Raw genomic sequence first — 288,358 nt, forward strand, 5'->3', positions numbered from 1 at the left:
TGTCCCAATGTTCCTCCACCCCACAAAAGGGTTAGAGTAACCTTTTAACTATTAAAACAAATATTTCGGCAAACCGGATGGAATAGTAGATGGCATGTTAATATTTTCTTTATTTAAAAGGATGAAGACCTAATCCAAGGCAAGGATCACGCGGCAGTCTTGCTAAGCTCATTTTGCAACTATAGGCTAAAAATAATACTTCAGGATTCCTAAAATAACAGTAATTTGTGTTTGTGAATAGAAGTGATATCTTGGATAGCTAGTTGATGTCCTTGTCTTGCGTATACAAATCTCCCATATTGCAGTTGATAATCAGGATACAGGTTTAAACTGTTATATTAAATGATTGATAAATATAGAGGTCATTGTTACTTGTCCTGATATAGCTCTACTCAAAAGGCTGACTGCCATTGCTGAATATTCCTGCTTCATTTTTAGCGTCTCACTGAGGTAATGATTACAAACCACCAATATTCATGAACTGTACTAATGTAAGAGGCCAATGTTCGCCATTGTGATGGAGTTCCTGTACTCCGACTTAGTACCTCCACCAGGTCAGCATTCTCACTGCCACCAGGGACTCTGGAACACTTCAGACCCAGTCGCATAGTATGCTAGTGACAGATGAGCAATGGCTGCACACTCCCTCCCCCACCCCACTCCAGTCCCACTAAATTCCTACTCTCTCCATCCATCCATCCTCCGGTAGGTCTCTCCTCCTGTAGTGAGAGGGAGTGACATCAGCAGAGGACCAAGTTGCAGGTAGAACTTGGCCTTGGCACTCGATTGAAGTGAATCTTTTATTTTTTTCTTTCTAAGTGGGAGACCATGCCAGCATGGCTTACTCCTATTATTAAAAAACTGCTTTTGGTAGGAGTAATCCTTTAACAAATGCAGAACTATATAAATCTGGGCAGTATTAGCAGGACATTTAATATCAGCATAGAGACCAGATTGCGGTCCTTCAGGAGTTTACAAAAAATGTGCATAAAATGTAGACAGTAAAAAAAAAAACACATCGGGGGCGGGGTCTGACCATCATGGTGGAGAGACGTGTTCTGCATGAGCTCCTACAAAAGCCTGATATTAAAAGCTTACTACAGCCTACATGAGCAAAATGTCTGATGGCATCACCTACCCACCTGATCCTTGCACCCGAAGATATGCGGTGGGGTGTTAGGCGACCTAAACAAGGCTTTATTACCGCTGGCTGGGCCGTGTGGCCTGGTGTGCATCAGGCGGGAGAGGTGGCCGCTATCCTGGCCTGGTAGTGCCCAGGGAATCTCGGCAATTCACACAAGCCCCGTAACGCCCCCCTTGGACCGTCGGGGGTGATCCCGGTCCACCTGAAAGAGGCTACCCTAAAACTACGGGAGTGTAGGGTGGGACATCTTGGGAAGAGAGTTGGTGCGGTGACTCACCTAAGATGGTGGACACAGCACATGTCCATTGTCCCACCTACGACAATATCGATGTCCTGGCATAACTGGACAAACTATTTGATGCCTTCTGGCACAAATTGGAACAGGCTGTACCAACTTGCCCAACCGCGGAAGAGTGATGTCTCACTCCGAAACCCACCTCTATGCCACCATCCAAAAGCTTTGCCATCGCTTGCTCAGCAGACCCCAAAATGGAGGCACAGTGCTATGCTGCAACACGGAAACGGGCACGATACCAGTCTGTGGCTCAAACTGGCGATGATCCTGAGGAGCCTTGAAGAATACTGATCCTGACGCTCGCATTCATCAATCTGCCTTACTGCCTACAGAGTATGGAGTCTTGCTTACGGTGTTCCTCTCTTCAGTGAGATCTTGCTCAGGCCATGGAAGGCATACAATGTTTTGTCTCATTAACTGGATGGTGCACTGTACATGGTCACCCACCTTCCTATCCATGTCTAGCTAGCGGGAGATACTCTGTTATGTGATTTCACGCACTATCTTGTTCCCAACTATCTATGTGTTTCTCTTCTCACCTCACACAGCTCCTTTTCTTTTCTCTTACTACTGTTGTGGGAGCCTTCAGGGTTAATTACTCAGACATGTGCATTAATTGTTGTGTACTCATGTAGACCTCGTCTGTGTAAAATATCTTGGGTATACTCCTGTAGACCTTGTCTGTGTAAAATATCTTGGTTATACATATGTTTACCTAACCTGGTTACTCTATTATAGTGAATTTATGTATGCCTAGCTAGTTATCTCTAACATAAAAATAAAAGTGTGCTGTTTTTTTCTCTCATGACAATGAACGTTGCTGACTTTATTTATTTATAATATATTTTACCAGGAAAGATGCATTGAGATTTCTCTAGTTTTCAAGCATGTCCTTGCTAGCTCCTGCTTTATGCTTACCTACCTTAAGCACGACAAAAATAAAGAATTACATTTTATTTATTTTTTTAAACCCCATTGGTTTCATATTGATGTTATCATGGTACAGTTTTACTTACACCTATTTTTTTTAAATTTTTAATGATTGTTGTGAATAATGCATTCATTTCACATTGTTCATTTTATAGTTGCATTAATTAAGAGTGTGTATGTTGCTGTTTTTGTATTTGCCCTCAGGTATAAGTATCTATTGAAAAAAAGTGAATTTTTAATTTGTCATATTCTACTGATAAGGTGTTAATGAGCGTGACACAGATACTGTTCATTCTCAGTTTCTGAGGGTTATTGTTACATAGTGTCTGGCTAATATGCCTTCCAATTGTATTTGGTAAAGCACCGAAACGGAGACTCTGAATTTTGAGTGTTTTGGTGGATTAATTCATTAAAAAGTGCATTTTGTTAAACTGAGTACTAAATTCCAAAATGAATGCCAATATGGATAGGATGTGACTATAATTGAGGGAAATATATATATTTTTTCTAAATATTTTGCAACTTGGCTTTTAATTCACAATTCACAGTTTAGTAAATAACTTTGAGAGTGTTCATAGTTCGTTTCCAAGTAACACAAGAGCAACGCAAGGCTATTGTGATATAAAAAGGATATGTATCAGAATACTGCAGCCACAGAAAAAAAAGTAATGGTTCCACATTGAACTTAAAAAAAAAAAAAAGGTTTTTGGACCAAAATGTAAAAAATAGACCGATATTAAATACTATTAAAGGAACACTCCAAGGGTTGCCATCAGAAATTTCGGGGCCCGTTACAGTTTAAGGTCTGGACCCCAGGGACCAACCCCGAGTCTGCCCACAAGGATGCAGTGTGTGTAGAGTGGATGATTATTATTATTATTTACATAGCGCCAGCAAATTCCGTAGCCTGAACAATGAGTGGACTAACAGACACGTAATTGTAACCAGACAAATGGGTTGAGGGGGTGAGGGCCCTGCTCAATGAGCTTACATGCTAGAGGGAGTGAGGTAAAGTAACACAAAAGGAGTTCCACAGATAAGGTGCAGCCCTGGAAAAGTCGAGCATCAGATGTGGGGGTACAGACAGAGGATAGAGTAGGTCTTTGGCAGAGCACAGGGGCCTCAACGGGACATACTTGGGTATTAGGGAGGGTGGGTAGGTTGTAGCAGCATTATGTAGCCAGCACCACGACCAGCACCTTAGTCGCGTCTGGTGTTAAATAGGGGCGAATGCGAGCGGCCAGATTTGTCGATCGACTGGACATGAGGGGTGAAGGAGAGGTCAGAGTCAAAGAAAACACCTAGGCAGCGAGCCTGCGAGGTGATTGTGGTACCAAGTAGTAGGGAACAAGTGGTAGGGGGAGCAACAGGGCGAAGGAGAGCGGATGCATTGTTTGTGTGTATGTGTGCATGTGCGTGTAGTGGATGCAGTGTCTGTAGAGTGGATTCTGAATGTTGGTGCAATGTTGATGTAGTGTGTGTATAGTGGATTCAGTGTGTGCATAGCGCTTTACAATGGGTGGACTAACAAACATGTAATTGTAACCAGACAAGTTGGACGCACAGGAACAGAGGGGTTGAGAGCCCTGCTCAATCAGCTTACATGCTAGAGGGAGTGGAGTAAAGTGACACAAAATGATGCAGTGTGTGTGTGTGTGTGTGTGTGTGTGTGTGTGTGTTTAGAAACATAGAATGTGACGGCAGATAAAAACTATTCGGCCCATCTAGTCTGCCCAATTTTCTAAATATTATCATTCGTACCTGGCCATCCTTTAGCTAGGATAGACTTATACCTATCCCACGCATGCTTAAACTCCATCCACTACCCTCTCAGTAAAGTAATACTTCCTGATAATATTTTTAAACCTTTGCCTTTTCTAGTGGATGCAGTGCGTGTGTGTAGTGGATGCAGTGCTTGTGTGTATAGTGGATGTAGTGTTGCCAGGCCCGTGACAACCATGATAGCGGCCCTGGGTTTTGGTCCACTACATTATGATGTCAAACCATTCTAGCGCAGTTTGACCTCTCCCCTGCTCCTCTCCAGCAGGATAAGTTGGAGTGCTCTATGGAACAAAGCAAGACCATGCAGGACCATTCTCACTGACTGATAGAGTAAGCAGCACACTTTGAGCCAGCGTGTGCAGTATGCTATCGCCGATGCTTTGCTCTGCAGAGGAATCAAGCCTTTTTCTTTTTCTTCTGCTGGAGAAAACAGGATGGAGTGGACACTTAACAGAACCCAGTTGGCAAACCATGCTAAAATGGTTTGTGGGTCAATGCCAAGGCTCTACTGGAATCATAATTATTACAGCCCGGTGCAGTGATTATGGTGCTTAGAGAGTCCCTTCAGTCCTGAACTTTTTCCTTTTTACTCCCATTTTTACTCCCATTTTTCCGCGCACATTTGAAATTAATGTGTACATTTTACTACTGCTAAATGTTTATTTTGGGGTGGGGACGACAAATAATGTTTAAAGGAACACTGTAGGCACCCAGACCACTTCAGCTCATTGAAGTGGTCTGGGTGCTGTCTCCCTATTGCATTTAGTGCTGCAATGTGAAACATTGCAATTCCAGATAACTGCAATGTTTGCATTGCAGCTCTAAGTCTGCCCTCAGTGTCTGTCTACCAGACAGCCACTGGGGTGCTTTTCCGGAATCCAAACAGACTTTTGATCCTCATGGACCTCCAGCGTCAGATTTTCCCCATAGGTAAGCATTGGATAATGCTATGGGGATAATGCTATGGGGAGGTCTAATGCGCGCGCGGCCATTGCTGTGCATGCGCATTAGGTCTCCCCTGCCGGCTGGCGTGGTAGGGGCGTGGGCGGAGCCTGACCCAGCACCGAGGGACATCGGCGCTGGATTCAGGTAAGTGGCTGAAGGGGATTTAACCCCTTCAGCCCCGCGGGAGGAGTGTCGCGAGGGAGGGGGGGGCACTATAGGGACCTATAGTGCAAGGAAAATGGATTTGTTGATCCCTTTAATTAGACAACACAACGGAGGAGCAATATTTTGTGTAAATAAAGAAGGCTGATAACACTTAAATGACACAAGTGGTTTTAAAGTTGTCTGTGCCAACAGCAATTTAAAATCCTTCTGAAATTTAAAAGGTTGCATGTTAACTGCTTCTTCCATGCAAGCTCCTCCTAATTAAAAAGTCACCTGAATCTTTGTAAAATTATGAGAAAAGTTATGGCTGGCTAGGAAACAAGCTGCTGATGGATTATTTTACTACACATTATGGTGTTATTTAACACTCCTCAATGGCTATTAAATACATGGGTTTCTACCTAATCACCACTTATAACAGACATTGGTGATATTAAAGACTCTGAGTACTGTAACTGTAACCATCGCTTATGTTTCCTAAGAGAGAACCTGCACTACATCAGCTTCCTTTTTAGGGGCCCCAGTGTGAGACGGCAATGATCGACTAAGATGGCCCCTCCGATGACAAAATAAGTATTTAATAAAGATAATGTATTTATGAAATACTCACGTTGACTATGTTGGAATGTAATTGAAATTTCAACTCAGTCAAAAGATATACAGGGACACAGTAGGGACTACTTAGTCTTATGTACATTCTCAATTTCCAAAAGGTGAACCTTCCACCGAAAGTTTTGTCATTTCCCCCAGCCATCACTAGTGAAGGCTGCAGTGAAAATATGTTGTCTATGAAGGATCTTGTGGTCCTGCACGTTCCTCCATAGACTGTAGTCTATTTTCATGCGTGCGCGTCACTATAACCCTGATATCAGCTTCTGTCACATGAAGTGCCAGGAGCTGGAGAAGATCACCAGGAAGACCATGGTGGTGGCCGCGAAGGGCAGGTGCAAAATGTGTCAAAGATGGCAACAGAGCTGCGTTAACCAGACCCCAACTTTGTCCGCCAACCATCTGGACAGATCTGCAATCGTTAATTTAGAAGTGTAATTTACAAATGATCGTTTTCAAGCTATGTGTACCAAGTAGATCACTCCAAAACTGTTTGCAGGTGACTGAGAGATGACACCCAGTCAAAGTACAATTACCACTGAGATGAGCTGTTTTGACAGGGTGCTTAGGGTGCCTCTTTAAAAAAGATATGATCCATTCTGTCCATTTCTTACCAACATGCGAAACAGACAAATATAATATGCATTTCAGGTTTGATTTGCAGGTAAGTAAAATGGAAAAACGTAGAAAAAATTTTTTCCCCTTTTTTTTATCTCCTACTTTCTCTCTGAATGTACTTAAATTCTTATACACTTGGACGTTTACAGTAGCAATGTATATGATGTACAATAGTGTAGTATGTTCTGAGGAGCATTGGCATCAAACTCCAAGTACCCCATTCCCAATTTATAACTGGTCACTTTTGTTTCATTATGATCGAAATAGATAAAATATACCAAATCGTGAAAACTTTAAGCTTAAAACTGTTTTCTTTGGAATTCGTGTCTTGTAACTTTCAGAAACCAACTGAGAGCCTTGACATTTACACTAACTAAGAATTACTAGTGTAGGAGCAAAGCAGTATCAGCAAAAAATGGCTACACATGTATTGTTTCTAAAAGATGTGATTTTTATTAGATTGGGTGGTGGTTAAGAAGACATGCGTAACTTGCCATCTCCAGTGTAATCTTGGCATAATGATTTCAAACTTGTGATTAACACAGCATGTGCCTTCTAATGTCTTCTGTATTGTTTATAAGTCGCATAAATGAGAAAAAACAAAAAGGAACGAACGAAAAAATAATGGGGAAAAAAGAGAGAGTATGCAAATATATAAATAAATAATAATAATAAAAAAAAAAGAGAAACAGAAGTTAAAATGTAAATTGATACTGTATCTTAAACTGTATGCCTGGTATGCATTACATCCCCTGTGTGGGTAAACTGTGCCAATCCTAACACCCTGGAGTAAATAACACAACGTACCATTTGTCATTGTGCTATTTTGGAATTTGTGAGTATTTTCTCATTAAAATGTGTGTTTAGAAATAGATGTGTAAACCGTTGTAATCAGAATGATTCAACCCCCATTGAAAATCAGGTTTGTCAACATTTACAAACTTTCAGCTGTTTACAATGAACAAATCAAACAAAAGCAATTGAAATAGCTCAACACAGCAAATGCTTCAAGTTGTTTCCCCAAAATGTAACTGAAAATGCAACTTATAATGACTTCTCCAGTCTCAAAATTATTCAAGAGCTTCATTGCAAGCATCTTTAGTACTTAGTAGAGTACTTGTGGAGCACTTCTGCAACCAAGTCTTGGTGGAATTTGAGGTATGCTTAGGAGCATTGTCTTGTTGGAAGGTCCAATGATGCCCAAGCTTCAGTTTCTTTACAGATGGCATGACGTTTTCGCCTAGGATTTCCTGATAATTCAATGAATCCATCTTGCCTTACACACGTTGCAGGTTTCCAGTGCCAGAGGATGCAAAGCAGCCCTAGACCATGACTGAGCCACCACATGGCTTAACTGTAGTCCGTGTTGTTTTTAGCGTATGCTTCATTCTTCTTCCTCCAGACATATCGTTGATCCATAGGGTCGAAAAGTTCCAGTTTTGTTTCATTGCTCCACAGAACAGAGTTTTCAAACTTATGTGCCTTTTTTATATGATTTTGAGCATATTGGAGCCCACTTTTCCTGTGCTTTTGGGTCAGTAGTTGTGTACGTCTCGGAGTCCTTGCATGGAATATATATGTTTTAACTTCGTTTAAATAGGTGTTTTGGCGTGATTTGTATCATATATTTGGCACATGCGTTAGGACTGAAGATTTTTCACTTTAAAGGGACACTATAGTCAATATAACCACTACAGCTTAATGCAGTGGTTCTGGTATCTACAGCCTGACCCTGCCTTTTGCCGCGCTTGTGCAACAGCCTCCTACTGCTTTCCTATGGATAAATTGAGATCTCAGCCGTGGAGGTGGGGACCAGCCGTGGTGAGACCAGTGCTGTGATGGAGAAAAGGCAGGTAAAGCTAATTCCTAAGTGGCAGGGAATTTATCAGTGGGACTGCATACACATAATCTATACACAAAATCTGCTTAATTAAACTAATATTTTTTTTTATGCATATAGTGTCCCTTTTACTTAAAGTGTGAAAGTCAGAAGTACATTTAGAAAGCCACACTTTTCTTATTGTGCAACTGGGCACCTTCATCTTAGCTCCCTCTCAGTCACTGTTACAAGCTCTGCACTTTGTTCCAGTCAGTCAGCATAGAGAGAAGAGTACAAATGATACAATGTTTGTGTTTCTCCTCTTCATCTGCAACATGTGCCATGGCTGTGCCTGGCCCAAACTGGATTATTATGTCATTTGCTAAATCTTTCATCTTTATTTATAAGAAAAGGGAGGATCTCATGAAAAAAGACACTTTAAAGCAAGTTATAGGTGATTTTCAATGTTTTATTCAATTGAACAAATTTATGAAACATGACAGTTCCTCTTTAAAATCAACTAACTTTACTGGAAGCAGTTTATTTGAATGGCTGTAAATCGCATTCACTTTCAATATGCTGAATTTAACTTATCATGCATTCCACAGGACTCCTCAAATATTGCTGGAATGGATGTGCGCTGGTAACACAAAGCCTACCTTAGGATATGTTTAATCTGCAAAGGAATATCAAGATGTTCTTTTATCTGTTCCCATAGGCTAAGGGACACTCTCCTTCACTGCTCTCCTTCTCCATGATGTATCTTCAGAGGAACCTCTGACAAATAAGAACTTTGATTATGCTATTCTCAATACCTGGTGACTTCCAAATAAAATGTCATCTTGGTTCAAGATAATATTATTCATTCACCTAAATTATGAATACAGAAATAGCTTTGTGGGTCTGGCAATATCAGACTGGCATTCCTAGATTATCCTAGTACAGTCACTAGATCTTATTACCCAGATTGGAGTGAATCCACATGTAATTGTACATATCGATAGATTGTTATGATCGCTGGGAATTAATATATTACACAGTCCTGCTACGTCCTCAGTAAGTAGTCACTGTTGCAGAGCAAAATGTTTACATTAAAGGGAGACTAGTGCTGGGAAAACAAAGTTGTATTCCTAGCACTATGGTGACCTATAATGCCCCACTTCATCGCAATGTTCCCCCCCTGCCCCCCCCTCGCAATGCCTACCTCTGTGGCCCTAGAAGAGGTTAAAAATCCTTTTGTCACTTACTGGATTCCAGCACCGATGTCCCTTGGCGCTGGGTCAGGCTCCAACTCCGCTCCTCCTGCTGATGTCGACAGGGAAAACTAATGCGCATGCATGGCGAGCTAAGCACTCACATTAGGGCTACCCCATAGGAAAGCATTGTTCAAAGATTTCATATGTTGTTTTACTTGACGCTGGAAGTCTTCATGCAGAGCGTGAGGAGGGCCAGCGTCATTTAGCAGACCACAATTCCTCTAAGGACTCGGAAGTACCTCTACTGGCTGTCTGGCAAACAGCCCCTAGAGGTGGAGTTAACCCTGCAAGGTAATTATTGCAGTTTATTAATAACTCAAATATTTACAATTGCAGGGTTAAGGGGACTGGGACAGTGCATCAAAACCACTTCAATAAGCTGAAGTGGTGTGGGTGCCTTTAAACAATAATCACCCCAGCAAATCACAAAGTCTTGAAGAGGCAGAGAGCCTGCTCTAAAGGAACAAAATGTGTCACTATCGTATTCTACCCCCTTCATGATAATTGCTCCATTTCTTTACCATGTAATATAATAATTTTTTTAAAATATTAATTTCTATCCATAATTAAACTTTTTAAAATTGCTTTGACCCCATGGGAACTATTTCTTAATTTGCGGTCAAATTAAACCTTTTCTCAGGCTTCCTATTTCAAGACTCAAATGAAGCATAATGGCTGGGGCAGAGCTAAACCATGATTGATTCAAGATTTTGGGGTTTAACTGTCTGATTTTGGTTAACCCTATCAAGGTAAAATGTGTCCTTAAGGGGTTAATAAAATTACCCCCAAACCTCGAAAAAAAACATGAAATCCCCCCCCTCACACGTGGTATCTCTGGATAGCTCATCCCCGAGCGCCCAATCTGGTAAAATAGCACCCTGATCCAATGTCTGTAGTGGAAACGCTACCCAGCATGGAAATAGTGCTAGATTTACTCAAGCCTTAATCGGCAAGCTGATGATGCCGGGTGGGTTGCAGTCAGAGTACTCTCGCTGGAGGGTGACCGCCAAAGGTTCAGGGAGTCCATTTTATGTGAATATAGGTCTTTTGAGTGAAAATGATGCTGGTTCTTCACACTTGTTATCCTATGTTACCGTCTCAAAACATGCCACTTTTACTTAATGCGTAATTATACCCATTTCCCCACATACTGTAAGCTCAGTTACAATTGTTTTATATACCTAATTTACAGCACTGCAGAATATATTTGCATTTCAGAAATATTAATCATGATAATAATAAACTAAAATAATTCTGTCGTCGCCTGTGAAAAATAGGTCAAAATATTTTATTGGCGCACATTTTTACAAGTAGATGTATTCTTTAGTGAATTAGTACATAGAAGAAGGAAGCATTGTTCCAACAAATTATTTAGAACATTAGCATACCCTTCGTCATCATTTGGTAATAGCATAAATGGACCTCGTGCACATCTGGAAGCATTCATAACCCATTACTAATCTCCTCTATAGCCTAAATCTCCATCTTGTCCTCTAGGTCACCTGTTGAACTTGAGATACTTTGCATTATTAGACAATCTCACCATGTTTGAGCAATGCAGTCATTCTATATTCCTTCTGCTTTGTATAACGAAGACCTCTGTTTCTGACTTAGAATTTGGTTCTCGTATACCCCCAGCAAGCTCATCTCTATGATGATTCTGACCCCCTGGTTGCAACTAGGTTAAGCGTAAGTACCTTCCCCAACTAAAGAATTGATTTCCTGTCAAGTTAACAACAAAGCTCCTCTTTCCTTATCCTTTTGCCCATGACTCTAGTAATGATTCTTTGCCGTTTCTTTTGGCGTCTGTCTAGAGTCGAAAGCATCAGCTTCTTGACACTTAGAACAATTACCCTACTAATTTACCTAAAACTTATTTAATGGAATATACACTGTAAAATGTTGCACTTGGAACGTCATAGAGATATATACTGGCATAATTTGTTTAAAATGTTGTGTACATTACCTTACTCTAGAGAAATTATTTTAGGGCAGAGTGAGAAAGCTTCTATAATATGGAAAGAATCGTAATAAAAATACAAAATATGTTTTTACAAATTATGTTATAATATTTGTGCTTTTTAGCAAGACATAAAATATGGCCAAAGCAATGGGAGCTCTTAAAAAACACCATGACCACTTCAGTGGAGTCTGTTTGTGCATCATTTTACTCTGATTTGCTGCCCAAATGGAAGGTAAACCCCCCCCTCCCCCTCCCCCCCCCCCCCCCCCCCGCCGCTGCCATCCCCCAAGAAGAAGGCTACTCTAGCCCTGGAAAGAGCTGATAATATAGCTATATGGTCAGTCGCCCCCATAGGAGCCCAACGGCTGCAGACCTGCCCTGAGGAGGAGAGTACCTCCACCCCAGAACCAAGGGGAAAAGACAACAAAAAGACAAAACGTAATGTAGTGAAGATAAAAATCAACTTGATAGTAGAGAGAGAAGAAAAATAAAGAATGGGTAAGAGAGTGATAAAGACAGATATGAGGGTTGGAGGAAAAAGTGGGCAGAAGAAAAATGTACCTCCCAGAGGATTGGTTTGGTAGGTGGTAGCTGTACAGGAGACTTACAGCCCAGAGAGACCCCGAGGACTGCATATTGATAAACTGAATGCCAAGTACTTAAAATTTCTACTATGCAGAGCGGCTATCAAAGCTTCCATGATTTTAAACTTGTGAACCTCTTCCTTTTGTCTTTAGATGTGTGTGATCAAGACCCTCATATCCATGAGAAGATGTTTTGTAACAGATTTCTTGTAAAATTCCAAAGGTAGGGTGTGATAAAGCAGCATCACTTCCAAAGTGAATAGTACCTATTTATGGTTTCAAAAAGAAGGATATCATTGGGCATGGCCACCAGATATGGAACATGGTTCCAGGAGCCAAGGAGCATCTGTAGCATACATCCGAGCCATCTGGAGAACATACAGAATTTAAACCCTCTGTTGTCTGAGGTATTACTCCACCTTCTGGCTGCATAATATCAGTTCTATGCACATTTTTAATGCAGAGAATTGCATTCATTTGATGAGTGTTCAGCCAATGTATATCAACTGGATTGGCTTGTGCAGAAGCTGGAATCCTGTCACCAGGACTGAGAAGATACCAGAAGCCCGGGTAAATGGGCGAACCATTAATAAACAGTTTGCCCCATTGCGGGGAAACGGGGCTGTAGTGGCTATGATTCTTGAAGTAATCCTTTATTTGATAACCTACTCTTCATGTCAACTCTATAAGAAAATATTTCCAGAATACTGATGCAACTATGCTATCTTTTCTGGATTACCCCATAGTGTGACTGGCATGATTTTGTTCCAGTTTGATTCTATATATTCATCCTGTCTTGGAGCTTAGAACATTCCAAATTACTCTACACCTCATTTGCATTAAATGTGGAATTACTTAGATGTGAATGTGTAATGAGTTAATTTAGATGAGTTTACATTTTGATAGAAACCTCTTATTTGCATAGCGCTACTGTTAACAATGTGCAGAGTAAATCGTGCATACAGTCCTTGCGATGTGGTTGAAACACTCCAAATGCTTGGCCTGGGACAATGGAATTCCATCGATTGACATGGTAAAATGTATAGATTTTGATCCACTAGTTAGGCATGACATTTATGAAATTGGTGGTTACAGAATAAGGTTTCATTAAGTGAGTAGGGCATCAAATCATATTTTCAATTATACCCAATTACATTGCGATCTGAATGATTCAACAACCTTTTTTCAGCCAAATCATTCATCGGTCTCCAGCTGCCAAGTCATTTGGCCATTTCTGAATAGACCTTAATGCTTTCGCTCTCCCCTCTGGCATTTTCATAGCCCTCCCTAGTACTGCAATTCTGCTCAAGAATCTTCAGCTTAGATTTTAAATTGGTCACAATAGGGATAACGATACAGGCGGTTTTAAAAGTCTCACATTCGCCTTTGGGAAGATGTGCGAAAGATTGGCGAGTTAGACATGTCTTTAGACAAAAGTGGGAGCATTGACAATGGGCAAGAATAATACATAATTATATTATAAGCCCACAAAGCCAGCCTATAATGACAATGGTAGTTATACTGTACTGTGATACAAGAATTGCATATGATGATTCTAATTCTGCAGTTCCGTTTGTTTTTCAATGCCTATTAGTATTGTAACGTTGGATAATGTTATAACACATATGAATCACACATTTTTCCATAAACGAAAAAAGGAATAAGAAACGTGTCATTTTGGTAGAGATACAGAAAATGTTTTATTTCCACGTATAGGTTTTCTCGGTAATCATACAAGTAAACTAAACCTCGTTTGAGAGGCCGATCACGTGGCACACTATTACATTGACTATTTTGACTCCCATGCTAAAATGTCTAAAATATGCATTATGCAACAAAATAAGCCTATATAAGAACTATACTCTTCTCCAACTTTATCTTTCTGATCAAATCATTAGTCCCAGATTCTCCTCGAATCAAACCAGGAAGTGACCGGGATCTCTCTTTTGCCTGTCTTTTGTCCCCCAATTAAAACCAAAGAAGTTTGCAAGTGTTAGACACAGTATACATAATATAACTACTAGATACATCTACAGTAATTTCTGAATAAAACAAAGATGGATATCCGAACATGTGCAATGCAACCACGAACAATGCTTTCAGTTAAAAAAGAAAATGATGCAAGCTTCTTGCGCGGGTGAATGCAAGTCACAAGTCTTCCAGTTCTTCGCACGTGTTTCAATTGCTATATTGTTCAAGGATGATGTCCTCAAATTCTTATTTGTGGGGCTGTTTGAGGCACTTGCCTGCATGTATTTATTTTGTGATATAATTTTATTTTCTTACCGTTGTCCTATTTTCCTTTGCACTTCCAATTACACTATACGTTTTTTTCAGTTCTGAACTACTTTAAAAAAATTATACACGGGGAAAAAAGAAAATGGAATGGGAGCTACAGTATTCTCATGCAGTTATGTGAACATACTCTCTCACACTTTTCAGTAAAGAAACACTATCGCGTTAGGAATACAAACGTGCATTCTTAACACTATAATGTCCTTCTAACTATTTAGCTACCCTACGACCCATCCCTTCCATTTGCAATAAAAAAGCACATTTACTTACCTTTTCATCCCGTGAGAGTCTTAACGCTACCTCCCTGGCTTCTCCATATTCTAGCATTGGGAGGCTGGTCCATGTGTGTGCTCTCTATGAGCAGCATTTTATTGAGAACCGAGCCTGACTTGGTTCTCACAGGGGTAGTGCCTCTAGTGGTTGAGGATGACCACCACTATAGGTGTGTTTAGCCCTGCAATGTAAACATTGCCATTCCCCCAAAACAGCAATGTTTTATATTGCAGGGTTAAAACAACATGGGCACTGAGATAAAGTGGTCTGGGTACCTCTTAGTTTCCCCCGGTATTCCCATCAGTGGAACACAAGCTAAAAACAAAACCAAACAAACACCTTAGGACAGCAGTGTTTGGATCCTTAAACATCTTCTGAGAGTGGAAGATGGAGATAATTATGTTTTGGAAAACACATGCACTTGGCATCATGCAATAATATGGTGATATAAGTAAAATAGTTAAACAGGAGTTTGACTATAAAGATATGTCACATTGTGAGCTTTTAAAAGTACTAACCAGCTTCATGCCCAAAAGACACTAGCACCGTAACTATTTCAAGTCGTTCGGCGTCCGATCCTTACATACTGGCCCAATGTCATTGCCCCGTCTTTTTATCAATCCTTTTTTTCTCCAAAATCATGTTTTTAGCCTCTATGTCAGTTCCTTGCCCTTAACTCTTCATCCTTTCTTCAGAAATGTATTTTCCTTCTCCATAAGTCTTTCCTTCACTTAAATCTACTTCTCACCTTCCCATTGCACATTTTGTCCAACCACATTTTTGGATGGAGCCTTTCTACTACGCTCGCTTTCCTGTCTCTGAAAATTATTTTCTTAAACATATAGTACCAACTTTTTTTTTTTTTTCCCTCTGACTAAGCCGTGCCCACTTTTCTCTTTCCTGGCATGAAAGTGGTGGTTGAGATCATTCCTGACTGTTTAATGGAACTAATGTAGATCTGTGACTCTTTTGGCATTGACCTATATAGTGAGAGTAGTCACCGGAGCACATATCTCTGCTTTAACACACAACTGGACAGATATAGTGTAACAATCAGTCATCCATATCCTCTAGTGCACAGGGACATAATGATGCCATTAATCAGGGCATACCCGAATGCCAGGTGGGACAGTCTATCTTCGTAAGGCTGTTACAACCAGAAGCTGGAATTACCATAACTCTATGCGTTTTGCTTCATTTAGGCCGACATCAAAATATTACTTTGTTGTTTTGTAACTTCTGCATTCACTAGTGATCCCCTGCATATTTGATATTTTTCCACATCAAACACTGGGATTTTCTGCCTATTCTCACACTGTGCTGCTAGAATTCCTGTTTTTTTTTGTTGTTGTTTTTTCCCCAACATAAAAGTACGAGGAGATTTTGATAAGTGAGAACTCTTTCTTTATAATGGTGAAGACACAGTTCTTTTTTTTTTTTTAATTCTTTATTTATTACAAGGTATGTAACCACAGGCATGTGAAAGTAATAAAGGATAATACAAAATGCGGTAATACAGTATCACATATATGAACACTTAGAACCTTAACATATAATAGCATTGAAAACCTTTATGTTAAAGAAAGCAGAAATATTAATCAATCCATTGTTTTCATAACTCGGAAGAGTTCTGTTGTTATAAATGCGTGAAAATGTATGGAGTTACACCTTGTTGGATTTTATTTTATTTTAGTAATATAAGAAAAAATCGGACATCCCCTGCACACCTCTTAGGCCTATATACATCCCTTGCTTGCTGGAGTATCGGGCCTAGGCTCTCATCCAAAAAGTCTATGAACCCCAGTTCTATATATAAGACTATTTAGCTTATGTGAAACCTTTGACTTCGTATTACTTGTGGGCGCCGCCCAAGTCAATGGATCGATACGTATGTGGTATACTGTCCAAAGCATTCATTGGGCGGCGTCTTCCAGGTAGGGAAAGTAGTGATGACTTATCTTGGTGCACATGGAGACGAACGAAAAGAGGTTAGAGAAGATAGGATGAAGGAACTTAGAGAGAAGAGGGGGAGACCGTGGGAAGGGGAAGAGGGGGGAAGGATGGGAGGAGTAGGTACAATCTGTAGCAACGTGTAATCACTATGAGTAAGTTCCATAAACTAAACTCGATAATGTAAGGTAGTGGGCCGTGGTGGAGATCAGGGTGCCTCAGGCGTAAGCCTCAAGCCAAAATCCTCCCAGTGGGGCCTTGGGAGGCTCCAGCAGGCGGCCCAAACTAGAGGGTGGTGTGTAGCAAAGAAGATGATATCACAAGTGGGGGCACCGGGACAAATCCCTACCTCCCCTCCCCTAGTCCCCAATTCCGCTGTTTATCCACGGGGCCCAAACCCTGTCAAACTTTTTAATGGTGCCCCTGACTCGCGCAGTCAGCTTATCCATAAGGAAGACATCTTTGATCTTTTGTACGACTACATCGATTGGGGGGGTCTCGTTCTGGAGCCACACTTGGGCCAGAGCTCTTCTGGCTGCTAAGTTCACTTTGTGTAATAAGTTTTGTTCCCTTCTGGGCCAGTCCTCAATAGGTCTGGCAAGGAGGAACACCCAGGGGTCTAAATCGAGGCTCTCTATCGAAAATATCCTTCAAAAGTCCCACCACCCGTTTCCAAAATTTCTGTGCTTCAGGACATTCCCACCACATGTGTATGTAAGATCCCTTCCGACCGCAGCCTCTCCAGCATAGATCCGTGGGCGTTTTATGCATTTTATATAACTTCACCGGGGTGGTATACCACCGCAAGATGGTTTTATATGCTTGTTCCTGCATGGAGACACATATAGACGAAGTGGCTGCTGCCTCCCAGATTTCCTGCCAATCGACGCCCTCCAGTTCCTCGCCCAGGTCAGCTTCCCACTGAGATATGTATGTGAGGTCACCCCATTCCGTTGTGTGTGTGTACTCAAGTGAGTATACAGGATGGAAATGAGGCTCCTAGGGAACCGTTCTCTGAGGCACATAGATTCAAAGAAGGTTGGCCGCCTCAGTGCACTGGTTTTAATCAGAGGGGCCTGGGCGAAGTCTCTCACCTGGAGGTAGCGAAAAAAGTCGGCGGGGCGTAAGGTAGCCCTGGATTTAAGTTCTTCGAATGAAATAACAGAGCCGCCTTCATACAGGTGGCAGAGACGTTGTACCCCTGTGCCTTCAATACCCCTAAAATCCCTAGCGTTTAGACCCGGTGGAAATGCTGTGTTCCTCAAAAAGGGAGTTAGGGGGGAAAGTCGGGGTGACAAACCATATTTGGTTGAGGTAGCGTCCCAAATTCTCAGAGAGTTCGCAATGGCCGGGCATTCGATGTGTGTCGATGGTCTATGGTCCCTAGGGACCCACATCAGAAATTGGGGCAAGTCTGGCCCCGTGAGGGACGATTCTAAGTTTACCCACCCCCTCTCCTCTGGAGGGGAATGCCATAAAGCTATTTGTGAAAGTTGCGCTGCTTGGTAGTAAAAGCAGGGGTCAAGTCCTGGGGAAAAAGGTGTGGGAACTCACCCAAGATTCCGCCCCCCCCCCCCCCCCCGCCCCCCCTAAAAAAAAAATTACACTCCTATGCATATAGTGCAGTGCAGGGTGTGTATAATGAATGTAGTGTGTTTGTAGTGAATGCAGAGTATGGATAATGAATGTCGTGTGTTTGTAGTGAGTGCAGTGTGTATAAATGAATGTAGTGTGTTTGTAGTGAGTGCAGTGTGTATAATAAATTTAGTGTGTTTGTAGTGAGTGCAGAGTGTGTATAATGAATGTAGTGTGTTTGCTGTGAGTGCAGTGTGTGTATAATGAATGTAGTGTGTTTGTAGTAAGTGTAGTGTGTATAATGAATGTAGTGTGTTTGTAGTAAGTGTAGAGTGTGTATAATGAATGCAGTGTGTTTGTAGTGAGTGCGGATTGTGTATAATAAATGTAGTGTGTTTGTGGTGAGAGCAGAGTGTGTATAATGAAGTGTTTGTAGTGAGTGCAGTGTGTATAATAAATGTAGTGTGTTTGTAGTGAGTGCAGAATGTGTATAATGAATGTAGTGTGTGTGTAGTGAGTGCAGTGTGTATAATGAATATAGTGTGTAGTGAGTGCAAAGTGTGTATAGTGAATGTAGTGTGTTTGTAGTGAGTGCAGAGTGTGTATAATGAATGTAGTGTGTTTGTAGTGAGTGCAGAGTGTGTATAATGAATGCAGAGTGTGTATAATGAATGCAGAGTGTGTATAGTGAGTGCAGAGTGTGTATAATGAATGCAGTGTGTATAATGAATGCAGTGTATGTAGTGTGTGTGTAGTGAATGCAGAGTGTGTATAGTGAATGTAGTGTGTGTAGTGAGTGCAGTGTGTACAGTGAATTTAGTGTGTTTGTAATGAGTGCAGAGTGTGTATAATGAATGTAGTGTGTTTGTAGTAAGTGCAGATTGTGTATAATGAATGCAGTGTGTGTGTGCTGGATTGTGTGTGTGTGTGTGTGTGTGGGTGCTGGATGATTGTGTGTGGGTGCTGGATGATTGTGTGTGTGTGCTGGATTATGTGTGTGTGTGCTGGATTATGTGTGTGTGCGCTGGATTATGTGTGTGTGCGCTGGATGATGTGTGTGTGTGTGCTGGATTATGTGTGTGTGTGCTGGATTATGTGTGTGTGTGCTGGATTATGTGTGTGTGCGCTGGATGATGTGTGTGTGTGCGCTGGATGATGTGTGTGTGTGCGCTGGATTATGTGTGTGTGCGCGCTGGATTATGTGTGTGTGTGCTGGATTGTGTGTGTGTGTGTGCTGGATGATGTGTGTGTGTGCTGGATGATGTGTGTGTGCGCTGGATGATGTGTGTGCGCTGGATTATGTGTGTGTGCGCGCTGGATTATGTGTGTGTGCGCGCTGGATTATGTGTGTGTGCGCGCTGGATTATGTGTGTGTGTGTGCTGGATTATGTGTGTGTGTGCTGGATTATGTGTGTGTGCTGGATTATGTGTGTACTGGATTATGTGTGTGTGTGTACTGGATTATGTGTGTGTGTGTGTACTGGATTATGTGTGTGTGTGTGTACTGGATTATGTATGTGTGTGTGCTGGATTATGTGTGTGTGTGCTGGATTATGTGTGTGTGTGCTGGATTATGTGTGTGTGTGTGCTGGATTATGTGTGTGTGTGTGTGCTGGATTATGTGTGTGTGTGTGTACTGGATTATGTGTGTGTGTGTGCTGGATTATGTGTGTGTGTGCTGGATTATGTGTGTGTGTGCTGGATTATGTGTGTGTGTGTGTGTGTGCTGGATTATGTGTGTGTGTGTGCTGGATTATGTGTGTGTGTGTGTGTGCTGGATTGTGTGTGTGTGTGTGTGCTGGATTATGTGTGTGTGTGTGTGTGTGTGTGTGCTGGATTATGTGTGTGTGTGTGTGTGTGTGTGTGTGCTGGATTATGTGTGTGTGTGTGTGTGCTGGATTATGTGTGTGTGTGTGCTGGATTATGTGTGTGTGTGTGTGTGTGCTGGATTATGTGTGTGTGTGTGTGTGCTGGATTATGTGTGTGTGTGTGTGCTGGATTATGTGTGTGTGTGTGCTGGATTATGTGTGTGTGTGTGCTGGATTGTGTGTGTGTGTGTGTGCTGGATTATGTGTGTGTGTGTGTGTGTGTGTGTGTGCTGGATTATGTGTGTGTGTGTGTGTGCTGGATTATGTGTGTGTGTGTGTGCTGGATTATGTGTGTGTGTGTGTGCTGGATTATGTGTGTGTGTGTGTGCTGGATTATGTGTGTGTGTGTGTGCTGGATTATGTGTGTGTGTGTGTGCTGGATTATGTGTGTGTGTGTGTGCTGGATTATGTGTGTGTGTGTGCTGGATTATGTGTGTGTGTGTGTGCTGGATTATGTGTATGTGTGTGTGCTGGATTATGTGTGTGTGTGTGTGTGCTGGATTATGTGTGTGTGTGTGCTGGATTATGTGTGTGTGCTGGATGATAGGGGGGATGCATTTGCTTTTTAACTTTTATGTGTTTTTTTTTTTTTACTTTACTCCCCCCTCCCTGCTTCTTACCTTGTCAGGGAGGGGGGAGATCGCCTGGTGGTCCGGTGGAGGGTGGTGGTCCGGTGCACACAGGGGCCATCACACGCGGCGTTCTTCTCCAGCTCTCTCAGCTTCAACTCTCGCGAGACTCGCCTGTGCGGAGCGTTGCCATGGTAACCCGTGGCAACGCTCTTACAGCTGCGGGTCTCGCGAGAGTTGAAGCTGAGAGAGCTGGAGAAGAACGCCGCGTGTGATGGCCCCTGTGTGCAGTTAGCAGGGCAGGTCCTGCAGGACTGGGAACGGCGTTCCTGCTTTGGAAAAAGTGCAGGAACGCCGTTCCCATGCGTTCCTGCAGGACTCGAGCCCTGAGTAAAAGTACAGATTAGGGAGGCCCAGGCCTCCTCTCGTCTTCGCCCTGTAGAGAACGTTTCGAGAGATCCTGTGTCTTCTGTTTTGCCAGATGAATCTCCCTATTGCTTGTTGGAGTGCGCCTAGATCAGATTTGGTCACTTTAACTGAGAGGGCCTGGAACAAAAACAAAATCCTAGGGAGAATGTTCATCTTTACCGAGTGGATTCTGCCGATCCAAGAGATCGGTTTATCCAGCCATTTCTCCATATCCGTCATTAATGTGCGGATCAGAGGCGTATAATTTTGTGTGTATATGCGAGCAGGATCCGCTGTTAACCACACCCCTAAGTATTTTACATGATCCCTCGCTATTCGAATCTGATATGTGTTATCTATGGAGACTATGCCAGGTTCAGTCATGCAGATAGGCAATGCGCTAGATTTAGGCATGTTTACCTTGTATCCCGCCAGTCTACCGTAATCAGCTAGGACACCCGCTAGCGCCTTCATTGACGGAATCGGGTCAGTCAGGGTCAGTAATATGTCGTCGGCGAAACCCGACACAACGTACCGATGGCCCCCAACCGAGATCCCATGGATGTCCGGGCTGTTTCGTATCTCCTGTAGAAGAGGTTCCAAGGAGAGGATAAACAGCAAAGGAGAGAAAGGGCACCCCTGTCTGGTGCCGTTCCCCAGGCCAAAGGGTGTCACTTTCGCCCCCGATATGCGAACCCGTGCCTTAACATTTGTATACATTGCCTGTACCGCAGTGATAAATGTGTCCGGCAGGCCAAAGTGTCGAAGGGCTTCGAAAATATAGGGCCATTTAACCCTATCAAAGGCCTTCTCAGCGTCAAGGGACAATAACAATGTTGTGATCTTCCTATTCGTTTGTCTCCAAATGAGGTCAATATTCCGTCGGGTATTTTCAAAAAGTTGCCGGCCAGGTACAAAACCCACCTGATCAGGGTGTATCAGTTTTGTCAATAAGGGGTTTAGTCGGTTAGCCAAGACCTTCACCAGGATCTTGGAGTCGTGGTTGATCAGCTAGATCGGGCGAAAATTGCCCGGGACGAGATCATCCTTGCCCGGTTTAGGTAACAATACCACATCCGCCAACGACATGTCCCCATCCGGGACGCCACCCCCCATGAGGTCGTTAAACCACGACTCCAAGTAAGGTACCAGCTCCTCACGGAAAGCTTTGTAATAACTGCCCTCGAAACCGTCCGGACCCGGAGCTTTATTGCCCTTCAGCATTGAAATTGCAACGTCTATCTCCTCAACTGTTATGCGCGCTCCGAGAGCCGCTGATTCGCCGGCCTGTAATTTTGGCAGAGCGAGGCGGGACAGAAAGGTACGGGTATCGTCCGCTTCTTGTTGAGGGTCCGAAGCAGTTCCGTTGGAGTGGTTGTATAAGTTGGTATAATACTCCGTGAAGACCCTAGCAATCTCAGTGGGGTCTGTACAGAATTTACCCGAGGCGTCCTTAATTCTCGTGATATGTGAGTGTCCCTGTCTCGGGCGGAGAGACCTGGCCAACAGGGTATCCATTTTGTTGGATTTCTCGTAAAAGGTCCTTCTGGACCATGTTACGGCCCTAGCGGTATCATCTATGAGTGTGTCGCGGACCGAGGATCTTAAGTTCCGCACGTCCGCCAGTGTGTCTGGTGACGGGAGGGCCTTATGCTTTTCTTCAGCTTTCCCCAATGCTTCCAATTGCGAAGACAGTAATTGTGTTTTACGTTTTTTCTTCACAGTGGCCTCGCGAATCAATATACCCCTAATGACCGCTTTGTGTGCGGCCCATACCGTAGCCGGTCGAACGCCAGCACACGCGTTTCTTGCGAAATATTCGAGCAATTCCTTGCGAACAGTCTCCACTACGACCGGGTCCTGTAGCAAGGAAGTGTTTAATTTCCAAGACCACAGGGAGGCCGCACACAACCTATCCAAAGTCAGCGTGACCTCCGCGTGGTCTGACCAGGTGATAGAGCCGATCGCAGTGCCTGAAACCCTGGACGCGGAACAGGAGTTAACCAAGAATGAGTCTATCCTAGAGTAAGTTTTGTGTGGTGTTGAGTAAAAGGTGTAATCAGGACTATCAGGGTGATGTGCTCTCCAGATGTCTATGAGGCCCGTGCGGTGTAGGAAGGTGCGAAGCAATTTGTCCTGGCGACCACTCCCGTGCGACCTCGGGATTCCGTCTCGTAGGCTCCTGTCTGCCGCAGGGCATGGGGTGGCGTTAAGGTCGCCCCCCGCGATTACCATGCCGTGAGGCAAACCGTTCACCACCTGGGCCATGTTGTCCCAGAAGTCCACAGAGGGATCGTTAGGGGCGTAAATATTCAAAATATGGATGGTGTGAGAATACAGGGTTCCAGATATTAATATAAAACGCCCACTCGGGTCTGCTGTGACGGTCCCTACCTGAAGCGGGCATCTATGGTGTATAAGCACCGCCACCCCATTCCTCTTGTTTAATGCCCTTGCTTCGTGGGTAGTCCTAAAAGTATGGTCCCTGAGAGTGAACTTCGCTGAATTCGGTATATGTGTCTCCTGCAGGAGTGCTATGTCCGGATTTAATCGTTTAAGTTCCCTAAACATAAGGCGACGTTTATTTGGTGCGTTTAGGCCCTTAACATTCAGGGATAATAGTTTCAAGGGCATTGATGGTGATCAAGGGAAAGGCCCAACCTACTAGCCATTTTCACCAAATACCGGAGATAGACGGGTGATAGACAGAGTGTTGCCTTAGTGCGTCCGTGCAAGCCACCTGTGCCAGGGCTAAGCATCGAGTCACCGCAAACTGTACCAACATCCCCTCCCAGTGGGAATACCAGAAAGGAAGGGGGGGAGAGGGGGGGGAGGTAAAAGGGGTGAGAGGGAAAGGAAAAGAGAAAAGTAGAAACAGAGAGAAAGAACAACATATACAACAAACTCCTGGTCTTATTCGTAGCCAGGGACAAATGGGGAATATGTAGAAGCTCCTCCGAAGTCCATAAAAGGCTCCAGAGTCGCCTAGACATAGACCAACGAAGAACGGCCACCCACAGGGTGCCTAGATGATTAACTTATGTAGGAAAAACGATACAACAATAAACAACATGTATCACGATCCCGCCAAGACTAGCCCGGTCCCACGGTCCGGCAGAGAAACCCCCAACCCCGTCCCGCCAGCCCACCTCCGTGAAAGACCCCGTGTACCCCCCTTTCCCCGTTCCCAGAAGGGATAACCCCCACCGAAATAGTCAGGGGGGGGGGGGGGGAGGAACAGTTAAGGAAATGCATCCTGGAGCGGGATGGGTGATCCCGAGGATGAGGGGTATATGATGAGGGGGGGGGGGGGGGAAACAGGTCCCGGAACTGCTAGTGGATCAGAATCAGGGCATAGCCTGTAGCATACTATAACGAAAAATTATATGGGGTAGTAGGCCTGGGGCGTCTAACAGCCCAAGGAGAAGAGAACAAAAAATCAAGCCCTCCCGCCACCCCGAGGGGGTACCGCCCCCCACGTACATATCCAGGTGGGAACAGATTCGATTGGGCACGGAACCAAGAACCTAAAATGGAGGATGGGGTGCAATACATACAACGGGGGGAGGGGGGAGGTGAACACCGGCCATAAGGATTATATTGCCGCATTGGTCGGCCAACAAGAGGCCGATAGATAGGCCGTGATACCCCTTCGCGTCTCGGTTCCAACCCCCCAGAGCGCCAGAAACATGGTACACACGATAAGAAAGTCCCGGCATAATTATCACTCGGTGCAAAAATAGAAGTGCAAAACCTAACACAGTCAACCCCCCCCCCCCCACCCCCGAACAAGAGACAGGGTACCCCGCGTGCAAAACATCAGTTCATTACATAACAAATATTAACCATCAAAAGTAACGAGTATGCCCATTGCCGCCATAAGTTTGCGAGGGTTAATCAGGGAGAGCCGTTTGCCGCCATACCCCAGATCACCCCCCTTCCCGGGGTCGCAAAGGCGCAGATAGGTTAAGGGCCAAAGCAAAAGGAACGGTATGGGGGTGTGACAATGTACATATGGGAGCGGGAGAAATCCCTAGCCCACCCCAAACATAGTAACCCCCCCGACAAAAAGAAGGGGAAAAAAATGTTTTGGGGCGACCCCATAAGGGACCCCTGGAACCCGGGAAAAAACAAAAATGGGGAGGATAAGGAATCCCCGCAATCCCCCCTCCCAAACAACAAGGGCCCGCCCGGAAAAGCTCACCGCTCTGGGCCGCCGACCGCTCACCCAGTGCCGCGTGAGAGAGTCCGATATCATTCGCCCGCCGCGTACCACTCACGAGGCAGGGCAGGAAGGACCTCCGCCGAAGACCTCAGGACTGGTATACGAATCCCGAGCTCCGACAGGAAAGTCGCCGGATCGCCATCAGCATGCAGAACTTTCGTGCGGCCATCTTTGAAGGCCAGTAGTCGAAAAGGGTGACCCCATGCATACTTAATGGATTCCTGTTGTAATATTTCTGTTACAGGACGCCATTCCCGTCTTTTCCTTAGGGTAGCAGGGGTTAAGTCCTGATATAAGGCGAGGTCAATCACTTTATAAGTAATTGGGCCTTCTCTGCCACGTTTCATTAAGGCCTCCTTTGTCTGGAAGGACAAAAACTTAATAATGACGTCTCTCGGTCTCCTATCGTCCGCCCTCCTGGCACGAAGCGCCCGGTGAGCCCGCTCGATGTGCCATAGGTGTTCCGGCACGTCGGGGAGAAGCGGCTTAAAGATCCTCGAGACCACCTCCACCAGGGACCCTTCCCCCTCCTGCTCCGGAAGGCCGCGGAGACGGATATTGTTCCGTCGCGACCTGTTACCTAGGTCGTCGATCGTCGCCGAAGCCATCTGCAGTTGGGATGTAAGGGTGTTTATTTGGGCAGCCGACTCGTTATGGGCCTGTACCGTAGACTCCATCCTTTGTTCGAGTGCCGCCGTCCTCGTCCCCAGGGCCTGGATCTCGGCCTTCACTTCCGTTGTAGTACGGACGATTTCAGTAGCCAGGTAGGTGCGTACCTCTGATAGCTTGGCCAATATTTGGCTGGCATCCGTGTCCAACGTCCCTGCAGCAGCACCGCTTCCAGGGCTCGCAGGAGAGCGAGGCGTTCCCATACCGTCCCGTCCGCCATCTTGGGTGGACAGCCTCGCGGCCGCAAACATATCGGGAACCGATATCACCGATTCTGAGGGTTTTTTCACTTGTCTTTTTTGGGTCCGTTTATCCATCCCGGTCCCCCTTGCTGGTAAGTCTAAAAAAGCATTGAATAGTACCGAATTTCAGCTGTTGTTTGCCGTTGGCACTGTGGTTACAGCGGAGCTCTAGCCAGACACGTCCAGCTCGCTCGGCTGCAGACCACGCCCCCCCGAAGACACAGTTCTTAACAAGATTTTACCAATTTCTGGTTCTCTTCCATATAGGATTTATCATCCATCAATCTGTCAATGTATGTTTGAAAGGATGGTCACTTAATGTAGTATAATGTTATATAATTACATGTAAGAGGTGTAGTCAGTTATCACACGTTAGAGTGCATTTATAAATATGTTATTATTCACGTGTTATAAGAGTAGTATTAAAATCTACAAACTAAACCACAATTTCTACTGCTCAATAAACATCACAAAAAAATGTAAAGTTCTCTAGCAGTCAGAAAAATGAATAAAACAAAATAGAAACCAAACGAAAAAGATTTTCAAAACCTATGTTACATATTTCACCTGCTGTTGATCTTGATGCATCAGATAAAACATGTATTCTGCTTTTGTCTCACCTTGCATTATAGGGACACAGTAGTCACCAGAACCACTACAGCTTAATGTAGCGGTTCTTGTATCTAAAGACTGTCTTTGCAGCCTTAGAACTGTAAACACTGTCTTTACATGGAAAATGCAGTGTTTACATTGCTGGCTAGTTACACCTCCTGTGGCAGTCTCTGAGATGGCCAGTAGAGGAGATTCCTGTGTTAGGTGATGCACACTGTGCAGCACTATGTTCAGCGTCTCCACGTTCTGCATGGAGGCGCTGAACATTTCCCATAGAGATGCATTGATTCAATGCATCCCTACGAGGAGATGCTGATTGACACAGTGCAGTGTTTTGTCATGCATGCGCAAAAGCCTCCCAGTGCTTTCCTATGGGAAAGTATTGGATTGGCTGAAATCATCAAAAACTGATAATCTCTGTCATCGAGGTGGGACCAGGCGGTGCCAGCCGTGGTGAGAACGATGCAACGTGGGAGAAAAGGTGAGTAAAATCACCTTTATTCTCTGGAGAGAGGGGGGGGGGGAGGGGGCAGGGACCTAATGCTGCACTCCAGCACTATGGTTTTAGGAATTCTTGTTTTTATTCCTTACATTATAGTGTTCCTTTGAAGAATGTACCATCATGGCACTAATATCTGGTGCATCCCCCAGGCTAGAGTTTCAACATTAGTGTGTTGGCTTAGTTCAAAACAGCATGCTTTACAGATCTTAATGCTGATTTAAGTGTTGTTACGCAAGGATACCTTTTCAGAATACATTTACTAGCATTGTTGAGCGTCACATTTTTTTTTTTCAAAGGGTTTCAGGCATTCCGAACTAATCTCCCACATTTAATTGAGGAAGTAAGTAGGATTTTAGATCACGAGAACCATAGTAGATATGATCTGTTTATATATTTCAAAAAAAGCTTTGATACAGTGCCATGAAAACGATTTGCACAAATTAAGGAAATTATTCTTAGGTGTTAACAACCGCGCCGGAATTAGCGATTTGTTAATAGATTGCTAGCACCAAGTGGTTACGGTGTAATGAGTCTTCAGGTGCCTTATTCCTTTTCTTAGGAAAGTGAAATGGTTTGAAAGAAAACAGAGAGATGTCACCCAAAGATTCCTAGTATCATAACTGGTATATTAAGATGTAGTGGCAGTGGCACTTCGAACCTCCTTTTAATGGTGCCTGGATGATTCCTATATTGAACTTCTAAATAGTATGTACTCTTCTACATTAACAGGTGGCATACCTCTCAATTTGAACTGAGACTCCCAACTCGACAAGTATCCAGGAATTGCATCCATAACTTTCCAATGCACCATAAATGACTAAAATAAGTAGTAGTGGTCATGGTGATTGGATTGTCCCTTTAAGGTGCAAAAATGTATATCTGTTATTTCAAGTGTTTGTTTTCTATCCTCTTATGGCAAGTTTTTTTTAAGCTATTGGAGTTCTCACTCTGTGTTGTAAACCGTCAGACCCAGAGAAAATATAAATTACCGTACATAGAATAGAATTTGACATAATAAATACTTCTGGACATAATTTGGGTGTTCAGGTATAATAAAGACGATGGTCTCTAATGATGTACATATTTTTACTTCATAGACAAAATTAATTTTCTCATGGAAAAAAACAAAACAAAACACAATTCTGTTTTCCATGTAGAAAAGAAAGCTGTGAGGGGAAATTAAAAGTAATTTGTTTAATGTTTCTCTTTCCGTTAACTTTGTTTGTAATCTTATAAAAGGGAATACCGACATACATCAGTAGATTTCACAGAATATACTGTAAAGATATATTGGACACAGACTGTCTGTTGAAATGTGCTCCCTTCTCTCAAATAATGTGTTTACCAAGGGAGGAGGAAATAATATCTGCTTTTGTTGTCTGGATACATTGACGAGGGAGTAGTGCCGCCTAATGTGCTGCTTCATTGGTCCGTGGGCACCCAAGTATCTGCCAACAATATGCTGCTTTTGTAATAAATTGGCACCCAATGATTGGGAAAATCTGTGGGTGCACCTATGTGTCTCTTCCTGATGCTATTAGTCACATTGTGACTAGGTGGTAAGGCACCCTGAAAAATACCCATAGTACCCAGCAGTGTTTCTGTCCAAGCCTGGTATCTGTACTAAGCTACTGTATCCTAAGGATATCCAATAATCAAGCAGGGTCTGCGGACAGATTCGATAATAGGCATACCAAATGTCCAGTTTTTATCTGAGCAATCTCTATTTCTGTATCGTTACCCATGTTGGTACCATGATGTCCTGCATTGTGAGCACCAGGGAACTGTCCCTAACCAGCAAGAGTGGGTGCATCATTAGATGTGCTCTCACTGTGTTGAGGGCTGTAGGGCCATGCAGAGGATGCTTCAGTGCTCTTGGGAGCATATTCTGTTTGTGTGACTGGCCCGGAGGCCATCAGGTCAGACTGGTGTGCCTTGGTGCCAGGCTCGCAAGCCACATCTATGCAGGCTCACCCATTTTAGGTACTGGCAGTAGTGCAAGTTGCATTAATGGCACACCTACTTCATGCCAAATCCATAACTTCTAATGTTGGAGTGTATGTTTGTTGTGTTCCAGTCTAGATGTCTGGTCCTAAATCTCCTTGGCCAAAGATCTTTCCAGTGCCAGTCAGAGCCTTTTTGAATTGAAATATCATTATTAAAAACACCATCTGAACTAAGAAAATATGACAACATGAGTTACACTGTAAGAACGCAGGGACGGACTGACAGTGCCTTGGGCCCCCGGGCAAAATTAGAACCTGGGCCCTCTGCAGACCAATATTTATGCTGGTATATATGATGGTGTAGATGTACCGTGTATTTGATTATATGTGCATGTAAAGTGAATGTATGCTTCTGTAAGTATATTAACTATGAGCCTTGGTGTAAGTGAATATATGTATGTTAAAGTGCGTAGTATCAGGACGTGTGGACACAAAGCCTGAAAAAAAGGCATGAGAAAGTGAAAAAGATGTGGCACATTAGGGGTTGGAGAACGTCCCTTTGAGGCTGGATGAAGGCCTTTGTCTGGATTTGTCAACAGTAATGTAACTTATTTGGCTATCCACCAATCTCCTTTTTTATTTTATTTTTTATCAGTTGTGCCTCTTTCCTTTTTCCCCATACACAGTGCCAGTAACTCTTTATGTTACGTGTACAGACGGATTACAAGATATATTAATCTTTTTGCCCTGACTACAAACATTCTTCTGAATCCATATGCACAGCACAACCAGCAGATCATGTTTATGCTGAGGCAAACCTTCACGGAAGCATGAGAATAAAGTATGAATGTTGACTAGGTATTTGTAAATGACGTGCGTCACTGGAAGTCCTTACTTTTCATGGTTTGCCCTAGATTAACCTGAACTCATCCAGTGTTCACACATCTCTCCTGGAATATTGTATTTAAAGGGGCACTACAAGCACCATAACTGCTGGCACCATCCTCCCAGTAAGGTGACAAACTGTATTTGAATGGCTTGACACTTACCTGGATTTCTCCAGTTCTTGTGGTCATTCAGGTCTTCTTAAAACCCCTAACACAAACATTCTCATTCCACTTTAGCTATACTTTTATCATTATTTATATGCCGCCAACAAATTCCGCAGCACTGTACGATGGGTGGACTAACAAACATGTAATTGTAACCAGACAATTTGGATGCACAGGAACAGAGAATTGACGGCCCTGCTCACTGAGCTTACAAAAGGTAAGGTTAGGGGTTGAGCAGTAGATTGGAGGAATAGTATTCACTGGAGACTTGGTGTGTTTTTTAATGACCGTTGCAGAAGAGGAATCAATTGGAAGCTATTAACAGTTTGATACGCTGTATATATTAGTTTTATGCAACTTTTTACTTCGATGATTGGCTGAGAGCATCAGCTGATGAATTTTGGCAACTTTAGGGACCCAAGTATGTGTCCAACCAATCAAAATGAGGCATAGCGTCAGAGAATTTCTAAAACCATAAACACTACAATGGGCAGGCGAGCCCACCCAGTAAAGGAATATGTCAACCTGTTATCCTTGCAGAGGTGGTTCTCTGAAGAGCCATCTCAGGGCAGACCAAACACAGAACTCTCCAAAAGCACTTTGCCCATACGGTGTTCGTACCCTTAGGTCATTACGCGCAGTGTGAGAGTATCTGATTGGGGACATTTGATGGACATCTGTGGAGTACCAGGTTGCAAGCCCAGGATACCGGGCCTGGAAGAGGTCTTGCCGCACTTAGGATGTTTGAAAGGCATGTGATTCTATGCAGTGATGTTGCTTCACAGTATTTAAAAAAAAAAAATGAAAACAATCACTATAATGTTGTTGTTTTTTTCTTACATGTAACCTATTGCATGAGCAGCATATTGCAAGGCACACTATTTACATGATTTAAGACAAAGATCGCCAATCTTTGGCACTAGGTGTCCTGAGATTACAACTCCTGTGATTCTCAGCCAACTCTAATGAATCATTTTAAATGTATCCTTTTCAATTTTTTTGCAGACAAGCAAATGAGTAGAATTTTCCAGCTGTGCAGCCCTACAATATTTAATTGTAAAGAGTGCTTCTAGCATGGGCAGGCTTTCAGTGTCTTCATTGTTAAATAGGTGTTTCAGAGACGTGCTATTGTGCTTCTGGTTTTCGGGTTGAATATTAATGTAGGCAGTGAATTGTGTTGTATACATATAGATTTTTTTGAGGGTTGGTATTTTTATGAACTGATCATGATAAAATGTTCCGGCTGGTGTTGAGTTACAAGTATAGTATAAACAGAGCACGTACGCAGGAAAAAAGAAAATATACTTACCTTTGACATCTCTGTATTTGCAACAAATTGCTGTGATTTGTAGAGTTCATCCCAGACCAGGAAGAAGATTAAACTCGTTCAGCCATTCAGGTCCTATTACTATCTTCAAAAGGAAGAGCTCAGCTCATGTAAACTTTCGCCCAATGTGGGTTATGTTGTTCAACACTAGCAGCAGTTTCATTCATAAAGAAACATGAATGAAACTGCTTTACGTATTGGCAGACGCTATAGTTGTAGCAACCAATCTCGACTGCTACTTTCTGATCTTCACACAAGTACAATGTCTCCAGGAGAGCCAATGCAGTCTTAATGGTAAACAAAAATAATGTGATAAAGATAAAATACTCATCTGTTGTCTCCAGGAGACTGTGATAAAGAAGATTTGCTAAAGATAAAATACATATCTGTTGTCTCCAGGAGACCCAAAGCTGACTTAATGGTAAACAAAAATAACGTCATAAAAGTGATGAGCTAAAAGTGCCACTAGCATCACGTGTTATAGAATTAAATATGCATAATGGTACTGTATATGAAATATATAGTGAAATGATATCATTTGGCAATAGATGCCAACTCTCTTTTACCTGTATGGGAAAAAGGCACCAGGCATTGATTACCTCTAACACGAGACCCAGATGCTTTCAGGTTGTCAACCCATTTACAAACAGTTTGACTACTTACCTCTGGGAGAGTGCCAAGGCACTCTTGTCGCCATAAACACGCAGTAGTGGTTATGCTGTTTGGAGTGTTCCTTTTTTATTTTTTTTTTATTTTTTTTTAATTCTTTATTTTTGTCGTGCATATAGGTTTGACAGGCATGCTTGTGGTACCCCAAAGGCATTCCACTTGCTAAGATCAATAACATTTGTTACAGTGGGGTATACAGAGACTCGTGCACGTTTTATATTTAAAGTGAGGATGAACAGTAAAACATGAGTAGTAGCAAGGCATGTGTATAGTAGGTACATTAGGCAGAACGTTGTTGTGAATGTAAAAAAGAAAACTAGTTTGTGCCTAGCTAAGATTTGCAGTATAAGACCTGACCAATCTATATAACAGTTAAGCTGTGAGGGTACACATCATGTCTAGTTAGCAGGCTGGTTGTTTAGCAGATGCTAAAGAAAGAAGGAAATATTAGACGATATGCTCAATATTATTACAGTGTCAAATACCAGACTATGTGCGTGTGTGTATCCATGCTTGTAGTACTTATGTGTGCAGGTGTACAGGCAAGTTTCAGTAGCGAGCAGCCAGAGGCTTTACTCACAGCTCAGTCCTAGCCCCAGTCTACCTATGCCGGCCTGGGGTACAGCACAGTCCCATCCCAAGCAGACACACTGCATGGCGGCACAATTGATTGCGGGTAGGTAAGTTGCTTTGGTCGTTTTTTTGGGGGTTCTTTTCAGCTTCTCCAGCTGCAGCTGTGCCCTTGTGTGCACTCTCCTGAGTGACCTCCGTGGAGTTGGTGTGGGCCTGAGTGAGAGAAAGCGCTGGTACCGCTGGGCCGTCGTGTTGCAAGGTGGGTGTGGGGTGAGTACTTTGCTCTGCTGCGAGGTTGGTGGGCGCTGGCTGAGGCAGGCTTGTGGCGGTCTGTCAGCGAGCAAGCAGTTTGGGACCTGCCGGGTCTCCGCCGCTGCTTGCCTGTGTCTTGCCACGTGGAGTGGTTAGGTGAGCGTTCGCTTGTGGGGTTGCTGTGCAGAGGGAGCCAGGCCTGGGCTTGTCTAACCCCTCAGACCAGCATCTGGGTACCCAGTCGGTTGTTGCTGCATTATCGGTGCCCCCTGTGAGGTTATTGCAGCCCAGATGTAGGTTGGACGGTAGTTGGCGGCGTGTTCTCACCAGGGATGGCTGTGAGTGGTGAGCCTTTCTGTGCTTGGTTGCTATAGTAGTGGTTTGTTGCTTGCCACAATAGACTGCAGACCCGCTTGTTCCCGGAGGTCGCATGGTTCCCTTCTGGCTCGGGGAGAAGGTATGCCTTCCCTCTGGCCTCTGCGCTTCTGTCAGCCGCCATTTTAGTTGAGGCGTTTGGGCCACGAGGCTGGGTGGTAATGTTCTTGGCCCCGGGTTGCGCTGTCTCGGTCTGGTTCCCGCGTTGCGGACCGGGATCACCCCCACCGGTCCAGGGGGGGGGGACGGGGCCAGATCCACCTGGTTGCCGTCCTCTCGTTGGGTCCGTTTGGCAGGATAGTGGAGCAGCGGCCGTCCGCCCCACTCACCGCCGGAGTAGGCCCCAATTAGGGCATCAAGGGTCTCTCCTCCTGGGGACTGCAGCTCGGAGAGCCAGCCTCACCCTGGATCCAGTATCCCCTGTACCCTGAGGACAGGCGCTGGCGGTCCTTGGTATGGTTAGAAATCGTTGTTTTATGGCTGTTTAGTTAGTAATGTGTAGGAGCTGAGCTGCCATGCTGCCTTCCAGCTCGGCGGTCCGGCCCCGCCCCCTGGAGTGTTCCTTTTAACAGCTTATGCTTGACACATTTGGCAGTCTTATATTTTGAAGATGCTTCTTACACGACGTGCAATAGTTTCTACAATAGGGCTTCTCACTGTGGATGGTCAATAAGATCTATGGAGGATCTCATGGTCTGTAACCCCATTAGATGATCAAGCTGCACCGGACAATAGTGATGCAAAGGAGGTTAAGCTCCAGATAAATATAATTCTCCCGTAGGGCTATCCCATGCAGGTGGACATGTCACTTTAAAGGTTTTAGCAAAAACTGCTAATACCTTATGAGTGGCAGTGCTGCTTTAAGGAATTGAATCATGATTAAGAAGACAGACTCAGTCACAGAGTAAATATTTCATTTTTTTTTTTAAATGTTTTATTATTTTTTTATACATGCAGCACTCACTTCATATCAGACACGTGACATTCTGTTATTATTATTTTATTATTGATATAGTGCCATCAGATTCCGTAGCGCTGTACAATGGGTGGACTAACAGACATGTAATGCCAATAGCATTCACATTACACAACTTTATGAAATTTAAAGTTATGCAAAATCAAAAAAGACAAGAACACAGTGCACATCAAAACATCATGGGGTAAATATCAAGCACAATCGTCTCATCTAAAAAAATTTTAGCTGAATTCAAAATTTAGGAAACTATAAGCAAGCTTTAAAAATTAAGGTTGTAGGATGTTTTGCCCAACTAATAATAAGGTTTTTTTTTATTTATTAGTACAGTAATCATTTTTACATGTGTTCACACTAATGCTATATATTTGTACTATTTTTTTTATCACAGCAATATCTTCTAACACCATTTTCTCTTGTTCCTTGCTGTAAGCATGCTTTCGTGAGCTAATGAGATTTTTGTTATGGTACTCTGAGAGGTCAGTGCTAGCCTCAGCCTACATTCTCCCTTAGCTGTCTATTAAGATAAAAAAAAATACATTAATTACTCCTGTAGTGGTATAATGGCAGCTAGGGTGTAAATTATATTAGAATACCCTTAAAGGCCTCGAAAACCATCCTATCCCTATAATCAGCGTGCTGCAGGCATTTCTTCTGTGACATCATTTTAATTAATCCTACGTCCCTTAAGGGCAATTTTTCAGTCAGTGCAAAAAGTATATATATTTTTTAAGGAAAAAGAATTGTAGACAAAATAGCACATAAAAGACAATTTCTAATGCAGTAGTTACATGTTCTACTGAAACAAAATATTACATAATACGCCGTTCTGTGAGCAGTCATGGTTGTCTAAGGGAGCCGAACCCAGCAGGTTACAAATAAATGGATTAGAAGCAATGTGATTAAAAAGACAAAACTAGCGCTCAAGGTTAGTGTCTAAAGACAGACGTCTGGGCTGTTTGCCGTTACCATTCTATAACCATTATGTTAAGCCATTCTTTCCTAACAAGCCAACCTAATTTACACCCATAAAGTCCTGTTTGTCTTCCACTTCGCTCCAAAACTGGCTTTTACTTTGCAGTAAGAGGCGTTTATTTGCCGTTCCATTTTGTCATCGTTTTCGACACACCACAATAGCAAACTAATAGTCCATGCTAACAAGAGCTCCCCACCCATCCACTACAGGTGCCACTTTAAAGGGAACCACAGGAAAGTAAAAATTTTGGAGAATCGCTAACAGCAGTTTAAACCGTAAGTACTACAGTTAGCTAATATGTTTCTATGTTTCTAATTAATCTACCATGTTAAGATTAGTGTATAACCCACCGATATTGGGGCAATTGGGGCACTGTAACATAGTTGTGGGCTTAACATGATATAGCCATACGGTGTAACTGAATTCAGATACTTGCTTGCTGAGATAAGTGATTTTAAAGTTGTATTTTCTGTGTACGTTTTTCCTTAATCTGTATTTCGTATATATTTTGGTCTTTACGAAAGCATCACAACTGGATGATGCATGTTCTGGCTGTGGTCCTCAATTCCCCTTTTTTTCTAAACAGGAGTAACTTTCCCACAAATATTTTAAATATTTTGTTTTTAAAAGTTGCAAAAAAATTAAACTTAATAGCGTTGGACAGTATCCTCAATACAGCCCCTCTGCCTCTTCTGAGATAATCAAAGCTGCTGATCTTGGTCCGATCCAATGCTTCCCATGGAAGAGCATTGGGACCTACAAAACATTCACAGCATTGGCCGCGCTCCACCAACTGGATGCTTCTTATAGAGAACCACAAAATTCCAAACTTCTCTCTGTGAAGCATTAACAGCTGGACCACAGTACGCAGCTTTCTGTTTGCTGGCAACAGCTCTGCATGGAATGTTACATCAGTCAAGAATATCCTTAGCACTGCAATGTTTGTGAACGACCTATTCCACGAATCTCAAGCAGCTGTTGAGGTAGGCAACCCTTGGCACTCCAGATGTTGTAGACTACATCTACCGGAATGCTCTTACAGCCATAATGCTGGCAATGCATCAGGGGAGATGTAGTCCACAACATCTGGAGTCCCAAAGGCTGCCCACCCCTGTTTATGCTCATGTTGTTACGCATGGTGTTGAATTGTATGCCTGTCGGGGACTTGGTGAAAAATTGGTTTTGTTTGATACATATGTCTCACAACAATGATTCATATAACCAACATACAGGAAAGATTTATCAAAGTGACAGTGGTAATCGTAAAATATAAAAAAAATAGTAGTGACTGATGATTGCACCAATTTATCATTCCAATCTGAACCGTTTTTCTCCAATTCAGTGGTGAAAAAGATGACCTTGTTTTAGTTAATCACTGTTTTATCACATAATCTCAATAAAGGTCTATGGGGTAATGTAAAGTCATTATACCACGGGTAAAAGATTCGGGGCCTTAGCATGGTAGGTGATTAAAACAAATAGTTCTGAGCAGGGTCAGGATTAGGCACAGGGGAGCAATGTACCATTCTTAAATTTGGAGGTAAGTGGAAATTAAAGAATTTATTTTCTCTTGCACTTTATCTATTTATAATTGTTTGATCAAGTGCACACTTAGTTCTACATCCCATATTTCTTTTTGTGATTTATAAATGTAGGGAATGTAATATTATGTTATGAGCAACATAAATTCAAGTTTAATTTAGCAGAATTTTTCCGGTTGCATTTATTTACTAAAATCTGAATTGTAGCAAATAAAATCCAAATGGCAAAAAAAAAAAATGGCAACATTTGCTGACTATGAAAAATTCTCCAACTGAGCTATAGTCATGACTATTTTAGCTTCGTATGGTTTATGATGTGATATACTGCGGAGTTTCGTTAATATTATCCCATTGTGTTTAAATTCTTCATTCCATCAGACAGGTGTGCATGGACGAAAATCTGTGACTGTAAGTAGATCGCCGATTTCCCAAGGAATCCTACCAATGGCAGGGCACTCTGTCATCTCAACAGAAAATCAATCTTAAAAATGTGGTTGATCCAGCCTTTTGAGATTGATAACCCAGCAAAATGGCAGGTTATGAAATTCTAAAAGAATCTGAGCTGGTTTAACAGATTGATAATCTGTCATTTATCCAGATAAAGAGGGAGAAAAAAAGTCATGCTTTCAGCAAGTGTTACTGACGTCTATGCACAGTATTGCATCCTGAAAGACAGCACTTTGCCTTCTTTTATTGTGGGTTTGGTATTGATATAATTGATTGATCTGCTTGAGAATCCACAGATGAAGAGGAGAACGGAATTATGCATTTATCTACAGTTTTTAATAAGAAAGCTTTATTTTGAAATAAAAATTATTGCGGCAGGTTTCCTTTCATCTCTGTCATTGGGCTCCATATTTTATTGACTTACAAAACGATGATATCAAGTTTCAACGCTGGTGAATAATGTGTTGGGTTTTTTTTTCTCACAATTTTACTGCATTTACGAAATAACCAGTTGTCCAGCGACGTAGCAGTGAAAAAGCGTCCTCTACATGTTTGTTAGAATTAGGATGAAGAATTTCTCAGGATTCTATTTATTGATTGACACAGGTAGACCCTGGAACCAGACTTAATAGTTAAAGTGGCACTGTCACCCTCCCTTTGCAAAAATGAGTATGTCATAAAGATAGAATCCTGCTGCTGATTCTCAGCGAACGAATGGGCATCCGTTCATAGACCTATGCACAGAATTGACATTAGGCAGCCCACAACTCTTGGCTAGCTTATGACGCTGCCGGAGGTGATGTTACACCTCCGTCAGCACAGGGGTTAAATTCAGTACGTACAGCGTTTTCATAGCTCAATGTTGCACATAGAGACACCAGGCACCATAACCACTACAAATCACCAAAGTAGTCATTGTCCTTGGAGTTTTAATTTAAAATCAATGATTAGTTGGTTTTCTTTTCAGTCGAGCAGCCTTTTGACATTTACCATACTGTTATCTTCACTTACAGTTATTCACATACCAGAATGAATTGCTTCATTTTCTAAATCCAAATCTGCAAGACACACCTGGACACATCTGGGTCGAGTATCTAAACAATGCGCTGTGATGAAGACTTGAAAAAAGACTGAAGGTATGCTTTGCTAAAATGGACAACAAATCTCACCAAAGGGATAAACATCTTAATATATGAAATAGCCAGCCTCTTCTTTAATTAATAGAAGTTTGCTTCATTACAGGAAAATTCCAAGTTTATATTATATTATGTCCCTGTAGTATTATTTATAACTTTCTTTTTACTTAACATGCATACAATATATTTACTATGTGTGATATTTTACTCTTGTTTTCCCCTTTTAAACATTTTTTTATAAAACTTTGGTTGCTACATGTAAAATTTCGAAAATTAAATCAATTTTCATTGACTTGCCTATTGCTTTGTCATGAAGTGGTAAAGCGAAGGTATATGTGCAACCTTTATGGGTGAAATAAGTGGTTATGGTTGCTAGATCAGATAGTAAATAAGCCATTGCCTGTTGTCATTGTGCACTGTACATATCACTGACTCACAACCTCATTAAAGGGATACTATAGTCACCAGAATAACTACAACTTATTGTAATTGTTCTGATGAGTATGATCATTCCATTCTGGCTTTTTGTAGTAAACACTGTCTTTTCAGAGAACTCCTCAGATGGTTACTGGATGTGCTTCTGGGGGCAGTGCTGCACAAACTGCAGTACTGCCATTCAGTGTCTCCACCCTCTGCATATAGACACTGAACTTTCCTCATAGATGCATTGATTCTATTCATCTCTATGAGGAGATTCTGATTGGCCAGGACTGTGTTTGACTTCTGCTGGCTCTGCCCCTGATCTGCCTCCTTGGCAGTCTCAGGCGATCCTACAGGGAAGCATTGTGATTGGCTCAGAACACCACTTCTGATGATGTCAGCAGGCAGGTCAAAGGCAGACAGGGGCAAAACCAGCAGCTGCAGACTTGAATACAAGTAAGATTTTACTATATTTAGGGAGTTTGTGTTTCTGACCCTATAGTGTTCTTTTTTTTTTTTTCAATTCTTTATTTAGGCTGTGATAAGTTTCAAAGCATAATACATACATTGTTGAGGCTTGCGCAGAAGCCGAGATTGGCATATTGTCACATATGCACAGGGCCGGCCTTAGGCATTTGGGCACCCTGTGCAAAAAATCTTCACAGCGCCCCCCCCCCCACTCCTTACCCCTTCCCACACACCCTGTCTCTCACACACACACACACACACAGGCAGGCAGACAGCCATACACACACAAACACACTCAGGCAGTCATACACAGACAGCCACACACAAACACACACACACAGACATAGAATGTGACGGCAGATAAGAACCATTCGGCCCATCTAGTCTGCCCAGACAGTCACACATAGGCAGCCACACACAAACACACACACACACACAGGCAGACAGCCACACACACAGCCACACACAAACACACAGGCAGACAGCCAAACACACAGAAGCAAACAGCCACACAGGCAGACAGCCAAACACACAGAAGCAAACGGCCACACACACACAGACAAACAGTCAAACACACACTGTCAGACAGCCAAACACACAGACAGACACACACACTGGCAGACAGTCACACACACACACGCAGACAGTCACACACACACACACGCGCAGACAGTCTCACACACGCGCAGACAGTCTCACACACGCGCAGACAGTCTCACACACGCGCAGACAGTCTCACACACGCGCAGACAGTCTCACACACGCGCAGACAGTCTCACACACGCGCAGACAGTCTCACACACGCGCAGACAGTCTCACACACGCGCAGACAGTCTCACACACGCGCAGACAGTCTCACACACGCGCAGACAGTCTCACACACGCGCAGACAGTCTCACACACGCGCAGACAGTCTCACACACACACAAACATAGGCAAACAGTCACACACACAGTCAGACACACACACACACACTAACAGACAAACACACTAACAGACACACACTAACATACACAGACACACACTAACATACATACACAGACACACTAACATACATACACACACACTAACATACACACACACTAACATACACACACACTAACATACACAGACACACACACACACTAACATGCACACTCACCCACATTAACACATTTTTTTAAATTGATTTAGACCCCCCCCCCCCCAGCCTCCTTACCTTTGGGAATGCTGGGGGGGTCTCTTCCTCCCTGGTGGTCCAGTGGCTGCTGGGCTGGGTGGGCGGCTGGCGAGGGAGCACTTCCTCTGAGCTTTTTGCTCAGCTCCCTCGCGCGCCGCAGAGTGAGGCTGGGAGCCGGAATATGACGTCATATTCCGGCTCCCAGCCTCACTCTGCGGCGCGCGAGGGAGCTGAGCATACAGCTCAGAGGAAGTGCTCCCTCGCCAGCCGCCCGCCAGCGCCGCCCAGCAGCCCGGCATGTCTGTTAGCCGCAAGGCTAACAAGACATTTGCCTTGGGCATTTGGGGGCGGGTTTTTTTGCCGCCCCCTGGAAAATGCCGCCCAAGGCAAATGCCTTGTTAGCATTGCGGCTAACAGACATGCCGTGTGAGCTATGCGGCCGCAGGGCGCCCCCTGCACCATGGCGCCCTGTGGGGCCGCACAGCTCGCACACCCCTAAGGCCGGCCCTGCATGTGCATATCATATACAACAGGTATTTTCATATGCTGTCACATTTTTGTATTTTATAAAAACATATAGAGAAATAAAACAATACATAAGAGATGTATAAGACAATTCTCCCTTCGTGTAACTTTGGATTTAAAAGGTGGCCATGCTCTTCTGTGTAGCGGGTAGTTGTATGGTAGCTCTGAAGTACGTGTCTTTATCTACGCTCTTGGCACATGGCCTTAGTGTGTTGTTGGTATTTATACTTGCGTATTTTTTTTTTTTTTTCAATTCTTTATTTTTGGTTTGACAGTTACATAGTAATACATATGCTTAGTTAGGCTTACGCAGAAGCCCGTTGTTTCCGTCATGGTAACCGTCCATTTTTCTTTTTTGTAATTAAATAATACAATAATGTAACAAATAACATAAACTATTTAACATATGTCACATAGTTGCGCATTACAGGGTTGTTTGGCTCAACATTATTATCTAAACCGTTGGTTTTACCAGTTGAGAGTTAGGTCCCCTAAATCATGTGTCAAACTGTTCCCATGGTTCCCATACTTTTCGGTAGGTAGATGTGGTGTTTCGCACCTGGGCCGTCAACCTGTCCATCAGACAGTTATCTCTAATTTTCGTCCGTACAAGCGTGATAGGTGGGGTGTCTGTTTTGTTCCAATGTTGTGCTAACGCCCTGCGGGCTGCCAGATTTAGTGAGTTTAGTAATTTCTGACTGTGTTTGTCTAACCCCTCAGTCGGTCTGGACAGGAGGCAAGCCCATGGGTCTGCAGTCAGAGGTCTTTGCAATATGCGTGAGTTTTGGTCTGTCACCTCTTTCCAGTATATCCTAACCTTGGGGCATTCCCACCACATGTGGATGTAAGTGCCTTTTTCTCCACATAGTCTCCAGCATGTGTCTGAGGGGCTCAGGCCCATATGGCATTGTTTTGTCGGGGTGGTGTACCACCTGAATAGGATTTTGTACATTTGTTCCTGTAAGGTGGTGCATATTGAAATCTTGGAACTTGCGTCCCATATGTCTCGCCACTCTTCCCCCTCTAGCTTCTCTCCCAGATCCGTTTCCCATCTGTCCGTGTAGGTTAACGTACCCCATTCTCCTGATTCCTCCCCTATATGGTTATACAGTGTTGTTATAATTTTCGTGGGCATGTGTTCCCTAAGGCACATGCTCTCGAAAAAGGTTTTGCGTTTGCGTATTGCTGTTCTGACTTCCGTCGTTTGTGCAAAGTCTCTGATTTGGATGTATCTGAAGAAGTCATGGTTTGTCAGGGGTGCTAGAGTTTTTAGCTGATCAAAGGTGATTACCTGGTTATCTTGGTACAGGTGAGCGTATCTGTGTGTCCCTGTGTTTTTAATTCCTAGGAAAGCTTCTGTACATAGTCCTGGTGGGAACGCTCTGTTACGTAGTATCGGTGTCATGGGGGAGGGGTTGTTCATGAGTTGGTATTTCATGGCTGTTTTGTCCCATATGTCTATAGAGTTTAGGATTGCTGGGCAGGTGGTTCTGAGGATTACCCTGTGGTTTTTAGGGGTCCATATGAGTAGTTGTGGTGGGTCTTTGCCCATGAGGGTGGTTTCAATATCTACCCATTGATGTTGTCCCTCAGGGCTATGCCAATGCGCTATTTGCGCTATCTGTGCTGCTAGATAGTTATACTTGCGTATTTTAACACCTCTCTCTAACACAATTTAAAAAACAAAAAAGGGGGGGGGAAGAAGGGAGTGGTGGTGGGGGGGAGGGAGTTGAGGATGGGTTGTTTCTGCCGCAGGGGGAGGAGGGGGGGAGTGTACTAGTCAGAATTAATGTATTCTTCCCACAGTTCCCACACTCTAAGGAAGAGTGGGTATGTGTCTCGTACCTGCGCTGTAAGCTTGTCCATGAGGTAGGCTTCCTTGATATTACAAATTACTCTGTCCATTTGCGGGGTTTCCATCTGGAGCCACGTCTGTGCCTGGGCACGCCTGGCAGCCAGATTGATTTTATTTAGGAGCCTTTGTTCTCTGTTGGGTAGGCTGTCAATCGGTCTAGTGATCAAGAAAGTCCAGGGGTCTGGATTGATTGGCTTGTTTAAGATTACTGTCAGGAGTTTGGCTACACTATCCCACTATTGGACAACTTTTGGACATGTCCACCACATATGTAGATATGTGCCTTTCTCCCCACACCCTCTCCAGCATATGTATGTGGGTGTTTTGCCCATTCTGTGCAATTTAACTGGTGTGGTGTACCACCTCATGAGCACTTTGTAGCACTGTTCTTGGTGAATGACGCATACGGAGGACTTAGTCGCTGCCTCCCATAAGTCCTGCCACTCCCCGCTTTCTAGTGTCTGTTGGAGTTCAGTTTCCCATTGCAAGATATAGGAGGGTGTTTGGGTCTCGTTAGTAGGTGCGCTCAGTTGCGTATATAGACGCGTAATGAGGCCGGCACATGGTCCCTCGGACATACACAGTGTTTCATAGAATGTAGGCCTGGTTCTAGCCGCCTCGGCGATGAGGGGTTTCCTGGCAAAGTCCCTTAGTTGAAGATATCTAAAGTGGTCTTTGGTGGTAAGTGGGGCCAGGGTCTTTATATTATCAAAGGTGCAGAAAGTGCCTGCCTGAAATCGATGGTAGTAGCGTTGAACTGCAGTGTCTTCCAGGCCTCTGAAGCCTATAGTGTTCTTTTAACTGCAAGATGGTGAGCAAATAAAATAAATAGCAACTTTTTGCTATTTTAAGCAGAACTGCAGTGTCTAATTTAGATTTCTGTATCCTTTACGTTGCATTACATTTTTTATTTTTTCCCCTTTAATTACATGCAGGTAATCGTTTAACTGTACTTGCCAGCGTTATTTGCATTGGTCCTTTTAAGAGACTAGGAACATGTGCACGTTTGATTTCTTGCACAAAATTGCCCAAGCGGAAAAATGCCCACACAGAATAATATGCACATATTTGCACGTAATTTGCTAGTAAAGGTGAAGATGTATGTGCAATTCAAAGTACCATAGATATAGATCATTGTAGATAACCATTTATCTCCCATTTATGAACATAAATAGGCATTATCTATATTTTATATTGTTTTTGTATATCGTGTGATTAAAGCGTCATTTTCATGTGCAACAACTTGTGTTGTGATTTTATCGAGTATAATTAACCCCTTAAGGACCAAACTTCGGGAATAAAAGGGAATCACGACATCTCACACATGTCATGTGTCCTTAAGGGATTAATAATATAGCTGTGTTAGAAGTATACTAATTCATTCCTGAACAAATGTGGCCTGTGTATGAAGAGGGCCTTAATACATTGAGTGTGAATGTTTGGAAAGGAAATAAAAGTGTGTTGTTTTTTTTAAATGTATTTATCAATAGACAATCTTTTAATTTACATTCTCACTTGTGAATCATGGTATAGAAACATAGAAACATAGAATGTGACGGCAGATAAGAACCATTCGGCCCATCTAGTCTGCCCAGTTTTCTAAATACTGGCCCAGGTTCCCTTACCATGATTTCTCCTTCACTCTATTGGCTATTATCTCTGTCTGTCTATCACCCTATTGGCCATCTCCCCTTAGATCCTATAATTCCCTCTGTCTGTGCAGAGCATTTAATGTCTCTCCTTACCAGCAACCTACTGGTAATTATTTTTTTAACTGTCCATTCCAGATGTGTCTATTGGCATTGTTTGCTTAGCATGTAGATTAGCACCATTGTTAAGTGTTGTTGTGCATGCTCCCTTGTCTTTGGGGGTGTGACAAAACTTAGGGATTTATTCAAGAAAGAGGGAATTAAGAAGTTAAAGAAATTGCAACGCAAAATTGAGGTCAAACTAGCAGAGTTCAAAGTGTAGCGTAATGGGATAATTTTTCCAACTATATATTAGTATATGTGCATATTATTCCATGTGGGCATTTTTCCATATGGGTAATTTTCCGTGTGGGTATTTTTCCCTGTGATCATTCTTCTGTGTGGTCTTTTATGATAGTGGTTTTTTTTTTCAGTGGGTTTATATTCCTAGATTCTTATACTGTGAACAAGCTCCCTCTGTCCCTTACTATGTCAGGTTCTGTCTCTCTCTGTTAGCTCATTTCTCTCTCAGTTTTGTCCCTCTCTGTTTCTCTTCTTGCATGTCTCACATGACCTTCCAGCCTCTCTTTCTCTCTCTCCTTGGGCGTTTCTCAGACAGTTTTACTATTTCAGGGGCCCCCAACCCATGCTAATATTATCCCTCCTCCATGTTATTGCCATGGTGTAGTGGTGTCCTTCTGGTTGTCACACCAGCTAGGTCTGCATTGCATGTTCACAGTCTCTGTGTGAAAGAGCTTCCCAAGTCTCAATGCTGCCCCACAGTGGCCGGCTGAATTAAAATATAAACAGACAGGAAAACGCAGACATCAGCCAGGCCAGAATCACTGCATTTACTCCAGGGAAGGACTGTTAACCAGAATATTACTGGGGGAATATGACCCATCTCAACCCCCACTATCTGCCTTCATGCTGTGATTCCTGGTGACATGTACAACTGTGTTATTGGACACGGCAGATTAAGAGCGACACACAGGAACCATTAAGATGCAAGTATTTTAGAAAGAGGTAGTATAAGAGACAGGCCCAAGGTACAGAATGCGGCAGAACATGTAATTATTGTGTTTATTAATTGCCAAACTGTGGTGGAATCTCGGTAAAAATAAATTTAGTAGGCCGAGATTACCACGTGGCATGTGTACGTGCATATGCTGACGTATCGATCAGTTGGTTGCACGAGGCAAGATACGATCAGTAGTGTACGGAGCATGTGCAAGAATACAGGATATAGTATTCCCCTCCTCCATTGTGCTGGACAGGCCATGCGGTCAAACAGGAAGTTAATTCTTATTTGTGTTGATTGGTTAAGAGAATGTGCGGGTGGAGCTTAATATGGGAGGAGTTATATGCCTATATAAGGAGCCTGCACTATTGTCCGGGGCTCAGAACTTGTGGTATTTTGGTGACGCTAGTCCCTCTGAGTCCCGATCGGTGATCCAATAAAGAATCTCTTCCTTCCTGAAGAAACCTGTGTCCATCTCTCTGTGCTTGGCTTCCGTCAGTTTCTCCGGTATCATTTGGTGCATTGGCCGGGAAGCTCATCGTTCAACGGTAGCTGAGAGGCAGAGGCGTGAGACGGTCTATCTTTGCCCACGTTCTCTACGGCTGCACCCCTGAACTTCTGCGTGGACCTCCCTTCGTCTCGGCGCCACTGGGCCGTTGTCCAGGAGATCATCGGCCTCTACGTAAGAAGTGCTGGGGTGTCCCCGTCGATGAGTGTGAACTCAGGTTCAGGAACGAGGAGGTAAGACAACTGCTGTTTTAGACGGCAGGACCCACTAGGGGTATACCGATTGTGCGGTAGGCCCAAAGGGGTTTTGAATCTGTGTATCTGCCCCCTCTGTCGGAGGGAAGGAGCGAAGGCGCACCGCTCGATCGAACGCTCTTTAGTCAGACCGTTTGATTCTGTTAGTCAGGCGGGGCTCTGGTGTAAATAGCCCTAGCCAGACACCGGTGTCTTGTCTAGACTAGCGTTCTAGGGTGTACATTTTGTTCGCTAGGTCGGAGGGACCGGGAGACTAAGCGGCGTCTGTGTAAATTCGGTTCGCTAGTTCTCATCCTATCTGGGCTAAGTGGGAAGGCGTGTAAATTTGGAACCCACTAGACTTTTGATAGTGCGACTAAGAGGCGTCTGTGTAAATTCGGTCCTCTAGCTCGCTATATATGTGGTGATTGGGCAGTGTGGCTAACCAAAACGTATGTAGATTGTTTTTAGGTAGTCCATTCAAGGTACTGGCCAAATAGTTTAGTTGGGAATTGTAAATGTGTTAAAGATTGTTAGTAAAGTGTATATCTTGTTAGATAGCGCGAGCTCAGCCGTCTAGCGAGAGTGTTAATAGTGTGTTGCTGTATTATAGTGCACGGTACCATAACCCTGTATATTTACTGACACTGTATATAAGTACTAATCATTGTCGTCAATTGCATGTTTTAACACCATAACCACTAATAATTGTATTGTGACCTTAACTTGTGCTTTGACCTATGCTAACCGTACTGTAACCGCTATTTGTAAAAGACGATGTTACTGGGGTGTGTTATAGACGGGTAATTCGTATATAGAGAATTATAGCGTGGGTGACTGTATAGTTACGCCAAAGGGCATAATATTGATTATCTAGTGACTGGTGTAACAGCTGTGTGTGTACGGGAATTCCCTGAGTGTTTATTGTTATTGTATACGTTTCACTTGGTAACTGTACCACGTGGTGCTGTTGCCAGAGGAAACGGGTGTGACTGTTGAATAGTACGCGTGTATAGTATTCGTTGTCGACGACGTTCCATTGTTAAGTATGGGCGCGTCGCAGTCAACGATTCCGGATCCCTTAGGTTGTATGGTGAAGAATTTTAAAAAGGGATTCAAAACTTGTGATTTTGGGGTTAAGATGTCTCCTGTACGTTTGGTTACTTTGTGCACTAGGGAGTGGCCTACTTTGGTTGCGGCATGGCCGCCACGTGGCAGTTTGGATCCAACTCTGGTACAGCGCTTACACGTGGCTGTATCAGGTAGGCCTGAACTTTACGGCCAGTTTCCTTATATTGATTGTTGGAGACAGGCCGTAAATGACTCGCCAAAATGGCTCCAGACATGCCACGAGGAGCAGTGTCGCCTCATGGTAGCTAGGACTTGTTCGTCCACTAGGACTGGTGTTAGGCCCATTTTGGACACGCCCCCTGAGTCCGAGATCCCTTTGCCGCCCCCTTACTTTCCGTTAAGAAGAAGTGACGCAAACGCAGGAAGTCCTGCACCCCTCCCCTCATTACCCCCATCCACTTCCGCTTCCTCCTCCAGTACAGGATCCACCCCCCCTCGTACTAAATCTCCCCTTCCGGAACCAGAACCCACCCCCATTAGAAACGAATATCCTGATTTGGCGCCACTTCAGACTTCCGGTCAAGCTTCATCTAGCTCGGCTCGAAGTGTTTTATTTACAACCTTTTCCCAAAGCCAACCTCCCACATCCCCATACCCTATCTCTCCCCGATCGGAACCCATGACTGACGCCTCTCTACGTAGCCCAAACCCGACAGTTGACTGGTGCCCAACAATTAAAGCACTATCAGATGCCTCTTCGTCTGAATCCCGGGTCAGCTTATATCGATGCCGCAGGTCAAATGGCACACGCTGACCCAGTCTTCGTATATGTCCCATTTACCACAACCGATCTTTTAAACTGGAAGACCCATAATTCCTCGTATACTGAGAAACCACAAGCCATGACTGATCTGTTCACCTCAATAGTACAGACGCATAATCCGACATGGGCTGATTGCCAGCAGTTATTAATGACTTTATTTAACAATGAGGAAAGGACAAGAATAAATCAAGCAGCCATAAAAGCACTAGAGGATAGAGCCCGTGCTTTGAACCAAGCTAATCCAGCAGCATGGGCCGCAACACATTATCCCAACACTGATCCCGATTGGAACGTAAATGGTGCTGATATGGTTCAACTCAGAGCCTATAGAGACGCTATAATTGCTGGCATGAAAGCAGGAGGAAAGAAAGCCATTAACATGTCGAAGACAGTTGAGGTGATCCAGAAAAGCGATGAAGCGCCCAGTGTCTTTTATGACCGATTATTGGAGGCATACCGCTTGTATACCCCCTTTAATCCGGAAGACGCAGACAATTCCCGAATGGTTAACTCCGCCTTTGTCAGCCAAGCATACGGAGATATTAAGCGCAAGCTACAAAAGTTAGAAGGGTTTGCAGGTATGTCCATCACCCAACTAATGGAGGTAGCAAATAAGGTTTATATGAACAGGGATACAGAAAGTAAGAAAGAGGAAGAGCGCAAGATGCGTAAAAAGGCTGATATGCTAGCGGTAGCGATCGCAGGCGTAGATAGACGGGGCCCAGATAGAGGCGATAGTAAGTGGAATGAGGAACCTCTAAGTAGGAATCAGTGCGCTTACTGTAGGGAAGAAGGGCATTGGAGAAATGAGTGTCCGCGAAGAGAACAGTCTGAGAGAGACAGACCTAGGTCAGGTTACGGAAACTTTAGAGGCAGAGCGAGAGGTAGAGGAGGCCCCGGAGGGAGTAATGGGTATAGAGGGAGTAATGGGAACAGAGGAAGTGTTAGGGAAGATAGGTATATTCCAGCAGCGCAAAGGTCCCGCGATAGAGAAGGTAGGGACTTTGTAGGATTGGCTGACACGGTCATGGAGGACTATTGATACCGACCGGGCTCCATCCCCCTTGGTCGAGCGGAGCCTATGGTCGATGTATCAATAGGGGGAAAAAGGAGTGCGTTCATGATCGACACTGGTGCTGAACATTCAGTGGTGACTAATCTAGTTGCTCCTCCATCTGGAAGGACTATTACAGTGATAGGAGCAACTGGAAGAAGTGCTGAAAAACCGGTTCTTAAAAGTCGACTCTGTACATTGGGAGGCCACGTAGTAAAACATCAATTCCTTTATATGCCTGAATGTCCAGTCCAATTGCTGGGACGTGATATGCTATCAAAATTACAAGCGCAGATTACGTTCCTACCAAATGGAACAACATCCTTAAAGTTTAATGGACCTTCAGGTATTATGACTTTATCCGTACCAAAGGAAGAAGAGTGGCGACTTTATACAGTGTTGACTAGCCAAAACCCTAGGAGTGATGAGACATTGTTCAACATACCAGGAGTTTGGGCAGAGAACAACCCACCAGGACTGGCCCGCAATATTCCACCTATAAAAATTGAACTAAAACTTGGGGTTTATCCAGTGAGCCTAAGACAATACCACATCCCGCAGAAGGCTAAGAAGAACATTCAATCCTATCTGGATAAGTTCATACGGTATGGTATCCTAAAATTCTGTACTTCCCCCTGGAACACCCCATTGCTGCCTGTTCAAAAGCCCGGTACAGATGAGTATCGACCTGTGCAGGACTTGAGAGCAGTCAATGATGCGGTTGTTAGTATACATCCAGTTGTACCCAATCCATATAACCTGCTTGCTTTAATTCCGGGCGGGGCTACTTACTTCACAGTCTTAGACCTCAAAGATGCCTTCTTTTGCCTCCGAATTGCCACAGAAAGTCAATGTATTTTCGCTTTCCAATGGGAGAACGCTGTAACGGGCTCAAAACGCCAAATGACTTGGACAAGACTGCCCCAAGGGTTTAAAAATTCACCTACCCTATTTGGTTCAGCTCTAAGTCAAGATCTACTGGATTTCGAGTCTATCCCAGGAGAATGTGTATTGTTACAATATGTAGATGACTTGTTGATAGCAGCAGTTACAAAAGAAAAATGTCAGCAAGCAACGCACGATCTACTACATATTCTCTGGAAGGCAGGATATAAGGTGTCTAGAAAGAAGGCTCAGTTGTGTTTGCCAACTGTCAAGTATCTGGGATTCCATATCTCTGAAGGTCAAAGGATTATGGGGCCAGAGAGAAAAGAAGCTGTCTGCCAAATACCAATACCCAAGAATAGAAGACAAGTGCGAGAATTCTTGAGGGCAGCAGGCTTCTGTAGGATATGGATTCCCAGCTATGCGATACTGGCAAAACCTCTGTACGCAGCCATCAAAGGTACAGAGCACGACCCCTTCTTATGGACTCAAGAACAGCAAACGGCATTTGAAGATGTGAAGAAGGCTTTGATGAGTGCCCCAGCATTAGGTCTACCTGATCACACACGACCATTCTACCTATATGTACATGAGCAAAGAAGAATGGCTGTGGGAGTATTGACACAGTACTTGGGATCATGGCAAAGACCTGTTGCCTACATGTCTAAGCAATTGGATGCAGTGGCCAGCGGACTTCCACCTTGTCTAAGAGCCGTAGCTGCAGCCGCCCTGCTAGTAGCTGAAGCTGATAAACTCACTCTGGGTCAAGAACTTTATGTACGAGTCCCACATGCAGTACAGACGTTGTTGGATTACAAAGGAAATCATTGGTTTAGTAATAGCCGTATGACCAAGTATCAAGCAATGTTGTGTGAAAACCCAAGAGTGCATTTAGAGACTGTAAACACCTTAAATCCAGCTACCCTTTTGCCACAACCTACTGAAAGTCAACATGATTGTTTGGAAGTAATGGATGAAGTATTCTCAAGTAGACCAGATCTTCGTGATTTTCCCATCCAGAACCCCGATGTTCAATATTACACCGACGGCAGTAGTTATGTGAAAGAAGGGATCCGCTATGCAGGATATGCAGTAACAACAATAGACAAGGTGATAGAAGCTCGGCCACTGGCAAAAGGAACATCAGCACAAAAGGCAGAATTGATAGCACTGACACGAGCGTTACAATTGGCTGAAGGTTTAAGAGTAAATATCTATACGGACTCTAAGTATGCGTTTTTAACCACTCATGCCCACGGAGCTTTGTATAAAGAAAGAGGACTACTGAATTCAGAAGGCAAAGAAATCAAGTACGCAGCTGAAATCCTACAACTATTGGAAGCAGTGTGGGAGCCGAAAGAAGTCGGTATTATACATTGTCGAGCGCATCTGAGAGGAGATGGTGATGTAACCAAAGGAAATCGGATGGCAGATAGTGCAGCTAAGCGTGCTGCTGAATCAGGAAGACAGGAGTATGTGGGGCATATAGCTGCTCTAATACCAACCCCACTGTCTCAATGGACTCCAGTTTATACAACTCAAGAAGAGGAGTGGTTAAAGACTGAACCGGGAAAGTATTTGGAGAACAAGTGGTATCAGCTAGAAGATGGAAGAATAGTCATACCAGCATCACTAGCAGTAGAAATTGTCCAGAACTATCATAACGGGACACATTCTGGGAGAGACAGTACAGAAGAATCTCTCAGGAAACATTTCTACATACCAAGATTGTCCAACTTGACTCAGGCCATTGTACGTAGATGTGTAACGTGTGCTAAAAATAATGCAAGACAAGGACCAGTAAAGCCACCAGGAGTCCAGTTTATGGGGGGACTCCCCATGTCCGATCTACAAATAGACTTTACAGTGATGCCTAAATCGGGTGGACATCGTTACCTGTTGGTAATTGTGTGCACCTATTCAGGCTGGGTAGAAGCATGTCCTACTCGTACAGAGAAAGCAGGAGAAGTTGTGAGATTCCTGCTACGAGAAATAATACCCCGATATGGACTACCCTGTTCTATAGGATCGGACAATGGTCCAGCTTTTGTTCACCAGTGCCTACAACAACTGACTCATATGCTTGGTATAAAGTGGAGGCTTCATACTGCATATAGACCCCAGAGTTCTGGTAAGGTAGAGAGAATGAATAGAACTATTAAGAACCAGTTGGCTAAAATGTGTCAGGAAACCCAACTTAAGTGGAACGTTCTCTTACCTATAGCTCTATTGCGAATCCGCAGTACCCCTACCAGAAGGATGGGCCTCTCTCCTTTTGAAATTATGTATGGGCGACCACCTCCCGTACTTGGTAACTTAAGGGGGGACTTGAGTCAGTTGGGAGAAGGAATTACCCGGCAGCAGGTTGTAGAGTTGGGTAAGACTATGGAGGAGGTACAGAAATGGGTACAAGATAGATTACCTGTGAATATTTATCCCCCTGTTCATAGTTATCATCCAGGAGATCAAGTGTGGATTAAAGAGTGGAATAATGTACCGTTAGGGCCCAAGTGGAGAGGTCCTTATGTTGTTCTTTTGTCTACCCCTACAGCGATAAAAGTAGCCGAAGTGACTCCGTGGATACATCACTCCAGGGTTAAACCAGCAGCAGTTGATTCTTGGCAAGTTACAGCAGACCCAGAGAATCCCTGCAAGATCCGGTTGAAACGCACTACTCAGTCGGAGTAACGAGGAATTATTGTGGATTACAAATTTTATTGTTACAGGTGTGAGTGAGAAGGCCATAATAAAGCCTGTCCGCTTACCAACACATAGTGTATAAGCCAGGAAAGTCTCGAAGGGACACCTGTGAAGACGAGCAGAACTCCATTCCCTGCAGCCCTCACATCCTGGAAGCTGAGGCTCCATCGCACGGACGAAGACTGAGGATGACGGCGAAAGATGTGCTTTTGATTGTGTTTATTTACATGTGTTTTTATATTCAGGAAGGTAGAGGTACCGACACTCCTAGCTGTGAGGTATGCATTAAGACTACGAGAACAGGTAACCATATTTCCCAAACCCTAATTTGGCATTCACAATACGAGTGTAAAGGAGAGGTATCAAGATGTAGATACCTAAATATAGAATATAGTGTGTGCCATTTAGGAGTAGGAGAACCTAAGTGCTTCAGTCCAGAGTATCAACCTCGTACAATTTGGTTGACTCTCAGGAATGGAGATCCTCAGGGGACCCTAATTAATAAGACGGTGTTAGAATCCGTATATTCTTCGGGTGTTCTGCTATTTGATGCATGTAAGGCGATATCAAGTGGTAGAAAGCCGTGGAATGTATGTGGGGATCTTAGATGGGAGAGGACGTATGGATCTAACGATAAATATATTTGTCCCAGTAGTAAAAATAAATATGTGAGTCCTAGATGCCCAAATAAAGACTATAACTTTTGCCCATATTGGTCTTGTGTGGGGTGGGCGACTTGGGGACAGACAGTAGATAAAGACATGATAGTGACTAAGTTACCGACTAGCCCATATTGTAAGTCTATGGAATGCAACCCAGTCCATATACTTATTAATAACCCCGACAAGTTCTTAGACAAATATGGAAATTTATTTGGGTTTCAGATATACGGGACGGGTTTAGATCCTGGGACATTATTGTTTATAGGAATAGAGACTGATACGGTATCCTCCCAGACTCATCAAGTATACCATTCCTTTTATGAAGAGATGAGTATAGATAATAAGATCCCCCATAATGCTAAGAACCTGTTCATTGACCTAGCTGAAAGTATTGCCGGTAGTCTTAATGTTACCAACTGCTATGTGTGTGGAGGTACTAACATGGGAGACCAATGGCCTTGGGAAGCAAAGGAGGTAATGTCCGGTTCTGAGGCAGTTGACCAACTAATATCTACACAAGCCGATTATCATTTGAGTGTTAGAGGTAAATCTGAGTGGAGATTAAAGACCTCCATCATAGGTTATGTTTGCATAGCAAGGAAAGGAATAATGTATAATACTTCTGTAGGAGAATTAACTTGTCTAGGGCAAAAAGCTTATGATGATGATACTAAAAATACAACTTGGTGGTCGGCTTCAAATGTCTCAGAACCATCTAACCCGTTTGCTAGATATGCCAGTTTAAAGGATGTGTGGTTTGATTTATCCATCACATCTACCTGGAGAGCCCCAGCAAATTTGTACTGGATCTGTGGTAAGAAAGCCTATTCGGAGCTGCCACAGGACTGGGAAGGGGCATGTGTGTTGGGTATGCTCAAACCATCCTTCTTCTTGTTACCGATTGAAACAGGTGAGACTTTAGGTGTTAAAGTGTATGATGTGAATCATAGGAAGAAAAGGGGACCCTTAGAGATAGGCACCTGGGAAGATAATGAATGGCCTCCCCAGCGTATTATAGATTATTATGGGCCAGCCACGTGGGCAGAAGATGGTACCTTTGGTTATAGAACCCCTATTTATATGCTCAACCGTATTATAAGATTACAGGCGGTGGTTGAGATTATCACTAATGAAACATCACAAGCGCTCAATCTCCTAGTGAAACATAATACCAGGATGAGGACAGCAGTATACCAGAATAGATTAGCCTTGGATTACCTTTTGGCAGTAGAGGGAGGTGTATGTGGGAAGTTTAACCTAAGCAATTGCTGTCTTCAAATAGATGACGAAGGGCAAGCAATAGCTGAGCTTACTAGCCATATGGTTAAACTAGCGCATGTGCCTACTCAGGTATGGAAAGGGTATAATCCAAGTAGTTGGTTTGGTAGCTGGTATGAGTGGTTTGGAGGGCTTAAGGCAGTGGTAGGTGGAGTCCTACTGATTTTACTGTTGTGTCTACTCCTACCGTGTCTTATACCCCTAGTAGTTAGGTCTGTGCAAAGCCTGATAGGAAGTATAGCAGAGAGGAAGGCTGCTGCACAGATAATGGCGATATATAAGTATAAGGCTCTAGATCAAGGAGAACCAATGCAGGAAGATGAGTGTTAAAAGATTCACATCATAAGATAAGTCTGGTCTGGTTCAAGGTAACTTGCGGTGTATGCAAACCAAGGTTAAGTGATGCCTCAAGTAATTGTAAAATATCAAGAGGCATCAAAGGGGGGAATGTGGTGGAATCTCGGTAAAAATAAATTTAGTAGGCCGAGATTACCACGTGGCATGTGTACGTGCATATGCTGACGTATCGATCAGTTGGTTGCACGAGGCAAGATACGATCAGTAGTGTACGGAGCATGTGCAAGAATACAGGATATAGTATTCCCCTCCTCCATTGTGCTGGACAGGCCATGCGGTCAAACAGGAAGTTAATTCTTATTTGTGTTGATTGGTTAAGAGAATGTGCGGGTGGAGCTTAATATGGGAGGAGTTATATGCCTATATAAGGAGCCTGCACTATTGTCCGGGGCTCAGAACTTGTGGTATTTTGGTGACGCTAGTCCCTCTGAGTCCCGATCGGTGATCCAATAAAGAATCTCTTCCTTCCTGAAGAAACCTGTGTCCATCTCTCTGTGCTTGGCTTCCGTCAGTTTCTCCGGTATCAAAACGTATTCAAATAAATGGTACAGACAACATGTACAGCTAATTATTTAGCATGAAAAAGTTACAACAAATGAATAAACCTTCTTCTGGTTTCCCTTTAGTAGTGTTTTCAAATTTAGTTGTCAGGGGACGCAATTTGTGTCGGGTGTTAGGCTTGTATAACTTTTGTCACTACTTAAAGGGTTACTCCAGGTACTCTGCTTTTAGAAGTGGTCGTGGTGGTTGGTGCCTTTATGTACAGCGTTTAAACCCTGAACATACACACGATATTTTCAGGGATTAAACACCTTGGGCTAGTTGCAGCCTAGAACTGTTCTGGGCAACATAATGTTAATTCTGTGCAGCTTGCACAACTCCGGCTCATCCCTGTGTTTTGTGCAATTCATATATTTTTTTTTTAATATTTAAGAGAAAAAAAAACCTCCCTTGTGCATCCCTCCCTTGGTGGCTCCAATGTTCTCTTTGAAAAGCATTGGATTGGACTGCGTGAGGGAGGGTGTGACATCAAATGAGGCATGGTTTATTGCCAAGTGTTATCCACGCATGGTGGAGCTTGCAAACTGAAACCACCCCATGTTCCCGTGTACTTTAATAAAACTCTCCTGGAACTGAGGGACTATAGATCCGTTTCCTGCATCCAGGTCTGCTAAACAAAATATTCCGTAAATGCAGAGATCCAATTTAGAATTCAGAATATGGGTTTTTGTGAACATTTTCAAAATCCATTTGCTTGATATGCGTGCAGTATATGCAATGCATATTATAGGAGCTCTTAGTGACTAATGGGTCCTCTGTGTGATGTAAATGACAAGAGTGATGTTGGTCACTGTTGGGTGCTGCGATTGCAAGACGGTGTTTGATGAATGCTGTGTATAATGTGTGTCATGCGATTTACTTTGTGTGTGTGTGACTGATGTGTTCTGTGTGCGACGGGAATGATGGATACTGAAATTGGTGACATGGACTGTATGTATGTCGGTGTCATGAGGTTGACCTTTAGAAAAGTGAGTGCCAATTGAGTGGCTGATGGGTATACCTAATGGCTCCTCTGTTTGTGTGCCATGGGGCAGCTGGTATTGATGCGGATGCATTGGGGTAACAGGGTGATGATATGGGTGATGATTAGGTGCTGTGGATATTAGAAATGATTGATATATGTATGTAATGGAAACCATGTTAAAGGATAGGATTGTTGAACATCTAAAATCACATGGATTTCAAGATCAGACACAACATGAATTTACTTCAGGGAGATCATGCCAAACTAATCTTATTGATTTTTTTGATTGGGTAACTAAAATAATAGATCTGGGTGGTGCAGTAGACATTGCTTACCTAGATTTCAGTAAGGCTTTTGACACTGTTGCACATAGAAGGCTTATCAATAAACTGCAATCTTTAAGTTTGGATTCCAATATTGTTGAATGGGTAAGGCAGTGGCTGTGTGACAGGCAACAGAGGGTTGTAGTCAATGGAGTATATTCGAAGCATGGTCTTGTCACCAGTGGGGTACCTCAGGGAACTGTACTTGGACCCATTCTCTTTAATATGTTTATTAGTGATATTGCAGAAGGTCTTGATGGTAAGGTATGTATTTTTGCTGATGATACAAAAATATGCAACAGGGTTGATGTTCCAGGAGGGATAAGCCAAATGGCAAATGATTTAGGTAAACTAGAAAGATGGTCAGAGTTGTGGCAACTGACATTTAATGTGGATAAGTGCAAGATAATGCATCTTGGACGTAAAAACCCGAGGGCAGAGTACAGCATATTTGATAGTCCTAACTTTAACATCTGAGGAAAAGGATATAGGGGTGATTATTTGTGAGGACTTAAAGGTAGGCAGACAATATAATAGAGCAGCAGGAAATGCTAGCAGAATGCTTGCTTGCATAGAGGGAGGTATTAGCAGTAGAAAGAGGGAAGTACTCATGCCAATGTACAGAACACTGGTGAGACCTCACTTGGAGTATTGTATGCAGTACTGGAGACCGTATCTCCAGAAGGATATTGATACTTTAGAGAGAGTTAAGAGAAGGGCTACTAAACTGGTTCATGGATTGCAGGATAAAACTTACAAGGAAAGATTAAAGAACTTAACATGTATAGCTTGGAGGAAAGACGAGACGGGTGATATGATTGAAACATTTAAATACATAAAGGGAATCAACACAGTAAAGGATGAGACGATATTTAAAAGAAGAAAAACTACCCCAAGAAGAGGACATAGTCTTAAATTAGAGGGGCAAAGGTTTAAAAATAATATCCGGAAGTATTACTTTACCGAGAGGGTAGTGGGTGCATGGAATAGCCTTCCAGCTGAAGTGGTAGAGATTAACACAGCGAAGGAGTTTAAGCATGTGTGGGATAGGCATAAGGCTATCCTAACTATAAGATAGGGCCAGGGACTAATGAAAGTATTTAGAAAATTGGGCAGACTAGATGGGCCGAATGGTTCTTATCTGCCGTCACATTCTATGTTTCTATATAATGTGTTGAGCGTGAGTGAGAAGACTGACTTTTAGTATGATGTTAAATTCTGTGAATGATCCCGTGCCCTAGCAAGTGTTGCTTTCAGAAGACTATGATGTTTGTTGCTCGTCATACTAATTTTCTGCTGTATATTGCAAAAGGGGGTTATTCACTAAAAACTGACTTGTAGTGAATTGAAAAACGACTTGCAAGATTCTGGCCAAATTGTGACTATTAAATGGGAGTTTTTTTTTTTTTTTTTTTTTTTAAATGAGCAATTTTTACATTTAGGTTTCAGTCCACTAGCATTCTAATAAATATAACCTTGAAATTGGCATTGTATAAGCACCCCCTGATTGAAACTACGATGTTACAACAGCAAACGGATCACTGTCAACAAAATGCACAGTAGAAATTGTGTAGCATCCCCAATCTAATTTCAAAAATATTAAAAATTATTTTCATTTTGTAAATATGTAGAAATATGTCTGTGAAAAATAAAAAATTCTTGTGATAGGAGCAGCTTTAGCAACACTTTCTCTTTAATCAGATTTTGATATTTCAGATGAAGAAAACACGCAGAGGTCTGGAATGACTTTGTAAATAACCTGCATCAACTTTATTGATACAATGCTGGTCGCTAGGGCACAGGTTAGTGGCAGTTCGCCAAAGGTCATTTCACGCTTTATCCGATTGACATATAGAAGTGCTATTCAGCAAAGGTCAATGTAAATTTTTAGATGTTCAACAGCATTTTCTACACCTGGCAATTTCAATACTTTCTCCTATAACTGCTGCAGGCGTGAATACAACAAATTTACTTCTGGGCTAAATTGCCATTAAAGCACCCAGGCCACTTTTATATTAAAGGGACACTATAGTCACCAGAACACCTACAGCTTAATGTAGTTGTTCTGGTGTATCCAGCCTATCCCTGCAGGATTTTTAATGTGCCTTTTCACTTAGATGGCCACTAGAGATGCTTCCTGTGTCAGCATGCCACGCTCTGCATGGTATCAATGCTACCCATAGAGGTCCATTGGACCAATGCATCTCTATGAGGAGATGCTTACTGGTGCAGCGCTGCATTTTGTCGTGCATGCGCAATAGCCTCCCATTGGATTGGCTGAGGTAATAAAAATTGATGATCTCAACGTGGTGGCAAGACCAGCGTGGTTTTGAAAAAATTGTGAGTAAAATCGCCTTTTCAAAGTAAGAAGAAGGGGGCTGTGGGCCTGGGGGGGCTAAACTGTTATTTTGAAATATGTTTGTATTCCTGACACTATAGTGTTCCTTATGCCTTCCATGTAAAATATTGCTTATTTTATAGAAACTGCAATGTTTACATTAAAGGGTTGAATACACCTCTTGTAGCTGTCTTCCTGACATTCACTACAGGCGTTTCCACCTCAAGAGCCAAGTCAAAGAGAGCATTTGATTGGAGGAGTGCAGCGTTTGCTGTGCATGTGTATCTTGTACCCAAAGATTCTCTATGGTGTTAGATTGGACAAGATCGCGCAAGCATCTACAAGCCGGCTAGCAAATGCAGCGGTGGTGTCTTTACACTGGAAATAAAAGTGAGTATACTTTATTTAAAGGATCACTATAGGGTCAGGAACACAAACATGTATCCATGACCCTATAGTGCTAAACCCACCATATAGGGCGGGGCCAAATGAATTGATGAATCTCGGAGGAAAATTCATCGTCTCCATGCAGAGCGTTGGGACGCAGAACAGCAGGGTTGCTTATTGTGCAGCCCTGAGCCAGGAAGCACCTCCAGTGGCCATCTGAGGAGTGGCCACTTGGAGGTGTCTCTAGAGGCACTTTTCACATGACAATGTCTGAAGGGAGCTATTATTTAGCTGTAGTTGTTCTGATGACTATAGTGTCCATTTAATTGAACTTTTATCAGGAAAGGGGAGTGGATAAGGGTCACAACAATAGAAGGTAATTTATAGTACTGAGATATGGGACTATAGGTTTGTCACTTTTGTGCTTTTTTGCATGTTTGTTGAACATATTTGAAAAGCCCCTTTTGACTGTGACTGCTCACCTTTCAGCCTCTTCCACACAAGCAAAGATAGAACCCTGTGATGTCTTTACAAACACATGCATAAACCCCAAACGTGACAGTTTATCTTTAATTTTCTTAAATCTAGATACTATATAAAAAACAATTAAACCAGGGAGTCAATTTGCATACATCTCATGTAAGGCTACAGCTAACCTTTAAGCCTTTGTTGAAGGTGTGCCGTGGAAAACGTTGTCAAATTCAAGTGTACCTTGGGATCACTTGCTTGCCCATTTCACAGCTCCGCAGGATATGGTTTCTAATAATAATACTTGCCAAATCTGTCTCGGTACCATCCTCTTACTGGTAATTAGAATGGAGCCTGGATAACTTGCTAATTGGGGTTCCGTACTGAATCCATCCATTATTCAAGTGCATTGAAAAAAGTGCTTTCACTCTCATGCATGGGACTTGGTGACTGGCAATCAAGCACACTTATACTGGCATTCAGTTCATGGGCAGAGTGCCCCAGACATCCAGTGTTGTCACACAGTGTTTTTTGGTGTTGCAGGTTCACCGATAGGATGTAGTGCTCTGATTGGTTGTGCACGTACAATAGCCCAGGGACTGCGAGTGCAATGCATTTTCTGTTGCACCCGGGTTCGGAACCGAACCTTAGGACGAATCTGCCTTTAGTGTAGAATTTCTAATAAAACAAACTGTAAGCGTTTATTTACTGAAGAAAATAATTGTAATTGTACCATTTGCAGTTTAGTGAATAACTTCTGAAATTCTTAACAATGAAAAGAATTTCCTGACTATCTTTGTAGAAATTTCAGTACTTGTGTAATTGTGTGTTGAAAATAGAACTGTTCATGATTCATCACTTTTTATATGTTAAATCGCCAACATCTTCTGGTGGGCTCTGCATCATGTAAAGGAAGCCCTGTTTGCATGACTCGGAACCAAATTTACAAGATGTATAATTTTTGTTTTTTAATGTAAATTAACATGCTTTTCTAGATTTTTTTTTTTTTTTTTTTACTTTTTGTTTTATTTTCTCCCCATATTATTCACTGATATGATTATGGATAAACCTAAATTAAATTACCATTTGCTTATATTTGGAATAAAATATATGGATTCAAATATTAAGGCAGCTGTCCGTTTGAAAAATGTTATACGTCTAAATAATAATAATTATTATTATTGCCATTTATATAGCGCCAAGAGATTCCGTAGCGCTTTACAATATTAATTTTAGAAATTCTTAGCTTTTTTTTTTTTTGCATCTTTTTAGAAATTCTTAGCCTTTTTTTCGCCAATGCCCTTTTCCTGACCTATATAATAGAACACCTTTGCTTTCAAAACTGCCACTTTAATGTTACATTTTGTTGGGAATCAAAAGTTTTTTTGTTTCGTTACATAGATGGGGCCAAAATGTTTAACCCAAACCAAAGCTGAATATGGCAAAAATATATATATATTTTTTAAGTCAACAAATAAGGTGCAGAGGCAGATTGGGATAATTTATAAGTTATTGTACAGGTGCAACTAAAATGGGCCAAAACGGATGCATTAAAAGGCATTCTGTCACTTTTATAAGAAACCACTCACAAAACACAGCGTAACTATTAACATTACGACTAATAACCCATCGGAAACAACGTTCAGTTCATAGTAATGGTTGACTGAGGATGCTGAGAGTAGTAGTTCAGGGTAACAGGTGATCTCCTAGTGATAGAGTGACAGATGACCACCCACTAATCTCTCGTTCTACAAGTGGAACTCTGTGAAGTCATGTATCCAGTTGATTTCCTCCCACTGTGACCTCTAGGCTGCATTGCATTAGCCTGTAATGGAAGCAGTGGCGGCGTTGAGGGGGGATGTCGTCCGTCACAAACCCCCCTCGCCTCTCCGCCTTCCCCTCCCGCCTGTGCTGTTTAAATGGGCCAAGTTGGGAGAAGCGGCGGCGGCGGCGGAGGCAAAGCTTGTTTGGTCAGAGAGTCTGTGAACTCCAATGTGTGTGTGACATGGAGAATTAACAGGGATCCCCCTCCACACAGCCCTTCCCTAACCCCGGCCGGCGCTGAGCGGAGCCAGGCACAGCTCTCCATCTCTCTCTCTATCACATGGGGACAGACAGATAATCACTCAGTCACCATTATTAGCCTCATTAATACACAGACAGGCTGCGGGGAGCCGGCAGGTGGATCAGGGGATCCAGGACAGGGGGTCTGAGAACCCAGCTAACGGGTGAGGTGTGCAGCAAGCCTGGGGTAACAGGGGTAAGGCGTGCAGTAAGCCTGGGGTAACAGGGGTGAGGTGTGCAGCAAGCCTGGGGTAACAGGGGTGAGGTGTGCAGCAAGCCTGGGGTAACAGGGGTGAGGTGTGCAGCAAGCTTGGGGTAACGGGTAAGGCGTGCAGCAAGCCTGGGGTAACAGGGGTGAGGTGTGCAGCAAGCTTGGGGTAACGGGTAAGGCGTGCAGCAAGCCTGGGGTAACAGGGGTGAGGTGTGCAGCAAGCCTGGGGTAACAGGGGTAAGGCGTGCAGTAAGCCTGGGGTAACAGGGGTGAGGTGTGCAGCAAGCCTGGGGTAACAGGGGTGAGGTGTGCAGCAAGCCTGGGGTAACAGGGGTGAGGTGTGCAGCAAGCCTGGGGTAACGGGTGAGGTGTGCAGCAAGCCTGGGGTAATGGGTGAGGTGTGCAGCAAGCCTGGGGTAACAGGGGTGAGGTGTGCAGCAAGCCTGGGGTAACAGGGGTGAGGTGTGCAGCAAGCCTGGGGTAACAGGGGTGAGGTGTGCAGCAAGCCTGGGGTAACAGGGGTGAGGTGTGCAGCAAGCCTGGGGTAACGAGTGAGGTGTGCAGCAAGCCTGGGGTAACAGGGGTGAGGTGTGCAGCAAGCCTGGGGTGTGCTAGGTAAGGCAGGGGGAGAAGAGTGGTAAAGTGATCAAGGGGGCACAGAGAGTGCAGCTATCTCACCCAGGGTGCATGTCGGTGTGGGCTCAATAGGGTAGGGGGAGGGGAGTAGTGCAGGTCGATAGGGGATGATTAGGGCACAAAGAGTGCAGGGGACTGTTCAACTGTGGATCAGTGGAGCACAGAGAGTGTAGGGGGCATTTTGATAAGGGTACATTAGGGCGGTGGGGGGCAGGTTGATAGGGACTCAGAAGGGAACACGGAGTGCTAACTTAACTCAGGGGGGCAGGTTGATAGGGACTCAGAAGGGGACACAGAGTGCTAACCTCACTCAGGGGGGCAGGTTGATAAGGACTCGGAGTGCTAATCTCACTTGGGGGAGCGGTTGATAGAACTAATTAGGGCAGATCTTAGCCACGGGGCAGTTTGATAGGGGCTTAGTAGGGCACAGGGTGATAGGAACTCAGTATAGGGGGAGGTTGATAGGGGTTAATTAGGGCACAGGCAGTACAAGGGGCAGATTGGTAGGGGCTTAGTGTAGAGGTACAGGTTGATTAGGGCACAGCGAGTGCATGGGGGCAGGTTGATAGGGGCTCAGTAGGGCACGGGGGGCAGGTTGATAGGGGCTCAAAAGGGCACGAGGGGGGCAGGTTGATAGGGGCTCAGTAGGGTACAGGGAGGAAGATTAATTGGGGCTTAGCAGGGTACAGGGGGGCAGGTTGATAGTGGCTCAGTAGGGGACAGGGGGAAGGTTAATTGGGGGCTCGGAAGGGTACAGGGGGGAAGGTTGATAGGGGGCTCAGTAGGGCACAGGGAGTGCAGATCTCACGGGGAGGGGGGGGGGGGCAGGTCGATAAGGGATCAATAAGCATTTCCTAAAGCAGCATGATGTCTGGGGTGGCTCAGCCCTCTCCGTGTCATGTCTCAGTCGGGCTGGGAGGCAGATCGGCAGAGGAGGCGCAGGGAGAGGAGCTCTGAAGCCCGGGAGCTTGGGGAAGCGAGTCGCCACCGCTGCAGCCTGATCCGGGAGAGCGCCAGCCAGGGCGACCAGGAGCCAGGGGCGACCCCGGGGGAATCGGGCGCTATCTGTGGGGACACCATGCCGGCCATTAAGAAGGAGAGACTGGATCGGGAGGAACTAGCCCTGGCAGCCTTTAACCAGCCCATGGAGACCATCCCGGGCTACCTGACTGCTGCCATCCCCGTGGTGACCCCTCACCAGCCGGCTTACGAGCATCTCTTTACCCCCCACCGTGCCTACCTGGGCTTGCATGAGCCCCACCACCCCCCGCTGCCCGATGACCTGATGCTGGAGAGGTTCTCCTCCATCCCGGACTTCCAGCCCCTGTTTGACCAGGGGGAGCCCTGCATTGAGGTGGAATGCGGGGAGAACAAGGCTTTGCTCTACATCCAGAAGTTGTGCCAGGGGAGCAAGGGACCCTCTATCCGCTACAGGGGGGACTGGTTAACCCCCAATGAGTTCCAGTTTGTCAGCGGCCGGGAGACTGCCAAGGACTGGAAGAGGAGCATCAGACACAAAGGTACCAAGTCAGAGGGGCAAAGTTAGGGCAAAGTTACAGCCAGAGCCCTGACCCTAATATTGGAGGACTCAGCCCTAACTATTCCTAATATTAAAGGACTGAGCACTAACTATCCATATTATTGGAGGACAGAGACCCTGATCCTTTCATTGGAGGACTGAACTCTAGCTTACCCTGTTATTTGAGGACTAAGCCCTAACTATCTATATTATTGGAGTACTGAGCCAAGACTATCCATATTATTGGAGGACTGAGACCCTGACCCTTTTACTGGAGGACTGAGATAGAGCCCTAACAATCCTTATCATTGGAGGACTGAGACCCTGACCCTAATATTGGAGGACTGAGACAGAGCCCTAACTTTCTCTATTACTGGAGGACTAAGCCCTAACTATATTACTGGAGGAATGGGCATCCTAAACCCTCATCCCCCCCTCCCCCTACCCACCAACACACACACCTTCTTTTCTGGCTAAGCCAGGGGATCTGAGTGTGGGATATTTAGCAACAAGACAGGGAACTGGTTAATTCAGCTGTTGTCTCTCTTAACCCATAGAATGTTGTATGGGGTAAACCGCATTGCTACTGACTCTGTGCCCCTGTCCGGAGTTGGCAGATGTTATTTGCTGTGGTCTAGTGTGGGTAATCCTAGTTACCCCCTGTTGCTGTCAGGTGACTCAGTGCTGATTCTAGAGAGGCTAGATTGAGCAATATTGCAAATGGGGAGAGCAGATTGATGCCTGTGGATTGTTTAATTTTACTGCAATTATAGTAACTTTATTATCAGACTAAACTGGATGACGGTGGATTATACATATAACCTTTTATTTTATTTTTATTTTTTTTTACCGAAAAACTTTATTTTGGGGGTTCCTGAGTGGGAATCAAGTTAACCATTTAAAGATACAGTGCTGACATTCTTGTCACTCAATATTATCTATTCCCCCCTCCCCCCCAAAAAAGCAGTGTTTTGAGACCGCCAGAATGAATCAAAATCGCAGATTCTCTGTTTGTCACATATTAAGGTGCCCATTAATTTGACAGTCACTATGACTTACATAGAATTTGGATAATTAGCCAGCATCATGCTGATAATGATTAACCATGCATGGCAAAGCGCTGGGCATTCTTCTGGCATTCGACGGGTTAATGTTTGATACATTGTTGCACATGATGCTCCCCAAATATTCTGGCAGCTGGATAATTAACCCTTCAATCCCATTTTGCCCAGCTAGTTAACTTTTAACTCTTTAGCTGTCAGTGTATCCCCCTCTTCCTGGCAGTCAAATTCGGGGCGGGGGTTAGCATCCAAACGTGGTTATAGGAAGCTAGCAATGACACAACCCCAAACTGCCCTCCCCTGCTGGATCTGCCCTCCCTCCTCTCCCTTCCCTCTCCGGTGACCCCGGCTCTCCGGATGGGGATTTGGCACTGAGACGCAGGCTGCTGGGGTTGGAGAGGTAAATGGGGAGGGATCGGGCACCCCCTCCCCCTGCAGACAAACCATGGGCACCCATAGTCCGAAAACCCATAGAGTTTACTAGGGAAAAGGGTGTTGTCAGAGTGTTCTTTTTGGGGGTGTGGGGGCCGAGAAGAAGAGATCCAGATCATTATAATCAATAGACTTGGCAGAGACACCACTGATTGACAAGTGTCAGAGCTGTCCAGTGTGGAATGGGTTAATGTCTGAGTGCATTGGAGAAGGTGTTAATCATTGGTGTATTTTATTATTATATGACTGTCTGGATTCCATTAATTGCCTGTTATAAAGTACATTTGCTAAAATATATATATCTGCATCTGTATGGGATAATGTATGTAAGGGGAAAATTCAAGCAAAAGGTCTCTATAGCATATGCCATGGGGTGCATAGGTATATTTGTGTAATTGTGATTATTCTTTAGACTGTTAGGTATACTTTAATCATGGGTATACTGTTAGCTGTGAGTGTAGAACCTGTGGTCTGTTACAGAGTAATATCCACTGTATTCTGCTCACTAGCAATAAAGAGGTTAATAGCAAACGCACAGAGTGTGTCATGCCATGGTGGGAAGTAAGCAAGGAGGGAGGTGTAAGGGGGAGACAGGGCAGCTCTAATGAGAGGTCATTAACCCCCTAGAAAGCTCACAGGCAGTGAGAGGAGGAGGAGGAGGAGGTGTAACAGATTAGGAGTCTGTTTAGATGACTATGACTCTGCACCCAGTCCCTCCAGCTCAAAGGAAAACCTTGTGAACACAGTGTGTACTCCATAATTCCACATATACATCATTTTCAAAGGGTCACCACTTATGTCTGATCCACTGTTCTATGACTGTGCATGAGCCCATTCTATATACAGATATCAATTTTCTGTGTGGTTTTTGTGTGTAATTTGTAAGATATTTAATGTACTAAAACTGTTGTAATACCTGTAAATTGGTGTCTGCGGCTGCCTTATCTGAAGTTTGTTTTGCGTGCTTAATAATATTATTTAACGTATTTCTGTATTTAACATCTTTTTGTCTAATGCTTGAATTGGGAAGCAGTGTGTTGATACCAGTTTTGTACTGGTGTTTTGGTGTGTGTGTGTGTGTGTGTGTGTGTGACACTCCATCTCACCTGTCTCTGTGTGTGTAGATTCTGTGTATGTTATCATCCCTGTCTCCTACTTTCAATGGTAATAATTTTGGCTGCCTAAATCTCATCTTTCTCTCTCTCTTTCTCTTTCATGTGCGTCTCCCAGGGAAAAGTTTGAAGACTCTTATGTCCAAAGGAATCTTACAGGTACATCCTCCAATCTGTGATTGCCCTGGGTGTCGAATTTCGTCTCCAGTGGTAAGATTATTGCTCAGACTCTGCATTTTAACCCCTCTTTCTGCATCAATTGATGTAGGGTTCGGTCTGAGAGATTTTGACACATTAGTCTTAATGGATGTATGTGCGTTTGTCTGTCTGACAGATGTTTATGGCTTGGGGTCTGAACAGGATATGGGTTTCAGATACAAGCAAGTCTCTTTTGGGCTAAGCCACCACTTTCCTACAGACAAGCAAAGAAAAATATAACAAACAAACCCACATTCAATACTACAAGGCATATAGCATTTATCCACAATGATTCACATCCTCCTATCTCATTTGTTTTGGAAAACGGATGTGTCAACGCAAATTTTAGAGTATTTTATGATTATTTTGCCCTCTATATTTTCCAAAGTAGCTTCAGAGTGACTGCAGTTTTAAAACCCCCAAACACGCTAATGGTGCTGAATAAATAATGTTTATTGATGTAAACGGCAATCCTATTTCAGATGTCTGTCTATTGATTTAGAAGAACGGTGAATTTTTAACGATGTGCTGTGCCAACCCCTGCCCCCCACCCTCCCTGCAAAGGACACTTCAAAGCAGTGATTTGTTATGCTATTGTGGCACTCACAGGTTTAAAAAGAAATCACCTAAAAGTGTTGTACCCACTGTTGCCAATCTATGCTGTGTATGAAAATATACTGTATATATGATATTCGACTCCTGTTTGATATTGTATGCAGAAATTACTGAAATATAACTACTTTTCCATAGCTATACCTCCAGGATTAAGTAGTGGTCTATAATTTGGTATGGAGCAATTAGAAGCCTTTTTATTTTAACCAATTAACTTTTTAAAATAAAAGCTGCGCAAGTATTGGGTTGATTATATATGATATCGCTCTTTTCAACTGCTGTTTTGCCCCCTTGATGGGATTTGTAGTATAGTATTTCCCTACACAACTTTTGGTGGCCAATCCTAAATCTAATCTGATTTTCCATATGGCTGTGTGATTAGGAATAGGGGTTCCCCAAGCTTTTGCTATCTGGCTATATCCATATAGTTCCGAGGTGGGAGACAGCTGGTATGTGGGTTTGATCATGAAGTATATACCACCCTTCGCACCAGACAGCTAAGATAGAAGGTGATAAAAACCTGCCGAAAGGGAATTAATGGTGAAGAACGGTAAAATCAATGAAATCCCATAGGCAGACGGAAGATATTAGTCAAAAAGGCAATTTTGTGGGATCAAATGGCATTTTTATTGATATCCTGTTTTATGACCCAACTTGAATGCGTTTTACGCTGCAATATAATTTTAGATTCTTTATGAGCCAAGTTGCGTTCTTATAATATTTTTACCAGTGCCTGGGATCCAATTCTTCTTTTTTTCTGCAGAGTGCTTTGTGATTAATTTGTTCATAATATCTTTTTATTCCTTTCAGCTGGGCGACTCCTGCCTTTTAGTTATTAAACACTATCCAATCTTAGCGTTGATGGGTTACGGATGCCTAGCCCTATTCTATCCCATAGAAAAAAAATAAATGAATTCTTAAGTAGGTTAAGTGCTTTTAAACTTTATATCTACGCTTCCTCTCTGTTTCTAAGAGAGCACCTCAAAAACGTACCCTGTTCGGGATATGTCTTATATATAGTAACGCAAAGAATCCTCAACCTATCTCTTTGGCAGTATAGGACTGATGTTCACATATTGTTACTGGTGAGCAAAAATTGTCGCTTAGTAAAGTTGTTTTGGTGTATAGATCATGCTCCGGCAGTCTCTCTGTTCAGTCCTCTGCCATTTAGGATTTAAATAACTTTATTTATTTATGCAGCCCTAGTCACACCTCCCTTGGCTCTGACTCAGACACCCTACACACTTCCTGAAAAAGGAGTGAAAGATTTTAGCTTCCCTTGTCGCAGAGTGTGTTTCATTTAGAATTTCCCATCTCCTGCTCTATCTGCATGCTAGAGTTCGATCAACAGAGCAGGAAATAAGAACTTCTGAAATAAATACACTGTGCTGTAAAAATGAAACTCTTTTTTTTTTTTTTTATGGAGCCTGTGAGTCACAGTTAGGTTTTCTATACACCAAAACTATTTCATTAAGCTAAAGCTGTTTTGGTGCTTAGAGTGTTTTTTTTTTTTTTTTTTTTTAAATGTTGAATTTTTATGAATTCAAAGTGAATTTTAAATTTTAGGCCAATATAGTCTAACTTAAAACCTAGCTGACTTGGTGAATGTTTCCATTTTGGTTATTTTTGCCCAATATTTAGCTTCATTTCGAATTCACTTTTAAATTCCAGAAAATTCACATGCTTGGACATTGACATTCTTGTTTAACCAGGGATTTTAACAGAGACCCCCTAATAGCAGTTCTCTGTTGCCACATACCACGAACTGCTAAAATGGGAAAGACACATTCAGTTCTAACAAGACATGCCCAAATAGAAAGGTGTTAGACTTTGTTCTAAGGAAAACATAATTTGTAATGTATGCCTTAAATGCACAAATAGTAGCCTATAGATAAGTGTTTCATTTTTTTTGGTGCTAATTTCACACTGGATTATTTAGATTTCCTTGCAAGTTAATAGTTAATTATGGAAATATTTATCGAATTCTCACTGATTATAGACATGCCCTATCAACTGACCAACTGTAAGTGTCTTACAGTCTGTGGCGCATGTTGTTTATTGATTGTCCATGGTTCTATCCTATGTGGTAAGATAAACAAGGTTTCGCCAGCATGTTGATCTCGTGACGATTGTTGACTTTCAACTCAAGCATTTTTCATTCAACCATTTACAGACATACAGGGTTATTCACCAAAGTGAGAATTGTCAGGATTTCAAAGTGATTTCAAAGTTAAGTCCAAAATGAACAAACTTAAAAATATGCTTTCACTTTCAGTTTACGTACTTTGGTCTTAAATTTGAAATGCACTTTGAATTCCTAATTCTCTCTTTAGTGAATAGTTCTGCTAGAACCATTTCAGTTGGAGAAGAATTGGACTTAGATACTTTTGATGGGTAAATATTTCACGACAATGAGCCAATAATGATTTGCATTAGTTGATATTTTTCACGAGTTTATGTTGTGTAGCTTTGTGGGAAGATGTTCTATACTCTCTGCTTTTCTTGTGGCTTGCGTTGGTCGTCTTCATGATGTTACCCTGTGTCAGTTTCGCTACTATAATCTGTCAGCTTTATGACAACTGGGGGAGTTGGAAAATGTGACATAGGAATACGCTTATTTCCTCTTGATGGATGACCATAATAGAGACTGTGCTGACAGCTCTATTTTTTTGATTGGGGTACAATTGGCCTAGATATCCGACAATTCAATTCCAAAGCCAGGGAACCCACTAATCCTGTTGGCATTCCAGGTTTTGGAATCAATAGAACTCAGTTGCTACTAAATGGCTCCAAATCGGGACTGTCAATCACTGTTTTGCTTCGTTCATGGCCTTTGACATCACAATGCTGAGTGGTAATTTGAACATGAGGTTCTGTAGTCTATACCAAATTCTCTGCACTGTGATACTTATCAAAACTACAACAGCTTTTATAAGAGGGCAGTATCATTGATATAGGTATCGGGTTATTGTGTTAGGTACCCCATTGCCCAGTAATGATACTGCATATTTGCATTTGTAAAACACATTTATTTTTTTTGGTCCTGTTTGATCTATGCAATACTGCATTTAAAGGAACTTTGAAATTAATAATACACAAATATTCCTAAGTAATGTTCAACATTGAATCCTTTAAAGCACAGAGCCTTTGATGTTGCTAATGCGGGATGAAGAGTGTCATCATGTGTATGTACCTACGTGTATGGAATTATTAGACTATGTTAACCGTTTTATTCCATAACTTGTTGGCGCCCCTCACTCTCACCCAGGTTGTCAGATTTGTTCACAACCGGATGGATCATTACTTTTTTTGGTGACCCTATTTGTACCTGTCCTATAGAATAAAGCCATTGTTTCATTAACACAAACTTAATGTACGTACAGATCGCTAATCACACTGATAGAGAAAGTGGCCCAGAAAATGTGGAAAGTAGGACAGGTCATTTTGGGTCTCAAATAACTTTTGAAAGTTGTTATGTACTAGGGTTTTTGTAACTGAAAATCTTGCAACCATAATTGGTACCTATGTTAACCGCACGCCTTGACACACAATGTGTTGTAGAAAATTACACTTTGCAAATAAGTGCGCCCTTTCTTATATTAGGGGATGTTGAAGGGTCAGAGATGTCCCCTGCAACAGTGACATTGTTGCATACACAGGAGGCCGCACAATAAATCATTACTGGTCTTTCTCTTAAGTAGCAACCCGTGTGCTACAAAGTGACTTTAAATTCCGATTACAGGTGTGTGCCATGGCGTATCTCCATGTAGTTCATATAAATAAATAATCTTTACAACAAAAGTAAATCTTTTTTTTTCATTATCTTTTTATTAACCAAATGCTGTGTGATGCAATGCAAGCGTTAACAAATTTGAAATGGTCCTGTACTCCGCTTCTAGACCCAGAGAAAACCAAAATAAACTCACTTTATTAACCCCTTCATTCCAGGCTTCTCTGGCAGGGATAGCGTCATGAGATGAGATTATGTGTTAAAAGCTGTCCGTCGCGAACGCAGGCTCTGTTGAGTCAGATTTTCTTTATAGTCTTTTGCTTGCTCCTATTATTGCCTTAATTTTTATAGCGCTCATGGCAGACCCATTGCTTTACTGAAGTAGCACACAGATAAGTTCTCGGAAATGCGTACAAAGCAGAGAGATTAAAACTGTAAAATGTTAACGGCAAAATGGATAAAATATTATTGGCAACGGGAAATCTTCCCAAGGACTTTCCATTCGGTTTGGCAGTTTGCACTTTGCATTGACAATTTCGAAGGGAAGCAAACTATCCTTTGCTCCTTTAACCTCTTCAGAACCAAATATATGTCACTGTAACTAGCGGTTTATCTAACCTTGTCCCTGAAAGAGTTACTTTTCCTGTTTCCTTCCACAAGCGCAAGTTTTGCTTTGCAAACCCAACAGGCCCCCTATAATAATATTCACTTTGAATTCCCCACAATTCTTACTTTAGGAAATAACCCTGTAAGGGTTTTTATATTTGGACTCAAAACTCGCAGCACCCTTCTGTTAATAAAATAAACAAAAAAAGTCTAAATAATATTAGTAATTCTTTTTCCTGTCTGGTAGAAACCATCAGCACAAGTTTGACACCTAGCTCTCTTGCATTATTTATCTCAGCGTGGTCCCAACTCCTCTGTTGGCCACTATGCGGTTGCTGAGTGCGTTCTCATGTGAGCGACCCCCTGCCTATAACTGAAAGCTTGGTTCTCCATCTGCGCCCATAACACGTCCTCTCCCCCCCTTCTTCCCATGCGGTCAGACCTCACAGCTGTCAGATAAACCGTTTCTCTGTGCAGTTGGGGGGAGGTGATCTCCAGAGGGGCTGTCAGCATTGCACACAGATATTCAGCTAACAATTCCCCTTTGAAAGCGCTCAGGAAATGGGCAGAACTCGTCTCCTTCTGTCTGTTGACTGTGGTTTTAGTGTCAGGGGCACGCAGGGCCCACTCCGATGCTCAGCGGCGCACATGGCGCTCAGCTCTTGAGGGGATGCAGGAGGGAAGCCCAGGCTTCTTTCATAAGCACGCTGTTCCCCTGCCAAGGACCTCCCACCATCTCCCGCTAGCGCGACCAAGAAACTGTCAGCTTTATGTGCGGAGTGTGGAAATTGCTTCTCTGCCAAATCCCTGAGATGAATAGGGAGCTTTCTTATTAATAATTGCTATTAGAAGATCGTGTAAGTCCCAAGCTCTGTCTGGCATGGCACCAGTCACGAATCGTGCACTCATCCTCTTTCTAAGTCTCATAGCTACAGACACCTCCTCTGTAAAGGGTTAACATTTCGGAGGAGGAAGCCCACCCCTGTGGCATCCAATTTGTAGTGTCAGGGAGGCTAGAGGGGGTTTAATTAATGTCTGTGCTCTGGTTTGAGGCTGCGTTCATGTGGCCCTTTTGGGCTTTCTGTGATTAGGAGAATTGATTTGAAGAGGAAATTACTTGGCTAGGGTGAAGGTGGGAAGGGGTGGGGGTGGGGGGGGTGGGGAGGCTGGATGATAGTGTCTGAGGAGACCAGAGATAATTGAAGGGGATACTGAGGGAAGGGGGAGGATAAAGCCGCATTTGGAGATGGGAATTAAGGTCTATAGGAGCAAATCATAGGGTTTGGTGAAGTTAGCATCAGTGGTTCTGTTAGGGCATCAGTGTGGCACAGAAATGAAAATAGCTACAGAGAAGGTGTATGAAACACTCATTTATCAAAAGCTTGAATTTGTTTTATGAGCAGTATTCTAAGGAGATTTTTACAATCCTTTTAGGCATACAGAGTACTGTATAGCAAAAAAACTAACAAACAAACAAATATCCTGATGTCACGGGTTTCTGGTGAAAAAAATTTTTGTTGCATTTTTAATTGCTAAGAAAACCATCAGATTAGATTATTGAGTCAGATTTGCTTGTTCAAATGCGACTATTAGTAGTATTTATGAAGAGCCGACATAGACTGCAGCGTTGACAATGGGAATTGTGTCACTCATTGTATGTTCACTACTCCAAACCCTATGGCCCTGCAGAATATTCACTAAAAGTAATCTGCATTCTTGCTCTTTTACTCATATCATTAAATTTGACTAATATGAGAGAGAATTTGGACACCATATACTGTTAGTGATTTTTTTTGAGATTGAGATACAATTATTTAAGGTAAATTACATCTGTTTGAAAGTGAAACCAGTTTTTTTTTCATGCAGGCTCTGTCAATCATAGCCAGGGGAGGTGTGGCTAGGGCTGCATAAACAGAAACAAAGGGATTTAACTCCTAAATGACAGCGAATTGAGCAGTGAAATTGCAGGGGAATGATCAATACACTAAAACTGCTTTATTTAACTAAAGTAATTTAGGTGACTATAGTGTTCCTTTAAGTGCAAGCCCCAATCACCAGGGGGAGGTGGTTGGAAGTGTGTGTGAGGAAGAAAATAAAAGCCATCGGTGGTGGTGAATGAAAAACAAAATTAATGTCAACATCTGGACATACTCATCCCAAAAAGTGTAGATAGAAGTGTGTCTGCACTAAATCGAAAATTAAGATACAGTATTTGTAACCCTGAAGACTTTCATTTAAGGCACACTCTGATTAAATGAAAAAAATAAAATTATATTTTTATATACGTTCCTCCTTTATGTTAGATTACTGAGAAGCCCGCTTGTTTTTTTTTAAAAATGTAAATGTCCTTAAATTTACTTTTATTCCAGTGACAAACCAGACTCCTCATAGTAGTCTGATCCTCCTCCAGTGAAATCATCAAGATTGATAACTTTTGGCCTATACAATTCTTCTTATAGAGATGCATTAAGGATATACAACACATTTATCTGCCTATCAAATAAAACCAATAACTGCACCTATTTGATTTTGCCACTTATGGTCCTTTTTAGGTGGATTCTATAGTGGAATACATATGTCTGATACCCATTAGCGCTCCGCCTCCTCTGATGTCACCTGACGGGGGTGGGGGACGCATAATTGCGCATGCGCTGCAAGTGCCATGAGCGCATTAAGCAATGTTTTCCTATGGGGATTTTACTGATGCTGCATGTCCTCATGCAGAGCGTGATGATGTCCAGTAACCCCCCGGAAGCGCCTATAATGGCTGTCTGGTAGACAGGCACTAAATTCATTGAAATGCACCCAAACCGCTTCAATGACCTGGACTGGTCTGAGTGTCTATAGTGTTTCTTTACTATGTGGTCAAAGACTGTAAGACCACTTCATCTCCTAAAAGCCATCCTTACATTGTTTGTACTTTAAAAACAGCAGGGTCGGATGCCATATTGTTCAGCAAACAAAATCGATAAATGTACTATTGAGTTTAAGTATGCAATGGGATTTAGTCAATTTTACTTGTTTTTGAGCTGAGAAATGCTACGTAGTTACAAAGTAATAGCAGGTATTCCTATGCCTCTTTGGTTGATTCCACAGGAGGCTTTGAATTGGAATCTTCAGCAATTTGTATCATTACTCCAACAAGTTGTTTCAGAAAACTTTCTTGGAGCTATGGCTTCTTGACACCTGGGATATCACTTTATGTGCTCAAGCGAGTCACAAAATGGTCATTTGCCCTGTAGGCCTGCTTGCGCAACATTGTAGCTAGGCAACACTCTGTAACACTCAACTTCATTTTGCTTTTACACTGTCCAAAGTTTTCAGGCAGCATTTTGGCCCCAGTGTAGTTTGGCCCCAGTTGCAGGCAACATCCTTACCATTAAATGATCACTATAGGGTCAGGAACAAAAAACATGTATTCCTGACCCTATAGTGTTAACACCACCATCTAGCCCCCCTGGGCCCCTCATGTCTCCATAAATATAGTACAAATCTTACTGTATTCAAACAAAAAACAACAAGATGTGTGAACACAACCCAGTGAAAAGAAAATATAAATGAAAGCAAACCAGGACTTCCCCTATATCATAGGTGGAGTATCCAGGTAGATCCCCGAAGACTTCCTCTTGTCTTCAATAGGTATATGCAAATAGGATAGGGGACAATCTTCTAAATACAAATAAAACAAAACAACATAGCGTATAACTGTGTGGAGACTGGCACTGTTATGTATTCATAATTGGTCACTCACAAATTTGTGGAGATAAAACAGCCTTGAGTGATATATTTTTCTTTCAGTGTCCAGAGTGTTGTCCCTCCTCACAATTTCATCAATCCATAGATGTATATATCTCAAGAAAGGGAAAATATATACAAAAAATGTAGTGCACTTCCAGAGTATGAATAAAAAAGGTATTTAATAACTTACATTCAAGTTTAAAACAAACAGCATGTCACCATTTTCCCTTTCTTGAGATATATACATCTATGGATTGATGAAATTGTGAGGAGGGACAACACTCTGGACACTGAAAGAAAAATATATCACTCAAGGCTCTTTTATCTCCACAAATTTGTGAGTGACCAATTATGAATACATAACAGTGCCAGTCTCCACACAGTTATACGCTATGTTGTTTTGTTTTATTTGTATTTAGCAGATTGTCCCCTATCCTATTTGCATATGCGCTTACTGTATTCAAGCCTGAAGCTGTAACTCTGCATGCTGTTAGACTCGGAAAAAAAAGCAGTCTGCTGACATCATCAGAAGTGGTAGCCTGATCCAATCACAGTGCTTCCCCATAGGATTGGCTGAGACTGACAAGGAGGCAGATCAGGGGCAGAGCCAGCATGATTCAAACACTGCCCTGGCCAATCAGCATCTCCTCATAGAAATGAATTGAATCAGTGAATCTCTATTAGGAAAGTTCAGTGTCTGCTTGCAGAGGGGGAGATACTGAATGTTTGGATGCATTTTAGGCGGCCATGACCCAGGAAGGATCTCTAACAGCCATCTAAGGAGTTTTCTCTGAAAAGACAGTGTTTACAGCAAAAAGCCTGAAGTTAATAATTCTACTCACCAGAACAAATTCAATAAGCTGTAGTTGTTCTTGTGACTATAGTGTCCCTTTAACCCCTTAAGGACACATGACATGTGTGACATGTCATGATTCCCTTTTATTCCAGAAGTTTGGTCCTTAAGGGGTTAAACCTTTAATTTTGTTCCTGCACCTCATGATGTGCAGTCCATCATAGTGTGCTTATCTGGTACTTTTTGCGTTTTATATGGTACATTTGCTCTGCAAGATTTTCATTTTCCCCCCCTCTTTAGCTGCACTGTGGCCATTAGTGTCGTGTGTCTTCCCAGCAACAAAATGCTTACAGAAATGTTTAAGCAATCATCCATCTGATATTATGACATTAAAGTCATATTTGGCTAAATATAGCTGTTAGATATTTCATCTTTCACTCGCTGTTTATAGCAGAATATATGAGGTTTCCTCCGAGAACCATCCTAGTCCTGAGAACCATTCTCTTGACCCATTTTTCCTAAATACATTTAGTTACTAAAATCAATAAGTCCGATTTTCATGGCCCTTTTTTTTTCTTTATAAAAATAATATTTCGAAAGCGCAAAAGAGATTACAAATACAATTCACAATCAATATTATAAATAATGAACTGATTAATACTTAAACTGCTATGCATGCAAAACTCCCCCAAGTTTTAACAGTTTAGTCACTTTTTTCTTTTTTGTTCCTTTCATTCATTTATTTATTTTTATTATTATTATTATTTTAGAGCACACCATTCTGATGACAAAATCTAACTATTCTTTAAGTACAGAGCAGGCGCCTCTGGTTATTCCAGATTTAGTCTGTCACATGGCGTCCTTTTAATTAAATCCCCCAGAGGATGTAGACGTGTTAGGTCCCAGAATCCTGAGTAATATTCAGTGTACGAAGCCAAGCTCCGAACACCTGGATGCTTGCGTACCTTCCACTCCCTGTCTGGATTTTCTCTCGGTGTCAGTTGAGGGAGCTGGGAGGAACAGGTCACTTTCTCAGTAACTGATTACAGGACCGTGTTGTCAAGGCATGCACCTTCTTAATACACACCTCCCTGTGTGCTTGCTCAAACGATTCTGGATGCGGGCCAGCCGCAAGGTTCATTAGGAGACATTCCTAATGTCTGAGCTGTCAGCAAATGTACTGGACGTAAAAGAACCATATGTTACACACGCACATGGGAGCAAAATTGGTGTAGGATTAATAAACCTGGGATAGCTATGCTGTTACAGTTTCTCCAGGAAAGTTAGCGGTTTTCAGTTGCATTTCAGCTGAGATATTCAACATGTACAGGAATAACTGCACATTAGTCTAGAATTCAATGTATGTATTTGTGTGTCTGTGTTCATAATTCTCTCTGTATGTATTTATATTTGTGTGTGTGTGTGTATGTATATTATCTATCTATAGCTATATAAATATAGATTGCCACAAATCCCCCGAGCACTGTTCTACAATTTGATCTTAGTTTATTCTCTGTGGTGCGAACTGGTTGACGTTTAAGTCTTGTGTGGAGAATAAAACGTCAGGCCACTTATCACTAAAGCTGGATAAGGAGAGACTGTAACCACTGAGATATAAGAGAATTCACCCATGCTGAAATTATTCAGCATTTTAACCATTTCCAAGGCTGCCAAATTGTCACAGATACCCCTTGTCATTTTAGTGGAGCCATGAGGGTCTCTGGTGATTTGCTTTATCTAGAAGGACTGCAATGTTTTGGCATGGCTGAATAATCTTATACTTTAGTGCATTAAAGGAACACTATAGGGTCAGGAACACAAACACCACCTATCTCCCCTGGCTTCCCCTTACCCCCCTAAATATAGTACAACTCCAGTATGCTGCTGCTGGTTTTACCCCTGATCTGATGATGTCAGCCAAACAGTCAGAAGTGGTGATTAGAGCCAATTACAACCTTTTCCCATAGGAAAGCATTGTATTGGCTGAGACTGTCAAGGAGGCCGATCAGGGGCAGAGTCAGCACAAGCCAAAAACAGCCCTGGCCAATCAGCTTCTCCAATCAGCTTCTCCTCATAGAGTTCCTCTGCGAGGAAAGTTCAGTGTCTCCACGCAGAGGGTGGAGACACTGAATGTCAGTCAGACTATGCAGCACTGCCCCAGGAAGCACATCTAGTAGCCATCTCAGTAGTGGCTGCAATGTAAACACTGCATTTTCTCTGAAAATACAGCTTTTACCTCAAAAAGCCAGAATGGACTGATTTTACTCACCAAAACAAATACAATAAGCTGTAGTTGTTCTGGTGACTGTAGTGTCCCTTTAACTGCACTCATTTCATGCACACTCTGTATAAACACTCTGTCTGGTACTTAGGAAAGAAAACATCCTGATTATGATGTCACAAGCTGAGGGGCAGACTCAGGGTGCTTTTTTCACACCACATGAAAACATTTTGACTAAAACTCAAGGGACTTTGCGCATTGAGTCCTTGCACCATTAGCTGTAGTGGTTATGGTCTTTGAGTACTTCTTAAAGTTAATATGTCCAGGATAGCGGTTTATAAATATATATGAAAGAGGCATAAAAATATATTCAGGCACGTTTCATTAAATTATTTTACAATGTAGTTGTGCTAATAGAGAAATACATTGTCAAATTGTAGTTTTCCCTTTCCGTTGCAATCTGTCGCACTTGTGCACCCGCGTACCATGCAGTGCATCCATTTACAATTTTTTTAGAGTGTTGTCAGTAGTGAAGGAGAGATGGTACCTGTCTAATGGGACATTACCTGATGGCAGTCATTCGCTCGAGGTCCTTATATCCTGTGACATCTTGTATCTTTCGAAGAGCATAGCGTCTCCGTACGTTGCTGCCCCTTCCTGTCTCCTAGCAGAGAAGTGAAGCTGGTGATAATATGCGTACAGGTTTCCTGATGAACAGTGCCGCCTGTATTTCATTGCTAATGTTATGTAGGTCAGACCTCTCCAGTTATAGCACAGTAAATCTAGTTCATTCGGTATACGTGCAGCGTGTGAAGAAGCAGTTACAAGGCAAGGACCCTGAATTAAGGACGAGTGGCTTGGAGTTGAGAAACAGTCATTACCTCTTAACTCTGTATTTTGCTGTGATCCCGATGCGTGCGTTTAATCTCTGATGGGTACAAAAGTACAAAGACAAATCCAATATTATTAGGGAAACAGACAGATGTAAAGAAAACTATACAGAGATTAAACAGTACGTAGGGTATCAACAGATATATCCCTGTGTTCCCCAATTATTGAGTGAATAAAAATAAAATAAATAGAGAAGAGGAAAGTACCGGTAATTATGTGGCCAACAAGAAAGATATGAGAAGAATTAAGAATAAAAAGGTAGCAGGGGGTAGCCCCAAGGTTCTGCACATGTTTTTGAAAGTGCTATATCAATTTTAAAGCCGACGTCCGTTAACGATATGCCGACGGACCCACACAGCTGTAGATCGTTTTCTGCACTGGGTCTGTATATCACTTCTTAAGGAACACACATGTAAATGAAATCCAAGTAAAATAAGCAGTACCCACTGATAATCTGTTTACAGTTGAAACCTAAAGTCACATTGGCAATCCTCAGGATTGTTATTCATAGAGACATGGACCTGTGCTGTTGATTCTGTTCAGTAAAATCTTAACAGGTGGCCAGTGTTTTATCGACTATTACCGTATTTATCGGCGTATAACACGCACTTTTTCTCCCTGAAAATAGGGAGAAAATCATGGGTGCGTGTTATACGCCGATATCCCACATTTACTTACCTGTCTTGAAGTGTGGGCCGGCTTCACAGCGCGCACCGCGGTACTGGAACTTAAATTTCAGGTTCCGGTTTCCGGCGGGACTGAAAGGAAGTGTGCACACTATTGTGTGCACACTTCCTTTCAGTCCCGCCGGAAACCGGAACCTGAAATTTAAGTTCCACAACCGGCGGGACTGAAAGGAAGTGTGCACACAATAGTGTGCACACTTCCTTTCAGTCCCGCCGGAAACCGGAACCTGAAATTTAAGTTCCAGTACCGCGGTGCGCGCTGTGAAGCCGGCCCACGCTTCAAGACAGGTAAGTAAATATGGGACAGAGGGAAAGTGCACTAGGGGACACTATGGGAGGGGGGACACACTATGGGAGGGGCACTATGGGGGGTGGAGAATACTATGGGAGGGGGGAAGAATACTATGGAAGGGGGGAACACTATGGGATGAGGGGGGAACACTATGGGATGAGGGGGGAACACTATGGAAGGGGGGGAGAATACTATGGGGGGGAGAATACTATGGGAGGGGGTGAAGAATACTATGGAAGGGGGGGGAACCCTATGGGATGAGGGGGGGGGAGAATACTATGGGGGGAGAATACTATGGGAGGGGGGGAGAATACTATGGGAGGGGGGGAAGAATACTATGGAAAGGGGGGGGGAACACTATGGGATGAGGGGGGGGAATACTATGGGAGGGGTGGAAATTTCCTGGAATTTCCTTCTGAAAAAGAGGTGCGTGTTATACGCCGGCGCGTGTTATACGCCGATAAATACGGTAATCCCTGGTTACAGGTAACTATGAATTCCGGCTGATAATTCTGTGAGCATTAACTCCCTTACCTCCTAATAGAGACATCAGGCCTCTGACCTACGATCAAAAATGTCAATGAAAATGTACACCTTGAATTAGCTGAATTTAAAATGTATCCCACTAAACATTTTTTTTTTCTAGCCCAAATAAATGATCTATTCGATAACTGGCACGTAGTGTTTCTTCTAACAGTGCTCTTCTGCTCTGTTTATTCTTGAAGCCGGACACTGTTCCCACACGTCAATTTATGACGCAGTTGTATCACATATTTGCGCAATTATGTTCTCAAAGTGTCCTAGCTGTGCTGAAGAGCATTCTCTAATCTAAGATAATTTTTATTTGTATTTTTTTCTTTCATTTTTTTTTTGGTTATGATTTTTTTTTGTTTCTGATATCGCTGGCTATGCTTCTGACATTGGTACCTATATTCCCTTTGAAACCGTTTGCCTTTTGAAACCATTTACCTTTTTGAGAGCCTTTCTTCGCCCTGGTGACCTTTAGCCACTCTTGGGACTAATAATTGTCCATTACTGTATTGCTATGTCATTTCTAGTTGGCCAAAACTTTGCATCTAGAATGTAACCGCTCCAGGTCTTGCATAGTAAATCAATACTATAAATGGACTGTAGTAGATATCAGTTTTTTAAAACGGTAATATTTAGATGAAAAAACTCTTCCTTATATCAGTGCTATATATTAATGCATTTTCATTGCTAAGTTTAGTTCTGATTAAGGTAATCTGTTCCATCCCTAAACAGGAATTGTGGGACTAAATATTGGGTCAGGAAAGGAGAACAGATCACATCTTCCAGAATGACGTTCCAACTTGAAGGATGTCCAAGGAACACCATGTCAAAATCTGTACTATTCCTGACACTATGTAACCCTCTTGGCATTCTCTTTTTAGTTTTGATCCAAGACACATGGTCGTAGTATGTTGTGCAGTGATGCTCATTTTTCCCAACAGAGAATCCTGCCAGTAAGGCCATGTTCAATAAGCCATGTAAACCAAATAGAATAGCATCCAGACAGCAATGCATAACTCATTAGCAAAGAATTATCAGTGTTCCTTAAAAGAGGTGTCAGTGGGAACAAACCCAATGTGAATTACCTGCCTAAATTCAGCAAGGTGATGTCATTATTAGTAATAAATATTAATATTAACAGTAACATTTGAAAATCATCTAATCTTTCCTTCTGTAACAAACTATATTAAATGAGCACTATAGGGTCAAGAACACAAACATGTATTCCTGACCCTATAGGGTTAAAACCACCATCCACCCCCCCCCATCATGCCTCCCTAAACTTAGCAACATCTTACTTGTTGTCAAGTCTGGAGCTGCTAGCTCTGGCTCTGTTTCCTTTAGACCTGCCCACTGATATCAGCAGTGGTAGCCTGAGCCAATCACAATGCTTCCCCTTTGGATTGGCTGAGACTGACAAAGAGGCAGATCAGGGGCAGAGCCAGCACAATTCAAACACAGCCCTGGCCAATCAGCATCTCCTCATAGAAATGAATTGAATCAGTGAATCTCTATTAGGAAAGTTCAGTGTCTGCTTGCAGAGGGAGGAGATACTGAATGTTTGGATGCATTTTAGGGAGCCATGACCCAGGAAGGATCTCTAACGGCTATCTGAGGAGTGGCCAGTGAAGTTATCACTAGGCTGTAATGTTAACATTGCATTTTCTCTGAAAAGACAGTGTTTACAGCTAAAAGCCTGAAGGTAATGAGTCTACTCACCAGAACAAATTCAATAAACTGTAGTTGTTCTGGTGACTATAGGGTCCCTTTAAATAATATCACTGACAAAAATAAATACATCCTCCTTAATTTATTGATGGTTTATAAATACAATAAGGATGGAGGTAATGTAATCTTTTTTTTCTATTTTCAATTTTAAAATCATTGCATATTTTCATGCTGCTAGATGTGCAATATTCTGAAGTGTTGCGTGTGAAACGTAGTGACTACCTGCTTTTGTTAAATCTTATTGCCATAGAAGGCTTTGATGTGCTGGTGTGATAGGATGTGCAAAATTACTCTAGAGCAGATTCCATCCCTCCATAATAGTAGATTGTGTTAGTGACCCCATAGTGTATCTGCTGGTCTGTCCCAATCTCAGTATCAAGCAGTGATGGATTGGTACTCACCATAAACAGATTATCTATCTGATGCTCTCATCTTAAGAGCCATCATGTCTCTCCTTTTGAGGACCTTTAGCGTCCGTCTCTTTTCCCTCTTATTCAAGAAATACAAATACAATTTCCCCTCTGCAGAAGTTATTACGGTAATTATATTTTATGAGAAACACAAACATTATGTTATTTTTTTTTTTATTTATTGTGCAGGAGGCATTGGGCTTTGCCTCTCATATGTTAAGTACGGTATTTATTTTTTTAACTGGTTAGGCTGCGAATGGGCTGTAATTAAAATCCCTACTATTCTGTCATGACCGGTGCAGATGCAATTATGGCATTATATCATTGGCTTTATTAAAGCTTGCTTTGATGCCTGGTTATGATTTGGTGTAGGAGAAGTTAATCTTCATATACTGCTCTGTTAAGCAAAGTTAGCATTACACCAATTGCTGCCGTACATAAAAAAATATTGCTGCGATAGTGTAATTTAAATAGGATAAGTATTGGTTTTGCCAGTAATATGATTGACAAGTGACCCATTGCTATCTCTATTAAATGCAGGTGATCCTTTCAGGGTAGGGCTCAGTCCTTGTTCAAAATCCTGCCTTTCTGCCCCTTGTGGCCCACCGTACTCTCTCTTGACTTACCATTACTCCCTTGCTCTGATCTGCTCAGCACCCCTTGTGCTTTACTGTGCCATAGCCTTATTAGCCTCCTTTAACAGGATTTTGCTTTACCTAGACCTGTTGTCTTTCACTGACCCTTTGTCTTTCTTAGACCCCATTGACTTTCTCTGTTCTTGTGTCTATCCCAGCGACGCTTCCTTTTCTACCTCTTTGCTTTTATAACCCCCTTTGTCATTGCCATCTCCTTTGCTTAACTTGGCACCAATTTTCTCCAACTTGGCTTCCCCCCTTAGCTCCCACTTTGCCTTTTAGTCCCACTTTTTAACTGCAGCAGCCAACCACTCTTCCTCTTTTTTCTAGGTGTTAGGCTTGAGGCCTGGATGCCTCTTCCTCTCATATTGGTATCTTTGCATGGCACTGTGGTGCTTGTGTGTCTGTCTTTTTATACAACTTTGGGTAAACCTCAAACTCTTATGCAGGTGTGTAAAATGGTTTTACATGACTTTGAAACACAACTAGTTGTTTGATAAGGTTTGATAAATGTTACATAATTTCACTCAAAACAGAGAGACTGTTTGCACGTTTTTTGGGGCACGAAAAGCAAGGTGTAAACACGATGTTGCCCAGCCTTTCAAATCAAATCCACGTTGGGAAACGTGCTCATCATTAACTAAAAATAACTGCAGTGATCAGTCTTTTCTGACGTTCTCAGCAGTGTACACCTGATAAAACAGATTAAAGCATGCAAGAGCTGCTTAAATCAACCATTTTCCTGAAAGTATTTTTTGAATGTCAGCCTCTATTTCATTGTTACATTAGCACTTTGTCTTTAAAAAGCCATTCTGGGGTTAGGTTCTCCACTTGTAGAAATTTCCATAGGAATCAATAGAAGTTTCCTGCTGAAGGTTCCCGTTTGAGACCTTTTCCCAGAATGACTCTTTGTAAATAGCCCACAAGGCATCATAATCCATGTATGAAGAGACTGTGTGTACGAAACACTCTACTATAGAACCCTCCCAGCTGGACAGTATGTACAGATAACTCTCTGTTGCTTAATATCATATCTCTGCATTACTCTTTTCATATCCATTCCTGCTATTAGCAATAGCATTGATTTGAAAGGTATGCTTTGTTAGAAAGGGATGTAGGGATGATTAAAGGGACTCTTTAGGGGCCAAAACAACTGTAGCTTAATGGATTTGTTTTGGTGTATAGATCATGCCCCGGCAGCCTTCTGCTAATTTCTCTGCCATTTAAGAGTTAAATCACTTTTTGTGCAGCTCTAGTCACACCTCCCTTCTTGTGACTTGCACATCTTTCCTAAACACTTCCTGTAAAGATCCAATGTTTAAACTACCTTCATAGCAAATTATGTTTAATTTAAAATTCCTTACCTCCTGCTCTATTAATAGCCTTCTACAACCCACAGTAGCCTCCTGTGTGTGATTAAAGTTCAATTTACAAAGCAGGAGATAAAGAATTCTAAAGCAAGTTAACATCTGATTGAAAAATTAAACCATGTTTTCTCCACGCAGGAAACCGTTTAAGAACGGCTTGCCTGCTGACCTGGGTTCCGTTGGGTGCCACTGCCTGCCTCACCTCTTGTGGTCTGAGAGCTGGAAGCTCTTAGCAGGAGCCTCAGTTAGCTCTCATGATCTAGGCCCCGAACTGTCGTGGTTATGGTGCTTGAGGCGTTTCTTTAATTAGGGCACCTGTGTTAAAACCTATAGTTCAACTGTTAGTGAGGGTAGTCCCAAAAGGGAGGATTAATCATAATAGTAATGTCGAATAATCTGCCCATTTTGCTTTTTGATCCTCATGATGGAATAAACACAATAAAACTCAAGAATTAAACCTGAGACCTTTCCATATTTTCCATTTATTATACTCCTACATTCAACTTGCCAGATGACTTCTGCACCTGCAAGCTCTGGGTCTGGAAACAGGTCTGAGTGACATTGACTTGCTGGCACTCCTCCTTCTTCTGTGCTAAGATGAGAAACCCTATCTCTTAAGAAAAGAAATAGCCCTCTTTCACGTCTACCCTACCATTTATTAGATGGCGCTGCCTACATTTAAGGACAGAGAAGCCCATTTTGCCCAGTATTGAGACACTTCTGTCCTCTTAGCAGAGATCTCACAGCAAAGATATCTGAAAAATTCCTATGCATTACTGTACGTGTAGAGGGTGAGTGTTATATAAATGGAGCATTGTAACCTCTGAGCGCCTTATATAGATTTGCCAGATCGATTGACTAATCACCATGGCTAGCAGTCTTTATTTCTTCCTCTTCGTACAGAACGACATACAAGTTTGCTTTTAAAATCTAGGATCAAATGCGTGAGTGTCGATGTATGTTGGCATTGCCCATTCCTTAGACTTTTAAGCATATTTTGCTAAAACAATACAGGGCTGTTTTGTTGATATGCTAACAAAACGTGAGCAACATGTGAGCACATTAAACATTCATGTGCGGAGCATAATAATTGATACAGTTTTCATTTTAGGGCTACCAGGACCATGTAATGTTTCAAGTTACTTTCCTAGCATAGTAATAACCTATTCATTAATTGGCAACAGTGGTCTTAATCATACCCCACCCCCGAAAGAAGGTAAATTGCTGATTTCATTACGAACTGTGACCTTTAACAAATGGCTGTGATATTCATTCACCATTAAATTGTAAGCTTCGTGGACTGAGATTTATTCCGTCACGTTAAACTTTGCAGTTCGAAACGATAAAAATTCAGGGACGCGACGTGTAAATTTTAATGATTTTATGGAAATTTGTTTCGTAGATTAGCCTTGGAGGAAATTCTCTTCCAGCCGTAATCCGTAATGGCCCTGCTGGGACATTGCTGTTGAATACTCCACCACGTGGTTACTCACTGTGGAGTAAACCTTCTGAAGGAATTTAATGTGATTTTTTTTTTTTTTTTTTTTTTAAGCATGGCTTCATAACATTTTAGTAATGTGTACTAATGCTAGTCTTTTGCTCGCTGAAAGAATCAAAACACGCTTCTTAAACCTTTTATAAAGTGAGCAAAAAAAAAATGTTTTCTGGCTAATTGATTTAGGGCAACCGTTGGCACTTCAGATGCACTACAGCTCCTAAAATGCTCCAACAAGTATAGGGCTAGCAAAGCATTATGGGAGATGTAGTGAAAATCTACTGGAGTACCTAAGGTTGCCTACACTTGATTTAGGGTGATTTTATTTTGTTAGATTTTCCATATGAAAATGTAGATAATGCAAAGAGGTGACCGACTTTAAATTAGCGCTGGTCAGAATGCTGATTGGCAGATAATATTAGTAAGTAAGATAAATTTCTGAAAGTAGATTATTGACTGATCAGTGATTTGCACATGCCCACAAAACCATTTACCGTGTTAGAAATGCATCTTTGTTAGGTGAGGTGGTCATAGTTTGATTTGTTGCTCAATTCCCTTTTTATTCTAGGCAATTTTATTTTCAAGCTGGTCCAACAGGCTTTTGGTATAACCTGAATTCTGACTTTCCAACACTAAAAATGTTTTTGTGATTAAAAACATTAATTGTGTTCGTGTTGTGTTTGATATTCATATTTCTCACATAAGATACCATTATCGTAGCTGTCAGTATGTTCACGAACTCGCAGTCCAGCTGTCGTCTGTTGACGGAAAAAAATGGCTGCCATGGGTAACAACTATATTTACCCTTTTACTATAATTGTTTTTTTTTTTGGTCTATGCCATTCTTTCCCACATTTTTAAATTAAAGGGGCACTATAGTCACCAGTACGACTATAGCTTAATGTAGTTGTTCTGGTGAGTATAATCATTGGCTTCAGGCTACTCCTCAGGTGGTCACTGGAGGTGCTTTCTGGGGCAGTGCTGCACAGTAGGCAGCACTGTCGTTCAGCGCTGAATTTTCTTATAGAGATGCATTGATTCAATGCATCTCTTTGAGGAGCTGCTGATTTGCCAAAACAGCGTTTGGCCCTGCACCCAATTCTGATGATGTCACCAAGGGGGCGGGGCCAGTGCCCGTGCCCGTGCGGCACTGGAAATAAGGGGGGTGGGGGGGAGGACACGCAAACCACCTAAATGGTGGGTTTAGCACTATAGGGTCACAAATACATGTTTGTTCCTTTAGTGTTCCTTTATTTTTTCTGTTTTGTGTGTGTGTGTGTGTGTGTTCTTGTAGGGGTAAATGTTTATAATGTTGGTGCTAAAAGATCCATTATTTTATGCAAAGGATGTACCCTGTTTTAATCCAAAGATTCATGAATCGGTCAGTACAAGGTCTGCTTGATTATCAGAGGAATGTGTTCCGATTTCTTTCAGCAAAGCTCTTTCCATATCATCTTGTACCTGGTACAGGCACGGCACAGGCACGGCACAGGGAGTCTGAACTTAGAATGTTGTAATGATAATGATTCTGAGCTCAGAGAGATAAGACAATCACCAGGCCTGAATTTTGCTGCCATACTTTCCAACATATAAAAACCATGGTAATGGAATAGTAGGCAGTAATACTGTGAAAACTATTCACTAAGTGATTATTTAGTGAAATACAGTTATCTGCAACTAAATGGGGCACTATTGTTACCAGAACAACTACAGCTTATTATAGTTGTTCTAGTGAGTATAGCTTGTCCCTGCAGGAATTTTATTGTAAAAACTGCCTTTTTCAGTAAAAAGGGAATGTTTACATTACAGCCTAGGAACACCTCTAGTGGGCACTCCATAGATGGAGACACTGAACTTTCCCCTTAGGGATGCATTGATTCACTGTATCTCTCTGAGGAGCTGCTGATTGGCCAAGGTGGTGTTTGGCTCTGTACCTCCCCTCCTACTTGGCCGAGATCATCAGAATTGACAATCTCAGCCATTCCAAGGCTTTCCTATAGGAAAGCATTGTGATTGGCTGAGATTATCCATTATGATGATGTCAGCCGAAGAGGCGGATCATGGGTGGGGCCAGACTTGAAGAGTCCTGCTGGGCGCTGGAATAAAGGTTGAGTAAATCACCTTTTAATGGGGAATAAGACCACCTAAACGGTGGTCGACCACCGTTTCCTAAACAGTGTTTTAGAACTATAGTGTCAGGAATACATATTTGTTTTCCTGACGCTATAGTGCCCATCATCTCTTCCAACACCTCCCGGGCCAGGATGAGACTTCACCAATCAAAGCCTCTCATGTTGGTATGCTCTTGTCCCATAATTCCCTGTTCACTTAGTAGGTACATGCCAGTTCTGAAAAAGATGCATTTATTATGCAGTCTGAAATCAAACCGTACCTGTCTTGGTAAAATCGTTTGATATTATTTTTATGACTGTGCTACTCCATAGATTAGTGAAATTAGTTTTTCTCCATATAGGTGGTTTCTCGTGTTTGTATTGTATCACAAACCTACAAGAGCAATAGTGAAATCATATTAAATCTTCAGCCATCATTACAGAACAGTTCCCAAAATGAATTCGTAGAAGTAGGAACACGTATACAATAACGTTCACACATAGCGGGAATTCACAGTGAATTCAAAATACATTTCACATTTAGGCAAAAGTAGGCAAACTGAAAACATCAGATTTGGAAAATGATTAAAATTGCACTATTTTGACTTAAATTTAAAATCTGTCTCTTATCTCTCCACAGTTCACGCATTTGTAATGTCAATTAGTCGTTTTACAATTCTCCTATAATCTAAGTATTTAGATGGAATGTTATTCTGTATGGATTGCACAAGATCACAATTTTGTTATGCCAGGAGTACTATAAGTACCTTGTTAAGCGCTGTGCAGATTGTTTTCGCTATATAAATAAATGGTAATTGTGATATCAGTGAAAGCGTAGCCATTTTTGCAACATAGATCTATCTTTGACTTTAGATACACAATCTGTATATCTTTGAGGCAGGCGTAAAATATGTTCTTAGGCTCTAGAAAAATGGAACCTGGCGTTAGATTGTGGCTTATTGGCTGTAACTGTGTGGTTGAGAACCCGCTATAGCTGGCGGTCGCGATTTTCACTCCAACGGATTGCAATCCTGCATCTCTGCACACTAATCTTGGCAGTATTAGAAACAGGAATTCTTGCTTGTCTATCCAAAGGGGCTACAGTGTTTATTGCAAGAACGGAGGAGAAGTCTTTATTCACAAAATTAGTAAGACTTTTTCTTGTGATTAAAATAAGAACGCCCAAAAGGATTATTCTGGGAAAAAAAGGTTGATTTTTTTTTTTTTTTTTACATTTTTGTTACAAAAGCTATCCGGGGTCTCACATTATGTTGCAAGTCATGTGCTTCCACCATTCTGTGTGTTTGCGTGGATAGGTCCCATCTGTAGAGCCAGACAGAACAAGAAAGAAATATTCATGATCTCAACATTTGCTTGTTTTGTGTCTAGCATTGTGTAAAAGAAGAAAAATACTTATTCTCATTTTTGTTGTTGTTTTGTTTGTTTTCCATAACTCATAATGTCAGTGGTGAGCAGGCGAATATATATAATGAAGTATTTACCATGTATAACATTAATCCCCCCCCCTCCCCACCTTCTTAAACCATGACTACATTTGATTTGTAAAGGAGTTTCCTGCATCTATCCCATAAGACCTATATCTCTAACATTTGGAAGCCATCCTCCCCTCTTGTTTGTGTCATTTTGGTACTTGCGCAGAGTTTGCTGCATGAACTTCGAGCAGTGAAAACGTAACTCCAAAGGACATCTGGGATGCTTTCGCCATACCCTTGGAGAATTTAATCATTTCCTGAACTTTTGTGGCTACAGCTTTGAAATTCATCAGCACATTATGGTAACGAGGGCCCTGCACACAGTGTTTTATTAAGATTACTCTGTTAATGTTACAGCATATAGTGATCCTCATGGCTAAATGTCACATTGTGTCTGGTCTTTATCCTCCCAGGATTTTGTTTAGTGATGTAGATCTTTTAGGAGGGTTTTATTCAGCATTATGTTGTTACCTAATGTTCTATTATGTGTCGGAGATGCTCTATTATGTATCCCCTGTATTTACTAATATATGTTTTTTGAGGTCTGAAAATGAAATGTATTTATATAAATCCGCACCACGGTATTTAACAATATCCCGGAACTGTGTCTCATTTTGTCTCTCTGTAAATCAACGTTACAACTTCTGGCTGTTTCCAACTCTCTTCCTCCAATGCAATGTGTGCACTGGGCTGTGCCTGGCCTGAACGTGATTGAAAGGGCAATTAATAAACCTATAAAAGGACCATTAAAGTCACCCAGGCCACTTAATTTCAGTGGTGGCCTGGGAGTAGTGGTCCTGTGTTTTTTTTTTTGTTTTGTTTAATTCTTTATTTTAGCAGTGCATAGAAGGTAAACAAGCATTGTACAGCATGACATAGGTAGTTAATATGACAAGGTAAGTTGCGTGTACATAACAGGTCATGTGAAGAGGCTTGCACTTTGTTTTGTTTTTATAGATCAGTCCAGAAGCATGCCATATAAACATGAGTAAAACATTGAACAAGTGTAGGAGCGTGCGTGATATGTATGTCAAGAAGAATGCTTATTTTGACAGAGTACTAAACAAGAGTATGTAGTGGCTCACTCTAGAGCTTTTGTAAAGAATCATAGGTAATATGTTAGAGGTTAGGACAAGTTTTAAAGGAGTATACTTTTAACAGCACAAGGGCATGAGCTGGGGTACAGGTGTCCTATAGCCCACTAGACTTTTCATCTTCAGCCCACCCCAACCCGACAGAGGAGAGGTAAGAGTCCCAAAGTTCCCAGTAGGGCTCCCCTCCTGACCCAGACCTTGTAACTTGACTCGTTGGCTGCCAGGGTCGCGTTGTGGAGTTTGGTGGAGTAGTCAGCCCTGTCTCGTGCTTGGGAGAGGTTCTGTATCGACTTGTCAAAGGTTTGTGGTCTGGTGGGTTTCTGGGTTGAGCCCGGTGAGTTCGGCTGATGGGCCCTGTAGATCCGTCACGTGGGTCTAGGTTGGCGCTTTGTGGCTCTCTGTGTGTACCTTGGGGGTAGTCCTCTGGAGGGCCTGGGACCCTTCATCCATTGGTGGCATGTGCTGGGACCTGCGGACTGCGGCGACCCTGGTATCGGGTGTTGCGTGCAGGCGTCTCTTGCTGTGCCCGGCTCTTGGCAGGCCCTTTCACCGCTCGTGTTTGAGCTGTCTCGCCTCCCGGCTGGGGACTGACCATATGTGCGGTACATCGCTGCTGCAGTCTCCGCCAGAAGCGATTAAATATTTTCTCTAACTTCGCCTGGGTATCTGCGGCATAGTCATATGGCCGCCCCTGTTCCAGGTCCTCGCCTCGTGGGCGTCCGACCTCCGCCATCTTTGAGTGTTGGGATTGATTCAATGTCTTCTCGCTGTATGGTGAGTGTGATTACAGTGTACAGTCTCTGTGGGGGACCGGGATGACCCCCGCCGGTCCAGATGTGGGGGGGGGGGGTGTGGGAGGGGGGGGGGGGTCGGAGTGCCACTGTTCCAAATCCCTTCTCGTAGCCCAAGGGGATCGGCCGCTTCCTCTCAGCCCCGTTCCAGGTAGGCCGCAGCAAGGATCACAGGTTTTGGGCAGGGAAAGCACACGGGTGAGGTGTTGTTTAGCTTCCCTGGGTCCCCCTGACATTACCCTGTCGGGTTCGATTAGAAGCCATGCCCGCCGAGTTATGTTGCTTAATTTAGCGATGAAGTCGGGAGCTCCGGCTTTCTGCGTCTGGCTCGCTTGCAGGTCAGGCTCCGCCCCCCCTGGTCCTGTGGTTTTAACCATGTTTACATTGCAGAGTTAATTCCACCTCTAGTGGCTGTCTTACTGTAAAACCCGGTCACATGATTTGAAAACTCCGATAGGAAAGCAATGATTCAATGCTTTCCTATGGGAAAGTTTGGATTCACTGCGCACACACAGCTTCCCCAATATTCCTCTACGAGGAGCATTGGATTGGACTATCGTAGAGGAGACTATGTGTCCTCAATGATATTGCGGCATTGGAGAGATGAGCAGCACTGGAAAAATCCAAGTAAATATCTTTATTCATTTATTTATTTGCATACATGGGAACTGGGACCTATCTAACCAGGGACAGGGACACTAAAGCGTTTGTATACCTAACGCTTCAGTTTCCCTTTAATATATATTTAAAAGAAAACCGCATCACTTGAAAAAAGTTTAACACAAGGAAGATGATTTTCACTGTTTCCATTTAAATATGTCATTTCCAAAATGATGATTTCTCTTTAAGCTTCAACAGATTCTGCAGCCCTGAATAATGGGAAGTGTATCCTGTAATCAAACATTACACAGTACAAGATGCTTTAAGCGTTTTGAGTGTGTTTCACGATGTTCCTTGGTTCTTGTCACCCAACGCATTGGCATGTATTATGCATTATGTTTTTGTATTGCAAAAACATAAATTTTATGGACATCAGCGTCTGATGTCCTGTCTGCTAATTGAGCAGAAGTTTTCAATGACAGAGTGTGTCGGTGGTGAAACGAACACTTCGTCTATCTGACAAGCAGTGTGACCTTACTTGTCCTGAATTTAATTTGTGCCTAAAGTCTTCAACAAGAGCTCTGATCCCCCCCTTTATTTCTCAGACCCAGAGAGTAATAGAGGGTTTCAGCCTATCTCTGGTCTCTAATGTAATCCCTTCAGCTGTACAAGTGTAATTCATTGATTTATTTCAATGAATGTAACGGTAGGGTAGCAAGAGCATTCTACATACACAAGCAACCTAGACATATATCATGAAGATTTTCAGAAGGGGGTTGTGGGATAGGGTCGAAACACCATATTTCTGCCTAGGCCTATCACATTCTCTTTTTCTCTTTGAAGTAATTAGGCCAGGGGCTGCAAGGTAGATAGTCTTTCAAATTCAAATATCTGTTTTCTTAAAGGAACCTTATAGGGGTTATTGTACATACTAATATAAAATGTGTTTTCCTTAAGCCATGAACTTAAATAATGGATCAATTCTACCCAGATACCAATAATCTTACTTTCATTTAACCCTAACGAACACCTCCTTTGTAGAAATCAGGTCAAGGAGGCCCAAATGCGAATGAAAGAATGCTAACATTAGCAAGCTATATTTTAATGTCAGAATACAACGTGTCTCTTCAGCCTACTGAAAAATTTCCAAGAACCTATTGATAGCTGCCCCTCCCACCCCCTCAAAGTGTTACCTGCAGACACTTCTCCCCCACGTAGCTCTCAGTTAGACAGCAAATTGTGTTTATCAGGCATCTCTCTGCGGTTAAGCGAGTGTCGCCGAAAGAAACAACGTCAGAGAATCCCTTAAAACCAACAATCTGCCTCCCCGTCTTTTATTTACATAAATCTACAGGGTGAGGAAGCTGTTCTTTGAACTCACCCTCCCTTATTCACATGTGCACTTAGACACATATACCACATGAGTAGGCTCCTGTTAGCAGGGAAATACCGCAGCCCCGGAGGTGGTGCTAACCACTTTCTTTGTTTATAAACGTCTGCCTTTTTTTTTTCTTTTCTTTTTCATGCTGAGGGTATTTTAATTCTCAGTAGCGATCTGTAACTCTTTCACTGCCAAATTACAATTTTTTTTTTTTGTTCTTCGTTAATACGGAGTGATAACTTGACTTATCAGATGGTATAAACAGAGTTCAGAACACAGGATAACGTTTAAAGATTATCTGTTCTGAAACGTCCGTTCCGTACAATATCTCAGGAAGCTGCCTCTTCTCTTAAGGATGTGGGTGATTGCGTTTATCACACCTTCAATAGTAGTGACTAAAATGCATGCTGTCTGTGACTAATAGTGTAAATTATTTTATCAGATTTTGTGGAATAAGTTACCATCGGAATCTTACATCAAAAGCATGTGTGTATGTATATTTATATATATATATGTGTGTGTGTGTGTATATATATATTATCATTGCATACTATAATACTGTAATCTTGATAACTATTCTACTAGACTAATACAGCTAATCCAGTCCGACACTCTCCTTAAACATCTTAACAAGCAATCTCTCGCCTCTGTACCTTTCCACACTTGTATAACTGATAAGAAATGTTAGCACTCTTAGGTCTTTGAAATCTGTGAATTTTAATGGATTGAACACAATACATAAGACAATGATTCACCTTAAAGGGGAACTTTCACTTTTCTGGAAGTACACCTGGTTGGCTTCACTAAGTGAGGAAAATAATGGCTTATTCATGAAGAGGTTTCTGTCACAGCAATGTGGATTTTTACATTAAAATGTATTTTCAGAACTCACAAACCTATATAATTGTTAAGTGCAGAGTGTAAGTAAATGTAGTATTAAAAGGACCAGAGGTGAGGGGGGCGGAGCTACAGGCTCCCTGACAAGACGTGTTTAGCTTGAGCTCCGTATGCCAAAGTGCTTAATTGGGTTTATACGGGCTGATTTGCCACAGATATTGACCTCAAAAGCTGCCACTTGTCGGTGATCTGATGGGGAAGAAAGTGAAGAAGCGGAATAACACGAAGGAGCAAGGTTTCCGAGATATTGGAGACCTGCTGTTTAGCAAGGAGCCTTCTCCAGATACACTGGATGACTTACCTACGAAGGGTAGCCTTCATCAGGTGTCTTCCGATGAGGAAGAGGACACGCCAGCTACCAAACGAGATCTAAAGTTCCTTCCTGAGGGACATTCGCTCCCTCTTCCGAGCTGACCTCGCGATTATCCGTGAGGTCATGCACTTCCTTACACACAGGATAAGAGCAACAGAGGAGGATGTGATGGAGGTGCAGACCAAACAAGCTGCCATGCAAGAATCACACATGGCAATGCTCAAATCTCAAGAAAGCTTAACTGCAAAACAAGTGGAACAAGAAGACAGAACCCGCCGCAAAAACCTAAAAATACGGGGAGTTCCCGAGGATGTGGTCACGGCTAAGCTGCCACACTATCTACCCCGGTTGTTCACCAACCTACTGCCACCGAAAAGAGACAAGACAATAATCTTAGATGGCTGTTACAGCATCCCGCTGCCAGTGGAAGATCCCAACCCTTCCTCCAAGGACCTCATTGTGCAATTTGTGTCCTCGTTGGCCAGAATGGCAGTCCTGGCTGCGATGAGAGGTACCTCTACATGCGAATTTGAAGCGCACACACTTACATTTTACTCTTACCTGTCCAGGGCCACGCTGCAGTGGAGAGGCTCGCTCCGAACTGTAACCACCATCTTATGAGAGAAAGGTATCCCTTGCCGATGGGGTAACCCTCGCTCATTACAAGCCACTCACAGTGGAGTGACCCACAGGCTCATGGACATTGCGGATTCTAACACCGTCCTACAGGCCTTAAACCCACCTCAACTAAGCCGCAACAATGTCCCGCGCCAGGAACACATCACTGAGATGTCAACGCAATTCAACCCTTCATCCCTACTGTCGACAAGCAACCTACATCCAAGCTCCATCCAAACGGCTAATACTGTACATACTTTATTTACTTGTATCTCCTTTCTTCCTTCATTACGCTATGATCTCTATGAAGCCACCAAAGGTATTTAACCACTGGGCTGGCTCCCTGCACTTCTAAACACCAGGCCATGCCGAAGATACAACATTATGACAGAACGTTGTTTTTTGGTTTTCTGCTATTTTATATATAAATTTTTACTTTTTCTCCCTTTTTTTTCTCATGAAGTTCTCTCTCCAACACAAGCAAGAGTTCTTAATGCCAAGGTTTAGCTTACTAGTCTTGAAACTGTTCTAATTGCATTCCTGACCAAAGGAACCAACCACGGCTTCCAAGCTGAGACCGTTTACATTTAGTCTGATAATGTATTTTCGGCTGTTTTTTTTTTTTTTCAACATTGTTTTTTTTTCTTCATTTCTCTATTTTATATATTATAAGTACCCACTTCACTGAAGCCCACGGCATAACATAGCGCACCTCCACTCTTGTTCTGCTCATACCGAGCCTCTAACCCAGCCTCCTACCCAGCAGAGAGAGAGACAGGCAGCCTTCTCACTTAATCCCTTCCACTTAATTGCTCCGCAAGGGGCCACGCAGCATGGCAACACATGCTCCCCTCTAAGGCTGAGCACCTAAATCGTGAAGTCTCACCATGCTCACCACTAAGCAGTAGCCAAGCTTACGCCACATTAGGCAAGCACTTCGAAATACCCCCAGTTACAGTTTGAGCGGGTGGCTTACTAACCTCTAGCTTAATGGTTGACTTCTCCACACCGTACGACTCTGCATAAACTTCTTTCTACCCAAACTTCACACCTCAATTAAAACTATGCTTTCGTCCCCCTTGGGAGCGCTAGCTTAGATTTTGTTTCTCTCTTTCTAAGGTTTCCTATGCCATGTTTAAAGTCTCAGAGACACCCAGGAAGTTATCTTCCATATAAATGTTAAAAGTGCTCCAATTTTGACAAGTATTGAATATTTTGAATTTCTGAACCTGTTGCATTACTGTCATGATCCCTCTGATGTTTATCTGCATGCGCTGCAAAAAATAAAGAATAAAAAAAAAAAAAAAAGGACCAGAGGTGACCTTTCCCCTTTAATTAAACGTCAATAATATCCGAATAAAGTGTGGAACGGTAAAAAGAGACCAAATGACTTCTTTCCTCGGCTGTGGCATAAATAACACCAGTACTTGCCAGCTTTAAGACTGTCCAGTTAATTTCCGTACCTGCAGGAGTGACCTTCAGAATAGCTGTGGGCTCTCTCGAAAGCCCTTGCCTCATTAGGAGAAAATAAAATGTGTTGCTCTCTATTCTGAGCCCTCTCCTACCAGATCTTCTCCTAATTGCTCTGAAAGAGGAAAAGTCAACTCTTACGTTTCTCATTTCCTCACCCCAATAATTCCCTTTACTAGGGTGAGGAGTTACCCACGCAAGACTTCTATTACGAGGCAATGCTCCAGTGCGTAAAACGTACCATACAAATGAATGTGGGTTCGGGAATCCTTCTTTTAGCGTCCTATCATTGCATTAAGTAAATAAATTGGCACAATCCATAGTTAACATTTAGATATTAGGTTTTGCTATGGGACTATGCTAAATCTCCCCCACCCCCAATAAAACACAGCAGTTTCCCTTTAACCCCGTCATTGCTCAAAGTCATGATTAAAGTTTCAAATTGAGAGTCGTTCTTGCAGGTGGAGAGAAATAATTCATTGCTTGAATGGGTTTTGCAGTAAATTAAGGATGTTCTAATTAGAGATGATCCAAATGGCAGAATCCCGTCTTGGATTGATGGCATTACAGTAAACAGTAGATTTAAGTATCTGTATATTCGTCACAAATTGTTTTAAGTGTCTGATTTCCTCCCCCCCCTGTTACAATGTATTCCGCTCAGGTAGAACATGCACATCGATCCCTGCCAACTCTCTGCTGATATAATGCAGGTCCTGTCCTTGCTTTAGCCCACAGTAACAGCCTAGAGGTGGATTTGTCATCGCTCTAGTGGTTGCTTCATTAGTGTTTACAACAGGTCGGAGGTCACTTAGAGCAGCCATCAGGGGTCAGCATCTGTGACTGCTTAACCGTTGCAGACCCATTTTTTTTTTGTGTTTGCATGGAACTAGGTAGGTTGGATGATCTAAAACTAGTTTACGGGCTTCGTCAGAACTTCATTTGACTTGAGACCATTTGAGATATTTTGTATTGGTTGACTAAAGCAGTTTGGCAGGAAGACTTTTAACACAGAGAGAATTAGGAACCACAGGGAACAACAGTACAAATGTAGATCTTAATTGGTGAAATAGATTTAGAGTGTCAGCTCTCAAAACCACTCAGATGGTTTCTTCCAGGATAATGTACAAATATATATGAAGCATTTACAGAAAAACCTCTGCCCTGAAAACTACTCGCACAAGTTGAGTTGCTAAAGTCAGGCAAAGTCACCATTGACTATTTTTGGGGAGGAATTTTTAAAAACAATTTCTGGCAAAATGGCCTCTTGTTGGTTGTGAAAACATTCTTCCATGAAGTAACTGAGATGGAGAAGGTTTCCATTTTGTATATTTTCAACTTAATTTTGCGACTCTGGCGGTGTGTTCACCACAATTCACAACCTTTTCTGCTATAGATGCTTTTAAAGAACCTTGTAGATATTGATGCATTTTCACAGCAGATTTATATACCTTTAAATACTGTTCCACGGAATTGTATCATACTCCCTCTGACTCTATATTTTATTATATTCATCTGTTCCACCTGAAGACTTAACAAGGGCGTGAGTTTTTATGCCATTTTTCTCAGTTATGGTATACACGTGACCGATACAAACGGGGGACTAAACCACACACCTAAAAATGTTGTATTTAACATGTATTGTGGCTACAAGGGAAGCCTGGTTGTTTTGTTAAATATTGCTGTTTTTCTGTAATTTCCTAAGATGAGAGTGGGTGGATCTGTTCATATATAAGGATTGACACTGTCAGAATGTGCCCATAATTATATATTAACTAATTCACATCCCAGGCAGCTAACTTGGCACCGAGTTCTGGAGGCTGGAGAATAAGCAAAGCTGTCTGCATCATGACCTACACAATCTGTCTCTTCGAACTTGGCCCCTGACAGGTATAGGAAAGGGGGGGTGGGGGGTGGAGAGAGCAGAGGATAAGGGAAAGACATTTCTCACAGTCTTCCATCATACAGAAAATAAAGCAGTCTGCTGGGAAAATAACCATAAATGTTCATTATTTGCACAGGAAAATCAATTTGTGGCCCAATTGACCAAATCCAATAATGTAATTTGCTGAAAAATCCCCCAGGTGTGCCAGGCAAACCTTCGATCCTCATGCTGAAGCACGGAGATACTATGGGGGACGGTTAAAGGGACAGACAATGACAAGAACTCTACAGGCTAAATGATGCCATTGAAATAACTTAAGACACTGGGGAGGGAATGAGGTCATTTATTAAACTGACGGAAATGAAAAAACAAAATGTTAAAATGATTCCGTTAAAATGTCTTGCATTCCAACTTGTTGTGTACCTTTTTATTTTTCATTTTTGTGTGTACAGCTTTTTTAACATTAATAGTAAAGTGTGTCTTTTAAAATTGATTGTTACGAACAGGCTGCAATATTTGATTTTGTTTATGCCCATTTAAAAAAAAAAAAATTTTAAGTGCTGTATTTAAAAAGGACACGGCATAATACCAGTGCAGAATAAAAACATTGTTTCATTTTATTTTTTGAAAATCCTTTTTAACAATTTTCTCATACACATGAATAGGCCATTTACAGAATTATTCAGTAAAGGGTCAGTCGCCTGCAATTCACAGCAGAATGCAGAGTGAATTTCAAAATTGAGGCCTGAATTGGAACATTTCTCCAAGCCAACTATGATTTCCATTCATCTGTTTTATGCTGAAATTCTCTTTGACTAGCCCTGTCCGTGAACAAGACCAAACCCCTTTTAAATGGTTCATTTTGGTGAATTTACTCTGTGATTGAAATTCCATCGCCAGTTCCAGTTTTTGAAGTGGTGTTGGTGTGCTGTGTTCAGGAATAGGCAAATTTGGCATGAATTTCATTTTTACTTCTGAAAATCGCAGTGTACTCCTTGGTTATTAACACATTACATGTCTGTTAGTCCTCCCATTGTACAGCGCTATGGAATCTGATGGCGCTATATAAATAATAAAATAATAATTATGAATACAGCTTAGTATAAAAATTTGTTTTAAAAAATTTGCAAAACATTTTTTTTCCCATGTAACAGTTTTTGTGATTTTTGTTCATTCAACTCGTATAATTTAAAACTAAAGTGAATCCTGTGTTAGGAATGGAACGTTGCAGGTTTTCAGAGAAGCCTTGGATAAATTCGAAATTCTCATTGCTTGTCAGAATTCAAAATCATCTGCTGAAAAGCTGTAGACGCTGAGAACATTAATTGTGGTCCTTTTAGCCCTGCGTGTGCTTCCCCTCTGCCTCTGCCTTGCCTCTTAATTGAAGAGGTCAAGGGGATGCACACAGTGTGTTATTAGGCATGTGACTATAATGGAGGAGCGAGGTAGCTGTTTGCAGTCCCCTCCTTGCTGAAAGAGACTTGTTTGCTTAGTTTTTGTTTGCTCTTCAATGTCTGAGTCGGGGCCTGCAGGCTCCACAGAACTCAGGCTTTCAGGTCAGGACGTCCACAGAATCTCTACCCATCCCTCCCAATGTCTATCTTACCCCCTGGAATGGGAGTGAGAACTCAACCGCTGACCTAACACAATATAGGTTAATGGCTAATCCCTAATGATAACAGGTAGAAAAGATATGACAGAATTGAGTATAGATATGTATGTGTTGGTGTGTGTGACATAAATCCAGTTAAATCGGTTAAGACTTTCATCAGGATAACTGTAACTAGCCAGGCCGGATTAACATAGGGGCTGATGGAGCTGCAGCTCCAGGCCCATGCAAATGAAATAGGCCCATTGATTTAAAAAAATCTGCATGCTCGTCGTCCTCATCGGGGTCTCGACTTGACTGCAGTTCGTCGTCATAACTGTGGGCAAATACTCACATTTGATGGTGTCTGGCACTTTGGAGAGGTGTTGGAGAGGTTTTCACTGTACAGGGCAGATGGCAGACAGCGTGTATGGCGTTGTGTGGGTGTCAATGTTGTAGATCAAGTGGCCCATGGGCAGGCGTATGTTATGGACAACGAACACAGGTGCATTTTATTGATGACATTTTGAATGCACAGAGATACCGTGATGAGATCCTGAGGCCCTTTGTTGTGCCATTCATCCACGACCATCATCTCATGTTGCAGCATGATAATGCACGATCCCATGTTGCAAGGATCTGTACACAATTCCTGGAAGCTGAAAACATTACAGTTTGTGCATGGCTATCATACTCATTGGACATGTCACCCATTGAGCATGTTTGGGATGCTTTGGATCGGCGTATACGACCACGTGCCCCAGGTCCTGCCAATATTCACAGGCCACAATCAACAACCTGATCAACTCTATGCAAAGGAGATGTGTTGCACTGATTGAGGCAAGATACTGATTGGTTTTCGGACCCCCTCCCTCCACTCTCCCCCCAGATCCCCCAATACAGTAAAACTGTACATTTTAGAGTGGCCTTTTATTGTGGCCAGCCTAAGGCACACCTGTGCAAAAATCATGCTGTCTAGTTAGCATCTTGATATGCCACACCTGGGAGTTGGATGGATTAGATCGGCAAAGGAGAAGTGCTCACTAAAACAGATTTAGACAGATTTGTGATTTGAGAGAAATAGGCCTTTTGTGAACGTAGAAAAAGTCTTAGCTCTTCGAGTTCACAAACTGCCTATATATACAGGAATATAGGCAGTTACATTATCACAACGTGTTGTACCGCACAAGTTCCTTTTTCAAGATGCTTATTCTTTACCAGCAGTAGTTTGGAATTGTCCGCTAAAAAAGTAAGATGACTGCTCGTCGTAGCCAGTGTTCCATGTATATTAGGCCAACAACAAAAAAATCGATATTTGTTTTTGTGGTTGTTGTATTCAATAGGAGAGATATTACGATGTTACTCTATGGTGGTTCGATGTGAAGCAGATAACTTTACTCGAATAAACTAACTGTGACATTCCTTATCTTCTAGTAGATCCAACATCACCTGTATCCAAGTTGGTCTTGACAGGACAAGGGGTTAGGTAAATCCCATGATATCCTAGCATGCTATCTGTCATGCCAAGGTTAGTAGGATGGGAATGTATGAAAAATAACATAAAGTAAGCTTATATCAACCTTAGTGAGTGAGGTTTTCCAAGATTCTGTTCTGGCATTTTTGGCACTTTTGAAACGTTTCTCTCATTGTTCTTTCCTTTTTTCCAATTAGATGCACTGCACATGATATTATATATAATGTTTTCATAGTTTTGTTTATATTTTCTACACAACAAGTGCAACAAAAATAAAATAACTCAAAAGCATAGGCTGACAGGCTTTGGAAAGCTCTGACAGCCTGTCATAGTGTTTCGATACCGGGGCAGCCTCTGTAAAGCTATTGCAAGATGGCTCATGATCGTGATCTGCATATACTGGCACTTCTGCGCGCGGCGTACCATCAACAGTTTTCTATAGCAACTGACATCCACTGATTGTGGAATCTATCACTATTGAGGAGTCTAACAGTAGCAGTGTCTAGCCACGATGAGTGACACCCGAGCTTTGGATGGAAATTATACTGTGACGTACGGGGTGGCGGCGTGCTCATCAAGAAGGGGTTAAATATCTTCAATTTTTTGGGTGACCTTCAACAGCAGCATGTGAACCTCAATTTAATTCTGCCACACACATGCACTGATAGTGAATTCCACACTGGGGCTCACAATCTGTTGAGTAGTCTCTGACTCCCACCCCCCCCTTGTTGTTTCTGAATCGCATTCCACGTGCATTATGAAAACTTAGATCTTCCCCCTTTTTTTTTATGACCTATGAAAATACTTAGCAGTGGCTTTTATAAGGAGGAAGCCATTATTTATTATCTGTGAGAGAAAGTGCAGGGTCGGTCGGGGAGCAGGGGTGGCGAGGGATCACAGTCTAGATGGCAGGATTTCCGTCCCATATGGAAACGGTTACGGTTCCTGCTCTCCCAGCGGTGGTTAATCTCACCCAAGGGCTGATTTCCCAAGTAAACGCAGGGGACCTCTCAGAATCCCAAGAAGAGTGCGTTGGCAGGCTAGCCAATTAACCCATTTATTGCAGGAACATAATCCACTCTGAATAACAATCTTCTGTGTTTTTCTGGGGAGTTGAGCTGACTTTTTCTGCAGCTTGTGTGATGTGCCGCAATGGGTTAAATTAATTTTAACCCTATAAATAAAGGGTGGTTTAAGAAACTGTTGAAGTCAAGCATTTCATTATTGATACACTGCAGAATAATGTATCCCTATATGTAATGTGTCATTGTGAGGCTTAGTATAATAATGTCAGTCCCCACACTATTATATTGTTTATTCTGACAGTAAATCTCTGTGTTGCTTGTAAAGTGTGGTTTGCTCTCATTAACACACTGATGGCAAGGCCACGCTGTATCCCTGTTTGACATATCGCAGAGAGTAGAGCAAGTATAAGGATATTAATGCAGTCAGTAAAGAAATGACGTGATGAACCATTTTTAGCCACCTCTAAAATGGTGAAGAATTCCTCAGGAAGATAGAAAATCACCCCCTCTGGTAAGAGACCAATTAGGTTTAATTACACTATTAGCAATAAACTAGTGAATAGGTCAGAATAGCTGTACAGAGGCAGCTCTGACAAGACAATTACTAACTATTTCCTTTCCAATTGTCCTGGTTTAAAAAAAAAAAAAAGAAAAAAAGAAAAAATAGAAATTAGGACTTAAAGGGCTGCATTAGTTTTAGATATGGTTTATGAGGCCTGGTTCAATATTCAGCTTTTGAGCATCATACTCGAGTCTAGATCAGGGATGGTAGACCACCCTCTTCTGCTGTGTTGTAATGGGGCACCCAAAAGGGATTCTATAGTGTTATTAGTTTATCATTTATATAGCGCCACCAAATTCCGTAGCGCTGTACGATGGGTGGACTAACATACATGTAATTGTAACCAGACAACTGGACGTACTGGAACAGAGGGGTGGAGGGCCCTGTTCTATGAGCTTACATTCTAGAGGATGTACCCATTGCACAGCGCTACGGAATCTGGTGGCGCTATATAAATAATAATAATAATATGAATCTAAATCTGTACTCCTAAAACTATAGCACCCGCTCCCCTGCCCTCCGCACCATAGCAGATAGAGAATTACAAAACCCATTATGCATTCACCCGATTCCAGGGTCAATGTCCCTCGGCACTGGGTCAGCGCTTCTCCTCCGACAGGAGGACCTAACGCGCATGCACGGCTAGCTTGGCAAGCGCATTAGGCCCTCCCCTTAGGAAAGCATTGCTACAATGCTTTCCTATGAGAATTTCACTGACGCTTGATGTCAGCATGCATGGCATGAGGAAGTCCAACGTCGTCATTTAAGGCACCCAGATTCTGGTAAACTCCCGAAAGCGCCTTTAGTGGCTGCCTGACAGCCACTGGAGGCACTAAGTACTGCAATGTGTTACATTGTAGGACTAAGGGGGAAAGGGATATTGCACTCAGACCACTTCAATAAGCTGAAGTGGCCTGGATGCTTATAGTGTCCCATTAGCTCCTGTGGCTCATTGCAACCATTCTGGTGCAAAGCAGTCCTTAGATGCAATCCTTCTGGTTTTTGTCAAACTGTTTTGAGAGAGAAAAAAATTATTTGGCACCGTAAACGCAGCGCTCTGCTTCAGCAGATACAATGTGGAAGTTTATCTTCCATAAAAATCTGTCCTAATCATGGCTTCTTGATGCCTACATTTAGCTCCTTATATTTTAACCTTGCCACATATTATTTTTATTTTGTGAAAAATCAATAAAAATGACAACCCTCACAAACAATGAGTTGTGGTGAGCTTAGAACTGATTTGGAAAATGGAGCCAAAATAAATATATATTGTTTTGTTGTTATTATTATTTTTATTTTTTTAAATGATACAACGCATACAATTCCATGACTCTTTTAACTCATTCCAATGTACTCTCCCAATCTATGAGACAGAAGGGCTACAAAATCAAGGACTATTACAATACAAATCACTCTGCTCTATAAATTCCACGCACCCACTTGCTACAGTACAGAAGAAAAAAAAAAAAAACCCTCTACACGTGTACCACTTGTGGTCACGTGCAACCCAGCTCACAATGAAGTACAGAAAATTATTAAAGACCTACAACCAATTCTAGCAGACGATGAGATTTAGAAAAAAATCTCTGAAACCCCCATTTGGGTCTTTGGACAACCACAAAACCTTCAACAAAAATTCATCAACAGGAAACTACCCACTGATGGGAAGAAACAAGAAAAAGGGATCAGACAATGCCAAAAATATCGCTGCAAACTGTGCCAGCACAAATGCACAGAGACAACACAGCCACACACAACAATAACACCTTCAGCATTAAAGCATTATCCTAGCAATGTGATATATATGATTTAATGCGCCAAATGCCACCTAGGATGCTCCATTGGGGAACCCACCCAGCAATTAAATGCAGGATAAATATGCACAGACACTCCATTAAACACCACTAGGAAGAATCTTACCACAGTCCTGTGGGACACCATTCTATCCATCCTGACCACTCAATCAAGGTGCCTGAAGGGTATTTACTGAAATACCCAAGAACGAAAAATCTATATATATATATATATTTTTTAACAGCAAGAATAGAGGACTAAATGTTGATTTGGGTTTCCTGTCCCACTACCAAAGTACTACCCCATCATTATTTTAATCTTCCATCATATGTATCCACATGTTAAGATGCACTCTAATGACATGTTTGACCAATTCTGCCATTTTTAAAATGTATAACCCCCTCTCCAGATTCTCCCCTCTGGCAGTGCAGGAGTTAATGGGAGCAGCGCTGTCCTTGTTATTTTTCCTTTCTTCACTTCCGCACACTCTTCACAGCTTGCTGCCGATGAGGGACGCGCAGCGCTGGGATCAATTAAAGCCTGACGAGCCCAGACTGGGGAACCTTTCCATATCAGCCTGTCTCCAGATGTCACAGCTGGGGATGCAGCTGTTTTGACCTCCTCCTGCAACTCTGGGAGGTGGGGGGGGGGGGGGGGGGTTCATAATATATATAAACTTCAGCTCCAGCAATAAACACCCACAGGCAAACTCAGTCCTCTTCTACAGCAGCCCTGACCCCATAGTGGCGCATGTTAGTCTTAACTGGCAAACCGCCGCTAAGGGTTACATTTATAATTAATATTATTTTAATGGAGCGCAAAGGGTGTGTGTTCGATCGAAAATGCATTCTATTAGAGGGGAGAGAGGAGAGTGTGAGTGTGAGTGTGTGTGTGTGTGTGTGTGTGTGTGTCTATATATTTTTTTCATTTCTTTTTTTTCTTCTTCTTTCTTTCACCAAGGCCCCTGAGACACCAATCCTTTATTAATATTTCTGCTTTCATAAGATATTCAACTTATATTTGAAGTAGGTGCATATTTCATAACTTCTACTTTTAAATTCAATAAATGTTCAGAGTGTTTTAGGAACTCATTCATTTTTATTTTATTTATTGAAAGGGGAAATGTATCTTTTATTGAAGGCATGATATTGGGGCTGATTTACTGACCATTAGATGGATATTTAAAGGAACACTCCGACCACCTAAAGCACTTTAAGTTGCTGAAGTTGTTTGTGTGTGAAGAGTATTTCCTCTTTTTTTCATTTCACAAAGAGAAACAGATTTTCAAAGAAATTGTCACTTTTGAAGGTTAAAGGTACCTTGTACTATGTTAAAGGTTACACTATAATCCAGAACCTCTACAACTTTAAGAGAATAGGCAGTGTTTACCTTAGTAACACCTTTAGGTGCAGTCACTCAGACGGCCACTAGAGGTGCTTCCTAGCAGCTACATACAGCGTCTCCACGTTCTGCATTTAGATGCTGAATGCTCCTCATAGAGATGCAGTGATTTACTCTTGCTTTCTCACGACTTCACACTCTCTCTCTCACTCCCTTACCCTCGGTATTGCTCTCTCTCAATCATCTCTCTGCTTCCCTCATGCTCTCTGTCTCACTACGTCATGCTCTCACTCCAGCGCTCTCTGCCTAGCTCACTCCTGCGCTCTATATATCACTCCCTCACACTCTTTTTCTCACTCCCTCACACTCTCTGTTTCACTCCTTCATGCTCTCTCCCTCACTCCCTTGCTCTTGGTCTAGCTCTCTCACTCCCCTGCTCTCTCTCACGCCCTGGCGCTCTTTGTCTCTCTCACTCCCTCTCTCTCTATCTCACTCTCTCACTCCCTTGTGCTTTTTGTCTCACTCCCTCGCACTCTCTCTCACACTCCCTTGCTCTCTGTCTCCCACTGCCCCGCTCTGTCTCAGTCCCTTATTCTCTCTCTCACTCCCCCACTCTCTGTCTCACTCCCCCACTCTCTGTCTCACTCCCTTACTCTCTGTCTCACTCCCCCACTCTCTGTCTCACACTCCCCCACTCTCTGTCTCACTCCCCCACTCTCTGTCTCACTCCCCCACTCTCTGTCTCACTCCCCCACTCTCTGTCTCACTCCCCCACTCTCTGTCTCACTCCCCCACTCCATGTCTCACTCCCTTACTCTGTCTCACTCCCTGGCGTTCTCTATCTCACTCTCATCTTATTCCCTATCTGTCTAACTCTTATCATTAGAATGGATATGAATTCTGGCATCATAGTTATTCTTTGCATGTTTGAAAGTTTGAATGTTAAAACATATTTGAAAAAATGCAGATTTCCCTTTCTAGCTGTCAATAGATTATTATTAGGCTTCTCATAACGCTCACAACGTGTATCACCTTCAGCCAGTGGAAGACTAAATCTATATTCTTCCACAACGCCGTTGCCAGTAATGTGTTTCTGTAATGGCCGTCACATGCCGTTGTATCCTTGTGATTAATAACAAATCCTTTGATATTCTCCGACGGCTGCTTACTGCCCCGTAGCTCCTTAATGGCCATAAAGAATTTTTACAATCCAGTCGCTATCTTTTCTCTCTGATGCAAATTCACAAGCACACTGATAAAGGGACATGAGCAGACTTTATTGGAGCAACGTTTAGGCTCTGCTATTGAGCCTTTATCAAGCTGTACCCCCTTTAGTGTACCCTTTTGGCATATTCCCAATTCCATTCCAGCAGATGCTGTGTGTGTACTTGTTGGGCCAGTAAATTAGAACAAGTACCAAGTTACTAAATAAGGAAGCCATTCTGTGTTAGAAACATGGATCTTCATCACATATTCTAATTTCAGATTCTTTTAATTTAATTTTATTAATACTTGGTCGACCTTTTTCTTTTACCGTCCCAGCATGAAACTTAAGGGTAAGGTCGATTAATAAAATGTCTCTAGAAGAAAACTAACGTTGTGTATATATTATTTTTAGCACTTCACAATTGATTTTTATAGATCCTCCCCACCCCTTTCTTAATCCACTTGCTATCTCATTTACCACCCCACCTTACTGAAAAGTTAGGTATATTCTAGATCAGGGGTAAGCAACCTTTTAGCAGCACTGGGCCGAAATAAGATTGTGATGTCCCGTAGCGTACCAGTCCTATTTTTTTAAATTGAAATGTGCATGATGCTGTATTCTGCTTTGGTTATTTATACTGTAGCTGCTTTTTATCGTTGTATTTGTGCGTTTATGAGCTATTATATTGCATATGTGTAGTTGAGTAGTTTCATTGTGTGTGTGGATGGATATGTCACATTGTGTATTTGGTAGTGTGTGTATGTGTTGGGCTGTTTGGAGTATTGCATGTGAGAGGCTGCATGTGGGGTAGTGTGCACCTATGTGGATTGTTGGTGATGTTGAGTTTGTGGGGATTGTGTCTATGTTTGTGTGTAGGCTGTTCGTATTATTTGTATGAGGGGAGGGTTATTCTGCATGTCTGTGTATATCTAGCAGTGTGGGTGGCTTCCCTGGGTCCAGTGGGGACCAGGCTGGCCAGGTACAGGTCAAGGACAGGAGCTGCAATAGCAACTGCAGGCTGCTCTACTCCTGTGTGGATTCCCAATCACAGGTGCTGGGAGGAAGTGATCTGAGATCACTTCCTCTGCGTGTTGCAATGCATAAATTGAGGATTGTCCTTCATCACCTTTTCGTATTAGCATATATCTGAAGTTTCACTGGGACTCCTGATAGGCCAGAGCCTGTTTGGCTCTAGCAGCCTTGAGTGCCGTGCAAAGACACCTCGAGTACCATGCATGGCACACGTGCCATAGGTTGTCTACCCCTGTTCTAGATGTACTGTCTAATGTCTGGGGTTTGTTAGTCTTTTTTAGTATTCATTCTCAACTGTTGCAAAGGAACTGAATGTATGCTGTCTCGTTTTATAATTATTTTAATTAAGCCCAGTTTTATTTGCAGTTTCATATTTCATCTGGGTGTTCGTCCAGACTTTCTTAGGCTGTGAAAGAGTTATGGAATTGCTGGGATAATAACACAGCTGTCACAAGCAGTCACATAAAATAAAGAGTTAGTACTTTTACGTCAGGGAATGGGCAGACTAGAAGGACTGTGTGGCTGTCAGCTGTCAATCAGCATCAGCCCTCAATCTATATTGGTTCATGACAAAACTTCCAGAATTCTCTGTATCATTTAACCCCTTAAGGACACATGACGTGTGTGACACGTCATGATTCCCTTTTATTCCAGATGTTTGGTCCTTAAGGGGTTAATGATGGATATGACCATTACTAGCAACGCCAAGCACTGTAAGGGTAAATGCCCAAATAAATAATGCTTTTTACACATATGTAGTTTGATGTAAAGAATTCCATAATAATAATAATAAGACTGGGATTTCAAGATCCTTCGACCATCGCGAATGTCTTCAATAAAATCAAATACATAAATACCAAAGGAAGTGAGCTCAGCATGAAACCAGACATAATAAAACATAAACAAAAAAAATTCCAGCCGAATCGAAAGAAATCCTAAGCATTCATAGGTGCTAATGTGTGTAATATACTTGGCAATTGATATGGCAAAGGTTGGAGTTCCAATCAGCGTTTGCCACCACGTTTTTTCCATTTCCCGTCTATGGCGGATTCTGCCATTTATTGGGATCTTCCTTCCTTTCAAGTGCCTCTGTTTTGTACTGTGTTTGACATTACTTTAGTGATGCAGACCCTGACAGGTGAAGCTTCCAGGAGCTGAGTATGACCCAATTCTAGATGTAAAAAGAGAAAAAAAGTGAACTTTGGGTGAATAGATTTGTCTTCTCCACCCCTCCCCAGTACTTCCATGAACACAAGGGTAGGGAAAACAAAAAAAAGACGGGATAGGGGGACCTGGTCAAACCCACACATTTTCCAAGTTAGAGATGGTCTGTCCATGGGAGCCAAGTGGTCTGAAATTAATTTGACATATCATAAAGCATGGCTGTCAATGCTTCAAGGATTTGTATTTCCTCTGCTTTACCAATACATTGCCCGAACGTTGGCGTGCATTGCCATAAGCAGGGAGCCGAGACTGCTATATTCAGAGCATGTGTAGTAACATTCGTATTGGTTGGCGTGGGTTATCCGCATCAAGTAAGGCTTGTAATGCTGTGTGACGTCTTGGGCACTCCCACCTTTAAAACATAATTTTTTATTTTTTTTTTCATTTTTGGTGCCTTTACTTTGTCGGGCATCTGCTTGCATTACATCTGTCTAACTAAAAGTAGTTAAAAACAAGAAAGTAGATCAGCAGTCGCCATTTTGCGCACTACGGCATGACAGTACTTCATGGCAAGACAAATGTCCCTTACTCACTTAGTATTCGGTTTCCACGTAGACAGCGAAATAAATTACTCGAGTGTGGGATCAGTCAACATCTGTATGTATTCACTTTTTTTTCTGTTTTGTCTGTTTCTGTTTTAACGTTCACAATGAAATAGTTTGACCTTCCAAATTATCAGTTGGTCTGAGATGTAAGATGAATGTTGCAAACGTCTTATTCCACATTTGTCGCCACGTTTTTTCTCAGAGGCTTGTTCACTAAACTAAGAATTGTTGGTAAAGTTAAAGTGAATTAAAAATTTAGGGAAAAAGAGCTGAACTGGACATTTTTGTCCAAGGTAACCATGGCTCCAGCTTGGCTACTTTGGCCTTAAGTTAGAAATTTACTGTGAAATCCGGACAATTCTCACTTTAGCGGATAAACCTGTAAAAGTAAAGTTTGAGTTTTAGGCCAGAATAGCAAAATCGAATATATATATAATGAGAGTTTTTTAATGTAATAGACGACATTTTCTACATAGTAGCCTATGGCGTCAAAAGCAGATGTTTGGGCCATAGGCTTTGGGTCTAATAAAGCCCGGGTTTGCTCATTACTCTCTGATCTTTATATGTTTTGCATTTTCTCTGGACATTTCTTGTATTCTTCTGTTTTACAACCATTCAAAGCTACGGGTAGAGCGTGGTCTCTGACGTCATTACCATGGTTTCCTGATGAGTGAATACTGATACTTGATTGTACCCAGAGTGTCCAATAATATGCTCATGCACAAAATTTTCCCAAAGTACTTTCTTAAGTTATTTTTCTTGTCACAAATTTGCCATTTAAATGGCGTATTCGATACCAATCTCTGTGACCCTTGTCGACTGTTAATTGGCTTTTGTGTGTGTGTGTTTTTTTGTTTTTTTTTAAGAAGTTGGCTAACAACCAGTAGAGTTGGCAATATGCCCCTTTTGATCAGTCTTTCTCTAAAACTCCACACAAAAAAAAATGGTGGGGGGTGAGGGGGGCGGTTTCAGAGGATCACCTATTGTTCATTTTGCACATTCCACTACTTTATAATCAATACGTACATGTAACAGTCTTTGTTGGTATTTTGCACCGTATAGTACAGGAAAATACGCTGCAGCGTGTAATATAAAAAAATAAATAAATAAATAAATAAAGCGATATTATCCCCATGATATGCTTCTGTTCATATTAATAGTGGAATTATGAAAGCAGATTGTGTGGTAACACCTACTGATCTCAGCGTGTGTTAGTGCGTTATCTCTATGCTGGTTACGCTTCCGTCATCTGATCTGTGAGATATTTGCCTGTGGCAAAGAAACAAATAGAAGGGGCATGATCAGTATAAAATGAGAATATGATATGTTAAAATTCTGCAAAGCATCCATTACCACGCGCTCTGATGTAGTAAAATATATTTTTAGATGTAACAGTTCTAGCAATATTTAGTTCTAGATTCAAACTGTGAATGTTTGTGCTTCTTGCATGTAAATTATTCTGTTTATATGTTTCACTTAAGACATTTCCTCTCTTCATACAGAATCGGGGTCGCCTTGCTGAAAAAAGGACCATCCCGCTCCCACCTAGCCGGATCCCCAAAAAGGAACCCTGCTCCGTATTCTCCCCGGGGGACGACAGTCATAAAGGAAATGTAGAACACCCATCTGTAAAGCTGGAAGAGGACCTACACATCAGTATCATGAAAAGAAGGTACGTGTCTTGACGAGACGCTCCGTTTAACAAGCTCCCAGTGCCTGGGGGTAGCGACTTTGAACAGCCGTCATGTGTGGGCCCTTTTTGGCTGATCCCTCCCTTTCACGCTGGCAACACTTTCATGGAAACAGGATCTGTGCGTGCCTCTTCAACAGCACCTGCTACTTTCAGTGAATCCGTCCCAGCCAGCAGCAGGCAGGGAGAGAGGGAGCAGTGCTATAATTTAAGGGTGAACTCATGGGATCTAATGTGGGATCTTAACCCTTTGATATCACACTCCGAACAGAAAATTCTCTAGTGTGCAGTTGTAGATCATTAGACTGAGAGACCCTGTCTGAAAAGCTGTACCTATCCCGGAAACCCCTGCTGTCTTATTCCTTTGGAATTACAACGCTAAGAGTACACGCAGATTTAAGCAGTGTTTCAACCATTTAAAGCAGAAAAAAAATGGAAAACACTTGCACAAGTTTAAGGAAGGCACGGGTCTCATTAATTGGGAAGTATCACAGGCTACATTGTGTATATCTAAGCAGAATTGCAGTGACACCTTGGGGAAATTAGCTAATTCTTTCACAGGAAGCTATGGGAGGCCAGAGTCTGACCGAGAGATATCTGCTGTTTTTAGTAAATATCGCAGTGGTAGATAAGAACCCTGGGAAACTTGCAGGTTCGGAGTGATGTGGTAATGCACGCCTTTTATTAAATATTTTTTATTATTTTTGCATTGTAACAGCACTGAAAATAGAAAAATAAAATGCCCTTTTTTTTTCTTGTAGTAGATTTGTTATTTAAGTTTAAAAGACAATCCTCAAAAGCAGATCTGTCATGTAAAAAAAATAAACCTTTACAATAATCGGTAGCAAACATGCCCTCTAAAAGGCAAAATCAATAGCAAAATCTGACACTTTACAATAATCAGTGGCAGAACCAAGCACTTAAGAGAACTTTACAATAATCAATAGCAGAACCTGTCATCGTGAAGGATTTTACAATAATCAGTAGCAGATCCTGACGTCTACACGTATTTTACAATAATCAATAGAAAAACTTGTCAACAAGAAATGCCTTTTCTGTAATATGACATTTGAAGTGATATAATAATTATTTCTGGGCAAGGTTTGAACATGCACAGTAACGGGGTGGTGTTCTTTTTCTTAAAGATATATTTAGTCATCTGTGTGATCCATTCAGATAAGTAGGTGGAACAGCACTTTTTAACCCCTCAGTGACAAGGGATTTGGCAAATCCCTTTGTTTCATGTCCTTCTAGACATTTTAAAATCCATGGGGGCTAATGCCAAATTATTTTAAGGGATGGTTAATAGAAGATTTTCTGAAATAATACACTCCCCAACCCCACATTTCTAAAGCACTTAGGTATATTTATATAACACTCTGGGTGCTAAAGTGGAATGGGTGATTGTATGGAGCTGATTGAAGATTGAATGGACTTTGAATATTCCCGTCTGACAATTTGTTGCATTCATCCTCGGCTACAAAGGACGCTTAGCTGTAGATTATGGTTGGAATTCTCAGTACTTGATTCAGTTACTTGTGTAGCAGTGTAGTTGCTGCCTCTGGGGTTGAATGTTTGGCAACAGGTCTTGGAAAGGCAGCTAAGACCACACATGGAGGTGACTAAGATATAGATTGTGCCTACCGGATATACGATCACTTTCAACTCCAAACCTTCAGAATCTTTAGCAAGCATGGTATGGGAGCTAATAGCTAATTCAGTTGTTAGAATTCCCTGTGCGCAAAGCATGGTTCCTAAACTATATTCTTTTATTTAGAAAGTGATTACCAGAAAGAATATGTTAAGATTTCTCTATTTTGTATGTTTAAAGGAGCACTATAGTGCCAGGAAAACAAACTTGTTTTCCTGGCACTATAGGGTCATTCAGTCCCCCGCACCCTCAGGGCCCCCCTCCCACTGGGCTGAAGGGGTTAAACCCCTTCAGCCTCTTATCTTTCTCCAGCGCCGGGCTCCCTCTGTGCTGGGAAACTCTCCACCCCCTGCCAACTTCAGATCCGAATGCGCATGCGCGGCAAGAGCCACTCGCGCATTTAAACCGCCCATAGGAAAGCATTACTCAATGCTTTCCTATCGACGTCCTGCGTCTTCTCACTGTGATTGTCACAGTGAGAATCGCGGAAGCGCCTCTAGCGGCTGTCAGTGAGACAGCCAATAGAGGCTGTATTAACCCTCAGTGAAACATAGCAGTTTCTCTGAAAGTGCTATGTTTTAAGCTGCAGGGTTAAAACTAGAGGGACCTGGCACCATTGAGCTGAAGTGTTCTGGGTGCCTATAATGATTCTTTACATTTAAACTGTTGCATGTCATTTTTTGCACAACCTGATAGCCAACTAAAAGTTAGCTACAGATAGTACTTTTTTTTTTCCTTTTTTGCATCACTTGCAACAAATGACTATTATTATTATTTTATTATTTATATAGCGCTGTATGACTGCTATATCACTGTGCTAAAATAATTCCTATTTGAGAATATATTTAATCAGTTATGACATTTGCCAACACCTCTCTGATTAGTAACTAAATAATAATACCAAATGCAAAAAGTGACTGTTAACATTAAATTCTTTTTGAACTTTGTCAGTATATGCATTCTTAGTTTTTATTGTAATCTCCTTTGGGAATTGTTCTTTCGTCACTCCTAAAAGTAGAAAATGACAACAACATTAAGCTCATAGGTTTGTGATCGCTGTACAACACAGAGATTCTATCATGTGATAATGGATTTATTATAAGTCCCCATGAATGTTTACTATCCACAAAGGTAGAGACTTCTGTAGCTAAATTAGCCCAAACAGGCATGTGGCAGTGCAGGGTGCAGGATGCAAGACACAAAATATGGGGGACAGCACACATAGATAATTGACAGCTCGCCGACTTCATTGAGCTGTTTGCATTGCTTGTCCTTTTAACCCCTTAAGGCCCAAACTTCTGGAATAAAAGGGAATCATGACATGTCACACATGTCATGTGTACTTAAGGGGTTAATGGAGCTTGCAACATGGAAACCAAATACCTCTGATAGAACGTTCCATTGGGTTACATGTTCATTACTCCATTTTTAGAATCTACAGTTTTTATATCTCCCCCAATGTTCCCTGATTTATGTTCAGTGCTTTGCTGCAGGACCCAACATTAGACGTCTTTCTTCTTCAGTCCTGTGGCTATGGATATGAATATTTTCGTGTTTTTTTAACATACGTGTACATTGATCTGCACAGCCTGCTTTGATTTTTAACACTACTGCTTTGCCACAGTCAGCCTGGCATTGGTATGCTTTGGGTTGCAAATCTCTTAATGGAATTCTGAAGATCGCCGTAATTTAGACACTGCCTGGCTTACGCTCCAGCCTGGTTTTAGGCCAGTGTGTGTCACCTGATCTCTCGTACAGCCAGACAGAACAGATGGACTTTACTAGAGCCTGGTACACATCTGTTCCCGTCCTTTTAACCTTTAGTTTTCATCTCTGTCTCTTCCACACCCTTCTCTAATATGATCCGCCTGGGTTGAAGCTTTAAGTGTCTGAGCTGCCACTTTATTGCCTCTTGAAAATAAAGGAGACAGGGAAATATCTAAACCAATTACAGGAACCTGGCCCGGCTGTTCTTGGCAATTCAGCCCGTGTACATTAGTAGCACCTATAATTCGGATTCATTTATTCCTTCAAGCTTTCATTGTTAACATCTAACAGAATTCCGGCTAATACAAAACTGATCTAGAATGTTCATATCTCCAGGTTCCAGCCCTAGTGATTCGTCCATCTATATAGATACATATTGTATATTAATTACCAAAAAGAAACATTATTTACTCGCTTTGCTCGTTTCTGTGCACTCTAATTCAAAATGACAAAACGTGACAATGGACATTCGTACATAACAGAAAGAAAATCACTTATTTAAGTCACTGCAGTTTTTTGGGAGGGGGTTTCAATCCTTAAAATAGCCTCCTGGTACATCATACAGATGAAATAATTGGTTTCCCATTGGCAACAAAACTTTCCATATTGCAGGACAGCAGTTTTTATGTGCAGTCCAGCTGCAGGAATGAATGGAATATTTACAGAAAGTTATACTGGATCTGGAACCCTTAATTGAAACCTTAATTATTTCCTTTAAAAATGACACTACACTGCACTCACTAAATCGAGCGGTTAGAACACCTGTAAGGTTTTAGCGTGCATTAAAGAGTACGTGATGATGGTGATACTCATAAAAATGACATTCTAAAGGCTGTAATTATGTAAGAAAATATAGACATAAAACACGTACCGAAACTGTACGAATGTTTGTGCATGTAATAAATGTGCCCTTTTTATATAAATAATGCACATAATGTTCAGTTGTCATCCCCCTCCCTCCCAACAAATACAGTAGGTTTTCGTAAAATCCCATTTCAGGATCCCACATACCTATAGTCTACGTTACAAACTATTCTGGAGATAGGAAGTTGTGTCTACAGAGTTCAGTCACCATGGAAACCACCAGAATGTTTACTTCACTTTTAGAATTCTCCAAAATGTCTTATTACTCCGAAGCTCACCGTGTGGTTTTTATCCAGTTATGACCCCAATGTAATATTTGTGGCTAAGCTTCTTAAATGATTTCATAATTTCAGAAATGCTTTTTGAAATATTTTTTTTTCAAAACCTTTAAATATCAAAACTGTAGCATATATAAAAAATATGTCAAATGATAAATTATGAAATCATTTTAAAGGTCAATGCAAAAACATTACATCGGGGTCTATATCAGAAATTCAAAAGTCACAATCCGGAAGTTACAGAGGGAGATAGTAATATGAACGAGAGGGAGACAGACTGAATCTAGGTAGACAGAAAGTAAAAATAAAATCATATTAGAACCCAAAAATGAGCCTTCTTAAGCCTAGACTCTGTCCTTTTTTTATCCTAGACTTTCAATATTACAGAGCTGGCTGGAAACTCTCGAGACAGTGGCCAAGTCTGACCATCTGCAGCGAGCTTCTGACAACTGTTATTGGTTTTTGCAATTGTCTCTGGCGTCAGTGAGCTTTCCTATTTCAGTCCATTATCATTGCAATACCTACCCATCTCCACTTACACACACACACACAAATACTTACACACACACAGTGAACACCACAAGAAGCCCCGTTTAACGGAACAGGTCCGTAGAGGGTATGTTTGGACTCTGGTGGAGATATTGCTGATACTATAGGTCACTGAAAGGGAACTATACAAAACTGTAAAAGTGTATATTTCATAGCAAAACAAATAAAGTGTTTTGTGTGTTAATACGCATATGGTGGATGAATGATAATGAGCAATTATTAAAGAAAGTGATGGGTGATTGTGGCTTTGTTGAAATTTTCTAATACTGGAGCATGTTTTTCTGTTTTCATACATGCAAAACTTGCATTTGTGATAGGTTCTCAGTATGTGATGAGTTTTTTTTTTGTTTGTTTTCTCTTCATCTGCCTTATGGAATACATAGGGAAAAAAAAATCTTGCACGACCAAGTAAACGTAGTCACCGATTTTGCTATATTATTATTTTCTGAAGCTACAAATGGATATAATGACTTGCATTAAGGTCACCCAGTGCTGGTACAAGGGCATGATTTGGGCTCTCCCCCGTATCCAAGCAACTAAACGAATTCAGCACTATTTAGCTGTATCATTGGTAGTTCCGTCTGCTGGTTCTAGGAGAGTCTGTGGCAGGTACAAAACCATTTCCTAACGCAGCACCTACTATCTGTTCTCCTTAAAACTTTGACTTCTTAGAATCACATCTTATTCATTTCAGAGAAGAAATCATCTCCACACATCATGCCCCCATGACCCATTTCTGGAATAAAGCCCATAACAAAAATAGCATGTGCCATGACTGCGTGTCTACGGTACTGACATTCAGCAGTGCGTGCACAGAGACATGAGTGTGTCTTACAGATGGGGTGAAAAGGTTATTACATACCAAAGCCCGGAACAAAATTTATATTAACACTCTGCAGTAAGCTGCTTAAAGTAACAGTATAGAGTTAAGAACACAAACATGTATTCCTAATGCTATAATGCCCCTGTCCCTAGCTCTATACATCCTCCTCCGCATGCCTTAAAATTGGCTAAATCTAAAGTTTTACGTTACGTTTACCAGCGCTAAAGCCCAGTTCAGTCCTCCATCTCCAATGGTATGGTTCAATACAATGCTCCTTATAGAGTAGCATTGGGAAACTGATACACATGCACAGTTAGTTGGTGCATATCCATATTATTTTCAATGCCTTCCAATGGGCTTCCATGCCACATGACGTCAGTACCATGGTAGTGCCTCTTGTGGCTGGCTGTATGACAGCCACAAGAGATGAGTTTAACCCTACAATGTAAACATTATAGTTTCAGTTACAGTGTGCAGTGTTTTATATTGCAAGGTTAAAAAGAAAGCACCACTGCACCCAGGCTACTTCAGTGAGATGAAGGGGACTGGGTGACTATAATGACCCTTTAATTCTGTTCACACAGTTAATCATTTTCAGCAAGAGTGACCAAAAAGTGAAGTGGGTTAGTGTAATGGTAGGTGAAGCTTCATAGTAGCTTTTGTTCTATAACTGTTAAGGGTCTACCTTTTGTCCATCCCTGCTTTACAGACTGCCCCATATAGGTTTTATATTGCAATCTATTTTTTGTATATTATAGTTCCATAGACATGTGTATTTCTTTTTTTAATTCCTAAAGACTGAACAGTCTAATACATTCTCATTTTTATTCTTTTTTTTTTTTTTTTAAATGTTTTTCTATAAATGTTTGTTTGTTTTTTGGCACTGACTTTGTTTCCGCCCGCAGACTGATGGGTTGGAGAGCTACCATTGCTCAGGAAGGGCTGCCAGATCCTAGGGTTACTGTCTGTGAAGTGCAAAAAACCATCGGTGCTTCTATTCGTGTTAAACCGGGTTCTCATGAGAATCTAAATCAATTGGAAACTGGAGGATAAGAGTTACAGACTATATTGCTACACACATCTAGACACATACATGTACATGACTGTAGATACAACAGGATCTATTAATCTTTGGTTCTCTGTGGCTTGTGGAATGTTTCAATGCTTTTAATGTATAATGTATAAAGTATACTTTTAACTAGTATGGCCATTTTAGATCTCCTCATAGACAGGCCCAGGCTACGCAAACAATGTTTCTGCGTGTGGCTGGTATGATAGTTATTGACTTGCTCCTGGGATATCTACAGATTTATTTTCTTTGTTTCTCTTCGTTATCACATTTGATGACCATCACGGAGACTGCATAACCTCCTGTGTAACATTGTATAATTAAATTAAACCGTATGAAATGTGCTTTCGCATTGACGTTGCACTAACACAGGAATGTTTGTGTCGGAAAATGATTGTCTGTAGTCCCTGTTTTTCCTCGTCCATTAACAATGTTCACAGGTCTTCATAGCTCTTGTCATGTCTATTCGCTAAACAAATCTATAGAGAAACATAGATTCACTCTGAGGTGGGCCACCAAACCAGTTCCTAGCCAGCCTTAAGTCAATGTGATCTGGCTTTAGCTATTTCTCAAAGCCAGATTTATCATGTATATATCACGCATGCAAAGAAGTGTGTTGCATGTGAAGCGCACACTGGATTGACGCCAGACTTAACTCCTACAGTTCAACACAGAGCTTAAAAAAATCCATGTTCGCTAAATGCATAAATATGTCTATAAAAAAATTAATTACCAGCCCATTCTATTTGGGAAAGTCACATTTTATTTATTACTTTATTTGCAGGAAAAGGTACACAGGTTGTCACACAAATAAACATGTTTGGAAGAAATACAATCAAACTTCCATTCCTCGACATCTTATCAATCCAATTTCTCTTTGATGAGTAGCATGCATTATCTTTAGCTAGCTACACTGGGGTAGAGCAGAATCTGTTGGATCCTGGCATCTCGTTTAAGTTAAAGATCAGAAATGGGATTCTTGATGTAAATCTTTTCTCTCAACTGTGATAAAACCCATTTGCCCGACCAGTGTGCAGTGTTCTAGTCTGTTCTGTTCCATACAGAAAAAGTGCCAATTGCATTTCTCCAACAAGCGGGGCAAGCACACCGTGTGCCTGTCCTATCACTATATATAGAGCAGTGGTTTCCCAGCTTTACCAACGTGAGGAAATTGATCGATGGAACCTGACGCTGCCTTGCTGCAATGCAATTTTATTCTTTTCACATCCATCCGTATCTTTCCCGAGGGATAGATTATTCTTTTGAGCCCACCTGGAGTTGTGTTACCATTAATCTTTGGCTGCAAAGAAAAGAAAACCCACACATAGGTTGTAAATCCTGTTTCTAAGCATATTCATATTTTCCCGAAAGATCAAGTAGTTGTAACCTTTCACTGTAGAAGATTTGTCAGTTTAAAACAGTTGCAACTTACTTCTCTGCATTTTGGAATCGTCTGTGTGCCATTCCACATTCTACGTCCTGGAGCGTTTTATACACGATAACCTGTAAAAATTACTGAAAAACAAAATCGATTACTTTAAAGTTCTTGATTTTTATTTTTTTTAAATATTGAGTTGATTTCACCGTAGTGATTTATTGTTCTACATTGGAAATTTGCTCCTAACAACATTTAGACGGCCTCCAGTTTGAATATTAATGAGCTGCTCTAGACTACCGACAAATCTTAGAACTTCTGCAAAGTCAGGAAGTCCCCAGGTTTGGAAAATCCCATGTCTGCGGACACAGCCACGCAGGCTAAACTAAAGGGCTTCTCTTTGGCCATTTAGTTGTGAAGTTTCCCTCTAGCTGGTGTGATGCTAAAGTTTTGCCTTCATTATAGATATACGTAGTCATAGGATTGATGTTTCAATAGCAGCTTTAATTCTTACTGGTTACTACCTGTTATTAACATCGTAAATCTGCTAGAAACATATCGTCAAGATATCTTTTTTTCTGTGTGAGTGATTACAATTTTCTTGAAGATGTAGAAAAAAATCCACTGCCAGGGGCCTGGGTTGAGAAGCTGTTTGTTTAGCCTTTCACACAAGTTAAATTCCCCACTAATGAAGCGTTTATCCCACTATGGCTGCCAGCTGCTTATCACATGTCAGCGTTCTTTGTTTTGTTTTCCCATTCAAGTGAGAAAAAAAGGTACGAAGGGTTTTTCGGAAGCTGCTCCTCGCGTGCGTTTCAAAACCTGCTGAAATCGTGTTCGGGATGTATTGGTCATACCAGGATCCAGAACAGGTTTCTTGAGCCAAAATTCAATATTTCCCTTCTCACCAAATAGCTATAACAAGTTCTGTGAACTATTGAAGAGTTTTTTTTTGTGGGGGAGGGAGGATGACGACTTTTTTTAAAATTTGCATCAAGGCTTTATCACCTGCATTGGGATTCCATGCCTGCCACGTCTTCCTGAAACATAGAAACATAGAAACATAGAATGTGACGGCAGATAAGAACCATTCGGCCCATCTAGTCTGCCCAGTTTTCTAAATACTTTCACACTCATCAGTTCTTTATGCTTCACTGAACACTCATCAGTTCTTTATGCTTCGAGTTGGCACATTAACTTGTTAACCTTTAATATATAGTGCTTATATGCAGAATAAAGATTGGTTAATGGACCCCTTTGGGATTCATTTTGTGACGGTGAATTATGTCCGGGTAATCAGGGGGTTTATTTACACACTGACTTTACTCCGTACAAGCTCCCTTGTCCTCTTGTAAGGTTGTGCATTTTATGAAGCAGCACAAAAGAAATCTTGTTAACATGTTCTTTACATACGTAATTGGGGTTCACTAAAGTATGAATTGTCAAAAAAAGGTGAATTTTTACATTTTAGGCCAAAAATCTCAATTTTGGAAATATTCTCCATCTATGTTTTCATTTTGACTATTTTGGTCTAAACTGAGAGTCACTTAAGTTCCTGATAATTCACACTTAACAATTCAAACAACCCTGTATGTCAACATGACCCATGACGTGATGAAGGTAGCATTGTATCACTACAGAGTACTCCTGTTTAAGCCGAACGTGAGGTAGCCATTATAGTAATAGCTGTGTGTGTGTCAGAAGAATGTGCAAGGAATGGTTAATTCCTACAGCAGGGCTGCTTCTACCAAAGTACATAAAATAACATTTGTGTTTGCTTTGGTTTAGTTTTTATTTTTTGCAAACAGCCCATTGTGTGAACATGTCTTCCTTTCACACCCCAAGTCACATTTTGAGTGGTTGTTAGCTTACTCTAGGGATGGTCATAGTAGGCCAATAACCTGATTTGATTATTTAGGACACGATATACCAGTACTTATTTTTTTGTTTTACTTTATCTCTCCCCGTCCCTCTTGACTAGTGTCTCTGACTGCCTCTCTGCTAACGCCAGATGCGACTAAGGTGCTGGTCCATTCCACTGTCCTTTCTCCCCTTGACCACTGTAATCCGCTTCTCAGTGGTCTTACGTGCTCCCAACTTGCACCGTTACAGTCCATAATGAACACGGCGGCGAGGCTCATCTTCCTGTCTGCCCGCACCTCCCGCGCCTCACCCTTCTGCCAGTCCCTACATTGGCTTCCACTTCTTCATAAAAGCGTATCAATTAAACTGTTAATCGCTCCCGACTGATTCCTCTCTTGCAACTGTCCTTAGTCTAATACTATCCTTACCTTTTTGTGTCATTTTACCCCACTCCCTCTAGCATGTAAGCTCATTGAGCAGGGCCCTCAACCCCTCTGTTCCTGTGTGTCCAACTTGTCTGGTTACAACTACATGTTTGTTCGTCCACCAACTGTAAAGCACTGCGGAATTTGTTGGTGCTATATAAATAATAACATAATAATTAACTTGTTTTACTAGTACCTAAAAATAAATTACAAAACTTGGTTTATCTGGAAATCAACAAAGCAACACTAACAGGGTTATGTACTAAAATTAATTCAAAGCAAATTTTAAACTTCAAAAAATTCTCTATGTCCGCTTTCACTTCAGATTGGTTACTATGGCATTAAATTGAAAATTCACTTAAACCTTGTAATAATTAAATGGAGGAAATGAATGCCTTTTGAATCTATCACTTTATATTCATGTTCCTGGGACTTATAGGGTTAACTGTAACCTTGTATCTGCATGTCATATAGCTGCACTCTTCTTGTACCATAATGGCGCCTCTTATCTGGATGCAAGTAAACAGGAGGGAAACCACTTAACCACCTTAAGAAGAGGAAGTGGATGAGGCCACTGTCAGATGCTGTGGCATTCTATTAACAAATGTCATAGCATTTCCTGAGTACAAATGCTAACAATTCATTCATCCTTAAATATGTCGCCAAACCTCCCATTCCGTGCAGTCATGTGGAGCGCTTATTGTGTTTCTTTATACGGGGAATATAGTCACCCCTGTAATACCATCTTAACCTTTTAATTGTATTATTATGATTTCTAATATTTTGACTGTATATATTGGGTTATTCATATGTTAGGACTGTTTTGAAAATGCATCATAAATTGCTGTCAGGGTTATTTACCAAAGTGAACTAGAAAACTGGAAAACCCATTTTCCAAGTCAGTTAAGCAATCATTTTTTTCTAGCTTGTCCTTCACTTTGAAATCTCCACAATTTTCACTTTGGTGAATGACCCTGTTTATGTAAGGTTTGCGTATCCAGAGCCTCACGGCTGTTTTGGGCCTACAGTTCACAGATTTCTGGGAACTGTAGTTCTACAATTGCTGGTGGTTAACGGGAGGACAGGTAGTGCTCTATCTTCGATCTAGAAGCGTTATGTTTGTTGCTGGCGTCCTACCAGCGAGCGCTGTGCTTAATGCAAGCCTTGGGTACATGTGAATTGATTCCTCTGTTTATTTATCAACAGGATACGGGCGCACTGGGACTTAAACATCTCCTTTCAAGACACCTCTTGCAGGTACCAGACTTTTTTAACCCCATTTTCTGTGTTCTGCCATTGGCATTCAGCAGGGCTGATGAATCTAAAAACTGTCAGTTTTGGAAAGAAAAGTTGACAAAGTTAACACATGCAATGTAAACCACAGCTGCCATATAACATATCCTGCAGTATGCAACCATAATAAGTAGTTATGGTACCCAATCACACTGCATGCCCAGATGCATATGGTGATAAGTATTCTTCCCCTCTATGTTGACCAATGCATATACCCCCCTCCCCTGTGCTGTTTGAGTTGTGGTTATATGGTCCCTTATATGTGTAACATAATGCACGGTGGTAATGTGTGTAGGTGTGCGATTGCTGTTTACCTCTGTGGTCTTGATTTTGTAAATGTTCTAGCCATACGATGTAAGAGGTAAAAAAAAAAAGTATTGCTTTACCATATCTTTCACTCCCTGTTTGTATGGGATGAAGACATTTTTTTCTAAAGCGATACATTAATGAGTTTCTTTTAGATATGTGTATTGCCTTGTGACACTTGCGTGCTGGTTGTATGCTGCACAAATGTTTGTTCTATGGACAAAAAAAGAGTAAAATACATTTTACGTCAGGAGGTTATCTTGGTTTTGCAGTATGCTTCCTCTATAGTCACAGAACAATTACTAGATTTGTCTGAAGTTCTATTTGGTTTCTGGGTGACTTGACCAACATTATCGACCATGACTTGACCAACATTAGGTGCAAGTGAGCCATATGTTTCTATGTATTTTATTTAGTGCTCACTGCTATTACCTATTATTATTTTTTATTATTATTGCCATTTATATAGCGCCAACAGATTCCGTAGCTACAAGTATTTGTCTATACCTGAAGACACATGTTTGGGGTACATTTGTATATGCAGCTCATTTCAATGCCTGGAGATCCCTTCACAATTCATATCAATGTTTTACCAGAGGAATTAAGTATATGACATGAGCAGTAGTATATAGGAATGTATACAAAGAAGAGATAAAATAATTACAAATCAGCACATATTGCAAGTCAGCAGGAGACATATTTCTTGTTTTAATTATCCTTAATTTGCAACATCAGGAATAAAATAATAATATAGTGAATGTAACCAGTCAATAGCGGAAGGTGCACTATCTGTCCGTGTCTGAAAACTCAACAATATTCATACCCTGCAAAGATTAAATCATGGTCATGCAAGAGATAAATCCAGTTTTAGAAACAATTGTACCTTTAAATAATGCCTGACCCTAATCCACACCTTCTTATCCTTGCGGGGGTCAGTCCGTGCGCTGACGAAAGGGGCTTACACAGCTTTCTGGGACTGTTTACGAGGACTAATGTCAGCTGTCATCTCCGTAAAACCGATCCCTTCAGCCTGTGCTGACTCAGATAGCTGTGTATTACCAGTTCTTTTTTACGAGGGGTGTCACCTTCTCTTTTCACCCTGCACTGAGGTGATGGCTTTAGCTGACAGCTCTCCGCGCTTGTGTAATGCGGTACTTGTGCCCTCTACCTGCAGATGACGGACGGGGCCAAGACTGCCCATTAGTTTGCCATTTTTATTCACGATTGGCTAACGCAGTCCAATGTGTTCAGATCTGTATACTCGCAGTGTTTATGGTACATGAGTGAGACACACGTCTGTATCAAACTAATGAGTTTGTATGCAGACATTGTGCGCTATTTGTAATATAAAAGTGCCAATAAAATTAGATTTTTAATTATTGTAGACTGGTGCATATTATGTTGGCTTAATATAAAATAATATTAGAAGTAAAAAATATTTATTTTCTTTACTAGGCACAAACTCTATGTTTTGAAGATGGATTGGCATACTTTTTATAACGTGTTCACTGTGTTGTGGAATAGCTTTCCAACACAAATAGATGTTTGACTGGTGTAAGGGGTGGGATTAAGAGTTCCATGGATGGAAATATCCTACACGTTTGAAGTATGCTTGACTCCAAGCATTATGGCCACCTCTCTGATTTGAAGTGGTCATGGTGCCTGGAGTCTCTATGTACACTTTTTCACTTTGAAATGTTGAAGATTATGAGTTTAACCACTTAGAGGTGTAAGTCCACCTCCGACAGCATCACTGGGGCATAATTAGCCAGTCAGGAACAAGAGTTCTGGGGCTGGCTAATGTCAATGCTGTGCATATTTTTTGCACTGTGTGCCATTCATTAGATAACAGCGGTTAGAAGTCAAAGTGAAGGTCAGATTAGCCGAACTGCTATGCTGTCAGTGCTGCTACTCTGGCCTTAAATTTTAAATTCACTTTAAATTCTCACTTTTGTAAATAATCCTGCATATTGACTGTGGAAAATAGGGGGATATTCACAAAACAGCAAGTTTTGTTTGCGGTACCTTGAGAAGTGCAAATAGATTTGGGGAAAAAAATCCATCTGAGCTTTTCAGTAAATCACCACAATTCACTGTTTATTGTACTGACACCCCAATTTAATGATGCACAGGGGAATAGTAACACACGTATAGATCCCCCACCTTTAGGGGAATGCAATATAAGGGCACTTTTTTAGCACAGGGCATGGAAAATGAAATGTGCATGCGCACACACAGACACAGATCCACTCACACACACACATACACACACACACACACACACACACACACAATTACGTAGATAGCAATCCCTATAACACATACTCAGAGAAATCTTCAGCTTCTTGCATTCACTGCTGAGGATAATCAGCTTCTCTCACTTCCTCCCTGAGCTGTCGGAGCCCCCTCCCCTGGTGCCACTTATCGGATTTTATTTTCGGAGGTGGGAGCCTGCAGGGTCAGGGTGATTGGTTTCCTTATTGATCTGCGCGGCTCTGTATAATCCGTGCAGCTGCTGGGAGCTCGTTAAAGGATGGAGAGAGGCTGAGAGGGCTTTTACTCTTTATTTATATGTTTCCTGCGCTCATATTTTATGTAGGGGGAGGTGTCTTTTAAACTTGGTACTTTTATAGAGATGGCAGTAACCCTTTCATTGCAGACAATTCAAGAAAGCATGGTGACATACCTGTTTATATATTCTAAACAATTGGGAATTTGAGCTACTGAGATAGCTCAGTTGGGTGATGCACCAATTGAACATATTAATAGCTAATAGCTGTAAATTCTGTTCACAGTAAAAACAACTCAGCTTGTCACATTTTCAAGGTGAATGATGATGATTTGAAAACACCTACACCTGAAAATGGGAGAAAATAAGATAAAATAATGTATCCCTTTCTGGTAAAATAAGTTTATTATTATCATGTATAAATGATATGACAACGTTCCAAATGAAGAATAACTGGGCACATTCCTTTAGTTTTATAGTGTTTACCTTATTTTCAAATGTAATACTCCCCTAAATCTGCTATTTAGCCATAGCCATCAATGCTTGTTTTCCTACAACTAGCTCTACATTTATATTTTTATCCCCTCCCCCCACCCTCCAAGTAGATTGTGGATTGCTGCAAAATTAGCTGGTGATTAAGGGAACTCTATTAGCACCATATACACTACAGCTCGTTGTAGTGATTGTAGTAGTTATGGTTCTATAGCTTTATGTGACCCATGCCAAATGATGTTGAGCAATTTTACAAAACCAGGACTCTAACCGGCACACACATCCCCACTCCCTCTTCAGTCCATGGTAAGTGTAGTGCCATCTAACATGGTCATCAGTGAGAGCCACTGCTAAAAGGTTTTACAAAATATGTAGAAACAGCACAGAGACTTCCAGTATTATATACCCTACTGTGAGTGGTACGTTTTAAGTGTCGGGTCAAGCTGTATTCCTGAAGTTTACATCACATGCACAGCATTTTGCAAAACTCACTCTACAATCCCACCCGTGGCCATACAAGTTGTTGTACTTATTGTGCATGCATGGTATGTATACGTTGTAAGTTCTACAATAGTCTCATTCATGAATAACGTAAAGAGCTCAAGGGAAATATAATCTGAAATATGTATTTTTCTAAACTTCAGTCATTTAAAAGGGAAACGTGGCAACAGTGGTCTGACTGGGAATAAGCGAATCAATCCACCCTTACCATGTGAAAGTGAACTGAGAGTGGACCTATGCAACACTTCTATAATTTAATATTATATATTATAATATAAAAGCAACTCCCTTGTTAGAAACCAATTCTGCTTGTCTTGAGTCTAAAATGATTCTCTAGTGGAATATTATTTTATATGGATTGGTGCAGTTTTCAGTTTGCTACATTTTACTGGAACATTTGATATATTTTTATTCAGCCCATACTATCTTTGCCCCTGCTTTACTTTCAAGTACATACGTTTCTAAAGCATTTTTCTGAATGGGAGTCCAGCGACCGATCGAGAGCGTCAATTAACGCTCTCAGCCTATCACCCGAACCCAGAGAAGGCTTCCGTATTGTAGCCGGATGTGGAGGTGAATTCAGAGGGGCTAGGAGGATGGGCTCTGTCGAGAGCAGTTTGGGGCTAAACCATAAGAAAGTAAGAGTCCTTTAATGTTTTACACCACCAAAATTCATGTCTAAAGCATCTCATACTCTCTGATATCATGTAGATATCTGCATATGCACATTGCGTTGGTTGCCATGGCAATGTGTTGAGATGCTCCCGGATGTGAATTATTATGGTACATAAAGGCATTTTGCAAGATCGAAACAATAATTGGAAGTTTTTCTTTATTCCTATTCTATGGCTTTTCATGTCTTACAGTGGTTGGAAAATAGCAAATGCCATTTCTTTGTAAGGGGCATGGAGTGGATTTATCAAATTACTATCCCTGTGTAAACCTTTGAATCTGCCCTTTAAAACTGTGATTTAGGGTGAAGCCTATATCTCATAGAAGATCATTAGAAGAATGAGCACATAGTCTGTACTTAATGCGGAATTTTATTCCCACTAGGTTAAAAATGTATAGAGCCTTTTGCAACTTTTATATATTAGCTGATGGCTTGCAAAATAGCTTCTTCAGTTTGCAGTCAAGTTACGCACTTGTGTTATACAGAGGAAAATCTATCCAAATTCGCCTGCTGTAAGACTGCTGACTGAATGGCTTGATTCTGGTTGTGCCCATGGAGATGGTAAAACATCCCATGATGGAATAGACTTTTATTTAAAGTATTCTGCTTTGAACTATATTGCAGCATGAAATTGACTGACATTTAAAGAGTTTCTATGTAGATGCCAGTTCTGCTGTTGGCTGCTGACCTCTGTGGCAGCGGACAGGGGATGGGAGGGAGAGGGGGGGGGGGGAGAGGAGGGTAAATCACCCTCAGGCCTGTACGCCTGGCATATTTCTGCAGACTTCAGCTCCTCTAATGGGATTGGCAGGGTCAGTGTTTCTTGAACAGTTTAAGGCCGCTTAAGGCATTTGGTTAATTGATTCCAAATCACCTTGATTACAAATATGCTAATTTCGATTTCTGTCTCCTGCTGTGACCTCCTCCCCACCTCTGTCTCTCTCCCCCCTCCCTCCCTGGGTCAACACGAGGGTACCATTCTGTCCAGTTTCTTCTAAAAAGTATATTTCCTCCACGTCGCCATTGCTCTCTGAAATCCCAATGAATAATTCATGCAGGATTTTGCTGAGAGTGACAGAAAGAAATGCCAATTGACCGTTTCACTGCTGGACAGCAGGTGAATATTGTATGGCACATTATTAGTCGGGAGCCGTCTTTGAAATAGACTGTAACAAATGTTAAAGGGGTTGAGAACCATGTCTGGTTGATTTAATTCCCATAAGTCTGTGTTTTCATGTGACCTAGCTGGCTTTGTTATAGTAATGATGACCAATCCTTTGCACTCTATTTTTGATGGACTCTGTTCCCCGTGGTGCTCAGCCAACTGAGTGGGTGAAAGAATGGGCAGCGTTGACGTCTGTACATGTGCACACATTAACTTGCATGTGAAAGCTTATTTCTACATATGGTATGGTTTCATTCCTTATCATGCTTACCTCTTTGATAAACAACTTTTGCATATTAGTCTACTTATTAATATTATATTAGTTTACCTATTATTTTTATTATATAAGTTAGGCCACCATGGACTACTAATGCACTTTAGCCTGCTGAAAAGCTTTATGTGTGAAGGATGTGTCCTCTTTTTTTTTTTTTTTCATTTTACGAAACATGCAGATTTCAATAGAAATTGACAGTGTTTTAAATTAACTTCATTACACCCTCCTGGCTGTCAATTGGACAACCGGTCCTGTTACTTCCTGGTTTGTTTAGCTCAGTAGAGCTAACCTCAAGAGACCGACAGTTGCCCAGAGCACCTGCCTTGCAAAGACTTCTCATTGAGTTGCATTGGGAGGTCTGTGATTGGACAGCCACAGAAAGTCTGGACAGGGTTAGAAGGGGAAGGCTTGCAAACGCTGCAGACAAAAGATCTGCAGTTTTTGCAAGCTGTTTTTAGATATTTCCCAATGAAAAATGCCCAATTTTATGCATGCATGTTTTCATTAGGGAATATCTACTATTCCCTACTAAACCGTGTTTTAAAAAAAAAATAAAAAAAATAAAAAATTGGGGGGGGGGGGGGGGGGGGGGAGGATGGGGGGGGAGGGGGGGCAGTTTAGTGTCTCTTTGATTGTGGATGTCTTTTTTTTTTTTTTTTTTTTTTCCCCAGGGTATCTGGGTACATACAACTCGGTGTTCATTCAGAAGTGTAATACTATGATATGATTGCACTGGTACCCAGATTTATGTGGCACTGGCCGTGGTGGCTGTTCTTTGTAGGCCAATGTAGGAGATTTACCAAGATTTGCTCACTAGTTAGCTCTTTGTCCTAGAAGAGCACCTATTTTTTGCTTTGATTAATTTTCCCATCATGCTCAGCCGGCCCCCTGGCATGAGATATTGGATATAAGCCCTCTTGTTAGGTCCTCTCCAATTTTGGGTGAAGAATCCATCGCTGCAAGCTCTTATTCGAAATATGGATTTCCAAAAATTGCAGGTTATTTACATTAACTATATGTTGCCATTTATTTTTTAATTTTTTTTACATACAAGGAACGTTCAAGCGATGGTCCTCCAGTGCGTTAAACGTTAAATTTGTATTGTCCAAAGTGGGCAGTTTGTGGAAAGAAGAGCAGATCCAGAGATTTTATTGTTAAGTGAAGAGCATTAAAGATAGGATTTACAGCTCTGACTTCCTTTATTTATTTATTTATTACTCCCCCCCCCTCTCTCACTGAATTCTAATGAGCTAATTAGCAGAGCCCCATGAGACCTGAGTTTGTGAGCGGGAAGGAGGGAGCGTAGGGGGATAAGGAGGAGAGGAAGAGGGAGCCGTACAGGGGACAGCGGAGAGGTGACGGGAGCTCATTAGGCGGTAACAGGCTCTTCTTGCTGCCTACGGCAGGGTCTAGCTAGGGAGTATATTAGGAAGGGAGCAGAATTATTTTGCTGACAAGATTGTAGAGGGTGCTGATGGCTAGTTAAGCAGTGCCAAGACATCCCTTGTTAACTCAACTGATGCCAGTAGAATTAGGCAATAATCTTTAATGAAAAATAGGGTTACATGAATCTGTGATTTTATTTAACTTGGGAAATGTTGAATTTCAGGTTTTATCTGTCGTAGAGTATTGTACATTTTAATATGTTCAACAAGGTGGAAGGGTGAAGAGATGGTATAGTGAGCGCAGGGACGGGAACATTTCGGGGTAGTTTGGAGAGACACACACACAGACCGACAAAAGAGCCTCCTCCACAATACATCTGTCAATCATAGTAGGAATATCCCTTTGAAATTAAGTTTTGTTTGGAACTTTACCGCCATACGGCAAAGGATCAATTTTATTTATTTGTTTGATTATTCTTTTACAATGGCCTATATTATCATTATTATTTTATTATTTCTAAAGCGCCAGCAAATTCCATAGCGTTGTACAATGGCGCATATATATATATTAAAAAAAAAAAAAAAAAAAAAAGATTTTTTGGATATTGAAGCTATTGATGGTTGGCACCCGGCCATTAAGGGACATTGGAGCGTGAGTGCAGGAACCATTTGTGTTTTTTGGTGTGTATATATATATATATATATATATATATATATATATATATATATATATATATATATATATATATATATGTACTTGTTTGAACAGGGCCCTCAGTGCCTTCTGTTCCTGTGTGTCAAAATTGTCTTGTTGCATTTGCTTGTTTGTTGCCGGAGATTTATAAATAATAATAATAATGTGTATTTCAATTTGATACATACTAGTATAGAATGTATCACTACTTATATGTGATGACTGGTCCAATCCAACACTTCTTTTGACCAGTAGGTGGAGTGTAATTTCTCAGTCTTATTGATGTATCCTTTTTGTTAGTTATCGTTTCAAAGGATTAATCTTTTTTTGTTTGTTATCATTTCTTTTAGTTTTGCTGAGGTTGTCAGCTCTCTGAATCCTAACTTGATTAGTGCATAGATGGCAGACCCATTGATGAACGTAGCATGATGGATGCTATAACAAGATGTAAAGCAGTCCTGTTAAAGTAAGATATTTTTATGGAGAAATAATTGAGGGATATTCTAGAAATTAGATATAATTTTGACCCTCTCAATTTTAAAGGGTTAAACATTGGCCTGTAATACCCAGTGAGCACATAGAAAGCTATCTGTTCTGTCGGTACACATACATTTGTTTTCAATAAGAAAAACAAAAATTGGCCATTCCACAATCATTTCGTTATTCTAATTATATTCTATATTCGGCCGAATAGATAAGCCATTTTCAGAGAGTAAGAAATAAGTGGAATAGGACAATTTGGGCAGTACTTGCTAATAAATGAAAGATTGCTATCTATGAAAGAATAGCCAACATTTTTGTTTTATCTGCAACTTCTTCGCAGGAAGATGTTAATAAAAAACTCAAGAGGCCTTCATATCGTAAGGAAAGTTTAGAATTATTTTTTCTCAAGTGCCAACACAGTTGGCAGCAAAGTACGATAGGTGAACTAACAAACACGTAGTTACAATAAGACATGTTGGACTTACAGGAACAGAAGATGCCGGGGGCCCTGCCCAAACAAGCTTACAGGTATGAAGGGAGTTGGGTAAAGTGACACCAGAGGTAAGGGTAAGATGTATTTAAACATAGAAACGGCAGATAAGAACCATTCGGCCCATCTAGTCTGCCCAATTTTCTAAATACTTTCCATGGCCTTATCTTATAGTTAGGATAGCCTTGTGCCTATCCCACGCATGCTTAAACTCCTTGACTGTGTTAACCTTTACCACTTCAGCTGGAAAGCTATTCCATGCATCCACTACCCTCTCAGTAAAGTAATACTTCTTGATATTATTTTTAAACCTTTGCCTCTCTAATTTAAGCCCTTTTTAATTAATGTCCTCTTGTTGTGGTAGTTTTTCTTCTTTTAAATATAGTCTCCTCCTTTACTGTGTTGATTCCCTTTAGGTATTTAAATGTTTCTATCAATATTCTTCTGGTGATACGATCTCCAGTACTGCGTACAATACTCCAAGTGAGGTCTCACCAGTGTTCTGTACAATGGCATGAGCACTTCCCTCTTTCTACTGCTAATACCTCTCCTTATACAACCAAGCATTCTGCTAGCATTTCCTGCTGCTCTATTACATTGTCTGCCTACCTTTAAGTAATCTAAAAATAATTACCCCATAATCCCTTTCCTCAGATGTTGAGATTAGGACTCTATCAAATATTCTGTACTCTGCCCTTGGGTTTTACGCCCAAGATGCATTATCTTGCACTTATCCACATTAAATGTCAGCTGTCACAACTCTGACCATTTTTCTAGTTTACCTAAATCATTTGCCATTTGGCTTATCCCTCCAGGAACATCAGCCCTGTTACATATCTTAGAATCATCAGCAAAAAGACATACCTTACCATCAAGACCTTCTGCAATATCACTAATGAAAATTATTAAAGAGAACGGGTCCAAGTACAGATCCCTGACGTACCCCACTGGTGACAAGCCCAAGCTTCTAATATACTCCATTGACTACAACCCTCTGTTGCCTGTCACTCAGCCACTGCCTTACCCATTCAACAATATTGGAATCCAAAGATTGCAGTTTATTGATAAGCCTTCTATGTGCAACATTGAGGGATGGGAAAGCTCACGTTTAATTGATATGCCTCCCTGAAGAAGTGAACTTTCAGTAATTTTGTTTGAAGTATTGGAGATTGAGTCTAATAGAGCAGGGAAGGGAGTTTTAAAGGAACGGTTCAGCCCTAGAGAAATCTTGAAGGCGGGAGCCACAGGTGAGAATATGAACAGAGTATTGGCGCAGGTTTTCGGCACAACGTAGGGACCTGGAGGGAGATAGTTATGTATTAGTGAGGATAGGTAAACAAGAGCAATGTTATAATATATATATATATATATAAATAAAAGAATACATTTTCTGCTCTGTATAGGATGTATAAGAGACCTAGAGGTGAATGATGCAGGCATTAAGGAACATGTGGTGATGAGTGTCTGGCTCAGGAAAGATGATATAAAACAGGAGCCCTGTGTAGAAGGTTTGACCCGGGCTGAAGCTACGGTGCCATGACTCCCATTACTGCAGATTGCAAATTTACGGAACTCTATAAATATACTGTTACTCTTTGTCTCGTAAAATTAATTCACTGATTTGTATATATATATATTCTGTCACTTTTTATGATGCCCTTTCCACTGTGTAAAGCCAACAGGCGAATGGCATGGTATGATGGTCTGATTGGTTCAGTGCTAATAGAGTGACAATTCCACATTTTACAATATGTGGGAATTCTAAGATCCACGAACTGTGGAGAATTGACAAAGTCACTGTTACCAGAATAACTTTGGGAAAATGTAATGACTCGGCTATTTTACTTGCTCATTTATTTTGACCAAAACGTGTCCTTTCTTCGATTCTAATCCAATCTCAGTTTACAGAGTGATACCATATGGGTTAAATACATTTAAGAGCACAAGTAACTCTTACTAGCCTCCTTTGTACAGCAATCCTGGTTTAGTTTTTACACCCCCTCCCACTTGTATCTCAGCGTTGAAGGTAAAATTAATCTTCGTTTGTCCTCTGGACGAAGCTTCCTCTCTGCGATCCGTGAGATTAAACACACACAGGACTGGTGATCACCTCATAAACTGCTTACAACCCTGCAATATTTACATAATACAATGCACTCTGGCAAAGCAGGAGGGGATCACACCCAAGGGAGATTAACAGACTGGGCACTGTCTTTTTAAACCGCCCACTCCGTCTATGGGTAGAGATTTTTTAAGTACAACATGGGGCTCGTTTATAAGGGGCATATGGTAAAGGGGTGAAAAGAAATTAACAGGAAATGTCAAGACATCTTTTTTTTTTTTTATCCCACACAAATCTGTATCCAGACAGGCTATAAAATGCCAGCAATGTATAGACATGCCCTGATCCTATTAGCTGTGGGGGTCTTATCTGCTCAGTAAACCCTGCTTCTCTAACTTTGCTGGGGGTGCTGTCCTTGGTGCTGGAGGCGGTGTATTCGTTACAGGAGGAGGGGGCTCATTTCGAGACCAGGTGATTTAAAGGGCACTCGGTCGCTGTCGTGTCCTTCAAAAGGTCCTGGGGGCAGAACACAGCTTGGACACGTCTTCGGCCTTTTCTTTTTTTTCTCCAATCAAACAATGTGCTGTGTGTTACAGAGACAAAGATGGGGGTCCCTTACCATGTGAGTAATAGGGTTTGATGGGAGAAGGACAGTGTATTGTTAGTAGATGGGATTGTGAGATACACATTGTTTCTTTCAATTGGTTCCATATTCTGAGATTCTCTGACTTAACTGTGCTCCATAATATTCCCCAACTCTTAGCATACGTTGTATTGCTGCCCCACAATTTGATTCTTGTTAGTTCTACACAGCTTCTCTCTTTACCAATGTGGATCAAATTAATGGAACCTCTAAACATTATGTGTTATCAACCTCCAAGTGCTGCACGTGTGATGTGCCACTCTACAATTACAAAAAAAAAAAAATTTAAAATATTAATTTGCAGAAGTTTTACTGACACATTTTTGCACTGAAGATCCTGGTATCTTTGGTACAAGATTGCTTATTTGTGTAAGCTATAAAGGCATTTTTTAATTTAAAAATACATGGATTTATTTATGTCCATAGCCCCTTTTATGTTGTCTATATAAATACACAAATTTAACAAAACATGAGACCTGCAATTACAATATTCCACATTTTTCTTTTCCCCGTTATACTGTAATTATAGACAGTACAATTTATAGGTATCGTTTAACCCCTTAAGGACACATGACATGTGTGACATGACATGATTCCTTTTTATTCCAGAAGTTTGGTCCTTAAGGGGTTAAAACAATTACTTTTTGGGGGATGTACCTCCTGTCATGTCTGTTTTCCTCCATAGAAGTTTTGACCCCCAAAATAAAACACAGACGTTTCGACTAGTGCTGGAAACATTTTAGTTTTTCTTGAAATACGGGGATAGGGTTGTAAAACAAGCTAAAGGATAACTGTAATAGTGTCTAAATATCATACATAGCTGGCAGTTGGTACTAGTTAGTACGGATTTCCTCAACCACTGTTCTTGTGTCTAGATAAAATCTTGTGTTTTGTTTATCCTGTTGAATGTTTTAGAATGAAATAAATTATGGTTTCTTTTTCTATCGGCTTTATATTCATTTTGGCAAATTAAATTTGAATAGAAAAACACTTAGTCAGGAATAGGTCATTTAGACCAGTTCAGTCGTGGCTTTACTCTCCGCCTCTGTTCAAATTAAGATTTATTTGGTCAAATGTGGCGTTTTGTGAATAACTCTGTAAAGGTTTCTTGATGCTGATGAGCTCGAAGTAAAAAGATGCCATTTTTTTTTGCGATTTGAGTGTAAAACCTTGGCATCTAGAAATTCGTTCCAGGACTCTTGGCTGAGAAGGGTCTTAGTATCCTTCCCAGCGTCTTGTACCGTGAAATATTAGACCTGTAATTACTGGAAGGGGAGAGCTTCTCCTTGTCATGCCTGATAACCCCACTGAAATAACAATGATTTAAAGCTCTCTATCCTGCAATCTCAAAGCAATTGTTAGAAGTTGTTCGTTGCAAGTTTTAATTGGCGCTCATTAAATTTGCTTCACATCTCCGATCATGCTGGGATGTGAACCTGAGAGATTCGGGTTACACACGGTACAGGGAGGAGCCTTTAATTGATTTCCCATGTTACATTTCTGCCATGTACATTTTTATAGTTTTTTTATTTTTAAATTTATAACATTTGTACCTCTGTCGTACGTGCCAATGGAAGTTTGTAGAATGAAAATTTCTATCACAAATGTCATTTATCTTCTGAGTTCTTATATCCATGCCAATTCCTATGACAGCCTGGCAAAACACAAAATATTCTTAACGAAAGCGTTTCTGTTTACGATCTTTTGTGCATGGTAATATGTCTCGAAATTGTACACTTTATAACTCCTGTCAATGCTGCCCCATATACTATAAGTGAGTAATAAACATATGTACATCCAAGTGAAGGTAGACCAAACCAATCATTGTTATAATACAGGAGTATGCAGCATACGTCCCATTTATATATTATTTGATCTATTATTTTTCTTTAGAAAGACTGAAAAAGGCTTCTTACATTATCTCCGTCGGAATGATCTGTAAACCTAAGTTTTAATTACTCTGTGCACGAACTACTGGGGTTTCTCTAAACACTGAATTGTAGACAATTGAAAAACTCAAATTGCCACACTGACTATAGCTGATTTGGAGAATTGCTTGCCTAAATTCTGCTATAAAGTTTTCTGTTATATGGTTATTGAATAATCCCAGCCGTATTTTCATTGCGTTTTACACCGAATTAGTATTTTCGTAGTCAACATTTATTATTATTATTTATTTGCTAATCTATTGCTGTTTGGATCCTTTCTAGGAGTCCATCTAGCTCAGTTTTTTAAAGTTGACTTGTTCATTTGCATGAGTTACAGGAAAGAGAATATTATAATTTTATTTTGTGATAACGTTTTAGTTTTTTTTTATTATCTGCCCCCCTCATCCCCTCCACCCAACTTTATCTCTGTATTTATTTCTGTTGCCATACTTTACCCATCTCTGTCTTCTCCATCCTCTGTTCTCAGCCTTTTTATCTCCGTTTGTGACTTCCGTTCCCCCCTCTACCGCCCCATTAAACTTCAACACATTTGCTATTTAGTTGTATTAAAATGTTTGAGTGGTGCCAGAAAGAGCTAATCAGCCCCATCACGTGCATTGTAGAATGAAAATATATAGCGATACATATATTCATACCCATTAAAGTATCCGAGGTCAGCTTTAGTCAAGGCTGCTGATTTTTGTCCTGTTTTCCTACTGACGGTTGCATTATTTGCTCTGTCCCATCACAGCCGTGAGAACGACCTGTCCAGTATCATCTCCAACCTTCATCAGAACCACCAACTCGTAATGCCAGAGAACCAGACCAAGAGAAATAGTCACCAGCTCAACTACCCATCTGCAGGTGAGGCATTCTTGCGTCATGCTCTCTTCAACCAGCCTCCTGCACACACGCAAATCCTACACACAGCAAGTATAGGTAACTCGACGACCTAATGGCCCTATATTTGGCCAGTTGGGGCATACCAGAGTTGTAGTTAATTCAGTCGTTAAGGTCCACCGGTTGCCGATTCACGAAGGGGAATACTGTATGTAGACAGTAGCCATGTGTAATGGTTCTTCTGTGATAAGCATTGATTGCAGGTGATAGGTGTTATGTGGGCAGTGTCTGGAAAGAGATGTAGCATTGTAAACCTGGATTGTTACAGTTTTTTCCAATAAATAACCAAGAAAAGAAATGCAGATACATTCTAGGAGATGTTATCAAATGTTTTGCTATAGAGAGGTGGGGTAAATTTTGAAAACCTGCAGAACAGTTTTCTATGTGAATCGTTCTCCTTTTCAAAGTTCACTGCGCATTTCTTTTAGCACGAGTTTATCAACGCCCCTTAATATATTTCATCAGTTACTCTCCAAAGGGCGAACAAGGCTGTTTATTGTTTATTTGTAAAATGATTCCATCCATTGGCTTGTATCACTCATGATCTATCTAGTGGGTAGTATAGTGAGTAGAGGGCTTGGGTAGTGATCTGATTTCCTTTCCATTGAAGAGGAACACTAAGTGAAATGTGTAAGGCAATGCCTTGTAAAGCTAGGGGTAATTTGTTCAGGTTTGTATAGGTCTGGTATGCCGAGCAGAAGTCAGACTTTAGTAACTAGTAGATTGCAAGCTTTTGTGCAAGTCCATAGTACAGTCAGGTTATTGAGGTTGTGTGCTGTACCTTTCAGAGTGCAGTTACAAGCCTTATTGGAAGTTAACACATCTGTATTGTTTTTGGAAGCAGCGTCAATAGCCCGCGAGAGAACAAGTCGTCCTCCGAAACTGCTGAGACGGCAGCTAGTGTTTGATAAATTGACATAATTAACATATCAACTGAAGGCAGTATTAACCACGTGTTTGCCAAATTCAGTCCTTGCATTAATCATCCTTTTCCTCCAGCTGCTGGCAAATCCACTTCATAAAGCACTTTGGTGCTGGAACTAATTTACAAATGATGTTTTAATAATTAAATAATGACGTACAACAGCTCAGGCGATGTGGGGAGGTATGAACAGCGCAGGGTTTACATTGGAATAATAGCTTACACTCATTTTACTTCTGTCTTCCTCAATGGCCTCTGACCCCTGGGTTTTTCAGGGTTCTAGCAAGCTCAATGCACAATATTAATTGCTTAATTACATTGTAACTAGAACCGACACAAAATATCTGTAGTCTTCAAGGACGCACATGTACATAAAGGAGCATTTTGTAATGTTCACAGACATAAGTAATACATGTTTCAAATCCAATAGGGAACATTAGATAATGCAGGAGGCTAGCAAGGAACTATTTTCTTTTTATATTATTTGTTTCCTGCTCATAGTTGGGACCTACGGTGGTTATTATCACAAAAGTTTGTTTCAGTGACTGTTGTTTCCCTTTATGTGTTACCTGAGAACAAGTTTGTCAGAATGTAAAATCTACCTATTGGGACTCCTGTGCACAAGCAGGCTAAGCCATCAAATCCAACCTATTCATAGCATTCAAGCATTGCGATAGGAAAATTCTCTTTGTGCTGTAAACGGATTATCGATTTACGGTGGTTTATGAACCGCTTATGTGTGAGAAGTAGAATAAAACTGAGTAAACGGGGTGACCTCAGCATATTAGGTCTACTCACACTACAGTCATCTGCTTCAAGTTTTATCAGTTAAAAAAAAAATGGAATGCGTAATAAATAAAATCTGGGCTGTCCGTACTTTAGAGACCTGTGCAATTCAGGGAATGATTTTGAAATTTATGTCAAACAGACTTTTTTTTTCTTTTTAGGATGGACTGGCTACAAATCTAATATTTTCTATGCCAGTGCATCTGTGCAAAACAGTATGCATTATTTACTCCTATAGTACTGTGCCTATTGCAGAGCACATTTGGATACATATGTGTTGGTCAGTGGTTGAGCCTTTTTAATGACTAGGTGTTACTGTGATTTTAAATGTACTCTTCAGGGTCACGATTCTTTCAGATCAAAACTGATGTGACTTTGTCATATCTCGTCCCATTTGCCTGTCTAGACTTGTACATTATTCATGGATGTTCGAGATGGCGATTATGTCAGCGAATGGGTTAACGAACATCAATATTTCCCAGAGGCTGACAGTGGATTTCTGCTTCAGCTTGGTGAATCGTAGTTCTTTTTATTTGCCTTTGTGAAATATTGGCTCTCTACGGCATTGGCGTGCAAAGTCACACAGAGGTCTTAAACTCAGGTCTCCTTGTGACATTAGGACCATAAGTCCTACGTATGAAAGCTGTGGGTTTTATGGTGGGGGAAGGAGTAAGGCCAGAGGGAGGCAGGAGAAGCAGGGAGAGCTGATAACATCTAATTGCTATATTGATCTGTCTCGGAGCCAGCTTGAGAGCCTGGGGGTGATTGAGATGTGTATTCCCTTCCTATTCACATCTCAGGGACTGGCTGATATTATTTATCTACCTTAACCCTAACACCACGGCAAGACTGCCAGAACAAAGGAGCATTTGTTTTATTTGAATCCGGAGCTGTTCTAAGTTCTGTGTTGGCTGTGTTTAGCTTTGCAGAGCTTACGCTTTAAAGAGTGCATTGGCAGTGATAGTCTCTGAGTCTTTTACTTAATTCCGGCTATAAATCCCTGCTGTGCTCACACTAGTAACGCAAGGTTATTGAATAAACCGCACATTTCTGGTAATAGACAAGGAAGGGTATTTTAGTTTGGGCCCAATTAGCTAAATTAGAAAAATTCATCAGCTTGGCTACCCTGGCCTAAAATGTAAATCTCCCAGGTCAATTCTTGACAGTTCATGGTTTAGTGAATAGCTCTGTTCGTAATAATAATTTAAAACAAAAAAGGGCAAGCTACTATATTGAATCTGTCGCCATCTTCAAGTGAGCCCAAAAAGTTTCATTTAATTCCTCTTTGTCATAGCTCCTTGCTTAAAAGGCACAGAAAGGCATTTTATGAACATCGGCTAGTAAGTCTCACGATTCCTCTTATCATCCTGAAAAACAAATCCTTCCAAGAAATCATTGTGTCAGGGGCCAAACTAACTTAAAAAAAAAAAAAAATAACCCATCAATTTATATTAAATTGAAATGACTTTCAGAAACAGAAGGAATTATGGGAAAAGGGAGAAAAAAAATAAACGGGGAGAAGGTAAAATGTATTATTTAGTATAGCACTGCACATTACCACCGTCAGTTGTTAGGGAAACGTTCATTTCTATACATTTCTGTTCATCAATAGCGTTGGGGAGCATTTACTATAAACCATCATGGGTTTAAATGTGCTTATTTATCATTTGAAAGGGGTAGTTCTTCTGGGGATGTGGCCTTTATCTATTGACTGATGTACCAACTAGTTGAGGAACACTATGAGATTATTCTAGGATTCCGGAATCTGCAGGTGATGGAATCTCATTGTTTTCCATACATATATCCGGCACTATAATAAAATCTATGGTCTTTTATTTCAATTATATGAATGGGGCCTGTTAAATCAGTATGAGCACGGCCATTAGCGATGGAAATGAACCTTTTATTAGCATACTACCTTGCCGTGTCACATATACCCCATAGGGCACAAATATCACAGGATAAGAAACTGCATTACCTGAGTAGTACCTGGATAGTTTAGTAGACACCCACTTGGTGCAAATAGGATTAATTTAGGATTATTGCTCATTCTAAAAATAAAATATTTTTTTGTGTGAAAAGGTCTCTTTTGCACTAGGAAAAGCCGTGATGCTTCAATAAACAACTTGCTGTGGGCCGTGATTCTGAGGGGCTTGTTGCAACAACTGGGGTTCCACTAAAATATCCACAAAGGTCTAAATTGGGTTCCTGACCAGCGGCTAAAGAACCACTGCAGTTATAAATCATACAACATACATATTCTAAATTCATTTATTTATGTTTCGCAACATGGCCATTTCAACCACAGCACTTTTGACCACGTTTATAATGTGGACTATCCGTTACCATGAGGCATGGCCTTTGCAAAGCTTTGGTGAATATAGATCACAAAACTATGTCGTGGCAAGTTCGTCATCATGGGTTAGGGAATCAACCATTTAAAATTTAAATGAAGGCTAAAGGCACAATAACCTCTTCAGGTTATTGAGGTGTGTCCAAAGATGCCCACAATTTCCATGTTATTCATTGTCCATCAAATAATCAGCAACTAAGAATGATTGCAAAGTACGTAAAAGTAAGAATCTACATGGAGACTTCGAGGACATGTTTGACCCCCTATCAAGTGAGAGAAGGTTCACTTTTTCATTTTATGCAGCATAGGGTCCCTTATAAAAACCCTGCAGGTTCAAATGCCCTAACAATCCACGGGAAGACATTTCTCTTTGTCCAATTAAATATATCCATTTTTTTTATTTTCTTCAGAGAAACGTTCTCTGGCATCAGAAGCAGGCACTATAATCACATTGCGCAACCAAAGCGATATTGTGATTACGTTGCACGTGTACAATATACCACTCTATCATTATTTGTTAATCCTATTATGTACTATTGTATTTACCCAGGTAACACAGAATTAATGTATGTATGCGCCTATTCATAGTTATAATCTGCTGTATTAGAAAAGGGAGCTTAAAGGGACAATCTGAGCACCATAGCCACTACAAAAAGCTGCAATAGCTATGATGCCTAGTGTCACAGTAAGGAGCCTTCTACCACCTTCTATTGAACTTCATGGAAAACCTTGGTTTTCCATGATATAACTTTGTTATAGTATATTGTGTTACCTGCACAGGTATTGTGCAAGGGAGCTTGACAGATTTAACCTCTTAAGTGCCTTTGGCAAGCCATGCCATCATCAAAAATTGCTCCCAACAAGTCGCATAGCAGTAATGCCCTAGTTATTTTTCTATCAGCAACTCTATAGAGTCCTGCTAATGCTGACAGTACATACCAGAGTAGAGTCCCTTATGACATAAGTACAGTAATTGGTACTTAACGATTTATAATCATTTGGATAGTATTTTTCAGACGCGTTTACATCATAACATAATTTTTTCCCGAAGTATTTTCAAAATTCTGATTCCTGTAGTACTTGGATATGGAATTCTCGCTGTGTGCTAAATTGGTCTATTTACTGTGCCAGCCCTGTGCTTTATGTTCTCAGCTGGTGTGTGAAATGTTGGACTTCTAGAAGAATCAGTCCAGTTTGCATGTTCTATTGGTCATTTTTATTAAACTTTCCTAATTTGAGGACTTTCCCAGAGCCGTATTGAATTTCTTACCCTTTCCTCGATTTTAACAATTGTAGATTCTACTCAAAAAGTCGGTAATTCTTGGATCTTAACTTTCCCAATTAAACAGGCCCAATCAGGGTCGTGTTCCGTACAAACATCCATAGTAACAGAAAAACTGGGGATTATTATATGTGTTTTTGTAATAAGGTATCTTGCAGCTTTGCGTTAGCTGTGGAATTTGGCATTAATTTAACTGTTCAAACAGGGTTATTCACTAACGTGTGATTTGCTGGGAATTCAAAGTGATTCTCCAATTGGAAAGATGTCCTATATATCTATGTTTTTAGTTTAACTATTGTGACTTAAAATTTTAAATTCACATTGAACTCCTGACAGTTCGCCATCAAAACCCTCAAATCTGGTAATTATTGGAGAGTGTGAATTAAACGTTAAAAGGAATGTAGCCCTAAAATAAGCTGTTAGGAATTGATAGGTTTTGTTTTTTTGTTGGACCACATTGCCTGTGATTCTGTGGACCTCTGTCCTAGACGGACATCAGGAAAACCTTGTGTGCAGAGTAAGATTGTTATCTGTAGTTAGGATGAGATTAGCAGGTGATAAGACACAAGTTGCAGTGCTGGCTATAGCTCAGAGGTTTATCTAGAGAGAGGATGAGCTGATCCCAAAGCTCACTTTAATCTTAATTGGAGAAGACATACAAAGGGATGAGGCAGCCAGACTCCCTGACAAAGGCTGGACAGAAAGCTGCTGGTTTGCACATTAAACACAGATTTAGAAGCCCTGTTTAAGCGGCTCATAGTGTCTCTGTAAACAAGCACAGTCCGATCCGTCCACTTTAGCAAACTCACCCTGTAACAGCATCGCTTAAAATCTTTAGGACCATACCTCACCTTAGATAGCCTTGTGTGTCCACTATCCATCCTTTGCTATTATGTCTCTACTCTACTGTAACATGAGGGCATAACGAAATTCTGGTAATATTTTATTACAAATTATTTGAATATGGAGTTGATCTACTAGTGGTTTATGTACCTGATTTAAAATATTAATCCAGTGATTATGCTTTTGATGTCGTACTGATAAAGCATCGGTTTTGCATAAGAATGTTCTTTTTCAGATTGTGTGGCTAATCCGTTCACAGTCGTTTTAGTCTGTGTAATTGACATAACCAGTGTTATCCAGTACCTATCATTTTCTCTTATGGAACTTAACTGCCTGACTTTTTACGTAATTGGAGACAAATATTTGAAATTCCTTGGCTGTTATTAAATTACTTTAATAAAATGAAGGCTACAAAGCAGGTTTTGGACTCTGTAGAAGGCTATATGGATTGTATAGTCCATCCCTTCCTCTAGAGTGTAATCTCGTTTGAGCAGGGTCCTCATCAACATATTATTCCTGTAACATTATGTAATTGTCTCACTTATTGTTAAATTTCCCCCTTTATAATATTGTACAGTGCTGTGGAATATGCTGGCGCTATATAAAAGCTAATGATCATAATGATGGGGAAATCCTCCATATTAATTATGGAGGTACTGTTCTGAGTCCCTGCAAAAACACACACAATCACTAAAACCTGTTCTTCAGGGTGGTCTGCAGCACTCCCCCAAATCTTCAGCACTCCCGAAAAAGTCAAGATTACATCAGATTCCTGCTTTCTTTAGTACCGAATCCCTCCTCCCACCATCTTGTTTACTCGAAGGCATCATCGTTCCGTATCTGGGCAGTTTAATAAAGTCTGACCCTCAATATGTATTATGCTAAGATTGATTTGATGCCTGGAATAACTAACCAGTGATAATGGGCAAATAAAATACAGCGTGAAGCCATAAAATGTAGTTATCTGGGCCACAAGACTCGCGATCACCAATGGACCATACAGCTTAATTACATGCTTGAAGCACGCTTGATCACCAAATTTCAAAACCCACAAATGTCGGTCGGATCCAAAAGGTCAAGTTCTGACCTATGATCATAATATTCTATTTCACACTTTCTGTGTTTCCTCAAAATTATTGCTGGCTCTTCTGTAAAACTGTCTGAACCATATCCATAGCTCCCCCTGTGCTTTTGCCTGGAGAGTGTGAATAAATTTGCCCGCGACTTGGTAAATGCAAGCGAGGAATGTCAATACAAAAGCAGTAGAGAAGGCTGATTATTGTTAGTGTTACAGAAAAATCTATGCTTCTATGAAAACACTTCACCCATAATTATGAGCCAGCAATATATATCTGCTGTTATCGCATGGCCTTCTGTAAGGTGAAGTACAATATAAATGTTTTCTCGGAGATAGACACACATGTGCCAGCCAGATGTTTTCCCAGGCACAGTAAGGGTTAATACGGGCATAGGATAGTCTTGTCACCTGGGAGGTTAAAACGACACAACCTGTTTGTTTAACATTGAATTAACCTGCAGGCGATAATGAGATGCCTCAAGCATAGAGGGAATTGCACCATCCGCATGGGGTGAGTGGGAGTACGGATCCTGTTGGCTCAATCTCTCCTCAATCTGACATGGTTGCCCTGGGAGAGCATTCATGTAGGAGTAACGTATACACAGGAAATAGACACTTTCACAATGATTCTTCCTTTTAGTGTAATACAATTAACCAAATTAAGTGCGGTGTGCCGTTTGGGCCACATGCAGAGAAGGTTTTTGGAAGGTTTACTACAGACAATGTCCACTCCCCCTAGTTATTCGTTGTGCCAGTTCTTTACTACCTACAGCAACTGAAAAGGAGCGGTAAGGCGGAAGAAGAAAAACACACACAAAAAAAAACGAGTGCACAATAGTTTTGACATTACTATTGATAAATTTATAAAGCATCAATTGTACTGCTGTACAGCGGACAGACAGAGCATACGAAATATTTGGTGATATAACAAACTTACACATAGAAAATAAAATGTTAATGATGGCCTTGCTGGAATGCATTTGTCCTATAATAGCCATATTAGAATGTTAGCTGTACGGTTCCTCCTCCAGGTGATATGATCTGTTTAGATGGGCAGCTCCAATGTAAATGCAGTCAGCGTGAAAGGAATGCAGGATTCACCCATGTCTCTGCACGCAGCTACTACACAGCAGTGTACAGTATTAAAAACCTCACCTCAGTACACAAAAAGGGGGGTGGGGGCAACTTCTGGGATTCACTAGCCAGAAGAGAGAGGCAGAGATGGGACCTGCCAGGAGGAGTAGGCGACAGTGACATTAGAAGAGAGTCAGATGCAGGCGTAAGGCAGTCAGAAGAGATTGCTGTTAAAGTCATTGTAAAACATTCCAAGTATGTGGACATCCTAGAGACCAGGAATTAATTGTTTATATTAACGAATTTAGTGATGTCATACATTTTTCAAGATTGTTGTTGAAAGAAGGATTGAAATGGTCCTTAGAGCACGGCCATGAATAGCGATAGATGGAGTGTTGGTAGATAATGTGTAGCCAACTGACAGTCTGATTGCTGGCGTCCAGCACCCTTCTAATGGGATGGGTTAGGATTGGTGCTGACAGCAGACCTGTCTGAGTGAGGACTTATTAAAGGCTTTGTGGTTAGATCCCTGAGGTTTTGACGGCTTGCAAGGTGCTGCATCTGTAAACTGGCTTCACACAAGCCAGGACCTCTCGCACTCACCATCTTCCTGTCTGTCTCTCTGAAGCCCTCTTCGGATCTATAATAGAAACATTTCACCTCTCTCTATACCTCTTTTTTCTGATTCACACCTCTGCCTTCACTGTGTGCGTATAGCGCTCCCCGCATCATCTTGTTTACTCAAATGCATCATCGTTCCATTTCGTCTTGACTTTGTGCCTACACCCCGGACTGCTCTGTCTGTCTGCACTTTTGACAATATTACGGGTAAGCACCCTCCTTTTCTACCCACACGCTTCACTTTTAAGCTCTTTCATTTGGTTGCTGTCAGGGCCTTACTTCATTTTAACGCTTTAGTGGCCAATAGGTTCTAGAAGACTAGGCCTTTCCTTGCACAGAGCCCAATATGTACACATTGCTAATACTTCAATATAAACGGTGTCCTTTCTCCTATGTATCATTAAAGCAAAGTTCAACTAATCAGAATAGGGAGAACTATATGTATATGTCTGTGTCTCTAAGAACTGTGTTGTGTACATGGGTCACACCTGTTGAACGGATTGCATTGTTTAGCTGTAAAACTGTTAGTTCCATATGTGCCTATTCAATAAAAGGCTGTTATATAATGTAAGTGAAAATTATATCACTCTTAACACGTGCTAATTTTTATTGCATAGATATGCATCATGGACTTGAACTATTCACCACTATTATGGTCCAAATATATGAATATGAAGCCAAAATTTGTAAAGTGCAGAAATCGGCCCCTTATCACGAACAATTAATCAATTTGCATGGCGAATGATTCTATCATTTTCAGTAACTTTTCTATATAACTGATCATTTTAGCACGTGAGCCGATCTGAATTCTGTATATGGGGCAAATTTTTAAAAGTGGCACAGTCTGCAGGAACAGTCCAATGGTTTCCATGGCGATCATGCCTCTTTTAGAACTTTATAATGTTACATGTGAATTCTGAAAGTGGAGGGGTCAACTGAAAAATGTATTTTGTTTCCATGGAGACTGCTCTACTTTCAGAACTTTTTACCCTTTCATTGATAATTTTCATACACGAGAGACAATCTTAATTCTGTTTGTAGTGCAATCCTAAAAGTGAGTAATCACTTCTGTTGGTTTCCGTGGTGATTGTTTTATTTTCCCAAATAGTTGTGATTTAGATGTCCATCCCCCCATTGTGTATGTGCCAGTTTGTATATCTTTGGGGTGCACCTTTCCATCCCTTTCTGTTCTTTTCTAATGGCCCCTTTTCCTACAAATTTCATTTTCGAGTGCCTAATTCCAACAGGATAACAGGCTTTCTCTGCCTTTTTGTGTTTATTTGTTGTTAATCTCTGTTGTTTAAAAAAAATAAAAATATATATACTTCTTGCACACTACTTTTCCACTGAAAGAGTTAAATCCGGACTGAAAGCCCCATTATTCAGTGTCCCCTAGAAGGCTGCAAGTATCAATCAGTCCTAGAACTTCATCCTTTGTCATCTGTCTCTTTTGGGACTGCAACTCCCAGTACCCTATGCCAGCCTGGTGCAAATGAAGAATTATGAGAGTGTACTCACAGCTAGTTGTATACTGTGGGCACGTCTGCATAGGGACATACGCAGTCTTGCTTTTCTGTTACATTTACTTTTCTGACTGTTATTTCATTTATGATTTTATTACGGTCTTTATTCAAAGTGTTTGTTTCCTAACCCTCCCTGCTTATTCCGATTCTACGTTCCCCGTGCACTCTTTAGCACACACTCCCTCTCTTTATTATCTTTCTCTCTCCTGCACCTCCGCTCCCTTGCTGCTTCCCCTTGTGCTTCTTTCGTTTCCCCCTCCCACCCCTCTCTCCACGGTCCTCAGGAAGAAGACAGTTTGAAGGCTTTCCGCTTTGCTCTGGGCAGAGTCTCTGCTCTCCTAGCCAATCACTGACGGTTCTGCAACCCCAGTGGGGCTCGGCAAACATTAGATCAATAAGTTATTAGCACCATTCTGTCAGCTGTAATGTGGAGATTGATTGTGTGGGAGTCCTGGTTTGCTGGCTGCCACTTCCCCAGCCTGATGAAGATGACAGATTAAGGGAATAAGAGAGACGAATTAAGAAGTCTGTGCCGTCAGACGTGTCATGGACAGTAGGTGTGTTGGCCCCTTTTGAGTCGCGGATCATGCCAACTTCTGGCGTACGCACTTTGGGGTGCTTAACACTGTGATGGGCTCTGTGGAAGAGCTCTCTAAAGTCATACTGGTTAAGTGCTACCTCATTAGCCAAGCAGAGGCAAGATCTACCGCAAACAGCTCGTAATGCTGGCTCCCACAGATGTGTTTGCCCTGCAGGTTGCTGCTTAATAGCAAAGAGAGTTCTAGGGAGAGCACGAGAAAAGAGAACGCAGTGTGGGGAAAATAAAGAGACGTGAAAAGCAAAGGGAGGCGGCAGCAAAATCAAGATAGAGAAGAATTCTGAGAGGGATTCAGGGAATAGATGGAGGAAGATTAAATAAAAGGGGAAGTGTGCAGAAAGATAGAGGTTTAAACCGAGATAATACACGAATGAGAGATTTATCTGGTCTGCCCTCCGCACATGCATGTTAAGTACCTTCGCACAGCTATACTTTTAAATAGGAGTTATTATATAGAGAATTAAGCAATAAATTATCACTGGACCAGAGCTAGAGGATTTTTACGTCTTTGCAATGTGTGTGTATGGACATCCTAATGAATAGCTTGATTTTTTTTTTGAGATTTTTGACTTGCAGTTATGTAATATGATTGATATGTTTAGCGTAAGGAAGAAGAAATGGGACAGGTTTTTTTTTTTGTGGGTTTTTTTTTTTAACTCTTTCAAAGACTGAAGAGAGAACAGTGACAGTGTCATCCCTTGTCTGAATTTTGTGAAAAACATTTAAGGTTCTAGAGCATTTAAACCCCATCTACCATCTTTCACTCCTGTATGTTCCGTGTGATTTTCATTGTTAATAGCCGTCATGTCATTTAATGTGCTTTTAATTGGATCGCATTGCAAAACCCATTATTGTAAGATAAAATGTCTTCACGTTTACTGCTCCGAAGCCACACAAACATCTCCCCATCATGTGCTTGTGAGTGTGATAAGAAAGGACATTTCAGCTCAGAGAGAGTGTGAAGTCTTATTACGGTAATTTCCCACGACTGTGTGTGTTTTAAACCTCGTTTTGCAGATTGCACTTTTAAATCACAGTATGAGGTTCTTCCATTTCTGTAAGGGACAGGTTAAAATCTGCTCTGTTTATTTGGAACATACACTTTCCCATTACATGGATACGAAGACTTTTAAATATGGTACAGAGTTCTATAGTCTTACAATAGAAGATGGGAAGGATGACCAAGATATGACCCTCCCTTGGTGGCTATATTGCTGAGTGGTCCCCACAACAGTTGGGTGGAGTTTGAACATCTCTGTGATATATTAATGAACTTGTGAAACGTTTTAACATCTGCTCTCTGTAATTCAATAGAACCACATTTTATATATTGGAAATAAGCAGTAATGAACTATTGTATGTATACTTGTGAATATTTAGACGTTGGCATTGATCGGAAGGAGTGGGAAAATATTTATCCATTGTATCTTTATAAAACAAGAAAGATGTAGGCATCTGCCATAACTCTTGTACGAGGGATCTCTTACTGTCTCTCGCTGAGTGGTGAAAGTTTTTCCAAGAACCTTCATTGAATAAAGCTGACATTTTAGTTGTATGACAAACCGTTCACCACGTATACACACCATAGTCTCTAAATCTTTGATTACACTTGAAGAGTTATTTATGAAAATGTGAATAGTCAGGAATTCAAAGTAAATTCCAAATTTTAAACCCAAAATCACTGACCTGAAGAAAAGATCTCAAACTCAACCTGTTGGCTGTTAGACTATGCCAATTTAATTTGTGTACTTTTGTCTTTGGGAAGATTATTCAGCTGTTGGGTAAACAAATGCTCACTATAAACCGTGAAGCTCACCGTGTAAATGCCTTGTTATGCCAATGAGCCATGCAGGTTGTATGCCCATTTCCTCCTGCAATGAGCTCTCGCTGTACACGATTGTTTACTGTAGTTTTTAATAAGTAGGCTCCTAAACACATATTCACACGGTTGAACGTAAGCCAATTCCACATATCGTCTCCGAGATCCGGGACACTGCTACTGTAATCAAGACAGCCAAGACAGAACCCACCCCAATCCCACACACATCTGTTACACTGCGTGCCAGTAAACACCGGCTGTTTGGATGATTTGGGTGCAAAATCACATAGATACAGCTACTAAGGTGTGTCTGTGTGTAAGTGAAGGATAGAATAGCTTATTGTGAATCTATATGTTCCTTGAATGGGAGAAAGACGTTAGTCAGTTTTGGAACACTCCGTATCCATCTACCTACAGAGGACTTGGGGGCTAGTACAGAGACCCTCTCTCTGGGTTTTACTTTCAGCTATCCTTTTCTAAGGTGTTATGGAGAGAAACCTATAAGGTGTGTATCATTTAGGTTTATGATTTCCAAGTATATTTAACAATAGCATGAGCATGTCTTAGAGTTTACAGTTATCGTGTTTTGGTTATAAACTGGTGCCATCCATTTTACATTAAAATTTAGCATGTAGGTGTTTGAGAAGGTAAGTTTCTACAAGCATTTTAGATTAAAGCGACACTTTTGTCACAGAAACAAACTTAGCTTAATGAAGCAGTTTTTATGTATATATCATACTTCTGAAGTCTCACTGCTCAATTCTCTGCCATTTAGAAGTTAAATCACTTTTGTTTCTGTTTATACAGAACTATCCACACCTCCCCTGGCTGTGACTGACACAACCTGTATGACAACAAAATAGTTTATTTTCAATCTGATGTAACGCACTTGTATATCCTGCTCTGTAAATTGAATTTTAATTACATACAGAATGCTCTTGCAGGTTATAGCAAGCTATTAACAGAGCAAGAGATGATGAGTTCTAAATTAAACAAAATTTACAATAAAGGTAGTGTAAACATTAGATGACTCTTTACAGGAAGTGTTTATCAAGTCTGTGTAAGTCACATGCAGGGAGGAGTGGCTATGACTGCATAAACAAAGTGATTTAACTGCTAAATGGCAGAGAATTGAGCAGTCAAACAGCAGGGGCATGATCCATACACCAAAACTGTTTCATTAAATTAAAGTTACTTTAGTGACTAGTGTCTTTTAAAGAGACTCTTCTCTGACTGTTGCGAGTAGGATTGACAATGTCACTGGAGGTATGAGTTGTGATGAATATGCCTGATGATGGTTTGAGTAGAACTGTTGATTAGCAAAATGATAAATCAGTTGGAGGAAATTACATTTCCGCATTATCAATCTGAATCGGTCCATTGATGGTAAGGAGAGGCTGAGAGGGCTGGGGCGGGTTAACGCAGTGTTCTCAGCCTGTTTATGTTGATTAAGGATGGATGTGATAACGTGGAATTATAATTTCCTTTTTTTTCTGTTCAGTCGCAGATAAGTCTTTGGGTGCTTTGGAATGTCGGAATCTCCTGAACTAAGAGAAGGTTCTCTTAGACACATAGCACCATAACCACTACAAAGAGCTGTAGACATTGGGGTGCTTGGAGTGCCCCCTCAGTGTTTTAGCATTTATATAGCAAAACAAGTTACAACATTGGAATGTTTTGAGAAACTTGTGCTTGAGCTCATGACAATGAGCCTAGACTTGTAAAACTATACCACAAGCTTGGATCACAGCTGCCGGTGTGGAAAAAGTTAGCCGTCAGTGGTATAGAATCAAATGCATTTATGTATAAATATGGTACTGTCATTTCTTTGAGAGCAGTGAACTATAAATATCGTTTAATATTAAGTTATTACAAAGTGTGATTAGATGAAAAAAAGGTCTGCGCAGTGGGTGAGTTTTATTGGCACACAGTTACTTTGTAACTCTATTATAAGCATGGTTATTTGAAATTGAGTCTTGGATTGATCAATCTGGTGGCTATGGCTGTGTGTAAGATCTGAGTAATGACACTAATCCCAAGTATATTGTATATGTGTGTTACAGTACGTAATAAGCAGGAGGGTTATTTTTTGTGGCTCCAGTGTGAGCTGATCTCTTACATGTATATGGATCTTGGAAGGGCCTTTGTGTTAATGAGTGGTGTCGTGGTATCAGTCCGTATGTATTTGTTTTTGTCAGTAGCGGGAAAGCGTGTCTGCGTGTGGGCAGATTCTGGCTCTGTGAACATGCCTGTAGGTTTCTGCCCTTCCCTGCTTGTTACATTACTGGCAGCCGTGTTCTTTATGAAGGTTGCTTGGATATCTGCCATTGTTTGTGTGCTCAGTGTTTGCGGCCAAGCACACTGTCTGCGACTTTGTAGCAAACTTTGCCTGTGCTGTCCTGTCCTGTTCGGCACCATCAATCCCTGTGATCCACATATCATTAACCCAAACACACTGGTTACCAAAAGGAATCTTCTCCCAGAAATATACTGGCTAAGCATCAAGGGAATTGTAGTTCGGTAACAGTTTTTTGTGAATGTTTTGTTACCACTTCTGCACTAACTGCATGAGACGAATTCTAGATTGAAGAACGTTTGCTAAATTTCATAGCAAAGTAGTTAAATCTTAAATTATCATCTGTGCAAGGGAGCTATAACCATTTAAAAAAATAAATAAAAAAATAGTGGTTTGATCTTTAGAAAATACTGCTATTTACCTTCAGCTTCTAAAACAGGGACTTTTAAATGTGTTTTTATTGTGCCCACTTGCAGAGAGCAGTTACCCCAGCCAGACCATGGGAGGCTTGTTCCTCTAAGATGCTTCTTTTGTAACAAGCCTTTGATAGATGAGAATTTGAAGCTTCCAATGACAGCAAACCTCTTCCTTCCTGCCGCGTGCAGCCGTATCAGACTCCAAAGCCTCCCCCAGCTACATAATAGGAGGGTATTGATTGGAAATCTGTGCAGGGGGACGCTGTAATTGTATATTAGATATTTACGTTGGTTCGCAGAGCTTCACTAATGCAAAAGAGTCTGATGTTTCTGTAGCATCTACCAGCAGAAGGGAGGAAGAGACAGGCAGGCAGGGAAGGCGAGACGGCCGTGGAGACAGCCAGCCAGCCAGCTAAGACAGAGAGGAGAGGGAGCTCAGGCAGTCAGAGAAAGGGTGTTGGACAAGAATTGTAAAAAGGAGGCTGAGTTGAATTTCAGACTCTCTTCCAGTTGCTCAGCACGGGGCTCTGAACGCTGACAAAAAGCACGGGGGACCGATGATGAATCTCAGTAAGGAATAACCTGCATCTAATATTTTTATAGCTAAAAATCTTTCATTGATCCTCTCTCTCTGCATGAACATGGGATGATGTGCCACACATTGATAGAAGGAAAAAAACAATCGTGTTAGGGTATGTTGTGAAAGGGATAGCAGTACAGCTGGTTCCTAGCAATCTTTTTAACACTTCCCTACTGTCTGTTCTCAACCTTGTAGACATCTAAACTGTCGAAACGATGACATCATTTAAAGAAAACCAAAACGTAAACCTGTATATTATTTTTTTGCATTTTCATATTTTTTTGACATTTTTATTTTTTTCCCTTTCTTTCCTTTTTCCCGCTACCCCCCATCCTTTCTTTCTCTTCTTTCTTTTCCATTCCTCATTTATGTTCCCGCAGACGACTTTTTAGGAAAGAAGAGGGAATGCTCTCCCAATAGTAACAGCGAGTGCCCACTGGAAAGCAAGAAAGCCAGAAGTGAGTCTCCAAAGGGTGAGTGATGCCTTGCGCCCTTCTTTTAAGCTGCTTGTTGAATGGGAGTGGTGGGAGGTGGGTGCAAGTTGTGGGGTTGATGGGGGGGCGTGGAAGATGGGAGTGATAGTTGTCAAGGTGATGTTTGTGGAGTGTCAAAGAGTCGCAGGAGGGAGGGGAGGCTGGACCACTGAGTGGATAAAAATGCCTCATTAGCCCACCCTTTCGTTGCTATCAGGAGCGTCATTTCTCGATGCCCTAATGATTCCCTCTGCATGCAGATGGATGTTAATGAGGCTGCTAAAACTTTACACGATGTCAGTCCAGACATTAAGTTGTGATCCAGTTCTTTCCCCGATGACAGCATTGAACTAGATAAGGAAGGGTAATGCCAAATATAGAGAGTTCTCCCAGCAACTGTAACACAACTGAATGTATAATATGTATGTGCTAGACCTGATGTGCTACTGTTTTTTTTTGTAAATCACCTGACCAGTATTTTACTAATTATATGATCGTATAGAATTATTTCATCTGCTCATTCTGTAATTGTATAAAAATTATTATTATTTTTTTAATGTTATTTTAGCACCTGCAGCAAACGTCCGTTAACCCCTTATCGCTAACACTAAAAAGTAAACTTGTGCTGCGTGATCATTTAAAATAAATTCTTCTCTATTTGGATGAGTAATTTGATGATACCCTCTGGGAAAGATTTACAGACTTGGCTTCTTGGCATGAATTATTTAGACCTGAATCTCTGCCTATGTCATTCCTGATCATATTGGTGAAACAGTCTGAATATCCAGACTGGTAAATGTTTTCGATTCTCGGCCGCCAAATTATTATCCAATATGTATACTTGGAACTCTCGTTAGCTACCGGACAGATCCCAATCAAAACCCACAGTGACCGCTGTTAACATCCATCATGGGGATAGCTATTATTATTGTCATTGGCGTAATAATAATAATAATTATTATTATATAGCGCCAACTTCAACAAAGGGAAATGTAACAATAAATTAGACAATGTTACAGGAGCAAGAGCTATGTACTATTGTATGCTATGTCATAATCTGCGTACTATGGTCCATGTTTATATAGCATTGCTTTATCTTAGCTTTGATGGTACAATGATTTTAAAATGTTATTTAACTTCTAACTTCATATTGAGCATTAATTTAATACTGGCCATGCATCGTTTGTAAGTATTGCACGCTGATATTCATTTTAGAGTTTAACACCTCGTTACCACTTGATAATTTGGAGAGACATGGGTATTGAAAAGATGAAATCAATACTTTATTTAGTGTTAATATAATGTGGAAACCATCAATATAATCTTATAGTTTTGGAATTGTTTAGACTTGGATACAATACTGTGGAATATGTATTCTGAGAAAATATTACTCACTAATATAAGATCGATGAGGGTTCCACATAGTGAATAATTCTGGGGCAAAACTAAAACTGCATCAGTTAGCAGATACATTCCATTGGTTGCCATGGTGATTGCGCCACATTTGGAATGTTGCCCTGGGATTGTTCTTTATAAATACCTTGCAATGCATTCCATCATAGGCCAAAAGCAATACTTTTTCTATAGGTTTCCTTATCGTGCTATAATTATATATATATATATATATATATATATATATATATATATATATTAGAGTTATAGCTATGAAGGAGTTTGGGGTATTATTATATTTGCACAACTGGGTATGTTGGTCTCTGTTCTCATAAAAAGTCTCCTGTGTTTTTGGGTCCAGAAAGACCGAATTTTGGAGCATCATTTTAAACCAGTAGTGATGCACTGTTGTGCATTTTCGCCTCGTGAATTGCAGCCAATGATCGAAGTATCTCTAGGTGAATGCCAGCCCAAATCGGGGGTCAGCTACTTTACAAGGAATAGCATGTTGCCCAAATGCTGCAAAGTAAAGGATTGGAGAGCCATTTATATTCCCCCAGGTTGTACATGCCATTTTGAATCATGCAGAGCCTTAAAATTGTCACCACTTGTTCCCAAATTCACCAAACAATGCCTTGAATAGCATTACACCAGGCATTCTTAGGAAGAAGTCAATCATTTTTATTTTACCTTTGGGGCTTTGTGTCCCTATTCCATCTTCCAGTCTCTTTCCCCTGCCCTCTGCTGTCATTCGGCACAGTGCTCATTCCTCTGTCTCACTCATGTCTCTACTTACTAGCTTCTATTCTGCTTTGCCGCCCTCTCTCACATCCCAGTTCTTCTTACTATGTTGTGTTCATCCTCTTCCACATTATCCTTCTTTAGCTACCTGTCCTTACTAACAATAGCCTGGCCCAGGGCCTGAAAAACCACTTAAATCCCATGATCACTGTAAGGAAAAACATGCTTTCAAAGTTAGAGTTTAAAGAAAATCATTTTTTTTTTTTTTTGCAAATAGCGTAATGCTTAATTACACCGCGCTGGGAGCAAAAAAAAAAGGAAGATGGAGATGAAAAAACATAGCAATTAATTCTCTAAGCTTCTGTTCTGTTCATGCTACCAAACAAAATTAATCAGAAATAATTAGTGTTTTTATTTTTGGAGTCTCGGTAGATTCCTTCCTTTGTTTTGAGGTCTCCTTGAATATTTCTCATTATGAGATTTCATTGCCATGAAGGACCCAGTTGGTTGCCTTAGAAGATGGAATTCTCTTTCACTTAACCCCATAACTACAAGCATCACGATGGTGTGAGCTAGTTAACCCATTATTAGTTATATCCATTGTTTTACATAATGCCAATTCACCCGTCAGTGTTTATGTTGGATCTCAGTGGCTTTCTCCAGGAAAAACCTTGTCTGGACACAATTTAAATGAAGGCTGGATGTATTTTCATTGTATTGTTCTAAGTGTCCCCCTTCAGAATTTACTATCATGGTAGTTGTGTAGTATATTACTGTTGTGATGCTTGTATTAATGGAAGCCTTGGAATCTCTACGGTGGTTAGGTTATTTGAGGAGCAGTGCCACTGATCAGCCAAGCTACGTGATTGATATTAAACATCTTATTGCATATTAGAAAAAAAACAAGACATATATGTTTAAATATACATATATAATGGTCTCTCCTCGCTAAATAGTGCGTTGTGGTGATTTGAACAGACCAACAAGGTTTGCACCAAAATAACGGTGTTAAATATTGCCAAGCCCACTGAATTGGTCTTAAACATACCATCACCCAAAGCAAAGTGTGCAAAATAAATAGAAAATTAAAATGAAATTATGCTAGAATACTTTTGCACAATGATAGGGTTCCACTGCCCCCAAATTAGTTGGGGGAAAAGATCCATAGACATGATGTAGTGCAACAAAAAAAGAGGCTTATTAGATCATATAGACAAAAATAACGTTGTACGTCATACTTTATTTTTGTCCTTTTGATGTAATAAACATCTTCTTTTGTTGCCCTACACCAGGCATAGGCAACCTTCGGCACTCCAGATGTTTTGGACTACACCTCCCATAATGCTTTGCCAGCATTATGGGTGTAAGAGCATTATGGGGGATGTGGGAGGCAGTCCACAACATCTGGACTGCCCAAGGTTGCCTATCCCTGCCCTACACGATGATGTGTAAGGCAAAGGGTGGCCAAAAGTCCCCAGTCTGTCATAGAACAACTCTCATTGAGCAATTAAGCTCTTTGCCTTGGGTAATAATAATAATAATTACCTTAAACGCCCAATTATTTTATTCAGCACTCCGTAGAGCATGTCATTCTTACATTGGCCCTATAGCCATCTCATCCCACTCCGCAGAATGGTACTGGGAGTTATGAGGTCTTCACACAGTAACTAATAATCATTTGCGGCTGTTAAAAGGTTAACTGTGCTCAGACAGGAATATTTTCCCCGCTACGCTTAGATTTCCCGCACCCTGTAACATATCACTTGAGGGAGAGCTTGGCTGTCTATCCATTGTACGACCCACTCAACCTTTCAATCTGCCTGGAAGACGGTTCAGGAACTGCTAATTGGCTGGTTATGAAAGCTGCAACTTCTGCCTCAGCCACAAGATAATTGTTCTCATTGTGAACTGGAGGGGAAGACAGACAGACAGATGCTGTCTGGTCTGTACTTTGCCTCTCTGGTGCCTGCAGGAGATTTGACCGGATCAATGTCCAGCCTTTGGACATATTAGCTGGTAATGACTAGTGTAGACACAGGAAAGCTGCATTGAGCAGCGTATTAGTGAGTGCTGAATCCACATAAAGTACCAGATCGGGTTTGTCTGGTCTTCAAGCTAATTAATGACTTTCATCTTAGCATTTTCTGTTTTTTTTTCTTTCCTTTTTTCCTGGTAGAGCAATATGAAAAACCCATTCTCTAAACCCTTTCCCTGCTGGACCATGGCATAGCTCTGTTCCAGCAGGCGTGAGCTTTCTAAAACAGATTATTTCAATCCTCTTCTTAATAATCTATTACACACTTCAGGGCTTAAAATGTTAAGTCTTAGGCTACAAGCCTCGTCGTAAAATGTACTTGCCACTCTAAGTGATAGTATGCTCACCAGGGGTGAATTTCTACTTGCCAGAGCTAAATTTGCCAATGGCTAGTGGCAGGTGGAAATTTTGAGCCATGCATACTTCCTTTCTATATACCCAATATGTTCTTGCTGAACTACATTTCCCATAAGTATCCAGCCAGTGGTAGCGAATTCTAGGAAACAAAATCCAACAGCCATCTTGCCACAGGTTGGACACCGCAGGTATAAAGTTACATCTTCCATGATTTAGATCACAGCCATAGTAACATATTTATTTTCTTGCTTGTGATTTTGGAAGGGAGGAAAGGTTGAGATGCGATTTAAAATGACTACATTTAAATTTTAATGTGTACTTTTTATATACCTTTTAATGAACCATGCGCAGTTTAAGTGATTAATTGTAAGTCTAAAATAAATATTTTCTTGGCATTTCAATGATGACTTGTGACAAGTGAGTGTATGGGATTTTATGTACTAAACGCATTTTTAAATTCTTTAAATGTGTTTCTTTTTCCTCTGGACTCCCTTTAAATTTCACGTTGTTTGCTGCGTAAATGTCACTGCATTATTCCCAAGCTGTCTGTCCCTCTTTACCAAAAGGTCATCTTGTACCTATGCGTTCAGGTGACAGAGCTCTATTTATAGGCCGTGAGCTGAGACTGGAGCTGTGTGATTCAATGTTCAGTTCGCAGTTAACCCTTTCAATGTGCGTAGTGTCCCTCGGTGCTGTAATTAACAGAACCATATTGCCACTATAAGGGTGTCATTATATGTTTTGGGTTTTTCCCCCCTCTCCGATAATATTGTGTCTACTGAAAAGATGCCTGGAAGCTGTTCCTAAAATATACTGATGGGGAGAGGAATGACCCAAAGATTACCATCCTTCTGATGCAAAATATTAAAGGGCTCTTATCAAAGGAAATAATCTCCATTAACTGCAGTGAGGCACCTTGATAACTTCCCACTGACTCTTTGATATATATATATATAACCCTTCGTGACTTTTCACGTTCTTTTCATCTCTTCTAATCCTGCCCTTCCTGAGCCGTGTGAAATGGTAATTGTAGCACAGATGATAGTAATGTCCCTGAAATTGGATAGCATCCCCACTATCGCAGAATGGAGTTCTCGTAGGTGAATAGGTGAAATATTCTGAAGTTTAAGTACTGACCAGGGTACTGCAGCTGTTAGACCAACATAACTGAATGTAATAAATTCTTCATTCCTGATCCAATAATTTACTGTTTGCTGAATCCCTGTTAGTCATCTTTAACTCTCAGCGCTAGGCAAAACCTCACCTGACTCTTACCAGGTTAAATACATAGCTAACCAGTGCCTGTGTGTGCAATTATAGCCTTCAAATTTATGTTTGATTGCAAGTGAATACGACTGAGGCTGACAGTGAGTTATGGGAATTGTAGTCCAACAACATGAGAGAACCAAATTTGTACACCTAGGGTCTGTTGCTATATCGAAGTACTCGTAGAATAAAGTGGTTTAATGTCTTTTTAGACTTCTGGGTGTATTACATTTAACACAGATGATGTTATGGAATGAAAAGCAAAATTACACGTATCATTTATCTCTGTGTTAGCATTTTTTGTATAGAGCATGCATATATACACTCTTGGCTTAACAAGGATGAAATTACTTTCCCGTTTTGCAGAAAACTCCCAGACTCCTCTGTTGGAGGAGCCGCTGGCTCAAATGACCCCCGAGGAGCACTACAGACGCATGATGTCAGCCCTTAACGAGCATGGAAGCTTTGAGGAGCAGCAACAGCGCCTGTACCAGCTTGCAAACTCAATGGCAGTGCCGATGCACAGCGGTAAGGGCATCAAATGATTAGCGCAATTTGTTTCTACCCCTGCTTGTGCCATCATAGTGTTGGTAGGAATGTGGATACCGATTTATACATAATGTAATAATCATTAAATAAACAGTGAAACGTACAATTTAAACGGAAGCAGAGAATATCCGTAATATTCTGTAACCGCCAAGATGAGATTCATAAGTGAAGGGTTACATTACAGAGAGTTCAGGGTGGAAAACCAGTAAGTGCACCTCATGTTGTGAGTGAGACTACTGACCATTCCAACTGCCCTGTACAACACTCTGCCAGCGAAACAAGAAACATCTTTAAGAATTCTTTGAAACGGTGCGACTGAGCAACTACAGCCGTTGTAAATACATGTCCTTTTTGCGATTATTACTAAAGAAAAATATCTGATGCCAAGGGATGTTCAGAGGGCACTGAACCGGCAGCCAAGTAAAAAAAAAAAAAAGGATGGAGGCGCAATCAGTTGTAGCGATGCCAGCTGTTATCACAGGGACAGTGCTGCGATTTAGAGCACAGATTTTAATAAATCAAGGCTACCGCTCGACTAACCCGTTAGGGCTTTGATTTATTAAAATCATTACTCTCAATTGTGACGGAGAGTCAAGGGGCGGCTTTGATTTATTAAAACGTACCAGCCTAAGGGGGGGGGGAAGGGATATATCTTCCAATAAGTAACGGATTCTATAATGCCAGCACAGTTAGATGGGGGAGTGAGGAGCATGTAAAGGAGAGGAAGGACAAGCAGCCAGAAGAAACCTTTACGGTTAAAAACTTTGAAGTAGCTCGTAGTTCTGAAAAATGATCATAGCTTTCACGAGAATGTATAATTTATTATTTATGTACATTTTGCGGTGGTTTCATATACAATGTGTGTTATAGAATGTATACTGAATTCTATCAATCTACCCATATATCTAAATATATAAATTGTACAAAGTAGTGTTTAATTCTGACTGAAGAATTCAATAGTGAGCAATAGTGTTCAACATCTGTTTACTTGTGTCTGTCACCCATCCGAGTTATGTCCTCATGAAGTTCCAAGCGTAGCGGGGATCAGTAGGTCTGTGCTGCTTTTTGTGTGGCCTCCAACCCTGGGTTAGTGTGTAGTGGTCGTGATAAAGTAGTGTAGGAAGCAACATTGACATCTCCTGATATATATAATTCTATATATTTTTTTTGTTTTGCGAGGGCCCTTCGTTTGCCACACCACCTCCTTCAGTAAATGTGTTCCATTTAGCCAGTAGCGATAAAAATGCCTCATCAAGCCTGGGTAGCTGGTTTGACCACAAGAAAGCTTCTAATCTGGCAGCCAAAAGCTTTAAAATGTGAGCTGCTGCTATAATAAGATGCAGTGTGACTGGATGGTTTAACATGAAACTTTAAGGTTATGCATTTGGAAATCTGCCCACTAGGAAAGATTGCAACTCTGTGAGGGTTATTTATAAAGACCCACTCTCGGGCAGCATTCTGATATGGGTGAAATCACCTACTGATCCAATTTTAGCAACAAATGTGTTCTTTTTAATAGTCTCTCATGTACAGATATGGTGTCTATAAAGCTATAAAACCGCTAACTGGGAAATTAAAAAGACACTGTAAGTACTAGAACTGTTTCATCTCATTAAATTATTACAGTGCCTACAGTCCCCTGTTGCTGTCCCTCTATTCAGAGGTATTATAAACCGTTTTCGAGCAGTTTATTACCTGCCATCCCATAGCCATTCCCCCACTCAAGGTATAGCGAAGGCAGAATTAAAAACTTCCTGTAGCCATACCAACAATAGGTGCCTTGATAGGATAAAATTAGCCAATCACAGCTTCCTCATTAACCCAAGCAGCGCAGTAGGGATGGGATGCTGGGGACTTTTGTCAAGCATCAAAATCTTTAAGAGGTTTAATGCTGAATGGAAGAACAACCCCAGCGGGGCTCCAGCCACTATGACTACTTCAGTGAGATGAATCAGTTATGGTTTTTACAGTGTCCCTTTAAATCAGCACTACAGATATCTACACCGGCAAACAGCCACTGTTTGTGTATAATTCTCCTTGCACAGAATTATGCTGAAGGCCGCATTCTGTGACCAATGGGTTAAAGCAGTACTTGCGATTCTATCCCAGTGCAGATATGTCTGCAGGTCAGCAGGGTTATTTTACCGCCGTATCTTCCATTTACTTTTCTTTAGTCGTGATAGAAATACAGATCCATTCCTCTCTACGCTTTCTCCTGCTTGTTATTAATCCTGCTTTCTGATACAAGCTTTACCCCGCAGCCTCCTGGGCTTACAATGTCACATCTACAGGATTTCCCAGCTGTCAGAGCGGACAGCTTGTGTGCTGCACGTTCGGGGGTAGCGAGCAGCGCAGACAGTACGAGATAGAGGCTGTCAGGGACAGAGGAGGGATAAGAGGTCTGTGAACTGAAATGACACTCTAATTACTACACCAACAGGTTTTGAATATAAGTAACATCCATCTCTTTAGCCTGAATGTTCCATAATTCTCATATGTCCTTCTATAAAAAATGACAGGCTCTCTGCGTGACTCACATCCCTTTATCCTTCATAGCTGCTTAATGTTCCCTGTTTTCTAGGAGCTCAGTATGTGCGCTGGGTATGAGTGTATCAGTGTAGCTCCATTGCAATAGAACTCTCAGCAGTGTAGTGTGTGACTGTATCACAGAGATCCATAGAATAGAACTCCCTGTAGTGTGGTGTGTAACTGTATCACAGAGCTCCATAGAATATAGCTCTCAGTGGTGTAGTGTGTGACTGTATCACAGAGCTCTCAGTGGTGTAGTGTGTGACTGTATCACAGAGCTCTCAGTGGTGTAGTGTGTGACTGTATCACAGAGCTCTCAGTGGTGTAGTTTTATACTTTAAATATTATATTGGGAAGTGCAGGGAATGCCAAAACACAGGTACAGGAACTGGCAACAAGGAAGTATTCTAGAATGGAGAGGGTGTAACAGAGGGAGCAAAGTATTCTAGAATGGAGAGGGTGTAACAGAGGGGGTGAAGTATTCTAGAATGGAGAGGGTGTAACAGAGGGGGCGAAGTGTTCTAGAATGGAGAGGGAGTAACAGGGGGCGAAGTATTCTAGAATGGAGAGGGTGTAATAGAGGGGGCGAAGTATTCTAGAATGGAGAGGGTGTAACAGAGGGAGCGAAGTATTCTAGAATGGAGAGGGTGTAACAGAGGGGGCGAAGTATTCTAGAATGGAGAGGGTGTAACAGAGGGGGCGAAGTATTCTAGAATGGAGAGGGTGTAACAGGGGGTGAAGTATTCTAGAATGGAGAGGGTGTAACAGGAGGTGAAGTATTCTAGAATGGAGAGGGTGTAATAGAGGGGGCGAAGTATTCCTGAATGGAGAGGGTATAACAGAGGGGGCGAAGTATTCTAGAATGGAGAGGGTGCAACAGAGGGGGCGAAGTATTCTAGAATGGAGAGGGTGTAACAGAGGGGGCTAAGTATTCTAGAATGGAGAGGGTGTAACAGAGGGGGCTAAGTATTCTAGAATGGAGAGGGTGTAACAGAGGGGGCGAAGTATTCTAGAATGGAGAGGGTGTAACAGAGGGGGCTAAGTATTCTAGAATGGAGAGGGTGTAACAGAGGGGGCAAAGTATTCTAGAATGGAGAGGGTGTAACAGAGGGGGCGAAGTATTCTAGAATGGAGAGGGTGTAACAGAGGGGGCTAAGTATTCTAGAATGGAGAGGGTGTAACAGAGGGGGCGAAGTATTCTAGAATGGAGAGGGTGTAACAGAGGGGGCAAAGTATTCTAGAATGGAGAGGGTGTAACAGAGGGTGTGTGACTATGATACAGAAAATGGCTAAACTTTTTTTATCTTGTATTTTATTTCTTTAATTCAAGAACTAATCTAAATTGACCATGTGCAACAATAGCGCTAATTATTTAGGACAAAAGCTATAGAATGCATAGACGATGTTGTTTTGGTCTGTTGGTACTTGTAGTGTTCCTTTAAAACCTAAATTTCCTTTATTGGCCATTTGATTAGGGAAGTGCACATGAATGACGTATAACAAATAATGCTATTCTATCTGCCTTCGGTCTGACAAATAATGATCATTTATTTAACCCCTTAAGGACACATGACATGTGTGACATGTCATGATTCCCTTTTATTCCAGAAGTTTGGTCCCTAAGGGGTTAAATGACCTCTTGCATTTCATATTGTCTCTGTTTACTACATATGCTGGTTAGACAGCGATGGGCAAGGCGAATGTGTCCTCCTGCATGTAGTTAGATCTGTTATATTGGTGGGTGCTTTTTCCCTCCATGCCGTGGAGCCCATATTTGTGTTCTGCTGGTACACATTTACTGCACAGTGTGGCTCAAAGTCCCCACTTTATCTCTCCAGTGTTAGTCACTCTTACAAGCACTTTCAATATGACCTATTGTTAGGTATTACCACTGTAACAGAGAGGAAACTGTGTGCTGTCTGGTTTTAACACCGAGTTTAATAGAAGCGACAGTGTGGGATTGGCAGTTAGAAAGGAAAGGATTTTTGATACCTGACAATAGTTGCAGCACAGATGCAAAGAACACTTGCATATTTTGAGCGTGTGAAGCAAAGGGTTAAATAAGCAATATAAATGCAGTGCAATATTTAATTTTCCTTTAAGGGGTGTAAGAGATGGTTTAATGAGAGCGAAAACCTTGCTATATTATCGGATACTGTACCATGGTTTCACAAAGGATGTGGTACAAATGTAGACCAGATTCTTATCTTTTGGTGTTGGTCACACTAATTTAGCTTACAGTTAGAGTTTTCACCCTGCCTCCCCCTCCCCTTTCCCCAGCTCTTGAGCTTGTGTTCATGAAGCTGCCAGAACTGTCAGCATATTAAACCCCCCCCCCCCCATGTCTCTGCCGTAAACAGCAGCCAGGACATCACCCAGGCTGAGCTGCCATATCACATCAATACTGTGTTTCTCACAGGCGGCTGATCTGTGGCACCCACACACAGTGCACGCTCAGAGCTCTCCTCCAGGCAGGGGGATTATACCCCAGCTAAGAACACAGTCACGGTGGGGGTCAGGAGCCCGGCAGTTACCTGATTGTGTTTTATGGAGTTTGCTAAAATGAACCTTATTGTATATGTATATGGCATATCAGAAGCTCAATAAAAGAAACATCCTCCAAACCAGCTATCCTTTCAGTTTGGCCATTCTCCTTGAATTCACACTGCAGTTAATAGTCCTCTCACCTCTTCTCTATAAATGTATTTATCACGTGTTTGCTGTCTTATAGAATGTAGCAGATATAGAGATCATGGTGATGATGACGATAACCCAGTAATGCCAAGACGCAGCCAATTATTTTATAGAGTAATTTCTATTGTAACCCAACTGCCAAACTGAGCACTCCTGTCCTAACTGGGGCTTCTTTTAAAGGAGAAGTAATGGTGTGGGGTATCGTATACACACAGTATGTTTTACTAAGATTTTCTTTCATCTTTTGATCCGTATAATGACCTATATTAAGGAGTGTGAAACTAAGATCTCCTCTCCTCCCTCTCACTCACCCCACATGGGGGTGACTCAATATGCTGCTTACGTTTACACAGAAGACACAGTGCTCCAGTATTATGGCAGCGAAGCATGTGGTTTTGATTGCGTGGAACTCTTCAAGGGAAAGAGGAAACAGAGCAGAGGGATGAAAAATACAACTATAAAAAAAGATAAAAAAAGAAACAAGCAAAAGAGATGGAGAGAGGGAATGGTAAAGAGTATAATGGAGAGAGTGAGCAGCAAGGTAAAACTGATATAGGGTTCTAGAGAGAGTTAGAATGTTGGATGGACCTACAGTGATGTATGAGGCAGTTAAAGTCTGGTGGGCTGGAAATTTGCAGAACACTGGAATATCATTTTTTTCCTCCCTGCTGTTTTTTTTTCATAGCTTTTTTTTTTTTTTTGTCCTTCTTCTCTCCCTGCAGATTTGCTCCGGGCTCGACAAGAAGTGGCAGCTGCCGTGGTGAGAAATCCAGGGGCCATGGAAGCTCATATTCCATCATCCAGTAACTCGTCAAGTCAGCGAAGGAAGCAAGGCCTACCGCAACATCGAGATACCTCCCACTTCACGGACAGGTAACGCAGGAAACATAAAGTCCATGTTTGTGCTGTAGAGATGTAATGGATACATTTTGACACTCCAGATTGGCGGGGCCAGTGTGTGGTTCCTCAGCTGTTGCCAACTACAAATGCTGTGTTACTTTATCACTTATAGGACTGACCAGGCATCAAAGGTCTGCTAATCTTACTAATCTACTTCCCATGGCTCTAGATAAGGGGTGGACAACCTTCGGCACTTTAGATATTGTCCACAAAATCTAGATTGCTGAACGTTTCTTATCCATGCTCTAGACAAGGCCTATAATTTGCCATCACTTCTTCATAGGCTACGAAGTAGGTAGGAGGTTCCAGAGACCAACTTTGATGATGCAGGATACCTGCCTGTCCCAGCGTCATGTCAGACAGTTTGTCTTTTTTTATGAGCTTTTTTCATAGCATACAAGTTCAAGAGGTAATAAGATTAAGCTTTCCTTCTATACTCTCCTGGGTGCTGCATTACCAATAAACTCATCCGAAAGACACAGTGATAAAATCACATAAATGCTTGGAGCTGTGCCGTCTTCAGGGGTTCTTTTTGCCACTTTCACTTAACTCTCTTTATTAATTTCATCCACGTATTTAAAGTGAACCTATTACCCACATAGCTTTTTGCATCATTAAGTGTATATCAGTTTAAATTGCTTATAGTGCCTGCTTTTTATTTTGTGCTCACATGATTGATTTGCTGATGTTCTATTAAATGTACAATTAGGGACGTTTACGGTTTTGTACAGTGTATCCGTGTGCTGATGTATCTGGTAACTGTAGCCGTTTCAGTAAATGCTGGAGTCATCCTCTATTGAGCTCTGCTGTTTCCCGTATATGAGCATTTAATGTGCGGGGAGTGGTTTCAGCTTGCTCTGCGTGCATTGATTAGACAACGAGGAGGGCTTTGGAAAATTGATAGGACTTTTCCTATTAAAGTATACCTGCCATGCCTAACATGACTTGGTGTCACTTTAAAGGGCGTAATATTTAATATATTCCGATTGCTAGAAAATGTATAGTTGAAGAGGATTTTTATGTCTTACACACTTCCTGGCCTTTACTGCTATGCCATTGGCGTGCTGTCTACATAGCAGAAGATTGCACCAAAGGTCCATGAATCATGTTACATCTCCTAGTGTGAACTTAGTGTGAGATATGACATACTTGCTGGATGTTTGTGCAAAGTTAAATTATAGCAAGGTCTGAAAAAGTATACATTTTATTACTATTTTTTTTTTTTTTTTTGAATACCCTGGTGTTTTGCAGAGAAGCAATAATTTAGCACCCGTTTTCGTAAGCGACTCTGGTTAGTGGTGGGATCTGCTGTCCCCACTCTGGGTGTCTAGCCTGAGGTTATGAGGTTTTGTAATTGTGACCTGGCTAAATAATGCTTGGGATTCAACCTCTCCAGCAGGAATGTATTAAGCATGACAGTGTTGTGGGAACACCAGTGAGTGAAGGAGCTTGCACTTTGGCTAACCCTCCCCATCTTGGTGAAAGCTGCAGACGCAGACACGCCAGGTCTGCAAGGATTGCAAGCTTCCTGTCCAGCAAAACTCCAGGAAAACCTCCCAACCTCTGTGTGGCCTGGATGTCTTCCAGAAAAATAGATGAAGAACCAAAGCATTGCAGGGGTGGGGGAAAGAGCATGGCGGAAAGTGAACAAGTGTCTCTGCCGAGTCTAGCTTCAGAGTGTACTTTCCATCTGGAGAGGAGATGTCCTCGTTTGTCTGACAGGTTTCAGAAGGGAGAGGAGGAATGTGGCCGTTGTTTATCCTCTGATAAAAGTTCTTTGTTTGGGCAGGGCCGGATCCTCTGGCGTTTATTCTGGCAGAGACATAGTAAATAACGGTTGATTCCAGTAAGAGGGTGGGATAAACCTGAGGCTTTCTATAGAATCAGTGTTAGGCAAACACAAATTGTGGTTGTTTTTCTTGTGTCTGGTGTTGACCTGACAGAGTGGGATTATGTGGCTCCTGGAGGGGTCGATTGCCAGAAGTTTTCTTTTATCTTTTTTTTTCTTTTTGTTTTTAAAGAGCACGATGAGCCAATAAACTCTGGTGATCGTCATTATCAAGTTCTTCTTCTTTTACAAATGTCTTCATCCAGAGGACCTCACAGTCCCCTTAAAGACAATCTTCTTTGTGCTTTATTTAATAAAGAAGAGTTAACAAACTTCGGCAATTTGTGGAAGATTTGTTATTGTATTTGTGCACTGTTATGGAGACCATAATATAACTGAATTCCTTGCTTTTTCTATGGAGTAAAAATATTAATGATATAATGTATTTTTGTGTGGTTCACTCTCATGCCTGTTAGAGGCATATTAGACATATCACTGGTAGCAGGGTTACAAATCATGCAGCTAGCTGTTAATATTGACTGCCGAGGTCTGCGTGATACACCCAGATGTGTGTGATGTGGCACTGCATGCATGAGCACTTGTCAGAGATTTAACTTCACGTGGTAGTAAGGTATACTACTTGTCTTGGGGCACCAGAAAAGCAGAATATTGGTAAAATATAAATACACTATATGGACAAAGGCATTGGGGCAGCATCAGGGACCTATGACATTGCATTCTGAAACCATAGACAGTAATATGAAGTTGTTCCCCCATTAACAGTTATACATCTTCCACTCTTCTGGGAAGGCTTTCCACAAGATTTTAGAGTCTTCCTGTGGGAATTTTTGCCCATTCATCTTGTAGAGCATTTGTGAGGTCAGGCACTGATGTTGGACGAGAAGGCCTGGCTCACAATATCTGTTCCAGTTTATCCCAAAGGTGTACGATAGGGTTGAGGTCAGGGCTCTGTGAGGGCCAGTCAAGTTCTTCCACACCAGTCATGTCATCCAACCATGTCTGGACCTTGCTGTATGCCTTGGGGCACATGCTGGAATAGAAACTGGTTTTCTCCAATCTGTTCCCACGAAGTCGGAGTTGGAAGCATAGCATCATCCAAAATATCTTGGTATGCTGAGGCAATAAGATTAAGGGCCAAGCACAAACCTTGAAAAACAGCCCCATATCATTATCCCTTCTCCACCAAACTTTACAGTTAGCACAATGCAGTTAGGCAGGTAACCTCCTGACATCTGCCAAACCCAGAACTTCCCATCAGACTGCCAAACAGAGAAGTAGAACACGTTTCCACCGTTTCAGAAATCTGAATTAATGTAATTACAATAATTTATAGTGCCAGCAATTCCGCAGCTCTGTACAATAGGTAAACAAGCCAGGCACTAAACTATAACAAAATATGATTTGATATACTGAAACGGTAGGTGAAGAGGGGCCTGCTCAAACAAGCTTACAATCTAAAAAGCATGAAAGAGATTTTAAAAATGTAGGCCAAAATAGCCAAATTGGAAAATATTCTTTTTGTCAGCTATGTTTCCAGTTTGATTGTTTTGGCCTGAAATGCACACTCTATTAACCCTTCCCATTGGTGATCCTAACTATTGTAGATCTATATTAATGTGACTGCTGTCTTGATTGGCAGATAATTATGACTTTTTAGCAATCCGAAGTGTAGATTTATTTCTATGTATTTTATAACATTGTGTACTGAGAGGAACAGATTGTTAAACCATATGTCTATATGTTGCCCAGCACTAGTAACATTGCGTAGATGTAGATAATGTTACCATTCATTGGAACACTGAATTCTCTGTCCCACTTCTAGCTTACAGTGCCGTTAAAGCACGTCTGTAAGCTCTGTAAGGGTTAACTGTAAAGGATGAAATTAGCTAGCCCAGAGCACATAACTGGAGCTGCAAACTCTTACTCCCCTTTTGTTCCATCCCCAATTCCCTCCCTCAGGCAGAGTGCGTGAGCGAAGGTAGATTTATGGCAACCGGAGCGAGGCAGCCTCTGAGGGAGAAGAGAGCAGAGCGGACAAGGCTTGGCATGGGGTTAAGATTCCATCCTGCCTTCCTGTGGGGGAACTCCAGGGGAGGGAGGATTACTGAGCATCTTCACAGCTCTGAAATCCATCCCTTAGTCAAATGAATGCCGGGATCTGTTATCACCTGGCACGGGGCCTCCATCCCACCAACGGCTGTAAGCACTGGAACAGGATATTACTGTCATGATAAACTCAGGAGTAATTGCCAGCTCTACAGATCGATCACAGTGTCTCTGTTTTCCACCCCACCCTCATTTATATATATATATATATATATATATATATATATGTATACAAAAAAAGAAAGGGATTATTTTTATTATAGAGCCGTTGATTTCCGTGACGTCGCAGAAAATGTGTGATTTAAGTTAACATTTTTGCTACCCTTACACATAGCATTTTACGGAGTGAATAGAAGTATATTAAGAGGGGCATGTGCATAAAATGAAATGATTTTCGAGACCCAGACCCAGAAGAGCTTGCCGTTTTTAATACTTGTGTTCCCAGGTTGATCAAGACTAATTAAATCTAAGTGTGGATGCGCAGCCAATATATTCATTATCCCCTTTAATTAATTTAAGTTGATTAACTACATGACTGATTTTAATTTCAGTTGAAGGGTTAAAATTATTTGACTCGCACACCACCCTGGCAGAGCTGGCTTAAATATTATTTTGAGGACTAGTCAGTTTGCCATTTCTAAGCAGAGCCCTATATTGCTGGCAGTGGTCGTGGTAATGTCTCAGATTGCTGCAGTCCCTAAGCTAGGCCTGCCCTATAGGTAGATTGCCAAATGTTGCAAAACTACAACTCCCATGATGCTGCATGCCTTTCGAATGACAAAGCATCATGGAAGCTGTAGTTTTGAAATGTATGGGCACCCTTGTCCTAGGCAACAGACTATGTTACATTGTAGTAAATTATTCTAGAGTACAAGATCTATGACAGTTCTAAATGCTGTGAGATGTTGGTACTATAGTAATCAGCCTCCATGTCACATGCACATTCCTAGCACTCACATGGTTAACTTTCTCTTTTCATGGAGTTGTGGACACTTACTTGCTCAGTAAGTTGATCAAACCAAAGCATGAGTCTGATTTTATTTGCCAGGTTAAAACCCAATAACAAAAGATCATATTTAAAGGAAACCTATAGTATAGAAAATAACTATTATTTTTTCTGGACTTTGGGTTTCCTGCTATCACTAGGAGCATTGTCCACACCAGTTTGGTAGAGAAAATGAAAGTTTAATTTACTTGCCGAGACTCCTCCCTTGCAGACGCCCAAAGACGTCAGTATACCTGCTGACATGTTCCGCTATCTCGACGAATCTCATAGAGAAGCATTGGATTGGAGAAATGCAATGAAATCCGATGAAATGCTGCTATGTTTGATTGCAGCTCCGGGTTTCACTCGGTGGAGGCGGAGGTGTCTTTAGTGGCTGTTAATATGACAGCCTATATTGCTGTATTTAAACCTGCAATGTGAAGATTGCAGTTTCTACAAAAGTGGCGTGTTTTACATTGCAGGGTTAAACTTACAGATTCACTGCACCCAGACCGCTTCATTGTTATGAAGTGGTCATGGTGCCTATAGCGTTCCTTTAAATAACTTAAAACAAGAGTAGCAAACATGTCACCCCACAGAAAGAGCTAAACTACAGTTTGGAACCTTTGAATATCTTTTTTTCCTCTGGTCTCTCGCTTTAGATCAGAAGAAATCGTCAAACTACAATTTTGAATCACTCATTTAAAAACAATGTCCCTTTCCTGTCCCCTATTACCAACTGATCAACCACATCGACAGTCTATTCTTATTCTGCATAAGAAACACAACGCCGTGTGTACAATTAGCGTGTCTTTGTTCCTGTGTGCGTCTTATACCTGTAGCTTGCTTGTGGACAAGCCATGGTTAAATAAATAGCGGTCAAGTAATGGGTAGCCCTGTAATAAGTTTAACTATTGATTATTTGAAGGCCATTAGCGCTTATTGTTAAAGAAACGTTGATACTCTTAAAGCCTTGTGAACCATTTGTCTGTTAAAGGACATATCAAATTTAGCAGCATGCATCTCAAATCCCTTAATGCCCTGCATGCCTGGGAGAGCTGCGCTCTCAGAAGAGAAATGCGGAGACGCAGACATAGAATCCAGAGGCTGGGGAGAGATTGTCTTAACCACCACAGTGTCACAATCCAAATCCCTTATCTCGTCCCTGGCTTTCCACAGGTTTCCAGTGTGCAGATAAAGCCCTACTACATAGTCCAGTGTAAATAGCTTTATTAACCCTTTGTTTACAAAATCTTTGTTACTGAAACAGAAGAGAGATAAATCTTTTTAGTGATAACTGTGGACTTTAAAGATTGTGTTAAAACAGTTTGCAGGGCAGTGATGTAGTTAGGACTTGTAGAGGAAGTATGAATTATATTTTGTATGTTGTTGTGCAGGGCTTTAAAAAAAAATATGTCCTACATTAGTAGCTGGGCCTTAAAAGTCACTCGCTAATGCAAGCCTGGAGGATCACTTAAACGCACTTGCCAGTGGAAATTGGGAGCCCAGCATAGTGTATATCATTAGATGCTACTTTGCAATATTTGGCTTTTGGATCAGAGGAGTATAATTGTTATCCCTTACAACCTATGCTCATTTTAAAGAGTATAAGATTTTGTCTATACATTGCGCTAGTAGATTTTCTATCAAATGTGTAGATAAAGAGAAAATCTATTTACAAAATTTGGTCTTTCTTCAAATTCTCAGTCAAATCTTCTACATAGACTCTTGATTTATAAGGGAGAGCAAAAAACCTCCCAAGCATAGCAACCACAGCGCATGCACTGGAAGCTCCCTTGACGACGCTGCTAGTGCTGGCTTGGGAGTATAGTAATGGAGTGATGTTAGTTGCTCTGTTCTGTGTTGGCGTCACACAGGATGCTTGTGTTGCTTGGGAAAGTCTCCGGTGTTCTGCTATCTCAACAAATCTCATAGAGGAGCATTGGATTGGGGATATCCATACCTAGCTAGACGCTGCGCTCCTCCGATGAAATGCTGCTATATTTCATTACAGGACCGAGTTTCACTTGGAGTGGCTGTTAATATGACCGCCTCTGTTGCTGTATTTAACCTGCAATGTGAAGATTGCAGTTTCTGTTTTACATTGCAGGGTTAAACCAACAGAATCACTGCACTGCATTGTCACAAAGTGGTCATGGTGCCTTAACTGCTCCTTTAAATAGCCTAAAACAAGAGTAGCAAACAGGTCACTCCACAGAAAGAGCATGTCGGCATTACAGATCGCACTCTCCTGCTCTGTAGGGATGGGGCAGATTCCATATAGGGCCCTAAGACCTAGTCTCCACTCTCAGATTCAGTGCTCACTGTAGAAATTCTCTGTCTAGCCGAAAGCAACTGGGTAAACCGCAGAAGATGTACACGTTTCAGGAGAAACGCACAATGAGTCCAATGAGATTTGTTATTTAAGATTCGGAGCCACAATCTAAAGTCAGTTGTGACTATTTATTCGTCTCTGGAGTTATTCCACCCTAGTATCTGTCAACTGTGAGTCATATCGTGAGGCTGCCTAAGAATTGTGGGAGTTGTGGATTTCTCCCTTATATCAGATGCCTTTTTGGTCCTTTTTCTCCTTGTACCAGGTATCTTTTTAGGCTCACGGAAGTAATATTCTCTCTTTAACCTAGGCCTCCATAGCCCGGTTATGAGGTTTTTCAGTAATTGTTTTGGCTAGTTGTGAATGGCAGAGTGGCAGGAGGACCCCCTCCGTATATTGGTTATGGAAATTGGAGAGAGGCGTATGGAAACATGTCTCATAATTGGAGCATGCTGAGTATTGCACATTCACTCTTCCTCTCTCCAGAGTTCCAGTGGGAATGGTCTCCATGGCAACGGTGCACAGGGGCCCGGCAGGACAGGGTTATCCAAGCCTTGTAAAATCTTGTAATGTATTTTGGCTGCGAGCCTGCAAGACGGAGGTGTTTGAGTGTCCACTAGGGACCTGTGCATCAGAGCACACGGAGCCAGAGGGCTGTTCTTTCTGTAGTACTAACACACAATACCCCTTATTTAGTTAGATGTGGGAGAGATTTACTGCAAAAGTCATTCAGGCTTACCAGTGAGTTCAGTTGCCATTTTTGTTCATCCTTTTCACTTTTACTAATAAAATTCAGGCTTCGGAGTGAGAGAGTGCTCTGTGTGTTACCTGTAGCGATCAGTTACATGATATGTCAGGAAACCAGCGCACACAGCGGCTGTACACGGGGGCTTGCAAAGTAAGTAATTTAGGGTTACTCGCTGAGGGTCAGGAAATGCACTACAGTACCGGGTATTAGAACATTCAACGTTGGTGACCAACTCTAGCCTCACCCCTAAATCTCTTTAAATGATTTAAAGGTAATTTAAACTCTTCGTTTAACCCTAAATGTTCTGAGTCTCACCGACTCCCCAGACCTAACCTTACCGTAACTCTAACAGGTTAATTCACTAGTGAGAAAGCAAAGTGAATTTCAAATTTAAGGTCAAAATAGTCAAACTGGAAAAATTCTCTAAGTCCGCTGTGCTTTCAGTTCGGCTACTCTGGCCTTTGTAATTCCAAACGTTACCAGTGTCTCTGAGCTGCTTCTCCTCGCACTAGGACGCCATCCCACCGCTGCCACCAATGTAACGGACCGTTTCAGCATAAAAGGGAATAAAATCCGTTTAGGCGATAATCCCCTTTTCTAGAGACAGGCACAGCTACTGCAGAACACCAAACTCCCGATCTGGATACGAAATAACACTCCGAACTGGAACAGCACTCAATAAATCCTTCCCCCCAATAATGAGACGACACATCACTTTGAGGGTAAAACAGGAACTCTCTGCTGGCTCATCCAGCCTGGCTTTTATTACACTAATCCACATACAGGCCACACCCAGGGGGAGGCATAAAATAACCAATCACATACATGGTTCAGCCCACACATCCCCTCCCCTCAGATAACATTAAACTCAATTATCCGGTACACTTTTTCAGCCCAGTTCTGGATGTACCCCAAAACCCGGGGGTACACCTTTAAATCCAGCATCGCTGGATAGCCCTTATTCAGGGGGACAACATATCCAAAATTCAAGTCATTCGGATGAATGGTTCGGGAGATATGGGGTTCCAAAGATTTGACCGACCGCATGGGTAAAGTATCCGAAAACAGTTCCATGCATTTTGGCCCTGCGGTCGGTCACAAACAAGGGAATGAAAACAGACGAATTGCCTGTGTTATAGAGCCTGGAGAGGGTTTGAATGAATTCCCTTGTTTGTGGGGTTCTTTCTACCGAACGGTGGGTCATTCGGTAGTTTCCATACGAATTTCTGGAAGTATGGAGGTCTCAGCGGTGTTTGCCTAGTCAAGTGTCCGATTTTAGTTCCAGACACTCGACGGCAAAACACCGCTGTTCGGTAGTTTAAGATGGCCGCCGCCACGTGTTTGTTTCCCGAATGGCGGCCACCCAGAGGACAAAGAATACATTACACTGATTGCCAATTACCCGTTTGCAACATTGTTGCAAACTGTAATTGGAGGCACACTTATTCCTGGGTGGTCTGGTTGTTCGGTAGTTTCACTCAATATAATAAATGGAGTGATTCTACCGAACAATCAGATGAATGCTGCATACATATCCCAGGTTAAACTCAACACATAAATACATATGTAATATTAAAGGCAGTATACTGGAATATGCTCCACAGTCTTAAAGGGACAGTAGTCCCAAAAGTCCCAATATGTCCATCGCTGATTTTAAAGGGCCAGTAGCAGCAATATAAAGTACAATATGCCCCAAATAACCCAGGGGCCATAGTCAGCAGGTAGGAGGCTAGCAAACAGGCTTCTCCAGGGCCCAGTGGCGAGGTTGGTTTCGCCACATTTCTCCCCTTTTCCAAACAGACTAACAGGGTACCTGACCTCTTGCCGGTCAGTGCCCTTGTTAGTCCAGCAGCCCACCCACAAAACAGAAACAGCAGTACAGCCCACCCACAATAAATGGTTACTACACCTGAGTAAGAGAAAAACTTGTCCAGGTCCAGGTGCCTCACCATGGCTGTGTGGGGGACTGGTAGGCTGTTTTGGTGGGTTGCTGAGTGGGCAGAGCCCAGCGGTACTCTGCCCTGGTGCCAGCACTACCCCGGGAGTAGTCTGGTTGGAGCCTTGCTGGAGACCGACTGTCTCCCCTTTGGATACATAGCTCCGCTGTTGGAGGGGGAGACCGACTGTCTCCCCTTTGGCTAAGCAGCCTTGTTGCTGGGGGACAGGACTGACTGTCCTTACACCCTGTGCTGTAGGTGCAGAGACCACGGTCCCATCTGCACAGTTGTGGGGCTTACAGTCTCCCCCTGGTACATTAAGCTGCCGCTGGGGAGAGGTGGTAACCAGCTCCTCTCCCATTAGAACACTCTGCCCATTGATGATCCGCCACTGGGGAGAGGTGGTAACAATCTCCTCTCCCATTAGAACACTCTGCCCATTGATGATCTGCCGCTGGGGAGAGGTGGTAACAATCTCCTCTCCCATGCCTACTTTCAGTCTTTGTGGAGGGAGACCGACTGTCTCTCCTCCCAATTCAGTGTCCTGCTGCTGGGGAATAGAGACTGGGCTCTCTATTCCCAAAAAATCACGCTGCTGCTTGGGGGTAGGACCAACTACCTCTGCCCCCTGTAACTCAGCCTTCCGCTGGGGAGGGAGGACGCTGCTCTCCTCTCCCTGCACTTCACACTGCCTTCCCGGCATATCACTCTGCTGCTGGGGGGTAGGACCAACTACCTCTGCCCCCTGTAACTCAGCGTGCCGCTGGGGAATGGAGACTGGGCTCCCAATTCCCTGCAATTCACACTGCCGCTGGGGAATGGAGACTGGGCTCCCAATTCCCAACAAATCACACTGCCGCTGGGGAGGGAGGACGGCCCCTTCAGCTCCCTGTAACTTGGGCGCAGAGACCACGGTCCCATCTGCGCTGGTGTGGGGCTTACTGTCTCCCCTTGGTGCGCTAAGCTGCCGCTGGGGAGAGGGGGTAACAAACTCCTCTCCCTTACACACTTTCAGCAGCTGGGGAGCAGGGCTGACCCTCTGTACTCCCTGTAGGCAGGGCGCAGAGACCACGGTCCCATCTGCGCTGGTGAGGGGTTTACTGTCTCCCCTTGGTGGGTTAGGCTGCCGCTGGAGAGAGGGTGTAACAAGCTCCTCTCTCTGAACTGTAACCTGCCGCTGGGGATCTGGGCCGACTGCCCAGCATCCCTGTAGGGCCAGTAGAGAGACCTCGATCCCATCTCCACCTGCCATCTGTGGGTCTCTCCAGGACCAGTCTATGAGGTCTGGTTCTGCTTGTCGGGTAGGTTGGAGCTGCACGAAGCTGAGCAGGTGTTGGTAGTCCTGCTCCAGCTCCCACTCCCTTGTTACCAGGTGGGTCATGTCTTTGCTCACCTCGCATTCGTCAGCCCAGACATACATGCCCATCCGGTAGTCGTAGATGTCCCAAAACCTAGACCCCTCCGTGCTGCCAAGATCAATGTCGTCCTCCAAGGCATCCCATAATAAACCCGGGCCATCATAATCATCCCCCTCCGGTAAGTCGTGCTCGGCCGTCCAGGGGGTAAGTCGAATGGTATGCCACCAGAGGGCCTGGTATGCGTTGTCTAGCCAGATCTCTCGCCATACCAGGGTCTCTAGTCTTGTCACCCACTCATCCAGGGGCTGCTCTCCCAATAGATACATGCGCATCGCCACACGCTTCTGTAGCCGCTGCTCATCACTGGGGAGACTCTCACCTCGCCGCCACTGGGCGTCTTCCAGGGCATCATACCAGACTTCCTTTCTGTCTGCATCCCTGTAGTCCGCGGCCGCCTCCTCCTCCTCATCATGGAACGCTGTCCAAAAACTAGCTGATTCCATCCTGCTGTAGCCAGGGGCGCTGTACGGATACTAGCGTTGCCCTCAATTTGTAATTCCAAACGTTACCAGTGTCTCTGAGCTGCTTCTCCTCGCACTAGGACGCCATCCCACCGCTGCCACCAATGTAACGGATCACCTGGCACCCCGACTGAGTACCTCCGTTAATGGATGCTCCTAGTGCTTCCTGAGGACTCCAAGCACTCTGGCAGACACCACAATCACCGAATCCGAGAAACCTTTTAAATTCTCCCAAGCATATGAATGCTGTAGACCATTGAATAGGAACCATACGAATAGGCTTGTACTCCTAGCAGTCAACTGGAACAGCACTCAATAAATCCTTCCCCCCAATAATGAGACGACACATCACTTTGAGGGTAAAACAGGAACTCTCTGCTGGCTCATCCAGCCTGGCTTTTATTACACTAATCCACATACAGGCCACACCCAGGGGGAGGCATAAAATAACCAATCACATACATGGTTCAGCCCACACATCCCCTCCCCTCAGATAACATTAAACTCAATTATCCGGTACACTTTTTCAGCCCAGTTCTGGATGTACCCCAAAACCCGGGGGTACACCTTTAAATCCAGCATCGCTGGATAGCCCTTATTCAGGGGGACAACATATCCAAAATTCAAGTCATTCGGATGAATGGTTCGGGAGATATGGGGTTCCAAAGATTTGACCGACCGCATGGGTAAAGTATCCGAAAACAGTTCCATGCATTTTGGCCCTGCGGTCGGTCACAAACAAGGGAATGAAAACAGACGAATTGCCTGTGTTATAGAGCCTGGAGAGGGTTTGAATGAATTCCCTTGTTTGTGGGGTTCTTTCTACCGAACGGTGGGTCATTCGGTAGTTTCCATACGAATTTCTGGAAGTATGGAGGTCTCAGCGGTGTTTGCCTAGTCAAGTGTCCGATTTTAGTTCCAGACACTCGACGGCAAAACACCGCTGTTCGGTAGTTTAAGATGGCCGCCGCCACGTGTTTGTTTCCCGAATGGCGGCCACCCAGAGGACAAAGAATACATTACACTGATTGCCAATTACCCGTTTGCAACATTGTTGCAAACTGTAATTGGAGGCACACTTATTCCTGGGTGGTCTGGTTGTTCGGTAGTTTCACTCAATATAATAAATGGAGTGATTCTACCGAACAATCAGATGAATGCTGCATACATATCCCAGGTTAAACTCAACACATAAATACATATGTAATATTAAAGGCAGTATACTGGAATATGCTCCACAGTCTTAAAGGGACAGTAGTCCCAAAAGTCCCAATATGTCCATCGCTGATTTTAAAGGGCCAGTAGCAGCAATATAAAGTACAATATGCCCCAAATAACCCAGGGGCCATAGTCAGCAGGTAGGAGGCTAGCAAACAGGCTTCTCCAGGGCCCAGTGGCGAGGTTGGTTTCGCCACAGTCATATTCTCTCTGAATTCTCCTTGAATTAGCACTTCAGTAAATAACCCTGTAAATGTAGTGCACTCCATCACAAGAGCCCTGGCGTTGTTTACCTCGAGGGTTTCACCTAACATTCCTCTTCAGCCATCCGACCTCTAGAGGTAACCCTGTGAGTACTAAAAAAAACAAAAGATTTGTGCCATTAAACTATTAAGGATTTAATGCAGCTTTACAGGATACTCATTCCAAGGAGCAAAACATCTCTAATTTCTACACAGTGCGATTGTCTCTCAGATTAGTCCAGACTCAGGCTGCCCTCTCCTTGTCATTGGACTAAACTCCTGCAACTCTCAGCCAGCAAAAGGCAACGATTGACAACAGCTGGTGGGCTGCAGTTGTACACCCAGGATTTAGGAAAGGGGCGTTTTACACATGTCAGGAATGAGATCTATATTCCCACATTTAATGCACACCCAGGGTGGGTTAGTGAATATCCGACATTGCAAAACCATCCTGCTATGTGTTGTGATTTCTGCGTGCCTGTAAAGCATAAGGCAGTATATGTACAATAAACGTAATATTTGGAGGTGAATCTGAAAGAAAAGTACATTTTATATAAATATGTATGTATTTAAATATAACTTTATAGCGTATATATATCGATGACGCACATTGTTTGTGTATCCCAGTGTGAGCTCGCTAGGCGCACCTCCAGTGGTGTGACTGTGCATTAGGCATGCTTAATGCGATGCCGGCTTTGGCTAGAGGCAATATCTGTGTGGCTGTACTTCAGATGCTTGCATTAAGATGTACTGAGTTTTATGTTTGTACATCACTGTGTAACCAGACTCAAATGGTTCTCAGACCCAAAAATATGCCATTTCAACTACAAGAGTCTTGGTTATATATATATATATATACACAACTAAGACTCTTGTAGTTCTATATCCTGGGTTGTACTCGTCAGGATTGGCCGTTCCCTCTGCATAGAGAAGCGGCAATGCATAAGTGGCCTAAATAGGCTATCCTGCACGCAGCATTTTTCCTCTTGGACCAAGTTGGTGGCTGTGGCCGTTGTGGAGCTAAGTTTTAGGTTTAAAAACCAAAAAGGGTATGTATAAAGCATAACTGAAATCTAGTTCTTTAAGCTGAGGAGTCTCTGAGGAATCCAGAGGAACATTCCGACAGATTGCTCCATTGTAGAACCTTGCCCCAGAATTGCTCATTACAGGTCCCCAATTCCCATAATCTGGCCTTGCATATGTATGTGTGACTGTCAGCATAAAGCATGTCTCACTGTATTACAGTAGTCAAGGTTATGTCACAGCCATTAGCAGAATGAATAAGTATATCCAGCATGTGTTACAGTAACTGAATAATGAGTGTGATTGATTAGTTCATTGTAAAAAGACATATGTGAGACTTTCCCAAATCCCAACTACCCGAAAGAGACTCCTGTAATTTACAGGGGTGATATTGTGTGGAATGTTTTGGAAGATGATTTTGTACAGTTTATCGTTGTGTATTGTGTGGATTCTACTTGCTTAGCTGTTTGTCATCCTGCCCAAGTGACAAGTTCCTGTAGCTGTTTGCGAACAGAAATTGCATTCAGATTGTTATTGAATATTGGTAATTGTGTGACGGAGAGGCTGGGAAATGGTTAATCTCTGCCTGATTTCCCACATTGCATCCTATATAAAAGCCGCCTCACGTCTGGCAGCCTCGTCTCCCCATGATTACAGCTAATTACATCGACCGGACACCTCCTCGCCCCCGCCATGCAGCTTTAATTGACCGTTATTCATCTGCAGGCTGTCCGGGTGGCAGAGCACTTGGCAGCCCAGCGACAGAGGCCTCGGCTAATTGTCGGGCCTGGGGGATTAGGCCAGGTGATTACACACTTCACGGTGTAATTACATAAGCATCGCTTGGCTGCTGCCCCGGCTCCGAGCCGAAGGTCACTTTCTGCGTTACCTGAGATTAATTGGAGCTGCCAGAGGAGTGCGAGGAGCTGGCGGAGCGCTGATACGATTAGCAGGACGTCTTTGCAGCGAGGAATCGATGGTCGCTCTTCCTAGACACCACGAGCTGGGCAATTAGTTTAGTGCTGTGTGAGGAGAGAAAGAGGAATGGAGGAGGGGAGTAAAGCGGGAAATAGGGGATTGTAGTGTTTGTACCTTTGGTGTAAAACTGAAAAAGACAAAAAAAAAATATTCAAAATTGAGTATGTGTTATTTTTGTAAAAAAGGAGGCACCGAAAGGTGCTGGGTTCCCAACAAGGGGAGTGGAGTGTGTTCTACAGAACTCAAAAGGGGGTAACCCTTGTATTTATACAAAGATAGAGAAATACATTACAGAACCAACTATAGAGGTCTGGGTATAATACATTTTCTGCTTTGTATTTTTGGGGAATGTTTAACCCCTCCGCTACCTTTATTTGTCGAAATCAGCCCTGTGTGGTTCTCATTTTATATTCTCTGTTTGCGTAGTTATTAGTTGGTCCGTTTGCAGGCACTGCTTCTAAGCTTTGTCCAGTAAGAAGGATGGCATCCCCACCTGTATTTAGGTAGAGGGGGCACCTAGATGCTTCCTGCTTGCTTTCTAATGGTGCTTGTAAGAAACATGGATTGATCCAAGTGATTACGAATCTCCCTTCTCTCTTTGCAATTAATTCTACATCTTACAGACCATACAGGAAACTGATGTTAAAAATGGTATTATACAGATGTTGGGTGTGTTTTAAAAAAGGAATAATATGTAAATTGAAGGAATGTGGAATGATTGAATGCATTGTAGGGATTAATTATCAATGATCAGCAGTTGACACTTCTAGTAATGCCAAGGGACACTGAGCAGGAAAGATGTGTTTTGGGAAACCGCCTGGCCATGAGGTTGATCACCTTTATATTAATATCCTCCATAATAGACAGTTGTACGATTTACCTTATTTACATGGTCCTCTTATCTGCAATTCTTGAAAACATCACAGGACAATAAATCAAAAGTCATGGCATTTCTCATTTGGTTCCACCCTACTTTTGAGAGGTTAATGTTAATGAAGGTGCGTTGGTAAGAGGCTCATCCATCTCTGGCACTGCAGAGCCGTGCATATTTTATTGCCTTCACACTTTGCCCGTGTGGTTTCATTGCCATGCAATTCCTCGTCTTGTTCCATAGTGACTTGTGGGAGTGGTACCCAGATGTTGGCCTAAGCAGCCCAGCTGTAGGGAAATGATTGCCTACTGATGTATAGCTAATGTGTGAGCAATGCGGACACATCATCTATCTTTAAAACACCTGAATGCTATGAATTGTGGAACTTGATGTATCTCTGTATCACACGGAATATTGAGATAAGAGTCTTCCTCGGAATTCTCGTCTCATAGTTCTGAGCCAACTGTAATCTTGTGTGAATCCAAAGTAATACTTTTAAATAGATTAAACATAATACACCCAAGTTTTTCATTTTCTTCTAAAAAGCCCCGTGTTTCTCCGCAGACACAATTAATACTATTATTAGATCCCTTTATAGTTAATATGCATGTCACTGTCAAACTTAATGGAACATTGCATATTATTTTCTATAATCTTCGTGTTGGCAGTTCCAATGGTTTATTCCATAACGAACTCTTAATTCTCAATCCCATTGTGCAAGTGTTGTTGTTGCCTGGCAATACTTGGAATTCATATGATCTCAGTATGAAATCAATTAGAACATTTACTTAATTTGGGATTTCATTTGCAATAAAATGTTAAAATGCTATTTGCCGCACACAAATATGGGGGTCTGGCCTGCATGATCTTCTATCACTCTCTGCAAGAAACTTGGAGGACAATGATATGTAGGCAATCGACCAAAATATTTCATTCTTCAGTTTAAATGTTGATGTTCTCTCACGTGAATGGAATTAAATGCAATTGTTTGTAATGGGAGGACTTAACATATATTAGGAACAGCAACTGATCTATATTACCTTTCTTCCTAGGGAGCTGTCTCATCCACCTCCATTATTGTCACCGCAGAACGCACCTCATATTGCTTTGGGACCACACCTACGACCTCCTTTTCTTGGGGTGCCGTCAGCTTTGTGTCAAAATCCAGGTATGTACAGGAACTAAGTTACTAAACTACGTTTATATCTGTAACTGTGGATATACCTCTTAACCCGTAATTCATAAATATGTCGGTTAGACTTACATAGTCTACAAGTATTTCAAATGTTTTGCTGTAAGTTAACACCAACCAACCTTTAGTGCACAGCTTACTTATACTTCCAACACGACAACTGTTTTAAACAAAAATAACATATAAGTACAAGTTAGTATGAGTTATACTAATCTAATTACTTTGTCAAATGCGTCACCTATGTATCAACACAAATAAAAAATCATACCGTTTACTTCTATTTTATATCTACATACGGCTTATTTTACACAATTCTACTAAATGGTCTAGTTAAGAAACAATTGTGTGTGTGTGTGTATATATATATATATATATATATATATATCATAATGGAATGACCAATTTCTCCTTCATTTTGAGATACTGACCTCAATGTTCCATGTTATCTTTTCCATCCAGGTTACGGGTTCTTGCAACCTGCACAAGCAGAAATGTTTGCACGGCAGCAGGAAATGTTGCGAAAACAAAACTTGGCCAGGTAAATGTCCCTTTTAATCACCCTCGCCCTGATCTGCTATGGGTTAAAGTGTTCTTTGCTGTGTAACCATCACTATTCCTTGCTGTAAATCCAACTGATCCTCAACCTGTGATACGTGCATCTATGAAGATACCCTGAAATAACTGTGGGATTCTTCAGTATGAAATACATTTATTCATTCAAAACACACGTTATTCAAAATAAGATTCACAAGAGTTATTCACTAAAGTGTGAATTGTTGGGATTATAAGTGAATTTAAAAATTAAGGCCGCAATAATCAGATCTGAAAAAAAAGTTATAATTTTGTCTATTTTGTATACAAATTTGAAATTCACTTTAAATTTACTATGAATTCCTGACCATTCACACTTGAAGTAAATAACCCTGCAAGAAACGCATTCTTAAAGAAAAGGCAGAGCTAAAAGCATGACCTTGCCCACCACGTGAGAAATCATTTGTCCAGCTCTACTATTAGATTGCTTTTTTCTGTCACTCGGTCACAATATAAAAGTACTCTTCTGATTTGAACCAAAAACTTTTTTCAGATGCCTTTGTCAGATAGATTTCTCCCATGTGACGTGTTTGTGATACTGTTAGTTTGTATAGGATATTTTCAGAATTGTAACATTATTACAGCCAGAGAACACTTCGTTCCATTTAAAAAATGTTGATATATTTTGTGCATTGTTTAACACGTACTCTATTTTCTTGCCTTTCCCCCTTTAATTCCCCCTTTCATTTTAACCTCCAATCCAACTGCCTCTCCATCCTGCGAACCTTTATTTCTATAAAGACTTGAGATGTCTGCAGAAATTATTCGTCAAAAAGAACTGGAGAATTTGCACAGACAGCGACTTTTGGCAAGTGACGCACTGAACCTTCATCCTGGTTTACCCCCTGATCACCCTGCCCTCCGGAATATGCACGAACTTCCTGAGGGTCACCCTTTACGAGAAGAGCTGTCCCGCAGAAATGCCATGCTTGTTCTCCGACACAACAACACCCCTCTACTGTCCCTCAACCACCAAGGTGTTCCTGGTGTGCCTCCTCCTAAGGAATCTAGTAGTGCAAGGAGAGCAAGTCGAAAGGCTGCTAACCACCGGGCCGAGTCACAGGGAAACCATGAAGCCAAGGAACTGTTGGATCAGCGCATGCGAGAGGGCACATCAGAGGGCAATGATGAGGAGATGAAGGATTCAGAGAGTGAGGCAGAGGAGAAGAATGATAGTCTCAGACCTGAGCGTGGTGCCTCCTCTTCTCATGAACTTCAGGAGGGCAAAGACAACCTTAAAGGAGGGGAATCTGTAAAAGAGCAAAGTGATTCTCACACAAACCAGAGTCTACCATGCGGGCCTTCAGAGTCCCCTACGCACCTTTTGGGACCTGGAATCGGCAAAGGTGAAGGAAAATATTTGCCCTCAAGCACAATGCCTCCACCTCAGCAACTTCCTTTTGGATTTCCTTATGCTGTCAACCCTTATTTCCACTCAGGTAGGTCCCATATAGAACCATCTTACCAATTGTTGATCAATAGAAAATCTCTTGTTATCCTATGAATACTTCATAGTTGTCGAATTACTCAAATTATTCCATGTTCCTGCCTTCCATCTACCGATACAATGAGCATTTTTGGAATGTTTGTGTCTCCACTAAGTACTAAAACATCATACTCTCTGTGTGAGGATAAGTGTCTTTATTTGTACACAGACATCAATGTCATTTGGGTCCAATAAAATATTTATTGGCGAAAGATGTGCTGCATGCAGGGAAGGCGTTTTAGATGGCCTGATGACATCCAATCTCTGCCATTGCCATATTGCATTTAGGTGTTAAAGGTCACTTCCTCTATTTATGAAATCCAGAGGGAGACAGACCGTCTGGCTTAATGTGTCTTTATTGTCAGGTTTAAATATTGCTGTGAAGCGTATGTTGCAAATCTGGCTAGAAGATGCTGCATATGTTCTCCAGCGATACATGAGAAAACTGCACAGTGTTTGCACAAACCACAGACCACAATAAATTGCGAGTGGCGTTACCGTCTAATCCTGGTATACCCCCACTCCATTGCTTCTCACAAAATCCGGGATCTTTCTAGTATTAGAGAAGTAAACAGCACTGCAATATGTTAACCCACCGGTACACAAAGGCCTTGTTCACGCTGGTTAATGGGTTAACTAAAATGCAGTGTGTAATTGACAGAACAGATTTGCTTGAGGTGTGGGGACACCCCATCTTTCCACCACCCCCTCTTCTCTCGTTGTCTGTCCAGGCTCACGCTGGCTGTAATTGAGTGAGACAGCTGCACTGGGACTGGATTTAGCAGTATTGATTTTGCAATACATTAGGAGAATGGAATTCCTATCACTGCTCCAAAGGCTTCCTGTTAAAGCAACCCCCCCCATCCACCCTCACTAACCTTCATTAAACACACTGTCCGTGCTCGGCCCTATCTTAGTAAAATGAAAAAAGCCCCAAAACTGTGTTAGGACCACGTATGTCTAGTGCAAGCTATGGGGATTTAGTCACCTAATATGGGTTATTGTGCAAAATTTGAAGCCAGATGACAATTAGGCTTGCTAGGATAATGGGGGAGGAACGGTTAGTTGAGAAAATAAACTCTCAAAGCCTCTCCCGTTTACTGTGAGAGAGATTGCAGGTGTGTGTCAAGTTATGGCTACATATCCCCAATTTACCAAGGTATAGCAACTGTGGTGCAGTTGGCAACTTCTTAATATTATTTCTGTTTGAAAACAACCAATGTGAGAATCCCCCCTCACCCTCCAAAATAAAAGAAATAAAATGTGTTGTTAAGTAATACAAGGTTACTCACTAAAGTGACAATTGTCTGGAATTCAAAGTAAATTTTGAAATCGAAGGTCAATTATTTTTTTGCGCTATTTTGGACTTAAAGGGACACTATAGTCACTAGAACCACTACGCCTTAATGTAGTTGTTCTGGTGTCTGTAGCCTGTCCCGACTGCATTTTCAGTTTTTTTTCACATTGCTGCCTAGTAACACTTCTAGTGGTAGTCACTCAGACGGCCACTAGAGGTGCTTCCTAGTCCAGTACTGCAAAGTGTGCAGCACTGACGTTCAGGGTCTCCACGCTCTCCGTGGAGGCGCTAAACGTTCCCATAGAGATGCACCGATTAATTGCATTTCTACGAGGAGATGCTGATTGGCACAGTGCAGTGTTTATAATACACCTTTATTGAACATGTTTGCAGCTGTCGTATTGCTTTCAGTAGAAGGCTGTGAGAGAGCTGTACATATCGCGTTATGCAATAAATACAGTACTCGTACCGAAAGCAATGGGACAACCATAGGTCATCACTTCCGAAACACTAGATTCCGTGAATTAGAGGCAAATGGCAGACATTCGGGGATAAGTCACTTTTTGTCACCTTTAAAATAGTTTTATTGTATTCCTTTTAATTCCGCATTTCGAAAGGAGGGTTGAGACAGTCTCAGCCACAAGTGTCTCTTTTTAAAGGGGTCTATTTCATTTAACAGGAGCAGCTCATGATATGTTTTGCAGCTTTATCTTACTGATCAGATCTGGCATGTGACATAGTACTTACCGATCTGTCATTTATTGCGCTATATTTGGTACTCTAATGTTGTTCCTTTGGGTTGGTAGAAGTTTCTCCCCAACTGCGCCACATCATGCTAAAGTGTTCTAGCGGTCCCCCTACCTTGAGCTGTCTTTAGGGTAGTACTGCCTGTACCCCCTGACCAGGCTGTGATTCCTGTAATTCATTGTACCCAGCTCTCGATTTTCAGAAAATGTTCCTGTAATCCTATCAGATCATTCACTGAACAGTGAGTTGTGTTGAACTGACACCCGAGTAGGAAGATTGAGATCATAATGCTAGGGCTTGAAAAATATTCAAGGTTGTCTATATCTCCTTTGATTGGCTATTGTGGCCTTAAGTGGCCGCTCGCAGCATGCCGTGGTTTGGCGACCTTCCTAGAGTTGAGCTCCCAAGGAAACTTTAGCTAGTCTTGATTTGGAACTCTGATCCAAATCAAATCATGGATTCCAAATTCTAGAAAGGCTGCTAAAACCCCAGTTCACGTGAGCAGTGTGGCTATATAATAAATATATCTCCCACGTTCACCTATGGGACTATCTTTTTCCCCTGCATTCTCCAACACTGCATGTTTCACCTGCCTACCCAGCTGGCAAGCATGTACCCGTCTGTCTTATGTATAATTCTAAGGACGTGCCAGGATTAAAAAAAAAATGTTTTCCCCAGAACTATCATGCACAGTGTAAAGGGTTAAGGGACAGTTGTTGCTTGATGGAAGCCTGCAAATCAGTCATGGATTTAGAGACCCACAGAGCCCCATAAAGCAGAGGTCAGAACAGTGTGTGCAGCTGTGCATCCTGTCAATGTGCTGTAATACTCTCCTGACCTCTCCTCTGTGTGTCTCCATCCTAGAACAGCCTGTGAAGCCAGAAGAGGGAGGAGGGTTGTTTATCAGTGCCAGTCTTGGCCCCCATGCTGTCTGCCGCTCCATGACCGACCTTGTCTTCCCTCCAGTGTGTAAGATATGGGACTGCCAGCTCAGCTCAGCCCTTCTACACCCCCCCCCTCCCCTCCCCAATTCACCTCTGCCCACACACCCTGGGGACAGCTCAGGAAGCTGAAATCCTTTCTATCGATCCCCAGCTCTGAGTACAATTAACACAAGCTGGCATGAGCGCTCTCACCACAACCCGCTCCCCCCGACCACAGCTAGCATGACACAGGAGGGGAGGGGGCTCTGGTGTGTTCACAGCCTGGGTGCACTTTGATGTAGTATCCAGAAAACTTTTAGTATTTCAGTATCGCTTCATGCATGCTACATTGCACAAGTTAAGATGTAGCTTCACAGTGCCACATTGTATTACAATGTATACACCGCAGAGTGATAGCCCATTATATTAGGGGTTTGAGTCATTGACAGTAATTGCAGGTAGAATTGTCAATGTCCATTCAGACCTATGTCTCAGGCTGGCTGACAGCTGCCTCTTCTGTCTCCCTCCTGCCAGACATAGTGGCAACTCTTGGCTGCCAGAAGCCCGAGGAAGTGGCTAATTGGGTTGCTGTACTCCAATCTAGCCACCCACCTTCTCTGGGATTTGTAGGGCTTGGAAAGATTGCGACAAGGCCTGACCTCAGGCTGTGCATGGAATAATTGAGACAATTTTTTTTTTTTTGGGCTCCACTCCCTCCCCTTGAATCTGCACTGACCTCTCGTCTTCCGCATGGCCCAGAACACACGAATATCATTTATCTGTCGGAAGCCTTTTTTTCCTTTCATGCTGCAATTTGCACTCTTCTCCTACTATCCTAGTGTTTGCAAAGTTCAACCCAAAGCTCTCTGGGAGAGCAGAGTTTATACCCTGCATGGTGTTGACAGGTCATTAAAGATGAATGTTAGGATACAGAATATGTTTCTCTCTGCCTGCTTGTTTTCTCTATGGGATTTTAATGATTAATGTCTTCTTTTTCTCTCTTCTACCTGTCTTCTCCTCCCCACCTTTGTGTTTTGTTTTTTCTTTACACAATCTTCCTCTCTCTTTTCACCTTGCCTTCCAATTCCATTCATCCCCTGGTGTCGTCTCAATCTGCCCCTACCTTCCTTGCTCCAGGTGCCATGGGGGGGCTCTTTATGGATGGTGAGGAGAACGTGGTCCTGGAGGACCTCAGTAAATGGACAGTGGAAGACGTGTGCAGTTTTGTGGGCAGTCTATCTGGCTGTGCAGAATACACACAGGTAATTGTCTACTTTATGTCATTGCCTTTTTATCAATGTGCTCTCCATTCCCCATATCTACTGTTTATCCCTTTAAATTTCTGGGCAAGTCTTAGCATTAGTTAGCGAAGCTTCAAGTCTTCTTCCTGGCTGTGCCTCTCGTATTCCTCGTTACAGGAAGGAGCTGCAACCTGGGCCTTTATTGCTCATTAGAGGGTGCCCTAGAACATTCCCCATTCCTATCCTCTTATTTCTGCTCTCTGGTCTGAACCACAGTGGGAGAGGAGAGGCTGATGGCTGAGTTTATTTAATTTTTTTTTTCTCCTTTCCTTTTCCCCTGTGCTAATCCCCTCATGACATGCTTCATTAAAACCACCTGCACGGCCACACTTCCCCTCCCTGCAGCTGGGCCTGAGAGCAGCGAAGAATGTGTGTATGAATGTGAGCGAGAGGCTAGGAATGGAAGGACGGAAAGGAGAGACTGGTTAGGGAATGTGAGGGACAGGCTAGGTGAGAGGGATCACGAGGTCAGGAGTGGCGAGAGCATAGATGTGTGAGTGATGGATGGACAGTTAAAAGGCTTGGGGTCCTAGAACAGCATGTTCAGTAGGGGGATATACAGCAGCTGATTTCATATTTTCTTTTTTTTTTTCTTCTGGTTACGTCAAAGAGGTTTCAATTCCTAATCAGTAATTTATAATATAAATAAATTGCCGTCTTGATTTGTTGTTATGAAACCTGCATTGCGTGTTCTAAACATTTATACTTGACTTACCAAACTTAGTACCACATATATCAATAAATACATGTTGCAAATTCATTAGGAAATAGAACACAGAGCCATCCTCACTTTGAAAGGCACCTAACGTGTCTGCAAATGTTGCAGAATGCATATCAGACTTACTTGACATGCTGTCCCTTTAAATGGCAGGCAGTATATTATGCATGTGAGAGGGGTCACTGTAATTCCATCTTCAGCCATTGTTACCCAGAAACCTTAGCTGTAGTATAAGCAGAGCTCATTTCTATATGTATATTGTATTTCACGCATACGTGGCAAGTCCGTTATATAATAAAAAATAAATAAAACCTTTAACACTGGGGATAATGCCAATGCTAACGTTGTCTACAACCCATTATTGGATCTTATTTACTTCTGTGACACAATAGGATTTATTCACTAAACAGCGTATCATAGTGTTCCTAAATCTGGATTGCAGTTTAACGTTTAGGCAAAAACAACTAGCCTTGGGCTATAGTTTGGGAATGTTTCCAAATCTGATTTTTGACCAAATTTTGCAATGCCGTGTTTGGTAAATAAGCCCCATTGCAAAACCATATTGTACTCTTTGCCAAATCATCTGCAATCTTATGGTTTTATTTAACACAAGGTTCCCCCCCCCCCCCCCGCAGGTATTCCGAGAGCATGGGATTGACGGAGAGACCTTGCCTCTGCTGACCGAAGAGCACTTACTGAATAACATGGGTTTAAAACTCGGCCCAGCATTAAAGATCAGAGCACAGGTAATACTAACCTTTCAAAATCTTGTGAATCATGTGTCACACGTCAGTGATAGCTGTCCCATTTTCACCTCAACCGTGCAGATGATGGGACCTATATAACATTGGCTGCCAATCCTAAAAAATGAATGTCATTCTCTGTGGTTGGAAGGAGAGAGTAAATGTATGTATTTGTGCTAATTATCGCCGTTTTTTTTTTTCTAAAAGCAGTACACGAATAGCAAGCTGGTGATTAGCCGTGTGACACCCTGTGAGTGTAATGCGATTTTGCTTGCTCTATACTGTAACACACTTACACACTAACCCAGTGTAATAGGATTGTGCTGAGGCCTGCAGGCCTTATAATAAAGTGGTAACTGCAGTTTATAGCTTTCCCTCCAGCCCTGGCTGTTTACGACGGGTGTAATAAAAAGGTTCTTTGGCCAATTGTTCCCCGTGGATCAATTTGTTAAAAAATGTACTGCAGTTTAGCTGAGAGGGGAGGGTCGAGATTGCAGGTTGCTCTCCAAGGCCAGATTATTGGATTTTGTGTGTGCGTGTGTGTGGACGTGAGGTGGAGAAGGGACTCGAGTAGAAATCTCTGTTCAGAAATGGTTTTATGCCTTTTCATCCATGTAATATATTCCTTTACCTAATGGTGTGAATTTTATTATTTTTTTTTCTTCTTCATTTCTTAGTTGGAGAATTTGGAGGAGGGGAGGGGGGGGCAAAAGCATAAATAATTAAACTGGTTGAGGCACATGCACAACCATTGTACAATGACTAACATATTCCAGGGGACGCCAGAGCACCATAACCACTGATACTTTATGAAACTGAGAAATAAATATTTGAGCCATGTCTGTTGAATATCACCCTTGTGTGTCCTACACAGAAGCCTATAGAGCACAGTGCAGACAGGGCTACTGAACAACAGCCAGAATAAATGAATTAGGGAAGGCCCTGGGCCCTAATTATCCACATGTGCACGCTCCAGTCGCAGAGCCCATGATTTATGCCTGATGCCCATAATGTAGCCATTCTCCAATTCTTGATATGTTGAAAATGGAACTAAACTGAGTGCTTTGACACACAAAAAAAAGGCATCAGCAGCATCTCAGCTAATGTAAACATGGGCTGTCCAATGCTGAACAGCAAGAGATAGCCTGAGACGTCCTGCTCCCAGCTAACTTGCCCCCCTTAGGCAGTCATTCTATAATTTCCATTCTAAGTTGGTTGTCAAATTCAGAAGCACACTTCTGCATTGGTTGAGCCGCTGCAGGAGTGCTGTGCTTAATGTGCTGGAGAAAGCCCTGTTTTTTGTCGAAAATGTTTTGACACTACCCACAGATAAAGCACCAAGAGCCTGCACCAGAGCCACAATAAGCTGTAATGGTTTGAAACGTAGGGTTCTCCTTTAAGCAATGGCTGTAGTAGCCTTCTAAATCTGTTTAATTGCTGATGTACATGCTCTGTCCCGTACAGTGTTAATGTGCATCCCAGCCTGTAAACCCAAGGAACTCACCAGCAGCACTGGCAAACTGAAATCACTAAATAAAAATAACACACCCACTCTCAACTGGGACAGGTCCTCGCGCAGTATAACTAGGTATTTGTGAATTAATGTCTCATGTAACGTGATTGAAGCACTGTATAAAATCCAGTTTAAAAGGAATTGCATGTGAAGCATAATGAGAAGAAGAAAACCAGGTGATATCTTCCAGGGCGAATCAGAACATGGAATAGCTTTAGTCTATGGGGGTCACACTATGACTTATACAGATCATACACATGGCAGCGGTATGTCAGAACAAATTGCTGTGTTACTGTAGGAGTGGATGAATTCACCTAACCACGATAAGTATCAGGTAAATAGGCAGAACAGTAAATGCAATATTAGGAACAAGGTTTCACATCAGATGAAAATTTCAAGTGAAATGACAATTATTTCTTTACATGTAAAATATTTTGTTTTCTCTCCCTGTTTCTAGGTTGCCAAGCGTATTGGACGGGTTCTCTATATGGCGAGCTTCCCTGTGGCCTTCCCTCTTCAGCATCCTGCCTTGCGACCAGCAGACAGAGAACTGGGGGCCGGTGAGATAAGGCCTCCTTCTACAGGCAGCGCTGGTTCTCCGTACGCCAGCTCACTCCTGCCTCCTAGTCGCATTTCGCCAAAACATGAGAACGGTGGCTCATCCTACCTGACTGAATCTGCTAAATCGCTCTCTTAGCTCTGCCTATTCACATACCTGGAGTGTTTAAACGCCTCGTATCTGGAGCCGAAGCTTTGAACAGGAAGGGATCCTTTGCTTCGGGGCAGCTTTCTTCCCTTCAGCTGCTTGAAATAAAAAAAAAAAACTGATAATGAGTAATCTGCAGGGTCTTAAAAAGGGACCTAAACAGGGAGAACTTACGGACACCATAACAGGTCAAAAATGCCCCGAGGCTTCTGCAGGTGAAAGACAGATAAATATATGTATGTATATATTTTTATTTCCATTGAGACCTAGTGAAGAGAAGATCAAAAACTAAAAATGAGGGACTGCTAGGAAATCAGAAAATAATGGACATTCTAGGAGAAACATCCGAAGTTGTGGCTGTAGGATTAGAATTAAAAGGAAATCATAAACATGCTTGCCATAAATGACAACAATTTCCGTATCACTTCAAGATCAGGCTATGTATCCAGATGGAAACACGCAGGTTAAGAGTGTTGGAACCGTCGCGAGGATTCATTTCAGGAGAGAGAGCATGTTATCAAAGAACGCACAGCAACCACTTTTCAGCAAAAGCTTTTTAAGGTGTGGGTTCCCTAAGCCTATCCTTCCCTATGCATTTCCAGCAACCTTGATATTGTACCAAAGAGAAGCTGCACTGCCTGATCTCTGCAGTGGGTGCAGTACTGGAATTTAGCTCCCTCTTGGCCTGTGCTGCTCATAGGGATTTTAAAGCTTATTTGGACCTGGCATTCATGTACCTGTCGACTTCCACCCACAGCAAAATAAGGACGCTTGACATGAACATCACAGACTTATCAATGTTTTCTCATAGTCGTTGGCTGGGTATACACCTGCGGAAGAGCCGAGAGTTTGCGTTTGTGAGAGGAGGATGTTCTGGATGAGGTCATCTGCTTTGGACAATCTTTAAGCTACTCCTTGATGGAGTTTGCACCGAAGAAGTTGGTTGAGGCAAACATTAGCTATTGTGAACTCTAATCATGAGCAATGGATAGCACTGTTTAATGCCTGCTGTACTACTGTGAATGGATGGATGTGGCCCTCGCCCATGAAACTAACCCTGTGCAACAGACAGATTTGGTACTCACCCTTGTGTTTTTTTAGGGTTTCTCGTTTTGTTTACACGTTGCACGTTTCATCCCTTCTATCCATCCTCCCTCTCTCACATGTTAATTTCTTTTTTTGAAGAAAAATAAATGGAATAGATAAGCGGTACAATTAGCAATTTTTGTTAAATAAAAATAAGGAAAAGAAAAACAAAGCTCTTACCAGATCTTCAGAAAATGCTGCTCGGCAGTCAGTTAAATAAATAAAAAAAAATTATAATAAATCACATTTGTAATGTGTTCCTTGGGGGTCCGGACTGAGTGTAGTGTGTTTTACTAGGAATGGGAAAATTAGATAAAATGGTTTATATAAACATGTATTCCTGACCCTATAGTGTTAAAATCACTATCTAGCCCCCGACCCTCCTATATATAGTAATATATTTCCAATCTGCCGACGTTAGATCCATGCCCGATGAGACTTCTTGGCTGACATCATCAAGGTGGCGGGATGGGGGCGGAGCCAAACACTGGGTGGCCACCAGTCAGCATCTCCTCGTAAAGATGCATTGAATCAATGCATCTCTATAAGGAAAGTTCAGTGTCTTTATGCAGAGTGTGGAGTTGCTGAACATCAGTGCAGCACTACCCCCAGAAAGCACCTCTATTGGGCCACTGGAGGTGTCACTAGGCTGTAATATAAACCATGAATTTTCTCTGAAAAGACAGTGCTTACTGCAAAAATCCTAAAGGGAATGATTCTACTCACCAGCACAAAATACAATAAGCTGTAGTTGTTCTGGTGACTATAGTGTCCCTTTAGTGTATCTGTTATCTATTAGCTGACAGTTCTCTCCTCTTTAAATTTCTGAACCGGGAAACTTCACTCGGCACAAAAAGTATTAAACTACAAGAATGCGTTGCGACACAAAATCATCTGCAGAACAGAACGAGATCCGGAACCAATGAGTGGCGTCGCCCAGCATTTCTGAGCCAAGAAATATAAAATAAACTGACAGTTTTGCAGAGCTCTAAACGACTACATTTTGCAGTCTGCAAGCTCCGTAATAGCATTTACACTTAAACAGAGGTGGCTAATTGGAACTCAGCACCACTCGTTCACCAGTGCACCAAACTGAGAAAAAAAAAAGCAAAAAAATGTTTAATTGGTATAATTGGGTAATTGAGGCTTTTTTTGTATTTTTAGCAGGGCGTTGGAGAGTAGAGTGCTATTATGCTACGTAATTATGTTTTTCTTTGCCTGTTAACTTTTAGAAAAACAATTATTGAAATCTCAGCTTTTTCTATGTGATAGACCGTTCTCTAGCAATATAATCTTGAGAATGATGAACTTGTCTGGTTAAAGAAGGTACTTTTCTTTTACACTGCACGCAGAGTCTTACAGCAAAGTCATGCCCAGAAAATGCTTTTTGTTTCCCTGTCAGCTTGCTGGAAACAGTCAAACACTCTCTTCCCTCTGATATGGTACCAGCTTATTCATAGACTTTAACAGATTTGATATTTTATTCATAATACGGTGCTACATGAGATGAAATATACTGTGACTGCTGTATAGGGCTTTAATCTTTCCTGAGTCTCCCAGATAAACACATGAAGGGCTTATTTAGTGACATGCCATGAACAACCTACTCTTAAAGGAACTAACCAGAACATTTTTACCACCTGTGTTTTGTTTTCATTAGTCCATTGAAGTCATAAAATACCATGACTGTGTGTTTGCTCAGTCATTCCATCCAAAATGGCACACACGTTTTACAGGGTTTACCTGTGCCAGGACAGCTTGGCACATGATGTAAATAAATATATATATATATCCCCCTGGCCCGGGACTTGGGAGTGGTGGATGGACAAACCAATCTCATGGATTGGGAGACTACATAACGTAACAATGAACGTACTGCCTTGGCTCCTCTTCCAGTCAATACTGGTAAAGGTCACATGATGGGACCGAGCACAATTACAGCGCACCGTAGACACTCTAATCTGGCAGAGAAAACGGCCCAGAAAAGCACAAGCCCTGCTATACCGCCCCCATAACAGGCTGATCTAGCGTTACCGCACTTATCTATACTATTGCACAGCTCAATTGGCTCAAATAGTCCATTGGCATTCACCCCTAGAGCAGAAATGTTGGGTAGATATTGAATCACTACTAATGGGAGCAGATCTTCCCCATTTTGTTTATATGGATACCCAAACCCAGCAGGACATTTCTTGAGACATGTCCGGCAATACTCAATTCAGTCAAGTACCTTAGCAAGCTACCTTCCCTTGTGACTCCAGTCCTCAGGAACAGGGCATTAAATGAATGGGGTTTTAATGGGATTGAACTCACAGGTCTCCAGAGGTACGTACACAACAAGATAGCTACTTATGACCGATTAAGGGAACTAGCCCCCCCGTCGGACTAAGGACTTCTTCTGATAACGGATGGTACACAACTTTGCAGCCCGCAAATAGGTACACACAGTGGCCACGACCCATTTGACATTGTTTGAGAAATCGTGCTTCCAAGAAAAAGTGCCGCAGGGACTGATATCGCTGCTCTATAGTCACATTTGCGCAGAATCCAACGAATGGAGGGACCTGCGATATACGGGCTAATGGGAGGCTGACCTGGGGGAACAACTGAAGGCGGTGGAGTGGGAGGATATTTGGGAAGCAAACCCAAGATCCTCCATCTGTTTAACATTCCAAGAGCAAGCATATAAGACCCTTTTCTGGTGGTACACCACCCCTGTAAAACAATATCATATGATGATAAGCCCCACAGACACATGCTGGAGGATGTGCTGTGAGGGAGTTACATACACATGTGGTGGCACTGCCCCCAAAGTGAGTGAATACTGGGTAAAGGTTGTGGGGCTGAGCTCCCAAATTTTGCAGAGGAACCTCGCACTCGACCCCTGGGCCTGCCTTCTTTCCAGACCTACCTAGTGTTTAACCAGACATGAACAGAAACTACTTAACATGGTCTATTTGGCTGCCAGATTAGCCTTAGCTCAGAAATGGTTGAGCCCGGAGCTGCCCCCACTGTCTCTAGTTATAACCTGATAAAAGATAACTATCTAATGGACAAACTGACGGCGCAGGTGCAACACTCTTAAAACGTTTCAAAAGGTGTGGGAACAATATATGGTCTAGGACGGCGCCAGCGCTCCGTCGCCCGGGGTCCATCGGGGGGGTGTCTGGTCGGGGTCACGGCTCACACCCACAAAAGAAGCCCTGGCGGGAAGGCCCTTGGCCCTTAGGGGAATGGGAGGCCGGAAGGAGAGATAATGCTTGCCCCACAGCCCAGATGCATCATTGCATTTCATCATGCATTATTGTATTTCGTTTTAATTCATGTTTTTTTCTATGTTTATCTGTTACTCTTATGTTCTACGTCACTAAAGTCTCAAACACTGATGGAATGCACGCAGGTCAGACGTTATGGTATGAAACGTTTAATGCACTAACATAATGTCTCTTTTTCTGTAAACAAACAATATCTATACGGTGCCCTGGCTTCTGCTTAAGCCTATTTCTTCGAATTGCAGCATATCTATCACTGCAAAAATAAAGAGTTTAAAATATAAGGCAGATATCTTCTGATATAACCCTTCTTTGAGGTATGCTTATAGATCATTTAGGCTGCAGGATACAGCTTTGCCAGCATTACTCAAGAAATTGTATGATTACTTATACATTTATGCTCTTACTTTACCTTAGTACTTACCTTCTGAGAGGACTTAATGAGGGGCCTTGGACTTGAATTTTTATCCTCGAAGGCTGGAGAAGCATTGTCCCATCTAGCGGCCCTGTGATGGTATCTCAAGAGTCTTATACGCATCTCGTTATGGCATTCTCAAACATCTTCCACAGGATCATTCCAGGCATCGACTCTTTATAGGAATTTAATTCACACCAAAATGTGCGTTTTCGTCGCTCATTAAAAACAATCATGAACACAGAGTTAATCGACCGTATAAACAGTACGATACAATACAAGACAGTCTAACTTCGCACACATGTACACACAGTACAGGTAAAGAGAAGTTGTATTGATACAAAGATCGGCTAAGACATTTAGCAGAGATCGTGGTGACCTTACTGTACATAAAGAACACCAGGAAAAAGAGAGCCAATGCAGTCTGGATCTAAAATAGGGGCTTAGCTGTAGGTTGAGGTCTGTAATTTTATTTTTATTATTTTTGGCTCTGTCTAAATTAATAGTTAATCAGTTTGGTCTTTTTGCACTTTAGGAAGCATGGCTGCACTGTGACTAAGAATAGAATGCAGATGTAGAAGGTGATAATGCACAAAGCCCTTGCCAGGCTGTTAGTTTGCTTTTTGTGAACAAAAGAGCAGTCTGACAGCCTAAATCCATGTTGTCATTCTGTCTGCTTCCATCCAGCGGGTAAACAATTCTCAGTTCTAGTCCCCTGTGTAATGGGTGGCATAAGTCTCATGCCAGGGACACTTTCTAGAAATTATCTTTCTGCTCTGGGGGAGAGGGGGGGAATAAAGAACGCTGCTTGCCTGTCAGGAGGGAAAGGGTTAAGATGAAGTGCTAAGAATATGAACCTGGTGGCGGCTCTCTTTTCAAAGGGGAGACCAGGAAATCAAACCTTTGATGTTCGTACAAAGCACAACTTCACAGCAAAAAGAAGTAACCGCCACAGCTCGGTATGGTTACTGAGCATGCAAACCGCCTCCAGGGCTCCACCGTGCCACGCTTAACCATCACACTGCTGATCACTCTCCCAGCAGCTTATTTACTATACTTAAGAGTATTTTACACTCCCCATTCCTGCCAAGTGAAAACAGTTTCTGTGCACTCTCTCTCCTGTTAGCTACATGGAGATATATTGAGGTAAATTATGTGGCAAAAAGCCTCTTGATCTATAGTCTGACAACAGCTTGAGAGCAAGAGTTTTCACACCAAAAAAACCCCACAACCAAACACTTTAATTTTTACTCCAAATACCATGATTCTGCCCCAGCACGTAAGCAAGGGATATCTTATCAAGAGAGTGGGGTCTTTGGATCCATCACTTTCAAAATGGACACAGATTATCTGACTGGAGACAAACAAGAAATTGGAGGGGGCAGGGTGGATTCATTGTTCTGTTTGTTTCAAGAAACCACGCAATTGTTATATGGTAATTCACTAAAGTGCAAATTATAGAAAGAGTGTTCTAAATCAGTCTCCCCCCGCCGGCTGACGTGATGAAGGGGAGGAACGGCGGCGACCCGAAACCACCGCTGAGGGACATCACCCCTTCAGCAACCGGGGATGGGTGGGTGGGAGGGAGATGGGACCTGCAGTGCCAGGAAAACAGATTGTTTTCCTGGCACTGGAGAGTCCCTTTAAATCACTTTGTTTATGCAGCCCTTGTCACACCTCCCTGCATGTGACTTACAGTCTACCTAAACACTTCCTGTAAAGAGTCATCTAATGTTTAAACAGTCTGTTTAATTTAGAAGTTCTTATCTCCTGCTCTGTTAATATCTTGCTAGACCTTGCAGGAGTCTCAGTATGTGATTAAAGTTCAATTTACAGAGAAGGAGATTAAAACTTCTGACATTGGTTAAAAAAAATTTTTTCATGCAGGCTGTGTAAGCCACAATCAGAGGAGGTGTGACTAGGGCAGCATAAACAGAAACAAAAGTAATTGATCTCCTAAATGGTAGAAAACAGAGACTTCAGAGGAATGATCTACACACCAAAACCGCTTCATTAAGCTACAGTTTTTTGGTGACTAGTGTCCCTTTAAGACACAACTTGGCAATTTTTTCAAAACATTGCCAGATTCCACAATTCAGAATTTACTGAGTAATCGTACATTTAATTCTAAACGCGAACACCAATGAATAAGGATTGGGAACATGTGTATGTCTTGTCGATGTAGATGCGAGGCTCTTTCCTGACAGGCAGTTAAACGTCCCGTCTCTCCCCCCCCCCCCCCCCCCAAGCCAATTGACGTCACATCTGAAATAGACTTTGGCAGCAGAAATGTACTTAACATGGTGCTGGTTTGATCTCACCACATATGTTTTCATCTCAGACTCACGTGAAGTGTGGAATATTCTCTACTCAAAGCAGTTTGCACAAAGGAATCTTTTAGGGCAATTTAGTCCAGGATTAAAAGAGAGAGAATGGAAGCCAGGATACGATAATTCTCAGAATGACAAGTCACACGTTGCCTTGTATGCTGTAACAATGAAAGCCAGATTGTGTTCACAAGCCCGTTTTAGTGCAGACAGTGACACAACTAGAATCTGTGTACCAGACAAGCATGGTAACAATTAAAAAGGGGCCCAATTTCTAACTGTTATCAGAACGTGTTGTGTGACATTTTATCCTATCCCCTTGTGTACTACGGTTTGTTTTTACTTTTGGTGCATTTGATCATAATTAATGGACGTATAATATTTAGCTTTTTTTAAATTAAGGGTTCTGCCTTGGAACGGACCATTGTCCCTTACATTTCCCTGTTGCTGACCACCATACATAACCTTGGAAATAATATAGGAGGCTCGATATTGTAATCTGATGAATACTCTCCTTTAACAAAGAATTTCTGTTATTGCTGTTATTTCAAAACTTACAAACCATACTAACGCTAAAGCGTATGCATAGCTCTTCCATATTAGGGTAATTTTGCATTTACAGATACAGCTAATTATTGGCAACACAGGAAAGTGAGATTAGAGAAAGGTTTATTAGTTAGGGCTAGACAACTGATTGCAAATTCATCTGAAACCAATAAAAAAAAAAAAAATAACTATGCCAATATATATAAGAAAATTACATTAGTCTTTGAATTGGGACTCCAGTTTTAGAAAAAAATACTATGTCAGGAATACAAACATGCATCCCTAACACTACAGTCCTGAAGTGGCTCTTTAGGAGTCTGACCCTCCCCTCCCCTCCCCTCCAATCTCAGTAAAAGGGTGTTTTTAATCACCTTTGATCCCACACTCTGACGATCTCGCCATGGCTGGCCCCGCCTCCTTGGCTGAGATCATCAATCTTGATGATCTCAGCCAATCCAATGCTTTCCCATAGTAAAGCATTGGGAGGCTATTGCACATGTGCTCTTATTAGCATCTCCTCACACAGATGCATTAAATCAATGCATCTCTATGGGGAACGTTCAGCGTGGAGACCATGCGCAGCACTTGACTAGGAAGCACCTCTTGTGGCCGTCTGAGTGACTGCCTCTAGATGTGTTACTATGCACCAATGTAAACACTAACACCAGAACCACTACATTGATCTGTAGTGGTCCTGGTGCCTATAGTTTCCCTTTAAGTAGTCGAGAGGGTAAAATGTGCTTGGCAATGGGCCTGCTAGTTTGCACCTGGTACAGTGTGAAGTGAATGTGGATGATGTTATTCACAAAGCCAATACTATTAATTCCACACCCTAAAGCAGGGAACATTCAGTTACTCCACAAATTACTGTACGGACTCTTTGACAGAGTTCATTCTGCTTCACACAAGCTGTATACAGAGAGACTTTATGTTTGTGCATTACACCAATGCCATGTGAGCACCAGTGTCCATTTTGGTGGCAAATTTCATTTTAGCTTTAGTCATAGTCTTTTGACTAAAAAGCTATTTTAATTTTAGTCGTATTTTAGTCGTATTTTAGTCATCTGAATTGTTTTAGTTTTAGTCGACTAAATATACTGAAGATTTTAGTCAACACAACTAAAATCTAATGGGTTTAGTTAAAGCCTGTCTCTCTCTTTTGCCCCTTCCCCAGTCCCTCTGTGTATTTGTGTCCCCCTAGCCCTGGTCTAGGTGTCTCTCTCCCAAGCCCTGGTCTGTCTCTTGCCCCTTCCCCAGCCCCTGTGCAGTGTTAATTTTGGCGGCAAATTTCAGTTTAGTTTGAGTCAGTCTTTTGACTAAAAAACCATTGTAGTTTTAGAAATCTGAATTGTTTTAGTTTTAGCCGACTAAAATCATTATTAAATAAAATTAACACTGGTGAGCACTCCTACAGAAGAGACTCACTCTGGTGTATAAGAGCCACGTTGTGATGGGTTTCGTATCTAATGGACAGGTAATCGACCCGTCACTAATCAATTATCGAAATAGAGAATAATCATTTCAGTGCTACCCTCTGCTCTAGCGTCTGCCACACTTTCCAGATAATTCAATATTCGCCGAGCAGCACTGGATGTTCCCCATACAATTTAGGAGCATTATTTAGGAGAAATGTTTTAACCTAGATTCACCTGCAAAGGAAACTCACAGAATTTAGCTGCCAGGTTGGGCTCAAGGTAATTTTACCAGGTAGTTCATCTTTATAATTATACTGATCACATCTAGAGGGTTCCAGTGAATAGGAAAACGTGTAATTCCACTGCTAGAGGATAATAGGAAAAAGCACATTAGGGAAAGAATTTGATTGGTCAGATAGAAATCATGGTAAAGCAATCGTGCATCTCCCTGGGCTTCAATTTAGCAGCATTAGCAATGAAAAATAAGGCTAGGATTACAAAACTTCACCATGTGATCTATTAAGATGCTGATAGAAAGAAGCCTTACATTTGTATTTTTTTATTTCTTTTACTAACTGACGTAAGACAAAGACCTTTCCTACCAGGGCTTGGGATATCTGGATTACTTGTGAGTAAATCACTTGATCCAACCGTGCAACGTTTATTACACAGAAAATAAAAAGGCAAGACCATTTCCTTCCAATGCAATTTAGAGACAATCTCACATTGCCGCACATACAGCTGGAGGGGGGAGGACAGCTCCCCATAACCGCTATTAGTCACACACACTTAAGCGCAACACACAGACCCTGAACCGTGCGCCCTCTAATTTTTAAAATTCAGAGATTAGATAGAGTCAGCAAGTTTGGGACACTCCATAACACGGATGCAGACCAGTCGTTTATATAGATCTATGTATTTTAAAAAATAGAATACACGTTAGCAGAATATTCTGTGCACAATTTTAACAGTATGTTTTATCTCACAGACCAAAGTACTCATCTATAAAAACAAAAATAAAATTAAAGGCAAACTTAAACATTACTTTTTGTTTTAAATAACATACCCACGGGTACAATTATTATTGTTTTAAACATTCCAAACACGGATCTTGTTTAGTTTACTTTATAGTTACCCTTAACTCCCCATAACATTTAAATGGGCTACAATCACTTGAAGCCTGACTCTAGTTGCACATAGAATTAACCCGTTCACAGGCAAACAGCACTTATATGAAAACATTTATTTGTCCATGTGGTTGGTTCGCTTTTCACTTATGAAAAATAATTTTGTGAAACAATTTGGATCATATCCATCAGTTCTTGTACGTCCTATTGTTGGGGGCCACGCAAAGCAGGTGTTATCGACACCGCTGTACCGTAACAGCAGCTAGCGACATCCAGCAGATAAAGGGTTGTTTCTTGCAATCTCTACAGGTTTACTCATCGTCTGAGAATTCAAGATCCTGCACAATATCTTCATCCCCTTTGGCCAGATCCTTTAGGTCGGCCTGCGAGAGGCGCTGAACCCCCTTCTGCTTCTTGTGGATTCCAGCTTTCCCTCCCTCCTCCTCCTCTTCATCCTGCGAATCCCCTGTGGGCGGAAGAGCAAATATAAATTCTGCTTTATCAGGAAGGAACAAGCCGGCCGAGGGTGGCTCATCACTAATTAATCTCGGCGTTCATTAATTTATCGCTGCTTGCTGCAGCATCCAGATAGAGAGGGCACTTGCCCAAGCCACTCGGTGCAGCCAGATGCGCTATACAGAGGAGCTGTCCATTTTATGGTTTTATCAATTCCCCTAAATAATGGGGGAATCAGCATGCAGGCTCAGATTACAAATATTTGGATAGCAATAATACCAGGAACATGGGGGTTAAAAAACAGATAAGAAAATGGGTATTTTTTACTTACTCCGCCCTACTTTTTAAGGGACGGCGTGAATTGATGAATCAGTCTTTATCTATGTCATTTTATTTTCCTTATTATATATTTAATGAAGTGGATGGGTCATACATTTTTGAGTGGACAACAAGGTTCATTTCAGGTAGACTATACAAAGTAATTTATGCAAGCCTATAGATTAAATCTCCACTTCCTTGGCGTCTGAGGACAATAGTGATGGTGTGGGATGTGACACGGGATAGACAAGCTTAGAACTCTCTAGTTTAATTCCAGAATGCCAAGAATAGAAATGGGAGCGTCTCAATCAGGAGCCATGAACACATCATGATAAGAGGCATGGAGGTATGAGACTGGATTTTCATTAGAGACCAACAAGTTTGCCTATACATTTGCTAGCCATTTGGCTAATGCAATATATAGGTTATATTTTATGGAATGCTCTTTAAAGGAACACTATAGGGTCAGGAACACAAACATGCATGCCTGACACTATAGTGTAAAAAAAAAAAAAAAACATGTAGAAAAAAAATCATTTATTTCATCACTGCGCGGGTCTGTACACGCGGACCCCGCCTCCGATCCACCTCCTTGGCTGAGATCATCAGAGCTGACTATTTCAGTCAATCCAATGCTTTCCCATGGGAAAGCATTGAACTGGCTGAGATGGTCTATTCAGATGATTTTAGCCAAGAAGGCGGATCAGAGCAGAGCCAAATGCCATGCTGGCCAATCAGCATCTCTGCATATAGATGCATTGAATGAAAGCATCACTATGAGGAAAGTTCAGCGTCTCCATGCAGAGGGTGGAGGCCCTGAATGTCAGTGCTGCACACTGTGCACATCACTGTCCCAGGAAGCACCTCTACTGGCCGTCTGAGTGACTGCCACTGGAGGTGTTACTAGGAAGTAATGTAAACACTGCCTTTGCTCAGAAAAGTCTGCAGGGACTGACTATACAAACCATAACAACTACATCAAACTGTAGTTGTTCTGGTGACTATAGTGTCCCTTTAAGGAAAGGTAAAGGATAAGTTCACAGTAGACAAAAAAAGCTTGCCCTCTGTCAATCTCATATAAAATATGGGCTCTGCTGCCCACTGACAGAATACATTATATATGATAAGAATGTGTGGATAGAAGGTTCAAATGGATAGAATACACTGTATCAGATACTCTTCATTGTAAATGGCAGTATTCTATCTGCCCCATGACTTCAGATGTTGCTGGGAGGGGATTCTCTGCCTGAAAATGTCAGGGTGAATGGATGGAAGCAGGCCCTATGTAAATGTGCACATGGGGGAAGCAGTAGTGCGTTAGGCCTGCCAGATCTTGCGCCCCCTGTATCTGCTGATTAATGACATAGGGCCTGCGATAAAGCGTTCTGTCCCACACTGCCTCCACAGCTCATTACCGGCCAGCTGTACTAGATTAACCCCTTAATGTTTCCTACACAGTCCCTGATCTCCAGTGGGTTTAGATGCAAAATGAAAGCAAATTAAAAAAAAATAATCTGTTTTGACAGTTTGATGACAAAGCTACAGAGTTAAGCTGTACACAGAAACTTTCCATTGAATGAAAGAAATATCCAGCAACGGATAGAAAACCAGGCTGTTAAATACTGCTGATCGTCACCTTCCTGGCCGGGTGATGTTCGTGCCAAGCTAATACTGCTGTTACAGTGGGAACACTTGCATAAATGGGCACTACCCACAAACCATGGCTTACCCTCGAAGTCGCTGCCGTCTTCATCCTCCACCTCATAGTCTCCTTCTTCTCCCTCGCTGCTCATTTCGCAGCTATCATCCGAGGAATCGCCTCTGCTCTTGGACTTGCCTGATGATAAAGAGGCGTTATTAGTTGAGAAGATAAACAGTGGCAAAGGCATCCATTAACCTTCCATATATTAATGCATTGGTGGCATACAAGGTGATTTGTCTGTGTCTACAGTGCATCTTATGGATCAAACCTACAGGAAGGCAGAATTAATGAACAGACGAAACTCGCTTCACGGAGGTGGGTACTGCGGAATAGGATGTGCCACCCGAGATATCCTCGACGGCATCAGATAATAAAGAATAAAGCCCCCCCCCCGTATGTAAACCTATAGAGAGCCCAAATACTGAGAATTTTGTAGCTTTTACTTTAGTACAATAGTGAGGACATAATTTGTAATGTTGATATCAACGTCAATGATAAATGTCGGAAAGCAGGACAAGAAAAAGAAAAAAAAAGTCACCTTTTTCCATCTGTTTTATAGATTCTAGCCTAATTCATAAAACAACATCAAAGCACATCCAATGCAATATATAGACATTTCCAGTAACAAGGAACTGCTCGATAACATGGATTGAGACATTACTCAACTCTAGGCATGATCAGAGTTTGATAAACAGAAATAGAATTTTATGGTTTTGTTGTTATATTGTACGAGTGTCACATCTCCCTAATGGCTCTCTCAGTGTAATCCTCGAAGATATCGTAGACTAGCAGACACACTGTTGCTCTAGCCCTGGGTATTCATTGGTAACTCTCGTGCTGTAGTGACTTATTTTCGTTGAAGTCTGGCAGTAACATGAATCCTACAGTGTGCTATTGTCACGTCTGCTTGACAGCAATCCGGAGTGTGACTGGACAAGAGAGCATAAGCGTGACAAATCTCAGGGGACCAGGCAGGAGACATGAAATGAAGGGACAGCAAGGTGCTCAGGGAAGGTATGGGAGAGAGAAGGGGAAGGCAGAATATGTACTAGGAGGTAGGTGGGGGGGTCACAGGAGGGTTTATAATCGTCTGAAAAAACAAGAGACGCATCGAAAAGTAGCAGCTTAAACGAATCTGTGCACAGAGAACATCGTTTAAATCAGCAAAAGAACAGAGAAAATAAACCCAAAGAGTCAATTTTGCACTTCTGGAGGTGATTGTGAGCAGAGTAACGAGCGAGGTCCCTAACGTCCATTAGAGGGCCGCCGGCAAGCACTCACGGTGCTCATTAGAGAGGATCTCAGCGATACTCCAGCTGCCCGCTCCTCTCTGCTAATTACCTGACGAGGCGCACATCCGGCCCTGTTGGAAGAGCCATTAATAAGCCCTGGCTGCACTCTGTGCTGTAGCACAGATCTGTCAGCCCAGCTTCCCATCCCTAACGTGGAGAACAGGGGAAGAGATGTTATATGATCACATCACGTATAGATCTGTCTCAGCTCCACAGCCCTATTTATTCCCAACTGTGCTTGCTGGGGAAGGGGGAGCGGAGCTCGGTGTGCGGCCAGTGTGTCAGATTTGTGCATTTTGCTCAGTTTGGATGTTTCCTTGCGATCTCCAATGTGGCTTAACTCTCTGAGTGCCAACGAGCAATGCAGGAGGGAATGTTAAATGCTTCCAGAAACAAACACCTATGATTGCCAATGACCTTTACATAACAAATGCTGACCCCCCTCTCCCTCTTCCCAATGCCATATTAGTCCATTAGAAAGTTGCTACAAACACACCCCGTCCAATTTTACATGCAAACTGCTGAAAGATCCCATTGTAGGTAATGACTGTCGGCCTGTATATTGGTAATCGCTGATTCCTGGCACTGCAGCTGTTGTGGCTGAGTATCATGGGACACATCTTTCAATAAATTTAGAGCCAAAGTTCAGCCATGAATTTGTCTTCTGGCTCCGCTCCACGCCTACAACTCTCAGCCTTTGACAATTCTGTCAATTTTGATAATTGCTCTCCAGCAATCTCACTTTCTGCCACAGTATAAAAGATAAATAGCAGCTTTAATTCATAGCATTTAATTAACTGTAACCCTTTCTGTGCCAGAGCAAAGAACAACACATTGTCCAGGTTCTCTCATATACCGCTCTGGCATATCAAAGTTCTAACAGTCATGCAATCACTATGTATAACAAGGAAAATACTTGGTTTAAAATAAACTGTAGCTGAAGGTATGGTCAGATCCAGTTTATTATATATCAAGTTTGTCTTGCTGCGAGATTTGTTGGGCTGTTTAAAGAACAACTCCTACAACTCTGCTGCTGGCTCATGGTTTCAGGAGTTCAATAGAAGATGAGAGAAGCGGCACGTCCAGTATATTTTTACACGGCTAAGCCATATTTTAATGCTGTGGTTGTTCTGCAATAGGTCGCTAGATATTTAGGGATAAAATGAGGCTTAGGGAAGAACACATGCAGGCTGTCTCCTCGTCAGCCCGTTCCAGACTCATACAGTCAGCTGGTTCAAATTACAAGTCTTCCCCACTGAAGGTTCCGTAAGCTACAAAAGGAAAAGGTCCACCTGCGGTCACAGGGGTCTGTACGGCCTGTACGGAAGAATTAAAAACAGATTTCTGGCAGGGAGGAAAGGTTGGTGTGCGTGGGGGGGCTTGCTGTGTAGTACTCACGGAGGTCTCAACCTTAGATCTGTCCCACCAGATGGGAGACCTCCTCTGCCTCCCCAGAGAACAATCTGCAGGCAGCTTAGGAAAGTAAATGCTTTTTGCAGGGACGAAAAGGGAGGGAATAAAATAAACTATCATGCTAAGTCTAAATGCTCTAACGATGCAACACAGGATGTGTGATACCCAAGGGAGCTGGGAGCGTCCCACTGCTTATAAACAAGCGAGAATGGATGGAAGAGGGGTATGAATAAAAAGAAGCAGTGAGTTTTATTGCGGCGATAAGCAACAGTTTTAATATCAGAGCAGCAGAGAAAGACATTTTTGACAGCACATATCAGGGGCATGAAACGTTTACATAGGGACAAGTATAAGTATAGCGCTCCACACATCGTACAGATATGGCCCATATCATAGTTCAAATCAATTAGCGATTTAACGTTTGCTTTATGCTTTCCCATACATTCCTGCAAAGTAATTCTAGTTAAGATTAAGAATTTCCAACATTCCACTTTGGTTTAATCAAACTTATAGCAGAGTAACAGGTCATTCTTTAACCAGCCATGATGATAATAATAATAGCAGGCAAAATGTGCACATGTATTTTATGTTAGGGCTGCATGTCATATGGACCGAACAGGAGTTCTGCATATTATGTGAGTGTTTTATAAGTGTGTGCCTGCATGTTATATTGATAATAGAGGAGTGTTATGTGATGGATAATGTAGGAGTGTGCGTCCACATGTTATATGATGGGTATTGCATGAGCAAGCATCTGCATGGTATATGGGTGTTGTATGAGTGTACGTCTGCATGGTATATGGGTATTGCATGAGCAAGCATCTGAATGGTATATGGGAGTTGTATGAGTGTACGTCAGCATGGTATATGGGTGTTGTATGAGTGTACGTCCGCATGGTATATGGGTGTTGTATGAGTGTACATCTGCATGGTATATGGGTGTTGTATGAGTGTACGCCTGCATGGTATATGGGTGTTGTATGAGTGTACGCCTGCATGGTATATGGGTGTTGTATGAGTGTACGCCTGCATGGTATATGGGTGTTGTATGAGTGTACGCCTGCATGGTATATGGGTGTTGTATGAGTGTACGTCTGCATGGTATATGGGTGTTGTATGAGTGTACGTCTGCATGGTATATGGGTGTACATTTGAATGTTATATGGGTGTTTTATGAGTGTACTTCTGCATGTTATATGGGTGTTTTATGAGTGTTTGGCTGCATGTTATATTGGTATTATATGAGTGTGCAGCCACATGTTATATGATGGATTTTATATGAGTGTGCAGTTGCACGTTATATTGGTGTTTTATGAGTGTTTGGATGTATGTTATATTATGGATGAGTGTGTGGTAATATGAGTGTGTGGCTGCATGTTACATTGGTAATATATGAGTGTGTGGCTGCATGTTACATTGGTAATCTAGGAGTGTGTGGCTGCATGTTACATTGGTAATATACGAGGGTGTAAATGCATGTTACATTGGTAATATAGGAGTGTGTGGCTGCATGTTACATTGGTAATATATGAGTGTGTGGCTGCATGTTACATTGATAATATATAAGTGTGTGGCTGCATGTTACATTGGTAATATATGAGTGTGTGGCTGTATGTTACATTGGTAATATATGAGTGTGTGGCTGCATGTTACATTGGTAATATATGAGTGTGTGGCTGCATGTTATATTGGTAATATATGAGTGTGTGGCTGCATGTTACATTGGTAATATATGAGTGTGTGGCTGCATGTTACATTGGTAATATATAAGTGTGTGGCTGCATGTTACATTGGTAATATATAAGTGTGTGGCTGCATGTTACATTGGTAATATACGAGGGTGTGAATGCATGTTACATTGGTAATATACGAGGGTGTGAACGCATGTTACATTGGTAATATACGAGGGTGTGAATGCATGTTACATTGGTAATATACGAGGGTGTGAATGCATGTTACATTGGTAATATATGAGTGTGTGGCTGCATGTTACATTGGTAATATATGAGTGTGTGGCTGCATATTACATTGGTAATATATGAGTGTGTGGCTGCATGTTACATTGGTAATCTATGAGTGTGTGGCTGTATGTTACATTGGTAATATATAAGTGTGTGGCTGCATGTTAAATTGGTAATATATAGGGTGTGAATGCATGTTACATTGGTAATATACGAGGGTGTGAATGCATGTTACATTGGTAATATACGAGTGTGTGGCTGCATGTTACATTGGTAATATATGAGTGTGTGGCTGCATGTTACATTGGTAATATATGAGTGTGTGGCTGTATGTTACATTGGTAATATATGAGTGTGTGGCTGCATGTTACATTGGTAATATATGAGTGTGTGGCTGCATGTTATATTGGTAATATATGAGTGTGTGGCTGCATGTTACATTGGTAATATATGAGTGTGTGGCTGCATGTTACATTGGTAATATATAAGTGTGTGGCTGCATGTTACATTGGTAATATATAAGTGTGTGGCTGCATGTTACATTGGTAATATACGAGGGTGTGAATGCATGTTACATTGGTAATATACGAGGGTGTGAATGCATGTTACATTGGTAATATATGAGTGTGTGGCTGCATGTTACATTGGTAATATATGAGTGTGTGGCTGCATATTACATTGGTAATATATGAGTGTGTGGCTGCATGTCACATTGGTAATATATGAGTGTGTGGCTGCATGTTACATTGGTAATATATGAGTGTGTGGCTGCATGTTACATTGGTAATATATGAGTGTGTGGCTGCATGTTACATTGGTAATCTATGAGTGTGTGGCTGTATGTTACATTGGTAATATATAAGTGTGTGGCTGCATGTTAAATTGGTAATATATAGGGTGTGAATGCATGTTACATTGGTAATATACGAGGGTGTGAATGCATGTTACATTGGTAATATACGAGTGTGTGGCTGCATGTTACATTGGTAATATATGAGTGTGTGGCTGCATGTTATATTGGTAATATATGAGTGTGTGGCTGCATGTTACATTGGTAATATATGAGTGTGTGGCTGCATGTTACATTGGTAATATATAAGTGTGTGGCTGCATGTTACATTGGTAATATATAAGTGTGTGGCTGCATGTTACATTGGTAATATACGAGGGTGTGAATGCATGTTACATTGGTAATATACGAGGGTGTGAATGCATGTTACATTGGTAATATACGAGGGTGTGAATGCATGTTACATTGGTAATATACGAGGGTGTGAATGCATGTTACATTGGTAATATACGAGGGTGTGAATGCATGTTACATTGGTAATATATGAGTGTGTGGCTGCATGTTATATTGGTAATATATGAGTGTGTGGCTGCATGTTACATTGGTAATATATGAGTGTGTGGCTGCATGTTACATTGGTAATATATAAGTGTGTGGCTGCATGTTACATTGGTAATATATAAGTGTGTGGCTGCATGTTACATTGGTAATATACGAGGGTGTGAATGCATGTTACATTGGTAATATACGAGGGTGTGAATGCATGTTACATTGGTAATATACGAGGGTGTGAATGCATGTTACATTGGTAATATACGAGGGTGTGAATGCATGTTACATTGGTAATATATGAGTGTGTGGCTGCATGTTACATTGGTAATATATGAGTGTGTGGCTGCATGTTACATTGGTAATATATGAGTGTGTGGCTGCATGTTACATTGGTAATCTATGAGTGTGTGGCTGTATGTTATATTGGTAATATATGAGTGTGTGGCTGCATGTTACATTGGTAATCTATGAGTGTGTGGCTGTATGTTACATTGGTAATATATAAGTGTGTGGCTGCATGTTAAATTGGTAATATATAGGGTGTGAATGCATGTTACATTGGTAATATACGAGGGTGTGAATGCATGTTACATTGGTAATATACGAGTGTGTGGCTGCATGTTACATTGGTAATATATGAGTGTGTGGCTGCATGTTACATTGGTAATATATGAGTGTGTGGCTGTATGTTACATTGGTAATCTATGAGTGTGTGGCTGCATGTTACATTGGTAATATATGAGTGTGTGGCTGCATGTTACATTGGTAATCTATGAGTGTGTGGCTGTATGTTACATTGGTAATATATAAGTGTGTGGCTGCATGTTACATTGGTAATATATGAGTGTGTGGCTGTATGAAACATTGGTAATATATAAGTGTGTGGCTGCATGTTACATTGGTAATATATGAGTGTGTGGCTGCATGTTACATTGGTAATATATGAGTGTGTGGCTGCATGTTACATTGGTAATATATGAGTGTGTGGCTGCATGTTACATTGGTAATCTATGAGTGTGTGGCTGTATGTTACATTGGTAATATATAAGTGTGTGGCTGCATGTTACATTGGTAATATATGAGTGTGTGGCTGCATGTTACATTGGTAATATATGAGTGTGTGGCTGCATGTTATATTGGTAATATATGAGTGTGTGGCTGCATGTTACATTGGTAATATATGAGTGTGTGGCTGCATGTTACATTGGTAATATATAAGTGTGTGGCTGCATGTTACATTGGTAATATATAAGTGTGTGGCTGCATGTTACATTGGTAATATACGAGGGTGTGAATGCATGTTACATTGGTAATATACGAGGGTGTGAATGCATGTTACATTGGTAATATACGAGGGTGTGAATGCATGTTACATTGGTAATATATGAGTGTGTGGCTGCATGTTACATTGGTAATATATGAGTGTGTGGCTGCATGTTACATTGGTAATATATGAGTGTGTGGCTGCATATTACATTGGTAATATATGAGTGTGTGGCTGCATGTTACATTGGTAATATATGAGTGTGTGGCTGCATGTTACATTGGTAATATATGAGTGTGTGGCTGTATGTTACATTGGTAATATATGAGTGTGTGGCTGTATGTTATATTGGTAATATATGAGTGTGTGGCTGCATGTTACATTGGTAATATATGAGTGTGTGGCTGCATGTTACATTGGTAATCTATGAGTGTGTGGCTGTATGTTAAATTGGTAATATATAAGTGTGTGGCTGCATGTTAAATTGGTAATATATAGGGTGTGAATGCATGTTACATTGGTAATATACGAGGGTGTGAATGCATGTTACATTGGTAATATACGAGGGTGTGAATGCATGTTACATTGGTAATATACGAGGGTGTGAATGCATGTTACATTGGTAATATACGAGGGTGTGAATGCATGTTACATTGGTAATATATGAGTGTGTGGCTGCATGTTACATTGGTAATATATGAGTGTGTGGCTGCATGTTACATTGGTAATATATGAGTGTGTGGCTGCATATTACATTGGTAATATATGAGTGTGTGGCTGCATGTTACATTGGTAATATATGAGTGTGTGGCTGCATGTTACATTGGTAATATATGAGTGTGTGGCTGTATGTTACATTGGTAATATGAGTGTGTGGCTGTATGTTATATTGGTAATATATGAGTGTGTGGCTGCATGTTACATTGGTAATATATGAGTGTGTGAATGCATGTTACATTGGTAATCTATGAGTGTGTGGCTGTATGTTACATTGGTAATACATAAGTGTGTGAATGCATGTTATATTGGTAATAGCAGCAATGCATCAAGGTACCAGCCCATAGGATGCTTCCATCTACCTGATGTCCTCATCACCTAACTTTTAAGGGTTGCTGTCACCCACAATGCTGTCTGTAAGGTTTGTGGGTGTTTTTCTGTACAAGCTACATATATATTATTGCATATATGTAGCTTGTACATAAAAACTTGAAAGGTTACTTTGGGGCTGATGCACAGGTTCCTAAAGTAAATATTGGGAGAGATGAGCAAATTTTGTGCATACAAGTTCCTGGTGGTGCTACGGGGGGGGGGGGGGAGGAGGGAGGGGGAGTCAAGACAGAATTCAGTAACAGTTAAACACAAGGAAACTTTTAATTTGGGTGACTTATCCAATCTTTTAAAACATATTTAGAGAGCGACAAGGCAATATCAACTAATGAAGATTCAGCGAACACTGAAAATGTTAAAACATTTTTTTACAAATAATAGGACTCCTTTAAGAACCGTATTCATTTCGGTCTAATTGCTTTTCAAATTAGGGTCCAAACGCCTTGGAACAGTTACAATAACAAGCTCTAAAGAACGCGCTGCCCAAAACGCTTTCCTTCAGGGCTAATTAAAGGCTCATCAACCCCAAAGAACAAGGACAGTCTGCGGCAGCAATTACACGCAGAGCATTGGAAACTGCGAACAGGAAGACCTCCTGCCAAACGAAACAAGCATCTTCACATCAATATTACTGGGCAAACATAAACCCGCGAGCAAAGCGTCTTAATTCTAGACTTAAAGTGAACCTCTCCACAAATGAGCATCAAAATATTTGGTTCAGATATAAAAATGCAATAATGATCATTCACTGCATAAACTACATAATAGCATCATGGGAGTTGTAGTTTCTCCAAAGCTGGGGACTTACCATCACCACCCCCGTATTAAATTAAACTTACTTGAGCTTTGTGCTCAGGTCTGTTCTATGAGATGCGTTTCCATCCTTCTGTAGCCAACAACGCTAAGTTGGCAGACTTCACAAGTATTACTGCAGTTTATATCTTTAGAATTCTGGCATTAAGTTGGAATCTGAAACTATGAACCTGCCCTTCAGCAATGAAGTTGTTAATAAAGACGACACAGCTGTGTGTTCCCATTTCACGGGCGCTGCTACCCTGTATGTCACTCCTGTCAGGTGCCGAGAACACGCTGCCCTTAAAATACATTACGTACCTTTCAGTGATAAGCCTCCACTGCCGCTGTCTGACTCACTGTCAGAGTCAAACAGTTCTTTAAATTCTCGCTTATCGTCATCCTTCTTCTCCAGTTTCCTCCGCTTGATCTCTGGGAGGTTTAAGTCTTCCATCTTAAACGGGGGGAGAAGGAAACAAGGGGACACCATTAAAAATGCACAGAAATTGGGAACAGGAAGCAAAGAACAAATAGAAATATGCAGGGTTATTCACCAAAGTGAGAATTTCACATTTTAGGCCCAAGTAGCCGAACTGATAGCATTGCGGACATAGACATTTCCAATACGAATATTTGAAAATTACCTTTGAAATTTCATTTTGGTAAATAACTCTGAAGATGAATTGGAAAACACACAAATTCAAAGGCCACATATATCTGCTTACAGATAAAGCAAGTGTACGAGTGACGATCTTTACAGTTTCCGCTACCCCCAAACATGAACACACGATACTCCTGCGGTTATAATAGTACAGAACTGACGCAATCACAAGAACAAGGTCTGTCACTTTCTTATTTGCTCAAACTCTGACAAAGTCACCCCTGGATAACCTGCTAGTATAGTCGTTTTTGGCATTCAAGCTTGATGCACTAGAGGCCAACATGAATGATGCTATGGTGGGCATTGGTGTGGCATTTTGGTTTTGTGTGAACGGAAGACACAGTTAGATTTGTGGACGACATCACTGACATGCATCTGAATCAGAACAAATCATTAAGTGGTCCCAACACGTTGGACAAGGTCCGCCAGCGTGTGACTGACCATTCTATGTTTCTGTGTCAACAAATGGCTGATAGAACACGGGTGAGGGTCTAACTGGATCACTGACTTGGTGCAGATGCAAATTGGATCCTATAATGTCAAAATTTACATTGAATGGGGGAGGAGGGTTTGAGTAACCTGTCCGTTATAAAAGTTGCTGGTGTCAGTCATCAGCCACTTTTTTTGCTTCAGCAGGTAATTTGTGCCCCTTGTTAATAAGCAGGCGATAATGAGATAACAGGAAACTAGCAAGAGACTCCCAATCTGGCATTTTTTATTTCCTCAATTTTTTTCTGTTATTGAAGTAGCCGAGGCCTCTGCTCGTTAATCTGATGCTCCTAATGAAGGAGCTAACGACTGCTGCCACCCTTCCACAGCGGCATCATTAGAGGCTGTTAGAAGCTCCTGGAAAAATGCTTAGCGCTGTAATTATTAGCACTGACGAGAGCCAAAAGCTCTCACACACACTCACTCACACACACACGGAGAGACACACACACGAGCAGACACAGCAGACAGCCGTCACATTTACCTGGACACGCACACAAACATACTGACTCGCTGGCACGAACACCTAGTAATTCAGGGAAAAGGAAGGGAATTATATTGTCTCCTCTTTATCCCACATATAAGAGTTCAGCAGATCCATATTAACCCTCTGATAACCAGAGCTCAGAGTGATAGCTTTTCGTAAAGTTTTATCAGCTTTTCCACCTCAACAAAAAAGTGCTACAGTTTTTGTATTTTTTTTTTTTTTTTATGAATAAAAAAAACAAAAAACTATATCTTTAAGAGAATGCTCTAAGCATCCATAACCGTTTCTGCAATTGGCAATGAGCAAGTTTCTCGGGGGTGGGAGGGGAGGGTATTTGGGGTTTACAATGTATCATCTACACAAAGCACTAAAAAATGAAGAGGGGTCAATGTGGCCTCAAATGTTCCTTTAAAAAAATTATCATGATATTTGTAGAATATATATATATTATTTACAATGGATGAGGTAACATAGCCTATAGACGTTTAAGCAGGGTTCTCTTCAACCTGTTGTTCCTGTAAGTTTTTGTAACGGTCTCATTTATAGTTAAATCTCCCCCTTTGATAATATTGTAAACTGCTACGGAATATGCTGGCGCTACATAAATACCAGTAATATTAATAACAATAATAGCCCCATATGATACATGTAACATTGCCTCAACTTTCACGGGATCACCAAGCTTAATCAAATTACATTATATGGACATACCGGCTTCTACGTCAAATTTTACACCAATGTATATGCATTAAAGTGCACCTGTAGATGCAGCATTGTGAGAAAACACAGGAATTCCTCTATACACTTAGCAAGCCAAACTGCTAGAAACTGTATCACCGAAATATTACTTGTACCTTTACACCATGATCAAGCTATCGAAATAGCAGCCAATATATATGTAGGATGCTCATCATGAAACTGCAACTTGTGCAGATGATTGATTTGTTGACACGACTCAACCCTAGCCAGCGTCCTTGCTAAATATTGAATATATGGGACATGTCCAAAAAAATAAGTTCCAACAAAATTAACATTTCCCAGAAAAACAACAAGACTTGCGGTCACATTTTACCGTACAGTATCTGAACAATGTTAAGATCTGTACATGAACAGGTTCTATGCCATCTAGAGAGAACAACCTTAAAAATTAAAAATAAAAATCCTTGGGCTTTATTGACTAACATGGAAATTTTGGAGAGCCGTCAAGTGAACTGCAGATTTTCTGCCCAAACAGTCAAGGCAGTGTGATACCAAAGTTGGAGGATTTGCTAATTTGGTCTCAAATTTGCAATCCCCTTGCCAGGTCTCCAGAAGTCAGTGCCGATGTGATATTTCTACATGAGTGCTCTTGGGGTGATAGTCTAAATATCACTAAGGCCAGTGCGCTATAAAGCAAACTAGTCTTATACAGCCCTGTCTCTTTCATCCGTATTTCTCATCCGCTACTTACAAAACGGCCCCCCTGCAGCTTTACACCAAAGGCTTTGTGAGTATCCCCAGCATTCAAAAGACCAAGGACAGGAAAATATCAGTAAAAACAAAGATTCTCCTTTTTTCTCAGGAAGCCAAGCAGGTAGGGAGAGCCACATCGCCTCCTACTGGGGATTAGGACTCAGACAGTAAGCCAGCCAAACCTGACGCTTCTTTAATCTCTTGAGCCTGCAGCTCCTGCAATGGATTAGCATTATGTAAATAATCATTTGAATCCCGTGACACATTCGTGTCAGGGCTGCAGCCGAGCTCGGAGTTCCTCTGGGAGCAGCGCTCACTCACAAGCTTGCAAAGATTCCTACAGCTGACTGACAGGCCACAACGGAGACCCACAGGGCGACAGAGCCCTTCGTAGCAGAGATTTTCCTTTCACCAGCAAACACTGCCACAGCAATTCATTCTGAGTTCACAAAAATCCCAAAACATGAACAATTCCCTGTGATGACTAAGCAAATGAATCCCTTTGTGTCAGCAAACCTAGTAAGCAAAGGGTATTTGAAAACGCCATCCACATAATAAAATAAATAATAATAATAAAATTGTGTGCTTCCCAATCCTACATCCTACATTTAAAGCGTTAAGCATTATACAGACTTCAACAAGTTCCTGCTAAGCCAAACCAGAAAACAGAAGATAAATATATGTAAACATAAAACACAACACATCGAAACAGGAAGGTTTACAGAAAATCAGTATGTGTACAATGGATGAGGGGGGCCTGGAACACAGCTTTAGATGCACACTTCATACACTAGTTCACCCATCTCCTATGACAAGCTAAAGTATCCAAATCTCTTTACCAAACCCCCAAAGGCCAGCTCCAGCAATGTCAATTTCAGCCAGGTGTCACCGTCACATCCCACCCATCCACACAGTCACATTGTGACAACCAACCCATTTTACTGGCGTTTAGGGAATTTGGGGGAAACTAGGAGAAACATTAATAAACAGGCACTTTATCCCACGGCCACAGCACTGGCAACGTTTCGGTTTACAAAAAAAGTTTACCCAAAGATAGTGTGATTCAAAATCACTTTGCATGCGATCAGAACACGCTGAACACTGTGGGAGTTAATTTGTAGAGCTACCCCTCCAGTTCCTGAACCTCGGTAGAATGAGAAATGCCAGGAATGGGTTAATTCCCATTTACTGTGCAGTAAAGCACTTGTCTACATATTGGGAGCGAAAGGAGGGGGGGGTCACACTTACCCTCTCTTTGCCGCTGATCTCCAGCTGAATCTCCTTCTCACGCAGCTTCTTCCAGCTGACATAATATTTGGCCAGGGGGGTCCCGTCATCTTTTATCTGTTTCTCCCACTGCAACTGAATATAGGGAGAAAAAAAAATGTAATTAAAAAAGCTGTTTTTCAATTCCCATTGGTGTCAAGAGACCTCTTAATCAAGTTAGTGTATTATTCCTGATAAGCACTATAGCATAGGTGTTACACCTAAAAAACAAAAAAAACTATCTAAGAACAATATGTTCTGGTGCATGGAGGTCCCTGGTCACTGTGAACCCCCATACCGCAGGAATTCACACACAAGTCACTGCAGATAGAATGCATTCTCCCTTCTCCCTTTGTCGTGAAAGGAAGGAGTTTAATATTGCGCATAAAGTGGCACAACCATCGCAGATCAGACCCGACGAGAGGAGCTGCAGTTGGACTTTATCTTAACTCCATTTTTTTTGCTCCTTACCAATGGAAGAGCCCTTTAAATGACATAAGGAACTTTGCTCAGTCAATAGATGTGTAACTGTGAAAAGCAACATATTTTGGTTTATTTGGGTTCAGATCTAAATGCAGAAATATAAGTTAATATTCTGCATTGGTTGGTATTAATTTGCCTTTGTCTCCATAGAAGGATTGTGCCGGTACTCTCTGCCAGCATATCTTGCTTAAATTCTGATTTGACTTGGAATGAGCCTGAGTTTCCCTTTGCTGGTGGGTTGTGACAGTTTGGGAGCTGATTAGCGGACCTCGGCTGTTCCGGCAGAGACGTGTGCTGCCACGGTGCTTTTGTAAACAATCCAACGGGATCTTTAAGACCAAGTCTTATGGAAAACGAATTGTAATATTTTCATGTCAGATTTACTTTTCAAAAGGAAATAGTTTTCTCTTCCCCTACATTTTCAGGCAAAATGAGTGACAGGCCATAAAAAATTTAAATTAATAATAAATACATTTTGAAAACAGAGGTCCAGAAGCAGTGATTTTCTTTCTTCAAAGATCACAGTCACCAACGTACCTACTGCTCGTACCAAATAATTTGTCTTTCACAATTAACAGGGGTTAAACATAAAAATACAACAACCATTTGACTTGGAATGAGCCTGAGTTTCCCTTTGCTCACATTTACCTCCTCCAAAAAAAACGCACACTGCACTGGAAGGAAACCATTTAAAAATTGTGTGCAATTACTCTGTGATAATTAAATCCCTGGGGAGCTTTTAGTCCTTTGTGTGATTATTCGGTAATCCCCCACTGGTGTATTTGACGTCACCAGACGACAAAGTTACGGATTTCCACCAGGTAAGATGTTCATCTCTGGGTAGATATTTCATGTGACATAAGACAGAATGTTGGGGAAGAGGTACATTGAATGCACAGGCAATTAAACACTGACAGTGCGTAGAGAAACAGAGAAACAGACAATAAACATCTCAAGGAGAACATCTCTGAAACACAATTTACATTGTGAGATGGCTTCAGAGTTCTTCGAGCACCCAACCAGCACAATGATTGCATCATACGTTTTAACCTTGCATGGTTAAGGAAAACTCCTAAACTACTTAAAAGAAACACGTACACAAAGGGCAAGCCTTAAAGTAGAACCCATTTGACCTCAGTGTCCCCCTTCTAGATAGTTACACGTACCTCTGCATGCTTCAGCATCACCTCATTAAAAGATCATGAAAATTAAATCATATGGTTTATGTGACATTGCAGGAACTTAGACAATCTGATGACTTTTTAGATATCGGAAGCATTATCATCACATGGTTTTCCTGGTAAAAAAAGACAGGAGTCTCACCAGTCTAGTACTCAAGGAGTTAATTTATTCATGGGAATCTTTCATTCGAATGATAACCTAGTAAATGGCAATAGGGTTTAAAACACTATCATCGCATTAACCCTTCATATGAAGCTCATATTGCCAATATTTTGTATAAGTGTGCACAAACATAACTTTTTGATCTTTATTGAGCTGAGTTTAGAATCCTGATCCCCCTTACCCAATAAATGTATATTTAGTGTTATTAGCAGGGTTGGACAGCAATGAGAGGTTGGGCATGGCTTTAGGTATAGTAGTAGCCACAGGTGGTACATTCATCAGGGGAAAAGTAAAACAAATTCAGTTAAGTTTATTGAAACAAATCCATGTCAAACAGATGTATTTAACCCCTTAATAGCAAAACAGCACCATGACTGTCCATGTAGAATGCATTTTCCTTATCCATTTCATGAAGAAGTAAAAAACAAAAACAATTAAGACATAAGTCCAAAATACAATATACTAATCGGTATTTTAATACCCACATTTATTAGCTATGCACTACACAACACTCTGGCGCGCAGACTGTTAACAATGACCTAATTTGGGGCCTGTAATTTAAGAGACCCCCAATGCCCTCTCCTTCCTCCCCCCCCCCCCCCCTTAGATCCAGGCGTATCTTCCTAACATGGTGGCACCACCTGCAATCCCAGCGCAATGCCTCATAGTGCTGCAGAGACCACAACACACGGGCGTCTCTGATCCGACACTTTCAGATTGCTTCTGTCCCTGCGAGGTGGTGCCAGAGTGTCTGTGGAGTGCTCCTGGCACTCCCGGCCCCCTGATTTATATTACCAGCAGTCTGCCATTAAAATATTTATGAAGGCATTACATCCTTGCGTGCTGTTCTAGGGTTGCAGAGGAGATCAAGCTCCGTCAGCCAGCAAACAACACAATGCTAATTACCAAGATTTATCTGTTCCCTCTGGAGCCAGAGGTGGCTGCAATGTACTGCAGAGCAATGCAGGGGAGGTCTTTCCGGCAATAAGGGGGGACGAGGAGGGGGTCAGATGACAGTTACTGCCTTTCATAGGATAAAAAGGTCAGACTCTTGTTCCACTCAGTGCACCCTGTTTATGTGCATGGGGAAATAGGGAGGGGAAAAAAAACGAAGAAAAAAAATAAACAGTAAGTCTCAGTCATGTCCTAAACCACATGGCAAGTTTCACAATGCTGAACGTGCCTTCTGTTCATTGTGTCACAGATCATTCTTTGTAATGATACATTGTGAGGATTCCAATTTAACATCAACTCACCTATCTCAAAGATGTGATCGCACTTCCCATTCTATGAAACCATGTGCAATGTCACTGTGATTCTTTAGAATGTAAGCTTGTTGAAACAGCCCGCATCATCTACCGGTACTCACTCTGTTTCAGTCCAAACTAATTTTGGTTATAAAGTGCAAATAGAAAAAGTGGTGAGAGCAATCAATATAAATAAAAAATATTTACCAAGGGGCGGAGCTTGACAGCCAAACCAAGCGGCCACGAAACTCCGGAGCTCCGAGGCACAAGCGTGAAAAACACCCTCACAAACTACACCTAAACCACGGCAGAGACCCCCAGCTCCCCCCTAACACTATGGGACGCAAAACGAAAAAGCCAAACCTGGAAAAAAACAACCCGGGACTCACCATAGGAGATATGTGGAGATAGGCCCGAGGAGCAAGCGGACACAAGATGGCGGCGCTCCACGGAGGATGCTCTGATTTCTCCGACGACCTCTCAGGAGAGGATTACTTACTGGCTCCCAGGGCAGGAAGGCCCTCACAACCGACCAACGTCGATCCAGACTCCACACCAGTGACAGTGTCGGTCCTCAAGCAAATACTCGCGGACCACCATAACGACATCCATAAAGACATCACTGCACTGAGAGGTGATCTAAAAGGGGTGACAACCCGCCTAAATACAATGGAGGGCCAAATGGAAACAAATACCCGGGACATAGGGGAACTTAAACGTACCGTGCAAGAGCTACAGCTACAACAACGCTCACACGAACACCGCATGGCCGAGCATGAAGACGCCAGACGGCGTGACAACCTAAAAGTCAGGGGACTCCCGGAGGATATCTCCGAAGCAGAGCTACCGAAGGTCGTTAAACGTCTGCTCGCAATGATCCTGCCACCAGCACGAGCAGACCACATATGCCCCGACTACCTCCTTCAGGGTCCCCAAATCACCGAAAGCACCTATCGGGGCCACCCGGGACGTCATAGTTGCATTCCGAAACAGAATGGACAAAACAGCAGTACTGGATACCCTGCAGGGCAGGACACCCCTACAATTGGAAAACTGGGCGCTGAGCTTCTATGCCGACCTCTCCAGCGGCACCCTGGCGTGGAGACGTTCCCTTCAACCACTAACCACACTTCTCCCCCAACAAGGCCTTAGATACCGCTGGAGACCATCCCACACTCTCACCATCCAGCAGCGATCGGTCTCACACCAGATACGGGACATATGCGATGCAGCACCGCTCTTGCACTCACTGGGCCTACCTATGGACTCCCTCAATCAAACAGGCCAGAAGAGCCCGGCATCCCCGCAGCACGGCTGGGACCCGACAAGAACTGTCCCGTTCGTACCACAAGGACTCACACCTGACCCATACGTTGCTGTTACCACTTGAACTGGGCCGGGTGCCAGATCGTCAAGCTGGCTGTGCACCTGCGGGTATTGTCATAGCCCCGGACGTTTTCTACACTTCAACCCCAACGATGGTGGCTTATACTACCACAGTTTACTAACCACTTTTATTGTCCCTTAACGCAACAGTAACATACCTAATCACGTCACAGAGTAGGTGACACACATACCTCCCAGGGCCATCACACTTGGGCAGAACCCCCATGGACACACACCACCCCTTATCGCCTAGTCATAGCCTCACTTAATTTACTAGACATCACACATGTATATGTTCACTGTCGGAGTTTCATTCGCTTAAATTAATGGCACCCGTACGCGGGCTAACCCCCGAACTGGATGCTACTCAGACATAGCCACACACCGATAGAGAATAGCTTTAACATTTTTATATATATATATATATATATATATATATATATATATATATATATATATATATATATATATATATATATATATTATATAATTTTTTCCTTATTATTATCAGTCTCTTTCTCATCGTACTAGACACGCACAGTACACACACTTTTGTCATACTCGTAAATCCTTATTTTTGCATGTGCCAACTTGATATGGGCTCACACATTGCACGCCACCCCCATCGGAACCGCAGAGCTGTCAACACTACAGGACAGGCACCAGGTCGCTGGGATCTCTATTGGCCCACCAGCAATATACACAGCGCATATAACCCACATTCTACTGTTTAGATATTGCTCCTATTTACCAAGCACCAGGTTATCTTTGCCTCCGCCAACCCACCATGGGCACATACCTATCAATATGACCGCCAAGCTGACTATATTATCCAATGTACACGGTGTTAGTCTTGCCTTTATTAACCTTATAACGTGTTACCTTGCTATATTTGCTAAAGCGGTGACAACCCGCAAGACACGCCTGCACTGATCCTTATACTTATTCACCCACAGACACAGTTTGTTTTAATAATAATAAAAAAAAAATGTTTAGATATTAATGCTATTTACCAAGCACCAGTTTCTCTTTTTTTTGTCAATCTGTCTTTTATTGAGGCATACAAAGTGGGGTACAAAATAAAGAGAGGGAAATGCAATAACGGTTTACAGCGGAGGGTTCGTACAGCATTAATGTAAAGAAACTACATTTCCTGAGTAGCGATGCCTCTTTTTTTTTTAAACTTTTTTTTTTTAGCGGTTTTTTTTTCCACTTGTTGTGTAGCAAAAACATATTATAACCAGAAGCAATGCCTGTCTAGGTAAACTATTAAAATAGAGAGTGAGTAGGCTATATAATATTGTAGACACGCATTAGGTGATTAAATTGTCAGGCTGAACAAGGTGTGGTACAAGGTTAGATCAAACATGACAACTTGAAACAATAAAAGGTTAATGCTATAGGTGAAGTGAAAACGTTGCTTCTCTATCGTACAATGCTAGCATGGCTAGGGTGAATAGTCAGTCCAACTAGTGGTTACATTCACTATGCCTGAGCTGCTGCAGCTTATTACAATCTAGAATGAAAGTCGTGGTGCTTCAGACCACAGCGTGTTAACCTGGTTGGGCTACACGGCCATTATACAATACGGTATGCTGTGTCGATCTTATAAGTAAATGCAAGGGTCACAGACACGGACCAGAACAAGCAAGACATTGCATTACATTTAAAGTAGCCCAGGTAAGTGTTAAGGTATAAGCGCACCATTACTGTGTGTGTAGTGCCTATGGCTGGTTGTGCAGGGTGAATGTTCTCCCTGCATAGGGGGACTTATACATTACTTTCGGCTGCTGAGAGTGTCAGTCTCTGCTTTAAAGGCAGGGTTGTTGGCCGTGAGCCGTGGATTGCATAGGACCTGGTTGCTTCACCCGATGCCCGTTCTGGCAACTTTGCTTGAGTGGTTGAGTAATTGTCCAGTGACTTTGCCTGTGTCGCAGGGCTTGCGCCCCATCGGGGTCTCCTCCCCGGTGGGCTGCAAAAGGGTCATCCATTGGCTTCATCCACCTGCAGACGTCTTTGCTGCGTCCTGGTCAGCAACACAGCAGGCTTTGTGTGCATGTTGATTGAAGGTTGGTGGAGTCGCGTGATGGGAGGCTGGTCGGGTGCACCGGCAGGCCCTCTCCTCTGGGGCTTGTAGCCGTGAGTGCTGTTATCTGAGGGCCCTGGTGCTGGTTCCTGCCATGATGAGCTTTGGCTTTGCTTCCGACGGGTTGCCGCTCGGGAGTTACAGGGTGGGTTCCCCTGCAGGAGACGCCGGGTAGCCGGGCGGATCCACGCCATCACCTCCCTCAGCGCTAGCTTGTAGATTCGTCTTCGGGCTTTAAACTGCGCCCAGAAGTAGGTGCGTAGCCGGCTAACAAACTCCGATGTGTGCGTGGGTGGCTTAGGAGGTGTTCGTTTGGTCCGAGGCTGCGTCTGAGCCGCCATCTTGGCTAGGCCTTGTTTATCCCGTTTGGCTGGAGATTTTGTCGCTCGTTCAGGCGGTAGTTTGGGGACAGTCGTCCCCAGCGAGGACCCGGATGTCCCCCACCGGTCCAGAGGGCGGGGGGGGGGGGGATAGCAGGGCTGTAGTGGGCTCTCGTCCCGTGTCGGAAGAGCGGCCGCCTCCCCCGGACCTCAGGCTTTGCTCTGGTGTAGGCCGCATGGCCAGTAGCGATTGGTCGGCAGAGCACCGGTGCTGGACTGGTATCGTCCTGTTCGGCATGTTGCTCTGAGTCTGGTCCCGGTCACTTTGAGCCGCTTGTGTGAGTTTGTTGCACGATTTTAGCTAGTTTGTGCCAGTTGTTGCTGGAGCTCTTAGGATGTGCTACCAGCCATCTTGGCTGTCAGGCCCCGCCACCAGTTTATCTTTGCCTCCACCAACCCACCATAAGCACATACCTATCATTATGACCGCCAAGTCGATTATATTAACCAATGTGCACTGAGTTAATCCTATCTTTCTTAACCTCACAACGTGTTACCTTACTGTATTTACTAACCCGGTGACTGCCTACAAAGCATTCCTGTACTAATCCTTCTACATATTTACCCACAGACACAGTTTGCCATACAAAAAGTTCTTTAAACATTGTGCACAGTATGATCTATGCCATGTTACACTCTGTTGGCAAATAGTCTCCTACAGCTGTTGTGGCATAGCAGACCTGAATGTTATCCTATGCACGAACAAAAATAAAGAATTAATAAAAAAAATATTTACCAATATTGTCATAGACATATACCTAATAAATATAAAAATAAAAGACCATAGGGTAATATAGTTTGCACTTATATTAAAACCACACATAAATGGTCAAACTCACATATAAGTGCAAACTATATTACCCTATGGTCTTTTATTTTTATATTTTTTAGGTATATGTCTATGACAATATTGGTAAAAAAATGTATTTATATTTATTGAGTGCCCTCACCACTTTTTTTCTATTTGCACTTTGTTACACTATATTTGTGTGTGTTGGGTGATCCACACACGTGATAGGAGCACCAAATATTCACTATTGCCAACATATTGTATATTTTATATAATTTTGATTATAATTTATAGGCTCGATATTAATAAATTATTGACAACTAACCAGCTGTAGTTTCCAATCAGTTAGCAAAACAAAGCATAGGTGAACATTCGATATTAGATCGTTCAGTATATTGTAGAGTATATGCCAGTTCAGAAAGTGTTGCCATGGCTATGAACTCAGTGAGTGCAGGTCAGTAGCCATCTAAAAAGCAGGGTGTATTGAGCTGCTACAAGTTTTCAAAAAAGTTGTACAGGCCAACTACAGTCAATGGTATTTACTAAACTATGTATTGTCAGGAATTCAAAGTGGCTTTCAAAATGTTAGTCCAAAAATACCGAACCTGGAAATTCTTAAAAGGTTGTTAGATTTGTAGTTCAGCAAATGTGGCTTAAAATGTTAAATTCTTTGGATTTCCAGCAATTCACACTTTAGTGAATAAGTCTGTATCTGTAGAATAAGCTAAACTCAGCAATTACTACCAGTACTAGGCCTTGGGGTCAGCACCTAGTAAAGGGCTATTGCCAGGACAAACTAAATGTGATGGCAATAGCTCACTAGTGTTCTTGATTTGCAATGCAACCAAGCTGCTAAAGGGTTAATTTTGTAAAAATAAGAATAAAGAGTTGCCAGCTGTAATATTTTAAACAAAACATTTTGCATGGTCTGGTTTCTATCAGGAATGTGTTGGTTGTTCGAAGTACGTTTTAACACGACCCACTGTTATCATATGATTTTTTTTTTCTTCTTCTTCTTCTTCTTCTTTCAGTGTAAAAGGGGGGACCATCTAGGTCTAGGACGTGAAACACTGTTCAGGTAACAAATTATTAACATTTGGAAAGAAACATTTACTAATACCTAAATACAGACTACAGGTTTGTAGCAGAGAGGCTTTATTCATTTACTCTATCAGCATCATGACCTTACATTTCAGATCTTATTCTGAAAACCCATGATGAGGTTCTGTGAAATATAAACTATATCGTGCTTGGAACACTGTGTATGATGCTCATCACATGTTCATGGAAAAATGCATCACACATTTATTCTAAAACATCACTATTACACCAGGCATCGGATCGCAGTGTATGGTGCTGCTGCAAAGGATTCTGGGTGTAGTCAAGTCCAGCAGGAAAATGGTTAGAATGTTAAGGTAGGCTGATCTAGCGTCTGCCAAGGACTAGAGGTGTACTCACCACGGCCGCCTTGTCAGACACCCCAAAGGCGCACTTCTGCCTCTTGCTGGTGATGTAGGCTGAGTTCTCTTGGATTTTCTCCAGCAGTTGGCGCATCGGCTTGCAGTAATTGGAAACTTTACATTCCTTCAGAAAAGATTTCAGCTGCAAGGGCAAAAGAACAAAATTTTAAAAAAAATAAAAAATCTCTGTCTTGAGGTTTGCCAATATATGTCACATTAATTAATTGTACACTGGACCTCTTCTCATAATGTGAACTAATTATGAAAATAACACACCTATATAAGGAATATGTTAATAACCCCCCTCTCTCTAATAAAGCCATTTATTTTTTTAAGACCCAGAGTTAACCCATTAATGAGGCATACTAGGTAACAGGTGTTTGTACAATGGGGTAGGGTTTCAAGAGTTTTTTTTTAAAGCAAAATTCTAATGGTTTAGCAATCACTTGATACATTCAATTGGTTTCCATGGTTACTGCACCACTTTGAGAATTAAACAGGTTCTATTTTGGGAGCTAAACGCTGAACCACATTTTACGGTTTTCCACAGTGATTCCTCTTTAGTTAGCCCTTTGCTCATGAATAGAACCTGTTTTCACCTTGATAAAACCGTGTTGCAAATAGGAATTCTGTGAATCTTTATTGATCATGAATTTTTCTACCAAGCAAACGCCTTTAACCAATTCCTAACTTGAGGTTCACTGTAGACTAAAATGAGCGACTTAAATACTTTTTTTTGTATGCGAGCCCAATAACGATGTGATGTAAAAAAAAATGTAAGAGAGCAAGAAAATGTGCTGCTAATCCTTGGCCTCTTGAGCAATTCCCCCCACAAAGCCCCCGCCTTTGTACACAAACCCCGAGGCCGCAGCACCACAAAGCTCAGAGCGGCTGTTTGCACATCTGCAGTCGTGCTGAGAGAAACCCCCTCTGGCAGCCGACTGTGGGCCCTGTTCCCAACTATCCTCTTGGAGTGGCGTGTACACACATCTGGGATCGGGCAGGGATCAGGGAGGGAAGCGGCTTACAGAGCCCTGAGCCGCAGACAGCCCGGGGGTCTCCTATGTGTCAACGTGTGGTCTAATGGATGACGCATGAGAAGAGGTAGGTTGCAGGATGCAAGTTTCTAAATTTCCATGCTAACGTCAGCTTTATATACGCGGCAGCCCAGCCCGTCTGTGTATGACCTACAGAATGCTACATCTGGTTCCCTCTGGACCGTGTAATGTGTCTATCCTATTTCCAATTGCGACGTTCCGATTACTAAAACACAGAGCAGCGAATTAAAGCGAAGGCCCAGCTTTCCATGATCAGGCAGGGGTGCAGAACTCCCTGGTCTGCGCAGGCAAAGTACAAATTCTATATTTTGCATCGACACTCACATACACACGGCCAGGGAATGTAATCTGAGGGCCACATTCAGCACTGTATAGTTACTTTCACAAGCTATAGGATATAGTGGGATTACGAAAACCAATATGGTACTGAGAAAGAGGGCATAAGGGACGCTATAAAAAAACAAGGCGTCTCGTGGAAGTGAGAAAGTAGAATTTGTTGTTCAGCGAACGGCACCATAATTAAAATGGAATGAATGACCTGCAGTTACTAAAACATCCTGAATCCCTCGCAGCTGCGGGCTCAAAATAGAATAACTGTGAGCACTTGCTGCCTTCCAACAAGAAAACAGATCTTTGACAATCATCCAAAACCCTGCCTGTAACCCCAGCTCTCCTGAATGGAGACACAGAAAGCAGCGTCTGACTGCGATCTGCGAATGTTCTCCCGCGTACAGGGTTAATGGAAGCAAGTAATAACTGTAAGCTGCTCCGGAGCTGGGAATTGCAGTCTGCCAAAACAACTCTGCTGCCTCGCTTTCTCTCTCAGCATGGGGGAGAACAGAGTATGTCACACAGAAAGAGAGAGTGAGAACGAACTTCACCCAGGAGTCAGGAGCCAAACCAGCCTGTGATTAGCAAGAAGAGATGCTGACAGTGACTGTGACACACGCTCTTTCATAACAAGGCTGAGCAACTTTCCACTTTATAGCAGACAACTCCCACAACACTCAGCTGGCTTCCAGCAAGTTTTGTGCAAACATTCACCAGTTTGTGTTCCTGTATGAGGTGGAAAGAAATGATGGCTTGAGAGAATGAAGAGCAGTTAAAGCTTCATTAAAGCTTGGCTAAACCTCCCAGAAGGCTCTTCATTCGACTTGCCAAACGACTCCAATTTGTTGTAAACAAGCTAATAGGCAAAAGCTTTTACCCAACCCTTAAAAAGGTACCGTCTCTTCCCAGGGTTTTTAACATTACGTTCACATATTACCTACATTTAATAATATTTGTTAGGTGTATAAAATAATAGGAAAACTCAGAGCAGCATAACCACTGCAATATAGTGGTTACGGTGCCAGGAGTGTCCTGGCACCTTCGTAGATTAAGCTGTTTAAAAAAAAAAAAAAAAAAAAAAAATCACTTGAACAATCTCTAGGTAGTGGTATGTATCAAAGTAACATCCGCAGGAATGCCAGGACCCAAGGTTTCTCAGCAGAACATTGTCCCAAGCATAACACTGCCTTTGCCGGACTGCCTTCTTCCCATGCATCCTGCTGCCAACTCTTGCCCAGGTAAAGGACACACACACCCAGCCATCCACCTGATCTAAAAGAAAACGTGATTCATCAGACCAGGCAACCTTCTTCTAATGCTCCATGGTCCCATTGAAGACACTTGGTCGGTGGAAAGGGGTCATCGTGGGCATTCTGACCGGTCTGGGTTATGCAGCACTATACGCAGCAAACTGAGATGCCCTGATGCCTTTTTATCATGGCCAGCATTAGGTTTTACAGCTATTTGAGTTAGAGAAGCTCTTCTGTGTGATTGGACCAGAAAGGGTGGTCTTTACTCCCACGTGCATCCTTGGGCTCCCATGACCCTGAAGCCAGATCACCAGTTTTCCTTCCAACCACCACTTTTTGTGGGTACTGAGTACTGCATACTGGGAACACCCCACAAGACGTGTCGTTTTGGAGATGTTCCAAGTCAGATCACTATTTGGCCCTTGTCAAAGCCACTCAAATCTTTTCACTTGCCCCCTTTTCCTGCTTCCAACACATGGAATTCAAGAAATGGCTGTTCGCTTGCTGCCTAATATATCCCACCCCTTGACAGGTGCCGTTGTAATGATGTTATTCACTTCACCTGTCAGTGGTTTTAATGTTATTGTTGATCATTGAATAAAATGGCATCTTGGAAAATGAATGTATTATTTTCCACAAACATTGCAAAAATTTATTTTATAATCTCTTATTAAAGAAGCAGTAGTTAAAGAGGCTTGTGTAAATGATGGTAGGATTAAACGGTCGTTGGACTTTTTGGACTAAAAGACAGGCAAGAAATAAACAGACCTATCTGGGGAGATGTCTAACAAATCTCATTCATGCCTAACCCCCATTATCCTCCTGCACACAAACCAGTCTCCTGGTACACTACAAGTAAGCCAAAGATTAAAACTGTTCTGAGGATGATGCTAGTGCAGCAGGGCTGGAAATGCGGTCTGTGTTGTATAGAAGCTATCCCAGGCGATGAAAGCTCTGTCTTTTCACATACAGGCACTGCTGGGCAGAGATTGCATATGACAGCTCGCCCTGTGAACTCCTGCCAGCTGGATAGAGAGATTTAATCAGGGGCCTTCTCCAAGTGAAATCTCAGACAGGAGGCAACATACAAACGTCTCTAGCACAGGAGAGATGTACGGTGTCTGCAAAACTCTGTCTATTAGGATCAAGAGGAGGAACAAGATAAACTATTTTACTGCCAGAGAATAATCAGAAGCCCTACACTGCCATCAAACCAACCGAATCTATGAAATGAAATTGAGTCCAAACGGCACTAAACAAGGCGTGAAAGACCCTAAAAAACGTAAACGATTAACCATCTTTAATGTATACATTGTGGCAGCAGGTCTCCCAACAAATAATTATATATTAACATAATGGTTAGTTACCGTGGTAACGTGACGACGTCACTGCTTTACAACTGGGAAAACCAGGTTCAGTCACCCACCTAACCAGTAAGTGTCCCTGGACAAGACACCCATCGATATATATCCATTTACCTCATATCCTCATAGACTGTAAGCTTGTTTGAGCAGGTCCATCTTCAGCTCTAAATATCCCCTTTCTACAATTGTAAAGCATTGCAATAACAGTTATAGAAAGGCGCTAAAGAAATTCTACTGATATTCTATAAAGATATACCCCTCATTGCCCTTATTGCAGGAGGTATCTTAGGGTATGTCTCTAGCAAACACTTTTGCAATAACGCCTGCAGGTTGGAGTGACGGGAAAAGTGAGCAGGAACAGAAGTAGTTGTGGGGAGATTACATTAGTGGTACAAACACAAATCCAGATCATGGCGACGCCAAAACTGGAAAGTAGGTATATATTTAATTAACATGTCCTTAAAGGAACACAAACATGTATAGTATTAAAATCACTATTTAGGTTGCCTGCCCCCTACCTAATTTCTAGCTCTCCGTGGGTGCTGGCCCCGCCCTTGATCCGCCTCTTTGGCTGACATCATCAGAATCGATGATCTCAGCCAATCCAATGCGTTCCCACAGGAAAAGTATTGGATTAGCGGAGAATGTCATGGAGGCGGCCCATGGGAGTGCCCAAACGCTGCCCTGGAAAATCATCATCTACTTATAGAAATGTATGGAATCAATGCATCTCTATGAGGAACGTTCAGCATTTCCATGCAGAGCATTGAGACACCGAACATCAGGTTTGCACACTGTGCAGCAATGCCTCAGGAAGCACCTCTAGTAGCCATCTGAGCAGTGGCCACTGGGGGTGTCCCTAAGTTGTTATGTATACTGCCTTTTCTCTGAAAAGACAGTATTTATGGTAAATGATATATTTATGGCACAAGGAGATGTTAATGTCTCAAATCTTTTAATCGCTTACATTAAAAAAAGAGAAAACAACTGTCAAAAGAATAAGTGTCTGGAGGGGACAGTGCATTGCAAGAATTGTTAAGAAACCCGGAATAATTGGCAAGTGTTTATGGACTGATGCTGAAAAGAAAAGAGAAATATGCATTTTATTTCTACCAATGTCACAATAAACTTACCATAGATTAGAGAGAGATGGCTTTACACATTATACTGGTATGTGTAACAGTTGCTTTTCCACTTTAGCTTGTAGATGAAAAGGGACACTATAGTCACCATAACAACTTTAGCTTAATGAAGCGGTTTTGGTGAATAGATCATGCCCCTGCAGCCTCACTGATCAATCCTCTGCCATTTAGTTCATTTTGGAAAATCCTCAACACCCTCTCTGTTCCTGTGCATCCAACTCCTCTTGTTTTAAATTCTTGTTTGTTAGTCTACCTATTACACAGCACTGCAGAATTTATTGGCGCTTTATAAATAATAATCACTTTTGTTTGTGATTATGCAGTCCTGGCTGTGACCGACACAGATTGCATGTACAAAAGGGTTTCATTTTCAATCAGACTTTAACTTACTTTAGAAGATTTCATCTCCTGCTCTAGGAGAAGAGAATTTCTAAATTAAACAGACTGTGCAATTAAAGGAAGTGTTTAGGAATTATGTGCAAGACTAGGGCTGTATAAACAAAATTATTTAAATCCTGAATGACAGAGAATTGAGGAGTGTGACTGCAGGTGCATGATCTACAAACTACTTCATTAAGCTCAAGTTGTTTTGGTGCCTATGCTATGCCTTTAAACAGCTAAAATAACCCACAACATATTTGTTTGATTGAGGACTTGGGATTAAATACATACCTTCTGGAAAATTATATCTTATGGTGCTTTGTCGTGCCTCCAATGGAGTAGGACATAGCCCAATATATAAAAGACAAAGCGAGAATTATCAGATTTTATTACCTGGAGAATGCCTGGAAGAACCAGTTCTGGGAAACCTATGTAGTGAGCCTGGCCGTACAGATATTCTAAAATCTGGTCATAAATCTGTTCAATGAGTCCGTCCTACAAAGTGAAAGAAACCAGAGTGTGAATCAGTGATGTATCCAATAAGTAAAAGAATATGCAAATTGATAAATAAATCACATGGCTGTAAAGAAAATCCCAATCACGCCCTCCTGCCCCCCAATAACTTTGAAAGTTGGGGCAATCATCAATTTGCCAACAAAATAATCAATTACTATCACATCAATTACTATCTGAACCAGCATTGATTCTAAAGCGGATATGAAGATGTAAATCTAACAGTATACTGTTCTTTTGCTATAAAATCATTCCAGATGAAGATAGTGACAGCGAGTGACACCAAGTTAATGCTTTTGTGAAATGGTAATTGACCACTACAACGGGCAACTCTTGTGAGTTCTGTGGATGCCAATAAACCACAGTGTTAATTATGTCGACTAACAATTTCAGTCAGATTTTATTCGACTAAAATTTTGTGATTTAATGGGCTAATAAAATTCCGATGACTAAAATGCGACTAAAAACATACAGCGTATCAAAAATGAACACCACAGGCTGGTTTATTGGTTAAACTGGAAACGGACAAGGGAATTGCACATTTTAGGCAAACATATCCAAGCTGAGAAAAAAAAGCCAAATTTGAGAATCTTTCCAGTTATACTATTTTGGACAAATCCATAGTCAGTTGCTGGTTGTGTGAATAGCCATGTGGGTATCAGGGTACGGGGTTTAGCGCATCTAATGATATGTTACCCTGTAGACTTTCTCCTGGAGGTTGGTGTTAGACAATTTCAGGATCACAGCAAAGTTGATGGGCTTCACGCTGATCCGACCCGGCCTCTTGTTAAAGTTCACCTGTTGCAATATCTGAAAAAGATTTTATAATCATAAATAAGTGGATAAATCATAAACGTAGATCCTCGCACAATGTTTGTGAATGCATCGTAGACAGCACTATTTAAAAAAAAAAAAAAAAAAAAATGTGTAGCCATTACATCTCACGATACTATTCGAACGATTTTTGTCTGTCCCTTAAGGGTGGAAGCATATTACGCAAAAAAGTGTTTTTCTACAACGAGAACTACAGAGCATGTAATCCTGTACACACAAATGGTTCCGTTCCTAATTTCCACGCTCAAGTAAATGGAAGTCCGAGGGCGGAAGTCCGAGGGCGGAAGTCCGAGGGCGGAAGTCCGAGGGCGGAAGTCCGAGGGCGGAAGTCCGAGGGCGGAAGTCCGAGGGCGGAAGTCCGAGGGCGGAAGTCCGAGGGCGGAAGTCCGAGGGCGGAAGTCCGAGGGCTGAAGGCCGTTTTCAGTAGATATGGAGGCCAGAGGAAGCATGTTAGATATTTAGAGGTATGTGTTTAATTGATTAACTTATACATTATTTAAAAAGGAGATGTAATTAATATGGTTATTTATAAATGTTGTATCAATGGAAATGTTGTACAATTAATGTCAATATGATATATATGTATCAGGAAAATTTATTAATAAAATAAATATAAAAAAAGGAGATGTAAATACTGCCTGGAGCATAGCTTTCCATGTTTTATATTATTTTATGGCTTCTTAAAGTGACAATATCGTTGGTTAACCGTAATGTATAAAAAATATATTTCATCTATTCAAACTATAGTACATTTGCCATTTGCAGAAAACCAGCTTTTTAGTGTGGGGATGACCACCTTGTAATTGGTTCATAATTATCAAATTCTCTGTAGCAGCTCCCGAGAAAGGTAAAAATAAAAAAATACCCTGATATATATATATATATATATATATATATAAAAATTGAAAAATGATTACCGCAAGGTACAGAACATTTTTATTTGTAAAATTGCTACTTGATGGCTTTACACAACTCCTGACGGAAGCGATTTTTAAGTGTTTTTCTCACATTGTGACAGTTTGTCCCTACAACTTAAATAACGGTGAATCTTTATTCTATTTGAGAATAGTACTAAATGGCCTGTCAAGGAGGTATATTGAGGTGAGCTAGGACTAATTAGAGGAATGTGGAAGCTGATTAGATGATTTGTAGTGCAGAATAACATGAATATCCTAGAGCAGAGCTCTTTAATATGCATCGAGTGTCACAATACAATACACGTTGACGCACAGCACCAATCTCTCAATATTCGCAACAGGAAATAAACAAGAAACAGGCTGACATAGGAGACGGGGTAAAATATGCTCCATTCAGGAGGTTTTAAAAAGCTGCCGGATCTTCACAGCAGCAGTCACAATTTGAGAAGAATTAAAAACTGCATGGACAGCTGGGACTTTAACAGATACCAATTTTCTAAATAAAAATTGTCCACTTTATAATAACACAAGCTGAAATCAGGTTTATTCACTAAACTTCAAAAAGCAGTTAATTTAAAATTGAGATGGAAAAGGTTAGGCATAAATAGTTGGAAAATTTCTCCGATTACACAAGTTGCATCGTGGTGACAGCGGTCACCCGTCCATGACATGTCATGTTCTTTTTGGCTGACAAATTGTGGGTTTGCGCTACTGCAGAAAAACAGATGAAGAATGAGATGTTATGTCCCAACCCTGTCATGATACAGTTAGAGGAATGTATTGTACTTATCTCGGAGATATAGTATATTAAAGGGACAGTCCACCGCCTAAAAACAAAATGTAAAAAATAATGTTTAGTAGATATAATCCCAATGAAAACATTCATGTATTTAATAATGTATTTTTTCATTGTGGTTATATCTATAAACAGCTTGCACAAGCTACAGATCTCATATCTGCAGCCTTCGCAAGCCCTCCCCCTTCTCCCCAAACTTTCTGTGGCTGTCCAATCACAGACTTCCAGTGCTGCTCAATGAGAAGTCTTTGAAAGGCAAGTGCTCTTGGCAATTGTCTGCCTCTTGAGTTTATCTCCACTGAGTTTAACAAAACAGGAAGTAACAGGACCGGTTGTCTGATTGACAGACAGGGGTGTGTTACAAGGTTAAAGGAACTCTACAAGGTCAGGAACATAAACAAGTATCCCTGACCTTATAGTGTTAAAATCTATCTAGCTCCCCTAAATATAGTAAAATTGTATTCTTTATTCCAGCCTGCTGCTGGCTCTGTCCCTGATCTGTCTGGTTGGCTGACATCATCAGAAGTGGTGATCTCAGCCAATCACAATGCTTTCCCATAGGAACGCATTGGATTGGCTGAGATTGTCAAGGAGGCAGAGTCAGCACAAACCAAACACAGGGTTAAAACTGAGGGACATGGCTACTTGACCACTTCATTGAAATAAAGTGGTCTGTGCCTATAGAATTCCTCTGGTTAAAATGCCAATTTCTACTAAAACCTGCACTTTTTGCGAAATGAAAAATAAATAGAGCAAATGCAAGTTTTAACTGTGGTTGCTTTTGGAACTATACAGTACATTAAAAACCTTTTTTGCCTTTCAAAAAAAGTTATCATCTTGTATAGATATCTCAGGACCTTTAAAGACCAGCATTACTTCATTTTGACATCACGGTCTCTTCCCTAAAGACACTATGCCAGTAATGTATGTGCTCCTACTGCGCATTAGCAGCCATATACAGACCTTGAAATGAGTGGACATTCCAAGTTGATATACGATCTTTAAAAGGATAGCCTGCTATAACGGAATTATTCCATCACTCGTACTTAAGGGATTAAAGGGCAGTCTGGCGACTAGTTCACTTGAGTCGTGTATTTCACCAACAGTTAAATGAAACCGCAAAAAACACCATTTTACAAGCAAAATAAAATCAAATCGCTATCACGCGTTTCTAAGAGAGGCTTCCACTGTGAAATACATTTATTAATTTGAAAAAGGGTCTTACAGAACCATTAGTGAAATAAAATCTGTAAACCTCCTGCCTGGTCTTAAAAGGTCATCGTCAAAACACATTGTACGACCTCAGGTGTAGCAAGCTGATTAACCACTCTACTTTATTCCCGTCTTTTACCTACAATGCAATACCCACATTAATTTAAGAACACAATTAGCAAGACATTTTTATAGTGATCAATATCGTCCAAGGATTTGAGAATCCTTATATATTTTGTGAGCCAGAGATTTAACAATATATCTGGAAAGCTTTGTCAATATACTTCATTAGCGAGCACAACGTGCACATACTGGATAAAAATTCTGCGGGTGTCGTACACTCCAGACACCCATCTCGGGCGTACGTAGAAAAAATGGAGGCCAAAATAGACATAAAGCGGCTATTTAAACTCACGGTGACAAGCATGATGAAGGCCCAATACCTACATGTTGCTTTTCACTTCTTTATTTATAAAATATTTTACCAGGGAAGATTCATTGAGATTTCTCTTGTTTTCAAGTATGTCCTGGGTAGTGCTATAATGCTGCACCTGTTCTCAAGCAGCATGCCTCCACCATTTAGTTCCTATACAGATGATTTAACTGAAGTTCCATGTTCTAGGCCTCGGCTGTTTCCCCATTCACACTGGGTAAGCCTGCACACTCATTTTAAAGAGGTCTATTCCAGTGGGTTGGTGAGGAGTTGTGACCTACTATAAGTGCAGATACCGGCAAGTTGTCAAGGATCACCTTGTATCCTATAAACGGCTATCTTTCAATATGAGAGTGTCTTTATCAGCTCTTGTTGATACCCTAAAGAGATAAAATTATTTATTTGATCAAAAACATAGTTATACGCTTTAATAGCTCTTAATCACTTCTACTGGGTCATTATTTAACCGGGCGGTAAATCCTCAACTAGAGAGCACCACATTAAAAGACAAGATTGGTACCAGTATGTGAGTTGACTCATCCTTTGAGTTTGAGATAATAAACCAAAGCATGTGTATCTGTGACACTCTCACCTCTATACTAACACACACGGCCAAAGTTTCACCCACCAGCTCCATGCAGGAGATGATTTCTACGAATTAAAGGAGGCCTGTGAGGTGCAAACGTTTAAGACAATCTATATGGAAACCTGCCTTTGTTATGAAGTTACATTTCAGAAACAAGCCATTTATTATAGGATATTATATTTATTATGGCACAGCCTTTATCTGACGTTAATTAAGCAATCTCAATTTGGATATGACTCAGAGTTATAAAACAATACTTTTTTGGTGCAGGACTGTAAATCTGCGGCTTTTATTTTTCTCAGTATGACATAACCATATATACAGTTTCCTCCCAGTGTCCACTCCTAATGCATGTGAATAATGAAAGATTTGTATATTGCAGACACGGACACAGTCAAACTCTGAGCACAAAAGTAAGAGTCCAAATAGTGTGGATAATTTGTATCAATCAGATGTTTTTAAAGATCCTAGTGATTAAATATGGCCATGAATCATAGTCTTGAAATTCAGGAGAGGAATAAAGGTGTATGGTTAATGTACTAAAGGAAGACAGAACGTACACTGCTGGCAGGAGGCGTGCAACATATTTCAGCTCTGAAAGTGAGCAACACATGAGGCGCCTATCTAGCAGTGCAAGGGTTATATTAACCGTTTCCATGTGCCCTGTCATTTTAAGATTAATACAGTCAGCCAGATTGCTGGGACTTTGCAAAAGAACTGGAAGTGTTATTTAAGCACATGGAGACAATTAGAGGAGGCCACAGTGTGTTAGAGAAGAATCCACGGGGTGCCACGCTAAACATGCGCATGGTGTCATGTAGAGCATGTGTTTTTCCATCAGCAAGTCCTGGCAGGATCCGCCAAACAGGCAGTCAGTAGGTGGTGGGCTGCCGGGTTCCGAGAAAGGCACATCTGGCTGCTGTCAGCTAGCCCAGTTTCCTTGTGTAGGATCTCGGTATCATGTGCAAGAAAAGCCTCAATATCTGCTGCCCTGGCATGTCATTAAGAGATAAATGGCTGCCGGTGACATCATTTCCAGCACATTGAAAAGCAGTTAACCCTTTCTAGCAACAAAAAGGCTAAACAAAGATTACATAGACCAATATTACCTTAGAGAGAAACATAACCACCAGGATACAACGGCACATCTAGTAAAAAGGTTTTTTTGAGTATCACCCATTCTCACCCCAAGGTTTTACAATCCGCTATCAACTCAGGATTAATCAGCCTGCAGCAGACTATATTTCTCATGATGCTTAGCCAGTCTTTCAGATGGTGGAGCATCATGGCAACTGTAGTTCTGTCTGACATAATGGTTGTGTAGAAATTGGCACCCTATAATCTTCTCTATTCCAATAAAAACAAAGGTCAAGATTAAAGGAAATGTCAATACTAAAGGATAGTTGTATTTCCAACACTAAACGTTCCTCTGCCACCTCTCCATTGCAATCCCACCCTCCCTGACAGATAAAAGGTTCCTCATAAGAAACCATTGATTCAATGCTTTCCTATGGGGGATTTAAAGACACTGGACTCAAAACATGAGGACCACCCGTGTCGTTTCAAGTCAAACTCCAGCAGCAGGAAGCGCCTCTAGTGGCTACCTGGTAGACAGCCACTAGAGGCAGTCTTAACCCTGCAATATAAACATTGCAGTTTCTCTAAAATAGGGCTAAGGGGGACTGGGACACTGTACCCAGACCCCTTCAATGAGACGAAGGGGTCTGTGTGCCTACAGGCTTACTGTAATGGTAAAGGGGCTAGGACGGTGTTCAGAAAACTGACCAACAGTGTTTGATGGTGTACAGTGTCCATTGCCCACTCCCTATACACAGACATAACTGCTTCCATTGAACTGTCCAAGGACCTGTACAGTCAGAATCAATAGCTCACTCACACTATGCAAGTCAAGCCTGCTTCGCTGTGTGGTGACGGATTATGCACTCAAGACACAGCTCACTATACAGCTCAGAACACTGTGCTCTAAAGCACTGCTGTCCAACCTGTGGCTGCCCAGATGTAGCTGAACTACAACTACCATGATTCTTTCAATGAAACAGATAGCCAGGAAATCATGGGAGTTGTAGATCAGCAACATCTGGGGGGCCGCAGGTTGGACAGCCCTGCTCTAAAGCATAGTAGAGAGCATTGTTGCACATGCTCACAGCACAGCTCCTACAAGTGAAGGAGGTTAACTTGCAATATGCAAGCAGACTGTAAATTTTCACACTCTAAACGTAGTTGGGACAGCTCAATGAGACGTCAGTGTGAGCTGGGTCCCAAAAACACCTTTAGAAATTTTTTGTAAGTTATTTTCTTTAACTGTAGGCCATCATTAATAGTTAATTTGATATATTTCCATAGGGCTTGCGAACCTACGTAGGCGTACGTAATAAATACTTTAAAACCCATGATCTATCTACAGATATCGCTGTATTTAAAGGAGGAACAGTCATTTTTTTTTTATGTTTACATTTCATCTATATTTAGAAATTATGTTTTTGTGATGTTTGACAAATAAAATTAAATGTAGAAATACACAAATCTGCCCAGGAACTGGCCGTCTCCATCTAAGCTTCTTGTTAATAAGTTTTATAAATCCTGTCCCCTTTCTGCCATTGAACATAATTGAACAAAAACAGAGCATCACATGCAAAACGGTTAACATAAGTTTTATTTCAATGGTGTAATTCAGCGTTTCCCAACCTGTGGTAAACGTACCCCAAGGGGTACAATTCAGTGCCCCTGGGGGTACGCGAAAAGGTTTGGGTAATGGTTGCGGTGCCAGCCTCCGCACGGGCTGGGAACCGCTGCCTGAGTGTATCGGGTGGCCCATGCACTTTGGGCCACCTGATACACGTGTGCCTTCACGGGTCCGGTCGCGCACTGCGACGGATTAATGGTGCGACCAGACCCCTGTGTTACCTGCAGCAAGAACTGGGAGGAAGTAAAAGCTTGTAACTACTTCCTCCCAGCTCGCACCCAGAGCACAATGCTCGGGAGAGGATGGGGTGAAGCAGGCGAAGTGGACCGGGAGAGCAGCAGGACGTCAAATCCCACCAGACCCAGTCAGCCAAAAGGTAGGAGTTGTGTATCTGTATGTCTGTTAGTCGGTATGTGTGTATCTGTATGTCAGTGTGTATGTGTGCCACTGTATATGTCACTGCATGTGTCAGTGTATGTATCTGTGTGTCACTGTACGTGTCAGTGTGTGTGTGTCACAGTAGGAGTCCGTGTGTCAGTGTGTGTATCTGTATGTGTCTGTGCATCAGTGCATGTGCCGGTGCGTCCATGTATGTATCTGTGTGTCAGTGTATGTGTGTCACTGTATGTGTGTGTATCTCAGGTCTCGACAAATCCTAGACGCCAGGTCACCATGGCGACTAGGAATTTTGTCCTGTGCCTGGAATATGTTGGCCCGGAGCAGCAAGGGAGAATGCAGGTGGCCAGCCAGGGGGGAGCGGAGGCGGCTGACAAACCGTGGGAGAGAGCATGTGCGTCTTGAGGGAGGGCAGAGACAGACCAGCGGGCTGGAATAGACCCTGTGGAATAGACCCCTTAGGATAGGGAGGCTGGGTGGGTTTCAATGAAAAGAATTTTAAAATTAGTGTGTCTGTTTAGGTGACCGGTCCCCCTCTGAGAAAGGTCATTTTACTTACCTGTTTTCCCACGTCGTGACGGTCTCGCCGTGGCTGAATCCGCTTCCGTTGCGGAGATAATCATAGGAAAGCAATGGAAGGCAATTGTGCATGCACTAATCTGCAACTCCTCAAAGGGGATGTATTGAATCAATGCATCACTATGGGGAACATTCAGCGCCTCCATGCCGAGCGTGATTTGAGTGATAACCACTAGAGGTGTTACTAAGCAGCAATGTAAACACGGTCTTTTCTCTGAAAAGGCAGTGTTTACATTAAAAAAGCCTGGATGGACAAGCTATAGACACCAGAACCACAATTTGAAGCTGCAGTGGTTCTGGTGATGATAGTGTCCATCTAAGAATTCTATTTTTGTCTCTGAAAATTAAGCTTTGTTAGTTAAAATAAAAAATTAAAAAATACTGACTCCTAGATTATAAGCAAATTTGTCAAGCTCTGGTGTATTTGCATGTGTATGTATCTGTGTGTGTATCTGTGTGTCAGGGTATGTATCTGTGTGTGTGTCAATGTGTGTGTCAACGTGTGTATCTGAATGTGTGTCAACGTGTGTATCTGAATATGTGTCAGGGTATGAATCCTTAAGTGTGTCCGTGTATGTGTATCTGCATGTTTGGCAGTGTGTGTGTCTGTGTATCTGCATGTGTGTCAGTGTGTATCTCTGTGTCAGGGTATGTATCTGTATTTGTTTCAGTGTATGTATCTATGAGTGTGTGTATCTGTGCGTCAGTGTGTGTCAGGGTATGAATCTTTACATGTGTCAGTGTATGTGTTTTATGTATATGTGTGTATCTGCATGTTTGTCAGTGTGTGTCTCTGTGAATCTGCATGTGTGTCAGAGTGTGTATCTCCGTGTTAGTGTATCTGTGTGTCATGGTATGTATCTGTGAGTCAGGGTGTGTTTCAAGGTATGTATCCTTAAGTGTGCATGTATCTGTATGTGTGTCAGGGTATATATCTGTATGTGTGTCTGTGGGTCAGGGTATGTAACAGTATGTCTGTATCTGCATGTGTGTCAGTGCCTATATCTGTGTCAGTATCCGCATGTGCGTGTCATGCATGTGCATGTGTGGGTATCTTTGTCTGTAGGTGAGTCAGTGTATGCATTTGTGTATCTGCATGTGTGGCAGTGGATGTATCTGTGTTTTATTGTATCTGCATGTGTGGCAGTGGATGTATCTGTGTTTTATTGTATCTGCATGTGTGGCAGTGGATGTATCTGTGTTTTATTGTATCTGCATGTGTGGCAGTGGATGTATCTGTGCTTTATTGTATCTGCATGTGTGGCAGTGGATGTATCTGTGTTTTATTGTATCTGCATGTGTGGCAGTGGATGTATCTGTGTTTTATTGTATCTGCATATGTGTCAGGTTATGTATCTTAGTGTCGTCAGGTTATGTATCTTAGTGTCGTCAGGTTATGTATCTTAGTGCAAAGTTATGTATATGTATGTGCCTGTGTATCTGCATTTGTGTCAGAATGTTTCTCTAATGCAGGGTAGGCGTCTGAATGTGCGCCAGGGTAGGCGTCTGAATGTGCGCCAGGGTAGGCGTCTGAATGTGCGCCAGGGTAGGCGTCTGAATGTGCGCCAGGGTAGGCGTCTGAATGTGCGCCAGGGTAGGCGTCTGAATGTGCGCCAGGGTAGGCGTCTGAATGTGCGCCAGGGTAGGCGTCTGAATGTGCGCCAGGGTAGGCGTCTGAATGTGCGCCAGGGTATGTGTCTGAATGTGCGCCAGGGTATGTGTCTGAATGTGCGCCAGGGTATGTATCTATGTTTATCTGCATGTGTGTATCTGTGTGTCAGGGTATGTATCCTTAAGTGTGTCAAGGTAATTATCTGTGTGTCAGTGTGTGTGTCTGTTTGTCAGGTTATGTATCTGTGTCAGGATATGTATATATGTGTGCGTATCTGCATGTTTGTCAGTATGTGTCTGTGTGTCAGTGTATCTATTTGTCAGGGTATGTATCCTTTAGTTGTTTCAGTGTCTGTATCTATGTGTGTATATCAGCATGTGTGTCAGTATCTGCATGTGCGTCACTGTATATGTGCGTCAGTGTCCGTATCTGTATGTGAGCGTAGGTATCTTTGTCTGTATGTGTGTCAGTGTATGCATGTGTGTCAGTGTCTGTATCTATGTATCTGCATGTGTGGCAGTGGATGTATCTGTGTTTCACTGTATTTGCATATGTGTCAGGGAATGAATCCTTAAGTGTGTCAGTGTATATGAATGTGTCTGTGTATTTGCAAGTTTGTCATTGTGTGTGTCTGTGTACCTGCATGTGTGTCAGAGTGTGTCTGCCTGTGTGTCAGGGTACGTATCTATGTGTCTGTGAATCTGCATGTGTGTCAGGGTGTGGGTCTGTGTGTATGTCAGGGTATGTATTTATGTGTCCGTGTGTCAGTGTCTGTATCTGCATGTGTGTCAGTGCCTATATCTGCGTCAGTGTCTGTATCTGCATGTGTGTCAGTGCCTATATCTGCGTGTGTGTCAGTGCCTATATCTGCGTGTGTGTCAGTGCCTATATCTGCGTATCTGTGTTTCACTGTATCTGCTTATGTGTCAGGATATGGATCTGTGTGCCAGGGTATGTATCTGTGTGTCAGTGTTTTATTCTGTCTGTATCTGTGTCAGTGTTTGTATCTTTAGGTTTGTGTATCACGATCTATCATCTTTCCAGCCAATGTACTAACCAGACCTATCCTATGACCAGAGTCTCTACACATCAGTATTATATGATGAAGGAACCAGGACACACATGTTTGGCTTTCAGTAAAAGAATGTCTAGTGATACAATATTCCACTTCAATTAAAATAATTTCAACAGCAGGCTGTGATTTCACAATCACCATGTTAAATCTATTCCACTATACTTGACTCTGAAAAATGGCTCACAGATACCAATGAAAACCAAATATCAAAATGTGGTGTTTTGAAGAGAGGGAGGCAGTATAATTTTTAAGAAGACTAAGTGATTCCAAGAAGCTATCCCAGATCTGTTAATCTTTAGCAAACCATAAACTTAACAGTCATACTTGAGGTTACGTCTGGAGATACCCACACAGTTGCAAAGTACAAAACCCACTATTTTCCTTTGAGACAGATTCCTTATTATATATTATTTCCGGGTTAATTATTGGTAGATCTAAACAAAATACGAATCAGAACCACAGATCTAGGGATCTACAACGTCAGGATGTCATAGGACTAGTGTGCGAAAATCGTCAGTGGAAGAGTGCAGGAGACCGGAGCCAGGAACCTGCCGGGTGGGGAGTGGGCTAGAAAGAAGCTATTTAGCTGGCAGAGGCAGAGAGGATGTGGGCTGGACAGAGTCCTACAGCTGCAGAAGCATTTCCTCCGACTGACTGAATAAGATCTTGGCTGAGGGACAGACTGAGCATCACTAGGCTACACGAACCTCCGGTGCTTACTTTTCCCATCCCTCCTCTACCAAAAGCCAAACTGTGGCCAGATCATCAACAACCCCCTCCACCCAAACCTCATCCCCGCCTGCACTGTCTCTACCGGATCTGGCTTCAGAAGCCAGACCAGATAGCATAATGAAGAAGGCCTAAGTGGAAAACTAAATTAAGAGATGGGGGTAGTATGGAATCATTACGTTCCTCACCAGGAGGAAAATTTAGAGAGGGTGGGCGTAGTGCAGCTGTAGATGTACAAAATAGCTCTCCATGCCCTGATTATGATTAGCGGGAATTTTATCACCCAGAGGCAATATCTTGCAGGATATGATGGTGGGAAGACATGGTGCTTAGCAACTCTTTCGGCACATTTCTACAGCTCTGCTAATAGAAACTCAGCTTGTTAACCTGTTGCGTGCAGACAGTGCCGCAGTACGCAGTGAGAAATCTCAACGCGTAGGTTGTTACAACATCCTGAAAGGCTGGCACAAACTCGGGCATCTGAATCATTAGGTTCTTCAATACAATCTTGTGCCATTTGATTTTCACAGTCAAAGTAATTAGTATTGCTTTAATTTCAATCGCTCGCCCAACCTCTAAAGGGACAGGATGGTTTTGCACTCTAGCACTTTACGGTTAAGAGTCATTTTGCCATTTTTATGGTTCTTCACTTATAAGTTTCCTCTTTCTACAGCACTCCCATACAATATATATCTATATTTTTAGTACAATCGTTATTGTATAATATTTAAAAACATCATTAGATAAACCCACTTTTCACATTTTTTTTTAGACACAAATGCTACAAAAAAGAAATAAAAATGTAACTAATTACTACTATATATGTTAATAGTTTGGGGATCATTATGTCTACTAATTTAAATTCGTTGTGCTAGATGTGCAAAAAAATACAAATAAAAATAGAAAACTTCAAAGTACAAAGTGGCATCTTTAAACATTTTTTTTTTTTTATTTAGTATTTAGTTAGTACTTCTGTAAGTAGGGGACTACAGTGATGTCACTGGTGACATCAGCAGTTGAATTCATCATGCCAGAAAATGCACAACACTGTATCGGTGCAGTGTGGTCACAATGTGACCGACTGTAACACTGGTTTACAAAACTCTACGGTTCTGGGAGCAGGGGTCAAATTCAAATTAAAGTTCTATTCAAAGCAGTAATTAGATGCAAAACACATTTTCCCCTAAAAAATTCCCCCACTCTGCCCCACACAGCATTTTACTGGTACAGAAAAAAATTCCACGGAGACTTTAAGAGCAATCACCCTGGCAGGAAGTATATCCTAAGGTCAAAAGTACCCAATTAAATCCTTGTAAAACCAATAGGTATTTTTGTGTGCAAAGCAAACAACATTAGGTACATTTATAAGTGCTTAGTTGTCACATATAAACCTGGCATACAAATATGAGGCAGTTTAAATGGATGCTAACTATTTTCGACTCCTTTTATACAAGCAAAAAGCACACATACACATTTAGTGCACTGGGGATTTTAGGTACTATGTATGACACATACCATTTTGTGGAGTGGAAATGCAAACGCAATGGCAACATTAAATTACTAGTTTACACAGAAAAAATGATCACTTTCATTTTTAAAGGGACACTGTAGGCACCCAGACTGCTTCAGCTCATTGAAGTGGCCTGGGTGCCAACTCCCATCACTCTTAAGTTTTTATAAACTGCAATAATTACCTTGCAGGGTTTAGTCCTCCTCTAGTGGCCACTAGAGGGACTTCTGGCTTCTTAGACGACTTTTGGTCGTCTAAACAACGTTGGACGTCCTCACGCTATGCATGAGGACTTCCAGCGTCACTGGAATCCCCATAGGAAAGCACTGAATAATGCATTCCTATTGGGAGATCCTAATGCGAGCAGGGCTGTTAGCGCGCACACGTATTAGATCTCCCCCACCGGCAGGGGAGGATCGTGGGCGGAGCCTGACCCAGCGCCGATTCAGGTAAGTGTCTGAAGGGGTTATAACCCCTTCAGCGATGTGGAATGGGGGGCGAGAGGGAAAGGGGCACTGCAGGATTCTCTAGTGCCCGGAAAACGGGCTTGTTTTCCTGGCACTAGAGATTCCCTTTAACTAGATGACTAGACTAGTTCTGAAAACAAGCATAACTCACTGAAGAAACAGGAATATTCACTAAAGTGTGAACAGTCAGGAGTTCAAATTGCATTCAAAGTGAATTTGTAATTTTAGGCCTCAATAGCCAAATTGGATGAATTCTAATGGACCTAAAATTTGAAATTCACATGAACTCCTGAGAATTGACACTTTAGTGAAGTTGACTGTGCGGGCTCCGGAAGACCAGCTGATCGCCCATAAGCTTTTAAACGCCAAACTAACTGTATCCAAGAACATGCACGTAGCTTTACACCATTCGCATTGCAATGTCACAAAGCAGTTTTGGATGTAAAAAAGTCCCATCCATTTGAAACATTTCCCGATACATAAAAGTTCGGAGGCACTTTCAACTCCAGATGTGATCTGACAAGAAAGGTCAATAAGAAACATGGACGAGAAGAACACATTACCTCCAGGATAAAGGGTAATATTGGAATGAAGACGCCCGTACTTTCAGAGAGCAGCGTCAGAGCCCGGACACAGTGAATCCTCAGAGGAAAGTAACGTGGGGTGGGAACAAGTCTGCAACGGGAGAACAACAATTAAATGAATTAAAGTTACACATAGACTTGCCAGAAAGCAGAAAGGGTTTTCAATAAACATGGGAATGGTGTTACAAATGGAAATATTGCAATTTAACGTGTTACTCCAATCTTCTGTGCTAGCGAGGAGGAGGCCACAACAGCGCCCCCCCCCCCCCCCCCCCCCTGCAGGTAGGTAGGCAGAAAAGGATGTGGGGGCTAAAACTAGGGACATAAAGACGGTGAAGTAAGAAATACAGATATGTATTCCTAATGCCACAGTGTCCCTTTAACAGGGAGGTGAGATGGAGTTGTTCATTTGCAGGATAAAGAGGTGTGGACTTCAACATTTATTTTTAATTTTTTGCACCTTACAAACACATAAATATAGGGATATGTAAGCATAATACTAAAAATCGTGAAAAGTGATAGTTTCCCTCAAAAACATTTAAGGTATTAGAGATATATTTTTTAAGTGATAAATCCCTATATGTACAGATATTAATTTTCTTTGTTTATGTACTTGATACGCAAAGTAAGTAAATGCATTTTGCCGCCTTCTTTCCCATCCGCTGTCTTCCCATCAGAGGGTTAATAAATTGGAATTACAAAGCCTGGTTCGCTGTGTGTCACAAGGCTCCCATGTCACGCACACAGCCAAAGAGCTCCTCAAACAAGAGCTGACTTTATCGGCGCTATGTTTGATGTTGCGTTGACACGCTGGCTGAATAGCTGGCTCAGCTCATGAAAAGGTCTCAAACTGGTCGTGGCAGTTGACCAGAAAAGACAACTTCTCCACTTGGCTGTTTTGCAATTTTATTCAGCTCGGCAATGTCAAATGCCTGCGCAATAGCGCCACCTTCTGGATTATGTCAGTGATCCAATGCCCTATGAAATCGTTATGGAAGTTTTAATAATGCTTAACCTCAACGAACAATGTTCTTGATGTAATAATTTAAAGGAACACTATAGGGTCAGGAACACAAACATGTATTTCTGACCCTATAGTGCTAAACCCATTTAGGTGGCTTGCCCCCCCTTAGCCCCTATAAAAGTTTAAAACTGACCTTATTTCCAGTGCCGCGCGGGTCTCCCGACGCTGGCCCCGCCCCCTTTGTGACATCATTAAAAATGGCCGATTTTTGCCAATCCAATGCTTTTCCATACGGAAAGCATTGGATTGGCTAAAATCAGCACGGGGGCGGGGCCAAATGTCATTTTGGCCAATCAGGACCTCCTCATAGAGATGCATTGAATCAATGCATCTCTATGAGGAAAATTCAACGTCTCCATGCAGAGCGTGGGGACGCTGAACGGCAGGGCTGCTTACTGTGCAGCACTGAGCCAGGAAGCACCTCCAGTGACCATCTAAGGAGGGGCCACCTGGGGCAATGAAAACACTGCCTTTTCTCTGAAAACCTGTAGTTGTTCTGGTGACTATAGGGAGACAAGTCATCTAAATGGTGGGTTAAACACTATAGGGTCAAGAATACATGTTTGTATTCCTGACCCTAGTGATCCTTTAATTCAAGGTATATTTAAAGGAACACCATAGGGTCAGGAACACAAACATGTATTCCTGACCCAATAGTGTTTAACACACCCCTCCATCTGAGTAGTGGCCACTTGGAGGTATCCCTAGGGGCAATGTAAACACTGCCTTTTCTCTAAAAGAGGCAGTGCATGCATAAAAATGCCTGAAGGGAGCTACTATACTCACCAGAACAACTACATTAAGCTAAAATACCGTATATACTCGAGTATAAGCCGACCCGAATATAAGCCGAGGCCCCTAATTTACCCCAAAAAACTGGGAAAACGTATTGACTCGAGTATAAGACTAGGGTGGGAAATGCAGCAGCTACTGGTAAATTTCTAAATAAAATTAGATCCTAAAAAAATTATATTAATTGAATATTTATTTACAGTGTGTATATAATGAGTACAGTGTGTGTGTGTGTGTGTGTGTGTATGAGTGCAGTGTGTGTGTGTGTGTGTATGAGTGCAGTGTGTGTGTGTGTATGAGTGCAGTGTGTGTGTGTGTGTATGAGTGCAGTGTGTGTGTGTGTGTGTGTATGAGTGCAGTGTGTGTGTGTGTGTGTGTATGAGTGCAGTGTGTGTGTGTGAGTGCAGTGTGAGTGTATGAGTGCAGTGTGAGTGTATGAGTGCAGTGTGAGTGTATGAGTGCAGTGTGAGTGTATGAGTGCAGTGTGAGTGTATGAGTGCAGTGTGAGTGTATGAGTGCAGTGTGAGTGTATGAGAATGCAGTGTGTGTGATGCAGTGTGAGTGTGTGTGATGCAGTGTGAGTGTGTGTGATGCAGTGTGAGTGTGTGTGATGCAGTGTGAGTGTGTGTGATGCAGTGTGAGTGTGTGTGATGCAGTGTGTGCACGAGTGATGCAGTGTGTGTATGAGTGATGCAGTGTGTGTATGAGTGATGCAGTGTGTGTATGAGTGATGCAGTGTGTGTTTGAGTGATGCAGTGTGTGTATGAGTGATGCAGTGTGTGTTTGTGTATGTGTTGCAGAGCCTTGGTGGGGGGTGGGCATTTTTTTTAATTATTATTTTAATAATTGTTTTTTGTTATATTATTTTTTAAATATTATTTTATTAATATATATTTTTTTTTCGTTCCCCCCTCCCTGCTTGATACATGGCAGGGAGGGGGGCTCTCACTCCCTGGTGGTCCAGTGGCATTGGCAGTTCAGTCGAGGGGGGCTGGCAGAGAGCGTTTACTCTGACCCCGCGGCTCTCCCGAGACTTACAGTGGGACTTGCAGAGGGAGCTGACAGGACCGGCATGGAGGAGGAGGGATCTGACAGGAGCTGCAGGAGAGGTAAGTAAACGCTTCCTGACAGCCCCCCTCCTACACAGCCCCTTGTCTGTATTATGGCAATGTAAATTGCCATAATACAGACATTGACTCAAGTATAAGCAGAGTTGGGGTTTTTCAGCACAAAAAATGTGCCGAAAAACTCGACTTGTACTCTAGTATATATATGGTAGTTGCTCTAGTGACTATAGTGTCCCTTTAACTTTTAACGTCAAAACAGAACTAAAAAAAAAAAAAAATCAAGCTGTGCTTTCAGTTCAGTTATTCTAGCCTTAAATTTGAAATTTTCTGATACATCCCCAAGGCTGAATTTTGCAGGGATTTATGGGATATGACGAACGTTCAATGAACAACGTCAGGATTAGCCACTTCCTGGTTTGATAAGAGCTCATTGGAACCCTGGAAATTTTCAATAAAAACAAACTTCACAGGTAACTACACCTCTTATCTTATTTTTTCATGTGTTATTTTGGTGGTGGGGGAGGTACTATGCTTTTGCTTCAGGCTGGGCTTTTCTCATACACACAAATTAAAGGGACACTATAGTGTTAGGAATACACTATAGGAACCCTTTGCGACTCTGTGCACAACCCTCCAGCGCCATGAAAGGGTTCAAACTCTGTAAACACTTACCCGATTCTAGCACCTATGTTCCTAGGCCCCATAGAAAAGCACTAACTTCAATGATTCACAATGGGGATTTTCAACACGCTGGATGTCCAGGGACGTTTCACAGAGTCAAACTCTGTGAAACTGCAGGAAGTGCCTCTAGTGACTGTCTACCAGTCTTGAGCCTGCAATGTAAAAGTGTAATGTTTTACACTGCAGGGTTAAGGGGAGAGGGACACTGCACCCAGACCACTCCAACAAGATAAAGTTGACTGCGTGCCTATAGTGAACCTTTAAACGTTATAAGTGTGTGATATGATGAAGCATCTTTTTCATTTAAATCGGTTAATATTGTCATTTACCAATCAGCCAACCTGAGACCAAGACCTACAGGATACTGTTAACGTAGCTGCAAAATTGCACACTTCATGTCAGACAGCTAAAGGCCAATTACTCACAACAGCTATGGGTGTGAATTGTCAGTTAGGCAACTCAAAGACATTGTTTTGTCGAAGAGCTAAAAGACACATTGCTGAAATTTGCACGGTATGCAAATTATACAAAAGCCATCAGTGATGTTCTAGGTAAGATTTGAGATGACTCTTCTTACCTGATGCAGCCTGTGATGACTTGGGCAAGTGGGTAAATCAGTGGTTCCAGGACTTCATTAGGGTGGAGAGTGCTTAGCACCCGACACCAAAGATATAAACAGTGAATGTACTGCCAGTTGTACACAGACTGATACGCCCCCTTAAACAAACAAGAAAACAATAATTGTAACAGGTCTGTCTTCATTTTACACAATGGGTATTTGTGGGATATCATGTGCTCCCCATATACATTACATGTAATACAGAGTAGCAATAGCGTTGACATTACAAAATCGAGATAATAAATTTCAAAGCACAACACAAGCAAATGGACTCTTGAGTATAGCAGGGATATCAAACTATGCCCCTCCTCCCACAGAAAATGAAGGCTTACAATTCCCAGAATTCTCTGAATGTGATAAAAAAAAAAGCAAGAGAATCATGGGAATTGTAGTTCAACTTATAGGAAGGAAGACAGAGTTTGAGTTGACTGATGAGGTTCGTGATCATTAACAGGGTTAAACACAAACTCTGAAGTGTAGCACTTTAATGTAAGGATTGTAAAACCATAAACTATGTGACTATAGCCATGTTGAAGAATTTTTGCAATTCGGGTTTTAATTTGCTACAATTTGGAATTTACCAAATAACTTGGTTAACTAAAACAGATGCCTTGAAATAGGGTTAAATATGTTACAATTACACTAGCAATGTGTGAAAATAATGCAGCACACTGATAAGAGGTCACTTAGAAGCCAATTTTGTGATTATACAGTCCGATCTGGTGCCACTCTTCAAACACAATGGAAACATTAAAAATAAAAAAATCAGTGATCTAAACAGGAATTCTACTGAACACCAGGATTCCGGTTACAGCGGAGCCAGGTCTGTTTGCTGTATAAACCTGTCACTTTGAATCTGCGTCCAGGTGGAGTGAAAGGTATCCCTCACTGCTGAAGGACTGGAAAATACATAGGAGGCCTCTGCCTAACAAGCCAATAATACAGCAGGATGGCCACCCAGTCACACTATTCTGTCTCTCGTTCCACACACTAACGAGCAGACATCAGCAGGAGGCACTCATTAGCTCAGGTAGTGACTGAGCAGCATGGGCGAGTTACAAGCTCGTCTGACACACGAGTAGTAATGGGCGAAGCGTTCTGGCACGTCCTCATAAGAACCCACTCTGTTAACCCAATACGGGTCAGGAGCCTGTTAGAATTAACCGAAGTGGAAAATGGAGGGAGAATATAACGTGGTATACATTTCCCCTGTACAGGATGGAGTGACTGAATATCCGTACAACATAAAGCACACACGTATGTTCACCCATACATTAACCCATAACTGAAACTGTAATTGTGGGGTAGCAAAGATTCCCTATGAAACTGCTTGTACTCTTCACATATCACCAAGGGCTTAAATGAATATATAAAAAAGCAGGATATGTGCGTTCAAATGCGTGTACTTATGTGGATAATAACATTATTAACCTTTGGAACGCAGATCCAATTCTAGGGATCTCTACCTTCCAAATTTGGATTCAAGAGAAAAATCTGAATGGAAATCAAAGATCAATCTTTTTTTCCTCAAGTAAACAAATAAAACCGAACAGCGCATGTCCCACTGCAACGTGAACTTCGGTGAAACTTCAGAAAATATACTTGTATCATTCTCCTGCGGAGTATAAAAGTCTGAGGAAAACCAAAATTAAGAAAACAAAATTTAAAAGTAACTTTTGCCGCACTAAAATTCAGGGCTCAGCAAATATTTCCAAGAAAATCCCCTTCCCGATACTTTAATAATGGAATACATGGTCGATTGTGCTAACTGATGTTTTAGCATTACTGTGCGGATAACACCTATAAAACAAAAACAAAAAAGAGAAGAAAGAAAAAAAGCCGACTAGGACGCGTCGGCCAGCTTGCTACAGCATTAAAGAAAAAGCAATCCAGGAAAAAATAATTGGCTTGTATGGAGCTGTCTGAGCTGTTGAGTGAGAGGACGTTAGATAACACCATCCAATTAGGGGGGTTTCCCTGCAACTAAATCCTACAGGCAGACTGCATAAAGCACAGACAAACAAATACATAAATAGAACACATATACGAGTAAGAGGGCCTAATCCAGGTACTGGATGTTGTCAGCCAAGAACACATTCAACTGTATTCACTAAAACAGGAATTTTGCAGAACTAAGATGGTAACGGCAAATTTTAAACAAAAATAGCGGAATTGGAAAAGCACTCAAACTCGGCTGTTTGTTTATTCTTTAGATTTCGGACTGAAACCTGCATGTGTTGATTACCCACAATATTCAGTTTAACAAATAAAACTCATGCTACGCCTTGGAGTTAATGGATACTAATTATTTTACATTAAAAAATAATAAAGTTTCTTTTATTTTTCCTTAGAATCCTGGAGCTCCACTACTCCTAAAAACTTACTTTCTCAACATGTATAAAAACATATAGGAATGCCTTGTTCCACTATAATAGAACAGTGAACACACACACACACACACATACACAAAAAGAGAGCAAAAACAAACGCATTGGAACTTTAAATGTACATTGAAGCTGCAGGATGCAGGCTTCTTTAAATAAAACACGTAGCAGGTCAACGGAGAGACCTTTACATTAAACAACGGAGCAGAAAAAGTGTTAATATTTTATGTCTGTATAGTAGGAGTCAAGGCTAAAAGAGAAAAAAAAAAAAAAAAAAACTCTAAAATGCTTTGGGCGTACATATAACTATCCACAATCACATTTCTCATCCATGATTACAGACGAGATGGGTTGGATTTTACAATTATGCCACAAACTATTTTTATTTATATATTTAGTAAGATGACCTGCCTATCCCCTAGTATAGGGTTTCTTGCTGGTTGTCCATGGGGAGAAGAAACCAAATGGGACATAACCCAAACCCAGACCAAATAAAGCAATGGATGCAAGGCTCAGACACCTAAGGCATCTGGTGCATGATCCAAGTGTCTATAAACTCTAATTGCCTTTAAATTAATGAAGAAGGGATTGGACACAGATCCAGACACCTCAAATGGGGTTAATTGTAATTCCATTAACATGCAAATACCAAACAAGAACCCATCTCAAGTAGTCTAGAATGGAGACAGGTGGCCAGTTAGACCTACTACAATGGCCAGCCGGGCATGCAGAGTTTCTAGACTATGACAGAACAAGTACATTTCAGATACTGAACTTTAGTGTTTATTCATGCAGGTAAATCCTATTGGCCTAACACATATAGCACTATATTACAGTAATGTAGGTACCAACATTCTCCAAAGAAAGTTTCACACTATTCATCTTAACCAAAATAGTTTTTTTTTTTGTCAAATTTTTTTGTCAAATTTCTAAATCCTCAATAAAACATTTTCCCTGCTTGTGTGCAAATATGGTGACTTTTCTCACTTGTTTCCAGTAATGTCATCTCGCCGATATTACGACACATTTCAGGTAATTTGCTTAAGTGTGCTATGGAGAACTAACAAAAATTATGACTTTTAAGTTTTAGGACAATAACGCTCAACTGGAAAACCTGTTCGAAACATCACCAATTTGGCTATTCTAGCCCAACATTTGAAATACCCCTATCAGTTCTATACAATTCCTTGTTTAGTGAGTAACCCAAATGTCTTCAAACAGGAACTTTTCTAAAGAATGAAGGCTGCAAGTTTATTTTATTACTTAGACCAACACAAATCCACGACTCCCATCTTTGATGCTTATTTTGGGGGTTTGCGTTTCCCTTCCCAATAAGACGGAGGAGGGGAAGATTGCATTAGATAACCTGTGGTTTTCCAGAGGGTAGACTGTTAAAGGGACACTATAGTCACAAAAACAACTTTAGTTTAATGATGCAGTTTTGGTGTATATATCATGCCCTCAATTCTCTGCCATTTAGGAGTTAAATCGCTTTGTTTATGCAGATGGAGTCACACCTCTATGCACAGCCTTTTCATAAACACTTCCTGTAAAGTAAGATCTAATGTTTACACTTCCTTTCTTGCCAATTCTGTTTAATTTATAATTTCTTATCTTCTACTCTTGTTAATTGCTTACCAGACCTGGCAGGAGCCTCTTGTATGTGATTAAAGTTCAATTTACAGAGCAGAAGATAAAAACAAAATCTTATGTAAGCGAACATCTGAATGAAAATGAAAACTTTATTTTTTTCATGCAGGCTGTGTCAGTCACAGTCAGGGGTGGTGTGGCTAGAGCTGCATAAACAGAAACAAAAGTAATTTAACTCCTAAATGTAAGAGAAATAAAAAAAAAAAATTAGACCTTAGAAACATGATCTATATGCCAAAATTGCTTCATTAAGCTAAAGTTGTTTTGGCAAAAAAATTTTATTTGATCAAAAATACCGTATTTACTTGAATCTAATGCGCACCTCAGTTTTTTAAACCTGGAAGCTGCGAAATGTTTTTGCTGGGGAATACTACCATACAACATAGTGCTACAATGAAAATGTGTATTGCCATATACCATAGTAACACTGATGGTATTTAAATTTTAGTGTTACATGTTAACTCTATTCTTTCTTAAGTTCTCTTTCAGGAACAAAATTTGCCTGTGTACATTTGCCAGAAATTCGCCTGTGTAAATTCACTGGAAAATTTCGAATTTTGCCCCAAATGTAATGCGCCATCGAATCTAATGCACATTAAAATTTGGGAATTTTTTTTTTACAAAATAGGTGCGCATTACATTCAAGAAAATACAGTATATCTATCTCAAAAGAGACAAAAACAAATACGCCGTTTGGCATTTTTTTCTAAAATAAATACATTTTTTACTTTTCTTATTAGCATATCAGATCAGTTGCCCGAATTGCGCAACATGCTGTATATTCACATAGATATACATCAGTGTTTGTGTGTATTATTCACATATGATTTGTAACAGTCATCAGCTGCCAACAACCAGTCCCCAAGCTACAAATAAAAGGAGTCTGGCTGAAAATAAAATCAGTGTTGTGTTGGAAAACAAACCTGCTTTTAATTCAAAGATGCCATCTAACGTATCTGTTAGACCTAGTCAACTAACTGGAAGAGACCTTGTTGCATCTTTGCCAGAAGAGAGAGCGAAAATAACATCCACTGTGATAATATGTTCACAGGAAATCACTAGTGGGTGGGAGTACATTCTATATATGGTTTCTGCACAAGACAAGCACCTTCCACTCAACTCACCTTCTTTTTGAGGGTCATGGCACTGCGCAAGTGGATGGCAAGCTGACGGATATAAACAAAAATGTGTTGATAAGATGCCTGAACATCGAGTGAGTACATTTCAGTCAAAGAGCGCTGCATGAAGTTGATCATTGGCAGAACGTTGGGTGATGTGAATTTGGAATTCTTGACGTATGCGATGTACATTTTCTGTGAGAAATACAAAAGGCAATCATTACAGAATATTTATTCTGCCTATACAGACATACAATAACGTATGTGAATAACAGAAAAGGTTTTGATACAGAGTCCATTACGGTTTGCTCTCAGGATACAATGAGCATCACACCTGGCGAGCATGAGTTATTTTTATCTGCAGATTTCTTATATGTGCTCTTTTACAATTGAAACAAAATAAAATGAACTCCTTAACATAGTGTATCCATAACTATGCTATTTAGATCTGGGTTTATCCCAGTAAGGATGGGGGGAGGAAACACTGCAGAGTTCAATCACTGGCATACCCAAATCATCAGCATTTAGCAAGTAGAACATGGAGCTAAATCATTTAAATAACACCAAGACATTTCCAGTAATAGATTGCAGCCTACCTGCTGTAAAACCCACTATGCTATTTATAGCAGGTAGTTAATCCTTCACTTCTCTTGTTTTGTGAAACAGTCATGAATTATTTTACGGAGACTGAAATAGCTGGGTGAATTCTGGGAAATATCGTCTTAGCGTGACAGACAGAAAATGCATGATGTGCTACATGTCAGTTTATTAAAGAGACATTACAGGTACCCAGACCACTTCATCTTCTTGAAGTGGTCTGGGTGCAGTCCCTGTCCCCTTAGCCCAATAGAAACTGCAATGTTTATATTGCAGGGTTAAGACTACAAGGGTTACGTTTAACTCTGTGAAACAACGCTAGACATCCTCACGCTGTGCATAAAGACGCCCAGTAAGTCCATGCTTTCCTATGGTGAAGGCCTAATGTGCATGCGAATTAGCTTTCCCATATCGGCTGACATCAGAGAAAGAACCTGAGCCAGCGCCAAAGTTTCTCGGTGCTGGAATCAGATAAGTGTTTAAAGTGTTATTTAACCCTTTAGTGGCCTGCTTATTTAGTGGCCTGCTTATTTATGCAAATGGAGATGCGGCTTGTATTTTTATTCAGTACGTATTTGTCTTATACATAGTTTACTGTAAACTATGTATGAGACAAATACATTAAAATGAAATGGGGAAATTATGAACAATGTTGAAATCTAGTAGGCTGTTGGGGAGGGGACATGGTAGGATGGAGGGATATAGTTGTAGATTATTGAATATTATAGTACTTACCCAAAGCCACTACTGGGCTGTCGCCAAATAGAAATATTCACAGAATGAATGGTTAAGTAACGTTTAATTTGTGTGTCAATTTATTATAAATTGGGAGGATTGCGTGCTCTTTATGCTAGATAATGTTCTTCTCATACATGTCTTCTATTATAAAATCAATCTATTAAAAAAAATGTTTCAAGCTCCACTATGCAAAAAAAAAAACCAACAAAAAAAAAAAAAAAAAAAAGCTAATGAACCATTAAAAAAAAGTCAGTATACAACCTGCAGAGTTTTTCATGTGAGAGAACAAAGACACTTATATTTTCAGCATTTTAAAAATTGCATAATCTGGCTATTTCTTTTTTTTTTTGTATACATGGCTACGGTCAATATATTTAGTTTTTTCATGAATGTGTTATTCAAATAATACTTTAATGGAACACTACAGTGAATACAAACATGTATTCCTACTGGCATAGTATTACCCTTCCTATTAGGAGACCCCACCCCTAACTCCTGTGAGGGTCTGAAAGGTGAGTTTAACTTACCTTTCTTCTATTCTCGGTCAGTCTGCCTCCTTGGCTGAGATCATCATGGTTGATGATTTTAGCCAATCCACTTTCCCCCCATGAGAAAGCATTGGAAGGCTAGTGAGCTGCAAATCGCAACACTGCACCAAATGAAATGCTGTTCTAGGAGCAGTATTTGATTGAGAATCGAGTTTGATTCGGTTCTCATAGAGAAGCGCCTCTAGTGGCTGTCAGGAAAACAGCCACCAATGGTGTGTGTAACCCTGCAATGGAAACAATGCGGCTTCTAGGAAACTGCAATGTTTTACATTGAAGGGTTAAAACTAAAGGGCACTGCACCCAGACCACTTTAAGTGGGTGCCTTTAGTGGTCCTTCTAAGCAATGAAGGATGGGCATTAACCCATTCCAGTTAGAGTATGGAGTCACGGTCTATATACACCATCAGCACTCTACCTACAGCAGATATTTTGTTAGAGTTTTTGAAAGAATCCATTTAAGAAGAAAAAAAGATTTATTACAAAGGGACGGCAGATATTAAATATTCAACAATTACTCAGTTAAAGGCTTGCATGCTGCTCCGGAATTATATGAAAGGTTGGGAGAAATTTCTTCTTAAAAGGTAGTCAAGAAACACAAGCAAAGCTGGCAAGACATTTGATTACCTTTAGCACTGCATTGAGATAGGAATCCTGCCTGTGTCTGCAGATTTTATTCAGAACCAAGAAAGCCATGACTCTCACGGTTTCCTCTCCGGTGCTCCAGAGAACGATGGATTGCTGTTGAGACAGAGAAAAGGCAAGTTAGATAGGATCAGATGTAAACATGTAACATTGCATACATGGCAATCTACAACTGACAGAATATCGAAATCAGCAGGGAACGGAAAATAAATAACAGGAAAAGTGCAAAAATGGCCAAGTGAGGCTGACATATAACCATAAAAACATTACATGATCATCGCCTTCTTAAAAGCAAAAATAGTTTTAAAAGCGTATGTCTGTTATGGCATGGTCTCTACTTTTTTTTTTTTTTCTAATACCTTAATTTGCAGACAATCTAAAAGGAATTAAACTTTAAAGCCCAGTTATCTTGTTTGAGGGAATGCTGACGTGGATATGGCGCTTAGAATAAAACAAACTTACAAGTTTAGTATACCAAATCACAGAAAATGGGTAACGGACATAATGATATACTACTTGTAATGCATATCCCATTTCCACCAAAAACCAAACAAAAGTCATCTAGTCTGAGATACATTTTGTATTAACTGCAATAGATGTGTACAATTTATAATAAGCAATGATTTTTAGATTGTAAGCTCATTGGCAGTAATTGATGCAGTGGCTATTGCATAAAAGCCCACGCCCAGCCATGTCTACTCATCTCTTGTCAGTCTAATTACAAACCCTGTTTATAAACATAAATATAACCAACTGCTAGTTTTATAAAGTGAGCATTGTGATGCCCCAGGTGACATTGTTCCAATTGGCATAAACCCCTTTAACTTTGGAGATATTTCCTTGTATGGAATTCTGCTAGCATGATCCACACATTATGAAAATTCCAGGAAATATCTGCAGAATTAGGCCAGTCCATAGTTTGCAGAATATGTACAGTGACTGTCATAGGCATATTTGATTAATCAAATGTCCTAAAATAAATGTCTGAACAACAACCCACTTTTGAGTTATCTCCAACGGTACTGGAAAATATGAATAATTATTGTGAAGATCACAACTATGTTTAACCACATGATCCACAAGCTGTATTTCTCTATGTGTGATATGTATCATGTCTGATTTTTGGTACCATATATAAAACTTTCTCTGCAAACTTGAAAATTATAATTTAAAAAAGTCTCCTTTAGATTCTCAATCTTTTAGCATGCTAATCAACTGAAAATCCAAATTCTATGCTGAAACAGACTGTGCATCAATGAATGCTAGATAAAGCAGTAAACCAGATATAACCAGATATGCTGTGGCTCTAGGTACAGAAATATGAGTTATTTGAGGTTTTAGGATATTTAGTGATGGATACCAAAAAATGGAAAATAAATATGCAAGCACAAGAAGGAAACAAAAAAAGAATAATGTCCGTTTATAGTGGGAAAAATACGGCAACCATTCATTTGCACATGCTGTTATTTGAGCGTCACTACCCTAAGATATCACAGCATTTCCTTATGGTGATAAATTCATTTCTCCAGTGGCCCCTGGTTTGTCCTTCCTAACAGCGGTGTTAGCCCTATAGATATGTAAAGGGATGGGTTCAATTGTCCTATTTATGGTCACCTTGAGCAGTAAGCGCGTATGCTTGGGAAAGCACAGGTAGTAAGGCACAATGGTGTTCACATGCTGGAGAAGGGCAGCTGCGACTGTGGATTCTGTTAGACAGGTCAGGAGCTATTGGACAAAAAAAATAAAAAGAAACATTGGTTAAATAGAGATTTGCAGCCCATTTCTCTACATACAATACTTCGTTACTTCAGGCACCAATAAAACATATAGGTATTCTCTAGCTTTTAATTTACACAACTATGTTTCTTTTACAAAAATGAATACCTATTTTGCAGCATTCTGTATCTTTATTTTCAGTGCTTCCTGCTTTATTATTAATTGGCTATTTTTCCATATTTTAATATATAATCCAGGGGTGAGCAACCTTTGGCACTCTAGATGATGTGAACTACATCTACCAGAATGCTGGCAAAGCATCAAGGGAGATGTAGTCCACATACTGAAGGTTGCCAACCCATGATCGATACAATAAATCAAAGGAATGTGTCAATTCCACCCTGAAGTGTCTCATTAAGCTAGAATCAGTCATGTTTAAGATGAGAATATTTTGGTTCCAGAACATAAAAAAAAAAAAAAGAGACTTGTTCATTCACTTTCACTCTATAGGTTTCATTTAATTTGACTGATAAAGTCAAACTTTCATGCAAATTAACACTTCTGCCGTCAGTCTCTGATACGACAAGCCTTTTCCGTAACTATGCCCGTTTAATGACCATACGACACGCCTCCCCTTAACTAAAAGGAAAATGTACTCACAAAAAAAAAAGTAGGCATTCTGACAAAATCAGGGTTACTGACTGAACTGTGAATTGTCTAGAATTAAGAAGGGAAATTCAAAATGTATGTATGTGCATACATGCTGCGACAGTGCTTGGATTGAAAAAGTAACTTTCCTCTCCTGTGGGTCATAGTTCCAAGAGAGCAGGGATATGGAGGTGATTGTTACACATTGCTGCAATTATAGAACACCGTGGGCTGGGAGACGGGGAGATTTGTTTTTAGTTAACCACTCCACACATATAAAGCACCCCAACCAGCTTAAGTCCTTTATGTGTGGACTACCTCAATGTAATGGCAGTTTTTAAAATTGCCAATTTATTTGAGAAATTTACACTTTTATCAATTAAAGGAACACTGCTGGCACCATAACAACTTAATCAAAATGTAGTATGCATTTGATACGGTTCCTCACAATAGGTTAGTCTTCAAACTAAAAGAAATTGGTCTAGATGAATACTCTTGTTCTTGGGTAGAACATTGGCTTAAGGATAGAGTACAGCGAGTTGTCATAAATATCATGGCACTAGCAAAAGTGCAGAGACGAGCTACAAAATTGATAAAAGGAATGGAGCATTTTAGTTACGAAGAAAGGTTAAAAAATTTAAATCTCTTCAGTTTGGAAAAACGGCGCCTGAGAGGGGATATGATAACATTATACAAATATATTCGGGGCCAGTGCAAACCATTATCTGTAAATCTATTCATAAACAGGGCTATACATAGGACACGAGGTCACACATTTAGGCTTGAAGAAAGGAGATTTCATCTAAAGCAAAGAGAAGGATTTTTTACAGTAAGAGCAATAAGGATATGGAATTCATAGCCTGAAGAGGTGGTTTTGTCAGAGTCTATACAGATGTTTAAACTGCAATTGGGTAAATACTTGCAAAAACATAACACACAGGGATACAATTTCTAATTAGTGGGGTAATAGCTGCTTGATCCAAGGAGACATCTGACCTGCTATTTTGTGGTCCTAGTTTGTTGCAAAATTGGAAGCGCTTCAGACTGGGTTTTTTGCCTTCTTTTGGATCAACAGCAAAAGCATATGTGAGGAAGGCTGAACTTGATGGACGCAAGTCTCTTTTCAGCTAAGTAACTATGTAGTCCTAGTGGTGCCTGGAGGTCCCTGGCACTGGCTCACCTTTAGGGGTTAAACCGTTCACAAACAGTTTAACCCCAAAGTTTGTTTTCGAACACTGGATCTCTTTGGCCCCTGTCTTTCCATTTGCTAAAAAGCTTCAAAACAAAAGATTATGGCTGCTGCTGACAGGGTCGCTGCGGATTGGCTGATGCTCTCAGAAAATCAGTGGCTCCTCATTCACAAAAAAGCTTGAGAAACTGCTGCTGTTTTGAGCCAGGGACCTCTTGGCACCTTAATAACTTAAATTAGATAAAGTTGTTATAGTGCCCAAACTGGTCCTTTAAGAAACACCTCCCTGGTCATTGGACTGTCTTTCTCCTTCTATTAGCGCCTCTTAGCCTGCGTTCACCTACAAGTGTCAGTGAGCCTGTGTGCGCACATTTTACCTGTCCTCCGATGTCCCTCCATTTTCCCCAGCAGCAACCTCCTCCCTGCCCATTTCCCTCGCCATGTGCGCATGCACAGGGATGTGTGCCTTTTGGCTTAAAATTAGAAGCTTCTCAGTGAGAAGCCTCTGACTGGTCATTTACCTGTAGGAATACTTGCAAAAGGCTGAAGGAATAAGATTTGCAAGGTTTTTTTTTAAAAAAAAAATGTATAATAAATATACACCCAATGACTACATGAATGTATTCATTGAGAGTATATCTAATAAATATTGATTTTATTTATTTTTAATTGATTTTAGTGTGGCGTATTCCTTTAAGAAACTATGGGCGAGCCTTAATTACATTCTGATAACATCCCAAGGCTAAGTGGAGGAAGGATGTGATATTGGTCAGACAGCCTGTACTGCGTGTTGGTAAAGTTTATTAGTGTGACTCTAGAAGCACATTGATTACCTTTGTGGCAGAGTTTAGGTACATTTTAATGTCCAGGCGAAGTTTCTTCCAAAGGTCACTGCTCGAAGGATTAGGTATTCTGTGTGAAACCAAAATGAATGTGTGAAAAGTTGAAAAGAAAAAGTATTATTCCATTATACAAATAAACCCAGAGCAAGAAGAACCCATCTAAAAATCTACATAGTTTGAGAGGCATTCAATAAAGTGAATTCTACACAAAATGGGTGGGTAATAAGGTTCTAATCACACAGGTAATGAAATCAATATACCGTGTTGATTTCATTTACCCAACATTTAAAAAAGGCTTCTGCACAAACGTAGCTTGGCTCCTGCTTAAAAGGACAGTGTAAGTACCATAATCACCACAAGAGGGGCTCTCTGGGCATCTATCCTTTGGTATATTGCTCAATCTTGGACAAGGACAGCCTTTAAGCTCTGGAAGGGATTAAGCCCAGAACTCTCGTCTATCATTTACACCAAAGGTTGGGTAAAGTTCATATCCGTATTGTCTAATCCACAACTCAATTCACAGCTCAAGATTTTCGTCAATCCACCCAAAGACGATGCACACCATAACCACTGCAATAAATGGATGGGATTATGCCATGAATCAAAACTGGCACCATGAACACATGACATGGCGCGGTCTACCTCCAATAACACCACTGCGTTGGACATTGTGCTAGCCAAAGTACACTGTATAATAAACCTGCTGTCTGCACCATGTTGTCAATGCGGGGGGGAGGGGGAAGGAAACTTCAGGTAAGTATATTTTATAACTTATACTCGTACAGGTTAAATTAATAAACTACCCACTGACAGTTGTGGCATCCACACAGATTGTGTCCAGAAAAAGAATGAATATTATTATAAACTTATAAAAGGGTCAAAATATTCTGCTGTGGTGTACAAATAGGGGGTTACACACAAAACAATACACACATACCAGTAGAAAATGAAATGATGACAATGCCTGTGAGCAGCAGTTCTATATAAAAGTATAAAGTAGCACTGGTCCAGCGGCATGAACCTAGAAGGTCAAGGGATTACAGGAGTTGGGCTATACTAACAGAAGACCAGAAAAATCCAGACACGTTGGCTTCTCTCTTCCAAAGTGGAAACAAAGAGTGACAGTGATATTCACAAACACACACACACACACACACACACACACACACAACTTACTTTGATGCCTTGGCAGACTTAAAGGCAAGCTTCTTATCAAGGTGCACAAACAGATCACGGATGCAAAAGGAAATCAAGGCATTGAACACTGAGAAACACAATTATTAAAATATGGTTACAGACAGCATTACAGTATGAAAGCATTGGCGAGTCTCACTAGAAAAAGAAGACAATTACCTTTGACATTCAACTACATCAAAGAGCAAATAACAGATTTGTTTTGCAAATGCACAGTTTATTCTAACCACTATAGCCTGCTGTAGTGGGTATGATACTGTTTTTGACACTTATCTGTGTTCCCACCAGTCCTTACAGTTTGAACAACCAGGTTGTGTAACAAGGTTAATCTATAAAAAGTGCCAATTTCTATTGAAATCAGCATTTTTTGTAAAACATCCTTCATTGTCCTTCAATATCAGGCCTTGACTCAGTTAGTATACTTTAATATATTTTACAATAATATGGTTTGTTCAGTGTGTTCTAAAACAAATGTTCTAACTTTTATTCGTGATTATGACAGTATTTGACTACAACGTTTGACTAAGTAGAAGGGAAAGGACAGTGTCCAGATATATTAAAAAGTATCTCCAGTTTAAATACACTTGAAGAGACAGACAGAGCCCAGAATTTGTTTTCGCCACTAACCATTGGCTACTGGTGAGTAGAAATGCACTTCTGGTGAACGTGCTATGGACCCACCAGGCATTGGCATGTAACATGGCCTGGCTAGTAACATATGACTTGATATATAAAGATATATATACACACAGTATAATTATATATATTAAAATATCAATTATTGTTCTTTTATATTAAGTGTTTAGGCACGGGTCAATTCCAAGTAGTTTAAATAGTCTACTTACTAACAATCTAATAACTTGGATTTTTTTCTCCAATGCATCGGGAAAAAAAACTCTTACATCTATGTTAAAGGGACACCTGATGCGTGAGGGGGGACGACGACCAGAGTGCTCAATAGTGTAAGGAAAACAACTTTGTATTTCTTACACTATAGAATCCCTTTAAATGATGCAGAGTAGGAGACAATTTTCATAAATTAGATTAAATCCTCCCAACATGCAAAGTCAGTTATCATCATATGACATTTTGTGAAATAATATGGCTTGTTAGGTGTGTTTTAAAACAAATGCTTTAACAATCCCCACAACAAACAGTGCACGAGATATTGGTTAAAGTTTTATTTATGGCACACATTTTTCTCTTTGCCATAGAGCTGGGAGGTGAACTTTGTAAGATGAATTTCATCTCACCTGCGCTGTCAGCCACTTTGAATTTACTGGGGTCGTCTCCTTCTTCACCACTAGTAGTCGCCACTGCTGCTTTGAAAGCCTGAGCTATCTCATGGAACAGCCTGGGCCTCAGGTTAACCTGGACACAAATGATGAGGAAGCACCATAATTTTAGCTAATATGCCAACAACATACAGGTATTCAGTAAAATCAGATTTTATCAATAAGCCAACTATGTATACATGAAATGATAATATATACAAAGAGTTAACATACTATGGACGCATAGTGAGTGTTAAATGTATCAGCATTTTTGGAAGTTAAAACTCAACTCACTTTGGAGTCTGACTTCCAATGCTCCACCATCTTCATGGTGACGATGATTTGATCGAGTTTCTTCTTTTTTACTGGAGCGGCTTCTTTTCCATCCTCACCGTCAGCATCATCGTCCTCGTCATCGCCCATTTCCTGTATTAATCCACATAATTAAAACGTGTTTGTAAATGAAAAGAGCAGATAATTGAGCAGTGAAACTTCAGAGGCATGATCTGTGCACAAAAAAATGCTTCATCAAGCCAAATCTGTTTTGGTGACTATAGTGTCCCTTTAAGTGTCCCCTTTTCCTCTCTTTAACCCCTTAAGGACGCAGCTTCAAAAACTGGACTTACCCTTAAGGACACAAGCATTTTTTGCATTTTTTGCTGTTTGTGTTCAACCTCTGTTTGCATTTTTCTTATTTATTACACCAACACATGTTATATATCGTTTTTTAAAGGACAAAAAGGGCTTTAATCTGATGTGACATATACATATATAAATTCTTATTTATTATTTAAAAAATCCAAAAAAATGAAAAAACAATAAAAATAAATTGTTTTTTTTCACAGTTTAGGCAATAATAACGTGTGTATAATAAGTGCAGCTTAAGGAAAGTAATTTAAAAAATATTCAATTAGTTGTTCTGATTTTCAGAGTACATAATATGTCTAGGATTTCAGCTTATTTTGAAAGTTACAGGTCACAAAATACAAGGAGTAAAATCTTTTTTTTAATGTGGAGCAATTTTAGAATTTGGCATGTTTGTCTTGTAAGCTTAATAGCCATCACAGAAAGCAAAATTGCTGCACAAAAGTATATATTTATATAAAGCACACATCACAGGCTATTTACCAAAGGGTATTCTGACACTTTTTACTTAGCCATTTCGCTGCCAATCTCTGCTAAATCGTGTAGTAAAATTGTGTTTTTTTCAGATTTCTAACATACACACATAAAACAAGGATTTTTAATGTGTATTTCATAAAGTTGATATATACTACTGCTGTAGAAAGCCCCATATTGTTTTCAGCCATATCAACAGAGTAAAATGATACCCCCAATCTATGTCCTTGCCACTATCCTGTGAAGTTATAGTGCCATAAAAGAGACCTGACCATTTCAGTTTTCACAGTGATAATTTTGATAGATGAATTTGATGGAGCAAGTCTCATTTTGGGGCATTGTAGCAGTTTAACTGTTGAATTTATCCCTCAATGACCTACCATTGGTGAAAGTAGACACTACAGTGTATCTCATATGGTATATATTGTGCCTTAGCGTGATGCAATTTTTTCACCAGTTTATGTCAAACTTTGTGGTAAAATATTTTTTTTGCATTTTTTACATACACAATACATTTTTTGGGGTCATTTTTCAAGTCTGGTATGTGCCACTGTGATCAAAACCCCATAATTATGCTCAGCAAACTCTTCTGAATAAAACAATACCCCCAATGTATGTCTTTGACACTATCCTGTGAAGCTACAGTGCCTTAAACGAGTCCTGACCATTACAGTTTTTACAATTAGAATTTTGATAAATGGATTTGGTGTGTCTATATCACATTTTAGGGCATTGTAGCAGTTTGACAGTTAAAATTACTCCATAAATGCATACCATTTGTGAAAGTAGACACCACGGGCTATGTCATATGGTATATTTTGAGCTTTATTATACAGTTATGTTAGCACCAATTACTTTCAAATGTTATCATATTGTTTTATTTTTGCATTTTTATACACACGTTGTATTTTAGTAGTTAATTTTGGAAACTTGATATATGTTACTGTAAATTAAATCACGAAATTATTCTCAGCTATATTTCCTGAGTACAAAATTACCCCCTTTGTACACCTTAGCCAGGTTTTTGTGAAAAAATACAGGGCTAAAATCATACCCGGCCCATTACAGGTTTTTTTAAATGACAAATTGACGAATGGTCATTGTTTCATTTTGGGGCATTTTAGTCGCTCATATATTTAAATAACGCCACCAATGCATACCATTTACAAAAGTGGACAACATGGGGACCCTCATATAAAATATTATAAGCTTTATTGAAGTGACATTTTGTTACCATTTTGTTTCAAAGTTTGTGGTATTCATTTTTATTTTAACATTTTTGCATACACATAGTATTTCTGATGATTATTTTTTAAATATCCTGTTTCCCACTGTCATAAAATTATCTTAGCTGTACTCAGCAACATCTTCTCAGTACAAATATACCCCATATGCATATCTTTGGAAAGTAGCGATCTTAATATTAATCTAAATCTCTAATCCCAAACCAAGCCCTAATTCTAAACCAAATCCAAATCCTAAATCTAACCCTCAATCTAATAATAAACCATTACCACAATCCTAACCCATAATGTAATCCCATGTGTAACCCTAATTATAACCTTAATCCAAATCTCAATCCTACCTTTAGCAATAGTGTTAAAATGATTCCCCCTGCTGGTGTCAGCCGAGGAATTCCCTTGCTATATTCAGCAAGGGATGCCCGTGCTGACCCTAATCCTAATCTGAACCATAATCTGAATCCTAATCTGAAACATAATCCCAATACTACAATTAATTATAAACCTAATCTCAAACATAAACTTAATAATAAACCCAGTAATAAACCTGATAATAAATCTAGTACTTATGCTAAACCGAATAATAATCCTTAATTTAATCTTAATCCCAAAGGTTTCCCTCTACTAATATCAGTGCTGATATTAGTAAAGGGATTTTAAACTAAAACACAGTGGTATGTTGCTGCCATCTACTGGCTATTTTCAGTATTGCAGTCTCCCATCTCTTACATTGAAGACATTATTCCCAATGCAATGCGATCTGTGCTGGGCAACTAAAAATGCCCAGCACTGATCAGAATGGCATTTGGGCATAGAGGGTGATCCTCCAGGGTTTGTTCAGACCCTGGGGGTCTCCCAAGCACCAGCTCACTTGAGAGAATGACTGTAGCTGAGCTTGATCGCTCAGCTGCAGTGTTCTTTGTGGATTTAAATGGCTACATGCAGTGCTAACTTTCAGCACTGCATGCAGCTCATCAAAAAGTCTGGGGCCAACTGACAGAGGGGACCCCCAGGTTTCTAATGATACCTGGGTTTCCTAGTGTGAGCAGGGATTTAACCCTGCTCACACTACATTGCTGTCTATGGGGATTTAAATCCCCATTAAAAGAGCTGCTTGCCGATCTCACTTTGAGCTCTGCATGCAGCTCATCAAAAAACCTGGGGCCACTAAAAATGGCCCCAACTGACAGAGGGGACCCCCAGGTTTCTAATGATACCTGGGTTTCCTAGTGTGAGCAGGGATTTAACCCTGCTCACACTACATTGCTGTCTATGGGGATTTAAATCCCCATTAAAAGAGCTGCTTGCCGACCTCACTTTGAGCTCTGCATGCAGCTCATTAAAAAACCTGGGGCCACTAAAAAAGGCCCCAGCTGACAGAGGGGACCCCCAGGTTTCTAATGATACCTGGGTTTCCTAGTGTGAGCAGGGATTTAACCCTGCTCACACTACATTGCTGTCTATGGGGATTTAAATACCCATTAAAAGAGCTGCTTGCCGACCTCACTTTGAGCTCTGCATGCAGTTCATTAAAAAACCTGGGGCCACTAAAAAAGGCCCCAGCTGACAGAGGGGACACCCAGGTTTCTAATGATACCTGGGTTTCCTAGTGTGAGCAGGGATTTAACCCTGCTCACACTACATTGCTGTCTATGGGGATTTAAATCCCCATTAAAAGAGCTGCTTGCCGACCTCACTTTGAGCTCTGCATGCAGCTCATTAAAAAACCTGGGGCCACTAAAAAAGGCCCCAGCTGACAGAGGGGACCCCCAGGTTTCTAATGATACCTGGGTTTCCTAGTGTGAGCAGGGATTTAACCCTGCTCACACTACATTGCTGTCTATGGGGATTTAAATCCCCATTAAAAGAGCTGCTTGCCGACCTCACTTTGAGCTCTGCATGCAGCTCATTAAAAAACCTGGGGCCACTAAAAAAGGCCCCAGCTGACAGAGGGGACACCCAGGTTTCTAATGATACCTGGGTTTCCTAGTGTGAGCAGGGATTTAACCCTGCTCACACTGCATTGTGCTCTATGGGGATTTAAATCCCCATTTAAACAGCTGCATGCCGATCTCACTTTGAGCTCTGCATGCAGCTCATCAAAAAACCTGGGGCCACTAAAAATGGCCCCAAATGACAGAGGGGACCCCCAGGTTTCTAATGATACCTGGGTTTCCTAGTGTGAGCAGGGATTTAACCCTGCTCACACTACATTGCTGTCTATGGGGATTTAAATCCCCATTAAAAGAGCTGCTTGCCGACCTCACTTTGAGCTCTGCATGCAGTTCATTAAAAAACCTGGGGCCACTAAAAAAGGCCCCAGCTGACAGAGGGGACACCCAGGTTTCTAATGATACCTGGGTTTCCTAGTGTGAGCAGGGATTTAACCCTGCTCACACTGCATTGTGCTCTATGGGGATTTAAATCCCCATTTAAACAGCTGCATGCCGATCTCACTTTGAGCTCTGCATGCATCTCATCAAAAAACCTGGGGCCACTAAAAATGGCCCCAAATGACAGAGGGGACCCCCAGGTTTCTAATGATACCTGGGTTTCCTAGTGTGAGCAGGGATTTAACCCTGCTCACACTACATTGCTGTCTATGGGGATTTAAATCCCCATTAAAAGAGCTGCTTGCCGACCTCCCTTTGAGCTCTGCATGCAGCTCATCAAAAAGGCTGGGGTCACTAAAAATGTCCCCAGCTGATAGAGGGGAGCCCCAGGTTTCCATTGATACCTGGAACTCCCTTGTCTTAGCAGGGATTTAACCCTGATCACACCAAATTGTAATAGTGGGGATTTAAATCCCCATTTAAATGCTTGTTTGCAGCGCTCACTTTGAGCTCTGCAAACAGAGCATCAGTCAGTCTGGGGACACTAATTCTGGCCCCAGGTGAGAGAGGGGAGCCCCAGGAATCAAATGATACCTGGGGCTCATAGTTACCAGCAAGGTAATAGACCCTGCTGGAAAAATACTGCATGACGGAAATGTTCCGTCATGCGTCCTTAAGGGTAGGACCAGCATGACGGAAAATTTCCGTCATGCGTCCTTAAGGGGTTAATAGAAAATAAAATGTTTAAATAACTGTATTCCCTACATGGGGCCATAATCCTTCACACTGATTTTCACAAGTCACATATTGCTATTCCAGTTGATGACATGCATTGATCGACATGGTCATTTGTACAAATTCCATTATAAAATAATTTCGCTCTCTGCAATATCATTAACGAAACTTTGTTATCTAAACGAAGCGGACAGCCACAGTTGCAGGAGTCTATAAAGTGGCATGTATCCGTTAAGATACACACTCTTTCAATACTGGTAGGCTGCAATATTCTAGCATTTGCTTTTATCACAGAACATTTTTACAACCACGTTTGATGTCACTAATAACCTTCACAATGACCAACACGTGTATATCATATTTGCTTCAAAAGAGTGTTTCCTAGTAATTGTCTAACAGAGTACCAGCTATGGGGACAAAATCCAAAGTGTATATCTAAAATCAACCTTTTTGTACCCATAATAGTGCTGTATCAAGAGGATAAAAGTTAATTCAAGAGACATTGTAACAGAAGGAAATTCTACAACAAAAAATGTACATTAGATTAAAGGAACACTATGGGGTCAGGAACACATACATGTATTCCTGACCCTGTAGTGTTACAAACACTCTAGCTACCCTGGCCCCCTCCTCCCCCATAAATAGAGTAAACTGTAAATACCTTTATTCCATTCTCCTGCTGCTGGCTCTGCCCCTCATCTGCTTGCTTGGCTGACATCATCAGTAATGATCTGAGCTTGAATCAATGCATCTCTAGGATGAATGTTCTGTGTCTCCATGCAGAGGGTGGAGACACTGAATGTCAGTGCACTGTCCCAGGAAGCACCATCTGAGGAGTGGCCACTGAAGGTGTCCGTAGGCTGTAATGTAAACACTGCCTTTTCTCTGAAAAGACAGTGTTTACTGCAAAAAGCCTGCAGGGACTGACCATACTCACCAGAACAACTACAATAAGCTGTATTTGTTCTGGTGTCTAGAGTGTCCTTTTAAACATACTTTGCAATACAGTAGTGCATTCCCAAAGAACAGTTAAAATAATTTCCAGGCGACAGCTGCTATCAGTTTATACACAGCTTGGTTCCTAGTTTAGTGAGCCAGACTGTATTTTAGGACTATGGACCATGCATGTACTGTCTACATTTCGACTCTCTGTTGAGGAGAGACAGCCTTCCCTATTGTTTATGCAACGTGTACACACCACAAGCATAAAACGGATTGAATTAGCACTGCGTACATAGGACTCTGGGCTGTCTGATTTTTAACAAATCACAGCCGCTAGACCCACTCTCAGTAATGAGAATTGGCTCAGGATGCAAAGTACTTATGATGCTTACACTAATGCTTTAAATTCAACCTTTATGCATGTGATTTTTTTTTTTTTTTGTCTATAACCACTTCCTCCTTGAACCCAAAAATGGATGCAAGAAGTGAAGATGAGTAGAAATCTGGTAACGTGAGAAAATGAATAACAGAGATAGTGATAGATATACATAGCTGCCCTGCAGGACTTTAACAGCATTGGGCTATCACACTGGTCGACATGCTTGCTGTACCAATCTGAACTTAAACTAAGCAATCTTGTCCTTTGTTTAAAAACAAGCAACATAAATCAAGGCCAGCAAACCAGAGTAGGCATGTGGCTGCATGGGACAAAATGTGTAAAAGGTCTTTCATCAATGGCAAATGTGTATTTATCAGAGCATTGGTTGAAAAAAAAACTGGACTAACCAACATATGTTGAGGGAAGACGCCGAGATCACACTCAGCTTGTCAGTCATTTTATAGACACTATTACCTCCAGGTGATCAGGCAGCTGGTGAGCACCACTCTCTTCATCAGAGCTGTCCGAATCATCAAAGTTAAGCAGTGTGTTATCGTTTTTTTCAAGGAATTTGTAGAACTCTGGGTCCTTCTTTTTTAGGCGGGAGAGCTGGTCCTTGTGTTCTGATGCTTTGCCTATAACTTTCCTTTACAAAAACAATAAAAATAAATACAACACATGAAAGTAGAAGTCAAAATACACTACTAAAGCATCTTTAAACCAGTCCTAAAGCATCACTGACGGACCAGTTTACTTGTATCCTTTTTAAATAGATTTCGGGTACTCCTGCCATCATATCAATGAATTTAATATCATTTTTAAAGGGGAAATTAGTTTCTTTTGATACCATATTTTGTATACAAAACACACACACACAAAAATAATAATAATAATTAGGGTGTTGACATTTTTGCATTTAATTTGCAGAAGTTCTTTTTTTTTTTTTTTTAATTACGGTTTTAAAGCGAAACCTTTGCAAAAATGGCATACTGAGATTACAGCTTTAGTATTAGTCGCAGAATCCAAAAACACTACACAAAAGTATATACTATAGAAAATACATCCCCCATGCTACTTAACTAAGGGCATTTTGACACTTATCACTAAACTATTTTATCAACAACATCGGTCAAATCTGATGGTTATATCTGATATTTTTGTATTTTTCAAGTTTTATTTTTATTAGGACCACATACATCCCAATACTGTAAATACCCCATATTTATATGTTGCTACTGTCCTAGAGAACAATGATACCCCAATCCCACCCCAGAGTGACTCCCTCTGCCGATGTCAGTACTGACAAAGTACAGAGTGCTCTGTACTGTATGACAGCATCATGAAAGTCTCTCTCGCTCTGGGTGCAGGCTCAGGATCACTGTGACTGAGAGCCATGGTAATTTGTATGGATTTAAAGGGCTATGGTTCCAGTTAACAGTGGGGACACTCAGGTACCGAATGATACCTGGGGCTCCCCAGTACCAGCGGTATAGGAGTTCAACAGGAGTTAAACCCCTGCACTGCAAGATGGCATAAACAATGATGTGGTGCTTAAAGGGTTAATTCAGGAACAAACCATCATATAGGTCCTACGCTGTTGCCTTAGGGGGAAATTCCTATAACAAAGAACATATATACTCTACCTTCGGAAGTTTAGCTCTATTTTCCACCCATTATGGTTGCTGGTTTACATAATACTTTGTTTAGAAGTAGAATTTGGAACAATTTCTCCATGCGGCATGGATATCTTTAGAGGTTTTTATTATGTGACCCCCATTTACTCCTCTTACTTCTTGCACTATTTACAAAGTACTGAATGTTACAGCTATACAATTCACTGCCAGACAACTGCTATCAGAATTATCTCATCTGGAATTTCACTCACTGGATACAACCAGCTAACTGATATGAAAGCTGTGGAAATCGACCTATGCTGGCAGCCTCTGAAAACCTATCGGCATAGAGGACAAGACCTTACTTTGCTCCTGTTTTTGTCTTCGCTGCCATTTTCTTTTGCACTTTTGACTTTTTTCTTTGTAGTTCTGAGTTGTCACCATTGATTTCCTCCGCAGATTCTTCATCACCTTCAGAGTCAAACCCGGACGTCAAAAATTCATCTACATTAAGGTCAGAAAGTTTTCTAGAGGAAAAATAAATCAGAATAAATATCAAAGGGACACTCTAGGCACCAGAACAAGAACTGCTTCATGTAGCGGTTCTGAGGAAAGACCCTGCCCTTACAGGCTCAGCAGTGCAAACATTGCCTTTGCTAATAAAAGGCAGCGTTTACATTGCTGCCTAAAGCCAACTCCAGTGGATGTCACTGAGACAGCTACAAGAGGGACTTCCTTGATAAAGTCCTGCAAAGATTGCAAGACTGACGTTCATCATCTCCACGCTGTGCGGGGATACACCGAGTCCCTGTCACACATGCGCACTAGCCTCCCATTGCTCCCCTATGGGGAAGACTGCCACTACAAGAGGAATAAAGGAGTGCACAATAATTGAAACAGCTAGTAATTTTAGGAATTCCTAACACTAGAGAGTCCATTTAATCATCTGCCACAGAAAGAGAAAATAAAAAACAGGACTCCATAACCACTACAGCCTACTGTAATCAAATTCATTCTCACTTGCCTCTTGGACGAGCACAAGATGAAAGCGAGATCTTTTCATACACAAGCATTGGTTTTATGGTTTCCCTACGAGAAGCATTTTGGAGCAGCGCGACAACTGCTGCGCATGCGTCTGGCCTTCCAAACTTTTTTCCAAGGATTGGTCGGATGATCACCACTAGTAATGATCTCGCAGTGGCAGAACTGAGCTGTGCCAATTACAACCTCTTGCCACTGGATTTAGAAGGTTTTTTTTTAAACTTCATGGGGGATCCTGAATCAAAACAAGCAATTACCCACTCCAACACTATAAATAAAAATATTTACTTGTAAAACTGAAAAGTTCATTTTGTTTGATAAGGGTTATTTACTAAAGTGTGATTCATTTGGTTATGCAGATCTTGGTGTGTTGTAGTAAAGCAAAATCCTAAGACTTGTTTCGACATAGTAATGATATAATATAATAATAAACTATAGCAATAACACCCATAAAAAGTCACCCATTGTAAGTGTGCGTGATGTCAGAGTACCCGACTGACAACAAACTTCCAGCGGGTCAGCTAGGTTTTCAGATATTTTATGTAAAGAATCTTTGTTTTTCGCAAACCCACACTCTACTATAGGTCGAGCTCACAGTTTGTTCTACTCTTATTTTATGAAGAAGAAAAAAAAGTGCAAAACCTCAGACACACTTAGCCAATCTTCTTTACGAGGATTGATTTTACTGTGATGTCTTTATACTATTGAATGTTGATATATATGCACTTCGAAAATAAAGAATTTGGAAAAATAAATAAAATGACATAACGGTGTACATAGACCATTATAGAAAGGTTAAAATTTGCAGGAAAGAATTGAAAGGTTTAGTTGAGACATTTTGGCCTAAAATATTAAATTCACCATGAATTCTGAACAATTCACATTTTAGTGAAAAAAAAACCAGAAGAGTTATGCAGTTAGGCTATTTTGAACAGAATTTTTTATTTCAATTTGAATTCCCAACAACGGACACTAAACTATTCATTAAAATCGACATTTTAGCAAATTAAAGGATCATTATAGGCACCCAGGGGACTTAATCTCAATGGCGTGGTCTGGGTGCAGTAGTCCTTTAGATGTAACCCTGCATTGTAAAGCATTGCCATTTATTAGAAATGGTAATGCTTGCATTGCAGGATTAAATGCTGTTTGTGGCTATCTTCACACAGCTAACCTACATTTAATTGGAGGATCAGTGTTGTCTGGGCATGCGTTTGTCAGCCAAATGTTTCTCTACGAGGAACATTGAATTGGAAGTTTTGAAGCACAGACATGACTCCGCACAAGTCAGATCAAACAGCTTCAGGGATTCGATCTAGGTGCAGGAAAAGATTAAGCACTACCCTTTATTGCTGTTTTTATTTAGATTTAGGGGGAGCCCTGAATCTAAATAAAGAGAACACAATAGCAATAGAGCATTGTATTATTAATGTTTCTTAGTGTTCCTTTAAATCTAAATGACAAGAGTTAAACAAAAATTTTTTTAAAATAAACTACTCTTAATCTGCATAAATCTGAAATTAATTCATAACCCAATAAGGGTTTATTCACTAATGGCCATTAAACAACATATTGCACAAAAGTGAAATGACAAAATTCATGTAAAAAATATCCAAGCTGCGACTCTCGCTGGATTGGAGAATTTTTACAGATCAGCTATTTTAGTCCAAATTGTGTAATTCGATTTTCATTTCACTTGCATTCAGAGCTCCAGTTCTAGTGACCTGAAAACTAGATAAAAACACAACATCTCTGTCAGGGGCGGGCACCATTCAGCACTCCAGATGTTGCAAACTACATCTCCCTTAATGCTTTGCCAACATTATGGCTGTAAGAGCATTATAGGAGAAATTTCTGATTTTTGGGAAATGGTCTCAGACTTAGCTAGTCACAGCCTGGTCATTTTAGCCTGAATTTTGACATTGGGTTTTCAATACACTACAGCAGGGGTAGGCAACCTTTGGCACTCCAGATGTTATGGACTACATCCCCCATAATACTTTTACATTTATAATGCTGGCTAAGCATCATGGGATATGTAGTCCACATCACCTGGGTTGTCGAGGATTGCCTACTCCAGTTTGGTGTCTATGGAAACATACCCTTAGTGAAAAAGCCTGCCAGCCTGAAACAGTGACATTTAGCCCTCATTATCACCTACCAGGGGGCACCTCTTCCCCTTATATAATCTGTAACCCACACCCATTCCCCTCATTCCCTATCTCCCCCTGCACCATCTGCCCCTACCTTTTACCGGTGGCCGCCATGCTGCTCCTGCCTCTTCTGCAACGTGCTCTGCACTTCCTGTCCCACAATCCCACGCGGCTTCCTATTTGGTTCTATGGTTCACATATTTCCAGCTACAGGAAAATAAGACTAAGGAGGTAGGGCAGAAATAAAAAAAATTCCCATCACATTCACGTCTGAAATACCCCAGCGAAATTCTGTCGATTAGTTGAATAACCAATTCATCCGAAACTGCCAATACCGGATTCCCAATGTGTATTGAAGCGTCGCTTGATGTTTTAAAAAATATGAGTCGGTCGGGCGCCAGACACAAGCTGTCAGCAATACAACTGTTTGTGTCTGATGTTATGCTGGGGTTGGAGAGATACATTGTTATTCCATCTAACTCTCCTATGTCTAGATGTGTCTGTCTTAGTTTAGGGATTTAGTTATTATTTTTGGGGTATACTGACCCTTTTATTAATGCAGTTAAGTACTTTCTCGGTCAGTGACCTCATTATTTTGTATTAACCTACTAATGACAATGAGAACATAATTATATGTAATCCCTAGTTCTGTATACAATTTGTTTAGCACAGATTTTATACAATGTATACTGTACATTTCGCATTAAATGCCCATTTTACCCCTTCATTTGCAGAAAAAAAGAGAACTGTCAATCATCCTTAAACTCTGGGGGTGTCTCCATGCCCCCCAAAATGTGCCTTATTATTATTATTATTATTATTACATCTTGCTCTCAGGTTCAGATCCCAAAGTTGTGTTTGACTGCTCTAGTCTAGCAATGTCCCAGTGTTTACACTCTATGACTGTTATTTGATATGGCATTATGGTGGATCACTGTCCCCCTCCTGGATGAGATCCTGTGACAAGTGTCCTTAATATAGTTGTGTGATACTTGGACGAGAGTTCATGCTTCATATAAACTGGAGTTGTGGTATCTGCAGAGCAACCAGGAGCTGCCTTCATGAGCTTGTTCTGGTGGCAAAGTGTTGAGAGGGTAAGTAGAATCCACTCAAAAATAAGTTACATATAATGTCCATCTATTATAAATGTAAGTTGTAGAAACAGTGATTGTAGGAACTCATGTTTTCCAACAGAACATTGTATGCTGTATAACTGGGCTCTGTTTCTGTGAGTGGTGTGTACTGACTGAGTGTTGTGTGTGTGTGTGTGTGTGTGTGTGTGTGTGTGGAGGAGGCTCACAGCTGTATAGGGGGGAGGAAGGCGAGGGGGCTGAGTGTATATGTGTATGTTGCTCACACCTGTAGGAATGTCAGAGAGAGAGTGTGTGTGTGTGTGTGTGTGTTTTTTTTGTTTTTTTTTTCTGGGGGGCTGAATTGTGTGTGGAAGTCTGAGTGGTGTGTGTTATGTTCCCCCCTCATTACTTACCTTCTCTGGTAGTCCACACTGGAGAGAGAGCAGGATTCTTGGTGGTCCAGTGGAGGCTGTATCATCAGTATCAATATAAAACACAGACCACTCTAAGAGCACCCGCGCTGTTCCAATGCTCAGCAGGGTGCTCTTAGAGTGGTCTGTACTTGATAGACCACAAGGCTCTCTTAACGAGGCGAGGTGGAGCTGTAGCCCACTGGGTCCCTGTAATGGGACGTGGCACTTGTCGCCTAATGTTTCTGTATAGATGTGTATTTGTGAGCTTATTATATTTGTCTATTTTCTCTGCATTGCTATTTACTGATATGCTTGATGTAGCTGTCATGATTCTGTATACAGGGTAACTCGAAAATCAGGAATCACACTAAAAAGACACTTAGCGCCATAACCACCAAAATGTATTGCATTAGTTATGGTGCTGGGCAGCTATTGGTGTAGACCCTCTGCTTTTTGTCAAGCTGTTTTCAAATAGTAAAAAAATGGGTTAACCCTAGAAGGACCTGGCACCCAGACCACCTCATTAAGCTGAAGTGGTATGGGTGCCTAGAGTGGTCCTTGTATAACAAAAATACATAGGATTTACAGGTTCGGTGCCTTAAAGGACCACTCTAGGCACCCAGACCACTTCAGCTTAATGAGGTGGTCTGGGTGCCAGGTCCTTCTAGGGTTAACCCATTTTTTCATAAACATAGCAGTTTCAGAGAAACTGCTATGTTTATGAATGGGTTAAGCCTTCCCCTTATGTCCTCTAGTGGCTGTCTCATTGACAGCCGCTAGAGGCGCTTGCGTGCTTCTCACTGTGATTTTCACAGTGAGAGCACGCCAGCGTCCATAGGAAAGCATTATGAATGCTTTCCTATGTGACCGGCTGAATGCGCGCGCAGCTCTTGCCGCGCGTGCGCATTCAGCCGGCGGGGAGGAGAAGAGGAGGAGCGGAGGAGGAGAGCTCCCCGCCCAGCGCTGGAAAAAGGTAAGATTTAACCCCTTTCCCCTTTCCAGAGCCGGGCGGGAGGGGGTCCCTGAGGGTGGGGGCACCCTCAGGGCACTCTAGTGCCAGGAAAACGAGTATGCTTTCCTGGCACTAGAGTGGTCCTTTAAGTTCCTAATTGTCAGAGTTATCTACTAACGTGAGAAGAGGCAGAATTCAAATTTATAGCCAAACTGTAAAAAAACAAACAAACAAAAAACAAGTCAGCTATGCTTTCAGTTTGGCTATTTTGAAAGCCCAAAGGGAGCAAGAACCACAGGTCCAAACAAGGAAGGAGCCTTGACAAAGATGCCTTTATACCCCATCCAGACATTGGCTAAAACACCAAAACTAGCCGAACTGGAGACATTTTCCAGTTGTGTAACCCTGGCATAAAAAAATAAAAATAATAAAAAAATGGTCCTGTTACTACCTGGCTAGTTAGCTCAGTGGAACTAAACTCAAGAGACATGCTATTGCCCAGAGCACCTGCCTTGCAAAGACTTCTCATTGAGCTGCATTGAGAAGTATGTGATTGGACAGCCACACAAAGTCTGGATTGTGGAAGAAGGGTAGGGCTTGCAAAGGCTTCAGTCAAGAGATTTGCAGCATTTACAAACTGTTTTTATTTAGATTTTCCCTTTAGCTATAGTCACAGCATGGAATTCAGTGTGCTACTATTCTGTGTTTAGTAAATACAGTTGCAGTTATAGTGTACTCAAACATCTTCCTTTCTGGGTGCCTGGAATGTAGCTATGAAGTTTGACCTACAAATGTGTCTGTACATTGTGAGAAGAGGGATAAGTTGCCATTACAGTCATTCAGCAGGGTTAGGCAACCTTCGGCACTCTAGATGTTGTAGACTTCATCCTCTCTAATGCTCTTACAGCCATAATGCTGGCAAAGCATCAAGGGAAACGTAGTCCTCAACATATGGAATTCCAAAGATTTCCGACCCCTACCATAAACTAAAATGCATGCATTTAATAATGCAATTCTTCATTGGGGTGATAACTAAAAACAGCTTGCAAATGCTGCAGATCTGATGATCCTGATAAAAGTCCCATGTGGGGACTGAAACGTTGATCCCATGTTTTAACCTTGCCAAAATAAAGAAGACATTTTATTGGAAACCGTGAGTGCTGCCACTACTACTACTACTACTCCTCTCTCTCTCTCATACTTCTTCATTTTACCAGTCCCCTCTCTCTATTACACAAGATTATCTCCCACTCCTGTTACATCCTTTCACTTTAAAAGATGGGTGTTGTTCCCAAAGAACAGGAGTTTTCCACAATGGAAACTCCATATCTTTCTTTCTCCATATTAATCTTTTCTTCTCAGAGATCTACTTTGTCTGTCCTTGCACGGGTGGTTACTGGAGGTGTGTGGGGATTATAGCTTCTGATGTTGATAGCTCCATTTTTACCCCAAGACTTTACCCACCAGGACAGGCGGTACTTACATGCAAAACTACTTGTAGGGCAGCCAGATTTTACTTTTAATTTTATGAATATACATTTGATTCATAATGATCTTTAACGGGAACATCTGGGCACCATAACAACCTCTCCAGAATAAAATTATGGTGTCACATGACCCTGGTGCGGGTTTACAATTAGGGGTTAAACTGCTATGGAACGGTGTAACTGTCAGGATCGGGTCAGGGATCCAACACGCAGAGTACAAAGAGTAGCAGATACGTATACCGGTCCTTAGAATGGCCGGACTTAACGTATAACTACGATAGAATGGTCAGAGACAAGCCGAGGTCGAGGGAACGAGAAGACAGGTAAGCGAGAGACAAGCCGGGTCAAGGATAACAGAAAGACAGAAGAGTAAATACCAAAGCCGGATCAGAACCAAAAGGCAAGAGAATAACAAAGCACTGTGTGACTAGGCGGACTAGAACCACGACAGGGCAATGAGTAAATGAGAGAGCCACTGTTAAGTATCCTGGCTAGGGAGAGAAGACACGCCTCCGGCGAGTCCTGATTCGTCTCCCGAGATTTGAGTGACAGGACGTTCCGGGTTGGCGTCATGACGTCGACCTCCGGTCCTCCTGCTATAAAAGGAAGTGACTCCCTCGCGGCCGGCGTTAGCAAGACCGAGTGAACCGCGAGGGGCCGAGGAGACATGCCGTCCGGACGGATAAACTTCTAAGTCTCTACCTCTCTCAGAGGTAGAGGCTTCAGGTACCCTGACAGTACCCCCCCTCTCAGATACGCCCACCGGGCGGAAGGAGCCGGGGCGAGATGGAAAGCGGGAGTGAAATGCCCTGCGAAGGCGAGGAGCATGAACATCCTCTTGTGGTACCCAACTCCTCTCCTCAGGACCATAACCCTTCCAGTCAACCAAATATTGTACTCTCCCCCGGGAGACACGAGAATCAATAATGGAGTTAACCTCATACTCCTCCTGACCCTCCACCTGAACAGGGCGCGGAGGGGCGATTGTGGAGGAGAATCTGTTACAGATTAGAGGTTTCAGCAGTGACACGTGAAAGGAGTTCGGGATGCGTAAAGTAGCTGGGAGAGCTAGACGATACGCCACTGGGTTAATTCGAGTCAAGATCCTGTAGGGACCAATATAACGAGGAGCGAATTTCATGGAAGGAACTTTAAGGCGAATATTCCTAGTACTCAACCAAACTCTATCGCCTGGAACAAAATTCGGAGCCGCCCTTCTACGTTTGTCAGCATGTTTCTTAACCAGTATAGAATTGTGTAGAAGAATCTGTCGAGTCTGATCCCACAACTTCCTCAAATTGGCCACATGGACATCAACCGACGGCACTCCTTGGGAAGGAGAAACCGAGGGAAGAATAGATGGATGAAAGCCATAGTTCATGAAGAAGGGGCTTGAATGCGTAGAGTCACAAACGAGATTGTTGTGCGCAAACTCCGCCCAAGGAATCAAACCGACCCAATCGTCCTGGTGTTCGGAAACAAAACAACGTAAGTATTGCTCAATCTTCTGGTTGGTTCGTTCGGCAGCTCCGTTAGACTGAGGATGATAGGAGGACGAAAAATTCAATTTGATGCCTAATTGAGAACAGAAGGATCTCCAAAAACGTGAAACAAATTGGGAGCCTCTATCGGAAGTGATCTCCGAAGGAATCCCATGCAAGCGAAAAATCTCTTTAGCAAAGATCTCCGCCAATTCAGGAGAAGTCGGGAGTTTAGGCAAAGGTACGAAATGTGCCATCTTGGTAAACCTATCGACTACGGTGAGGATAACAGTGTGCCTTTTAGAAACAGGCAAATCCACAATAAAGTCCATTGCCACACAGGACCAAGGTTTGTCAGGAATTTCCAGAGGTTGTAGAAGGCCACAAGGAAGCGAATGCGGTAGTTTAGTTTTAGTACAGACCTCACAAACTCCGATAAAATCCT

General features: G+C 41.6%; 3 protein-coding genes across 8 annotated transcripts in view; 2 read left to right on the top strand and 1 right to left on the bottom strand.

Moving 5' to 3' along the window:
* The first annotated feature begins 38,545 nt into the window (after positions 1-38,545).
* SAMD11 (sterile alpha motif domain containing 11) lies at positions 38,546-197,682 on the top strand. 6 transcript variants are annotated; one of them, XM_063436917.1, is made up of 14 exons: positions 38,546-38,565; positions 67,467-67,558; positions 113,226-113,395; positions 125,284-125,334; positions 139,727-139,839; positions 156,447-156,539; positions 162,697-162,858; positions 168,825-168,975; positions 186,226-186,341; positions 186,825-186,903; positions 187,698-188,395; positions 192,547-192,671; positions 194,064-194,174; positions 196,142-197,682. In XM_063436917.1, exons 2-14 carry the CDS (start codon positions 67,487-67,489, stop codon positions 196,379-196,381), a joined length of 2,181 nt encoding a protein of 726 aa, XP_063292987.1. In that variant the 5' UTR covers positions 38,546-38,565; positions 67,467-67,486; the 3' UTR covers positions 196,382-197,682. The 6 variants fall into 6 exon arrangements, with proteins under 6 accessions (XP_063292987.1, XP_063292983.1, XP_063292984.1 ...); XM_063436913.1 differs by lacking the exon at positions 38,546-38,565 and adding an exon at positions 64,078-64,744; XM_063436914.1 differs by lacking the exon at positions 38,546-38,565 and adding an exon at positions 64,078-64,744 and having other exon boundaries at positions 67,467-67,507.
* Positions 197,683-206,348: 8,666 nt separating this feature from the next.
* NOC2L (NOC2 like nucleolar associated transcriptional repressor) lies at positions 206,349-282,655 on the bottom strand. The gene is made up of 19 exons (XM_063436929.1): positions 282,602-282,655; positions 279,679-279,840; positions 278,175-278,346; positions 271,246-271,377; positions 270,931-271,048; positions 269,660-269,747; positions 268,475-268,553; positions 265,703-265,813; positions 264,071-264,184; positions 261,570-261,758; positions 256,370-256,509; positions 252,208-252,319; positions 238,491-238,604; positions 237,675-237,776; positions 231,755-231,898; positions 222,563-222,676; positions 218,547-218,679; positions 209,082-209,189; positions 206,349-207,044 (listed from the first exon to the last, which is right to left on the bottom strand). Exons 1-19 carry the CDS (start codon positions 282,619-282,621, stop codon positions 206,890-206,892), a joined length of 2,307 nt encoding a protein of 768 aa, XP_063292999.1. The 5' UTR covers positions 282,622-282,655; the 3' UTR covers positions 206,349-206,889.
* A 310-nt stretch (positions 282,656-282,965) lies between these two features.
* KLHL17 (kelch like family member 17) overlaps positions 282,966-288,358 on the top strand; it is a 112,004-nt gene continuing 106,611 nt past the window's right edge. Inside the window, exon 1 of the mRNA XM_063436638.1 lies at positions 282,966-283,601. Coding sequence (XP_063292708.1) covers positions 283,569-283,601 — 33 coding nt within the window. The 5' untranslated portion in view covers positions 282,966-283,568. The remainder of the gene's footprint in view (positions 283,602-288,358) is intronic.

This window comes from Pelobates fuscus, chromosome 11 (assembly GCF_036172605.1).
Source record: "Pelobates fuscus isolate aPelFus1 chromosome 11, aPelFus1.pri, whole genome shotgun sequence".
NCBI lineage: Eukaryota > Metazoa > Chordata > Amphibia > Anura > Pelobatidae > Pelobates > Pelobates fuscus.

What these genes read in the sequence shown, in the direction of transcription:
- SAMD11 (XM_063436913.1), top strand. Translation starts at nt 64,123, where the DNA reads ATGTCTCAGTCGGGCTGGGAGGCAGATCGGCAGAGGAGGCGCAGGGAG. An exon ending in GAGGAGCATCAGACACAAAG is followed by an intron (nt 64,745 to 67,466) that starts GTACCAAGTCAG and finishes TGCGTCTCCCAG; the next exon opens with GGAAAAGTTTGAAGACTCTT. An exon ending in AGCTTTGTGTCAAAATCCAG is followed by an intron (nt 186,342 to 186,824) that starts GTATGTACAGGA and finishes TTTTCCATCCAG; the next exon opens with GTTACGGGTTCTTGCAACCT.
- NOC2L (XM_063436929.1), bottom strand. Translation starts at nt 282,621, where the DNA reads ATGGCGGCCACCGGTAAAAG. An exon ending in ATTGGAAGTCAGACTCCAAA is followed by an intron (nt 271,049 to 271,245) that starts GTGAGTTGAGTT and finishes ATTTGTGTCCAG; the next exon opens with GTTAACCTGAGGCCCAGGCT. An exon ending in TATTACCCTTTATCCTGGAG is followed by an intron (nt 238,605 to 252,207) that starts GTAATGTGTTCT and finishes AATCTTTTTCAG; the next exon opens with ATATTGCAACAGGTGAACTT.